This window comes from Maylandia zebra, linkage group LG3 (assembly GCF_041146795.1).
Source record: "Maylandia zebra isolate NMK-2024a linkage group LG3, Mzebra_GT3a, whole genome shotgun sequence".
In the NCBI taxonomy this organism is placed as follows: domain Eukaryota; kingdom Metazoa; phylum Chordata; class Actinopteri; order Cichliformes; family Cichlidae; genus Maylandia; species Maylandia zebra.
This window is the reverse complement of record NC_135169.1, coordinates 22,866,442-23,154,799: the sequence shown is the minus strand read 5'-3', so window position 1 is coordinate 23,154,799 and position 288,358 is coordinate 22,866,442. Positions and strand designations below refer to the sequence as shown.

The 288,358-nt window shown below is 40.3% G+C and overlaps 3 protein-coding genes across 3 annotated transcripts; all 3 read right to left on the bottom strand.

Moving 5' to 3' along the window:
- Positions 1 to 20,784: 20,784 nt before the first annotated feature.
- cnpy3 (canopy FGF signaling regulator 3) lies at positions 20,785 to 26,771 on the bottom strand. The gene is made up of 6 exons (XM_004570113.4): positions 26,525 to 26,771; positions 25,707 to 25,833; positions 24,351 to 24,447; positions 23,437 to 23,559; positions 23,215 to 23,332; positions 20,785 to 22,854 (listed from the first exon to the last, which is right to left on the bottom strand). The coding sequence occupies exons 1-6, from the start codon at positions 26,625 to 26,627 to the stop codon at positions 22,562 to 22,564; spliced, it is 861 nt and encodes a 286-aa protein (XP_004570170.1). The 5' UTR covers positions 26,628 to 26,771; the 3' UTR covers positions 20,785 to 22,561.
- Positions 26,772 to 48,257: 21,486 nt separating this feature from the next.
- On the bottom strand, positions 48,258 to 247,082 carry trpc5a (transient receptor potential cation channel, subfamily C, member 5a). The gene is made up of 18 exons (XM_004570111.3): positions 246,700 to 247,082; positions 156,588 to 156,629; positions 153,914 to 154,016; positions 150,700 to 150,950; positions 140,887 to 141,003; positions 140,688 to 140,750; positions 138,443 to 138,580; positions 137,671 to 137,877; positions 100,659 to 100,796; positions 97,318 to 97,516; positions 90,643 to 90,782; positions 85,248 to 85,448; positions 79,363 to 79,484; positions 67,536 to 67,731; positions 66,887 to 67,096; positions 58,085 to 58,126; positions 55,934 to 56,023; positions 48,258 to 53,062 (listed from the first exon to the last, which is right to left on the bottom strand). The coding sequence occupies exons 2-18, from the start codon at positions 156,618 to 156,620 to the stop codon at positions 52,034 to 52,036; spliced, it is 3,279 nt and encodes a 1,092-aa protein (XP_004570168.3). The 5' UTR covers positions 156,621 to 156,629; positions 246,700 to 247,082; the 3' UTR covers positions 48,258 to 52,033.
- Positions 247,083 to 263,808: 16,726 nt separating this feature from the next.
- LOC143417038 (uncharacterized) lies at positions 263,809 to 266,204 on the bottom strand. Its single transcript, XM_076882678.1, has 4 exons — positions 266,048 to 266,204; positions 264,978 to 265,126; positions 264,115 to 264,279; positions 263,809 to 264,037 (listed from the first exon to the last, which is right to left on the bottom strand). The coding sequence occupies exons 2-4, from the start codon at positions 265,032 to 265,034 to the stop codon at positions 263,948 to 263,950; spliced, it is 312 nt and encodes a 103-aa protein (XP_076738793.1). The 5' UTR covers positions 265,035 to 265,126; positions 266,048 to 266,204; the 3' UTR covers positions 263,809 to 263,947.
- Positions 266,205 to 288,358: the final 22,154 nt, after the last annotated feature.

Here is a 288,358-nt window from a genome sequence, read left to right as displayed (position 1 = left end):
AAAAGCTAAGTTGTCACTTTTAGACAGCAGACATTAGTTTACAGACTGAATTTCTGTCTATAAAGTCCTTACTTTACACAAACACTGGCACATGCATGAAACCAAAGCATGCTCAAATGGGATTTTTCAATAGCAGTAGGACTAGTCATCTATTTATTTATATCTTTTTTATACAGATAAAAAAATACAGTGGTCCCTGCTTATCACAGGAGTTTATGTTCTAAAAATAACCTGTAATAGGCTAAATAAAGTAGCCAGCTTTATTTTTTTACAATCACTATAGATGTTTTAAGGCTGTAAACCCCTCACTACACACATTATACACTTTTCTCAGACAAGCATTGACATTTTCACACTTTTATCTGTTGTTTAAACACTCTCAAAGTTCAAACGTTCGTAGAAAAATAAGTCCAGTATTATGGAATGAAACCAAAGGTACGGTTGACAATACGTTGTTGTGTTTGTTGGGGAGAAAACTTACAAACATACAGTGCAGCACTTCAGAGTCACGCTGCTACCGATCAAAGATTTATGTAAATTTGACAAGCTGAACGCATTCTGTACTGTACAGGAGACACGGCACGGGACTGATTGACAATGGTCTACAGCCAATCAGGACACAGAACACAATGTGCTGTAAAAAAAAGAAAAGAAAAAAAAAAAAGCATGCAAAATTGCAGAAAAAAAATCTGCCAAACACCGAGGATGCGAAAGGTGAACCGCATTATAGTGAGGGACCACTGTAAACCAAATCAGAATTACAACTGCAATCCAAATTCCTTCCAAATATTAAATGTGTTGTCATGAATTCAGAAACTAGATTAGCGGTTTCACAAAACATGAGAAAATAAGCAACCCAGTCAAAAAACTAAAGGTCACACTGTTTTTCATTAAGCAAAAAGCAAACTGAATTCAGTTTTTTATACTTAAGTTTGAGAAAGATGTCAGAAATTAATCAAACATAACATTCAACCAGGTTCAGGAATCAGTAAATGAAATCTGGCATCGAAAAAGTATAAAGCACTTTACTATTAAATACTACTAACTACTGCAAAACAGGAAGTGTGAAAATTCATGGCCAACAACTATAATTAAATTTTAGCATTAAAAACATTTGAAATAAAAACCTTGGGCACAGTGGTGGATTTACCATTACAGAAACAAATCAGGGCAGTCTATAACTTTTAAATAAACTTGACATAAAATTATAAGCTCATAAACTTTATGGATTTTTGATGGTGGATTAATACATTTGTTATGCACTCCGTGAGTATATAACATTATAATATATATATTTCTTTAATTAATTAATTAATTAAAATACATATGAGACATTTTGATAAACAACCTTATTCTTAATGGTCTGTGCCACATTCAAAATTCAAATAGCTCCATATAGATTTGTCCGTGGCTCATTCGATAGTAAAAGTTACCAAAGCTGACCAACACAGTTTCACTGTTCCATCTACCTGTACCTTCAATCTTATGTACCTGAGAATTTGCATGATGTTAGCTTGATACCAGTAGGGTGATGACACTTTCTGATAGGACGTTGAATGCCCTCCACTGCATGTAAAGTTTTCTTGGCAAAATCAAAAAAAAAAATTATCTCTCTTTTTAAAATTTAAATTGTATTTGTATTTGTGAATATGTGTAATTCTGCTCTGTCTCACAATTGTGAACCCTTCCATCAGCCCCTGGATCCAGATCTGGACAAATTCCAAAAGGTAATCACTTCTAAGTTCGGCCAAGCCCTGATAAAAAAAAATTAAAAAATTAAAAAAATCATGTAAATGCATCCATAAATTCTGAGTAATAACTGAGCCAATTACACAACGTCCTTGGCAAAGATAATTAAGGCCACATAAAAATAAGATCGGGAAAAGTGGCTCATGTCTCATCCATCCTGAGAGGAAATTATCATCCTGCGCTCTCTCAGAGTGACTGCTGTGTGCATCCTCAGAAAAAATAAACTCTACACGTTTGCGAGATGTAATTAAACACCTGAAGCGTGGGGGTAGGATGTGAAATAAAGTCAGCAGCTGACTATGAACAAACAACAACAAAAGGAGGTGGGGGAGTTCTCTGATAGCAGCACTCTGATAAATGTTGTAGTGCACTGCTTACAACTTTGATCATCAGGACTAATCTCTAATGTCTTTAATGCGATCAAAAAAATCAACATTTTCAAGGGAGAGGATCTTGTGTCACGGATGATTTGGCCCTCCAACTCTAATGCTCTAAATGCCCCAAAGCATGTGAACATTTCCTTTCATTAAAAAAAAAGTAAGTATATCATGAGTCTAACAAGGATTGAGTGGTCGAATCGGTCAGGATGTGTGTGTGTCCGCCTACTGAACTGGTAAAACAAAAAAACCATCCCATTCTCCTTTCTCCATGTCTCTCAACACTCATTTGCTTTGTCCTTCTCTCTTTCAATTTCACCCACACAATCTCACAATCATATACGTACAGCCGAAAATACACACACGCACACATCCCTTCATCTCTCTCTTTCACACGCACACAATAAACACTTGTCATTGGTCGGCATCACTCGTTTATTCTTGCCCGAGCGAGGGATTTGTTTTTGTTCTTCCTGTCATTCGCCCATTTGACTTGATGGATGGTGGGTGGTGACGCAAAACACCTGCCACACGCGCACACACAGATGCACACAACCTAAAATGGGCCACAACGCATGCAATCAATGTGTGCAAATATGCTTGAAAGAAGAACGCAGCAAATAAACACACAAATACTGTCTATACACAACATCTGAGGTCACAAACTGATGTCCACATGAGAGTATAAGTACACAAACAGACACACCACAACACAAAGCTGCCATTTCCCAACACTAGCCAAACCATTAAGTACTTTCTTGTTAACTTCCAGGGATTTTTTTTATTATCTAGTCTTGCGAGGACCAAATTAAGGACAGCAAGCACACATGCAGTCGACACCAACAGACAGACAGATCCCTCTTGCCATGGTTGACTTCCGATGTGGCCTGAAGTGTAAACAACAGTTTATCTCCATAGAGGACAAATGGACAGCAGAAGCACAGAGAACACGAGAAGCGGGGGAGGATTTGAACCCCGAGGTCATCACTGCAAATCCCACAAAGGAAGAAGAAGAAATGAGGGAAATCTGAGGATTGCACTCCTAAACAATTTCTCACCACAAGAGCCCTTGGTTCCAACACAAAGATAAATGAAGAGCATACTTGAGGATAAGGTAAAGTAAACAGAAATGACTCCAAAATGACTGCTGCTCTGGGCCTTACAGATGTATAAAAAGACCATTTAAAAACTAAAAAATTTACACTTAAGCACCTATTTTAGCAAAGATATGGAAATGGTTGTTTTTTCTGGTTACTATTGGCCAAACATCTCAATTAGAGGTGTCACAATAACTGTATACAAATAACACCACAATATTTATCTGACAAATATCTGTCAATCATAGATGCATTAACATTTTAATTAAATGTGTAAATGATTATTTTGTTTGCTTAATGTAATTAATGTAATGTAACCCTCTCTACTTGTATTTAGAATCCCATTAATTTGTTAGGACAACACAACAGTAGCAATTTCGCAGGGCAAGCAAGGAAGACTGTGCTTGCCCAGTGAAATCTAAAAACAATTAAAGGACAATTAATAGGCAACAATTAATACACACGTGCCAACACAAAAGCATTCTTTTTCCTTGCATCTGTTATTGTCAGTTCTACAGATCTTCTGGCCTGTTTGCAGCCACCTTTAAAAATGTGTCTTTGGAAACAAGCTGGGCTCTGCTTGCCTCTAATTTCACTGAAATCTGTAAGTGAGGCCAGTATTTGGATGAGCACACGAATGCCTCGTTAGCAATGTCAGACCCAGAGAACAGCAGCTTCTTCTGGTTCTCTGGTCTTTGACAGAAAATTGATAGAAAACTACCATGCCCACAAGCTGCCACTGGCTTTGCTTTCACTGCTCTGGGATCAGTTAGTTACAATCGACGTGTATTAGCATTAGCACATAACCAACTTCTCTGTGATTTATGGGATTTTCTGTGAATTTGTGATTTTTTTGGCAGTTTATTTCAGAGAATATGCACGATGAAGCTCTAATCTAAGTATTAAAACATGTTCAGCAGCTCAAATAGAAACGAGAATGATGTGTAGCAATAACCTGCATGTGTTTTAAGCTGAATTTAAGGTTTAGATTAGCACATTTACACTCCACTGATAGTCTGGGGACCGCTATGTGGTGCAACTGGTCTGTGGGACACTATTGGTTGTGCTGCTGTTAGTCCATGAGCCAGCCATGAAGAAGAATGAAGTTATAATATACAAAGACTTGAAGCGAAACTGAGTGTTAAAAACAAAAAGTCTCAACTTCAGCCACTTTTTTTTAAACAGTTATTCGCTTACAAGTGAACTCAGCTGTCAGTAGGGATGGGAACTGACACGAATGTAGCTATTTTGATTACATTATCAGTAGCAGTTATTGATTTGATTCTTTGTCAGTTCCCTCATCGATTCTCATTGGCTCCACTTTGAGAGTCCCCACTATCTCCACGTAGGAGACACATTTGCGGGATGATAAATTACACTTTATGTGGAACAGCCTTCAAAAAAATTTGTAGGTCATCAAAAAAATTTGGCCAAGGACATGAATGTAAGCTATAACCTCGGGTAAACACCATATCATGTGCAACCTTTTTCACATGGAAAAATTACTTATTTTAAGTTGTATACTCATAAAACTGATGCACAATAACAGTCTTAATTAAGATACATGATTATGCCTAAAACAAATCAACATATTTTGTTTTTTTAAAACCCTGATGTTTAGGCTTGCAAGTGGTTATCTGAGGTCAGCAGTTAGCTAAAGAAAAAAAAAAGAAAAAAAAAGTTTGTTTATGTGTTACATCCTCATTTCCTGGTGATAAACCACAAGACCAACAACCAATAGTCTGCTTCACATTCCCACTTCTCTCTTCAGGATCAAAATGACAGATCGATAAAGAAGGCCATTTTTACATTAAGTTATGTTAATATTCAGTTTGATGCTCATAAGAACTGAGATTATGTCAAATGTGTAAAATACAGGTTACCTTTCATGAAAAAAGTATATGAAAAAGTAACGAGCATCATTAATAGTGCCACTCACAAGCTAAATGCTAAGATTGCTAGATAGCCTAAAAAACAAAACATGCACAAACACATGCACACACACAAAACAAAACTCTCTGTACCAAATGTGCAAGTGCACAAATATTGATATAAGATAGCCAAGGACACAGGGTGTGACTTTAAAAAGCAATGTTAAGGGAGTCTGTTGTCCATTTAAAATGTTCCAGTACAACTAAACAGTTTTAGAACTTGATGGATGGAATCATGATAAAATAATCACGAGTCCAAAAACATAATTAAACTGATTATTTCAGATGTAAAACATAAGGGAGATAAAGAGAGAGATAAACACAGACACTGATGTAAACACGGACAACAGGATGTGAATGACGTCGGCCAAAATGCTGGAACAACTATTTCTGTCAGTTGCGATTCTGGGGGTGGGAACGTGTGTTTGTGTTTGTGTGTGTGTGTGGCCCATATGGTATCATGGGAATAAAATGAGAAAGCCACGCACACTCAGACTCTCACACATAGGGCAATGACAAAACTGGACACAAATTGATACCAAATTAGAAACTGTGTTTTTGTTTTTCTCCAAACAGACCAAGAGGAGCTTGGCAGGCAGGACAGACACTTGACAAGAGAAAGAGAGAGAAAGAGAGAGAAAGAGAGAGATGAGGATAGAAAGAACGTGAGAAAGAAAGCAGAAGGGAGAATGGAAGGAGGAATTAAAATAAAAGTGGAATGAGGGCTGGTGAGGTGGAAATTGATCCACAGGGATTCAGTGTATATGTGTGTTGTTTTAGCTGGATGCTCTTGGATTCTTTGCTGACCTTTACAAAGATAGCAGCTGGCCATCTCGTATGGTTTTAGGATTGGTTTGTGTTCTGGTTCTCGAGCGCAAAACGAGCTGAAAAGCAGATGGAGAGCTAAGGAGAGAGCAGCGGCAGAAAAGAAATTCTCCTGTCGTTCATCGACCTCTCTGGAAGAGAGAGGGGAGCTGAGCAAAAGCGGAACTGCTTCAAGTGAACTGAGAGAAACAAAACTGGCAAATATTTATTTTTTGTTCTTGTGCTCTTTCATCCAAATAAAGCTTTCACTTCAATTGAGAACTGCGAGTCTGGCCGAGCTGCGTCCTTTCAACTTTTATGCCAAGAAAAATCACTTTGAATTTAGTTGAAGGGATGAGTTTTCACAGCAAGTTAAGAGTTGGTCGACTTTGGACAAAAAAAAACTTTTCGCAAACACAAACTTTTTTGTCCGTGTCACTGGTCTAATTATTTAGGGATGGTCTCACCAAATGGTTACAGTTAGGCACAAGCTGAAACCTCTTTGAGCCACTTCACAGGGCAGTTTAGCTTCAACAGCTAGCTTCAGACGTGTTTGGAATACAATTCCCCACACTGTCAAAGTGAGTGAAATCCAGAGTGTGGCTGTTCACGAGTGTGGTGTCAGTGTTTCTACAGGTATATAAACAAGATGCAAGACTGGGGCATGTTGATATTTAGTGTGAAGCAGCTCGGATGAGAATGAGCTCCTCAAAGTCTGAAGTCTGAAGAAACAACTTGAGGTGATTCAGACATCTGAACCTCCAAAACAAGGTTCTATGAGGTTCTATTTCAGGCATGTTCTAAAGGAATGATAGTGTCTGGCCAGCTGATTTGGGAATTCCTTGGTGTGCCCAAAGAAAAACTGTAGGTGGTGGCTGGGAATCTCTATTTAGACCGCTGCTCTCTCAAACAAGACCTGGATAAGTGGATGCATGGGGCTGAGGGGCAGATGGCCAGACCAATGGAGCTAATGGCTGGACCAAACTTCAAAATGAACAAAAACCTTAAACTTAATTATTTGACCAGTGTCTATTTTTGGCCAGTCATTTTATGCAGAACTTTTGTTTTGATTGGTAACGTTAGAAAATAATGTGATTGCAATTTTTAGCACTTTAATGTAAAACGATACAATATTTGATTGTAATTAGATTATTTCTAAACTCGACGTAGATTCATTTGTAAAATTTAAAAATGTAACATACAAGTCTCATAGTCGGAAGTCCAGACAAACAAAAGTCAGAACACTTTTGTATTAAAATATTCTGCTGTTTCAATTTCTCTCTTTCTTTTGTTCTTTTTTACACTCCTTTATTTTTAACCACTGACTCAGCCCTCCTCAGCATCCAGGATATCAGTGTTATGAAGTCCTCCTACAGTATTTGTTTTACTTTTCAGAGTAGAAACAATAACATTATTGAAGCGTGATATAATTGCTGTCAAGCCTGATGCACCAACAGTCACCAAGTTTGTCTATAATTGCTAGCAAAGCACAGAGTTATTTATTTATTTTTATATAAAATATAGACAGTACTTTTCCATTCTAGTGGGAACATACTGGGAGGGAAGCACCATAAGATGATTGGAAAAAAGAAGCACCATACTGGAACTCTAGCAGAAACTGCTAAAGGTCCTGGATGTAGATTCAAGGTGCCCAAAGTTACATTTTTCTCAAACATCTTTGCTTTTCTTATCTGGAGGGGTGATCTAAATATTTGTGGCTTACATCAGATGGAAAACTGACAGTTCGATGGAGCGTCCGGTATGTTGGAGCATTTCTTCTGTATGCTGTTTATGACTACAGAAATTAATCACATCCAAACAATACGAGAGCTGGAGTCAGAGAGTGATTGGGCGGTTTTGCTTGATAAATGGAGGAAGTAATTAAATTGTAGTAAAAGTTACTGCAGACTAAATTACTGTCAACAGGCTGGATCAGCATAAAGGATGCTGTGTTCTGTATTCCAGGAAAAGACTGAACAATGCAAAACTAAACAAAACAGCCTCTATAATTATAAGGGATATGTGGCAGAAGTGATAGGGAGATGGACGGAGGGATGATCTGATCAGAAAGATGGATGCGAGATGGATGGATGAAAGATGAAGGGAGTGCCGTCCTCAGATCTGTTTTACTATCATTTCACAGCCTAAACGTGCAAAGGTCAGCTGTTATTAATGGCAGGCCCCGAGGAGAGCAGATGAGTGTGTATGCAAATGTGTGTGACAGGCAGCGAGTGTGAAGGCTTGCATGTCACACCTTTCTGCTCTAAATGCCATGCAGGCTGCCATTAGTGTCGTTGCTGAATCGTCCCCACGGGGCTTGAAACTCAGGGTGTGTTTGGAAATGTGACCTGACACTCCCTTCACTGCTTTATTCGACCACAGAAGAAGTTTAATTTTTCTATTATGAGCTAATATCTGCGCAGGAGGAGATGCATGTTAGCACCTAAATTTCTCCCTGGTGCATTTCTCCAAATTGCATGAGTATTAAACTAACAGAAGAGCTTTGTAGCATCTATTTTTTGTGACAAGTGTCATAAAATCCTTGGAGAGCACATCTTTATGGTTACTTTTTTTACACTATGAATATGCATGTCTCTGTTCACAAGCCGTTTCTTTTTTCTTTCAACACACTACTGTGCTCCTATGTCCTGTGTGCACTTCAAGGATTCGGCCTCATTTTACCACCAGACAAATGCAATGCATTTGCCACCAAGCTAGCTTTGTTAGCAGTGTTACTCAGGACTGTTTGGTCAGCAGCTTAGCTGTGAGTATTGCGGGGAGAATGGGGAAATGTCCTCTGTGAGATGTGTGATGAGAGCACACAACATGCTATCAGGCTCTTTTTGCAGACCAGCACATCTTCAAAAACATCGCCACAATACCAAACAGATCCTTTACCTTGTCTTGCTGAACTACACAGGATCCATAGAGACTGCACGTGGAAGCGCCTTAAACAGTGCATTCTTTCTAATGGCCAACAGGGGGCGACTCCCATGATTGTTTAAATGGGTTGTGTCAGAAAGACAACTATTGTAGTTTCTGACATCATTGTGTTGTCCACCTTATTGGATATGATACAACCACATGTATCCGCTGACCAAAAAATTCTCTGAGTGACTGCTTTGGTTGCTAGGAGATCACCGTTTCCTGCAATTTTTCCATGTTAGTCAACAAATACTCGCTAACTACTAGCCAAGCAGTTGTGAAAATGAAGGGTGCAACACAAATTTCGCTTTCAAAGTAAATGTTTTTGACTGCATGTAACCGATTGGTGAGTAAATGGCGTCACTCGTGGAGTCATGAGAGCGACTCTACCCATGTTGTAATGGAAAGTGACCAAACTTCAGTAGGGTTGAGTTGAGTAAGTGTTACTCTAATCAGAGATGAGGCATAACAGTCATGGGTTGGCCTCCCCCAGAGCACGGACCTCAACATTATCAAAGCAGCGGGTATCATCTTGACAGAGAACAGAACAAAAGGCAGTCAACATCGACAGAACAGTCTCACTGAATAAAACAGGAAGTTCAAGCTGTACATTAACATGTTCATTAGCGTCCAGAAGAACATTAAACAGATGAGCCTAGATTTTAGTGACAAAATTCAGGTTTTGCAAGTATAATCTCTAAAACATTATCTGCACATAAAGAAGATTTTTGATAAGAGAGGCTTTCTGGTTTCTGTTTGTAGTTCAGTTTTAGTCAGAGATCTGCTGACGAGTCAAGTTTTGGGAAGAATAGGTTGATTGTAGGAAAAGAGCGCAGCTGTAATAAATTTATACATAAAACCAGGTAGGCTTGGATATCTGCTGTCTACAACCAGAAGCTTCAAAAAATTAGGCCATAATGGGTTGCCAACATGGTATGCCAGTATTATCTGATTGGGAAGTACTGTTTAATATACTCGCTTCCAAAATTACCAGAATTATTGCAGTTTTTGTCAACAGCTACAATATAACTGTTTGACCCAAACAAACTGATAAATGCCTCCTGCGATTTACCAAAAACACATTGTGAAAAGTTTGCCTTGAAAATATACAGGATGAAGTCATTTAGATTTTCTTAGATCAAGTCTAAGGAAATCTAAATGACTTTTAATCTGCCCTGCTACACATGTGGATGGACACAGTAATTTAGCACAATTCTCTAAACTTAAAAGCAACTAAATGTCACCTCGTCCCAGTCTTTGCTTCTTCCAAAAGGACAACAAATGCAGCGTAAACGCAGAATGAATGGGGTGCAAATGCATGCAGAGGTGCTGCTCCACTCCACCTAATGTATTTTTGGCTGAAGCTGTGTCCCAGTTGTGTGCGGCTCCTTGGCGTTGGGAGGCAGGTGAAGGGTGTCTGGTGACAAAATGCCTGGTGTGTAGCCTATTTTCCGGGTTTTGACCTTCCCTGAACACACCGCTGTGAGGAGAACGAAGATGAATTGGAGCGCTGAAGCTGTCCACTCACAGGAAAAATAAAAAAGGGAGGAGGAACCGATTGATAATAAGTGTTTCTTTCAATTTCTGTTTCAGTTTGCCGTTTTCTCTGCAGTTTTCTTTGAATGTCATCTGTTTCTCCTTCCCTCTGTTTCCTGAATAGGGAGTAATGGAGTGTTTGATGTACATGGAGAGGTTTGGGACAAACAGCATGCCAGATTGTCTCCTGTTTAACCTGCGTGACATGGAAACACAACAAACTGCCAGCAAACTAAATAGAAGAAAACAGATTAGACTGAATGGGGGAGCCAGTGAAAGATTTGAATTTTAACCTTTAGACATGATGGTGTTTGTTCTACCAGGCCATCCAGGGTTAGAATATCACTTTTCTTTTTTATAAATCTCACCTGACTCCTTCACACACATCATTCTTCTTCATTTTACTCCCACCTCTCACTGTCAAACATTTCTCCGCTCTCTTGTAATTACTGTCACCTTCTTTGTTTGTACTTCCTTTGTGTCACGTTCAGGTCACATCGCAGCAAGCTGGAGAGAAGTATGACATTTTATTGCTCTGGCTTAAAAGTGTTGATGTGAACAAGTTTGAAATAGCCGCAATGTCAACATCCGAGCTGACAGAGATTATTTTTAAGCTACTTGATTTTTCTTTTTAAAAAGGAAAGAAAAGGATGGTTAAAAAAAATGCTTCTCTGGAGTTTATTTTGATTTCTTGTATACAATTTGGAGCACAAATGGATGCAATTTTCAGTCATACAGAAACTAAACACAATATTTTTATACTGCGTTTAAGTTTTAGTTTTTCTAAAAAAATATCTAATCAGGGTGTAGGCCAAAAATAATGAATGAGATTTCTTTTGGACTCACAGGTTACTGTCATCATTTCCTATTCCTTAAATACTTTTGTTTAATTTTGTTAGTCACTATTTAGTTTTGTTTCATGCGTGGTCAAATAATTTATTCAGATTATTTTTAGACATTTTGCTTTTGACATCTTTTAAACATTTTTTTAGCCCGTCGTGTCTGCCATCTCAATTAAAATTTAGAAATTTTAGTCACCTGCACCAGGGTAAACCTCCGCCTACCCTATTCCTGCTTTACAGGTGAAAATAGAGCAAAAGGACCGCTAGTCTTTGACTTTATTTATTTTCTGCTGTGTTTTACTTGCATCTATTTGAAAGAGTGAGTGTTAACACACAAAAAAAAAAATAATTATGTGCTGGAATGTGCAGAAAATAAGTTTAAATGTTAAACAAATTTCTTCCAGTCAGAGAATGTTGCATATAATTAATTTTTTGCTTGATGCATAAAGTTAAAAGATAAAAAATAAAACAAGTTTTAAAAAGAGACTTTTCCATTTGATTACATTTTGTATGATGGATTATGTAGAAAAAGTAGAATTGGGATGAAAGATCTATCGCTTTATCACCTATTCAGGTTGTAAATCGTGTTTTTAAAAAGTAACTAAGTAACTAAGTAACTAAGCAATTAATTACTTTTGAAAATAAGTAATCAGTAAAGTAACATGATTACTTTTTGGAGGAAGTAATCAGTAATTAGTTACTGATTACTTTTTTCAAGTAACTTGACCAACACTGCTTGCCAACGGCTAAAAGGCTAATATTACTCACTGGTAGGCTAAATAGTGAGTCTCAATTTTTAAACCTTTGATTTAAGAATTCTATTAATATTTGCAAATTTTACAATTTCTCTCCTCTGTATCAATTTTACAGACAAACTTAAAACAAACTTTGGTTTGGCTAAATAACTGCACAGCTTCCTTTCAGCAGCTAATATTATAGCTATCAGCTAGCTAATGTCTGTGATGTTAGCTAGCCGCTAATATCGCAAACAGCACAAAAGATTGAGGTAGCCATTGTAGCATCATCCATTGGTTTTGGAATTTTGGATGTTAGCGCTTTGAACACTGCAGAGTTTGGTTTTTAGAAGATGAAATGGTGCAGATCTTAGTGATCAGCTAATCCTAGCTAGCTTGGCTAACAAACTGCAACACCGGTACTTATTGTGAGAAGTGACTGACCAGGTGTGTTGGAGAAATAGCTGCAGAGACACAAAACTGAACGCCTTTAACATTCATCCCTGTACTTTAGTCATCCATAAGAAGCTGTGGATACAGTAAAGTAGACAGTGAAAGAGAAAAGAGCTGTGATAAACTGCACAGTGATACTGTAACTCCAGCTGTGATATGCACATTTTTAGGGTGCTCTACAAACACCCGTGGCTGTCACAGAGCTATTAATGCAAACTGGTTTACTTCCTCTCCTCTCCACACAGTTCAGAGACAGAGAGACAAAAAGTCTAGAGCACTTTATAGGTGCATAAATATATAATTTATTAGTAACTGTGCATTTGTTTCAAGGGACAGAAAATCATTTCTGAGGGTTTGTGAGAGATAGCAAGAAAGGTAAGCTTGTATATCACACACACATTTACGCACAGAGTGGGGGACAGATAATACCAGATGAAGATTGAAATTGGAGGAAGAATCAATATTTCCATTCAAACGTCTGTTTCATTTTCTCCAGATTAGAGCAGACCGTTTCTCTCTGTTCCATCACCAAACAACTACCGAGCACACAACAGTGTTGCCGTGTGTGTGTGTGTGTGTGTCTTTCAGGGGTGATATTTTTCCACCAGCTGCTCGGTGAAGGACGTTCAGTTCAGTGCAAGACTTCCTTCGTATGCTACATCCTATGATTCAAAGAATAACAGAAATTTATAGTTAGGTCTGCCTATTCACACTCACGATGGAATTTTCTAGCTTTTACATGGAATCACATACAAACACACTATATGGGACCTACTGTGTTTTTCCCTTATTTTCTGTCATACAAACACAGATACAGCGGTGGATGATCCCATTAAACATGGCCAAAGTTTAAAATAACTAGGTCAGAACACACAAAAGCTCAGGTTCAGACATAGAGCCAAACAACACAGTTATCAACAAGTGCTAGAGCGCTTGCTCATAGTGGATCATCTGATTGTTGGAGTTTTCTCTGTATTATTGTAAGCTCTTTACCTTACAATATAAAGCGCCTTGAGGGAACTGTTGTTGTGATTTGGCACTATGTAAAAACTGAACTGTATTGAGTTTGAACTGTGAATCATGCAAATCTGCTCTGTTTTAATTTATTTTTTTTTAAAAAGCATAAAAAGGCCCTCTTAAAAACCAAACCCGGCAAAACAATATTAGGAGAAAAATGAGAGAACGCTGATCAATAATAAAGCTTGATCTTGAATTTATTATTATTAGAAATGCTTCAATACATCGGCCTTGTTGCTGATATTGGCATATAAGCAAATAAAGTGTCATTTAGAGATGACAGTGAGTGAATTTTATCTGTTTAGTTTTAGCTCAATTTTCAGTTTAATTTTCAAAGATACTGTGATGAGAAGCTAAGACACTTAAAAACAGTTGAAACATAGTATTCCTTTTTTGTGACGATATCTCTGTCTTGAATACATAAATATGATGAACTTGTAATTTGTGCAATGATGAAACTTCACTGGCATGGCATGTCTGTTACAGTGACCGTTACAACCACTCAGTAACTGACAGTGCTGTGCAATACTGCAAATTTGGTAGCAGTGTAATAATAAGTAAATACAAGGTACCAATATTGATATGGATACTTTTATCTTATAAATTTGTTTTATGTAGAGGAGAACATTTTCACATGATTTTTGAGATCATTAATTATTAGTTTGCATATTCTGAACATACTAATGACCCCTACATCAATGATTTCTACCTTTCACAATTGTTTAAATGTGCCACAAGCTATAATAACGATAGACGTGACAGTCAACACAAAAAGGTTCAGATAGTTTATATTTAAGCTATACTTTCTATTAACAATCAAAATAAATGAACACAATTCAGTGGGCTACATGCTGAGCGTAGAAACAAAGTATCAATCCTGTTGCACTAATATCAGTCTAACACCAATATCAGCATTGATATCGATACTATCGCTATTTCAATCCATCTGCCTAATGAATCGTTTTTTGCATTTTTCAAATAAAATAAGAAAAAATGTGTCATTTGTGACTTGATATTGAATATTTTATCTGCCGGAACAAACCACGGTGTTAAATCAGTGAACGTTGAATAAATGAATGTGTGCTGCATGTGTCTCCATATAAGCCGACTTCCTGTACATAGACACAATCACTGGCCTCCACAGGGACTGACAAAGAGGGAGATATGGGACATATGAAGACACTGAGAAGCTTCCGTGGGTACACATACATGTGTGTGTGTGTGTGTGTCTGTACATTCCATTTCCAGCGTCCACAGTGTCCAAATAAACTGTCAACCCTGAAATGGCTGATAAAGTGTGTGTGTGTGTGTCACAATATTTGTCCTGTGTTATTGGAGCTCTGAGGCCGTAGAGTCTTCTATAAACACCCAGCTGTGAATTATTCAACAAATAAACACATCCAGGACCTCACACACACACACACACACACACACACACACACACACACACACACACACACACGCACGCACACACACACGCACGCACGCACACACACACACACACACACGCACGCACGCACGCACGCACGCACACACACACACACACACACACACGCACACACACAGTATTGTTCTCATGCAGGACACATACATAGGCATATTTAGAGCAAACACATATTTGTATGTAAAGATAGATAAATGTTATTTGTTTCAACAAACACACACACTCTCTATCACACACACACACAGACCTACCAACCAAAAGATAAAGATGACTGATACCTTAGTTTGACCATGAAGCACACAGTTACTACACACAAAAATATGTGTATGTGGATTTGATTTTTAAAAGGGAGGAAAAGCTGATGGAGAGATTGTGCTTCAGAAAGACACACACACACCATTTCACTTTGTCTCAGCTTAAGTGGATTTAGCTGTTGGTCAGTTCAGTGCAAGGTGAGACAAAAATTATTGGCCCATTTAATGATGGGGGGACACCTGCAGTTTGAAGGAGGTACTGCGTCACACACTTTCTGGTTTGTTCAGAAGTCAAGCTGTGTGTAGGTGTGTCAGGTGTGTCAGTATCTTCAGTAAGATAACATTATAGGTCATAGAGTGTTTGCAGGAAATAAAGCAGGAAACATATAGATACAGCATTAAATTAATCAAAACTAACAAAAAAATAGTTTTTCTTGTAAATAAGAAAAAATGATTATTTTCAGTTATGATCAATGTTTTTTTTGTTGGTGTAAAACACAAAAAAGAAACAATGAATGATTCCATTGCACTGCATGTCATGCTGTGTATGATTGTGTATTTGACACATTCAATATGAATTTGATTATATAGGTTGCATCAAATTTAATGAAATCTTTCCACCACAAACAAAATCTATTGAAACTGGAAATTTGTACATGACTGTCTGTTGACTGTTTGTATTAGTTATTATATTATTGTACTGCTCTTAACTAACTAATATGTAACAATAAAAGGAAATCCTGAAACTAATAAAAACCAAAAACAAGTAAATCCACTCTGCATCCCTCTAAAGTGGATTTAGTAATCAAATAAGTAAGGATCTTCCATTGTTTGGCAACATTAACTGATGCAGTGAGTAGTTTCCCATAATCACACGAGAAGACATCCTCTGTGGTCATGTTACTCCATTTCAGAAGACAAATTATTGCATCAAGCAAAGAAAACTAAGGAGACAGATGAAAATACTAAACCTGGGAACTGTTCAATGCACGTGGTGGACTATTATCTTGGAAGAAGAAATGTGATCTGGAAAATGAAGATTGGATTTTAGAACCTCTCACAGCCTCATCTGTTGTAGCAGATGACCGCCCCACCCTGAGCCTGATTCTTCTGGAGGTTTCTTCCCGTTAAAAGGGAGTTTTTCCTTCCCAACGTCGCCAAGTGCTTGGGTGGGTTGTATAATTGTTGGGGTTTTCTCTTTGTTCTTGTTTGTTTGACTTGAGGCACCTGTTGTTCTGATTTGATGCTACATGAATTGAATTAGCTTAACTGAACTGAATTGAACTGAACTGGAAAAAAAGGTCATATGGTCCAAGGAGCCCAAATTTACCCTGTTCCAGAATGTTGGTTGTATCAAGGTAAGAAGACAGATGCACCACGTTTAGTGACTACTGTGTAAGCTTCATCTACCTAGGAAGTATAGTCAACAGAGATGGTGGTGCAGATGAAGACGTTAGGAGCCGGATCAACAAAGCAAGGCTTGCATTCAACTCCCTGCGACCTATCTGGAACTCCAAAGCCTTATCCCAGCGCAGCAAGATCCGCATCTTCAACACCAATGTGAAAGCAGTCCTCCTGTATGGGTCCGAAATGTAGCGGGTGACCAACACCATTACCAGCAAGATACAGATTTTCATCACCAAGTGCTTGCGACACATCCTTAACATCAGATGGCCTGAGAAGATCTCGGACACAGACATGTGGAAGAGAACCAGCCAGAACCCAGTCGGTCAAGACATCAAGAAGAGAAAATAGGGCTGGATAAGCCACACACTCCGAAAACCATCCGACAAAGTCACAAGGCAAGCACTGGACTGGAACCCACAAGGAAAAAGGAAAGTGGGGAGACCCAAACAGACGTGGAGAAGATCTGTCGAGAGTGAAGTGAAGGCCGCCAGAATGACGTGGACCCAGCTGAAGAGAACGATCCAGAACAGAGTCCATTAGCGTGGTGTTGTGGCCCTAAGCTCCACCAGGACTCTACAGGAAAATTGATTGATTGATTGATTGATTGATTGATTGATTGATTGATTGATTGATTGATTGTATAAACTGGGACACTTCAGGTCTAGCTTCCGCAACATTCCCTAAAAATGAGGTCACCCATTGCTTCTTTCATGTCAACATAAATACACTGAATGACCAGGTTTTCCTATGAATTGATTTTGTTCTTCCCTGAAGACTTTGGGCTGAAATTGAGAATAATTTGGAGAAAACCTCATGCAGCAAAAGTTGTGACACTGTACAAGCTTAAGCTAAACAATGCCATGGTGAATGTGCCCTATAAGGCAGCCCAGTGAAACAGAGTGATTTTTTGTTAATAAATCAGGTGGTGTATAACAACTTAAATCATGAAAACATCACATAAAGGAGAACAAATATCTCAATAGAATCATGTGACTTTTTTGGCTTGTCGCCATTGCAAGCCAAAGACCTGAAAACTGCTGATCATCAGCTACCAGTGAAACAGAAGAGGAGGATACACAAGTGTTCCACATGAGACACAAGATTTATGTTCTACTTAGTTTCATAAGACATTTTCAAAGATAGATAAATTAAAAATTCAGCCCACTCTATAACTTTAGTAACTTGTTCCACATCGTCCAGCACAAACGTTTGCTAGGACCTGGTCACCCTACCGGGACCTCAACCAAAAGAGCTCCCACTGGCTACAGAACATGATAACATGACATAGCATAAAACTTTTGAGGATGCACCAGTTTACTGGCCAGTCATTACTCACCTTACTGACTGCCAGCATTAAACGATGTGGACTGGATTTGTCCTCAATAGCACCATGAAGGGCTGAAACACCTGTACACAGTTTTCCCAGCACAAAAGCTTGAATTAATAACAAGCAAACACCATCTGTATAGGACAGGACTTGTTAAAAAATAAAAAAATAAATAAACAATAGGAAAATGACAAAGAGGAAGTTCATGTCACGATAGAGGTCAAACTAAGTCAAATTACTGCATCCAATAAGGGCTATGACATAAAATAATAACAGCCTGGCACAGAGGCCAGATAACAACCCACTCTCATGGAGGTGGCAGATGCAGCAATACATCTGTAGTAGCCACACAAACAGCATCACAAAATTCAGCAACACTCGTTACTTTTAATATATTGATCATTTCCATTTTTACAGTGCTACGTAAAGAGTGGTGAAGCTCATGAAAATAAGAGCAGATCACAAATTAAAAGGACATTTACTGGTGTCCCTTTTTTCATTTTGACCAACTCAGAACTCAAACTTGACTTGCCTGAATGTAAAGCATGTTAAAAACACAAAGCAGTGTCCACGGTTGTGTCCTTTTAGGACTATTTACATCCTTTGTTAAGATTAATTTGATGACAAATATAACTTAGAAAAAGGTACTATTTCTGAATCCAAGCATGAAGACTCATGCTTGTTTGGTTTTATTTTATATGTGACTTAAAGCTCTGCACATTTCCCAAAAGTCCGGGGAATCAAGCTCAGACTGCATTTTACCCTTAGCACAAATCAAATACTCGGTTAACAACTGTGGCGAACGACGACACAACAAATTGTCACATATGACACATCAAAACAAGAGGATGCTTTGAAATTCTGAGCATTTCTGCTACTTCTGCAACTATTATGATACTATTGTGATAGTTGTAGAATGTAAGTACCTCTCCTATGATTGTCCACTACTGAGCTGTCCAAAGTTTTGATGGTGTTCAGCAGTAGTCTGTGTTCATCAACAGAAGGGTCAGTGAGAAAGGTTGTGGAAGATTGCAGTGTAGATACACCATTAACCAGAACTAAGACATAATGGCAGAGACTGAAATGATTAACTAGCAATGAGCGCTACCAATTTTGTAAAGCAGAAGAAAAGTGAGTAAAAAACTGACAGCTGTTTATAAAGTGTTGCCTTGTCCTGATTGTGAGCTAAATAAATGTGATCTCAGTGAAAACAGCCAAAAAAGTTTTTAGCTACTTCTTCAGCTTTTGCAAATTTTACTAAGCCCTGCCGTGTTGCTAGGCAAGTTAACCATTTTACTGCAAGTTATTTTGAATTCGATAATGTCTGCTAAAACGTTGGCCGAAAATAGGCAAAAAGTTCACTTTACGGTATTTTTTTTTAAATAGATGATTTTTAATTTCAGACAAAATTAAAAACAAACAAACAAACAAATGAGACAACTTGTACCTTTTTTGTTGTTTGCTAAACAGGTTTCTATGGAAGATTGTTTCCACCAATGGAAAAGAAAATGTCGTCTGTAAGTCGTTTAGGTATCTTAAAATTTGAATTACTCAGAAATATGTCAAAATTTGGAGACAACTGAAATTTAATTAATTCTGCCTGGCATTTGTTTTTCAGTAGCTGAAGCAATCTTCCACAGATCTCCAGAGTGTATTTAATTACATTTTTACAATTTTACAAATCTGCTAATGGAAGAGGTTACCTTTTGGGCCTTCTGAAAAAATAGTTTTATTTTATATTATTTTTAGCTGCTTACAGTAATGTTATAGAACAATGCAAATATGATGTATTTTGCAAAAGTAATTACATTATATCGAAACCGGGGTAATGTATTTGCGCTGTATAATGAAATGTAACTTTTTATAATAAGTTACATTACACAGCTAAATGTCCAAAACTGTGACCTTCATTCAATTTGATTATCTTATATAAAATAAGAAGCAAACAGGCCTCGCCTGGTACATCTTGTCGGTTGTGCCACTGTCTTTTGAGGCAATGAAAATGGGGATTGTGTGGAAAAGGTATCTGTAGTTCCTAAACAACTAATGTTGCACTTTTGTAAAAGCCTTTAAATTAAAGTCTGCGCTTTGATTACATATTTTCTTGAAATAAAATCCCCTGTGGTGGCGAACAGAAGCAAAACTACAAAAACAGTTTGTTGTTGCTCAAAAACTTATGGACCATCTCATCTGAGTGTGAAGCTGGAAAAACAACCCAGCACTTTGGGTTACAGTACATTACCCAGCTCCCCAGAAAACAACCCAAACTGACCCAAATCAAGCAGCCTCGATGGCTGGGTTACAAAATTAACACAACAAATCATGGTGTGCGTTTATGTTGTTTTGACTTCTTGGTACAGCACCTTGAATCTATACCAGTCTGTTAATGTACGCTTTAGAAAGAAAATAGCCTTTTCGTTTAAATATTATTCATTTATTTATATCTATATTACAAGAAGAGAAAAAGTATTTGTGGGTGAAAATATGGAACTGTGTACAACTGTTCAGTCAAACAGTAACATTTACTTGAAATGATAACAAATAAATAATGAAATCCAAACTTTAACTGAATAAAAATCTGATGCATGGAAAAATAGTCAGAATGATAAAACTACTTTAAAAACATGATGTATGTTGCATCTGTTCTTCCTTCCTTAGACTGAAGAAACGACTGCCTGACTGCAGGACCTGGAAAATCATTAACAGAGCAAGTCCTTAACTCTGGCTCCCTCTGGTAGCTGAAAAAGTGGACTACGCCCACACAGCCGACTAAGGAAAAGATAACACTACTTCTCCCAGGTGCACATTTTAAAATAATTGTATGAAACTTTAACTATAACAGACTGAAAGCTTCATTACATCCATTAAAAAAAATATCTCTAACACATTCAGAGTTCTGAAACCTGTTTATTAATCCACTGATGCGCCTGCTCGTGGTTTCAAAAAGCAACTTCAATACAACACAGCCAGCATTTTAACCTCAGGATAGAAATCTCGTAAAAACACACACCCACACACGTTCACTCTTAAGAAAATGCATAAAAACAGACGCACAATCCTTCATCGTCTTCAGTTCAGGAGCCTGACGATCACGCGGCAGCACGAACACACACAGGCCTTCAATAGCAGCTTTTTGTACAGCAAACAGGAAATCAGTACCACACGTATCTATTAATTAAAGGGGCATTTCAGCTAATACATCAGTTTGTGGAAGGGCTTTAAAAATTAGGACAGTGAGAAATAAAAGAAAAACTTTAACATTGGATTAGCAATCATTTGTTTAGAGCACTTTATTAGGAACACCTGGGCAGCCCGCTTGCTCGTTCATACAGGTGAACCAGCTGGACACAACGTTTGAAAACTTCACAATAACACCACTAACATAACAGCAAACAGGCTGATCAGTCAAATTTATCTGTAACCTTGATACATGGTGTCTTTTTAGTAAGTTAATCCTGAGATACGAGCTCACATAGGTGGAAAGATTATTTACAGAAAGAATTAAAAAGTCATTTCATAATATGTTTGTTATTTACACAATATCATTTAACATTTTCACGCAGCTCTACAATAACTGAAAGTGTAGCGGATTGGTCAAAGTTACAAAGATGTCGGTGTTCCTAATAAAATGCTCATTGAGGGTCAAAGATCTACAGCTGTAAAGGGCACAAAAATATTTAAAAACATGAGTGAAAGAGAGTCTCAGTTCGGAGCTGCGATTGAAGTTTTTGCCAACGTGAGATGCAGAGAGAAAGACAAAATACGTGAATCAACACCTACGTCCGACCGAGAGACGGAAAACCAAACACGTGGACGCCCTGCGACTCACACAGGTTTATACTCTGTATGTAGTTTGTGTACAGCACTGTAAAGTAGGGCTGTTCGATATAACGATATATATCGGATGACGATATAAAAACATTTATATTTATATTTATTTTAGAAAACGGCGGCTGTTATAACTTATGTCTAAAAATGTATTGTTTCATGCATCGGTTAAAACACTCGACTCCAGCTACATGACGCGAGGCTGGAAACACTTCCCGCAAGTCGAGCTGCCCGAGATTCACAGAATTTACAGAAAATGTTACATTTTTGTGATTTATATCGTTATCGGACGATAGAATTCTTATATCGGGATATGAGATTTTGGTCATATCGCACAGCCCTACTGTAAAATCATTCATACAGAGTGCACCTAGAGACTTTCTTTTGATGTATTAGTACAGGATAATTCATGATTTGTCAATAAATACTGAGAAATGGTTCTCACGTATCCCTAAAGTGTTTATGTTTTTGGTCTAAGAATGATGTCAAGCCCAGAAATCACAATTCAAGTCTTTTTCACGTTTGTGGCCTCAAAAGTACAAACATTATGAATACCAATAGAAAAACTGGTCCCAAGCTATGATAACCACATCATCCTTTAAGTTCCAATGGAGACTCTACTAAAAACCGTTAAATGACTGAAGTGGGGGTAAAAAGGAGCGAAATATTGTACGTAACTGATTATACATCTGATTTCTCCCTCATGAAACCTGAAAAATGACTTCAAAACATGTAACAGCACAGGATTTCAATGACTTGAACCTCAGTTTTAACACTTCCAGAAGCTGCTTTGTCTCAGCAGGTTTCACTCTGGATGACTGATCCACATCCAGGACTCACAGCTCCGTCTTCTGCCCAGACAGAGGCACCTGCGGCTGGATCTCCTCGTCGGACGACACCCCTCCGTCCGTCTTCTCCACCGGAGATTTGCTCTTTTTCTTCTTCTTCACCTTCTTCTCCTTCTTCTTCTTGCTCGCCTTCTCTCCCTCCGAGCTGCCGTCTGCTCCTCCCTCGCCTCCTTCCTCACCTTTGCCCTTGCCCTTCTTCCCTCCCTTCTTCTTTTTCTTCTTCTTCTTGTCTTCTGCAATCGCTGCCTGGTCTCCCTTCTTCCAGTTCTCGTTCAGGCAGGCTGGAGAGAGAAATGGAAGGAGAAGCGTGGCGGGAAAATAAGATCGGGAAAACAGAAAGCAAGGCAAAGAGAAATATACAAATCTGAAAATCACGACAATTATTTTATTGCACTTATTTTGATTTCAAAATTATTATTATTTTTGTAATTACAATATTTGTTTTGTCATTGAGAATTCTATTGTTTTTATTTTGCTCTTTACTACACTGATGGTGTAAAGGTCTCAAAAACTCAGGTGAATACCAGAGGGAGCCATGTGAGAAGGGAAAGAAAGGGGTGCAAAATTAAACAATCAGGAATCATGAATTACAAAAAACAACAACATGGATGTAACATCAGAGTTGTGTGTACGAGCGTTACCTCTGTCCTGTCCTTTGAGCACGTGTTTCTCGCACAGGTATGTGGTCAGGTCCTCCTCCTGGCTTCCTTTATACCAGTCCTCAATCACGTCCTCGTACTGCTCTATCATCACATCACACTGACCGCACACACACAAATTAAATTTAAAAGATGAAAATTTGACCATGTTTGGAGTTTAATTTTGGTTCCTTTGGGAATGTTTAAATAAATATATAAACACACCTGTTTTTTAAGGTCGGCCACTTCAGCTGACGTCTCGTTCCACAGCTCGTAGGGAATGTCCATCACCACGTTCACTCCTTTATTCACCAACCCATGCAGGGTGGAGAAGGTCTCCGACATGCCCTATGCCCGACGACACATTTAAAACTACAAATATGGACGACTGCATAGAAACCAAACTACGTTAAAAAGAAGCTAAACAATCATCGTCATACACTGATGACGATATGTGCTGTTTTGCTGCTGCAACAGACTGAGCATTAAAATCAAACCACCGACCTGATGATTAGCAGATGGCCTGCTCTACCTGTGAGCCACCGCTACTCCAAAAATGAGGAAAACAGCCCTCTGATTGGACCTCTAAAGATTTTCCCAGTGAGTTTAAGGACTCAGTCACTTATTTGGGTACTTACTGAATGAAACTTTAATCCAGTTTTATCACTGTATAATTTTATTGTTCTCCAAGTGTCAGCAAAGAGGGTAATCTGCGGTAAGCTCATTGGCTAACTGCCTGGGATCACAACTAGAGTGTGAAGCTTCACAGTCAGCATGTACAGTTTCAAACACCGAGATGAAGACGTCTATGGTCGGAGTTCACTTTCCATTGAATTTAGTTTTTGTGAACATTTCCTTTTATTTTCAGCAGTTTTCATAAACAGTAAAGCCGATCGAAAAAGTTTCAGGGTTTTAATGAGAACAGCTCAATATGCAGTCATTACATGTGAAGAAGCAACGGTGACAGCACGACTACATTCAGCTAAAAAACATTTTATGAAACAAACACGCAGCTTCACGTGTTGTAAACTATGAGCTGAAAAACAAGATGCTTGAAAACCAAACCCTAAAAATACTGATTCTTGCAGAAAGTGTCACGCGTCACATCCAGGGTGTTTAAAAATAACCGTTACACTGACCTTGGCAAAACGGTTGCTGCCACTTCTCTCTTTGTGCAGATTGTACTCCAGCAGCCTTTGACACACATTTTCTACAACCTCGATGAATCTCAGGTCTCTGAGGAGAAACACACATTAAACATCCCAGCAGGCGACAGAGTTAAAGCTTTTTTCTCCCTGTACCTTCTGTTTGGATTTGCCCTTTTTTTGTTTTGTCTGTGAACCAAAAACCTGATCACACGTCACAGCTGACTTCATTTTATGGACCGTGTCAAAGTAACATTACAGAGTTTTTTCATTTAAGTTTTCTGCTCCTCGATGCTCTTTGTTTTCATGTCAGCGCGTCTCCACACTAAAGGCATTTCTCAGCTGGTATCCTGGATGCTATGAAAGTACCCCTATACTTAAAGGAGGTCTATGGTTTTATCCTGAGGTGATAACTAAATGATCCACAGTAAAGTGGCCTTTATAGCAACCCCTCAGCTCAGGGTCTGAGCTGAGGGGTTGCTAGAAGAACTAGAAAGAACAACAAGAAAAAAACAGTCCTACATATTTGTTTACTAGCCCGCCTTGCATCCTAAAACATCCTGAGACACCCTCCCTCAGCCTGGTTGTGTTGGAGGTTTCTTCCTGTTAAAAGGGAGTTTTTCCTTCCCACTATCACCAAGTGCTTGCTCAAAGGGGGCCAGCTGATTGTGGGGGTTTAAACCTTACAATATAAAGCACCTTGAGGGACCTTTTGTTGTGATTTGGTGCTATAAATTCAATAAAACTGATTCTGTGTCCCCGTCCACGACCTAGAACTGGATAAGTGGTTGTAACAAAATGTGATGGATGGATCACGGTGAACACTAAAATACAGCTGTGATTAAGTCCTGCTGACTGTAGCAGAAACGTTATATTTCATGTCCAGACATGAGACGTATGCTGCCTTTCAACTTACCCTAAATCAAAAAAACAAAAAGGGAAACATCGTGAGTTAAGTGTGTCTGACACATGTCAGCTCTGCAGACTGAACATAAACCTGCATGTTCACAACCACATTTAGAATATTGTAACACTTTTTTTTTTTAAAAAAGCAGGTCCTAAAACTGTGATGCTTTCAGATTAAAACTCCCATCGAGCTTTGCTCTCACACACCACCCAGAGCACTTCAGCAGCTTCCCTGTTCTATAATAAGTTTCTGCACAGGAACTGAACCTGACCAAGTTCCTGTCCCTTGTTGCCGTCTGTCTCTGAGGGCTAGAGAAAGATCCAGAATCAGCCAGGCATACTTCTCCCTCCACACAGAGCAGCTTTCACTTCTACTTTGAAACAGGACTCCTATTTTTTTACGCTCCATTTCCCGGTACCAGGTGCGCACACACTCAAACTTACGACTTGACATATTTGATCGGCGACGCCCCCTTGCTGTCTATGAAGCGGTATTTCGTATCGATGACTTCTTTTGTCTTCCCCGTCTCTTCGAACGCCGACTTCATCTCGATGCTGACAAACTTGCAGACTGGAAAGGGAAACAGAGACAATGAGAAGAAGCCCTTTAAACCTCAACAATGTCTCAACAAAGCAGTTAAACTCATCGGGTCACTGATGTCATCGAGATTCTCTGTTTCATTTAAAGTGTGCTTTTCCCCACAGATGGACTCCACCTGCACTGTCATGGACTGCAGGTGGAGGCGGTAGTCCTTCCTTTGCATTTCAGAGTAGGTTCCCAACTCCACCTGCAGTCCAGCATTGTGGAGTTGGGAGCCCACCCCTCGGACAAGAGGCAAAGCTGACCTGGCAGAGGACAGGTGGTACAGCAGCTATGAGAGGGGATGGGTTAGTATCAGGATTTTCAAAATAAAATACCTACAATGAGCACCTTTAATTTAAAAGCAAGGCTACAGGGTAGTGTTTGTATTGATGCTAAGAAATGGCCAATGGAGTAATTTCAAGAGCAAAAACCTAAAAGCAAAGCTTACAAATGTGAAATGTTAGCTAAGCCCAACAGCACTCCTGTTTTAATGTTTCACATAATCCTGTTTCAGTGCGACTTCCTCCACAAACAGTGTGAACCCACACAGAGTGGAAATTATACTTAGCACATATACTACGTGTATTATATATACAAATACTGCAGTATGACTTCTCTATTTGCTGTAGGACTCTTAGAGGTCCTCGGAGCCCGTTTTGAGCACCACAAGCCGCCTTACCTTCACATTTGTTGGGCAGATGAACCCAGTCATCGTCCCCATCCTTCGCTGCTCCGACCGAGGAAATTAGGAGAAAAAACGACAAATATGCCACTAAAATCATCCCGTCTGCTCTCTCCGAGTCTTTATCTTGTCATAAAACTTATTTGACTTTCAAACAACTCCGCAGAGCACCGTTATTTCCCCTGTTTTCACGCCTTCCTCTGTATCATCACTCCTGCTGCTTCACTTGCGACCGATCACTTCCGCTAAGGGCGTTACACAACCGGATCTCCGGACCAATCAGAGAAGAAGCAGTGGCAGGAGCTCGACCAATGAGAGGCAGAGGAGGGTCGAAGAGCTGCTGGAAGACAAGAGGTATCACTCAGCGCTACTCCTGCGCAAAACTGCAAATTTTGGTATCATCCAATGTTTTCTACAGTCATTAGATTTATATTTCAAATAGGACAAAATGCAGATTTTACAGCAGCAACATTATTGTATCTCTACAGTTTAAACATTTAATAAGCTTTCTGCCTGCACAGAGTGGATAGTCAAACAAACTGAATCATCATAAACATTATTATAATACATTATTTTATATTTATTACTTAATTTTTTTCATTTTAATTATTTTATTATTATAACACAAGGAACAAACAATAAGGGAAGGATTCTGGATCAGCACCATGATGCAAACTTGTAGCCATAATGCATACAGTATTCTGGAGAAGATATAAAATGTCACTGTATGTGTGTGTGTGTGCGTGTATGTGTTTTATGTATATTGATATTTTTTAAAATCATTACTCATGATATAACATTGTCCAGACATGCCCTGTAAGGACATAAAGAGGAAATGGTGACAAAAGGAGCTGCTAAAGGCAGTGGATCCCCCACCAGCTGAATTAAAAAGAGCACAGGTAACAATAACACATGTACCAGTTGTTGCATTGCAGAGGTATTCAAGTATAAAAACAATAATAAACACACCTGCAATGTTTTGGTTCTATAACATTTTTCTATTATTACTTTATTATGGATTGAGTGCGAGAGTTTTTAAGAGTGGATAATTAAATAATAGATCAATGCAATAGTAAATTGTGCCTTCATCTCAGATGGACAGCAAGTGGAGAGTGATAGATGAGATAAGGAGATGGAAGGAGGAAGAGAGGCAAAGAGTGATTCGTATTCACAGCCTAGTTTATTTCTCACAGTTTTGTTGCCTTATGGTTCCAAGTGTTGTCACCTTTTCATCTTTGCATTTCATTATTATCTCATAACACCTGTTTAATCAGCTCCCATCTCTCCTATGGACATTTTACAGTCTACAGTCTCAGGTCAACACAGCCTTGCCTTTTAGCACTGTGAGCAGCAGGAGCAGCAGCAACACCTCAACAGTAACATTGTACCCATCAGGTAAAACACAGGCTATGTTTGCTTTGCATGGTCCCCACCTGATGACAGTGATAAAGTATGATGCATTTCCATATTAGATTCTTAAAGAATGTGGGTTGTAGTTCTTCAGCCTGGTTCCATGTGCCCCTTTTTAACTTTGAACACCACCCACGTAGATAAGAAGGCTCTCCAGAGAGTCATAAAGATCACAGAGAGGATTATAAAGACTAATCTTCTATCACTGGACTCAATATCCACATAATACTGCAAGAAAAGCGCACAACACATCATCAGATGTTGTGCATATATACACACAGATATATACTGTATATGTTTATCTGACTGTGACTCTAAGCTCTGCACAAGATGTACACTTACCTGGTGTACATCTTAGGTAAGGTACCAAAAATATCTTTAGTTCAAAAACAATTTTTTTCCAAAAAAAGTGGCCTATAGTTTGTTGTTACTTTGTTTGTTGTCCTGTAGCTCATAACTCAATCATAACCTTTAAAATGCTTAAAAATTATTTTAAAACAAGTGATATGAGGGAGGTTTGATCCACAGTTGGCCTTCTGTCACTCACTGACATCTGTATACCTATACTTTTACTCTTTTTACTTAATTGATTAATTAAGGACTCTTTTTGAAACATAATGTCACATTAACAATCTGTGACTGTATCAGGATTTCTTTTTCACGCCTACACTCTGTGGTTGTGGTGAACTAGAGTGAGCAGTCCTGGCAACGAGTGGCACCTCCGATCTACAGACAGTCTTTGGACTCAGTGCTCTGAGGTGCAGTTTTTAGTTTCATCCAACAGAGGGAGACCTGCACCAACCTAAAGTTCTGCCAGGCTTCACCTGTTATGCAACGCTGAACAGATGATTGACATCTATCCCTCTCTCCATTCTTTCTTCCTTGTGAGACTAACAGAGCGGCTCATTGCCTCACATCTGTATTGATACTGAGCTGCCTGTGTTATGACCTTTGACCTCTGATCTCCATTTCCATGTAAATAATGGATTGCATGCAGTTATGGGAACTATCAGATGTGCTCTTGGCTTATCATCCACCTGTGCCTGTGGATGTGATGCTCGTGGTGCACATGTGCAGACATTTGAGTGGCTCGCGGTCACTGGACATTTAGCGATTTAGCCAATAGCTTCATGCCAGCCACACGCAACTTAATGTGTGTACTTGTGTGTCAGACCAGATGCTCGTAGGGAGCTAGAGAATAATTAAATTGAGTTGTTAAAAAAGAGCATTTTTCTTCTGCGTATCGATTTCAATGTTGAGGTCGGCCTGGAAACAGTCATAATATCCATCCATCAGTTGTAGTTTTTGTTCATTTGGCCGAATTGGCCAACACAGCAAGCACGAAGAGGTATTTAGGAAAATGCTTGTTGAGTCTGGGAAGTCTACATGACTGTGAATGTGTCCCAGATGTATTTTGTTTGTATTAAAGTACTCTGTTTTGAATGTTTTGCACAATTTGCCCTGACAAATGTGTGTCCACATGAAGTAAAAGTAACAATAAGAACATTAAAGGATAAAATTGAACTGAAATGAGCAAATGTGGTGTAAACACTAACCGGAACGATTTTCTGAAAACAAAAAAACTGAAATTAAAAATCACAAAAATCTCAAAATTGCAAGAATTTGTTTGGTAAACAGGGTTCAGACTCCTGTTTGTGATGGGCAGCCAATCAGAAGAGAGCTAAAAAGAGGAAAACAGCTTGTTTCGGACAGAGACTGAAGAGAGAGGCTGAACAAAGGCCCAGTGAAAGACAAATAGGAGCTATTTTGAATGGTTAATTATGCAAAGCCACAGTCCTTGGATAAAAATCCAAAGCTGTTAATGAACAGAATAGCTCTACTTCAAACTCTAATTGCTGCTAATTAAAAAGAGTTTTGTTGGGAGCAAAAGCTTGATGCAGATCTTGTTCTGCTCTGTTGTGTTGAAGAGAAAGCTGAGCCTCAAGGAAAAGCTGTTAGCTTACCTCAACTACAAATAATAATGGATTGGATTTATATAGCGCTTTACAATGCCACTATTCATTCACACACTGGTGGAGGCAAGCTATGGTTGTAGCCACAGCTGCCCTGGGGCAGACTGACAAAAGCGAGGCTGCCATATCGCGCCATCGGCCCCTCTGGCCAACACCAGTAGGGTAAAGCGTCTTGCCCAAGGACACAACAACCAGGACAGAGAGCCCGGGGATTGAGCCGGTGACCTTCCGGTTACAGATACGCTTCCCAACCCCCTGAGCCACGGTCGCCCCCGCCAACTCAATGGCTACAGGCTGTGGGTACTGAAGAAAAGAACAAAATTCCCTCTGAAGTTTGTCTAGGGTCTTCTATAGAGATTGGGTGAGGAGTTTGGTCATTTTAGAGGGGCTGATGGCAGAAGCACTACATCTCCACAGTGAAAGGAGCAAGATAAGGCGGTTCAGGCATCTGATTAAGATGCTTCCCAGACTTCTCTTACTGGGGTAGGGGTTTCAAGTAACTGGGCACAGACTCCAGGGTTGAAGCCAGGACATGCTGAAGAGGTTATGTCTCTCAGGTGAAGTGAAAAAAAATCGACAGTGTGCCTTATGTATGAATTCAGGTTGTGCTTACTGACCTCGAAACGATTTTATGTGGTACACGGCGCTCACTGCTGCTTTACCAGGTGTAACAATTAAGTTTAACATCCAGGCATCCATGAAAACAGAATTTATTAAATTCAACGGAGTTAGAAGTTATCAGGAAGTTAGCTCGCTCGCTTCCACCTAAACAGGATATACCATGTTCTGACTGAGAGATTTCTGAAAAAATTAAAACGTACAGCTCTGCTACCACTTCCAACATAAATGAAGACAGAAAACTAAACAGCAGTGACGTTTGTAGAGTTACTGAAGTTAGCTGGTATATAATTATGTGCTACATGTTAGCTAGCGACTCAGCTACGTTAGCATAATATAAACACAGTGAAGCTGAAGGATGAACGCTAACTTTTTTCCACTCGACAAAAATTAGCAGAAGGGGTTCCTAATGGTTAGGGACAAATGCCATTGCATGGCAGAATGCTGTAAACGGACCAAACTTCAGTCAGGAGAACAACTGAGATAATCCATCCGCAATAAGAGGTCAGTCATTATTATACTGCAACAACATGGGAATAGAGCAGCTGCGAGAGAATTCAGCACTAATGAATCAATGGTAGGGAAGTGGAGGAAGCTCTGTTTTTGGCTTCCCTCATATTCCAAAAGTGTTTCGTCTCTTTGCTATTACTGTCGCCCGGCATAATTTGCAGATGATATTGCTTGCAGCCGCTGCCATGCTTTCGACAAAAACAGGCGCAGCTTGATGACACCATCAACATACACTATCGCGGTAGAGCGGTATAGTCTACCGTTGGCAAAATTCATATTATTTCTACCGTATACCATTTATACTGCCCACCCCCTATTTGGAATTGAAATTTTCAAGATTTCCACCAAACAAAGAACAAACAACAGGCCAAAAATAAAACCAATTACTTTCAGTAGACAGCAGAAAAATTACTGTAGCCATACAAAAGGAACACTTGAGCATTTAGCTGGTGTGAAGTGTTGACAGGAAGAAGTTAGACGCAGATGTTATGGCGCTCTACCGTTTAAGCTGCTGGATGAGGAGAGATGATTGGATGGATGGATGGATGGATACTGGATTTGCACTGCACTCCAAATGATAATTGTAAATGTTTCTTAAAGGATAATTTATGATTTTTTTTGTTTTTGTAACCCCCAGAGGACCTTGGTACGTTCCCTGAGGAACTCCTGTACTTCAAGTTCATAAACTTTCTAAACTCCCCAGATCCCTTGCAGGACTTTAACAGAATTTATCTGTAGAGGTGTATCTATGTGTGTGCATATGTTGTCTGTCTGTATGCCTGAATGTTTCTGACTGCATATCTGAAAGTGTGTGTAAAAGAGAGAGAGAGTGTAAAAGAGAGAGAGAGAGAGAAAGAGCTGCACAGTGAGATGAGAGCGTTTGTCAGTGGTTCAATAATAGTCCAGTTTTTCTGAGAGGTGCTTCAGTGTACTGCTGCCTGCCAAAAGGACAGCCAGTTTCTCATTGCACAATGCGTGCGCACACACACACACACACACACACACACACACACACACACACACACACACACACACACACACACACACACACACACACACTCACAGATCACTGTGTGTCTCATAGCAGAACTTGACACTGAGTTGGTGGAGGGGAGGTTGATGTAGAGAGAGGGAGAGAGAGAGAAAAGAAAGAAAAAGGAGAGATGAAAGCTGGTTTTTATTCAGCGGTGCAGCCCACACAGCGGGCAAGCGAGGGCTTTGTTAAAAAAACTCATTTCTCTCTACTGCTCTCCTTTCTGGCTGTTCCTTGAATAAAAATATTAATACATTTAGATTACATGACACATTGCTGAAAAGCTCTCTCGCTCTCAGCACGTACAGAGAAAAAGAGCACAAAAAGAAACAGGTTTTATCAGTTTAGATCCAATTCGCACACATACAAACACTAAAGTGAAACAAGTGACACCGATCTGACCCCTGAAAGCATCTCGGATAAGAGAAACAACAGAGCGAATTGTGAGCAGAGGCTTTGTAACTGAACAAAAAGTGTTTTCATGAAAAGTTGCATTGAAAGTTTTTCTGCTGTTTTTACATCACTGATTTTACATACCGGGGAAAAAAGCTTAATAAAAGGCAGTATATTGGGTCATTACAGGCAAAAACAACAACAACAACAAAAGAGAAAACAGGTCTAGGAAAGAGGATGATATTCAGACGAAAAACTGTCGGCAGAGGAAGATCTAAATAATCAAACCTGTTCAAAGTCAAGCGATGCAAATTTTAGAACCCCCCCCCCCAACAAAAAACAAAACAAAACTAAACAAAGACCTTGTTTTATCAGTTTCTTCCACCTGGTTATTATATTAAATCATGTAATCCTCCTTTTTTCTCATAAATTCTGCTTCTCTTATTTTTTCCCTCTCCCCCTGGTTCCAGAATAGGTTAACCAGAACCCAACAAAGTAAATGTGAGACAAACACAAAGTTTGTGCGGAACAAGGAACAAGGCCACATTACTTGAAAAAAATTAAGGGACCATATAGAAAACACATCAGATCTCATTTGAGAAAAGAGAATCATGCTGGACAAGTATGGACTGGATCATTTATTAGGAAATGAAAATTATCAACCTAAAGAGGGCTGAATTTAAAGGCACCCTGAAAATCAGAGAGAAAAATGATGTGGCAGGCTAGTACGTCTTCCCAAAATTTCATTGCAGCAATTCAAAATCATACTCAGTAATCCGTCTGTTCGGGCTCTGTGTGCTTGTATGTGTGCCCCTAATTAGATGACGGATGGTGTCCTTGGGGATCTCCTCCCAGATCTGGACCAGGGGATCACCGAGCTCCTGGACAGCCTTAACTGCAATCTGGTAGCGTTGGATGGGCTGGAACATAATGTCCCAGGAGTTGATCTGTTGGGTTTAGGTCACGAGAGTGTTTGGACAGTCAATGGAATCAACTCCTTCCAACATCCTCCACGAACTGCCTGCATACTCTTTTCTCATGAGGCCCGACATTGATATGAATCAAGAGGAACTCAGGACCCACTGCACCAAGCATAGGGGGTTACTATGGGTCCAGGATATTATCCTGATACCTAATGGCTGTCTGGGTGCCATGGCCAAGCCTGAAGAGGCTAGTCCATGGATGACTCCTCAGCCATCAGTAATCCACTAACAAACCTGTCATGGTAAACAATATAACAGGCAGTATATAATGTTCTCTATGACTTCTTCCAGATCTGTTCACATCTGTCACATGTGCTCAGGGTGAACCTGCTCTCATCTGTGAGAAGCACAGGTGGACCTGCCAATTCCGGTATTCTATAGTAAATGCCAATCTGGCTCAACGGTGCCTGTAAGGATGCTGGGAGACCACCTTCATGAAGTCTGTTTGTGTGGTCAGAGGTCATTTTGTAGCTCTGCCAGTCTTCATCCTGTCCTGGTCCTGCTGGTGGGTTAAGGACCTTCTACAGTTCTGGATGGTTCTCCTAAGCCCACATGACGTCCACTTGCTAATGTAAAGGAGTTTTACAGGAGAGTTTTCTCCAAGCATGAAATCCTGGTGCATTTCAGACTCAGCCACACTCTCAGACAAAAACTGGTTCACCCGAAAGACAAAACTCCAAAACACAGACATAACAATGTGGTGTATGCTGTACAGTGCAGCGAGGAATGCCCAGACCTCTACATTGGAGAGACCAAACAGCCACTTCACAAGCGCATGGCACAACATAGAAGAGCCACCTCCACAGGACAAGACTCAGCAGCCCATCTTAAGGATAAAGGACACTCTTTCGAGGATGCCAATGTTCACATTTTGGACAGAGAGGACAGATGGTTTGAAAGAGGAGTGAAAGAAGCCATCTATGTCCACTGTGAGCGACCATCTTTAAACAGAGGCGGTGGTTTACGACACCAACTCTCTGCTATCTATAATCCAGTTTTGAGATCCCTTCCCAGACGCCTTAACGCCCACTCACATCCTGGGCTCACCCGAAACTCTGGCTGATTGGGACCCACACCCATTTTCACACCTTGGCTCGGGCGATTAGAGGATCATCAGGGGGTCCTTTTGTCCCTCTGTGGGGGGATACTCCCACTAGGTTTAAATCTGGGACTCTCCACCATTTGACCTTAGAACTGAAGAAGCTTCTCGGATGAGAGGTGAAATGTCTTCAAGCAACTTAAAGAAGTCCAGACGCTTTTCTTTGCAAGCTCCTTAGACTACGATGACCTGGATGACTGAGAACCTTCACAGACTTAAAGGAGTTTTATTGCCATCACATGGACCCTGTGAGTTTAAAGACCAGCCATGATGCATCTCCGTGTCGGTGTAAAATCAGCTTTAGATTGTGTTTTTTTATACTTGTTTATAGTAATAGTCAGTTTAGTGTAGTGGTTAATACTTTTGCCAAACACACAAAAGCTTCCTGATTCAAGATTGGGAGGAGACAAACCTCTGGGAGGGCTGCATAAGGAAGGCCGTAGGGTGTAAAAATCTGTGCTAAATCAAATATATTGGATCCATCCACTACTGTGACGCTGTGTGAATAAGAGGGGAGCCAAAAAAAACTGGTTTCAAATGAGGTGGCGGTTACATTTTAACTGTGTGTATCCATGTTAACAAGCGTCAGTCTGCCGTGATGACTCGTACAGAAAAATTTGAAATTAAAAAGTGTTTCCTGGGAATCCTTCATCTTGTCTGTATCGACATGAGCTGTGAATGAATGACATTAACAGTAGTTCAGTCTCTCCTTGTTGTGCTCTCAGTAATATACAAGTAGAACATAATTGGTTGTAAACATAATAGTTTACAACCATTTATATCAAATACTCATTGAAAGTAGCCACTGAGGTCATAAAATCATTAGGAGAGTTTTCATACTGCAGTCACATCAGCGAAAACAGTGGTTGGAGCCGGCAGCACAAGCAAAAATATTTGTCACTTTGTGCAGCAAACTATCAACAGCTTGCAATCTGTTGCTGTTCAAAAAGCAACTTTGCATTGAGATGGCGATAAAAAAGCAAGTCTGCTATCATTATCACTGTTTGTTTTAACACAGTGATCATCTGCTGTCTGCTGAAAATCAAATACACGTACACTAAATATTTACTTTAAGAGTTCAGCTCACAGATTTGAAACAGAGATTCAGAAATTGCCCCAAAACTGGTGACATAGTTGCTGCAGGACAGCAATTAAACTGTAAATTGACAATAGTGCTTAGTAGCCTTGCTGTTACATAGGAATATAATCAGAATAAAACCAGTCGACTAGTAGTGTTCCCTATTGCAAAGCGGTTCAACATGTTTCTTCCTGTTAAAACAGTTTTTCCTTGCCACTGTTGCCAAGTGCTTGCTCATAGGGGGTCATTTGGCTATTGGGGTCTTTAGCTTACAGTATAAAGCACATTAAATGTTGTTGTAATTTAGTGCTAAATAAATAAAACTGCACTGCACTCATCAGCGGAGACAGACTCAGATTAAGTGCAATTGTCAGCAATCTGCCAACAACCAGGCAACCTGTGCAACTGACTTAATTGAAACTGGTCACCTGCAGGTGAACTGGTTTTGTTCAGACACCTACAACTAGTGGCTGAATACAGAAAACTTCAATGTACTGGATGACCATTGATTTTTTTCCTAGTTGCCAGGAGATTGTCATTTTATTTTTACTCTAGTGCAGAGATGTCAAACTAATTTCACATCGTGGGCCACATACAGCCCACTTTGATCTCTAAGATAAAGACATGCAATTTCATCAGAACATCTCAGTTTTTCTACATGATAAAGAAATCCTGCTGGAGTAAATAAAATCTCTCAGCATGGCTCCTTCAGCTTAAACTGTAAGAAATAAATGTGTAAAATGACAGAAAATACACTGGTACTGGTAGCTGGTTGGCCAGACTGTCTAGTCATTATATAACACAAAGTTCCTGAAAATGCCCATTTTTGTGGATCCATCGTAAAAACACAGATATTTCTACAATGGATTGTGAAAAAAAGGAACTTTCATATAAATGTTTATTTATCACTTAATTACTTTGATGTAGTCAGTGGCCATGGGGGAGGTCTTTGTCAGCAGCAAAAACTCAAGAAAATATTGTTGTACATGTAAAAGTTAAGCCCACCTTCAATTTTTAAAAAAAAAAACCACCCAGTGGGGTAAATATGAGTTTTTGCTGGGCTGATTCTGGCCCCCTGGCCTTATGTTTGATACGCCTGGTCTAGTGGGACAGGGCCATTACTTTAGAATTAGACACTAGATTAGAAATATTGTTTAAATTCTTCACTTTCAAACTTGAAAAGTGGCTGAAATGCCGTTTTTGTAAGGCAGTTCAGCTGAAATATTATACATTCTGACAAATTAATTGTAGTTGGTGGAAATCATAACACAACATAGCATGAAGAATTATAAATGAATAAATAATTTTTTTTTAAAAGCCCCACACGTGGCTTTTAGTGCAATACCACTGAATATGCAAAAGTAAATGAAAAGCACTTTGACAGCACTGTGCGCTCCATTAACAACTCCCACCTCTTACATAAGGAAGTCAGCTCCTCTTGATCTAATTTACATGGCTCAGCCAGGTTGTATTTGGCATTAGAAACCACACCCCGAGTCTTTTATGGTGAGTGGGTTTCTTACGACTCGCTGCACCCGTTCTGTCAGGAGAAAAGTCATGCAGTCAGGCACCTAGAAACACCCGACAGGATGTCAATTAAATCTCAGAGTGAGTCCTCCTTGTCTCCAAGCGCCTCTAAAAATAACCAGAGCCACAGCGCCAGAACAGACAAAACAAGTGTTCCTGTTAAAAGTGCCTTTTGTGAGTGCACATTTAAACTCGCAGCTGGCTTTACATACTCGCGGCAGGTGTTTGGGTCCCAATCGCTGCCGTAGCTTCGGTTCTTTGATCTTCTCAGTCTCTTCTCTGGTTACATCAATTCAATTAAGCCCTCATCAGCCTCTGCAGAATCTCTCAGAACTACTCTTCATATTTCTGTTCTTTCGCCATCAAAGATGATGTTTACACTTGTTTTTGCAATTCTGTGAAGATAATTTGGAAGAAAAAAGAATAGGTACCTCTAATTTCTATTTTAGCAGATTTTGAATGGTAACAGGAAGGAGTGACAGAATGAGTGAGAAAGCATGAATCGATCTATAAACTTTGTATAATATCTTTGTTCCCAGTGGTGGAATTACATATCTTTAAGGCTTCTATTTTGGCTGCAAAATAGATACTTGCAGTTAATCAGAGCTCCAATGCGGATTTAATGATTGAGAATCAAATGTCTCACAATTTCAGGTGGTTTTCAAATTCAAGTTTGACCCTTATGTCCTTTCCTGTGGGATAACTGAAAAGGAAAAAGTCTCAGACACAGGTCAAGTCAAAGAAACAGCCCGGCCACAGCCCAGTTTTCTAAGGATGCCTTTATTAAAGAGTCAACAACGTGCGCTAGCCGTCCGGTTCTAGAAAAATAACACAGTCATACATTCATCCACGTGGAAATCCATAAAAACAAAGAAAATAAAATAAAAAAACAAAACAAGGACAGGTTTCTTATTCTTAAAGCTCAAAATCCCTTTAGAAGGTGAGAGGGGAACCTGAATGATATACTCATATATGTATGTGTACTGTGTGTACCTGTTTGTCACTGTGTGTGCATGTGAGAGAGTGCTTGTGTGATGAGTAGCAGCAGCAACCTCTGTGACATGTGCAGGAAATTGATTATTGATTGATGCAGGAAACTGGAGACAGTTTTAGTGTTAATGCTCATTTCTATTTAGCCAGATAGTCCAGTGACTAGCTGATGACCTGCCCCTAGTACAATAGACCCCAATACCACCATCACTCTTAGTTAGATAAGTGGACTGATGTATGGAAGTCCTGATATTAGTGTAAAACAACTCATTACCTTCAGTCACTGCCTTTTATGTGCATACAGACAGGAAGGGAACAGCAGCAGTGGGGTGACCAGAGACTTCTGGCAATGACAGGGGACAAAAAAACAAAAACTAAGTACCTGCTATCTGGTGACAAGAACAAGGTGAGCACTTTACTTTAACTAATTTTAACTTTGAGGCAGTTGGAGTAACTCTAATGAGACTGAAGGATACTAATGAATGACATATGATTGGTTGAGAAAATGCATGAGAGTTACCCACAAAAGGCTGATATGTTCATAAGCAGCCAAACTCATGGCTGTTGAGCAGTTTAGCAGAAACTTCCTGTTAACTATGCTTTTTGTCTTCTTTTTTCAATCTAATTAAAAAGAAACAGTAAGGACTGAGACATGATCTAGTCGGCCTGTCTTTTCTATGACGATAGTTGACTGTTGATAACACGATGCCATGAAGAAAAAAAAAACCCTCCTTCTGAGACATAATTCAAATACACCTTTTCTCGAAACCTTTGAGCCACTCCTGTACCTGCTTCCTATAATAGTGAATGAAAAAACACTGAAACCCAGCAGCTGAAATCCAGTCCTTGCAACCCTAAATCACAATCTAAATGAAACCACCTTACTGGGGGAATGTACATCATTCCAGTATGAAGCGCAGAGCACTGACTATCTTCCAAGTGTGGCACTTGTCAAATCTCAAATGTGATCAGTCAACACACTTGAGATTTGTGGAAAACTGAAATCTTGCCCTTTCCTGTGATTCTGCATGCATACATTTATGTGAGCCTGAATATATGAATGAGGTTAAATGTCCATGGTCTATGAATTTTGGCTTTACCTTGGTTTTTGGTTATGAATGATATTAACTGTCTTCTGTTTTCAGAGGGTTTTTTTTTTTACTCTTCAGCTCAGAGGTATTTCTAGTATTTTGAGTATTCAGTTCTACTTATAATTTAGTAGTTAATCATGTTCTCCTCTGTGTTTTCTTTTGTCCTCCTGTGTTTTTCCCTTGCTTAAAGTTAGTCACTCTGTTTTACTTTAAGCTAAGTTTCTAGTGCCTTTTGGTTAGTTTTATTTTCCAATAGTCTCCACTCTACCCTGATTACCCTTCTGTGTATATTTAGTTCCAGTCTCCCTTTGTCTTTTGTTAGATCTTATGTCAGCATTGTGTATTCTTGTTTCTTGGCCTTGTGCCCTTTTGTAACTTTCTGAATCTGGCCTCAATAAGAGGTCAAGTTTTATTTGTTAACTCAACTGTTTTTCAGTCATGTTTTTTCTTAGAAATCTTGACATTAGAACTAATTTTAATATGAAAATCTAAATGCCCAACAAGTCTAAAATGTGTAATTTTGCCACATATAACTCAGAAACTTGCTATATAGTGACCATAAATTTGACCAATAGCAACTTTTCTTAAAAAGGCTCTTTACTGCTGTTTATGTATAATACCTTTATTTTGAAGCACATTTTTGAATGGTAATAATGGACAAGCATGTGCCCCGTGTAAATGTGATTAAAAAATGTCTCTTCCTTTACACAAACACGCTATGAAGGCCTGTAATAGAAAACAAGGGACAAACTGCATTAAAATATGAATGGAGCCACTGTGACATTACTCACTGGACTTCACATTTTACACCATGCTGAGGGTTTTTGAGTCAGGAGAGGGGCGGTGAATCTCTAAGTTACAGGCTAATAAATACTAATAAAACCCTAAAATTTCACTTCCTAAACCTGTAGTGCAAACTTCTTGGAGCAATCTATATTATGTGAGATGCTTCTGTTTCAAGGCACCAACTGCACAGGCACAGAGAGATCCAGTCTACTGATTTCAATTAGTGCGAGTGAGATTTTGCAGGCAGGGAGTGGCCTACTAAATCTTGCCTAACTCCTGTGCCCAGATTGGTGAGTTACAAAATAAGTAACCCTCTATACTCTTGTTAAGAATCATTACAAACCCATTTTTTTCATTCTGGGCTGTAAACCAGCTTTTTAATGCTGTAGTGTTTTTAACATAGAAGTCTATCTTTGGATTCAGCCTCAAGTGGCTGTCGGAGGAACTGCATTTTTTAGCACTTTGTGTAATTTTATTAGCCTCGGAGGTTGCTGCTTGAGACAAGGCTGATTCACATTCGACCAGGGTTATTAAAGTGGACTGGAGGCTGCGGCTGCCTCAAGCAATTCACAGTCAAACCTGCAGCTGGTCAGTGGTCGTGTGAGTGAATAATGCATAAGATGAATCACACGTCTCCTCCCGTCCTTACCACTGCTTGATTTCTATTTTTATACCCCACAGTGTATCACTGCATGCCCATTTAGAACATATATCCTCTTCAATAACGCTCTGCTTGTTTCTCTATATCTCAGTCTCTCTATCTCCTGGACCGGCACATGTCTGTATCTCTAGCTTTGTGAGGACACTCTTCGTGTGATTATGATAACTAAATGCCACTTCAAATTCAAAAACCAACCAGGTTTTACTCTAAACCCTAAAATCAACATTAACCCTCATCAGAGCTGTCAAAATTCCCTCAACTTCAACAAATGTCCCAAAACTCGGTCCTCAGAATTACACAGTTTGAGATATAAACACACACCTATTGATTGGGTACAACTCTAACCAAGTCAATACCTATTAATCAGGAGCAAAACAGAATCTAATTATGGATTCTGGCTGGATCAATTACACCATGGCCACACACACACACTCTGGAGAACAGACAGGCATTACTGATATTGATCTACCACAGTGATTGATTATTAATGCTCTGCCAAATGGCATGTGCGGCCTGTTAAGTCTGGTGTGGTGTGATCTGAAATCTTTTAAGGGCAGCACACACATGACTGCAGTGACTTTATCAAATTATCAATGCTCCTCTGCGATTATCTTCACTCAGACATTACATTTCAAAATAAAAGCCTTCGATTGGTGCAACAATGACAGCAATGTTGCAAATTTTGTTTAATTGTGGTAAGTAATAGTCAGAGTTTCAGTGCACACGGAAGCCTGACTGATTATGAGACCTGAACAGTTCTGACTATGGGGTGGTGTCATGCAGGCTGGTTGCCATGGTAACAGAGGATCCTGTTTTTTTGGGTTTGTTTTTTTTTAATCTTTCCACTTTTCTGGGTACTGACCTTTTCAATTGTATTTTTCCTCACCTTTAATTTAATTAAATTTTTTGTTTTAAATGTAAAATCTTTTCAGAGTTGCATTCACAAATAAATAGGCTGGGGATGATATTGGTGAAGCATAGTGACAGATGGAGGGCAGGTCAGTTTTATGAACAAACCGTGTTTAGTGCTTATGCAAATGTGTTAACTGGTGATCTAGCAATCCATGCACTTGTCTAAATGTGTGCCAAAAAGTATATAAATATATAAGGATAGCAATGGCCAGGATTAAATTATATTCTGCTCTGTGTTTCCTTTTGTCCTCCTGTGACTTTCCACAGGAGGACACTGCCTGTTTTACTTAAGCTACAGTACGTTTATGTTTCTAGTGCCTTGTATTTAGTTTTGCTTTTAAGGTGTCTCCACTCTGCCCTGATTTACCCTTCTGTGTATTCATCATCACAGTTTCCCTTTATATGTTGCACCCTCCACATAACAGAGGGTTGCAAGATGCTAGCAGGTAGGGCATACATGGAACACCGTAACCAAGTGGCCATCTTGTATACAGAAACATCTGTGGCGAGTATGGGCTGGACATCCCAAGGTCAAAATGGGATGGTTGAGAATGATCAAGCTAAGATCCTCTGAGAACCAGATAAGAACAGAGAAACTGGTGATGGCTAGCCAACCAGACAGAGTAGTGGGGAACGTGGCAATAACGAATGACAGCAACCTCAGGAAGAAGCAACATGAGAAGCTGGTGAAGTACCAAGGGCTCAGAGAACAGCTCAGGAAGATGTGGCGGCTGAAGGTAATAGTGGTCCCAGTGGTAATCGGAGCACTAGGTGCAGTGACGCCGTGGCATCTTTCCAGAACAGCGCAGTCCTAGGAACAGCAAGGATACTGTCCATGACCCTCAAGCTCTCAGGCCTCTGGTAGAGGACCTGAGCTTGAAGGATAAAGACTGCCCAAAGGGGAATTTTTTTTTAATATATATATACGTATATATATCAAGATGGCGATGGGCAAGGAGCTAAAGTGGAGGCTGTATGGTTGAAATGAAAATCAGCTGTGATATTTCCAGTTCTGAGCATTTGTTAGTTTATCTAAATTCTAAAATTCACCACAGTGTCAAGTTAAAGTCAAGAGTCGCCCCTGAACAGTTTCACCTTGTCCTTGCTTCTCTTTGTGCATTTAAGCCCAGTTCCAGCTCTGCCCCTACACTTTTGGTAAATGAACTGGTTCTTTTCTACTCTACCTGAGCACTCGAAGCGCTTTATACATCTTGTCTCATTCACTCATTCATACAAGCACTGGATGGCCAGCTTTTTCTATGTAAGTGCTTTCTAACGTTCACACAAATTCATGATTCGATGAGAACAACTAGGCGTTAGCATCTTGCCCAAGGATATTTGGCATATTTGCAGCCAAGGACTGAACCACCAACTTTCAGATTAGAGTAGATGATCTGCTCTACCTCCTGCGTTACAGCCACCCCATTTCTCCTTTTAACTCATTAGTGGAAGCAGCCTATAAAGCACTCCAACACAGAGTATAATAATTGGACTCCCTGAAGGTGCAGCACCTATTTTGTGTGGTTGAAACTCCACCCAATTGGATGCAAGTTTGTTGCAGATATAAACAAAATCAAACTGTGTGTGTATATATATATATAAATAAAAAAATAATGGTCTCCCCTTTTGAATCTCCTCTATGCCTTTGGCCCAAAACCGGTAACGGCAGATGGCTGCCCCTCCCTGAGTCTAGTTCAGTTGGAGGTCTGTTCCTGTTAAAAGTGACTTGGCCCCTTCAGAACATTGACAAGTGGTCCACTTAGGGGGTCGTCCGATTTCTGGGGTTTTCTATCCAATACTGTAGGTTCTTTACAGGAAAGAGTGGTTTGAGTTCACTGTTGTTGTCGATTTGTGATATCTAAATCACATTAAACTGAACTGAAGGGAAGCTGGATCTGCAGGAACACCTGAATGAATCTGAAACAGCATAGGCAGGTTATGGACATGACTGCATCCACCCATCAGAGAGGTGTATAAGTTGCTGCAGTTGCTGATTATAAATTGCTGTGACCGTCTTTAGAATTGCAGCTGCAATATTTACCCTAACTTTTAATAAGGAGACCCTTCAGCAGCAATAAGTACGACTCCACGTGGAGTGTAGCGGCCTTTGTTTATGTTCTCCTTTCAGTCTTTATCAGATTGTCTACATCACCCCTCAACTCCTCAGCTGAATCTCTCTCACGGCGCCGACCCTGGGGTTGTACCTTTCTGTTGTGTTTAGTTTGAATGTTAAGATTTGTTTAATAAAATGCACCTCTACTTGTGCCCTCCTTTTCCTCCAGGTTCTCATTTTCACTGCAGATCATCCAGAGCTTTACTTACTCCACTGATGCAATCATTGATGCTGATTATCACTTTAAGGAGTGTTTTTAGAAGCCATTACATTTCTTAAACTCCTTCCTGCTCAGCATAAGTCCAGTCTGCGAGCCAGCCGATCAAAACATCGATTTATTAAATGCCTGAAGCCTCACACAAGATCAAAAGATTATTCAAATATTAATCCACAGTTTTCTAATATCCTGATGCATTAGAGCTGGATTAATTGATTTTCTCTGGGCCACTTGAGGGTAGTGCAACAACCTGAAAACACACCACTGATGTATTATCACTTTTTAGCATTTTCACGGGGAGTGTGTGTGTGCAGTCATTTGCACACCCGGCAGACAAATAGCAAGTTTTTCTACCAATAACTACACAATTCAAATTGCACAGTCATTCCTATTAACTGGTGTAGCTTTAAGACTTTGTGAGCATGAGGGCAGACTCAAAGATTTTAAATTTGTCATTTGCACAATTAACACCAATAAATTGAAGAAAAGTGTAACACGCCCCAAGTGTGCAGTGGTCTGAAATGAAAATACTGGATATCAACACAAACACATACACTTGACAGCCCTCATAGAATATGTAAGCAATGAAGGTTATCTTTATAGCGCAAATGTTGTTGGTTGATACAGATGATATGATACAGACGAGGTTAAAGATGGAAATCATTTCAAAACAAAGAGCTAAAAGAAGCAAAAAATTGTCTGAAATGTGAAGCAACTATCTTCGCAGTCTTAGATCGGCATTCTTTTTGATCACCAGCAGGGGGCGATACTACAAAAAAAATCTTCAACCCTATAGAAGCCAATGGGGTAAACAGTCCTTGTTCTTGACTTCTGCAAACCTTTCCTGATGAATCATGATGTGCTCACTGACTTCAGGTCATACTAGATAAAACATTACGTGCATTTTGTAAGTTCTGGGGAACCTAAGTTTCAAAGGGAGGGATTATGCATGGTAGTATAAGACATGTCAATCAGCCAATAAGCAGCCAGTTTCAGTGGGATTTCTATATTGCTTGTGACACCTGGTTCCAAATTATATAATGTCGTCTGGGATTAATAAAGTATTCTTATTCAAAACAGGACTTCAGACACTGGTGTGTGATGTCAGGTTAGCTATGTCCATCTTTTCCTGCCTCCCATATCATCTGCAATAATAACAGAATTCGTTTTCACATGTCATATTGTATCATTTCAACAACGAGACAATTGGCAGTTTTAAGTTATTTTAATTTTTGTTACACTAAAATATTAAATAGTTATTTTGTACTTTTACTTCAAATTTCCAAGGAAATAACACTTTTTTACTGATATTTCACTATACTGTGAAGTTTGTCATCAATGACATCAGCTCACTGGAAAAGAAAATGCCCTTCATTAACTTTTATAGATGCCTGCAAACAAAACATAATAGTCAGTATTTTTTTTCTATATTGTCGGAAACATTGTTATCACAAATGAAATAATTTTGAGGCTATGTCACCTAACTGTCTTTGCTCTGACTGAAGGCCAGGTACTAGTTTGCTCTTTGTCACCGGCCTTTGAAGTGTGTACTTTAACAAAAAATGACACAACATTTAGCATATTTAACATTTAAATATACTAGACATCTCAGGTAAACAACAAATTCTAAATTAGAAGCTGTACTTATTTTATCAGTGGTGTTTCTACGATACTCCCCCTTTCAGTTCAGATCGCTGAGGGTCTTTTAAAGTAGTTTAGTCCAGCCTCTCAAGTGACCACACAGTTAAATCAAGATGTTTACTGGTGTATATTTTGCTCAGTCTCACCACCCTGGTGTTTGCTTTGGGCTTTGCTGGTCCCTTGTATATTTTTAACTGGCCTGAGACAAAGCTCAAAGCAGTCTACATCGGCACAAATAATTATGATTAGTAACTAAAGTTTAAAATTAAATTGTGTGGTAAAGTAGAGAAGGCCGCTGTCAGCTTGTAGCAAAGATGAAAGACTTAAAGATCGCTATATCGCTGTTTGTCTGCAGTGCTGGAATCAGTTTTACAAACCACTTTTGGAAGTGAGCAAGAAAAATGTTGCTCTTCTTCATGTTTAAGGTGTCATGAGGAAGGACTCCTTGAAAAGCTTCTGATTATGATTACATGATTACAGTAAGTATCACTGCTGTTGTCAGCCTTATAAAAAATAAAAAAATGCTGTTGCTCCCCCTGGGTTCACGGTCTCTGTGCTGCCTCTCTGTTGCTTGCTTTGAGTTTATCAGAGAGGAGAGTTCTGCCATAAATTACAGCCCTGCGTGGCAACTTCACTGACATTCATCTTCACTTGCTGTGTTTGCAAGCTTTTCATTGAGAAAAATAACGGCGATCTGGGCTGTATCCTACAATACGAATCCACTAAGAACTATGTCTCTTTCATGGGCTTCATGCACTTTCTTTAATGTGCAGATTTAAAGCCTAACTGTTGGTGAGGTGAGGCTGGAGCTGATGGGTGGAAACTCATTCACCTGCCCTGCTACTGAATCAGCTTCCAAAACACTTCTATTTTTTTAAAGAGGCTCTGTGATATATGTATATATCACATATATACTGTAAAATAGTGTAAAAACAGCATAGTTGGCAAACATAGGAACTACTACAACTCATAGTGGGGCTGCTAACTTGTGCTGCTTTCTGGTGAAGCAGCGGAAACACTGATGTTGGTGGCGATACTCAATATGAATATTACGTTAGTGTGATTAAAAACATGGATGCATCATTTCCATGTATATCACTAGTCTGCGTTCAGCCCAGTGTGTGTGAATGTTAGATAGAAAGCACTTGCATAGAAAAACCATAAAAAAGCGCTTGTATGAATGGGTGAATGAGGAATGTTATGTAAAGCGCACTGAGTGCAATTACTAAAACTAAATTTCTGCCATGCTTTAAAGTGGCAACAGACAAATCCTCTTTTTTAATTTATCATTACAAGCTGACATTTTCATCTATTGGGCAGTAAAACATGACGGTGAAACACCATGGGTCCATTTTGCAACACTGCAGTCTGAAGATTGGTATTTCCATCTGCAGTCATTTGTATTTGTATTTGCTCTGTTCTCAGACCAGCACAGAACAGAGCAGGTATCAGTAACAAACAATATGACATTGATTACATCAGACACATCAATTTAAGGAGGGGTTATGAGTGGACAGGGTTGCAAAGCAGCTTGCAGATGTGCAGCAACTGTAGCCAGGCTAAAGCAGCTTAAATAGCACACACTACATAAGATCTGCCAATGGCATGCATAGCAAGGTATCAGCTGAACCACCAGCTGATGTGGCCTGACATTAAGACTGTCACGGTCCTGGGTCGGGTCGACCCAGTATTTTGAGTTTCTTATGTTTTGGTTTATTTTGCATTATGGAATAGTTATTCTCTGGTGATACTGTTTTGATTACAATTATATTCTGATTCTTTAGTTATCTGATGATGATGTTGATGATGATTATTTCTGGTTTAGGTTTTGTTATCTTGCCCTTATGTTTGGTTTAGGTTGCCTGTGCTTAGTCTTCTCTGCCTGTATGTCCCTCTGTTTGTCCATGACGTCATTATGCCTGTTTACGAGTCTGTCTCTGTCTGGCGTGTGCTTCCTGTTTTATTTTGTAGGTCTGTGCCCTTTGTCAGTGCGTTCAGCTTTGTGCTCTCCCTGTCTCGTCAGTGTAATCTACGTCAGCCGTGTCTCCCAGCTGTTTCCTCTTTGCTCCGTTCACCTCTTGTATTTAGTGTCTGTGTCTTCCCCTACTCGGTGTCGCATCGTTCTGTCATGTCTGAGTGTGGGCAGGCAGGGAGAGAGGACCCAAAATGCAGGACTCACTGAGGCGGAAGTAAAAACACACAGCTTTATTGCTGGTAAGAAGCAGAACAGAAAAACACTAACTAAACTGGAAGAACGGAATGAGTAGGCAGGAAGGCTGGCTGGCAAACGGAGGAAGTGAGGGTAAACAGACGTTAACGATGCGACACCGAGTAGGGGAAGACACAGACACTAAATACAAGAGGTGAACGGAGCAAAGAGGAAACAGCTGGGAGACACGGCTGACGTAGATTACACTGACGAGACAGGGAGAGCACAAAGCTGAACGCACTGACAAAGGGCACAGACCTACAAAATAAAACAGGAAGCACACGCCAGACAGAGACAGACTCGTAAACAGGCATAATGACGTCATGGACAAACAGAGGGACATACGGGCAGAGAAGACTAAGCACAGGCAACCTAAACCAAACATAAGGGCAAGATAACAAAACCTAAACCAGAAATAATCATCATCAACATCATCATCAGATAACTAAAGAATCAGAATATAATTGTAATCAAAACAGTATCACCAGAGAATAACTATTCCATAATGCAAAATAAACCAAAACATAAGAAACTCAAAATACTGGGTCGACCCGACCCAGGACCGTGACAAAGACGAGCTGGTCTGCTGGGGTTGTGGTTGAGCCTGACTTCATGTTGTGCCTGAGTTTACTCTACCAAACAAAAAAATTAGTCTCCTTCAAAAACAACCGAAAAAGGGAAAGAGTGAGAGTGATTAAAAAACAAAACTGACAAAACTAAACAAAAATATCCATCAAATAATGGATTTAGCATAATAGAAGGTGCTGCAGCAGTCTAAAAGACAAACAAAGGCAATGCAAAGCAGAGGAGGATTTAGACTTCGTAGGCATGTAGAGCCTACGATGTAACCATGGCTGACGTGCTTGTGTGCTGCTGCATTATGTGTTGATTACAGCGTGGCCGTGTCCAGATGTTTCAGTGCCAGCAGATAGAAAAAAAGGAACATTTTTTCCCTCCTGTCTTTGTTGCACTTTTTTTTATTCGTTCGAAGGGAAATCATTTTTGTCCCACTCCTTTGTACATTCGCTCACGTCTACTCTGATTGTTTCAACAATCTACCTCCAGGAATCTGCTGTCATTTGTGAATCCTTATATTGATGCTATGTTCATTGTTCCTTATACTAAGAGGATGACTGCTATTCTCTCACTGACAAATTCAAAAACTGCCGTGAAAAAGTAGCCGGAAATGCACGGGAGGAATCGATGGTACTGAACAGGCCAATCACAATAGGAGCTTCAGAGGTTACTCCTAGCAGACCTTGACGGGCTAAAGAGTTAATGTGAAAACATATCCAAATCCCAAATTGTGAAATGTTTGCTAATTCAAATGAAAAATAAAACATCCTTGTACTTTTAAGATCTAAATGACCAACTGTGTCTTAATTTCTCACAATTACTAAAATCAAACAGTATTAAAGCAGTTGTCATGTCATCCTCTGTTACTGGAATGTAAAGTAAGAAGACATTGATTTTTAAATACTAAATTGATGGGCTGGCACTGCTAAGCACTTAACTGTGCACCTGCTGTCCGAGCTCTGGCCGTGACATTATGATTACAGGATGCACAGCGGTTGACGTCGTGACATTTTGGAATGCTGATTTATTGCTGCTCTGAGGCTTTCTACTGCCAGGACAGCTGCCTAACCAGAGGGCTTTTTTATGAAAAAAAGAGGACAAGGACGGACAAAATGAATAAAACAGTCAAATAAGAAATAAGAGGAGGTGATGTCATCCTGCTGAGAGACCAACAAAAACAAGACCAATACTTTTAGCTGGCAGCTATTCATCACACAAGCTGATTTTTAAGTGCGTGAATGCGTGTGTGCTTGCATGTGTGTGTTGCAGGTAACGGTGTTTTTTCTTTTTTTCTTTTTTGATCAAACATGCATAATTTCTCTACTTCACCGCTGACAGTCCTATATTAACCAGAGTAAAATTCAACAGCCTCTGCTCATGCCAACCCTTTGAAGTCGCCTCACCAAGCGACTTCAAGAGAAAAAAAAATCATGATGAAATTCTGGTGAAATTTCCCTTTTAAATAGATTTCCCAGATAGATAGAAAGGGAAACTCATCCCCATTTTAGTCCATCTGTTCCTCATTCAAGCATATCTATGTGCCTTCACTTATTTGCCTCATTTCCTCTCCCTCCATTCGTCCAATCATTCCTCCTGCCTTTATTTCCCCTGACCTTGTTCTTCCTTCCTTAAAACGTCCCGCGTTTCTTAAGCTCTCTCTCCCACCCCCATTTATCCATCCCTCCTCCCTCTTCCACACAATAAATATCTTATTATTCACCAGGTTAAAGTGTACTTATTAAGGAAGAGCTGAACGAGAAGCCAGGATATCGTAGGCAACTCAAATAGAAGCAAAGACAGTGTATAGAAACCAGAATAGTCCTCATTATTATTAATAGAAGTCTCTTATTATTATTACCGTTATTATTATTACTAGTATAATTGTTATTAGGATAAAATAAAGTTCCTTGGCCCTTGTTGATGCAGAGAGAGAGGGTGCAGGCTATTGACAGCAGAGCAAAGGTTCCATGCTGCTTCTGTTCATCCCAGTGATTCGGTCAAATTTAAATCCATTGTTCCATGGTTATTAAAGGGGACGTTATTCCGTGTGCCATCTCCTTCCATTCAGCTGAATGTAAAAGCATAGTTCAATTCAAATTCCACTGGTTTTAAGATGATTTAATTCCATTTTTATTCCGATACAGATTCGAAGTTTGGTTAAAGGGAAAGAAACCATTATGTGAAACTTTCCAAACAGGGATATTTCCTTTTTGAAAAGTCACTTTGAATCCTTGTAATCCCATAATAATGATGTGTGTTTTAATCTTTCGGAAAAAAATAAAATGAACTCCTTTGGTCTCATGGTGGCATGTGTGGAAAATGGCAGATGTATATAAAGACAGTTTGGCTTTTTGAAGGTTGTGAAGATCAGACAAAAAGACGGGGACTGCCATCGAGAGGGAAAAATAACTCCTAACAGACCTTCATCACAAAACAAGAAATCAATGTAATTTGTCCAAGAGCTTACACTTAAGTTCAGTTAAGTTAAGTTCAGTATTTTAGTAGCTCAGGTATACTTAGCTCCATTTGGCAAAGTACTTATTTGGGATGATTGTAACCATCATCCTCCCCAACCCCTTTAATGCGGACCCCAGCATGTCAAAGCACCACAAAATTTTCAATGCAAAACCTGCCTCAACTTTTCCTGTAATTTACTTTGTCCTCATTTACATCCTCATATTTTTAATTAGATACTTTTACCCCGATATGAAATTCATATTTCCTTCTCTTGTGTTTTATTCACAATTATTCATGAATAATTCATGAATATATATATATATATATATATATATATACATATATATACATATAGCCAATTTTAAATATGACATTGTGATATAATTTGGAAACTGTAATAGCGACAGTGAGAAAATGCTATCATCTTACATAGTTTATATTTTGGCAGTTAAACATCTGCGGAATTGGATTCTAGCAATGAATGTTTCTTATGTATCCATGGATGAACGGACATGGATTTCTGTGACACTGAAGAAAACTTGATGATAAATGACATTTATCTGTGTTTAGCTAGGTAGCTAGGCTCTCTTGGAAATTCACTCAATGGTGAACTTGCGTGTTTCCATCTTAAAAAATCCCAGACAATGTCAAACTGGTGATACTTCAAATTACTGGAATGTTCTCCAAACAGGTTTTATTGAGTTCTCGCAAGCAAGGTAAGTCAGCTCAATTAATAGCGACTTAACTCCAAAACTTTTAAGCAATGAGGTTCATGCGATAGCGAAAGGTGTGTGTCTGAACCCTGAAAAATCCCAGACAACGTCAAACTTGAGATACTTTGATTGTCTGGAATAAGTTTTCCAAATAGATATTTATGGACTTTTAACTGAGTTCTAGCAATTTATCTCCAGAACCTTCCAACAATAAAGTCCACATAATAGTGAAAGTGTCTGTTTAAACCCTGAAATATACCAGACAAACTGTCTCTATGAACATCTGCCACTTTAGGATGCCCTCTGTGGTGTTACCATGACGATCAAGTCAATCCTTAGAACCTGCTCCATTCTCGGGTGTGCTGCATTCTAGAATTCCAGAATCCCAAATCCATCCAGGTAAGTTCTAGAACGGATTCCACCAAATTCTCCGCCCTCTCTCTCTGTCTCTCTCCATCTCTGTATATATTCAGCCATTTTGCAAACAAACAAAAACAGTTTGGTAGTCCCTTTCTTCTATAGCTGTGTAGTGACGGAGTCCTCTATGACCTCGCAGCTGTCCTCGATGACATCATCGCAAGGTCCCACCCAACCGCCCATCATCATCACCCCTCCTCCTCCCCCTCCTCCATCCACGCTGCCATCACCCGATCCTCCCATGCCTCCACCCTGGAAAACGTCCTCACTGGAGTCCAGGAGGCGCGAGCTGGACTCAGACATGTTGGAAGCACAGTGCAGGGATTGGCAGGGGCAGGGGGGCGGGAGGGGCAGTGTCAAAAGCGAGTCTCGCCCATTCGTTCTCCGAGGAGAGAACGACGGGTTACTGATGTCAACAGAATGGCCCATCTCGTTCAGGTGAGTCTCGCTTCTGGTCACGTTGCTGAGTCCGAAGTCGGAGTGGCTGTGGCTCCCCAAGGGGCGGAGCAACCCGTCAGAGATGGTGTAGGAGACTGGGGACTGAACAGGGACAGGCATGGGTGGGGCTTTGCGTTTGGAGCGGGAGAACAGGTAGGAGAGGCGTTTGAAAGAGTCCGTCTTTGCACTTGGACCTGATAGGCGCTGCAGACGGCTCCTTGTACGAGCGAGTGATGATGAGAGTGCTGAAGAGAATGATGAAGATGACGACGGGACAACAGAGGTGGAGGATGGAGAGATGACGGTCGTCTTCAGCCCATTGCTCTTTGGTTTTCCCTCCTCTTCCTCCTCCTCTGTCCCCCATTCAATACCTTCCTCCAGCTCCTCCCCACCTACCCCCCTTTCTACCTGGGTCATTCCAGAAATAGAACGCACCAGTGCAGACACGCCGAGCGTTGGTGTCGGCTTTGTGTCGTCTTCTGCTGGAGTCATGAAGGTCACGCTCTTTGATCTCTGGACTCCCAAGCCTCCTCCGGTGCCTTCACCTGACTCGCTGTCGTCCTCAGATGCCATGGCACCATCATCTTTCGTTGTCTCACTGGAGGAGGAGTAGTTACGCCGAGGAGGACGCCGGTTCCCAAGGAGATCTAGGACCTCGTAGCGGAAACTGGAGATGTCTTGCTTCAGCTCCTAAAGATAGACATGAATTCATAATGTAAATCCTAAGGATATAACATTTCTTGCTATGAGAAGCTAAAATTGAGGTTTAAAAAAAAGTAGCACTTCTACTTTTCATTCGGAGGGATGTACTGTTAATTCTAAATCCCTATATCAAAAAATATCTAATATCCAAAGGAAAACCAAGAAGTAAAAACCACAGAAAGGGAAGGCGAGGGTGAGGGTGAGGAGGGTAAGTGGGAGAGATGAGGCTGATGACTGGCTGAGAGAGGGGAGGTGAACCATTAGTTTGTAGAAGCAGAGGGTGAAGAGGAGGGTGATGAAGAGAGGAAGATCAAGGTCAAGAGACATGCAAAAAGAGAGGAAAACAGAGTGGATAAATCCTGAAAGTGAGTGTAAAGAGACTGGGGTCGGTGGAGGGGAAATGACGAGAAGCAAACATTTATTCTCAGTTTAGTTGGCATCAATGAAACTTGTAGGTTTAGTCTCAACTGCTTAACATAAAAGAAGAGAAAATAAAGGTTTAACATGGACAAAATTAGTAAGTCTGTTAACCCAACAGTATTAAAATATCAGAAGCTTCAGGGTTTACTCAAAGTTTCTTAAACTGTATAGCCACACATCTGACACCAAGTACTTCTGTACTGAAGATGACAGTGTAACAAGTATTTATGGCAATGCTAATAGCTAGATAGCCTGCTAGCATTGGTACTGTACTGTACTAATGATATAGCTTCCTCCTGCTGATGGAAAATTTGTTGGTAAAACTGATGATGAAGTGACCAGCGTTCCAAACTCAACTTTTTTGACTGTTATGAATACATCATCTTGGGCAGTAAGATTGCAAGTCAGCAACAACATAGTGCGACCCAACTTTGGGAGACACGAGTGGCAAGAAAGGGGTGAGATAAACTCACTGATGTCTCACACCCTGTACCCGATATCACCTTTGCAAATATCCTATGACCAGAGGTGTGTTATATCTTGCAATACAATTGTAAAGAACAATTCCAGGTGGTATGGTCCAAAGTGTCACTTAGCACTGAGTTGTATTTGATTTTGGGGAATGATACTAGAGCACTTTCTTGTGGTTTTTGTCTTTAATGTCTGTAATTGCCATTGTGTGGCATTGTCAGCAAAATATAATGCTAGATCAATGGAGCAGCTAACTTTCTCTGAGTAAAGAAAGAAAGAAGAAAGAAGTGGAAACGTTATTCTTCACGGTCTTTAATGGGTCAAACCCTTAAAACCCTGGTTCTTCCACTTCCTACAAGGTACTCAGTAACTTGAGACCATGAAATCATGATTTATTCTCCACACTTCCAATTTCCAAAGGACCTTGAGAGCCCTAGGACATACCCTCGTGTTTATTTGAACTGTCATTTCTTCTAAAAATTGGTTTACAGTACAATCTAAATCTGTATAGCGACCCAGACATTATGCGATATCTATATTTCTGTGTATTTTCATGGAACAGAGACAAATTAGATCAGTTTCTTCTGACTGAGAGTTCCATCATGTTGTTTGTTTGTATTTTTGTGCTTCAGGCCATCTTTACTTTAAAACAACTGTTAACAGTTTCCATTTGTTTATACTCCAAATCTTTTGCTTATTTGTTTTACAAACAATCTGCATTCGAATTGCTTTGAATTTCTCTTCATTATCCGTATGATGTGGGTCTTCGTACCCAGTTTTCTTACATAATAGCTAGAGGCTGTGGATGGGCGGGGCCAAGCAATTATTTGTAGCTGTTTATTTAGTGTGTATATTATGTAATGTTGCTTTGTTCTTTTTAAATTGAGACCTTTAGGACATTTTTGGAAAATGGGATTCTACATCTCCAAAGATTAGCCTTTTAATCATTTCATCACAGATTAAACGAATTATATTCCTTAAATCAGTTGGTTTCTAGAAATGGATAAGCATTGAAGGGAAGGAATTGCCTCTCCCTTTTCCCCCCAAGAAGAAAGTAAAACAACTATTGGAAGATTTTCACTGTGTTGCTTAGCTCTGAAGCATCCACCAGGGAGGAGGGCTGATGTTTATTCCCATTCAGATCACGTGCATCATGAATTTAGCCTGTAGCTTTAATACAGAAAATTACCATAAATGCCTGCATAAACATGCACTCTGTTTACTGTAACTCGCTGCTTGCTGCATTTTTCTCCTGCAAAACAGAGAGCAACAAGACCCAAATAACTCTGCTAAAAAAAAAATCCTTTTTGTCTGTCTCACCATATGGGATCCAAATGCTTCACTGGGGAGAGTAAAAACTGACTTCAGCATGCACCTGATCTTAGCTATGTGTTTTTAAGCACACAAACGCGCACTTTCTGCACAATTACAACTCCCGTATTCTACATTAGTACACACAGAAGTACACGAGCACACTCGGGGTGTGAACATTGATTGAGTATGATGTGCACCTGATGTTGTTTTTGCATTGAAAAACCCAGAGGAACTTTCCACTTCAAAGCCCAGGCTGGGCTCCAAGGGCTTCATGAGAAACAGACTCGGGAGGTAAAAGCAGCTCAGAATAATTTATGGCCCAGAATATTTTGGAAAGGCAAAGAAGCTCTCTTCAAGGGTTATTGACTTAATGGCTGGTATTGATGAGAGCTGTAGATTTGGGGCAGGAGGTGGTTATTAAAAATCTTTTGATAAATCTCAGTAGAGACGAAGAGCAGCTCTGCATCTGGTATCAATGAAACCTGCACTATTATCACAGCACTAACATACATAAACAGTTGCTGTGCTCTGTTTCTGCAGACTGGCCTGTGAAGCTTTTAATTACAGATTTGCTGCAAACCTGAAGAAAGATGGATTTTACACTCATTACTTACAGCATGTGAGAGGTGTTCTGTCTTTATTCTGATCACCCACCTTAAAGTTTTCCTCTGTCAGTCCCTCGTCTGTCTTGGCACTGCGTATCATTGCTGCCACGTACCTCTTCACCAGGTTCCGGATCACTTCCTGTTGGAGACAGGTGCCATAATTTCATTGCTAGCATGTGGTTGTGTTTTTGTGATGGACCTGTCCAGTCTATGCTAACACCTGCTGATAGCTTCACACTCCACCCTCTCTGTACTCTCAACTGCTCTTTCGTTGGTTACAGCCAGTTCACAGGTCATTGTTGTTAATATCAAATCAACCAATCACATGAATTTAGGGCATGTAGAGATTGTCAAAAATCAACAAAGAACTGGGGTGCAAGGCAGGAGGACAATCAACCCCCACCCCTAGGGGAGGAAGCAAGAGTTACTGAGAGTGAGGGGCAAACAAAGGGCAAACGCACACTACCTTAAAAGGATTTGGGGGTCAGGGTGTCAGCACCCTTGGCCACTGTACTAGTGTATTTCTATTGTGGGGGGGAGGAGACCAGAGGTTATAACTGTAACTGTTGTGTGGAGTTCTTTAGATCAGCCTTTAGCATAGGACTGCATAGGAGTGCAGTGTGCTGATCTCCAGATGCATCTGTAAGAATAATGGGTAATAAAAGGATTGTGTAAAACATGGAAACATCTCAGCGTGATCTCTATCAGGACCAAAAGAATTGCAGAGACCGGCGTTGTCTCAACAGTTTCCAGCAGCTTGTTGAATCTGTGCCATGAAGAATTAAGTTAAAATGCTAAATTGGGGGTTTTAAAAAGCCGCGAGAGTGTCTTGTAGTTCTTGGACGTTTAAGCTTGTATGTATCTTCTCTGTAAATCCCTCCAAACAAATCGCCTCCAAATCAAGGATGTGCTCCTACTGAAAAAATAATCCCTACAAAGAGAAACTTCACAAACTTACTAAGTACTTACTATACTGGCTAAATCCATCTCCATGATACACTGACTTTTACTGATTTCTAATGTACTGAAAACCCACTGAATCTTTATTCATTCAGATATTATATTGTTGTGCTCTGTGTCTGTCTGAGCTGTGTGAACATTGCAATGCAGCACAATTCAACCCTGTGTAGGAATTTAAATGTTATTGTCTCATTAAGTAATCAGCCAATGAGGCGGGTCACCCTCATTGATTTACAGACCAAAGACAAATTTCACAAGCATTTGGTGCTCAGTGGGTGGCAATTCAAACCCTGACACACTGCAACAGTGCGCGCACACACTAACACACTGCATCCTCCCACAGTCAACACCTGTGCCTGCCAAACAGGACGGTCTGGCATGCTGTCACTCTCCGCCTCTGCCAAGACACACCACACACTCTTGTTAAAATGCAGGACAGATTCCTGCAGCAAACCTTAAAAAACATGGACGGATATCAAAGTAACAATCAGCACTGCCAAATACAAAGTACTGGCGTTCCTGCGTTTGTAGTCCCTGCCAGTGCTGAGGTGTCAAAATAAAAGAGCTCAGTTTTGGTTGATTTGCTCTACTAATACTGAAAAAAATCCCCTTAAAGCTGGACATCAAACGGAGGGTTACAGCTGCCAAAAACAATACACGGTTTCATTTACTGAAAAAGGTGCTCACTGTCTTTGTAACTCAAAGTAGAGCAAAACTCTCAAAACACAAATTCACTTGGATTCACAGTAATCAGACCTTTTGCTATTCACGAGATGAAAAGCACACAAGCTTTTCTCTAGTGATTTTTAAGGCCAAGGGGGTTAAAAAATTCTCAGGTGATAATAGTTACCTGATGTTCAAGAGAAACAGTGAAGATGTTTCAGAGCATCTGGATTACATTGGCCTTATCAGCGAGCCTTTACTGAACCCTACAGCACCCTTGAATCATACACTTTAGAATCACAGATTCACTGGTTTTCAATGTTGAAGCCTCAAAATTTGCATTATGGCAGCCAGATGGAAGTACTGGCTTTCTGAAGCCACATGTGGCCATCTTTGGACAAGAGTCAAACAAATGGAAGCGAGACCGAGTAGTAATACAAAGTGGGGACTTTACATATAACTCAGTGACTATAAACCTGAAGGCACTGAGTTTGCTGGCAAAGCAGTGTGGGGAAAAGTAGTAAGGACACTCCTACTGTATGTCAGTAAAGATGAAGACTGTGCAGGAACTACACACCTGGTAGTGCTGATTCTGCCTCAGACTGTCGGCATGACGCTCCTGCAAAGAGAAGAAACGTTGTGTTAATACATGGTTTTCCACATTTAGCAAAAAGTTCTTTTACTCCTGTATCTCCAAAAATGTGCACTCCCTTACAACTAAACTGTACCCTCACTTATGAGCGCAGGGAACGCCCTCTCGCCACCAAAGACCAACAAAGCCTACATAAGGAGGCAACAATGACACTTTCATCTGGTATATTTGGGGTCAACTCCTCTATGGGACCATTTTTATTAAGGTTTGGCTCTTCTTCTTCTTGCTGCTGTACCCTTTTAAGGGTTACTGCAGCAGATCATCTGCCTTTATCTTACCCTATTCCCTAGCATCCTCTGTCACTTAACCCTTTGCATGTCCTCCTTCACTACACCCATGAATCTTCTCTGTAATTTGGTAGATTGTGTTAAACAGTCTGGTCACTGCCCTCTCTAATTGACTCCATACCTCCACAGGATTGTCATGAAGCATAAAAAGTTGTACAAAATGCTTTGAGTGCCCAGGTAGAGTAGAGAGGCACTATATAAGACCCAGTCCTTTTACCAACCACTCTTCAACCTCTTCAAAGCTGCCCTCACTTCCTCCTCACTAATCCTCTGCACCTTTTTATTCACCAACTTTCCTCTTTTCTCCCTCTCATTTTCTTATTTTTCATAAAAAAAAAACACCTGCAAGGTTTTGTTTAGAGTGTACCCTTTAACCAGATTACCCTTCTTAGAAGTTTCACATCCAATTTTTTGGGTTGTCAAAGCAGTTTGGGGAAGCTCTGGCTACAATATTTCGACTTAGCTTCTGACAACAAAACCCAATTTGGAGCGGGTGGGCAAACGTTTCTGCCTGTCACTGTTTCAAATACAGGTAAACTGAAAGAAAAAAAACTTTGCTGAATCAAAGGATGACAGCTGGTGAACTGAGCCCGGAAATTTGCTAATGTGTCCCCTCTTTTTGCTCTCCACATAGACTGTTTACCTTTGAGCTAGTCGAGCCTGTTCAAACGCGATTGTGCCACAGAAACGAGACTACAAACAGAAACCACAAATATGCATATTCATATCGGTTTATAGAGATCATCATCAGGATGATAAATCTGACATTTTTATAGAGAGTTTATCTGTCTTCTAGTGCCAAACTGAACCAAAAGCAGCCAGGTAACAAATTGATTTTGGGAATTTCATAAGAAAATTAAGCTTTTACAATCCTTCATACTAGAGAGGTGCCGAATAATGAATTTCATTTAATCATTTTTTTCCACTCAAAACTATTATATATGTAACAGTTTAAAGGGCCAAGTTATGCCCTTCATTCACATTTCAGTGCTGTCATCCAGAATCACAATCATTACAGTGGCAGAAACGAGCAGAAATGTGAATCTCTCCTCTATAAAAGGCTTTTCTCACCTTATCCAATGATAAATTAAATCGAGGCGAGCATGCTGGGAGCATGAAGGTTATTTTTAGCGGGCTACAGCAAACCAAACCTAAGACACAGGACTTGTCACTCTGCTGCAGACTTTGCTGAACTCAAGAAGACAAACAGACATGAATACGTGCAGATTTCGCAATACGATATCACATATAGAATAATAGATAAATCGAGGTGAAACCGTTAAAGGAGTTCAGAAAAAAGTAGAGAAAACATCTGTTTTCACATCAAACCCATACAAGTAACCACTGCACTAAAGTGACAACAGATTTAAAAAAAAAAAAAAAGCTCAGAAAACACAATAAAATATATGATCGAATTTTTCCTTTTTATTATGAGTCATTTTACTTTATGTGTATTGTGTGCTGATGTTCTTGTAGCTAAGGATTTTAAATGCAGGATCTAGACAGTTATCTGATCACAACAAATTAAATAATATTAATAAAAAACAATAAATCTGCAGTTGGCAAAACACCTCCCACCTCCACCACGACAGCTCCTCACTTTCCTGCTGTGTGACTTCATGTAACATCTACTGTCACATATGTCTGCGCTGCTGTTCTTCCTGCCTCTGGCTTTCCACGTTTGCCTGCTCGGTCCCACAGCAAAACATGAACTAGTCATAAAAAACAATCTGTGTTTGTGATTCAGATGAGTTTGAAAAGAATGCATTTCAAATGGAAATATATTTGTTATCTGCAGCACGTGCACTCAGTGGCCCTTTTTTGGGTACAACTGCTCAATGCAAAACAGCATGGGCATCACATTGAGGAGGAAAGGAGATTAATTAATTAATTCTCTGCTTGGATTTTCCCACACAACCATCTTTAGAGTTTAATGAAAAACTATCCAGTGAGCAGCAGTTCTCTGGGAAAACAGAGCAGAACGGCCAGACTGCTTTGAGCTGATAGGAGCATAAACTCAAACAACCACTCGCTACAACCAAGGTATGCAGAAAAGCATCTCTGAATGCATAGCATGTCAGACCTTGAACCAGATGAGCTATAGCAGCAGAAGACCGGACGCCACTCCTGTCAGCTAGAAACAGGAAACTTAGTCTATTACTGTTATTTCTACCACCTCAGTGAAACTGGACAGAAGACTGGATAATAGCTTCCTGTCTGGTGAGTCTTGATTTCTGCTGAAACGCTGAGATTGTAGCGTCAGAAGTTGGTTTAAACAACATGAAAGCAGTGGATCCATCATGGTTCAGGCGGCTGATACTGTGATAGCATTGGGAATATTTTCTTGGCACGCTTTAGGTCCGTTAGAGCTTTGTTTAACCCATTAAAACCGCTGTTAGCACAAACTACTGTAACTCCTGAACCAATTGAAAAATTTCAGCAGTTCCTGAAAGCAGCAAGTCTGTGCTTTTCAGTGATATGAGAGTCACGGTAAACCCATGCAAGGTGCCTCCTTCCAAATCTCGGCAAATAACACAGGACACAGTAAAAATAATGGTACAAAGAACCCAAAGTCTGTCTCATCTGTCAACAAACCTTTGTCTTCTTGGGGCTGCTGTGACGCCATGACTGGGATTACTGTATTCACCCTAATATCATTGAAAAGTGCAGAGTTGCTGCTTTCAGGAAGCATTGGAATTACTTTAATTGTGCAAATGGTTCAGGAGTTCTGGGAGTTTCGGATGTTTAAAAAAATGTTGCAAAAACCTCTCTGACACCAGCAACAGGTTAGGCTTTAGAGGGTTAAATGCCACAGTTTACATGAGTTGTATTGTTGCTGATCATTTCCATCCATTTATGACCACAGTGTACCAGGCCTCTGATGGCAGTTACCAGCAGGATAATGCACCGTGTCCCAAAGCTCAAACCGAATCCACAAATCTGGTTTCTTGAACATGACAATGAGTTCACTGAACTCAAACGGCCTCCACAGTCACCAGATCTCAATGTGATGCAGCACCAAACAGTTTAACCCAAACTACGACTTTCCAAAACATGTAGTTTTAATGCTCAAATCATTTTAAATAAAAAAAAAAAGTAAAGTGTTTCACATCCAAATGTAGACTTTTTCTCCTTTTTAAAAGTGGAAAACACTGATTTCACGTAAATGCACACAAATCAGTATCTGACATACGAGAGCGTGGTGTTCAGGGACACGACAAAAGCTGAAAAACTGTGTTCAGAAACATAACTCAACTGGTCATAGGTTGGGAGGATTTTGAACATGGAGGAGCTGTGGTGAGATCCACAAGTTCATTTTACATGGTAATGTAAAGGCTTTATGGGGCAAAGTATCATTTTTTTAACCTCACACATCAACTTTATCACAATCCTAGACACACGAGAAACAGAGAGCTCATTCAAACCAATTTGCTCCTTTTAAAATCTCAACAATATCAGAAAACAGACGAATATTTGGCCGGATATTTGTCAGCCGCAGATGCACGTCAGCCGTAACTCGATGTTTCATTGGCGTCGAGACGACTAAAGGCTCGTCGTCCTTATCAGCATTCCTTCATTTCTGCATCTGTCACACAAACATCCATCATCTCTCTCCTGTTTCGTATCTCGCATTTTTTCATTTTGTTTTCATCTCGGCCCAATCACGGCCGTTTCACCTCTCCATCTCCACTTCATCTTCGTCATGTTCTACACTCGTCTAACTCGACCCCCTTCAAAACTGTCTCCCTCTCTTTCTCTCACTGCTTGCTGCTAATGCAAAAAACCCGACACATAAAAAACTTCACTCAACCCCGTCCCTTTCTTCAGAGCAATCATTATTCTTCATATCTCACGCTGTTTTTGTGTTTACTCTTAATACACACACACACACACACACACACACACACACACACACACACACACACACACACACACACACACACAGGCTCTCTCCCTCAATCAGATCTCTGCAGTGCTGTGTGTGTCTCTGTGAACCTATGTGGGCTGGTTGGCTTATATAACTCAGCTGACTTCAGTTGAGGTGAGCATGCCAGCTGCAGTGTGTGTGTGTGTGTGTGTGTGTGTGTGTGTGTGTGTGTGAATTATCGCTCTGCGCCGCGTGCTCGCCGGCTCTCTCCAGCTGACTGGGCTGTTAAATGTGTTTATCTGCCGATGTTCCTTCTGTGATTATAGAAACGCAGCTGATGTTCGTCCACGTGCGGTGCGATTGTATTTGTTAGGCTTTTTCTTTGTTCGGCTCTTTCTTTGCCTCTTTAATCCACCCTCACTGCGAGCAGACCGAGTCCTTCTGCTTTGATCAGGTGGGCGACTGCTCAGAGGTCAAAAAAGCCACATTCACTGCAGATCATTTGGATCTGCATGATTTTATTAATCACAAAAAGAACATCAGCTGACAAGTCCTTCCTCCGCCTCCCCACTCACTTTTTGTACTAACTCTGCTGCTTTATGCTGCTTCTATTTCAGTCGGTACTTCACAGCAAACCAAACCATCAACCCGAAATGTTCAGTCATAAGAAGAAAAAGCCTGGATTTCTGTCAGGTTTCACAAATCTCTGTTACTCTAGTGTATGTAGGCTGATCACAGTTGTCTGTGTAATAAACCCCCAAAATTCAGAGTCAGCAGAAGACAAATACAGTATGTCAAAGTTTAAAAGAGAAATACTGCTGTAAATATTGTGGCTTTTATATTGGGACTACTGTCAAATCAATTTTGGCTAAAAAAAACCCCAAACCAAACCCAAATACATTATTTTAATGAGAGCTTTTTAAATACATGAGGCATAAACTCCTCACAAGCAGCTGTTCAGCTTTTCTCAGCTAATGGAAATTGACTGTTATTATCATTATTATTATTATTCAAATTAGTTTTGTTTCTTCTGTGATTCAGTCACACTCGAGCTGGGATGTCAAACTAATTTTACACCGTGGGCCGGACCAGTGAAGCTAATTAATCCCTGACATATCATAATATAAGAAAAACAAGTGCAATCTCAAGAATAAGTCCCTGATTTCTAAATGGCAAATGTGCAAAATAAAAATTCCTGGTAGCTTACTGCCCAGACTGTCCTGTATTTATAGTGGAAAATTCCTATGTTTGACACCCCACTAGAGAACCTAAAAATAGGTTAGTGACCTGATCGCTACTAGGAAAGATTGGTTGTCACTAGGGGTGGGTTTTAATAATCGATTCATCGATTAAAATCGATTCTGGCTTGGATAACGTGACATCGATTCATTAAAATCCTGAATTGATTTTTTAATATAAATGTATTTTGCCCAAAATTCCAGAATCTCAGGTGAAACCTCACAAAATTTCAACAACCACCAAACATTTAAAACTGTAAATGAGAGCAGGAACACGGCTTCTTCACAAAGATGTAAACACAAAGCGCCGACCCGCGGATCAGAATCAGTGAGATGTGACTGCACCTGACGGCACGCACACGGTCGGGGCTGAAAGCCGACAGCTCGCCGATTCTGATGTTTCGGCGGGTCGGCGCTTTGTGTTTACGTCCTTTTTGCGCCGATTCTAAAGCTGTTAGTTTGATCTCTCTCCAAACAATATTGACCGAACCAGCAGCAAAAGAAGATCCAAACTACGCTTCACAAAAACATCGTCATGAATTCTCTGACTTTTACTGTTTTGCTTCCACCACAATAAAATCACACTTTATGCACAGCTCGCTCTCTCTCTCTGTATTTCAAGAACAGTTTCAGTCTAAAAATCTGTTTTCTGCATTATTCGCTTGCTTGTTACGCACAAGTCTACTGTTGTTTACAGCGCTGTCGGCCGATGTTTTTTTTACTTACTTCCGAAAAGAAAACCTCATTTCTGCCGTTCAACAGGCTTCTGAACAAATGTAAACTTTTTAAAATACAAAATGCCTGTTAGCCGTGTCTCTAATAAAACCGCTGTAACTTCAGAGGTAATGTTCATATGCTGATTAATGGTTTTCTTTCGTTTCTGATGTACTGCAGAATACTTATATAAAATCCCAGGCCAGGAAAATCACCTTCATGTTTTTCTGTTTTATCTTCAGCTACTTTGACACAAAGGCCTCTGCTGTGATGCTTACACCTTTGATAAAGTCTGGAAAGTGTCAGCTTCCTTTTTATAGATACAAAAATATGTAAATGTACTGATCTGAATTATATTATTTCTGACTGTCTGAGGCAAAATTTCCCAGATTCGAATCGAATCGAATCGTGGATCAAATCGATTCAGGACATTGTGAATCGGAATCGAATCGATTCTAGAAATCAGTGACGATACCCAGCCACGCAGTGATTGCACTGAATTTGCTTTTAGAGGCCGATTAGTTGACTAAGTAGTTGATTGATCAAGCATTTTCAATTATAAGGCGATTACACATGAAGACACGGTGCTGTCCGACTCGGGCTGACTGCATTTACTCTCAGACAGACTGGCAAGTCAGTCTGGCGCAGACAGATTGTCAACACATAGCAATCAATGGGAGTCAGTCTGTGCAGGTTAGCAAAACGTACACACAGTGTGCCTTTTTGCAATAGTGAAGATGATTCAGCTGTTTTCAATCTGGTTATATTCCTATATAAATCAAGCACCGGTGTCATTTTGCAGGTAAATAACTGTCCTGCAGCGACTACGTCACTATTTGTGGACAAATTTCTGTCTCGGACATAAGAGGCAGATGTAAGATGGCCTATGCATGCAGCTGGCGACAGATCTGCAAGTTCCCATTTCAACTCTAACAGACAGAGAGTTGAAATCATTGCTGTTTTGCTCCTGCACACAAGTCATTTCAAAGGGAACAATCACAAGTTTATTGGACAAGGTTGCAATAATCTGTCTTCCTTAGTGTGACAGCAGCATAAAAGTCCCCTAAGGAGCCTTTCTGAAGATTTTAGTTGCATCAAAGACCTTTGTAGTACAGTTTGGCTTTTAAGCTTTTCATTCTGATTTACAAGCTAAAGAAGATCCATCTTTTCATTTTCAGAGTCATGGAGGTGTTTTCCACCCATCACAGGGCAAGAGATGAGGTCCACCAGTCATTCAGCCATCCACTCTCACATTCACACATATGGCCAATTTAGAGTCATCGGTCAACCTATCAGACACGTCTTTGGATGTCAGAAAGAAGGGAATACACACACGGACAGGTAGAATGTGCAAACTCCACACAGAAAAGCCCAAGATTCACTCCATAGCAGTCTGTTGAAGTTTACCACAGTCATTCTTCAGGTCTTTGCCCCTGAAACCGTTGTTTCTCTTTTCTGAACTCAGTGGTTTCTGTCATATTTCAGACAGATTTCCAGTGAGAGTAGTCTCTGCCTCTACAGCTACCTGTAGAAAAACCCAGGAATGATTCCAATGGTCATCAAACCACGACTTTACTGACATACACTGAGGTGTCAAAACTTGTCATTAAGGGTATAGAGAAGATCATCGAATGTAGTCTTTATGAGGGAAGAGTTCAAACCTCCAGCTAAGTTTCCATTTATGGCCTGTAAATTCTTCAGTCTTCAGCCCAGGACAGTTTGTAGGCTTTGCGCACACATAGCATATTAGTTCACACATTAGCAGCGACTCCAGTTTTTTCTCAACGTTGTGAACTTTAAAGGTTTCGTCTGCAGCTGCTGTTCTGAGTGTCTCATAACTGCAGAGTTTTGATCCTGGCAGCTGCATCTTGTTCTGTCACCATCAGTCATTTTCAAAATTCATCTCCATCTTTCCAAATACAAACAGACTAAACCACATTCCTGTCTGGGACTGGAGTGCAGAAGGCAACAAGGATGACACAAAGAATAAAGGAAATAAAACAATACATGTGCTTCAGTACAAACAGTCCATCCTTCCCATCAAATATTTTGTACTTCACTTTTGCAAGAAAACAGGGAAATAGTTATAATTTCCATCTTCCCGTTCATATCCTCAACAAATACTGAACATAACGCAGAGAGGGACTTGTCCAGGGTGGGTGTCTCTCACCCAGTGTCAGAGTTATAATCTATAACTACCGCTTGTCCTCGACATCGTCAGCAAGATTATGAAACAACTTCCAGGTTGAATTTAATTAAACAACGTGTAATATTTCTATCTCTATATTTCTATAAATACATCAAATCTTTGGTTTTGAAATTGTGTCTAGAGAGCAGATTGTGTAGGTTTTTTGGGCTCTTGTTTTATCTGTCTTTTATAGTGTCCTTTTCAATTTACAATTGAAACCTTGCACCACCACAAGGTTGTGAAACCCTGCCCAAGAGTTAAACTCAGAAAAAGCAAATTAGAAAGATGCTGTGCAAACATCTGAACAGACTGTTGATGCTTTCAGTGACAAAATAATAATTTAAGAGGGAACCATTATGGTTAAGCTCAACAAGAATGTCGCAAACAGAATCCAGATACTGTGAGCCTCTACCTTATTCTGCCTCCACTTACCGTGAACTCCCGCAGGTTTTCACATTTGTGCGTCTCCTCCCCGGGCGGCTGCCCTGTCCTGCACAGCTTGTTGTGGAGCCACATGAGCAGGTACCAGAAGGACTTGGGGCTTGGAATGATGTTGAACGGAGGCGGCAGCGTGCCGCCCTCGTCAAAGTAACTCATCCACAGCTTGGTGCGTGCAAACTTCCACTCAATGTCAGCATGGTCCTGCAGCAGGAGAAGGAGGCACCTGAATTTACAAGCTCAAGTGACAAGGACAGACATCTGAAATCTCTGAATTCCTCTTCATTAATGGTTGATAACGTCCACTGAACTTAAATATTTGACTTCAATATTTAACATATCAAATTCTCTTTGCAGGGAGCAGTTCACACCATAGCATGAAATCTTAACTTCTTATAAAAGTAATTTGATGAATTTCATAATTATCATTGATCTTTCAGATTATGGAGAAAACTTGTAGTGTTTTGTAATTTAACATGCAGTGACGGTCGCATCCTGATTAAAACAGAAAGCACACTAACCCTAAACAAACAAACTTCTCACGGTATAGGAACTGAGATCAAGAGTGTTCACTGGACAAATGACACCAAACAAGCTTCCCCTCACTCATTAATCCTTTCAGCACACTCGTGCTTTCACTCACAGCAATGAGTTGGTAGGAGTTGTTCATCATGGCGATCAGCATGTTGAGCAGAACCACCAGTGAGATAACGTTGTACGTCCCGAACATGGTTGCCCCGACAAACTCCGTAAACTCGTGGCGAGCCTTCACGTTGGTGACGTACAGATTTAACAGCCCAAATATGGACCAGAAGAGAGACTGGAGAGTCTCAAATAACCTGAGGACAGAGAGAGAGGAAACTTCATAAGGTTCTTCAAAAGATCACAACAACAAACTGCTTTTAAACAAAAAGGATAATGCAACAAACCAGAGAGACAACGCATAAATAGCTTTTATCTATATAAACCTGTCTCTAACTCCAAGCTTTAATTTGCGCATTATTTAGACACTCACTCAGTTTAAACCACTCGTCTCCCAGTTATGTGTGTTTTCAAATGCAGCTGACAAGCAAAACAAATTTAGACTGATTTGCAATTTAATAGAAATTCAAATCCAAACTGAACACTCAGCTAATGTTGTCAGCATGATTGATATGAGATTTAAACCACCCACAGGAAATGTCTTTTTGGGTAGAAGCAAATGTTATAAGCTGACAGATGTAAGTTCATTATGACTGGGCTAAGCAAAACTGCTCTCACATCGCTAAAGCTGCAGTGAGTGGAGACTAAAACTTTACCTGCATATGAGTTTAACATTTAAATGCACAAATCTGCAATTGTTATCAGAAAATGGCCACAGATCAGAGTTAGTAATATCAGTGCTGAGTTAAACCGAGTCGGCATTTGTTGGCACAGAACCTGCATCCAGATGGCAACACATTACATGCTGCAGCAGGAGAAAGATGAGCATCAAATACACAGTGAAGCAGTTTTTTCCTGCACTGAGACAATACGGCGATGTGTCCTTCCTAAGGGTAGATTACTGACCCGCCGTCACTCCAATGACCCTGAAAATGATGTCTTCACACATTTCATTTTTGGGTAATTAGACATTTGTTCGAAATCTGTTTGCTTAATTACAAAATGCACAACCACATTTCCATCTTGGCTCTGAATAAAAACATGAACAGAGAAAGATAACACTTCAGTCCTAGAGAACTGGTTCAACGAACATTTACAGGTCAATCCTTTTCTTGGATAATTGACTGACTTTGTACCAGACCCCTTCCTGATGCAACCTTCCCATTAATCTAGGCTTGTGACAGCCTGAGGCTTGTTCTGTTTACCCCAAAGCTACTACCTAAAATGTTTTAGCATCCACAGGCCAGACCAGAGCAAATTTCTAAAATGATGAAATTGCTGTGTAAAATCGAGGTTATCAGGTGCACAGCTGTTCCCTGCCTCGGGCTCCCTGGGAGGTTTGTCCAGCTACACCTCACCCATCTACACCTTCACAAAGCTGTGTTATGACGTGCCGGTGATGTGGTTAAGGCTTGGCTTTCAAAAATTATTCTCATTTTACAAAGTTCATTCACCTCAGGTTGCGTCCGTGCAGCTCACGCCTGCAAACTGAGCTCTTGCATTTGTCTTGTGACCTTTTAAGCACAAATGTCACTGTAGTAAAAAGCCCCCGAGGGTCTGCCTGCAATGGCGTGTGCGTTCAATAAATGCTCAGTTTGTCCATGATTAAAGCGGACCACCTGTGCTTCTGCTGAACACTCGTTGTAAAGGCAGAAAGAGACCTGCAAAAAATATGGTTCAAAAAACCAAAAAAGCCTCTGTACCTCACCTCGCTTCTCTGCTTTCTCCTCAAATATGACCCACAACTGTTAATCTTGAACCCAGAAGCAGCGCCTGGATGTAGGTGTGATGTGTGCATGTCACTGCAGATAAACAGCGAACCAAACCTGCTTCACTCGGCTTTGGTTACAAAATTTGGGTTCGGACCTAAAAACAACTCCAGAAGTTTCACTTCTGTAATCTTCACTTATTACCACCCCAGGTTTCCTCTCAGTTTCCATCTGCATTGATTTTTTCCCCACCCTCTCTCTTTTCTCCCCTCCTTCCACCGACTCTTATCATCTCCCTGTGTCACTTCATTCCTCTGTTTACCTCCTTATTTTATTTCCCTTCGCTGCTCGGTCTGTCTCGGTCTCTCAGTCTTTTTTTCCCCTCTGTTTGTGTGACAGTCCCAGTTACAGGGGAGGTTATTGAATTTTTGATGAAATTGGTAGCGGCCGACACTACATCATGAGAATGAAAGAGCGAAAAAGAGCGAGAGAGAGAGAGGTTTTGTCTGCGGGGTGTTATATTTGTGCTGCATAAAATATTTAAGACTCCAGCATTTATTCTCATCGCAGCAGGACTGTGTGTTGTCACCGGCATGTGTGAGTGATCGCTGTATCAATCGGCGTACAGGCTGCGTGTGAGCGATGGTTTCAATGTTTGTGTGCGCGCTCGCTCGGCGCAGAGAGAGACAGAGAGGGCGAGAAACTTCGGAGATTGTGTAAATGAAGAGAGGCGGGGTGAGGGAGGTTGGGGGGTGGGATTGAATCCACGATGAATGAAGCAACCAAGCGTGATATTGCACCACAGTTATGAAACGAGGGGGGGAGGAACGTGTTTAGGAGGGGAATGAACAATGAGCGGGAGGAGGGAGAAACGAGAGGCGGTGAACTTTCAACCGAAGTGAGGAGGAACAAACCTCCTCGTCTTCTCCCTCGAAATTCTCGCCAAGCAACATTTGATGCAATCTCTAGTATCCAGTAATTCATTAGTCCTCCCCTTCTCCACCTTTCTGCTGTTTCCTGTTATCCAAGCTTGGTTTTTCATATCTCTGCTTCGGCTTCACCCACTTGTCCTCGTCCCCTTCGTCTTGCACGCTTGTACCTTTTATTTGATCTTCTCTCTTTCTTTTCTTTGCTTGTTTCTTCTCCTCTCCTCGTTTGCATCCTCTCCCGTCTCATTGACTGTGTCCTCATCTTTCACCTCACCTTATCTATTCTTTGCTCCTTGTTCTCGCTCATCTATTTTTGTTTCCTTCTCTCCGATATCCTTCTGTTTTTCACCATTCCTCCTTTATTCTCATGTTCAGTTCTTGTTTTCTTCCCTCTTTACTTTAACTTTTCCATCTCCTTTGTTTACCCTTTCCATTCCCTGCTTTTCTCACTTCCTTCCCTAATTTTTCCTTTCCTATTACTCTTCCTCACTCTCACCATTTCCACTCCTATCCTCACTACCATCAGTCCTTGTTTATTCTCTATTTTTCTCATCCCCCCTTTCTCCCCATCTTGCCTCCTTTATGCTTCTGTTCTTTGACCCTTGTGTCCTTATTTGTCTCATTTCTTTTTCACTGTTTTCTACTCTCTCATCATTTCTTCTTCTTTCCACTTTTTGTTTCAACTCCTTGCTTTCTCTCTCTGTCCTCCTGCTCTCCTCACCTTCAGTCCTTTCTCTTCTTTCCATTCTCGCTCCAAATCTCTCCTCTCCACTCCATATTTCTTCCTCTTTCCACCTGCTCCTTCTCTCACCCATAACTTCAGCACTATCAGCCCACTGAATGCCCGTTATCAGTTGTTATCACTCCCATAGGTACCACCAGCAGGCGGCCTGCTCCGGCAGCTAGGTGAGTAAACAGTGACGAGGCCTTTGCCATTACAGCTCCAAATCTGTGGGACAGTCAGCCAACTGGGATCAGTGCTAACATCACCAGTGCCCTTTAAATCTTTTCTGTTATTCAAAGGATTTCATGAATGCTTTATTCTCTTCTTGTCTTTGGTATTTTTTAGCTTTCATCTATAATGTTTTGTTTTAATGATTTCCATTTTGAGTTTGTTTTTTTTATTGAATCTTTTAATCTTTTTCTAAAACACATTTTATGGAACAAACATGTTATATAAATGTAGTTTATTTTGATTCTATTGCGCAAAAACAATCTTATGTCTTTCTGCTGAAAGGGCAAAAGAAAGGTGAGTGTTTCCTCCGTGACAGATCAAAAGTAGTCACACTGACATTGAAAAGAATCCACTGCATAGAGTACTGTGCATAAATCTTGTGCCACTCCTTATTTCTCTATTGTTTGCAATCAAAATGGGAAATAGTTGAAGTTTATTCAAACATATGTAAACACAGAATTACAGTATATGAGGCAAAGACAGAGTTTATACAATTCTAATGAGCTCAATAGTCAATATTTGGTGAGCCCACCTTTGTTCTTCAACACACGCTCTCTTAGGCAGCTTTCTTATCATTTCTTTAAGTAGTCTTCAGGAATAGTTCTCTAGGTTTCGTGAAGGACATTGAAAGCTGTCGAGATGATCCCCACACTGCTGAGGTCCGGGCTCTGGGGAGGCCGACCCATGACTGAAAGTGTTCCACTGTGTGCCTTTCTATCCAGGTGTGCTTTTACTGAACTACCAGTGTTTGGTGTCATTGTCATGCTAAAAAAGTGAAACTGTCCACCAATCAGATTCTTTCCAGACTGCACGGTGGATCAAAGTCTGATGGTACTTTTATGGCCTCACAATTTAATCAGTTTTAGGATCTCCAACGCACCTCCCTCCTGACCTATTCATTCGTCCTCGATCTACACAATTGTACAAGCAAACAACCGAGGACTCGCTTGATTTATGACCTCAGGAAACACGTTTCCACTTAATTTATGGCTTGAATTGCTGGTTTGATTCTTAATGTATACAAGAGAATGTTTATGGCGTTATTTTTGTGCCACTGTTCTGAGCGCACGGAAAAAAAAATTGCAGGTGCAAGTGTTGCATTTTGAGAAGTTGATTTTGAACGAAGAAAAACTAAATTTGAGTGAATAAAATTCATTGCTGCGTGCAAAAAATGTATTTCAGTATTTGCTATTATCCACACACACACACACACACACACACACACACACACACACACACACACACACACACACACACACACACACACACACACAATAGCAGCCCCTCTCGCTCAGTTTTTGCATTTGCACTCGCTCGCAATGTGTTGCTCACGCTCTCAACATTTCTGCCCGTGCGCGCTCAACTCTATGTGTGCACCGTTATATTTGTGCCACAAAACCAGCCAATCACAGACTTGGATGCAAAATATCTGACTGGCTGTTCTAGTCTCCAATCAGCTCGAAATGAGGAAATGCAGTATCCCAGAATGCATTTCGTCCAAAACTCAAACGAGGCAGTGGCGGAGGAACACAAAGTGGCAGAGTTTGAAATATTACTCTTTCTGGGTCACAAAATAAACTTTTAAGATATTTTCATGCGAGGATGGTGCTGTGTAAACTTCAAATATCTGCTCGATTTACCAAGACATCACATATTTGCATAAGTGCTCTAACGTTTTCGGAGAGTTAGGTGTTCAGTTGAGTATTGAGTATGTCTGCAGTTTTCACACTTTTAAATCTGCCCTAGAAAAGAAAAAAAGAAAAGAAAACGAAGATCTGACTGCTACACCTGAAGTTTAAAAGCAGTAATTCACAAAGTACTGTTGTCATATCATGGTGCTTACAGAGCCCAGAGTTAAATATACATCAAAACGATCACGTGTTGGAAAGCTCCATTTTCAGTGGGAGATTTTATTATTCAAGATAATCCTCGATAATCTGGCTGACTTTATGTTTATCAGTGATGGCAATAAATGATAACACACCTTTTAGCTACAGGAGGGTGTCTGCATGTCAGATGTATGAGTGTGATACCAACTGATAACCACTATTTACTGGGCACGTGCGTCTGTGCGTCCTCTCATACGCGTCTAATTTTGTATCCCAATATCATCTGCCTTTCTCCTCCCTGCTCTCCATCCTCTCTCATCTTTCTGTCCACTAAGCCGAGCAGTAAACTGCTACAGCTGAGTCTCGCAGCCACGCAGTCATTTGACTGTTATAGTTCTGCAGCTGTGTGGGAGGCGAGCCGAGAAAGCGACTGCGTGCGAATGTGTTGTGCATTGTGACACAGAAACGCTGTATGAAGCGAATCTGTGAGAGAAAACAAAGTGTGTTTAGATTCAGCAGCCAGACAGTGTGCAATTAATCAGCGCAGCCTATAGCGCCGCTCTTTCTAGTAAACATGAACCATTTTTAGGGTGTGAGAAATCAAGCAGCCTGCTGGGATTATGAGCTGCCTGATGCTGTGGCACAGGTTATGCGTTCTTTGTTACATGTAGTGCTGTTAGACATGCACTCCTGTTCACTGATCTGATGTTTGCACAATCAAGTTTGGTCAGCAGATTAGACCTGATCCTTCCATCTCTGCACAGTTGACAATGAGCCGGCTAAACAACTGCAGCTGGTTATAAGCCAACTTTATGCCCGCTAGTTTTAAGCGTGTCTTCTAAAAATCCCGCTTTCACTCTGATAAACAGTTTGATTACAGAGTTTATTCATTAAATATCCGATTCTAATAATGCTAGATCCATTCCATTTTCACTAATGCTACCTAACAACAGCTAACAGGAGGTAACAGGAGCTAAAAGTGCCTAACAGTAGCAGTGTTTAATGGCAGAAAAGTTCAGGACATCCTAAACAAATCAACTCAGTGTCATTGTCATCACTGATTCATCGACTTGTAACAGATTCCTTTCACAAAGTTTTACAGCCTCCTCCAGAGTAAACAGACGTGGACACGCATTGATTTTACACATTGTAACTTTAACTCTTCTCAAATTAAAGAAAAGTGACTGAAGTGAGATCAAAAGACACCGCTGACAGACTGTTACCTAGGCAACCGAAGCTGGAATATGGGCTAGTGACCAAAGGCCTACAAAGAAACCACTTCCTGTGCAGACGCCACCTTAGGTCCACTAATTACAGTCAGCGAAACCATTCGCCACTCCCTCGTTCTCTCTTCCCACACACAGACAGCGGTGCGTCTGAGGTCTGAAACAGTGAGAGCCTCACCTTCACCACATAGATGTCCTGACTTTGACAGTCACTGCATGTGGTATTGAACAGTGCTCTAATAAACCCTCAGCCTGCTCTGCCTAAGGACTGTTCTGCCGCAAATCCAGTTTCTCATTCTGTGCACTCGGAAGATAAAGGGTGGTGGCAGCGCAGATTTTTTTAATACATTACCATAAAAGTGACTCTAAATTTAGGAAATTCACATGCTCAATGTGGCAATCTGTCTGAAGAAAAACTATTGTGTTTGTTTGGTTTGTCCTGAGTAGATCTCGGCACAAGTCAACGACTTTTGGTCTGACTGTGCTCGACCCAGAAACGCAGATATGGATATGGGCGATCGTGGCTCAAAGAGCTGGCAGTTCGAGCCCCGCCTCGGACAGTCTCGGCCGTTGTGTCCTTGGGCAAGACACTTCACCTACCGCCTACTGGTGATGGCCAGAGGGGCCGATGGCATGATATGGCAGCCTCGCTTCTGTCAGTCTGCCCCAGGGTGGCTGTGGCTACAACTGTAGCCTCCACCAGTGTATGAATGTGAGAGTGAATGAATAGTGGCACTGTAAAGCGCTTTGAGGGCCCCAAAAAGTGCTATATAAATGCAATCCATTATTATATATTTTATATATCTTTTTACCTGCACACAAAAGCATTTTTTCACTCACACAAAACAGTCATTAGATCCTCCATAACCTGTTTTTTCCACAACATCAGTTTGCAGAATCATGTTTTTAAAATCCAACATTTTTTAATCAATTACTGAACCAAGTGGAGAACAATCTAAAAGTACTCAGAGTTCCTCATTTGAATCAGGTGAATCAGAAACCCCGCAGCTTCCCATGCTGCTGCCGCTGCTGCTGTGGAAAAGAGAGAGATGCAACGAAAGTGTGCAAATCCGAGAGAGCGCCAGAGTTGTGTGTGAAAGAAAATAGATGGGGGTGTGCAGACTGTGAAAGGAAATTAGGGATTATTTACAACATTTGTGTGAAGGCAAAGAAAAGAGAAGGAGAGGCAGAGACAAACACGGTGAGAGACACACACACAGTGCACAGTGTAATCACGCTGACACATTAAAGGTGATAAGTGTGTGTGAAGTACAGATGAGCGAGAACAGGAGGAGTGGGGGGGACACCTGAGCAGAAACAGGAAGTGATCGTGTGAAATAACTCAGAAATGCTGATAAGTGTGTGTGAATTACAGAGCAAGGGAGCAGAACACACACGCAGGAATGCACACAGACACACACGCTCTTGAATGTTGATGCAGGCTGCGTTGCCCGCAGGGCTGCAATCGCTGTTTGCATAATGCGTCACTCTCAGCCGTCATCGCTGTGATCTGCTCGCTAGTTTAGCTCCAGTGTGAGGCTGATTTCTTTCCCCCCAGACTCTGGATCCACCACGTCAGCGCTGATGTACAGATGAGAAGCTTTGATCAGCGCGACATGTTTGTCACTTTGACTCAAGGTTTGCTGAGCGCGTTTATTCTTTTTAGCGACACAGAGAAGAAGAGTTACCGGTAAAAAAAACCCTCGTGACTTTTGCACTTTGACCATCAAATAGCCGCATTAAAAAAAACGAGCCCCCCCCAACTTTGCATACTGGTTTCAAATGTTTGCAAATCAATAAAATTATGGTCATTTATATGCACAAAGATAAAATAATATACATTTTTAAGCCTTGTCTGAAAAAGGTGTAAAGATTGAGCCGAACACTGTAATTAATTATGACTGCAACTCCTACAGAAAGGTGTTTTGTGCTTTATTTTGCTCCAATTTTTAGGTGTTTATTGTTCCTGGACTATGATGGGATTTACTCCCCCAGAAGAAAATGGACTCCTAATGAGCAGGAAACATTTTCCAGTGATTCCAAAGCAGGGATTAACCAGTGAAAGTAATTCTGACGGCCTGCGATTCATAGACTGCATAGAAAAGATGGATGCAGCCACCATAACATCGTGCCACTGGCTGCTACATCCCTCCTTTGAAGCCACAAATTTGCCATTTGGGCTGACATCTTATGTTATTAAAACTACATGTGCGAGATGAGGACGGGTGGCTTTAATCTGATTGAGAGACACTACACGCTGTTATAATAGCGATTTGTCAAGGATAAGCTAGGCCTGCTTTATCCTCGTTTTGGACTAATGAAAATCATAAAGTACATGTTAAACATCATGTTGTATCATGATAAAGTCTAAAACTTGTGACTGAGACCATCAACTCAGCAGGAAAGTAATCACTGAGCTCATAAATCAAGTGAGACTTTATGCATCTGATATGATTTAAGAAACGATTGTAGTTCAGGTTAAAAAACAAAACAAACACCTTTTATAATAATAACCCCAAGACAGCAACCTCCTCACTGCTTTATCAAAGCTGCCTCCTCCCTTACTTGGGTGAATGATGAAAGAGGCCACACAAAGCACATCCAGTAGTAAGAAAGTGTCAGAGAGAAGTTGTGTGCTACAGGAGAGAAAATAAAAAGTGACTCCTGACTTTCAAACATGTGAGCCTGCTCTGCTGTCTGTGAGTGTCCTGTGTTAAAGGTTTCGGTTAATAATTTGCTCTGCTGACAATTTAAACCAGATACAACCAGAAGAAATCTAAAAATCCCTGAAGATTATACTAGAAATGGCCACCTGCTGTGGTCTTCTACAGTTCTTAGCTGTGAGGAGTTAATATTACAACCAAGGCTGAGTTGAGCACATCTTCAAATAAACACTGGTAAGTAAGAAGCCATCTATGTCCCCTGTGAACGAACATCTTTGAACAGAGGCGGTGGTTTACAACAACTACTGTCTGCCGTCTATTATCCAGTTTTCAGATACCCACTCACATCCTGGGACATTTGACCTCAGGAAATCACATGATAGTGTGGGGCTTGGTCTTACAATGGGTTCACCAGAAACGTTGGCTGCTTGTGACCCACACCCATTTTCACACCTTGGCTCATATGATTAGGTAGAGGATCCATAGTGGGTCCATGACCCTCTTGGGGGGACACTCCCATAGGGCTCAAAATCTCCATTAATTGCACTTAGAACCGAAGAAGCTTCTCAGATGAGAGGTGAAACATCTTCAAGGAAACTAAAAGAAATGCAGATGTTTTTTTTCTCTCCAAGCTCCTTAGACTGGAAATGACATGTTCAGATTTATTTGACTTGAAAGTCTTGGTTAAAATGTAATTGTAATTGTTAATTCAGAGGGTCAGGAACTCCAGTCAGTTTCACTTCAGGCCACTGCAGTATTTCTTTAAAAGACCCACTCTCTTTGCCCAACAAGATAGACACCCTAAAAACAAACTTAGCTAAGGTCACAGTTTGACTTTTCAGCAGAAATAAAATCATTAGCAGCGTCCTGGGTCAAACTTTACTTGCATGATAATCTGTGGTTGAATACATGGATATCAAACATACCTCTCTTTTTACCTTTAATAAAAGCAGACAAAGTTTAGAGTGGGAGCTGTTGTTTTAGCATGGTCCTCACGGCCCTATCATTGTACCGAGGACTTTACTGTAATGGAATTGATCGCGAATCAATACAGCTATTATCTAAAACAAACCACTGCCTTGATCAATATTCAGACCACTGACTCATCTTGGCTTTCACTCTGTCTCACTCAGCACTGAGACTCTGGATCTCTGCTGAGCCTGTGAAAAGCTGCTGTATGAACAGTAACTCAAACTTGGCCTCTCCGTGAGCGAAACCTTGACTTGCCTCCACATTTACCGACCTCACATGCAAAGAGAACACGGTATTAATATTCCCCAAGTTCACTGAACAAGCCTGAGCTTCTACTCGACACCAAAAAAATCATTTCCATATCATTATCTGGTGCAACGATGCACAAGACGAAGGTCTGCGCGAATAAGACTTTGAATTGAGATCAATGTAGTACTTCTACACATTTGATGTGTGCAATAAAATAGTCACACATACATCTAGTGCAACTTAAATGGATGTGTACATCACTGTAACCTGATAGTTTCACAGTTCATTTTTATCAAACACTGAAGAGCAGGTTTAAATAAAGGTTTGTTTACAGAAAAATGACTAAAGAAATATCATTTATATTCAACTTAACACAGACAGGCAGGGCAATGGGTTTGTTTCTTTGCTTTAATTAAAAAAAAGGAAAAGTAAACCGGGTCTAGAAATGTACGACCATCGATGGAATTACAGAACGCTACAAAATACAGTAAGTACTTATGTTTTAATCTAAATTTCAAATAAGTTTCATTTTATTTATAAAACAATGCATTTGTTTTCAATTCTGACAGAGAAAATATCAGCTGGAATCAGATTTTTAACTCCCCGGGGTCAATCACATGACCGATTTAAGACGACACAGCAAGAAGATGCAGCGACCCATTTCAACTTGGGTCGACAGTGCGGACTTCAAACTATATACCAGTTTAGGCCTGTGGTGTACTTTGTTGTTTGCAAAACTTGTGTATAATTTTTTAAAAACCATTTCTATTTGCATTTCAAGTTATGAAGATGATTTGTTAAACATGTTTGTAGTTTTTACAGTAAAAAAATAACTTTTTCTACTCAGATTTTATGTTTGTTGTATATCAAAGGGTTAAAACACTGGAAACTGGTCTTAAAAATCCCATACTGGTCAGACTCTAGGAAATACCATCAGCTTTCTGACATGCCATGTTCACCATCTTAGTTTGTAGTGCTAGCATACTAACATTTGATTTAATTAGCATTAAAGACAATTACCAAATGACAATAGATCACCAAATTTAATTCAGAACATCAAACTTTAAATTCCTGGTATTGTTAGCATGACTAAAACAATAAAATGTGACAAGAAAATTATGGAAAGGCGGGAAAATTTAAAGCGCACTTAAAAGGAAAAAACAAAAAACAAAACAGTTTTGCAAAACCAAAAACCAGTATTTATACCAAAGTGGTGCAGTTTCAACCCTTTTTCACTTCCTAACAGACTCTACACGTACTCAAGTACATGCAGATATAGTTGGAAATGGTACTCACGTTGAGAAGGCGTTGTTCTGCCTCTCACAGCGGATGCCCTTGCAGTTGTTGGGTTCCTCTGATGCCTTTGTTTCATAGTAGAAATACAGCTGGTTCAAACCATTAGCAAATGCTAACAGGACCTACACATAATGAAAAACACAAGACAAAACACATCAGCGCTGCACTTAAACACCTGATCTAACACATACTCTTAGCAACCACGACACTCCACCCAATGATTTTGCGCCGTCACCTCGAGACTCCACACATTAACCACCAACATATAATGAAATATAATACTGATTTCTCAATATCTGAAAGAAAAAACCCTCAATACTTTTTCATTTTGAAGTGAAGCTCTGCAAATATAACATTTCACTTTTATTACAGGGATTGACCTTTAGTGCCTCCAGGCCATTTTAAAACGCAGCTTTCATCTCAAACAGGAGAGAGCTAACATGAGTAGTGTTACATAAAGCTGCTACTGTGTGAACATGAAGTATTACGGCGTAGGTGCCCGGGGGTTGCTGGGATTGGTTTTAAGACTGTCAGGAGCAAAGCAATTCACACGTGGATTGTGTTGTACGTTAGGAGTTCCTTTGGGGAGGAATTAATGAGTTTCAGATGTAATGAAATGGGCTTGTAATGTCCTTCTACCGCCAATCAAGGATGCAGCATGCTGAGAAATTTGCTTGCTTTCATCATCATCAAAGATGCAGACAGTACTGGATAAAATGGAAACTTCAAAGCTGCTTAACAAGAAACAAAAGAGGGGTGGCCTGAATTCAATTCCTACTGACAACCCGATTGTTGGATGTCTTCCTATCGTTGGGAACGTATAATAGGCTTGACAATGTTCAAGGTAAATCTGGATGTTTAGCACATGTAAAAAGCAAGTAAGACATCATACTGCCTGTGTAGAAAGCCGGATTGACTGAAATGTTGCATGTCTGTTTCATCAGATGTGTGTGTGTCTGTGTAGACACAGAACCACTTAAACATTCAGACCACACACGCGAGTATCATATTTATATCACGGGAGAGGGGGGAGCAATACAAGCACCACACCAAGGTTATTTCCCTCCACCTGAGACTGAAGAGTATTGATCTTGGCAGGAAGCTACAGTACAGGGAGTGCAGAATTATTAGGCAAATGAGTATTTTGTCCACATCATCCTCTTCATGCATGTTGTCTTACTCCAAGCTGTATAGGCTCGAAAGCCTACTACCAATTAAGCATATTAGGTGATGTGCATCGCTGTAATCAGAAGGGGTGTGGTCTAATGACATCAACACCCTATATCAGGTGTGCATAATTATTAGGCAACATCCTTTCCTTTGGCAACATGGGTCAAAAGAAGGACTTGACAGGCTCAGAAAAGTCAAAAATAGTGAGATATCTTGCAGAGGGATGCAGCAGTCTCAAAATTGCAAAGCTTCTGAAGCGTGATCATCAAACAATCAAGCGTTTCATTCAAAATAGTCAACAGGGTCGCAAGAAGCGTGTGGAAAAACCAAGGCGCAAAATAACTGCCCATGAACTGAGAAAAGTCAAGCGTGCATTTGCCAAGATGCCACTTGCCACCAGTTTGGCCATATTTCAGAGCTGCAACATCACTGAAGTGCCCAAAAGCACAAGGTGTGCAATACTCAGAGACATGGCCAAGGTAAGAAAGGCTGAAAGACGACCACCACTGAACAAGACACACAAGCTGAAACGTCAAGACTGGGCCAAGAAATATCTCAAGACTGATTTTTTTAAGGTTTTATGGACTGATGAAATGAAAGTGAGTCTTGATGGGCCAGATGGATGGGCCCGTGGCTGGATTGGTAAAGGGCAGAGAGCTCCAGTCCGACTCAGACGCCAGCAAGGTGGAGGTGGAGTACTGGTTTGGGCTGGTATCATCAAAGATGAGCTTGTGGGGCCTTTTCGGGTTGAGGATGGAGTCAAGCTCAACTCCCAGTCCTACTGCCAGTTTCTGGAAGACACCTTCTTCAAGCAGTGGTACAGGAAGAAGTCTGCATCCTTCAAGAAAACATGATTTTCATGCAGGACAATGCTCCATCACACGCGTCCAAGTACTCCACAGCGTGGCTGGCAAGAAAGGGTATAAAAGAAGAAAAACTAATGACATGGCCACCTTGTTCACCTGATCTGAACCCCATTGAGAACCTGTGGTCCATCATCAAATGTGAGATTTACAAGGAGGGAAAACAGTACACCTCTCTGAACAGTGTCTGGGAGGCTGTGGTTGCTGCTGCACGCAATGTTGATGGTGAACAGATCAAAACACTGACAGAATCCATGGATGGCAGGCTTTTGAGTGTCCTTGCAAAGAAAGGTGGCTATATTGGTCGCTGATTTGTTTTTGTTTTGTTTTTGAATGTCAGAAATGTATATTTGTGAATGTGGAGATGTTATATTGGTTTCACTGGTAAAAATAAATAATTGAAATGGGTATATATTTGTTTTTTGTTAAGTTGCCTAATAATTATGCACAGTAATAGTCACCTGCACACACAGATATCCCCCTAAAATAGCTAAAACTAAAAACAAACTAAAAACTACTTCCACAAACATTCAGCTTTGATATTAATGGGTTTTTTGGGTTCATTGAGAACATGGTTGTTGTTCAATAATAAAATTATTCCTCAAAAATACAACTTGCCTAATAATTCTGCACTCCCTGTAGTGAGGTCAGCAACACATAGTGATGTGGTGGTGCAGAGACTGTTCTGCTAATCAAGCTAACCGTGCCATAAAAGAAAAAGAAATTAAATCTGCCTTCGAGAGAAGAAGGCTGAAGGGTTCAAAATTCACTGATGAATTCAAAGAGCCTGGTTCAAGAATTTTCAGCTACCTGCTAGCTGCAGCTTTGTCCTTACTTCTACTCTGCATGGTAGTAAGGGTGGGAAGGTGTGCTGTAGAACTGACAGATGGGTTCAAGGTGGGGGTAAGATTATATCAGACATCAACTCTGAGCCATTCTTGTTTGCAGTGGTGATGGAGAGGCTGACAGATGAGGTCGGGAAAGAGATTCTGTGGACTCTGGTTTTTACACACAACACTCTGATCTGTAGTGAAAGTAGGGAGCAGATGGAAAAGTGGCTGGAGAGGTGGAGGTATGTGTTGGAGACACGAGGAATGAAAGGCAGTAAGCAAGACAGAAATCATGTGTGTGAATTAGAAGAAAACAGATGGAAAAGTTGACGTGTAGAGTGAGTGAAGGTAGAGGAGATTAAATACCACTCAAAGCAGCAGCCTTTTAGATAAAATTGAAGTGAATGCTAATGTGGGTTCTTAACTTCAAAATGAACTCACTAATACAATTAGAATTCAAAAGACAAAGGCTGAGCATCCATCTATACATATTCTGTTTATGCAGTTCAGGGTAACTGGGGGACTGGAGCCCATCTCAGAGGTCAGGACGGGCTCCATCCTGCACAGAATGGTGGGCGATCGTGGCTCAAAGAGTTGGCAGTTTGACCTTCTTTCCTCCTTTATGTTGACTTACTTCTGATTGGCTGCCACTCATAAACCGAACATTTGAACAGAAGGTAGGTGGGGCTACTATGCTCATAGTCAGGGATGTGGGCCTGAGGGTGCATATTAGGGAGATCCCCTTTCAATACATAACATTTACAGCAGCCTGAATCCTGACCTTTGGCTTACAAAGACTTTTGAATGCATTTAATATGAGCATCCACCACTCAAACAGTGCATGTAATAGAAACTCAGTACTGTTGCTGCTGCAGTAACTTTAATATTCAATATTTTTTCCTTCATTGTGTGGAGCTGGAAAAGAGAACATGATGTGTCCTTGTAGCAGGGAGTGTCCTGCTACAGAGTGAGTCAGATGTTTTCTAAGTGAACATGATTACATTATTCTCCTCTAGAAAATAGAAAAAAATATTATATTGCTATGAATTATATAAGCTGCAACCAGTACTAAAATATAAGATGATTGAGTGATGGTACAGTTTATTAGATCACTGGCTCTCTCAGTCTGCATGTCACACTGTCCTTGGAAAAGATGCTCGAGCCCATGGTACTTGGAATGTATCAGCATGCAAATGTATGACATAAATAAAATGCTGTTTTGTTGTACTATAGGTTTCTGAGTGCTCACTAGAATCAACACTTCACTGCTCTCTGGTCAAGGCCCTGCTTATTTAAAATGATAAAAACCCCAAGCTTGAGCCTTCTTTTCTTAGCAGACACACACCAAACTTGTCATGTATTGCTAAGATCTTAGCAAAGGCTGTGGATAAGGAGCTTATAGCGGTTTTAGATAAAAACTGTATTCTTGATAAATGTAAATCTGACTTTCGCAGCGCTCATTCTTCTGAAACAGCTCTTTATACAGTGTCCATGCACAGTGATGCAGGAGGATGTTCTGTTTTGCTGATGTTGGACTTTACCTCTGCTTTTGATACTGTTGGACATCACATCTTGTACAATAGGGTAACAATAATAGGGTAATAAATCACTGTGTGGGTGCATCAGGATCTGTGTTGAAGTGGTTTGCATCATAGCTGCCTGAACAACGCTTTTCTGTGGCAGTTTCTCATACAGATCCTTGTTTTCTTCTCTTAGCGACAGTGTGCCACAAGCTTCTGTTTTTTAGCCCTTATTGTTTGTATTACACCTGCTCCCTCTTCAGCACATTTTGAGCATCTTTAAATGCATTTGTTACCGCTGCTATGCAGATGACATTCAGTTATGTATCTTTTTTACGCCTCAAGATGTCTCTAAGCTGTAGATCCTGAATAGGATCTATTAAAAGTTAGGTGGCTGACAACTATCTCCAACATAATGAAGGAAAAACTTATTTCTTTGTGTGTCCCTGATGTATTTGTGATTAAGATAAGCTCTTGGACCCCTTGTGACAATTGCTAAATCCTCAATGGGGATCCATGGTTCAACTTTATACTTGTTTTTAACACTTAAGTGTCACATTGTGTTCCATTTGTGTGGAGATTATTATAAATGCATTTATAATTGGTGTACTGTAATTCAATGTCTGCTTGTCTAAGCAAAAACTAGTTGAAATCTCTGCAGGTTGACGTTGACCTTTCACCTCTATATGCCCCAAATACCTCTGAGCTTGACATCTCTGGATTCAGATCAATTAAAAAAATGAAGACCCCCCCCCCCCCCCCCCATTTAAATTTGCATTTAATTAAGGTTTTTTTTTAATGCATAACAAAAGTAATTTTGCATAAATGTGCTACAGAGGACAGTTATTATTGTCAGGTTTATATTGTTCATTGTCATTTATGCTTAGAAGTATATAATCATTTGTAGATTGAAAGAATGTCTCATCCTAGGAGGTCTGTAACAACTCTGTGTAGCATGAATAGGGGGGTGCGTTCACTCCTCTACAGAGTGTTCTAGCATAGATCACACACCTCTTGGGATCATGAGCAAGGTTTTATCTTTTCTTGCTGATATATGGTAAAGCAAACACATCTATATCTGTTTTAGTATAAGTGCCTTTTGTTTAGATGAACTGCTGGACTTCCAGACCAGCAGGTTTAGGGAAGTCGTTTATAGGGTCACATTCTGACCCCCCCCCCCCCCCCCCCCCCACACACACACACACACACACACACACACACTTACACAACGCACATGCAAGGTACTCTTTGTGTGTATGTAGACGTCATATGTTAATAAACCTATTTATATTCATGCAACCTCAATAACAGAGCAGTGTTATGGGGGAGCGGACGAGAGCGACTGGGGTCAGGCGAAGGAACGGCGCTTGTCCAGTTCCCTCCTGTGCACGAGAAACATGAAGAACTTTGCCTACTCGTGTCTTGCTCTTGCTGTGTAGTAGACCTGTCTTGAACGTTCCAGCGAATAGGTTTAAGCTACAAACCCATCAATTATGTCTTACCAGACAGTAAATGAAGAGAAATTTGAGGATGTCCAGAAGCATCCTTCCTAAGGAGATCTGCAGTGGCCCGAGGTGGGAGTTGGCGGTGAAGAGGGAGATGAGTCTGAGAGAGCTGAAGATGTTGGCAATGGCAAACAGAGCCTCGGCTATCAGCGTCGGGTGCCACATCTCCCACTCCTCCCTAGGCCGAGAGGAGTTATACTGAAAGAATAAAAGATAGGAAGGAGAGTGAGGCAGGAGGTGAGAGGAACAGCAGAGGAAAAGATTAATAATATATATATATATAAATAAAACATTTTTTCCATAGTAGCTGGAAGAACATTAGATGGGAACAATGATGTAAGTTTTTTCTATCCATCATAGAGGGTTTAACCTCACTGAGCTGAATGCTTAAGAGGCTTTTCATTTGCCTCTACCCCACATCTCAACTAAGTTTTATCTAAAATGACTTTGTACTTTTGTGTGTGTGTGTCTAATCTCACAAACATCACAGAAAATGTACCTCCGCCTCCACTCTCCTTTTGGCAGAGGAATAAGACCTTTAATGGTGTCCAGTCTCTGTGCTATATTATGCTAAATATCTCCAGACTGAGTCAACCTTGTGTAAAATTGTTATTATTATTATTTTTTCTGCAAAACTGGAGCACAAACGCAGGACAGAAGAGGCAGGTAAACTGAACAAAAGACAAATGATTTTCTAGTTTGCAAAGATCCAGTAAAACAAAGTTCATCTTTTAAAGTGAGAAAAGAAAAGAGTAAAAACAACACAAGGAAGACGCAGGACTTTTTATACACACGGTGACCTAATAGGAAACTTTTCACAACTTCCAGGGAAGCAACTGAAGCGACAACCAATGACAGCACAGGATACCATCGATTGGCATAAGATGTGGTCGTAAGTAGCCTACATTACATGGTTGCCTAGGCAACCAGAGCCTGTAATGTCTGCAAGCCTGACCTGCAGTCAGCTTCAAAGCGATGCTCGACAAGCAGATCACTGCCAGCGTGGACGCAGATTAAAAAACATCAGGAGGGTGATCATGAAGCACAAAGCCTTCAGTGTTTCCCCACACACACACCTGACATGATTTTCTTGTTTAATCTACCAAGAAAACATTCACATTCACAGCTGCTTCACTAGTGGAAAATCCACTTGCTCTTATTTTGAAAGTTAATTTGCTGCTAACTATTTATCGCTTTATATTCCTGTGATTTTTATTTTTTATTTTTGGGAGCTGATGATTGTTTTTGGCTGTGAGAATATTTTATGTTTAATTTTTGTTTGTTGTTTATATATATATATTATTTTAAAAAAATATTACTCATTTCCAGTTGGTCCTGTATATATTTAATCCTTTGGATTTAGAAATGTAAAAAAAGTGATTATTTTCTAACATTTCTTTTTCTACCCTTGTCAGTCAAGTCTGAGCTTTATTTGTATGTGCCACTGTATATGTTCAGTTATTGTTCGTTTTAGCTACTGGGGATGAACAGTAATTGTATGTCATTCTATCGTGTCACACTTCCTGTTTTATTTGGGTAACAGGTGTATTCCCTTGTTCCATTTCCTGTGTTATCCTAGATTTTTGGACTAATCAGCATTAAACACTCATGTTAAGTTTGATGCCGGCCTTCTGTGGTTTACATCTATGTCCACAAAAAACTGCTCACACATCCGACACACGACTCAGGTGCTCAGGTGCTGTCGTTGATATCCTTCAGCCTCTTCCTGAAAGAATAAATGTTGGGACTGTTGTGGACTACGATCCTTTTTCTTTGGCTCTAACAAGTCTAACTAAAGCTGGACGAGAGGTCAGTGTCCTGTGATGCGGTGCTCTTCGATATTATTCAGCTGTCTCTCCAGTGAGCTTCACGTTCAGTCATTTCATACCCCAACTCCACTTTCTCACTAAGGCTGCACATCGGAAGAGTTGCTAACCTCACTGGTGTATTGCTTTGTACACTTTGTATACAAAGTCATTCTATCTGGGTTTAATGAAGAACACTTTTTATAAGGTTCTACCAAGTAAAATATATTTGCATCTCCACTTCACTTGCAGTGGTCTCTCTTCCACAGCATGTCTTTTGTCCCCACTGGTCGCGGCAGATGGTTGCCCCTCCTTGAAACTGGTTCTGCTGGAGGGAGTTTTTCCCTTCCCACTGTTACTAAGTGCTTGCTCAGGGGGTCGACTATTGATTGTTGGTGTTTTCTCAGTATTGTTGTAGGGTCCTTACCTTATAATATAAAGTGCCTTGAAGTGGCTGTTGTTGTGATTTGGCACTATATAAATAAAACTGTATTGAATTGAATCTCCTCACTCTTATTTTGAAATGTCAGTCACTGCCAACCAGCTAGCCTGCAGCTTCTCCCTGTCTCATGTTTCTCTACTGGTGGTTTGCTGGCCTGGGTTGATGATGTGCTGGTTCCAGTGATTTGCTGCACTTTGGGCTTCAATTTCATGGTCTTGCCAAGTCCTCCAAAGCAGAACAAGGAGTGCAGTTGCTAACCACTCTTCAAGAAGCTGGAATTGGAGAGACTCACAGGACAGGCCTCCACTGTCTATTTGTTACAAAGCGGACTTGCTGTATTTACAGAGGGGCACCTTTTCATGACGAAGTTGTTATCGATTTCTTCAGATTTTAGGTGCAACTCCTTTCACAAGAACACACTACTGCCACAAACAGAATCCAAATTTCTGATAAACACCCCGTCTTTCAGAAGACAGTCCCATGAATCATTTTGTGAAGACCACACGCATGTTATACAGACAAAACAGACTAGAGTGACTCTGATATCACACAGCAGTGCAGGTATCGAAAATGTAGGAGCATTCCTTGAAAGATAAACACGCTTTAATCCCCAGGAGCTCCCTCAAGCTCTCAGCTGAGCCTTTAAATCTCAACACAGTTCACAGTCGAGGTCCTGTGTTTCTCTTTTTGCTGTTCCTAAGTCCACATTTTCCTCTGCCCCCAGCTTTCCGCTCAATCCTTCTTCGTGCCACGTGCTTGCACATCTTCCCCGTCTCCTGCCATTTCTCTTCTACTTTCACTGTTAATCCCTCTCTATCCTAAGCTCTCTCTTCAAGCCTTTATTCCCTAAAACCGTGATAAATAACCATTCATTACCCTCTTTCTCCCCCACTCCTCCATTCTCTGTTAGTGTTACCGTTTCTTGCTTCACTCATTTCTGTGACTGCTTCCATCCCATTTGCACAAACCTTCTGCACATCTCTCCCTCTCTCCCGGTTGTCTCATGCTTGGTTTCCACCTCATTATAAATTCAGCCATTAGAGTTCCACAGGACTTGTGTCTCGTTAACTCTGCCTCGATTAGCATTCACCGTCCTCTCAAACACACACACACACATACATGAAAAACACGGGCCAACCAGAAACAGAAGCATGCACACAGTTGCACTCTCATTAATTTATGGACTCTCTTACACCATCTCTCAGATGTGCTTGCTCTGTGTGTCTGTGCATCTGTGTGTGTGTGTGTGTGTGTGCGTGTGTGTGTGTGTGTGTGTGTGTCAAATCTTGTGACTCAGGAGGATTTTAAATGTTGATGAATATTTAAAGGAAAAATGAAAAAAAAAAAAAGACAGAAAACTAAAATATAATGTGCCTGCAGCTGCCTCTCCCTTTGTGTGGGCATTCATTGTGTATGACCGTGTGGATGTTTATTCTTGCATGAATGCAAGGTTACATACAGATGCAATGTGCACAACTGTATGTGCGTGTGTGTGTGTGTGTGTGTAGGACCTGTGTAGGAGGGCCACCCGCCGCCATCAGTGACTCACAGCTGCTGCAGATGGCCCAGCCGTCTGGCGTGTGTGTGTGTGTGTGTGTGTGATTACACTATTTGCTCTTAATAAAAGATAAATTGTATATGCATGCAGAGTGCGCAGCTAAACAAGGTATCATTAAAGCTAAAAGCTGAGCTGTGAAAGAAAATCACTGAGGCCATTAAAGTGAAACTGTGAAATATGTAATATGTGCGACCCTCGAAGATGAACAGCGACAAAGGCAGGCTCGTGTTTTTAGGTCAAAGGAGTTGCACTTCACAAAGGGCGTGGTTCAAATTCTTTTTATGGTGACGAATAAAAGGAAAAAAAAAAACAGTGGCTGGCTGGATGCTACGTTTTGTCTCAATTTGACATCCGTGTCTATATATTGGTTTTACTGTATATACATCCATATCTATCTAAATCTCATGTGCTCTCAGCAGTAAAATCGAAACATTTTTAAACAGCAGTTTTGCCAATACATTTTTCCAGAGAAGTTTTTTATTTTCATTTTTATATTTTATTATTTTCTCATGACACATTTGCACAGCCGATTTGTCTTTTAAATGCCTCTGTTGGCACATTCATGCTTTTCCTTGATAAGCTGCCTCAGCCAGCCGTTGGTGGAATCATCAGCAGGACCCATGTACATGTTCACGAGGTGCAAACATGTAACCCACTCTTGAAATCGCTCCCCTATGGTGCCCCATATATGTGTCGGGCTGTGCTCTCGGCATGGTCTCTCTTATGGTCAGTTAATGTTAACATGTCCTATTGTGCATCTGCAAACTGTCATTTCTACTATTTGAGTGAATGTATGGGACACTGCAGCGGGAAATGGTTATTGCATGACCAAAGCCATAAAAAAGAAATGCTTTTATGCAAAGGGGTTTTAATAGAATAAATCTTATCCGTTTCTTTGTCTCCAAATTCTTCCTACAACATCAAGAGTTGAGCAACCAAGCTTTACAAACAGGTAGATTTTAAGCTCCTGAAACTTCTTTCCATTATCAGACCTACACCGTTATATAAAAGCATTATAGGCATAACATAACCGCAACTTCTACATTTTATCCACAATACTTAAATTATGAATGATATACACCATCTAGCTGTCACCTAGCTAAAAAGGACCTTTTTCTTTACGCACTGTGGACTGTGGGGAGTTAGGAGGTTACGTTAAAGCCTTGGCGTCTTTTCTGCTGGTGGAGATCATGGCTAGCATTTCAATGCAAGGATTTCCCATCACCACATTACTTACTCTCGCCTTCTATGAGTGTATTTAATGCTATGTCTGAGCACTGTAGTGCTGCGACACTGCTAGCAGTAAAATCTCCACATTCGGATTGTTTAACAGTCATCTTTCTTCTTCCACACAATGCAAACAAAAGCGTTTAACAGACATTTGAGCTTTGCCTGTTTCCTGCTGTTCCATGAATGCATCATTACACAATCAGCATGTTACTCAGTATCATTTTAGTTTCATCTCCCAGCAAGAACATTAAGCACTGATTACCTCATAAACTGACTGACGCTTTATATCTTTCACTGTGCCCATCATCCTCCTTCCTCTCATCCTCCTCTCTTTCTAATACACACATTCAACTTTACCTTCACATAGGCCACTATCTTCAGAGATATGGTGGCCAGATAGAGGGAGTTCATGGCGAAGTCCATCAGATTCCACCAGTCATGGATGTACTCTGTGAATCCCCCGTCCCACATCTCCTTAATCTCTGCCCAGATGAAGCCTAAAACACACATGCACAGTGTACACAGAGCTGGTTATTTACATGCACACACACAGTTGTGTCTATATGATCATTTAATGTCATCCATCAGCGGTTTTTGTTTGCCTCATTTCTGCAGTATGACAAAAGTTCTGCTGAATATTCCCCTTTGTCAGCGGCCTTGGAGCAGTAAGCAGAGAGCCATCATATTTGTTCTGTATGACTGGCTTTAGATAAAGTAAATAATGCACAAGTCATTTTCTATTTAATACTCTCTCCCTGGAATATCTGGCTCTTGGTTAACCTGGATCCCAAGTTTTCACGTATCAGTTTGCCTCTGCGGCACGGTGGGTCAGTGGTTTGGTGTGTTCCAGGAAATGTGACGCCAGAGGAGCTTCCAGTTGGTTCTTCCCAATTAGTTCCGAATTAGACTGGCCGTTACTACCGCCTAGTAATGTTTAAAAGACAGAGCTGGCGTGTGGTTCATTATCACTGCGGCCATTTAGAGAGATGCTGCAGAACTGCAAATGGAGAATGAAAACTAAGCAACGGTTATTTCCTCAGTCAATCTTCTGGGAGTTTTAGGGGTTTTTACAACATCTACGACTCTCTTCCTCTTTCATTGCTCACTGCGTTCTTCTTATCTGTGAACACAAACTCTGTCCTAGCAACAAATCCAAACATAGTTATTATTCTCAGAAACAACAAACAATATTTCCAGAGTGGTCATAGTCATTTAGTGGTGTGAAACAGATCCAACACAATGGATTCTTGGCTCTTGGTTTTGTTGTAAAGCAAAGTGAGGATGATGTTCAAGTATTATGTTATATGTCAAGTGTAGTGTAGAATGACCACAGATCCCATGATAAGATTTACATTTACTGGAGCAGAGCGAGTATCCTGATTACCAATATTGTGTTGCTATGAACTGCAATCAGGGTTTGTGAGTATTCTGTAAAATAAACAAATAAAACAAGCTGACTTTACAGTATTGTTGTATCTTAATTATCATTTAGTCACATCTGGACACTCCAAATGTCATTACTATACAAAATAAAGTAATGAGCATAAAAAGCAGAAGGGTTATATTTTTATGCGATTCAAATACAAGATGTTTACATTATTTTACATTTACATTATAAACAGGAAACATCTACAAAATTACTCTATTAAGCCCCAAATTAAGAACTGACATTCAATTCGTTTTTTAATCATTTCTAATGGAAGAAGTTTAATTATTCTGAAGGTAATAAAAAATGTTTTAAATAACCTCATAAATGCAGCCCTGTAACATATTTGGGGACAGGAGACAGAATCATTTAATCCCCCCCGCCAATTTTGCTGTACACGTACAATGACAATAAAGGGCTACTCTCTTCTATTCTATTCTGTTCTGTTCTTACAGCATTACATAGGTGAAATAAGTTAGAGCAAAATGAACAAATGGACCTGCTGTGAATACTGACAGCTGATCAGTCATATTTTGGAGACTTTTCAAGCGTTCCCTCTTAAAAGTAAAATTTAAATATAAATCAACTCCAACACATTTTAATTTCTGAAATACTTCTACAGATTTTTGCAATTCCATGCAAACAGTTTTAAACGAATGCAGTGATCGATTCAGAGATATCCAATAACACAAGAACTGTTATATAAATGTATACAGTCCACCTTTAATATAGCTTTTGTCTCTCCCATAAATAACATTCTGGTAGAGCGTACCTTACCATACTTTGGTTTTTGACAGCAAGAAAATGTTATTGCTGCTTATATTTCATTTAATCTAAAGTTTATTCCAGACGAAGGAGTTTTTGAAAATAATTTTTGAGCTACCTGTTGCTCATCTTTCAGTCCCAAGTCTTCCAAATCTTGTTATTTAATTTTACTTTAAAAATTATGTTACTTTAGCTTTATTTGTTTTTTAATTTAAAAATTAACATTTTAATGGAGTCATAATGTTCCAGAAAAACAAATATATTAGAAATCACCTAAAATAATGAAAATTAAAAACCACTGTGCTACAGAAAAACATGGAAGTAGTATTGTGTTGTACCTAATCTGAACTTAAATAAATGCATGCACATGTTTTTTAACATTAGACAGATACATAGACGAGTATTGCCACAGACTGCAAGAATGACAGACATGCTGAACTTTATTTTGAATTCTGGGGAGAAAACATTTAACCCTTTAAGACCTACCATAGAACCAAGTCCGCCAGAGCATTATATTTTTACATGCTGTGGAGCCATTTTTGGGAGCATTTCAAGTTGCTATACATCAATACAACCATTATAGCCCAAATTTTAATAATATGTCTGCATTAAGTGCATAGTAATTACATAAATTGCAAGAAAGTGCAATAAACTACAAAAAAATTTAAAATCTTTTTTTTTAACATATATTTGTAGTTAGAGAAATTTAAGAGGCTTATCCCTCAAAACTGTAAATACAAAAAAGTTGCACAAAATAGTTTCCCACCACAGGAAATTTAATTTGAGTGTCTTCATAGTTTTATTTTTTAAATACATCAATTTTAATATACTGCAGGAAAAACGAAAATAAATATTATAATGCAAATTTGCAAAAAAGCAGCATATGCATCAAAATAAACTATTTCCAGCAGTGCAATATGAGTCCTAAGCATCCCAGAAATGATACAGAAAGTCATAAAGTCAAACATAACTTTTAAAAACAACAGTATAGGCTCAAAAAACTACATTTCCACGAAAATGACGTCACTTCCGGTTTCAGACAGGTAATGGCAGACGTGCGATAGTTCGCGCTGACGTTGGAAGTGTTATGAACAGCTGATCGGATCGGCAAAGCTGTTTCTGGAATATTATGTTTTTGTTGCTGCAAGTGCTTTTTATGCAGTTTTTGCAAAGCTATATGTGGAAGGGAACTGTGACCGAGGACAAGCTGATGGCATAAGATGTAAGTACAACTCCTCTGATTTCATATGCAAAAAAAATTATTGCGCTAGCTTACATGGTTGCAGTTCTACAAGGATTTAAAAGTAGTTGCGCAAAACGGAGCGTGCCCGCTCTGACCGGTTTTGAAGGGTTAAGCTCTTTTGCAACTATGCCACAGTGATTCTTTGGTATTTAGTGCAGCTCTCATCTGAAATAACTACAAAAGGAAGCAACAGAAGGAAATGTTCCAGTTTTTACCATCAACATGACAACCAGTTAATGGTAAATCATGTTTCTTTTTGTCAAACATGTTTTGTAGCCGAGACGTTAAAAATGAGAAGAAAACAAGCGGAAGAGACGATGGAAGAGAGCAGATGGTTTTGTATTTTTCCAAGTGATTATGGACTGCATTTGGAAATGATTGGTGTCAGCTCTGAGAGAGAAGATGGAGATGTAATCACTCATTTCACACCCACCCACCTACCCACTCTCTCTCTCACACACACACACACACACACACACACACACACACACACACACACACACACACACACACACACACACACACACACACACACACACACACACACACACACACACACACAAAACCAACTCCTCCACAGGCTTGAAAGCAGCCGACCACGCACCCCCACATCCACGCACTTTTACAGACACACTCCGGGGCCTCTTGATGATTAGCAATCAAACAGAAAAAATGAAGCAGATAAGTTTGTCTTTATTAATTTAAATCTGGTTGTTTTTTTACTGTCTGGAGGAGAAAGTCCGGCTTCTTGCCGGGCAGTGACTCATTCAAGACTTTAAATGTGAAGTTCGTCGTTAGAGCTCAGCTTAGAATAGTTGATATGAGTCACTTATTAAAGACATATGAAGGAAAAAAGTGTGACATATTTCGTTTGTCTGTGCAAAATGTTTGTAAGCGCTGTTTAAATTTAGAGAAAATATACTTTCAATAACAGCTGAAAAACACTCACAAAACTAGTAGTTTCCTGTTGACGTCGGTTGTTTTGAACAGTCAAATGTTACTCCACTGACCCTCTCCATGCACCATTTCCTGAGCCAAGTCCCAAAGTCCCCTAACTGTCAGTCTGTAGTTGGCAACTTTTGAAACAGATTCCCATAAATCTTCCTCCAGCCTTGTTGTTCCCTCTATACTGATGTTTTAAAAGGTTACCCAGCCCATTTCTGTAACACCGTCAAACTCATGACAGCTGAAAAAAAACCCGATTCAAACTGAAGCAGCAGAGCCTGGAATCTTTTTTTATATAACTTCCAGTTCAGCTTCATCAGAGCCCGCTTTCCACATTACAGACAATAGCAGTGCAGGCATGAGCGTTTTTGGACATCGCCTAACAGAGTTGTTGAATCCGATGCAGTTGGACCGGACACTGAATGGTCCTTAATCTCAGCATCATAGCTGGCAGTTCCAACCCAATCATGCATTTCAGACAAGGTCAAAAAATGTTTAGTGTTTTATGCATGTTTGTTATAATCTTTGTTTTGTGACTGTCAAGACTTGGGAGAGCAATTTTGTAAAAAAAAAAAAATCAAAACAAAAACAAACAAATAAACACAGGGTTAATTTTAGGGTAAAGGTCAGTGAAATGAGACTCTTTGGAGGACGGCTTAGTACAGCTTCAAATGAACTCCAGGGTGGTTTAATCTATGGTGTGAATGTAGACTTGTAGTCAAGACCGCCTAAACCAGGACCAAGACAATACCAAGACCAGAGGGTATCGAGACATCCAACTCTATATGAATGCGATCTGACCTTGATCCGAACCAGCTACTAGCAGTACGTTATAAGTTCCAGATAAACAAAAATTTCTCATAGCCATGTATGCTTAGTATTCTGGGGTGTGGCAAGATACTATAGATGTGCAAAAGTATGTACATGACTAGCAAATAGCTGTGAAATGAATGTAAATTCTCCAATAGTCCAGAACACAGCAATTTCTTCATGTTTTTCCTTTTGATGGTCCCAGTAAGTAGACTGGACATTCTCACGTGGTTTGAAGTGACGCATTTTGTTTCACTTGGAGTCCACTTGGATTTTTCTCAGTGTGGAAAGAACCCAAATCTAAGGAAGAACCTAAAAGTTTGAAAACTCAACAATTGATTTGGACCTTCGAACTGTAAGTGTGAAAACGGGCTTAGACCTCACTAGGTTTCCTTGCCAGTTTCCTGGTAAAACGTGTGTCGACATGAGAGCATAATCTCTGAGGAATTCATAACAAGCAGGCATTTGCCCTGTGTCCTCCCCCCTGCATGCCTTGCCCAGTCAACACCCCTGGCTAAACCCAGCTGAGGACTTCTAACAGTGTCAACACACCTATCATTGTGAGAAAGTCCAAGTGGAACTGAATTCATGTGTGAAAATGACTAATTTACCGTGACGCTTTTGCCTGAGATGCTGCTAGTTTTGCTGAGAGCAGAGCCTGCAGCAGTGGTGGAGGGGGCTCCACCGGTGTGGTGAGCCTGCGTCACAACACCACGCTGTCAAACTGATTTCAAATTTCAAAACTGTCAGACACTTGAGGACATTTATCAGGTCTCTCATTTCCCTGGGGTGGCGCAAGTCTTTCTTCCCAGTCTAATTCATAAATGGAATACATTCAATTTTCTACCTCTAGATTTTACAGATTTTATGAAAATTCTTGGAACTGTATTAAAAATAAAAACAAAAAACATGTACACATGTATTCATAGCTTTTTTTTAGTATAATGATGCTACGAGGTTAACACCTATTTTCTGTTTCTTCCATAATTCTTTGCAGAACCTTTTAAGCTCCATCAGGTTGATAGGGACGCATTGCCCAAGGAACAGCAAAGTAACAAACAGGAAGCTAAAAAAAAGTCTTTCTGTAAATAACGCAGGGCTGGCCAACTCCAGGCCTTGATGGATGGTGTCCTGCAGGTTTTAGACGTGTCCTTGATCCAACACAGCTGAATCAAATGACTAAATGACCTCCTCAACACGTCCTGAAGTTCTCCAGATTCAGGTGTGTTGACCCAGGGGGATATCTAAAACCTGCAGGACACCGGCCCTCGAGGCCTGGAGTTGCCCACCCCTGAAATAAAGCTAAGCTGAGGTGAAAACATCACCATTTACCAGGATAAATGCAAAGTTGCTTTTTGAAAAAAAACCCTTTACCATGCTGAAACTCATTGACTGTGTCACAGAACTATTTTATTACATGAAAACATGTCTTCAAAGTGTGATTTGAAGTGGCTGATGGCACACATTTCTCACAACACACAAAAAAAGCAGAATAAACAAAAAAAAAAAGAGTTACTGTCTCCGTCTGTAAAGTCTTTAAGTCCAGTAGAGAAGAACAACAAAGGCTCTAAAAGCTGGATTTAAACTTTGTTCTTGCCTTCGGCAGAACTTGGTTTTGTAGGCAGACAGAAGACATCTGTCGGATCATGAAAATCTTTGTAAAGATGCAAACCCCTGTTGGATACCAGCCAGTGTAAGGGATGCTATGTGACTGAATTACAGAGAAACTTCCAACAGATCTGAGGTCAGAGCTGCAGAAAGGCCTGCCACAAACAGAGCAGATCATTTCAGCAGGTACAGAGTTTTTAAGCACAATCCTCCGAGGAATACTCTGAAAACTTACCCAGCACCCACGGCAGAATCATCCACTCCACAATGGTGGGTGGGGGTCCCTGCATGTGCAGGTTGGTGCGGGCGATGTGCTGCGAGGCCAGCAGCAGTAAGAAGAGAAAGGTCAGGTAGGATGCCGTGTGACAGATGAACTTGATGAAAGGCTTCTTAATGAAACTTCCCAGAGCACTCTTTGGAGCCAACAGGTAGATCTGAGGAGGATGGAGAGAGGGAGATGGACGGGGGGAGAATGGAAAAAGAAAGGATTTCAGTAAGAGCACAAAAGAAGAAGGAGAGGCAAGATAAGAGGGAGCCTGCTTTGTTATTAAATGAACTTTAATGACCAAAAAAATTAATTAAAATAAAATCAGCCGATGGAAGTGGCTTGAAGGCATAAAAACACAGGACTGAATGTCTGCAGGGACGTGACTCTCAAAGCATAGCAACACAAACAAGAAATTTGACATTATGTAACGATTAATGAGTACAAAAAACATCACCTCAGATGCTTGTTGATGCCTTAAACTGATTTTGTCCTCTCAAATATTGTTCTTTTCCCCTCAATTTCAGCTCAACAGGGAAGAAAAAGAAGAAGATGTATGTAAGTCGATAAATGTCCATGCTCAGCCACCGTCACCTCGTGTTTCATCTGTCAGCGCTGTTATTGTTATCGCTGGCGTTATTGCCGTTATGATGCTTGTTTACTTGCTCTGCTCGTCTACTTGCTGCTGGCAACCTCGGCACACTGAGTCACGCCAGTGAAGCTTTTTAACTCGAACTGAGTCGCACGTCGACAGACTCAGAAACAATAAGGCCGAAAGAGAGCGAGAGGGAGAGAGACGTGTGCTTAAATACACAATTAAAACATTAATAACTAACCCCACTGCGGCACCACTCTGATTATTGATATGTAAGCACTTTATGTTAATTATCTCACTCACATCAGCAAAAACATGCAGTGTAACTAACCTCAATTAAGACCAAATTACATGTCGGAGTCTTTGAAGACACCACAAAGGTCACAGTAATAAACGAGAGGAAAGAGGTGCAAATATTTTCCCCTTTTCTAATTATTCTTCCTTCTTAAGCTTTATAGAAAGACAGAAAAGTAAACTAACATTAAAAATGAGCTAACAGCATTCATCTAAGAAGGAGGAAAATTTTTAAGAAAGCCTGTAAGATGGCTCCGAACTTCCAGACCAATTATTGGGTTTAACAGAGTTATGTTGAAAATGTATCCCTGAAATGTGCTGCAAACAAATGTTTTACTTTTCTTTGGCTTTATGTGGGGAATCAGGAAACAAGAGCCAGTATGTAAGTTGACTTGTATTTTGGAAAACTGTGCCCTTTAACTGTCATGTGACTCTTCATTTTAGAACCGCCCATCATTCCTGCCAGGCTGTGAAAAGCAGCAGCACATGGCAGTGAAGGCAAGCACCAATTTTCTTTACAAAACTGTCTTTGGCTCGTCAAAGTACAAATATCTAAAGCAATTAATTCTCCTGAAGATATCAAGTTTGTTTTTCCCTCTTGACTGACTTGTGGTTTTGTCCCTTTGCCTCAGATCTCCTCCTTGTTTGCATATCTATTGAGTTTCCTGCTGCTTCTTGAATGTGTCAATAAATCATTTAAAGTATTCCTGGAGTTCAGAGCAGTAACCCGGACGACCAAAGAGATATAATCTCTCCAGCGTATCCTGGTTCTATCTAGGGGCCTCCCAGAACATCTTCCCCAGGAGGCTTCCTAATCAGATGCCTGAACCACCTCAACTGGCTCCCTTAACGTGGAGGAGTAGCAGCCCAACTCTGAGTTCTCCCAAATAAAAATAAACTCTTCCCCCCTCCAGGAGGCATCAAAACCTGGAGAAATCTCATATCTGCTGCTGATCTTGTACTTCTTCCACCTTCGATTGCTGCATGGTTGACAAACCCCTGCTTCGGTCAGATAGACCCATGCAGCATGTTGGAGATTAGCCCACCTGGACCCTACAGAGTCATCAGGTGCTCATCAATTAAAGGCTCGCCAAGATCCATGACCCAGGAATGGAAATGAATGTGCAGTTTTGTACAGAATTTTGTTTATTTATTTTAAAATGGCCTGCATTTGTATAGCGCTTTACTCAGTCCCTAAGGACTCCAAAGCGCTTTACACTACATTCAGTCATTCACCCATTCACACACAGGTAATGGCAAGCTACGTTGTAGCCACAGCTGCCCTGCACTGACAGAGGCGAGGCTGCCGGACACAGGCGCCACCGGGCCCTCTGACCACCACCAGTAGGCAAACTTGGGGTTAGTATCTTGCCCAAGGATATTTGGCATGCAGCCAGGATGCAGCGTGGGATCGAACCACTGACCTTCTGATTAGTGGCTGACCTGCTCTGCCACCTGAGCTACAGCCACCCCATGTTTAGAGAAATGTTTCTCAATTTCTCTAAACTCAAAGGTTTTAAAGATGAACAAAAGCAGATCTTTATCTGCATCCCAGCATTAATGACTCAGCAAGTTAACACATTGGCTCATAAGTTGGCTGAAGTTCATCTGTGTGTATTTAGTTGGCTCATATTACTGCAGTACCAACAGCATAAATAGACATTTTTCTGAAACGAAATCCTTTAAAACATAAAATGACCAGATTAAATATATAACACAGTCCGTATGTCTGTGACATCTGTTAACTTCCAGGTCCTCTTCAAAACCTTATTTCTTATTTTCCATCGTCCTTCAGTCAGTAAACCGTAACTTTGGTCTAATTACTACCTGAAAACAGTTTGAAAAAGCAGCAGTTTGGTTGCAGCTCTTTGACTTTATTACCCTATATTTCTTCTTTTCCCCATGTCATTGATTTCTTGTCTTCTTTCTAGGGAAATGATCATTTTGTCAGTTCCTCTTCTCGTCTGTCTTTCCACTTCTCCTGCCATTTATCTCTCACCTTCTTCATTTATTTTCTCTAATTCCCTCTTCCTCCTTTGAACTTTCCTGAATCTCAATATTTCCATTTTTCTAAATTCCTTTCCAATCTAGATTTTCTTCTTCTCTTCCTGTCTTGCTTCTCGAAATCTCGATCCCCCATCTATTGTCATCTTTTTAGAAAGAAAGAAGGTGTACTTTATTGATCCCCGTGGGGAAATTCCTCTCTGCATTTTAACCCATTCACTCAGTGAAGCAGTGTGCAAGGACGGTACCTTGCTCAGGGGTACCTCAGGGTAGCTGTTCAGGGGAATCGAACCCCCGACCTTCCGATCACGGGGCCACCACTCTACCTACTGAGCTATCCCTGCCCATCCTTTACCCACTTTCTTCAAATCTATATACTCCATCCTCCTGCACCCTCCCATTATTCTTTTTTCCTTACCAATGAGAAGACCGGGAACAAGAGTCCGATGATAAAGCAGGTGACCAGTTTAACCGCCCAGTGTCGTCTCCTCCAACCCGGGAAGCCATCATACCACAGTGTGGCCAGCAGCTGCTGGCAGTTTGGCTGTGCCACAAACTGGAAAGAGAACAACAGGGAGAGGAAATGCAGTTTAGTATTTGTGAAAAAGCCCTGAAAAGCCCTTTTAAACGTAGTTCATTAATCATACAGAGGCTTTTTTTTTGTTTTGTGGGGGTGGGGGTGGGGGGGGTTCACTTTAAAAAAATGTGATCACCCTGACTGCTTAATAAGTTCATGGAATCATTTGCCTCTGCCTGCTCAGTGGTGTTTATTTTGATGCTGATGCCATTACCAAATTATCTCCTCCTTCTTCACTTCATTCATTTTTTCTTAACTCCAGGAGGCTGCGGCCCTTTCATCTTTTCTCCCTCTTCTATCATTCCATCTATATGTAATTAAATCATTTTGTTATTCACAGTCACACATTCCCAATAGAGTAAAACACGAGTGGCTCTTAGCGTGTCCTTTATTAGTAGTAGTCGGATATCAGAGTGAACTGTCATCTTGTTAAGGTCCATTTCCATCTCGACTGTGACATTGACTCCTCTGACTGATTTCTACTGGGATTGGGATTTGATTTCCCCTAACCAATCACAAAAGAACAAGGTATCCACCTGAAGCTAATGTGATTAAACTCGACACTGCTGCACAGCAATGCAAACATACAGTTTTTTCCCCAGGGATTTAGAAGCAAAGAACAAAGTACAGTAAAAAGAAAAATAGGTCTTCAAACGAGGTTGCTGGTAAACACGTAGGAGATAACCTTTGCAGATAATTTTCCAGGGTTTTTAGAATCCTTATCTTGTTGTATCCACTGGTGCATCAGTGGATTAAGCCAGGCACAGGAATTAATTAATAACTGAAACCTTTTAAGACTTAATACCGGACAGTTAAGGACACTCAAACAGACCAGACTCACGTCTTTGACAGCCAGAGAGCAGAAAAAAAAATCAGAACAACTGAGTCATTCAGCTACACAACATACATTCATACAGACGTGGCAGAAGCTCAAACTTAGGCATATAGACATAGCCAAGAAGTTTAAACTGAGAATCAGAACGAAGAAGAAAAGTTATTCTGAATGCACAACATGTCAAACCTTGAGGCAAATGTACTGCAGCAGGAGAAGACCACACCGGGCATCACAGCTAAAATAGGAAAAGGAGGGTACAGTTCATCCAGGCTCAACAAAAATGGACAATAAGAGTTTGGAAAACGTTCTCTGGTCTGATGAGTCTCGATTTCTGCTGCGACATTCAGGTAGTAGGATCACAATTTTGTATAAACAACATGATAGCGTGGATCAATCCTGCTTTGTCTGAACACCATTATACCACCAGGGTGCTGCATGTGGTGTCGTGGCGTTGGGGATGTTTTCTTGGCACAACTGGATTTTTTTGTAACTACCACACCCTACCCCAGTTGTTGCTGCCCATGTCCATCCCTTTGCTACCACAGTGTATGCATCCACTGATGGTTTCTTCCAGCAGGATAGCACACCATGTCACAAAGCTCAAATAATCTCAAACCGGTTTCTTGAACATGACACAGAGCCTTGTAGAAGCCTTCTTCAAAAAAGTCCTGTTACATTCAAAAATAAAAGCCCCAGCTACTTTTTAAGGAATAAACACACACACACACACACACACACACACACACACACACACACACACACACACACACACACACACACACACACACACACACACACACACACACACACACACACACACACAAAAAAACTAGTCCTAATGGCTTTTTAGCAGCAGGAATCCCAGCAAGGACTGTTCTTTTCTGCCTAACTACAGTGCATCACAAGATCAGCACCATGGACAGCTCTTTCCACACTCTATACTACAGGATGCTGAAATGTTTGAAGCAAAGCTGGTAAAAATTCAGACAGTCTCATAAAAAGAGCTTATGTTAAGTTATAGACAGTGCATATACAATGCGCCAGGATCAATTATCTCCAAGCCCACACTTACAGAAAAAAACACAAGGAAGTGAAGAAATCTGCAGTTATCACCAAATGTTCAGCCGTCAAAAGTTGCAGAAGATAATTTTTGACTGACAGTTTCAGGTGTCATCCTGTTTTTGTTTTTTTTTTTCCTGTTCTTGTTTTCCAGTTTTCCTCTTCAATCTATTAGCTAAATGTTTGGTTCATAACAGTTTCCCGTCCTTGTGTGAAGGTGGATGTGCCAAATTGAGCTGGATGTTTATTTAGCTCATTTATCTAAAAGGATGTTTGTTTAAAGGAGAAAAACATTATTAACATTCTCTTATACAGATACAAAGACACACAGACATGACTCGAGGTGATTGATAACCTTCAGTCTCTGAAGCCTTTTCAGAGTATGAGAGTAATTTACAGTCCTGGGATTTTTACCAAGATTAAAACTAATCACCGAAAAGCAGAAATGAGAAGGGAGGAAGTAAATAAATTGAAAGGTACTGAATGAAGAAAGGAAGAAAATGAAAGATGGGCCTGGCAAGAACAAGGAAGCAGAGGAAGAGAGAAGAAAAGAAAAAGGGGGACACAATGGGAGAAAGAAAATAAGAGGAAAAGTCAGACAGGAAGGAAAGAGGAATGGTTCTTGGTGACTCAGAGGGCACCTGAAGGTCTGATGGGGACAAACAGCCTTTGGCGTAATGCCAACAGTATTAGCGGTTGAACTGTAATGAGATGTAAATGGAAAAAACAGAGGAGCTACAAACCTGTCAGGGCTGAAAGTAACCTTTGGTTTGTCATAAAAGCTCACAGAGGAAGATAAAGCCTCCCCAGATTTACCCGTATGATGCTTGCTGTGGAGCATTTCTAAGTGTAAAGATTACACATGATTCCTTTGTCAGGACTCATGTCACCATTTTAATGGAAACAAAAAGGTTCACATTGTTTGCAGGGTTAGTGTATGTCGACAAGCAGCAGCAATTGCTACATGTTTTTTACATTGTTGAATTATTGTTTAAATCACCAAGATAAATACTACATATTAATGCTATGGAGCATAACAGTATGCAAAGTTCTGACTAACTGTATGGATTTCAGCTTATTGACTGTTGCTGTGATTTGGACCTATTTAGATAAAGCTTTAAATGTGATGTACAACACAAATAAGAATAGGAAGATTTTCTGATTTTTCCTTTTTCCACCAACTTAGCATGTTTTGTTTTCTTCCACCCCTCAATTTCTTTCACCTCTTTGTTAAATCAGTTGTCTTTGCTACATCCCATTCTCAGTGTTTTCTTTTTCTTCTCTGTTCTACATCACTGAGCTTCTTTTCGTTGTCATCTTGTGTATTTTCTTTTTCATTATATGACCCCCAATCCTTTTTACTTCTCCCCTTCTATACATTGCATCTCTTCTCAACTGATTCTCCACCTCCTCTGAGTTTGGTCTCCACTCCCGTCCTTCTCACTTTGTCTTTGCTCGCTTGTCTTTCTTTTCTGCTCAGTCGCATTTCTTCTCCTCACCCCTTCTTCCTTACCCTATCCTCCCCTCAGCTCCAGCATGGTGTCCTGTTTCCATGGCAGCAGTATGCTAATGAGCTAGTTGATCTTTTGGCTTCACTAAACTACAGCAGTCTGCTCCTTTCTCTTCTTTCCTGTTTTGCTGTTGATAAATATGCTTGTCATGGTTTACTGTTGACACAAAAACACTTGCTGACGTAACAGCACCATTTGAGATGGCCTCTAGACCAATCAGAAAGTCAGAGCAGATCAGGAAGGAGAAACCTAAGAAGCAAACAGATCTCAGGCATAACTCTGTTTTTGGGATATATAGAACAACGTGAGACATCACTGAAATAACTTATAAACTCACAATGAATCAGAATAAATTACACAACACTCTGGAAAAGCTGGGGTGATGGGTGGTATAATTTCATCATCAGCGATCAGTCAGCCAGTAGCATGAAGATGATAGAAATACATTGTCTGGATCCAGGCAGTGAATGGTAAATGACTGTGGTGGGCGATGACTCGGGTCAGCTGAACTGGGGACACAAATGACATCATTTTCCGGTCTGAACCTACATTAGGTTAAGAGATCTACATTTTACTTGCATCAACATTGAGACATGGATGAGTGGCAAATTCCAGACAGTCAAACTCCTACTGAAGTGGAACAAATGAGAATAGTGGCAATTTATGCCCTGATGATCAGTTTATTCTATTCTATTTATATTAAATTCTATTCTATTTAGCAATATTCCCACAGATATTCTCTTTTGATATATTATTCTTTTTTATCTTTAGAAAAATAAAAGGTGGCTAGGTTGATTTAAAAAACATGCAGCAGCATCATTCATCATTTTCAATATATCTTTAACATGTCGTCATGATAGGAATCTTTTTTACTTCCTAACGATCTCTTTTCTTTTTGAATGAAGAATAAAATGGTTAAAATACATGGTTACCTAAAATTGATTGTAATTTGGCCAAATTGCACTAGCAGAAGGGTGTTAATAAAGTAAGAATTAAATGGTCATGTTATATAACTTATAACATGTGGTGGTACCACTATAAAGCTTAGCTGTCGTGTGCTCTGGAATATATTGTTAGCTTAGTAACTTGTCAGACGCAGCAGCTGAGACACCTGCTCTGTATTAATATCAGGCCTCCAGCTTGATACATTTTCTTGAAATACTGACAAAAAAGGAAGCAGGCACCATCAGTTTTTTTAGTAATTTAGTATTGCCCCCAAAACCAGACTGTTAATATGGCCCAAATGTAACTGCCAGCTCTGGGACCCGTTTTTTTATTCCACTGTACAAGTTAATAATTTTCTAAATTTAACTGATCCAGAATCCAATTTGCAAAATAAACTATCACATATTACAAAATACGAGCAATGGACAACACAAACAGCTGATATATTCACCCGACTGCCAAAACCTATAGTATACATTTAAAATGAGCTCATGTTTAATGGCAAACAGCAACCACACATGGATACTTATCAGGTTTTGCTGTCTTGTACTGAAATTCCTTTTGTCTCACACTCTCCGTCTTTCATGCTAGCACTGGAAAAGTGTCACTGCGCCACCATGACGAATTTCCAGTCCAACTTAAATTGATTACCACGGTCTCTCTCCGGCAGCGCTTTGCCTCCTTCTCCCAGCAGGCTGGGTCAGTGGTGTGAAAACTGCAGAGGATAAAGTCTTAAACTTAATCTCAGTGTGCCTGCAGCAAAGAAACCACACTCTTTCATGCTAATCCAATAGCAGCTTTACATAACACACAGTACTTTTACTGGTCGGGGCAAGAGAGAGTTGTCTGAAAATGACTTTAAGGGATGTAAACATGGGGGGGTTTCCTGTATTAATAATTTAGCGACCAATCCAGGGAAAAAAACCCAACAAAAAAAAACAAAGCAAATCTAGCCAATGTAAAATTTCTAATTTTAAAACGCCACATCTTCAGTGTTTTGAGAAATATACAGATGTTTCCATGGTGAAATGTGGGGGAAAAATTAAGAGGTGGGAAATTTTGGACTTGGATATAATAAAATCTAATGGGCAACAGGGGGCAGCATTTCTCGATTAAAAAAAATAAGTCTAAATGTATGCCGTGCCAAGCCACTACCAATATGAGCGCGCAGCTGGGTGTCTGTAAAAATGTCAAATCTAAATGTGAAAAAACAACCTGTCTTCCTGACTTACGATGCTCACTACAGGCCAGATCTTTCTGGAAGATCATCATAAGATCAAGTTACATCGCTCAAAACATTTAAGAGAACTCAGGAGACCGTTGATCTCAGTATAACACAAAGTCAGTAAAACATCAGGTATATTAGTCTGTCTACTTAGAAACCATAAATCATTGTGAATCCAGTTCAGCTGCTTTTGTGCAAGTGGAAACAAGTGCACTGAAGAAGCAACACTAAAACACACACAAATCACAAATGGGATGATTTCTGGAGGTGGTAGCCATGGACCATGGCTCTCTCCTTATCCCTCCTGGATAATTTTTATTACATCCTAAATCTGATCAGTTTAGTGTTTGTGTCTAATGTGAAGAACAGAAGGTTCTGACAAGACAATGGCTCAGGCCACAAAATAAGATATTAAAAATATATATTGTATGTGCTTCCTGTGGGCCCAGATCTGCAGCATTAACTAAGCAGTTTTTATTTTATTTCAGGGGGGCAGAAACCAAAGCTTCCAGGAAACTTTACTTAAGCACAGGAACAACGTGCAAACTCCAAACAGAAGGCGTCTCGTGCTAAGAGACAACACTCTCAGTACTGAATCACTGAGCTGCTTAACTAAACTATAAGAGTGTATTTAAAAAAAAGTTACACTGAAGGCTTATTTTACTTATTAGTATCATAAAATATCATTTTAAACCTCAAAGTTACTGCTGCAAAACAAAATGCTTCAAAGGCACTTTAAGCTGTAAACTGAAGGACTGTTTTCTTAGATCATTTCTTGTATAATGACCACACAATATCTTCTAATCTCTCAAAGCATCAACACAATGTAACAACAAAGATTCAAATTTCCCCCCAAAAAAGAAGTAAAGATCAGGCCTTTTTGTCACTGTATGTATTTTATGCCAGGTTTATATTGGGACAGCTTGTTTATCAGGATTTCACTGTCTCTATTCTTTCATAAAACATTTAAAGACCTGAACAGAGATTAAAAACAAAAAACAACTCACGCCCACGCAGCAACACATGCACCCACAGCCGCACACAATAACAACAGCAAGAAAAATATACCATGAAATCTGCACTGCTGGCAGCCCACTGAGTCTCAAACGACATTAGCAAAGTGAATGGAGAAAAATGCAGGAATGAATCACAGAGACGAGCATTAATAGTGAATTACAGGGAAGCGCAGTGGCCAGTTAAGACTCATGTTAGATAAGCATTCCTTATTAAAAGTCTTCATTCCTGTTAGCTGTGATGATAAGGACACAGACTATGAAAAGAAAAAAAAAGAAAAAAGTATTTTCATCACTAATAAATGCACCGAGTCATCCAGCAGATACTCCAGGGAGCTGGCACAGACAAGGAAATTAGCAGAGTGTGAAACCAGGCTCTCCAAAAAGGACCCAAACTCCTTTTTATTAAACTCCTCGCAGAGAGAGGCTCGGTCGAGTTGTGATGACTCATGTTAACCTGCTGAAAGGAGCAGCAGCCTGGAGTGCTGCGAGATGAATAGGCTTTTACATTATTTGCATTTCCGCTTGTTCAGGAAGCCTCTGCGGGTTACGTGATGGGCACAGCAACCGTTATACAAGAATTCAAACTTGACTTCTGTGTCCTACTTTAGCCCACAGACGAAAGATCTGGCAAATGTGCCGAAGCACTATCTAGAAATGCTCTGAATCTTTTAGTCATGTACATTACTTGTCCTCACTTTCCTTTAAAGCTCCCTTGATGGCTGGCAGCATGTTCTTCTACTTTGTTCATCTATTTTGTTCTTTCCCTGAGTGGGTCTGTGTTCATTGATTGGTTAATTTGTTGGCACACCTGTGCTGATGCAAACAGGACCAGCGTGCAAGAGATCAGCACCTCTTATGTGACCTGAGGAAAGGAACACGAAGAAGTGGTTCTCAAACTTTTTCCTGACATGGACAACTTGTGACTTCAGCCTCAGTCACATAGACCTAGAGACCGATTAGAGACCCACTATAGGCCCATCAGTTACTAGGGAAAATTGTGTAATTCCAAATTGGTTGGTGTGTGATTAGGCACAAACTGGCTACCAAAGCTTTACATTAAACGTAATTCCACAAGCACTGTGTTAGTGAAATGCAGTGAACTGGTCACGCTCCAAAGACTCCTCTGGGATCCTTTAAAATCCAAATGTAAGAAAAAAAGTCTCAGCCAATGCAAAAGAAGCTGAGCTAACCAGTTCATTGTTATCACACCCTCAACATGTTTGGGTTACTGCTTTTACACACGCTACCATCCAGCTAATACAATTTCAGTTGTCAGTTTAGTCACACAGGTCTACAGACTAGTCGGCAAAGCCATGGTAACCTCTTGCTGCTAAGGAAGAATATGTTTTCATAACGTGTTGATGAGCGATTCCCGGAAATTGCTGGGAGTTGCTAAGTGAAATTAGTCACTAAGAAGTATGGAATATAACAACTTGTCTGCAAACACTCACCAACTACTTGCCAAGTGGTAGTAAAACTAAAAAGTGTGTTTCCAGACAAGTCTTTGTCTTCCATGTGAACTGCAGGCAGCCAATCCCTTTTTTTCTTTACTAATATAAACCAAAGAAATCTTAAGATGTTTTTTCAGTGCAGCACTGCACTGAAAAAACATCTTTGCAACTAATTTCTCTTAGCAACTTCCAGCAACCAGTTGCCAAGGGACCACATTTAGTTTGAGTGGTCTGCTGAGCAGTCTGTAGGTCAGTGTGACTAAACTGAGGGCACAGAGACTAAATTATAAACCAGCCACAAAAAGTAAAAAAAAACACAGCTAAACTAAATAATGACAGTGGGAAAAGACCCACTGGTAACCACATAACAAAGTAATCTGTGGAAAAATTATATATATGTAGATAGGGAACACAAACAAACGGAGGACTCACAGTGAGAGATAACTATTAAAGGGACAGAAGAAAAACTGAAAACATGGCAATGTTTACTTCTGATGTCATTATTTTTTGTTGTTTCTTTAGTTCTGTTACTTCTGGGGTCCCACTTATGCTGATGCTGGGAAATAAGAACTCCTGGCTACTTGAATCACAGCTAAGTTATATAACCAGACAAAGCAAAATAGGCCTCCTAAAAAATTCAGCCCGCATTAAGGAAACACAATGTATGACTGGCTGCTTGTGTTTTTTAGTGCAGGTTGCTGATGCTTGTGGAGATGTTTGGTAATAAACACAACTTGAAGAACATTTATAAATGATTCAGCACTCATCTTCCTTTCAGTAACATACCTAGGAAAGTAATTTCCACTGAGAATCCTCTGCTCACTGCAGCTCAGACTGTTTCATACTGAATAATGCAACGTCGTATTTATGACCAATGCAGGGAAGAATCACACAGTCATTAATGAAGCAAGATGTTTCTTCTCATCTTTCCACAATTGTTTTTTTCCACATTTCTAACCCATAGTTGATAAAAGAATGTAAATATGGGCTGATTATGCCCAATTTTATAGTGTTTAAGATCATTTAATCATTATTAGGAAATACAGATAATACACTCAAACTGCAGATGTATTGAAGACATAATGCAGATTTTGTAGCTGTTAAACAACACCCATAAATAAATAAATCCATAACGTTAATAGTCGCTAAACAAAAACTATTCTCCTACACTGTAGTATCATTTTGATCCACTCTGCAATACCATCTATCTGACTGATAAGAGCTTCATTTGTCAAACATGCTACTTATGCAGAAAAAGCATTACTGAAACACAGTGAGATTATCTCGACAGAGAACAGAACAAAAACACAGCATCCAATGAAGAGCTTTGAATGTCCTTCAAGAAGCCTGGAGAAGTATTCCTGAAGACTGAAGTTCAGGCTAAGAATAAAGGTTTTCATATTAAACGCTGATTTTAAAGCTTGTTAAAAATCCACAAACTCTGTTTTGTCCTCTATACTGTATTTTCTTGTATATTTGCACATTTCAATAAACTGCTTAAACTATTTCCCATTTTCCCAGCAAAATATAACAAATATCTCTGTGAAACCATCTTCTATCTGACTGCTTCTCCCCACAAACACTGCTGGTACTTCAAATGATAGTAAACATCCTCTAATAAATGACATCATTGCCCACCTGCATGTAGCCAGGCTGCCGTACACAAGCTATCAAATCTTTATATCAGACTTTGTTCTCCAAGCACTGCGACTACAGGCAAATGTAGTCAGTGGTCCAAAGAGTCCTGCCGTGTCGTCAATATCAAAGTGCGATAACGATTTTCAGCCAGTGCAAAAGATGCTGAGCTAACCAGTTCATTCTCCCCCCCCCCCCCCCCCCCCCCCCACACACACACACACACGCGCGCTTGGGTCACCGCACTTCCTCCTGCTTCTGACACTAAATGGCAATCTGCTACACAAACTACTTTCCAGCTAATACAATTTCTGGGCATTTTGCCTCAACCGCTAAACCACTAAGAAATATGCTAACCGCCGCTACACAGCAGCAGTTAATTCAATTTCTCTACAGCCTGATGTAATCTAAACAAAGCAATACACTAACTCAAAGCCATGCTAACACTAATTCATTTTGGCTGTCCACATGCTTGTGATCCATATGCAAATACCCTAAAGCCCTTGTGTGCGTCTGTGTGCTCCGTGAAGCTGATTCATGTATTCATATTTGATCTGACGTGCTAGGCCTTTCTTCTGTTAATCCTCTCTGATTTCTTTTTTTATTTTGTCTTTTAGAAAAAGAAATCTCTCTCTGTCACACTTTCTTCCTTTCCATCGATCTCTCTGGCTCTCCTTTCTCTCCACCCACTCAAACTGCCCTCCTTTCTTACACTGCTTTCAAATTATTCTCTTCAGTTCAGCAATGGAGCATCGTGCAGTCATTTTTGGATCACAGAAACTCGGCACTGTAAGCTGCTTTCTCAAAAACTTCAAGAAATGTATTAATTAATAACTACTACAGTTAAAATGTTTTTGTTTTATTTCTTATATTCTTTAGATTTATCTATAATAAATCTATCTATAATTAACTTTAATATCCAACAGGTTGTAGGCAAACAGTATGGGACAAGTTTAGGGTCAGATTGCACTTCAGTCAAATGTTAAACAAGCTCAGATTCATTCACCTCTCAGCTTCAACTTTTTTATATAGCACATAATTTCTAAATTATTTTATAGATAAAATCTCATTGTTAAGGGCCACACATTCTTTGGTAGTAAATCAAGCCCCAGCTTCTGAATGTTCAACGGTTTTCCAACAGTTCGAACCTGTGTCATTTTTGACTTTAAAGGAAATAATTAATAATCTGAGAAGCTCAAATTCTTTGCACGACATTATTCCCTCTCGTATCATTAAGGATGCATTGAATACAATCGGGTCTTGTATTTTATTTCTAATGAACTTCTCACTGTCATCTGGCTATGTTCCGACTGTCTTTAAACATGCAGTCGTGCAACCTGTCATCAAGAAAAGGTCCCTTGATCGTAACATTCTAGCTAATTACAGGCCGATTTCTAAACTTCCTTTTATGTCAAAAGTCTTAGAGAAAATAGTGCTTCGGCAACTACAGACCTATTTAGAGAGCAACGGTATAAGTGATAAATTTCAGTCTGGATTTAGACCGCGTCACAGCACCGAAACTGCCCTACTAAGAGTCTTTAATGACCTTCTCTTAATTGCTGACTCTGGGCGCTCTGCGGTCTTAGTACTATTGGATTTGACCTCAGCCTTTGATACGGTTGATCATGATATCCTTTTGGCAAGATTGGAACATGTAGTAGGCCTCAAAGGAAATGTTTTATCTTGGTTTAAATCATATTTTTCTGAGAGGTCGTTCTCCGTCTCGATGGGAAAATATTCCTCTTCTTCTGCCCGTTTCCACTGTGGTGTGCCCCAGGGCTCGGTACTGGGTCCTGTGTTGTTTTCTCTGTATATGTTGCCCTTGAGCTCCATTTTTGAAAAACACAATGTCTCTTTTCACTGTTACGCTGATGATATTCAAATCTACCTTCACCTGACTGGGGATGCTTTATCCTCACCACATCCTCTGTTTGATTGTCTGAGTGATGTCAAGGACTGGTTATCACGTAACTTTCTTACTTTAAATGGAAAGAAGACAGAAATTATTGTTTTTGACCAAAATATGCCTCTGGGACAATTGACTGACACATTTGGGCCTGTTGCTAACTACCTTACTGATACTGCCAGGAATCTTGGAGTTTTCATGGATAGTTCCTTCAAACTTGACAAACAGGTCTCTACTGTGGTAAAAACTAGCTTTCATCAACTACGCCTAATCTCTAAGGCTAAACCCTACATACCACACAAAGATATGGAGAAACTCATTCATGCTTTCATTACGTCAAGACTGGACTATTGTAACTCACTCTACTTGGGTCTACAATCTTCTCTTCTGCAGCGTCTGCAGCTGGTCCAGAATGCCGCAGCACGTCTCTTGACCGGCACTAGAAAGTTTGACTCTATCACCCCTGTTCTGAAAAATTTACACTGGCTTCCTATCAAATATCGAATTGATTTTAAAATTCTATTGTTTACTTATAAAATTTTGAACAATATGGCACCTGACTACTTAGCTGATCTCCTCTGTCTGTACAGCCCTCAGAGAGCACTAAGATCATCGGGCCAACTGCTCTTGGTGCAACCTAGGTCTCGGCTGAAGACCAGAGGAGACCGTGCCTTTGCCGTTGCTGCACCCAGGCTATGGAATACTCTCCCTCTTCATATTCGCGCGTCAGATTCCATTCAGTCTTTTAAATCACGTTTAAAAACGTATTTGTTTGATCTGGCATTTAAGGCGAATTAGGGTAATTTACATCTGGCTCTGTATTTAGATTATGTAATTATCTTATATTTTATATATTTGTAATTTATATTTTATTGTGATTTTATTTGTACTGCGATTTTAATGGAAAGCACTTTGGTGTACTTCGGTCTTAAAAATGTGCTATATAAATAAATTTTGATTTGATTTGATTTGATCTAGAACAACAATAGTTAACCAGGGTGCTGTACAGCTTCGGGTAGCAATAAACCAATGACAATAAAGATAAGAGAAAACACTAGAATAAGATAATATAAAATACAATAAAACAGGGATGCTCCGAGATGTCTCAACACAAACTAAAAGCAAGAGAAAACGGTTTGAGTTTTGAGAAGGACTTGAAAGTCTCTAAATGACTGAACACATCTGATGTTCCGAAGTAGGCTTTTCCATAGGACCGAGCCTATAGCCAAAAAGGTCCCATCCCCTCCATTTCTTTAGCCCGGGAACATTGAGTCATCTGATTATACGACCTTTGTGGGGTCTTGTAGCTGGGGTGTGGATAATTAAAAGCTCAGATAAATAAGGAGGGGCAAGCCCATTCAAAGCCTTAAAAACAAGCCATACAATCTTAAAATTCGTTCTAAAAAGGGGCAGGAAGCCAGCGAAGAGGGGATAAAACTGGAGTAACGTGCTCTCACTTTTGTCCTGGCAAGACGCCGAGCAGTCGCATGTTGTACATATACAAAATTCATATGGTTACTGTAGTTTGACGTTAGCCAACTGTCCGAGTTGATAAAGACCTGTTTGAGGACACAGCTAATCAGTTGATCAAATTTAAAACCACTGTTTTGAAACCAAAATGCTCTGTAAAATGTCAAAATCAAGTCCGAAGTTTCAAAGTTTCAAATAAAAGTTCTTGTACTATAAGTGTTTTGGCCTCACAGGATGCTTCTTGTATTCAGGTATGCCAAATATGTTCACATCTGTTAGATTAGACGGATTTTCAACCAACTCTACCCTCAACAGGTGACTTGTTAAGACTATAAAAACTAACATGTGGGTAAAACGGGTTGTTTTAAGGATAATTCACATTATGATGGACAAATTTCGTTCTTGTACATTTAATCTAACCTGGGCTGCTTTTATGGCTCAGTTAACGAGTGCCAAATGCTTTGTGGGCCAAAACCAGGTCGGATGAGATGATCAAAAAGTTTAGACCAGAAATTTGTAAAAAAAACTATTTCTTTTGTTTGTTTGAATCGATGGTAATGAGAAATGGGACCCGAGCAGTCTGGAGCAGTCCTGGCTAAAAAGTTTTCAAACCCAACGGCAGAGCGTCAGGTGAGAAGAGGTCAAGGGAAGAAGTCTGTCCTGTTTTTGTTCTTCTAACTTTCATCAGGTGTCATCCCGAGGCGTGTGAGGGGGAACAGTCACAGGAAATGATCCGAGTTGTGGTGTGTGCCAGCGTTCAGAGTCAACACAATCTTCGCTCACCACCTGGACCACTCACCAGATGTGCCTCTCTGCAACTTTGCTAACTTCCTAAAATTAAATCCAAGTTAAAGGATTATCATTATATGGCACTGAAAGAAACCCAGGGCTTGTTGCGTAGGCACAAGTGGAAAGAGAAATAATAGGTCTACTGAGAGATTGAAAACAAGAAAAAGTAGCTGCAGTTAAAAGTTTAGAAACTCATAAGAAGCTGATTGGGAAAATTAGATCGGCCAAATGTAAAAAAAAAAAGATGATGCTTTAGATTTTTGTGAACCTATCTTCTAAACTTTCTGATCACATCTTGTAGATCAGGGCCAGATTTGGTTAAAACTTGACTAGTAATTTGATATCTGGCCTATAAAAGGTGAAACTACGGCTGAGCTGAGTTGAGGCAGCCTGACTCGACACCATCAATCAAGGCCAAAAGCGAACAATAGAAAGCTTCCACTTTGTGGTCAAAAATATATTGGCATTCAGGGAAGAGGTTGTCTTTGGTTCGTTTCCAGATGGCTCTAATTCCCAAACAGGCTTAAGATGGTTTTGAAGAATGTGGCAGGTGGCTTAATTCCCCAAATTGCACCAAAGTTGAACACAATGTTATGTTTTATCATTTAGAGTAAAAGATTCAATCCAAACCTTAAAAAAAAAAAAGAAACACAAATTGAGAAAAAAAGGTCATCAAAATCATGTGTTAGTTATCTTTGCTGCTGATGCTACACTGCATTTTTGTCGAGAGTTGTATGAAAAGGCTTTATGTGTGTGTGTGACAATAGTCTGGTCATAAACACAAATGATTTAGTACAAGGCAGGATGCCGCAGTTACAAAAGACTGCAGATGTGGTGTGCTTGTGTGTGTACGTTTGTAATTGAGGACGTATTGATAGATTAATTAAAGCAATAATTAATTTGGATGTGGTGAATAAAGATGAATGAAGGTCAGCACATTATTCGGCTCCTGCAGCGGATTATTGAACCTCACGCACAGATGAAAACAAATATAGTAACACAACTGAACAGACACACACACACACACACACACACACACACACACACACACACACACACACCCCATTTATTATTGAGACTGCAGTTAATGTATAATTTAAAAAGAGAACAGGTATCACAGGCTCAAAGAGAGAAAAAAGGATTTAAATGATTCAAATGCACACAAACAAAAATACGCATGAACACACACACACACACGCACACACACACACACACACACACACACTTTATAAGCTTTACTGTGGGTTAAATGGGGTTAAATGGTCATGATTGAAGGCTCTTTCATAAAACCTTCCTTTAATCAACAGGTCGACACTGGAGAGCAAAAAGAAGAAGAAAACAGTAGGAGGGAGAATGCCAAAAATGGCAGCGTGATTTTCTTTCAGTTTGCATAAAATTTAATGGAATTTAATAGAAAAAGGAAACTGGGAAAAGTGTAGCAAAGCACAAACCCTGCCACGCTCTCCTTCAGTGCTTCCATCATTTCTAATAAAAGGTATTTACCAGCCATTAAGGTTTGAATGTTCAGTGGAACATTTGTATATACCAGTACCAAGAACCACCAGAACCAGTAAAGGCTTAATCTGTATGGCCGCTGTTGTGGATTTGTGTCTCAATAGACAGGCGATAGACTATCCGTGAACGTGATGCAGCAGTTTTTACCATAAGTCTTCATATCTAACATTCACACTGTGATGGACCATCGGAGACCTACTTGTGGTTGTGCATCTTACTCTGGCACACACACCAGAGCAGCCAGGGATTGAACCACCAAACCTCTGATTAGTAGAGGGCCTACTCTACATGCTGAGCTACAGCCACGCTACATACTACCAGAATGTACTCAACTGGGGAATAACGTCATTCCTGAGATCCAGTATCCAACTTCCGATTTCCAATATCCAATTTCTGCAACATGGCTATTTTGAGTTTCCTATTTTTTGTTATATGGTTAGGTTCTGATTATTTTGGTATCCTGGGTTTTGGTTTCTGTTTGTATTTTGAGCCCCCTCTGGTCCCACATCGCTGTGTTCCCTCTGTTGTCTTGTCCACAATGTCATAGTTGGCTGCTCATTACCTGTCGTAATGTTATGTTTGCTCTCCCCTGTCTCGTCTGTGTAATCAGTGTCAGCTGTTTCCCCTTGGTCCTGTGTCTTCCCCTGCTCGTTGTCATGTCGTCCATCATACTATGCTGTGTGTTCTGCCTGTTTGTGCTTCGTTTACATTTCCAGTTTAGCAAGTTTTCTGTTCTTTTGCCGTCCAGCAATAAAAGCTGAGTTTTGAGTTACTTTTGCCTCCTGTAGTCTGCATATTGAGTCCTACTTTCCTGCCTGCCGGACACAGTCCATGACAAAAACAAAGTAAGATGAAGAAGAGAAATAACCCTCCCCCCCAAAAAAGTGCTGACAGGTGAAAGTTACAACTTCCTATCTTACATACTTCTGTCACTTCCCTCCCTCAATCCTTGCCTGCTTCTCCTCAAAATAACTCCTTCCATTCTCACTTTCGTAATTACTTTTGGTCTCCCTCATCATCCTGCCTCGATTGCTATCATTTATCAAAATGTCACACAATCTTTACCCCATTTGTCTTTTTTCCCCTCTGCGCTCTCCTTTTCCTCCTGTTTTCCCCAACTCACCTTTTTCTTACTTTAAAACAAAAACATTTTCTTTCTTCATTTCTTTTCTTCCAAACTTCAAGCCCCAAAAGAAAAACAAGAAAGAGAAGATCAATATATGTTTTGACCGCCCTGCTGTAATGTGACTCACTCGCTCTTCTGCTGACTCTATTTCTGTGCCGGTTCCCTCTGTTCCACCTCACTCAGGTTTTGTTTCGTCTCTCGCTGTTCACGTCTTCCCTCCACCTTCCGTGTCAGCTCATAACCACCGCTCTGTCTATCACAGCAACCCTCCTTCATCATCACCCTCTGCTCTCTCTCCTACAGGCTCTCCACTTCCTGTTGCAACCCATCAAAACAAACCGTGTAAACACTGAATATCACAAAGTCGTTTAGCTGTATTTCTGTCAGCTCAGCAGTTGGGAAGTAAAAGCACTTCCAGAATGTCTGAAACAAGTACGCAGAGAAATGTGAATGTATATCAGCTTCTTCATTTTCAGTTTAGATTTAGCAACTGCTTCTCACATTTGACACTTTATAAGTTAAAAAATAAAAACAAAAAAAAATGGTACATTATCTGTCTATATCTATTTTGCTCTATATCTAACGTTCAAGAGAGTGTTAGAGATCTAAGCATCTTGAATAAAAGTTAAAAAAAGCTTTTAAATTTTTAAATCCCATACTTGTAATAGAACTATTTTTTATTATTTAAGTGTAAAACTAATTTTAGATGTGATGTTTCTTTCATTCAACATCTACTCATTAAACAGAAAGGGATCTCCAATGTAGAGATCTGAGCATTCCTCCTTGTACTATACCACATACACTATGTTGTTGAGAAGTTAAGTTTTTAACTTAAGGACACTCTTTCGAGGATGCCAATGTTCACATTTTGGACAGAGAGGACAGATGGTTTGAAAGAGGAGTGAAAGAAGCCATCTATGTCCACTGTGAGTGACCATCTTTGAACAGAGGCGGTGGTTTACGACACCAACTCTCTGCTATCTATAATCCAGTTTTGAGATCCCTTCCCAGACGCCTTAACGCCCACTCACATCCTGGGCCATCTGACCTCAGGAAATCACATGATAGGGTGGGGCTAGGTTTCACAATGAGCTCACCCGAAACCCTGGCTGATTGTGACCCACACCAGTTTTCAAACCTTGACTCGTGTGAGGTAGAGGATCAATAGGGGGTCCATCATCCCTTGGAGAAACTTCCAGAGGGCTTAAAATCTGGGACTCGCCACCATTTGTTCATCTTCAAGGAACTTAAAGAAGTCCAGATGACAAGTCCTGAGTAGTTTACCATCTCTATCTCGTTATGGAAAATGCTTGCATTCCCAGTAGTGTGACGTCAAACCATAAAGTAGAATTTGTGCTTGAATGACACACAGAAGTGACTTGTGTTTTTCATCAAGATATTTGTTTTATTTTCTAGGGTTTTAATGCATGGTTGGAATGACAGATCAAAAGATCCTTGGCTACGTCTTTGTTTTGTTTTGTTTTTTCTTTATTTTGAGATCCAGGGATGCCAGATCTAACAATGTCTAGTCCAGAGGCTTCAACACACAATACATATGCATTTGAAAGGATTTCGATATCACTTTCAACTAAAACATGGACAGTAGGTGGAATTTTTTTTTGCCACAGATTGTCTCATTTTGTGAAGGAGGACATGAAGAGATTTGATGTGACAGAGAAGGATGCTAGAGGCAGGGTGAGATGGAGGCAGGCGACACAATGTGGCAACCTCTAAAGAGGAAAGTCGTACGAAATATTAGTGACTGATGAGTAAAGTCAATTCAAAAGAAATTTGAAGACTTCTGTTCTTGTGAAATTCTTTTTGGCTGTGATATTGCTGCATACAGTTGCTGCTGCTTCTGCAAGCCACTCTGCAACCCATCTCCATTTCATGCCATTCCATACTCCGTGTGATCTCTGTTATGTCTCTTCTGTTCTGTGAGGCATCAGGGTGGTGTTCTGCCCTGTGTTCAGTAATTGTTTTGAACACTGACCTATGAATCATTCAAGCATAAAAAAGAGACCTAAACTCCAGGCATGAAGCAGTGTTGTGTCTAAACATAACAGACAACAGATTTTAAATGGTGTGATACTTTATTACTAGCAGCCTGTCACAAAAACACACCATTTGTTCAAACTGGTTTAGCTGAACCCATTCAAAAAGACAAAAACAACAAAATCTGACAGGATCACCATCAGCACAATTCCCCAAAAGCCAGAAATGTGGCATATTTGAGCACAGTGTGGATAAACTAGAGGAGAAAAGACACACTGTCTACAGCAGATGAAAAATATCTCAGTGTTTTTGTGCTGCACATAACTGTCATTAGCAATGAAACTATTTTAAATTGTATCTTTAGGCACTTTGTTACCAGCAGCCCGGCACACAAACAGACAATTTGTTACTTTTTCTTTTGTTGAATGTACGGTTAATGGTAAAGATAACACTGTTTGACAGGCATGAAATTGTATTTTTGTACCAACAAAGTGATGCATGTTTACACAATTCAATAATTTGCTGCACCTATTTCCCCATTTACCAAAGAAAATGTATTAAAATCAGGGGTAACTCATGACTTTTGCACAGTACTTTAGTGCTGTAATACTAATACATTTTATCAGGTGCAAATAATCTCAAAAAGCTGAAAGAAATTAAAACTGAAACAACAGATCTCAGGGGTCTCGACACAATTGAACTTTCAGTTATTCAAATATTAATTCATTGAGTAAGTATTCTTTTTTTGAATGAAATGTCAACTTGACTTCCTTAGTTTGAATCACTGTTGAGAACTGTGTGTGCCGTCAACTGAAGCTTCAAACTATTTACTAATGACTCCCACAAAAATTATTACCCCTCCACAAAAACAGTTCTCAACAACGAACCGTCAGTCTGATGATAACGACTATATTTTCTAAAAAACTTTCCATCTGCATTTAGCCACACTGCGTCTTTACTGCCCAGTTATTTATGCTCGAACACAATGCTTAAAGTTACTGCAGCGTTGCAGATGTTTTCGTCGGCTGCATCTTGTTTTGTACTTCTCTACACTAATGATAGCTCCATCACCATCCCGCTCTCCTCCCGTTCTCTCGCTCTCATTTCTCTGCAGCAGCAAAAGAAGAAAGTGAATAATTTGGGCTGTTATGGAAAGCCTCCGAGCTTTCCCTCTCTCCCTCACTGTGTCAGCAGTGTTGGATGGATTAAAGCACACACGCACACACAGAAAGATGCCAAGAACCACGGTGAAGAAAAACTGATGTAAGGTGCATCATTCACAGCAGCCACTTCACTTCTTCCTCTGGCTCCATCCCATCTTCCCATCATCTCCATCAATCTTTTCTTTTCTTCTCTTTTGTTTCTGTTCTTCCTGTAATTGATCTTTCCTCTCCAGGTTATGCCTTTCTGCCATTCCTCTGCTCTTGTAACTGCTAACTGCACAAGCAATTATCAAAGCTATATAAATGAACAAATAAGTGAAGTTCTGATGAACGAACCAAAGACCAATCAATTACAGGTATAATTATTCGACACCAGCAGCAGCACTTTGTCTCAATTTAAACTACTGCGACAGGTTTTGATTTATCATAATTCTTAGATTATTCTCATTATTCATTCTTAATCACAGCTGATTCAATTTTTCTACCTATTAAATTAGCACAAACGCTCAGCAGCAATGTTCACTACCTCTAAACAAATGACATAAAAGTTCACAAAAACAAAGTTTAGTTTATCCAGTCGAAGTTGAACACGGTTGAAAATGTGTCCCCATAAAACCACCATTAATTCATAATTCATCAATAATGCCAGTAACTCTAACTCAGATCACTCACGTGCTGGTCGTGTGTGGCAAAGGGGAGGGAGGTTTAACCAAGATGGGTTTGTGGTCAAACTTCGCCTCAGGGTGACCCTCACTCCTGACCTAAGCAATGTAAGGTCTCTCCCTCCTTATGGGGACGACGCTACCGTTAAAATATCTGGGTTTGGTGTTTCCAGCGTGATATTAGAGGACATCCAGTATTACTTGAAGCAATTTTTACAGTTTTTTTTTATTGTGGTAAGTAAACAATTTGCATTTCAATAGAGAAAAAAGGCTTCTTCAATGTTGCTAAACAGCTATTTATTCTCAGGGATATGGTCTTAATATTCATCAATAAATCAACAATTAATAGTTGCTATATATTAACAATAATGTTACAAAGACAATACTGAGCGTGAGCCAAGACTGGGACCTTCTCAGATTAGGATCAAACAACAATGGGATAAAAATCAGGTTAGTATCTGACAGGAAGTGCAAGGTACTACACCATCAGAGCCTGCAGTATGTATGTGTTTGTGTGTAGACTTAAAAGGAGGGCAGTGGTTTAACCAGGGAGGTCCAATCAATACAAGCACGTTTCTTTATGTGCGTTTCTATACGTGGTTGTGTGTAAACATGTGTCTGTTGGTCTTGTCCCTACTGCCAGCGATCCATGTACACAGACTTCCCCTTTAAATGGCAGCCTTAATTATTAAAGGTGTTTGAAGTGGATGCTTTTAAAGGTTTAGTACGTATAATCTCAGCATGAATAATACAGTGTGGCGTAAATACAGAGATGTGCTCAGATTTTCACTGACTTTCACCATATTTTTTTTTGTTATAAAAACAGACAAAAGGAAAGTCTGCACAAACCTGGATGAGACTCTACTGGATTAAAAACAATGACAGCTGAAATCATTAACTTAAGTATAAACAAACTAATATTTACCCAGTCATTACACAACACACAATTGAAATATCTAATCTCCCCATTACATTAAATATATGTCCAGCAAAACCTGGTTAGTGACAGTTTATGAACTCACTGTAATGTAAGCAGGGAGTCTCTTTTACGTGAATAACGCTGCGTATTTCTCACGGAGTTGTATCGTGAAAATGTGTTGTGAATCAGTGGCTCTCACCCACCATCAAGGGAGATCGTAGCCACCATTATAGTGTGAGTAAGGTCAGGTTAGCCAAGCAGCTTCTAGGCATTCAGGCACAAACTGTACAAAGATCTGAAAGAGGAGGCCTGAAGAGTAAAGCCAGCATAGAAGTGGATTCCAGCTATTAACCCTTAGCTATTGCTGATATAGACTCTTTTTGGACCAGGAGTCTATGTGAAGATGGCAAAAGGTAGAATAAACACTTTCCTGCTGAGTTTATGGTCATAAACACTCATTTGGGTCGTACCTGATAAAACATTGTAAACTATTTATTGCACTTTTTGGTCATTCTAAGCACCAGCCTTTGAATGTTCTCAATAATCCTCCTTCCTAAAGACACCTGATTGACAAGTCATTGGCCAATTAGCTTCACAGTCAGAGCCACCTCTCGATGTCACATTCAAAACACTAATCTGGAGACTTCAAAGTGGGAATTCAGAAATCAGTGGGTGATGTCATGGTAGTTATATCCTTGTCTATTATGGTATCAGTCAATTTTTAAGCTAAGATTAGTTAACCCGCGGAGTTAAAAGTAGCTGGCAGGTAATAGTGACTTTTTTCTGGCTAATCACACTAGTTTCTTTGGCTTACTTAATTTTTTTCAACCAAGTTATCACACTACACTGTATTCGAAACGAGACACTCAAATATGGGTGATATATTATTTTAAATACATTGCATTGGCCCTATCTTTGGAGTTAGGCCTAACAAATGGGATCAATACATTTGTTCTGGCCTAACAAATGGGCCAGAACATCTGTGCTTTTCTAACAAGTATAAATGGTTAGTTCTCACTGACTTGATCTTTTTTTTTTATCCGTCTTCTTTTTGAGTCTTCACCTTTTACAAGCCTATTCTTATGATTGTTTTGTGATTTTCTGATTTCTTTATTTTGAGCTGGGGGATAAAATAAAAACCTATTTTCCAAACCGCACACCTATTGCTGTTTGTTCTTTCACTGCTGGCTCCCTCAATAACGAGACAATCGTATGAGGAGCTTGGCAACAACCAACACTATCATCTGTTAATAAAACGAATTTGTTGTTGTGGTCGATTTTGTATTTTCCTTATTTTATTATTGGACATGTAGTACTCAAAGCTTCTTCTGCAAGTAAACTGTTTTCTCTCTTTAAATCCCAGTGACTGGGACTATCACCACTATAGCTGGTACCACACATGCACTGCAGACTGGAACATTTGTAGACATTACTCGATGGAGGTGCATGTGACAAAGCACATTTCTGATGCATTCTAGGCAAATATTACCCGTTATTAAGTTCCTGTGTCCCCAGTACAAAGTCCGCTTGATGTCCGATTGAGCAGATTTTCACAGATTTGAGAACACCAGTAACAGTAATAGATGAATTTAAACTCCTTATGTATTCTGCCTCCCACACAGCCTCTTGATCTGCATTTCCTAAATATCGGAGGGAGGGGGGCGGGGCGCACACCCCCAGAATCCCACCTGTAATCTGCGCCTATGCCCATCTGCCTTTCTAGTTTGTTAAACTTTTAATCCTACTTTTTTTCCCTCTCTTTGCACCTCTACATTCATTCCATCTCCTCACACCCTCTTTACTCGACCCTCCTCTGTTTTGCCTCTCTTCTTCCAGCCGTTCACACTTTTTTTCCCTCATTTATCAGCAGCTACCCGCCATGCTTTGCAAAGGTGTTGTGAAGGGTATCCGCCACTTTCCTACACCTCTCTGCCAGCCAGCTGGACACAGTTCATTAAGTCCCAGGTGTCAAACAGCCAATCTGAGAATTTATTTGACATTTAAATGCCCTCAGCATGAGGTAGCCTGTGGCAAGCCTGTGTGTGTGTCTGTGCGTGCGTATGTGCACAATTTACCCATTAAGTTGGAACCAGTGAGTTGAAACCCAGCGTTACATTGCTGTTACGCAACTCCTCACACTTCAAAACTTAATGCACTCCTGTCTCCCCCACCCACCCCCATCTCCTTGTCTCCTTCTGTTCGCTTTATCAGAAGAAAGGTTGGAAGTTCGATCAATAACCACGACCACGTCTACAGGGAGAAGACAGGACAGAAGACAAAGGAGGAGGAAAAGGCATGATGCGCAGAGGACAAGGAATAGAGAGGTGTGGAAAGCGGCGATGAGTACAGGAGCTGAGAGATAGGCAACAGAGAAGCAAAGATGATAAAGAGAATGAAAGGAAATGAGAGAAAAATGATAGACAACAAGAAAAGAGGAGAAAGTGGAGAAAAATTCAAGGGTACAACAGAAACAAGACAAAAAAGAAAAAGGAGAAAAAGTAAAGAAAGGAGGAGAAGCAGGAAAAGCAGGAGAGACAAGAACAATAAACCGGAAAGGAGATAAAAGGAGGCAAAGAAGAAGGGGTGAAAATGAAAGCGGAAAACAAACAGAAGAGAAGAGAGCATAAGGAAAAGAAATGAGGAGTAAACCACTAAAAAGAGAGGTGATGAGAGAGGTTGGAGAAGTGGAAAATGGAAGAAAAGGGTGCAGAAACAAAGATGAGAAGAAAGAGAAAGGGGAAAACAAAGGGAAAAGGGAGAAGGAAACAAGAGAGAAGTCAAAAGGAAAGGGAAAATGTGAAGGAAGAGGGGGGAGAAAATGAGAGAGAGTGGAGACAGAACAGATGGAACGACAGAGGTGATAAAGTCAAGAGAAGACAAAATAGCAAAAAAAAGAACATAAAGCAAAAAAGAAGAAGAGGAGATATGTGCAAGGCACAGAAAATGGAGGGAAAGAAGAGGGCACAAACAGAAGGAGGAGGAGGAGTGATGAAGAGATTGGGGAGTGCAAGGAATGGAGGGCAAGTTGAATTTAGAGATGCAAGGTTAAAAAAGGCAAAACGGAGAGAGACGCAAAGAATGAGTGTGTGTGTGTGTGTGTGTGTGTGTGTGTGTGTGTGTGTGTGTGTGTGTGTGTGTGTGTGTGTGTGTGTGTCAGCCAGCATGTATTGATCCCAGAGAAACATGGGGAGTATATTGGAGATGTAATTTGCATTGATCTCGCTGGAGAATGCTGACGAGGGTGTGCTCGTGCTCTCACGCTCTGGGACAAACGTGCACACACTTGCCGTACACCTCAACCCCGTTACACAGACAGGCTGTCGTGGTCGCTAGACTGCTGTCAGGTGTTAAAAGCCCCTCCCACCAAACAACACTGCAACTGATTGTTATTTCAGAGCGTGCATCGTGAAGCTCGGTTTAGACTCAACAGGTCAATGAGAGGTTGTGCTTTATGCACAGTGGAGCGGTGGATTCGACGCCGCCTCTGCGATGTTCTACACGAGCTGTTTGTGATTAGGCCGTGTTTGTGCTTCCATTGTCTTTGTGGTGCAGACGCGTTTATGCGATTGGAGATGCGACCCTTCTAACCGAACCGGCAAGCACATTACCCAATCGGGAGAGCCGATGAATGCCCGCAGTTAATGTACACAACATACATGGGCATGTAATGACTCTTCCCTTTCATTTAAACAGAGGCATCAAAGTAACTGCCTAAACACATCACCATGATGGCTGGTGATTGGACAGACCTGCTTTTAGAAAGACTTTAGTTTAGCTGCCTGAGAAGAGCAGACTGTTAGCTGTGCTATTTGCACATGTCTATGGTAGCTGCCATCTTCATGCTGCTGCTGAATAAGAGATGACCACTGTGCAGTCACTGCGTGCAAAACACAACCACACTGTCTTTGAAATCCTTGTACTGAAGCTTCCTTATTTAAACACTTTGTCATGTTTTGACAAATGTGAATGACTTTTTCGCTGTTTTTGGATTACACACTGAGTGACCTCTGAAATACTTCTAGCCTGCATTAAGGTGGCCCTAATTTACTACCTCCAAATATCTCATAACTATACTAAAGTAGATTTGCATGATTCACAACCAATTTGAAATGGGAGGAAGACCATAAACTTTGGACTTTTAACTATTTTCTAGCTTTGCTAGATTCATACCACACCAAAATAACTGAGTAATAGAAAAACAACAAAATGACAGAAAAGTTCAGTTTTTACACTTTTTTTTATCAGTAAGAAACTAAAATGGTTGTGCATGAATAAAATCTTCTGTTTCATTATTATAAGACAGTTTGTGCACTGAGCTGCCAGGACCTTTTCTTTTCTTTCTTAAAACATAAGTCCAAAGAGTCGTGCTGACAGATTTCCAACATTTACCACAGCAGCATTTCTTCATTGTGTGGAAAAACCGAAACATGCACTTCCCTTTCTTATATTACCATTTCTCAGGGATTAAATGTAAAGTCAAACTTCTTTACACTGACAGAAAGGTGGATTTCACTTTTCACACCTTGAGGCGACAGTTGTAATTTGGAGCTTCGTAAATTAAATTGAACAGACTTGGTCCAACCCACTTAAGATCAGAGCTGGCTATATGTGGCCAACACTGTAAAAGGACTCTGACATCCCTGCTTTAAGGCCTTTAAGGTGATATTGCTCCTTGCAAATAAGAAGTATTGAACCGCAGGGTTGTGATATCTATTTTTAGAGATCCAAGAGTAGAAAAAAAAAAGACTGTCCAAAGTGGAGTGTTGAGAGTCATCTACAACCTGAACTTTTGGCTCACAGCAATTATCTGTACATATGTTAAGCAGCTTTAGTAAGAGTATCCACCACTGTAAAGGTTTAAATTTGCCAGTAAATAACAGATTATGTCCACATCAAAGTGTTTTTTTATTTTTATCTCTCTGATGTCACACATTTGGTTCCACCTCCATTGTGAACCACGACATTGTGGCTTAATTTCAAAGCCTTACTACAGATGTACATGTGATTCACATTTATTTTTCCAATTAAAATGAAATTTTCCAACATCAAATGCCGCTTCATTCTTAATAAGCTTTCTTAAAACACATTCCTACAGACCTAATCTGTGATCGATGTCATGCCCACTTTATTATTTCTACAGTCATTTTGCAATTTTCTGTCTTTTTTCTCATTATTGCACTAATTTCTCAACTTTACCTTCATTTTATCTCCTTTCTTGCCTTACTGGGCGTCCCATATGTTCTCCTACTTTATCTATCAAACAATTTCATAAATACTGTTTTAAAAACTGCTGTATAAACAATATGATTACTTAATGAATACAAACATGAGTATGAGCTTGCAGATGTATGTGAGTCTTTGCAAACACAGTATGATTCAGGGACAATAAAAGCGTGTGCAGGGCTACGTTTTGTATCACAAACACGCACACAGAGTCACAGCATTATATAATTTGCTCTAAAAGCCTGGTGTTGGTGGAACAGTGTGGCAGCACTTAGTGTGCGACACCGTGACCTCTGTCATGCAGAACGTACACACCGACACATGCATAAGCAACATAAACACACACACAAACCATAGATGGTGAATACAGGAAGAAGGCTTGGAGCTAAGAGGAGGTTAGCCACAGAGAGAAACAGACTAAGAGAAAGAGATGAAAAGAAAACACAATGAGAGAGCGAGCGACTGAGGGAGGTCTGGAGCAAACCGATGTGGCAAGAATAAAAGTGATGAAAGGAAAGATGCAAGAGATGAAAGTAAAGGAAGATGAAGATTGTAAGATCAGGTAAGACAGAAAGAAAGAGGATGTCACCTCCCTTACTCTTGCTGTCAGAGAGAGGGGAGGAGAGCGAGAAGGCGGGAACGAGGTTGCAGTATGTGGCAAGCTTATGTAAGTGTACTGACGGCGTTCATCACCCGTCTCCTGAGAGTGCCACAGATGCATGTGTGCACGAAAGAAGAGAGAGGAAAAAACCAAACCCACACCCGTGCGCTCGCGTGCACTCAAATAAACACCTGCGTGCTCTCGCTCGCCAGTGCACCCATAGGCAAGTGCACACATGCACAAAGGGCGCCTGGAGAGGCTAATGTGGCATCTGTTTGTTTGTCAACATCTGTTGTTGTCATGGTGTCCAGGGGCCACTGTTCCTGTCTGCAGCCTTTCTAACCACATGTCCCTGCCGTCTTTCATAACGTGCTCAAAGCTAGGGGCAAATTTAAATTGATAAACTTTCCAAGATTCTTAAGAAAAAAAAGCACTAAAAAACTTTTGAGTTATAAAGCTGGAAATGACCCAAATTCAGACATTAGGTGGTTTTCCCCTGAAGGACTTCCTTCATAGCTGTTCTAATGGAGAAAGCAGTATCTGCTCTGGGTTTCGTACTTCTGAGCGCACCAGCATTGACACACTTACATTCAGAGGTGCTGATAACAAGAAGCACCATTTTTAAATAACTCGGCCGCTTACAGCAGGAGCCAGATGAAGAACAGCATGACAAAAGTGAAAGTCACCAATGGATAAATGAGGCGCTGCCAGAGATTTTATATCAGAAAAAGATGGTGAACGAGGGAGAGTAGAAGGTGGAAGACGAATGAAGAGAGCGGGAGTAGTGGGAGATGAAACAAGGGAGTGAATTAGATAAATGAAGCAGTGTAAACAGGTGTTGCTTGTGACTCAGTCTGCTGTAATGCATGTTTGTCATGGCTGCCACACACTCAGAAAGAAGGGATGGAGACAGCGTAGAGGTAACCTGGTGAGTACTCGTCTGCAAAGGCCCGCATGTAAAAACATCATTACTTAGCTTAACTTTTGAAGACTTCCATCACGTTGTCTGAAGGAATCCATCAGTGCCATGAAAAAATGTCCAATTATGAAAAAACAGCTGTTAGCACAGTTAATAACACTGACTATGATTTAAATCACATCCATCCAGTTTTTCAAGTGGCATCATCCAGGATTCTATGGTCTCCCCAATTATTTTTACTGCTTACAGGTTAGGTGAAATGATTGAAAACATCCATCCTCTTCCACTTATCCAATTCAGGGTTGCAGAGGGACAAGTTCACTGTACTTAAATGGTCTCCACAGTCACCAGATCGTCATCCATTAGAGCACCTTTGGGATGTGGTGGGACAGCAGAGTCATATCAGCCAACAAATCTGCAACAACTGTGTGATGCTTTGGGGTGAATATGGACCAAAATCTCTGAGGAGTGTTTCCAGGACCTTGTTGAATTTCTGCCATGAAGAATTAAGGCAGTTCTGAAGGCAAAAAGTAGGTCAAACCTGCCACTAGCAAAGTAACTAATGAAATGGCTGGTGAGCATACTTATGAAGTATTATGGAAACAATCAACACTGACACTAACTATGTATTTACTAATATAGAAACCGTACTCTTTCTTCCCATTTCATTTAGACTTGCCTTAAGTCCTCATTTTATTAACCAATCACGACATTCTGCCCTGGTTTCCAGACCTAGATATTTCCCCACTTTCTTAACATCTCTCAGACAAAAATTCAAAAACACATTTTTGTTAATATCGTTTTCTCTTTCTCCTAAATTCTGTTAACTTCCTCACTCCATTTTTCTCTTTCCTTCGCTTCCAATTTTCCTCCCGCCTTCTTCTGTCTCTCACTTTATACCAAATTCGAGAAAAGCCTGATCTTTGCTAACAACTGTCTCTTCTCACTTGCATGCCGTCCTCCTGCTCCTCCGTCCATCTTCCACTTTCTTTCTTCTTCTTCTTCTTCTTTCTTTCAGATCACTCACTTTTATTGGTACGAACACTTATGTGTGACAATACTGACGGGATTCCCATTTGTCAGGGCATCTGTAGTCTGCAGACTTTCAGAGTTTTTCATACTGCCACATTCTTGTTGTGTCAACATACACAAACACAAAAACACACGTGCTTGGATTTCGGTAAGTTGAAGAAAGAAAAAAAACAGAGTGCCTATGACTACACTACAAGAGGAACTCCAAGAACTTTAGTATAATATAAACAGTAAAAGGGAAACATTTTGTATGTGGTTTAAATTTCTTATAGCTGATCTGTAGCTAGCAGATCACGTGAAAATTTAAGTTCTTATCAGTCCTAAATCTGCCCTATAACAGACTCAATACACTGTCCTAATTAATAAAGGTCTAAAAGCCAAATCCTATGCTCGGTGATGGACGCAAACTGTCCAGGCTGTACCCTGTCTCCCACCCTAAGACAGCTCGGTCACTTTCCAGCTCTACTTTGCTCCAAATCAAATATTAGACATGCCAGGATTCCTAGTGAAGCCAGAACCTGCTAACGCTTGCTTTTAATGGACACAGACTGCTAAAACATTGCCATTCACACCAGTTACTCTGGTGTGCCCCCAAGGGCTTCAGATGACTGCTCGTGTTCAGCTTGTTGCTGCTACTGTGACTTGTGCTAAAAGCTTTAACATCCCAGTACACCAGTGTGTTTCAAGGGTATATATGTACAGAGTAGTTGAGCACTAATGATGTAATTCCCTATATTTAAGACTGTCCACTTGTGATCTGATCAACCATAATGTATGTTAAAACCAAATGTCAACGCAATAAATGGACTCAAATCCATCAAAGTTTCAGCCTTACTGTAGAGAAACTTGGAAGCAACCTACTTTTCCACCAATACCAATACAACAACAGCAGCTGCAGGAATGGAAACAAACCGTTGTAGTGTCTGACTCCAAACATTTCCAATTCAAACTCCCTCCAGAGATGAAAGTCTTTCTATCCTGTTCTTCATTCTCTAACTGAAAGCGCACGAGCTGGGTCTTCAGCTGAGCATTCAACTTAGTGCAGACTCCAGGGAGAGAGGATCAACCTGGGGCAGTGTTCCTGGATTTTCTTCCTGTACACCACTTAACACGCCAAGAGTAGATAACAGGTGGTTGTTGTTCTCCACCACCAGAGAAACAGAGTGACCCCGATTTTGGCACAGCTGTCACACCACCAGCTGTCAGATACAGAGATTTTAACATGAAACGTGTGATGTTAAGGAAACAGTAGTTCGTTGCAATATAGTTGTTGCTTATTTTAAACAGGTACTGCTTGATTTGAATAATTCAGTCAGTATTATATTACGTGATAACTATGCTATGTTTGTGTTTACCAAAAGACATAAATAAGACAAGATAATGTAATTTACTGTAGTAAGATCAAAATCAAAAGAGTTGTGTTTAACCCTTACATCCATTCATCATGCAGTAATTTTGGACTTTCAATTTCTTTGAACCGTTTTTGGATTTTCTCCAATCCGTGCATGGTCAGAAGTATTGGTTAAATGTTTGCTTGCACCTTGAGCCTGATGCTACCACCGCAATGCTTAACAATTAGTGCAGTGGTTTACGATGGAAAGGTTAACCTTTACTTCTCCAAATATACCTCCTCTTACTGAAGGCAGATAGCTCAATCTTTGGCCGTGTCTCAAATCAGGGGCTGCATCCTTCAGAGGCCTGAAGGATGTATTATTACCCACTTAAAGGACATGCATATCTCAGCTGGCATCTCTTTTGACCCAGCCATGAACTGTCTGCCTCAGTCGCAGCTTTTTGAAGACATGCATATTTTCTGCAGCAGCTCCACTTCATCTTTTTCTCAGCAAACCCTTCTCGTCCTGTTCATCTCCTTTTGCTTCTCATCCATTTCAGAATGTCTTATTAAGCACTGACAATTCTCTCTCTTCCTCCTTCCCTCTCAGTTGCTTTACTTCTTACATCTTCTCACTCGCACTCTTCCATTCCTCCCTCTCTCCCCTCAGTCTACATCTGAAGATGTCTTATTTTAAGAGCCGAGTGTCACTCGCGCAGTCTCCAGAATGCCATGGGATGTTTTGAAAAATACGACTTTCTGCTTTCTGTAAGAGTCTCGCTCAAAGGACTACTCTGCCAGCGCTGCAGCCAATTATACCTCCCAGCAAGGTGTAGTAGGTGTCAGCCCACTCCAGCACCAGCAAACAGCAGGAAGGCAGACCGTTAGTCAGTTTCCTCTGATTTAATGTGAGTTGCACTGCATGGAAGCATGACAGATTTTTTTTTAAATTAGTGTATTATTGTCACAAGTGGAAACTGATGAACAGTGAACATGTTTCAATTGTGCAAACTGCCCATAAAGCTAGCTCCCATAATGTATTTACTTAGCTAAATCCCCACTGTGTATCAAAAGCTGTATTAAGTAGCGACATTTCTATTTCTTCTTAATGAGGCTTCCACTGCCTCATTAAACAAAAACAGTCATTTTGGGTTTTCCTTGATTCATCGACAAAGTATAAAAATTAAAATAGTTATGATGCTTTTTTTTCTCCACGTTTCCATTTTGAATTAAATGGGGTTTTTTCAGTTTAATTTCAATTGGTTTCCCGAGTGAGCTTTTAGGTTTTATTATTTAAACTCTTGAAATTGCTGTCGTTCAGTATTTAAACTAGTACAATTACCATATAGCTCCACTATGGCTACAAGAAATATTAAAAGCCTACACCAGGCTTTACTTGTACTAAGCGAGTGTAATAATGTTATAAAGCTAGATGCAAATGATTCATGCTTGTCTGATTTGTCTGATAAGTATGCAGTCCCATTGATCCAACTATGTTTGTTTGCAACAAACAGACTCAGACAGTTCCTCCCAAAAGCCATCAAATACATTTATGTCCCCTGTCAGACAAACAGAAAAGCCCTTAGAAATTACCGCCATGATCACAGCACTTATTGTCTGCGTTTGAAAAGATGTTAAAAACAAATTCAAGACACATTCAGTATTGGCTGATAGAGTCATACCAAAAAGAAAGTAGTCACAGAGCTCTATGCAGAGTCGAAGCATAGACTCGCATAGCATAGAAGTTGTTTTAGCTGCACAATGGATTCTCTAAAGCTTTTTTTTAATGGCTCCATCAATTTATATGATAATTTCTTAGCAGGCTTGCATTATATTATCTCCTCTGTCACTAATACACAAGGACAACTAAGCAGTTTTCATCTCTTCCCTATGTCCCATTCACATCAGTGTTTTTCCACTATAACTACTCAGGAAAGACACCCTCCATAACTCCAACTCCCCTTCACGTTCTCTCTTTACTTCACTTCTTCCCACCATACCAGAGACATAAAGTGCCCTCCTAAATCTCCATGTCACCACGCCTGCCAAGGCAAAATAGCTCCTGCCTCCATCCTCTTAAATCCTTTGCCCTGGAAAAGCACTTCAAGCCCCCCACTCATCTTCTCTTTTTTAATATCCCCCATTCCCGTTAATCTTTTGCAGCACCAACACACCTTCAAAGGTGAAAAAGTCATTCACTTTTCCTGCTCTCCATGTCTATTTATACCTCAAACTACTACTACAACACTTGAAAAGCCTACACACATCTGTCATCCAAAAGTGGGCACACCAACTTTGTTTTCTGTCTGGGGATTGAACCCCAGTCTTTTTGTCTTTTTTGGTGTGGTTTTGAGTGGTACCAAGTACCAAAAGCAGCATAAATAAACATATAGTGCTCAAACACTTCCTCAACACCTTTCTTTACAGATTTGAATCACAAGTTTGCCTGTTTCAGCAAGTTTGTTTGTAGTGGGTTATCATTAGCATAGTCAGCATAATGACTGATACAAAGGTAGCATTCAAATTTTAAATATGCATATAACAAGTACAAGAACATTAGTAAGCAATCACAAAGTTTAAAAAAAATCTTATTCAGCTAATGTTTAATGTATCATTCAGCATGCTTTATTAGCATGTCAGCTGCAGGGTAGCATACACCATTGTTAGGCATGTTAGCCTATTAGCATGTCATATATGCATATTAAAAGTTTCACTTACAAGTTAGCATGTACAAATGATTCCGACATGATATCACATAAAACTATTAAACAGTATAATGGTTACCATGTTTAGCATGAAAACTGTCACTTTATTGTGGATATTGCAAACTTCACTAGATGTTCAGATGTTCAGCTCTGCTTGCAGGAATGTCTATAACCTTTAACTGTAAGACAGTTTTGAACATTTTGAAGATTACTTTAGGGTATGATTTTTTTCTGTGCTTTTAAATTTTCTCTACATTAAACAACACAAAAGCGTTTAATGTTTAATTAGTAGGGCTTGTGCTAAAGATTAAAGCAGAAAATTCTGATTTGGTGCATACTCCTTAAAGCTTCTCACCTTAACCTGTTTGATCTTCCTTCCCCAGGGAGGGAGAAATGCCATCCCTCTGTCTGGCACTCAGCGTGTCTATAGCCTCTCTTCAGATCTTTACCTTTGTCACCTCTTGCACTCAAGAGAGATAAAGCATTTCATTTTCCTGCTCTTACGTCTCCTCCAGTCCATCTACGTATCTTCCTTGACACCCCTCCTCTCCTCCCCTTGCTCTGGCCTTTCACTTCTGCTTTCATCTGTCTGGCAGTATCCCTCTGTTCCAGAAAGTTAGAAAGTGTAGGAAACAGACATGTGGATGGACGGGAAGAGACACAGACTGCCTTGGGGTTTTCCAAAACTCTGTTTTGTTCTCTAACTCTATCCCATCAAATCTCCATCTCTTTCTCGCTCATGCACTCGTTTGATCCCTCTAGCTCTCCATTTTTTCCCCTCACTTTCTGTCCCATTAAATCTCTCATTCGTTTGCTGGCTTTGTATCTGCTCACTCTTGTTCCAGCTCATTATCTCACTTTCCCTCCCTGTCCCTTTCATCCTCCCTCTTTTATTTAACCCTGCACCTCAACCGCTCACCAGCCTTCACCCTCTGTTCCTCCCTAGATTTTTGCTTCTACAGTGTACATCGGCTAGCATCCTCATCTCCTTTGACAAACCCCTATATAGTGAACTATTAGGTCCACCAATTCCTCAACAACATTACAGGAGGTGTTCTATTTTGTTTGTTTTTTTAAAAACAGAGCAGGAGTCGCAAGTTTGATTCCCACTCGGTATCCAGTAATGGTCCTGACTAGACCCCCTGCCCCATGCTAAAACTAAGCCCTGGAATGGCGCAGCTACATCTGCAGCCTGTCCGCAGCTTGGACACAAACATTTCACTACATGTTATACTGAGTATGTGACAAACAAAATTTTAATTTAATATATTTATATAAAACCTACTGATCTCATTAAATACATTAGAATGGGCATCATATGCATAGAAATACACTAATAGTTTAACCTAGAAACCTTCAATTATGAATGTGACTAAGATTGGAGAGTTTTCATCTGGCAAAGACCAATATAAATGTAGAATGTTTTGTGCTGGTGTGTGGGTTTATAAAGCATAGTGTATGTGGTCAAACCCCGCTGCATGTTAAAGGTGCTACAATCATTGAGAATAACTGAATATGACACTAGACCACCAGCATCTTAGACCAAAACAAGCTGATTGGACACAGCTCCCAGCCAACAACAACAAAAGAACCCATGAACAACCACTGAACCGCTCCAGGTTTGTAAAATGACTATGACACTGTCAGCTTCTCTCTTTGCTTTTAATGGAGACAGAGTTTTTTGCCAGGCCTTCTGACATCTAAGATTAAAGTTATCTTAATCCCTCTCTCCTCTGCTCTGCTTTCTTATTGTCACTTGTCTTACTCCACTTATATACACACACAAAGTGAAATACAGGGAGTGCAGAATTATTAGGCAAATGAGTATTTTGTCCACATCATCCTCTTCATACATGTTGTCTTACTCCAAGCTGTATAGGCTCGAAAGCCTACTACCAATTAAGCATATTAGGTGATGTGCATCTCTGTAATGAGAAGGGGTGTGGTCTAATGACATCAACACCCTATATCAGGTGTGCATAATTATTAGGCAACGTCCTTTCCTTTGGCAAAATGGGTCAAAAGAAGGACTTGACGGGCTCAGAAAAGTCAAAAATAGTGAGATATCTTGCAGAGGGATGCAGCAGTCTCAAAATTGCAAAGCTTCTGAAGCGTGATCATCGAACAATCAAGCGTTTCATTCAAAATAGTCAACAGGGTCGCAAGAAGCGTGTGGAAAAACCAAGGTGCAAAATAACTGCCCATGAACTGAGAAAAGTCAAGCGTGCAGCTGCCAAGATGCCACTTGCCACCAGTTTGGCCATATTTCAGAGCTGCAACATCACTGGAGTGCCCAAAAGCACAAGGTGTGCAATACTCAGAGACATGGCCAAGGTAAGAAAGGCTGAAAGACGACCACCACTGAACAAGACACACAAGCTGAAACGTCAAGACTGGGCCAAGAAATATCTCAAGACTGGTTTTTCTAAGGTTTTATGGACTGATGAAATGAAAGTGAGTCTTGATGGGCCAGATGGATGGGCCCGTGGCTGGATTGGTAAAGGGCAGAGAGCTCCAGTCCGACTCAGACGCCAGCAAGGTGGAGGTGGAGTACTGGTTTGGGCTGGTATCATCAAAGATGAGCTTGTGGGGCCTTTTCGGGTTGAGGATGGAGTCAAGCTCAACTCCCAGTCCTACTGCCAGTTTCTGGAAGACACCTTCTTCAAGCAGTGGTACAGGAAGAAGTCTGCATCCTTCAAGAAAAACATGATTTTCATGCAGGACAATGCTCCATCACACGTGTCCAAGTACTCCACAGCGTGGCTGGCAAGAAAGGGTATAAAAGAAGAAAAACTAATGACATGGCCACCTTGTTCACCTGATCTGAACCCCATTGAGAACCTGTGGTCCATCATCAAATGTGAGATTTACAAGGAGGGAAACAGTACACCTCTCTGAACAGTGTCTGGGAGGCTGTGGTTGCTGCTGCATGCAATGTTGATGGTGAACAGATCAAAACACTGGCAGAATCCATGGATGGCAGGCTTTTGAGTGTCCTTGCAAAGGAAGGTGCCTATATTGGTCGCTGATTTGTTTTTGTTTTGTTTTTGAATGTCAGAAATGTATATTTGTGAATGTGGAGATGTTATATTGGTTTCACTGGTAAAAATAAATAATTGAAATGGGTATATATTTGTTTTTTGTTAAGTTGCCTAATAATTATGCACAGTAATAGTCACCTGCACACACAGATATCCCCCTAAAATAGCTAAAACTAAAAACAAACTAAAAACTACTTCCAAAAACATTCAGCTTTGATATTAATGAGTTTTTTGGGTTCATTGAGAACATGGTTGTTGTTCAATAATAAAATTATTCCTCAAAAATACAACTTGCCTAATAATTCTGCACTCCCTGTAGAAAGCAGAGCAAAGCCTGCACTGTTTGTAATCACTCTTTTTTGTCTCCCTGTAACAGCCGAAATAGCCAACAGCTTCCAAGGCAGGAGCTCACATATATCAACATGAATGTGTGGCCGGACAGGGTAAACTTTATAAGGGAGTTGAACTTAATTTGTGGCTCCGGACACCTTTACTTCATTATTCACAAAGCAAATCTTTGACTTTACCGTTGGGTTGTAATGTTATGTTTAACTTTAGGACCAAAGTGCTTATTCAGCCAGCTGATGGTCACTCTGCTCACATTGGGTAAAAGTATAGCAAATATGAAAAAGACATGCTACCTTGACTGTGATGGTCATATATAAAGCATCTTGGACATTCACACAGACTGTTTTATTCATAAGAAACAGAGTGATTTGATGAGGAGTGGTCTGAAAGATTCTTTAATAGGAGTTCCTATCCAAGCCGAGTCCCTACCTCTTTTTGGTGGTACTTGATGGCGAGTTTGAGCTTGGCCAGATCATGGCACTGTCTAGGGTCTAGTTCCTCACTCTGGTCGTTGTCTCTGTGGTTCAGGATGGTCTCAAGTTCTCTAGAACTCCTGGCCTGATCCAGGAGGTCCTTGGCGAAACGCTTGCACTGCTGAGACAGTTCCTCATACTCCTGACGAAACTCATTCTCCACCTGAAATAAGGGTGGAGTAAGATTAAAGCTGTAGGATTAATGGGAAACATGTGATGGCTCTTTGATTTCCTCAGTTTTAGATTTCCATCTGGTGTTGGAATAGCTTAACAGCATCACAATCTCCTTGTGGACCCCAAAAATGAAAGTATTATTTGACATAAACCATTCTGAAGTCTGCATCATAGAGACTCAGTATTGGAGAAGAAGTGTGTCTGTTCTTGTTACCCGAGAAAAGACTGCAGGGATTATAGTAAGGTATGGTGAGAGTCTTTTTGCTGTTACTTTTGAGACGATAAATACTAGAAAAAATGTGAGGCAGGGGGAGACTAGTCACTCTTGACAGCATAAGTGAAAGAAATACTTGAGGCAAATGAGTAAGAGGAAGATGATGCTGAATGCTACTCCTTCCACAGTTAATTTAACATCCCATCAAGTTTTAGGAGGTTGCTTTCCTCCAGTACATCTGTACCTTGGCTGTTTAGAAAAGTAATGGGCTATGTATGAAGAGAAGGAGTTTTGTTAAGTTTCTTCTTTTGGTCAACAAACATGACATCAACATCCATACCTTGCTGAGTTCTTTGAGTTCCCAGCCCAGTCTGAAGGCAGTGAGGATGGGATCTTCACTGGACAACGCAATGAGAGATGGCGAGGCCAAAGCCTTGTAGATGTTGAGTCTAGACCGTGAGTGTCGAAGGCTGTCGACCTACAAAGAATCAGGAAAGGTTTTTACCCCTCCTTTAAGATTTACATTAACTACGAGACTTGCAGAAGGCACTGTTAACATTGAGAAACAGTTTCAATCGGTATAACAAAAACTAACACACTGGCCATCTAACAGTTATGTTACACATGTAACATAACTGTTCCCAGAGTGGATGTTCAACATGCATGGTTCAAGTGTTTTAACTGCAGGCCAACTATGTCATAGGGTAGCATCTATCACAGACAGAACAAGATGGTGAACTTTAGTTTTTCAGTTTTGTCTTCAGATTTTGCACCAGCAGTGTGATAACACTCGTTTAACCAGTTTGTATGAGTGACTATGGTGTGGTGTGTCTAGACTATGAACAGTCTGTTAACGTTTAGTGTTCATTGTAAATATAGATTAATAGAGAAATATTGCCTAATGCTTTAATGACTTATTGTCTGTTTGAACAAAGTTCTTTTCATTTCATTCCCTGGGCAAGGCTAAAAAAAATAAGAGCAGCAAAGCAGCTTAACGGACATTATTTTTATCATTATCATTAGGGATGGGTACCGGTGTCTGACATAAACGGTAGTAACCAGACCGAAAAGCACCGCACATTTCGGTGCTTTATTTCGGTGCTTTTTTTTCCTGAGCTGTGATACACTTTAGATTCTAGCCAATCATTTTACGTTTCCGAGGATAGTAGGCGGGGCCAGGTACGTACGTTCTGTTAGAGCAGAGCTACAGATTAAAAATGTTCAAGGCGAAGCGGTCAAAAGTCTGGCTGTACTTCACAGCAAAATATGCAAACTCAGCAGCAACAAGTGCTTTAAGCTGATACTGTGATACTGTCAAAGGAGGTAACACCAAGAATCCGATGAAACACCTGGCGACGCATAGCGTTTTTTTTAAAAGCCCAGAAATGCGCCATATTTGATAGCTTGCTGCGAGACCTCACACCGAGCACATCTACTGTGGGTGGGTTGCCTGTTATGCAACATCCCCCAAAAACACGAAGAGGAGAGTCCTGGCCCCTAGTCCTGCCAGTGTAGCAGAAATGATGACGGATGATGGTGGCAGCAGCCGTTCTTCTCTGCGTGAGTAGCTAATTTACGTTGAGTAGGCTAACCACGTTATTACATTAATGCATGTAAGGTGAACTAGCAAACATCATCATAGCTACATGCGGCTGTCTTCTTGTTTGATGGCAGATACTCCCTTCACCCTGGCTAAAAAGGCTAAAATGACCAAAGAAAAAGTGGGAAACAGCTGAACATGAGAGGTTTAGGACAAAGTTTGTGTTTTTTTCCATTGTTTAAGCACTGCTTCCAGCCAAGAGTGATACCATATATGCCCCATAGCTGCAGAAAAGGCTAACATTGTTATATTTTTACAAAAAACAGCTGAACATGAGAGGTTTTTGGACCAATTTTGTGTTCACCATTCTTTAAGCACCGGTTTAAGCACCGGTTTAAGCACCGGTTTGAGCACCGGCACCGTTTCAAAAGTACCGATTTGGCACCGGTATCGGATAAAACCTAAACGATACCCATCCCTAATTATCATCATCATCATCATTATGGTGGAGCTGGGGTAAATTCGGTTTAAAGTTGCAGACTGCACCTTTTCAATTTATATAACAAAGCTGAGATCTACAGTATTCCTGTGTAATAGAGTTGGTGGTGCCTTGTATGGAAAGCATAAATAGAAGACAAGTCTATTTTTACATTGGATCTGAGGGAAATTTACTAAACCTATTTGCTGCTCTCAGGCCTGAAATGATTAAACAAGATTTCAAGAATTTACTATAAAGCAGTTTTGTACCATGACCTTCATAAAAATGTTTAAGTCTTCAAATGTAAGGCTCAGAGCCTGGTTATATCACTAAAGCATGCTCATTCATCTTTCATATTGTTGCAAAGTATAAAGTAAGAAAATTAAATGTGGGCGAGTTCAAAAAGTTGAAATGATGTTGGAAATTTCTGATGTCTAATCTAGGGTTCATGCTGGAAGTTAAAGTTTGTAAAAGCAATTTCAATATATTCAAATATAAATGTTTAGCAAACCAAACACAATGCAAGCAATGCAAAAGATGCAGCACTAAAGAACGAAAATCCCTTACCTCTGAGCTGGATACACACTCAACACAGTCGCATCGTATCTGATGTGGTCTGGGTATGGTGACCTACACAGAGCAAAAACATCAAACAACAAATCACTGATAAAATAAAGATCTCGCTTTATTCATTGACCATCAAGACAGACAAAAAAAGAGCTTACTACTCATTATGTTGATAACTTGTGCGTAAAACAACCATTACCTTCCGCTGGACAAGCAGCTTGATAATCTCATAGTTGTTTGTATGAGCAGCAAGCATGATGGGAGTTATATCTGGGGTGAACTCTGAAAACTGGCTGTCCATCATCAGAGAAGGAACCTGTAGGAGAACAAAGTAAAAACCTCTTAAACTGGCTGTTATCTACCTTTTAATATTTGGGTAAAAAGCCTACTGCCAACCGCCAGTTAAACAGGAAAAAATGACTAAGAAACACTTTTATTGTCCAATTAAAAAGCTTTGATTCAGCTCCACATGTGACACTGTTACATAGGGGGAAAACTGGAAGTGAAAGACAAATTAAGCAAATGATGAATCCAATCAAACACTCTTGAATCAGATTAAAACAAATTAAATTAGTGTAATATATTTGATAAAAAGAAATTTCCTGCTTGACAACTCTGCAGAGGTATATTATTTAAAGCCACATCCTCTCCAAAACTCATTTTATCCCTCATGGATGCAGCTCTGAACACCAGCTGTACCTGGGAGAGAAGAGGGGAGTGGAAGATTGTTTGTTTGCCACGTGAATACCAGGAGGTCTGTCATTACAGGAAGACAAAGGAGAGATGGAGAGAGAAAAACAAGAATGTAACGGCTGCATATAAATAAAGAAAAAGAAATGCAGACGCATGTTAACAAGACGCCTTAACTAAGAGGATACAGTTTTCTAGACTAGTGCCACGTCTTCAGTCTATGATGCTATCGATCACTAGGTTAGTCCAGCCCATAACGGACACGTTACATCTGCTTCATATAATCTGTACAAAATGTAAACACGACCACTTGTAGCTTTACAGTCAGTTATATCAGGGGGCTGTGTGCCAGACTGTTTCTTGGCCCAGAGCAGGAACTTTCTGGAATCTCTGCCTGGCAACCTCACAAAGACAACAACAAGAGTGCCAGCCATATGTAGCAGAGCTTGGAAGATTGTTTTTGAGGCGGAGATCACATCGTCTTCAAACAAAATGCTGGGATCTTCAAAACACCCAAAACAGCTGGGAGTGCACTGCCATCAAATTTGTAATCTGCAGCTTTAAACGTCAATATGGAGTTGAGTGGTCACAAATCATTTTTAAGACGCAACACAAATGTGCAGTATTTGCCATCAATTGCATTTCCCCAAGTAATTTGATGTTATATTTATTACTGCGTGTTTTATTAATTGTTCTGCACTAACCTCTGTAGAAAGATAACTGCTATAACAATAAACTTAAAAAATATGTATCAATAGAAACGTGGATGGTAGATTTTCTTGAGCATATTTTAATAGACTCTTCAAAAATAACAATTCTTTAAAATCTCTTCAAAGTTTTGTTGAAGCATGCTAGAAATTAAAACTTTTTTGAGAAACTACCACAACACAAAGATGTGTGTAAAACTCCATTTACAGTACAACACAAACCACATCTGGCCAATGTAGAAAGACAAGGTACAGGCCCTGCTGCTGAGTGAAAAAGAGGGTAAGTACATCAGAGTGTCTGTGTACTGCTATATTATTGGGTCCTTGTCATCCAGGTCATAGTTGACCTGAGTTAAAGGCAACTCAAACTCACACAGAAGGCTTCTTCATTTTCCTTCAGATCAGGAGTCCCAGGTATTTAACCACAAGTGCAGTTTCCATAGGCTGGTGGTGGTTTATAAAGGGAGTAAAGTGTAGTTTAAGGTCCCAAGTATGTGCACACTTGAGCCAGTTGAGGGGTGTTTACCCACTGCAGTCGTGCTCTAGTCCAGACCTCCAAAATCCCAACTGTGTGTCTCTGGAAGTGGATGACATAGGCATCTGCCAAGTGCAATATTCCAGGAACAGGAGAGGTGTGAAAAAAAGAAAACCCTTCAAAGATCAAGACCACATTCTTTGTACACCGTCTCCATCAACAACAGAGCTCTCTGCACATAGATGGCATGCAGTGCTACACCAGTCTAGCAGGGGAAGCACTGCAAACAAGCTGAATAATGCGTACTGTTGTGTGGACTCTTTAGTCTTTTGGTAATTTCCAATTGTAAATGGCACAGAATAGGATTAATGGTTTAGAAAACAAATATTGCTCCAGACACTCAACTAGCCAAATGTCAACAACCTTGAGCTTTGCTGAAACGACCAACAGAACATGGAACATAAGAGCGATCAATGATGAAAATGAGTGTAGAGATCTCATTAAAAATAAAAGCTAAAATTTATTTAAAAGGGTATCTTAATCCACTACTAACAGTGAAGGAGACATTCGTGATCAATTGATGGTATATTATATAAAGTTGAAGGCTGTCTTATGCTGAAACCAGGACCCTAAAGTAAAAGTTAAGAATGAGGCTGACAGGGTGCTGGTATGTCAAAGAAAAGCACACACACATGTACTCCCAGACATCTGAAGAAGAGAGAGGAGGGGGGGCTGAGGAAGGAGGGTACACGTGTGGACTCTTTCATGTCTCAGAGGGAGAATGACGGAGAGTGCTTCTCCTCACCCTTCCAATCTTTCTGTCTCCATCTTTTCTGCTGCCTCATCTTCTCCTCGCCTCCCCTTTCCACATTCTATTTTCTCCCCCCCCCCTCCAGCTTCTTGCATCTCTCTCATTTCCTTGTTTTCCCTTCATCTAACCCCCTCCTTTCCATCAGGTTACTCCCCTCATCTCTCTCTATCGTTGTCTCTTCCTCCTCTCACCTGCCACAACCCTATTTTCTTCATCCGATCGCTCTCTCTTTTTCTAATCCCTCTTTTTTTCCTGCCGTTATAAGGAGTGTGAGAACAGCTGCCACGGGCTGGGCCCCAAATAAAAATTAAAGAGACAGACCGAGAATACACAAACAAGTAAATATAAGCAAGGACACATGCAAATACAGAAACGGCAAATAACAGAATGAACATAACTTGAGTACAATTGATTTTTCACGCATTGAAATTGGCTGCACCATCTGCAGCTGCGAACGAGCACCACTTAGGAAACTCCAGCCTTATATTACTCGGGATTTAAACTTTTTCAATTAGGTGAAACTACACCGATGGCATATTTAGGCTCCAGATGTACACTGTTGGTTCCCCCAAAATGGAGCAACACGGTGAGATAGCAGGAGGTGTGATTGTTATGGGCTTGTTGCTCTTACATGTTTCTGAAGATGGGTCAGATCGCTGAGAGTTAAAGCGACATGATGAAATATGAGAGAAAGGTTTAGTTAAACTCGATCTACAATTTTCCCCCGATTTATTGCTGGCTGGATTATGTTCAGAGGAAATGTTTATCTTTATCTGCTACAACGGTGCAAAGGCTGGGTTTCATAGCTTGAGTCCCATCTAAACTTGACTGCCACTATATTAATCACCTGGCAGCACTTCAGTGCACTGGGTATCGGTCAAAATGACGTACTGAGAATCAGAATGAAAAAGAAAGGTGATTTAAGTGAGTCTGAATATGGCCGGTTGTCTGAGACAGGCTGATCTGAGTATTTCAGAAAGTGCTGGGATTTTCCCACACAACCGTCTGTAGGGTTTAGGAAGCCAAAGAAAATCTGCAGCAACTGTGTGATGCTATCATGTCAATATGGACCAAAATCTGTGAAGAATGTTTCCAGCACTTTGTTGATATCACAAAGAATTAAGGCAGTTCTGAAGTCTAAAATGAGGTCCAACCCAGTACTGGGTGTACGTAATAAAATGTGCGTTGAACGTTTAGATTTAGCCAAGAAAAGCACTTTAAACTTTTGAGAAAACGTATGGTTTCAGTTATAAGTTGGTTATCAGGTTCATTCACTCATTTGTGGAGTCTTGAGTATTGAGCCAGTTTCTGCACAGAACTGCGAGTGCATAAAGTTTTAAAATACTGGTATTCTGATACAAGACTTTTGAGTCATTAAAAAATACTTTAAGGGATACTTAAATTACTGGAAAGAAATGATAAGTTACCATTGTGTGTGTCTCATAATCAATTTTGGATGGACCAAAAGACAAGTTTAATTCAAAGCACTGAAAGTCCCTGAGAAGGCAACTCCAGGAAAATAACCCAAAGAGTAAAGGTAACTTTGAAAATAATTAAGGGCAAATAAACTCACAACAGACACAGGAGAGATGAACAGGAGAAGATCTGATAAAAGCTTCAGGGTGGGTAGGACTATTTATAAACAAGTAACTGATAACTGAAGGGAAACAGGTGAAAACAATCTAGACTTGGAGAATACAGACAGGAAGCAAACCTGAGGCAGGAAACAAAGTAAAACTGGAAACAACCGAAGGAAAGAAAACAAGAAAACACAAAGTGGCTGAGGCATGGCCAAAGAATCGGGCAGGACACTGAGGGAATTAAAAACAAATTCAAATTAAAATGGGAACCCACACCATCAGTACACATGTACCAAAACTCCACAGAAGTGATAAAGATCAAAGCAGAAGTGAGAAACTCAAATATCAAAAGCCTCAAAGACCAACAACACAAACTACAGAACCAACACAAGACAATAATCAAGACACCATGTAGCATGTGATCCCACTGCGACAACACCAGTAATCCTGGGACGGCATTTGTCTCCACAGTCTGTCTTTACTTAAGTGTTGTCTGCAACCCTAAAGTCTCTTGACTGTGTCATGCTGGACTGTGACTATAGTCTTGACAAAATCCACAGACAGACACATAAACACAAGCCAAAGTACTCAAAACTACCTGGTAGTGGTAGTAACAAGTGTCTCCAGGACCATATGTTGCCATGATAACACCACACACACACACACACACACACACACACACACACACACACACACACACACACACACAAGGTGAAAACAATTTCAGCCACGACAGAGTGGCACCTGTTAGAGCAGGTGTCTCTCAGACCACATTTTGCCATGATTACACACAAACACGCACCCACACAGACTTACACAGTGGAAAGAAAACCAGCTATGTCATTAGGAGGTACTAATACATTAAAAATGGCAATAAACAAAAGGGCTTTTAGTAAAACAAAGCCAATGTATTTAATGGCAGGCTGATAACCAAGCAGTCTGATATTTAGAACATTTTATTGATCCCAGGGGGAAAGATAAAGCTAACAAAACAGTTTTGTGTTTCTCACTCCCAGGACTTCATCAGCACTGAATATCAAATATTAGTATCAAGACAAGACCTATATCAGCCTGCTCTATCCTTTTGCTCCTGATACCTGGTGACTTTATTCAGTAATCTGAGGTCACACCACATAAAACTTTATACCCAAACCTTCACATTAAATTCAACAACTCAAAATGTCTGGCGCTTATAGAAACTGAAGTAAAAATAAAAAAAACAAAAAAAACCCAAACTTCCTTAAAATCTGTCCACAAACATATTAACACCTCCCAAAGCAGTACAGCACCTTTAGTAGTAGCTCCAGGTCCTATAAGCATCTCCAGGACCATGTGTTGCCATGATAACCACACTCAGATGCACATTCACAATCCAAAACATTTTTCAGCCACAACAGTGTCGCTGTCAGTCAAAAAATCCAACATATCTAGGGCACGACTGCTGTTGACCCCTTGAAAGGAGAACGATTGAAAGCAAAATTTATATAAAAGGTTGTTTTTGACTCCAAACTGTGTCAGAATTTGGACCCCTTTTTATTCTGGACTCCATTTATTCGTGGCTATTATCTGAAGCACATTATGATTTGGCTCTCAAATTACCCATTCATACGCTGATGGCTGCAAGCTCTCGTGAAAGTCACTGCAGGAAATGCTGGGAACAGTGTGGGGGTACTTTGGGATGGGGGCACACAGAGCCAACCATCAAACTGGAAATTTTCCAAAGAGCAGTCAAATGGTTTCTGTAGTTTATCACAGTGGGTCACACTTGCTTTGTTACACTGTAATGTGAAGAAGAAAAAAGTCCACAAAGGAGCTGCTGGTTTACTGAAAATGGATCTCAGCTAGAGTCCTGTGAAGTTATAACAAGAAATTAGGAGTGAAATTGCAGAAAGTTTGTGCAATGTTTTTCTGGCTAAATCATAAAAAGATGTTTTGTGTTATGGATTTACCGTATTTCCCGGACTACAAAGCGCACCTGAATATTAGCCGCACAAGCTAAAATCAGGGGAAAATCCTGTTTTGTACATACAATAGCCGCACCTGACTAAAAGCCGCAGGTGTTTCAATGTTGACTTATCATATGTAAGAGAATATGCACAAAGGGAATTGTCAGGAAAGAGATGGCTGTTTGGAGACACATCCCTTTTATTAATATTTTGAAAAACAAGTTATAGGTACATATTTGCACATGTAGTACATAACAGTAACCTATAGCACACCAGAAAAATAGATTCGGACTACCTTTTAGGCTCAGGTGCAGTGACACAGCTTTAACAAGAAGAAAAGTCAGTCATTCACCATCATCTTTCTCTTCTTCCTGCGCTCTAAAACCACCAAAGTCCTCTTCTCCAGTGTCGGATACAAACAGGCTCAGGATGGCTTCGTCATCCACTCTCTGCTTCTCTCCTTCGTTGTCACTTTCAAAACCAAAGAAATCCTCGTTGTCAGTGTCAGAGTCGAACACCCTCAGAAGGGCCGTGGCGGTGTCCTCCTCTCCATCATGCAGCAGTCCAGCCCTTCAAAATCCGTTGGTGATCGTGGATGCTTTCACACTTTTCCACGCTGTCAGAATCCACCGGTGGAGTTGGGCATAACTTGCTTTTCGCAAGTTTATCGCCGCTCATCATCCACGCCTCCCGCTGAACGCGTAGCGCTACTTTGAAGTTTGTTTTTCGAGCTACTTCGTACGGCACTACGTTGCCTGGCGGACGGACATGTGACTAACATACCACTCTTGAACCCCGATCCTTCCGCCAGGCAACGTAGTGCCGTACAACAGCGGAACAAACAAAACAAATCGTCTTACGATATGACAAAAATCATGGACAATCCATAGAAAAGCCGCACCTGACTAAAAGCCGCAGGGTTCAAAGCTTGTGCAAAAAGTAGCGGCTTATAGCCCGACAATTACGGTACTTTAAATTAGATTTCACTTTAAAAACAAAACCAGACAATGCATGACAATAAAAAATCCACTGTATTGTCTCCTCGCATCCATCAGTGCAGACACACGTGCATCCAATCCAGATGAATACGCTCAGATCAAAACCCAAATTAACACTGACTCCAGTTACACACATGCAATTCTAATGATTTGCTTCACACATCAAAGGACACACAAAACCTTCCTTCATCTGCATCTCTCTTCGCAACTATTTCTCACTTTGTCTCCCTCCTAATGTGTCTTGTTTCCTATATTTTTCCTCAATGCCCATCTGATTTCCTACATGCTGCATTTGCTGTTTTTCTTCTTTGTTTGACTCCACTCCATCTCTGTTTGCGCTCTTCAGGGCAAAGAGCTCCAGATCTAATCCTTTTGTCCATGCTTAAAAAATAAAAATCATTCTCTTCTTCCTCCTTCCCTCCCTTTTGTTCTTTGGGCTGTTGCCTCAGTCCTTCTATTTCGAGTATGCTGGTAATGAAGAGTGAGGAGTGGATGTGAACAGGGGAGTGAGGGAGGATGGATGCAGAGATATAGAGAGGTAATCAAAGAAAGAGGGGGAGTCAGACTGAGTCAGATGGAGAGGGATGGCAGAAAGATCAACAGTTTAACTTTGCAGGAGCAGATAAAAGGCCCTGATTCTACCTGTCAGTAGAAAAGTGCAGTTTAGAAACATACGTAAACTCACAAAGCACACATCCAGCTCTTAATATAAGTATCGAGCACTGATGTGCGAGTGTGCATATGTTTGTGTGTGCAAAACTCAATACTGTGCCCTGAATATTGGTGAAATAGATAGTTTCAGGGGCGTAATTTCCAGGGGGGTTAGGGGGGTTATGACCCCCCAAATAATCAGATCAAACCAAAATAACCCACCCAATAAAATTATGAATTATCTTGCATAAATAGGTGTTGATTTTCTTTACTCATTACCAATCTCTCTGTTTGCCACACTGCTACTCGTCTCTTCCTGTATCCATCTTTAGACTTCGGTAACTGTGCAGCAGCAGAAAAAAATGTTAATATTGTAGTAGAAAAGCGTTTGGGTTTTTAAAGCCACCCCCGATGATAATTGTGCAGGGGTTGAATTTTTTTCTATAACTCTAGTTGGGGTTCATTTTTTCCTACAGAAACTCCCACAAGCACAATTTTAAGCCTGTTGTTCACTTAGCAAACTTGGTATTCATGTAATTTCACCCTGAATTACACCCCTCGCTAACCAAGCTAGCCAGCACCAGCAGCTACACCCTCCAAATTCAATCCTGATGCCGTAGCCTACACACACATATTGTTTTAGCATGCTACATGACTGAGATCTTATTGAACGTATTGGACAATTGAAATAAACTGTATATAAAAGATAGACAAAAAAAATAACAACATTAATATGGGAGTAAGTTCAATTTGAATTCTTTCTAACGGTCAGCAGGGGGACATGTAATTGCAAAATTCCCATACTCCACGACCTCAGTACTAACTTTTCTGAGGATTTTATGGTAACAAATGTTAGTTTCAAGTCTTTCTGGTTAAAGTATGATGTTTGTTTTAGTCAAAAAGGATAAAGTAACATTTTCTTGGGCAGGTCTAACTCCATGCGGTGTGATTAACAACTACATTATGAGCATCCGGTGACCCTCGGAATCGTGGTCACATCCATCTCGCTTATGATGTCCTTGACAAAGCTAATATGACAATGACCAAAATACTCAATGCTTCAACAAACCAACATCATGGTGGTTATGTGCATCTTTCATATACAGTCTGTGCAATTCTGAAACAACAACACGGTGCTGCATGTCTCTTGCTTTCTAAATCTCACACATAGGCCAATATTTTATACAAGACAGTAAAACAGATTAACATGTATGCGTTGCTGCCCACTGCTTTATTATCATTATTACAGAAATCTGCGCTGTGCTGACATCACTGTGTATTACGCATGTGTGATGTGTAAGGTAACTGAAGAGAGACAAAAAGTATGAGAAGATAAACAGAAACACTGGAAGAACAGATTTGTTCTCATCCACATCCAACTGAGAGGCAACCAAAACCTTCCCACAATCCTCTGCTTTGGCCAAGGGTTGGTTGCTATGGTGACATCGAACCTCACAGCCTCAACAGTCCAGGAATATTTTTCAAGAAGACGTCTTTGTTTCACTTATTTATTTTTTACATTTTGCAATTTACTTCCCGTTCGTTCCGTCTTCACATTTACTCCCCTGTCAGTTTGAATCGCTGTGAATCAGTTTTTTAACTACCCATCTCTGAATCTCTCCATCTTAACCCCCTAACACCTACTCTTTAAACTAAACTGTAGTGTGTTTTCCTTCCTCTGCTCCTCTTTCTCTCTCTGACACACAAACAGAAATGCAGCAGGCAGACAAACATGCTGTCTGTCTCCAAATCCTATTTCACAGTTTGTCTATGAAACGGGCTGTTTAATTTCCCTCCTCTCAGCAGAATGTGGCATGGAGCATTACAATGAATGGATGTGCTGCTCATTATCTCTCTCTCAAACACACACACACACACACACACACACACACACAAAAATGGAAAAATACTCACACAGGCGCACATTCACGGATGAGTAAATGCAAACACGTGCATGCATGGATGTGTCTGGATGCAACACGCTAACATATACCTACAGAGGGCTCGCTCTCCCTCTCTGTTTGGTCTGAACCAGTGGTGTCGCCAGAAACATTTCCAGAGTCCAGATGGGGCCACTGAAAATGTGAAGTCGGTTCACCACAAACCAAAAGACATAAACTTTAGGCGTAGTTAAAAAGAAACATCCGCACACACCTGTTTCTCTCCGCTGGGCCTTTTGTGTGACAGCAGCAGTTCCACGGCACCCACCACCTCCTTCCTGATGGCGTACAGCAGGGCGTCGCCCGTGTGGATGCCGTGGTCGAGCAGGAGCTCCATGATCTCCAGGTTCTCGTTCTCGATGGCAATGAGGAGAGCACTGCGGCCCAGCGGGTCCAGACAGTTCACATCCATGTTGTAGTACACCTCTGCTTCGCGAAGGGCATGTTTCACTCCCGCATAGTCACCTACAGGAAGAGGATAGTTGAAGTGTGCAGGTGGCTAACCATGCTTCATCAAAAATTTCACTTTCTCACCCAAATTATTCTTTATGTGTCTACTGATGTGAAAGTCTGTAAAATACAAATCTGTCAGGGAGCTAATGCCAATACAGATATGTGTATGATATATATGCTTATTCATTTATACTTAAATATATATATTTATACACACAAACTCCTCGAAGAAGGGCCCACGCAGGTTTGTGATGAAATAAATGCCATCAAACTACATTTAAAATGCGGATATGAATAAAATATGTATAACAAAATAATTAAAAAAAAAAAGCAGGGTAAGGTATCCTGAGAAAGGGCTAGTTACTGTGCAACTTACTATTGTTGTTTGTTGAAAAGCACTGTACATGTGTGTATGACTAGTATCTAATGTATAATGATCTTTTTAAAAGCAGGGGTGTCAAACATAAGGCCTGGGAGCCAGAATTGGCCTTGCAAAGACACTTTGGAAAATGTGAAGGAGTGTAAAGATTTTCAACTTTTAACTGTGTTTTCAGGAGTTGAAGAACAAAACAAAAACAAAAATCATTATAAATACAGAATAGTCTGGATGATGGAGCTACATGAACTACTGTAATATTACACATTTATTATGCATCCTGTACTTTTTGTTACATTAAGACATCTCAGGGATTAAATATTTAGCTAAATATCTTTACGCTAGAAAATGGAGTTTCATTTGGCCCACGATGTAAACTTATTTAAGGTTGTCTTCATTTTTGTGTTTGAAATATGTTGATGAACTTGATTTAAACTTAATGCTACGTTGCTGTATAAGCTGCATGCAAGACTCTTGTGAAAACCTTTCCTGTGTTTCTTACAACTGGTTGCAGGAAAGTGACATATTTAGAAAGCATAGTCAGGTCGGCAAGTGTTTGGAAAATGACACTTTTTGCTCTGCATGAGCATCACCCAGTGCTGTGTTTACTTCCTTAAGGTGCTCTGCTAGGCCTCTACTCCAGCTGCTTTCAGTTGGTACTTTTCTGTGGGTCTCTCTGCCTTCAGATTTGACTTTAGAGTAAAATGCTCTGTAAGGTTGTGATCAGGTGACTGAACTCGTTTCTTTGCTTTGAGAAACTCTTGGGTTGCTTTTGCAGTAGACTTCACGCTATGAAGCTGTGTCCGATTAGTCAATGAATTTCAGGTTGCAGCATCTTGTTCAAGGACGTTTGCTGCAGCACACGTTGCAGAGACACCTGTGTACTGACACACTGACTGAGCAGCTGCTCAGCTATCAGAAAGTATACAGGGAGTGCAGAATTATTAGGCAAGTTGTATTTTTGAGGAATAATTTTATTATTGAACAACAACCATGTTCTCAATGAACCCAAAAAACTCATTAATATCAAAGCTGAATGTTTGTGGAAGTAGTTTTTAGTTTGTTTTTAGTTTTAGCTATTTTAGGGGGATATCTGTGTGTGCAGGTGACTATTACTGTGCATAATTATTAGGCAACTTAACAAAAAACAAATATATACCCATTTCAATTATTTATTTTTACCAGTGAAACCAATATAACATCTCCACATTCACAAATATACATTTCTGACATTCAAAAACAAAACAAAAACAAATCAGCGACCAATATAGCCACCTTTCTTTGCAAGGACACTCAAAAGCCTGCCATCCATGGATTCTGTCAGTGTTTTGATCTGTTCACCATCAACATTGCGTGCAGCAGCAACCACAGCCTCCCAGACACTGTTCAGAGAGGTGTACTGTTTTCCCTCCTTGTAAATCTCACATTTGATGATGGACCACAGGTTCTCAATGGGGTTCAGATCAGGTGAACAAGGTGGCCATGTCATTAGTTTTTCTTCTTTTATACCCTTTCTTGCCAGCCACGCTGTGGAGTACTTGGACGCGTGTGATGGAGCATTGTCCTGCATGAAAATCATGTTTTTCTTGAAGGATGCAGACTTCTTCCTGTACCACTGCTTGAAGAAGGTGTCTTCCAGAAACTGGCAGTAGGACTGGGAGTTGAGCTTGACTCCATCCTCAACCCGAAAAGGCCCCACAAGCTCATCTTTGATGATACCAGCCCAAACCAGTACTCCACCTCCACCTTGCTGGCGTCTGAGTCGGACTGGAGCTCTCTGCCCTTTACCAATCCAGCCACGGGCCCATCCATCTGGCCCATCAAGACTCACTCTCATTTCATCAGTCCATAAAACCTTAGAAAAACCAGTCTTGAGATATTTCTTGGCCCAGTCTGGACGTTTCAGCTTGTGTGTCTTGTTCAGTGGTGGTCGTCTTTCAGCCTTTCTTACCTTGGCCATGTCTCTGAGTATTGCACACCTTGTGCTTTTGGGCACTCCAGTGATGTTGCAGCTCTGAAATATGGCCAAACTGGTGGCAAGTGGCATCTTGGCAGCTGCACGCTTGACTTTTCTCAGTTCATGGGCAGTTATTTTGCGCCTTGGTTTTTCCACACGCTTCTTGCGACCCTGTTGACTATTTTGAATGAAACGCTTGATTGTTCGATGATCACGCTTCAGAAGCTTTGCAATTTTGAGACTGCTGCATCCCTCTGCAAGACATCTCACTATTTTTGACTTTTCTGAGCCCGTCAAGTCCTTCTTTTGACCCATTTTGCCAAAGGAAAGGACGTTGCCTAATAATTATGCACACCTGATATAGGGTGTTGATGTCATTAGACCACACCCCTTCTCATTACAGAGATGCACATCACCTAATATGCTTAATTGGTAGTAGGCTTTTGAGCCTATACAGCTTGGAGTAAGACAACATGCATGAAGAGGATGATGTGGACAAAATACTCATTTGCCTAATAATTCTGCACTCCCTGTAAACTCAGCATCATTTAACGGGTGAGTGGATCAGTAGAATGCATTTATGGAGGCAACTATGCGGCTAAAAAAAAGAAGATGGCTGTGCAAGGCTGTGTGTGCATTTACCTTTCTCTACAGCTGTGAGGTAGGCCCGCTCCTCAGCAGACAGCTCCACCTCAGCACGGACAATCTGAAGTGGGATGCGGTCGCGGTACGGCGAATATGTCGCCTAAACCACAAAAACAGAGGACGCCAACATGAGGCAAACTGCATGTAAGTAGCGACATGAACAAAAAACAAAAAAACATATGAGCCAGCTATGTTATTGAACTAATGCACGTGCAAAATAAATTTTCACCAAAGTTGCACCCGTGTAGTGGTGGGTACACAGTTGTTTTGCCAAAATACAGCCATCATGGCCATACATTTAGTTTTTTAATAATTTATTTAAAACTGTTCTTTTTCCCAGAGTGGTCTAACTGTACAGCTTTAATGACTTTACACAAAAACAAGACCTGGGTGTACAACTTATAACTTATTTTGAATTTAGAGTCAACAGTATACATACAGGCTCAAATATATACATACCATTATATACCATTTATATCTGGCACAACTTGCATAATTTTGGCTGGATATTTTACAGCTCTCGGTGGTCAAATGTAAGCCTTGGTGGAGTTTGAAGCATAGTTAATTCGTTTTTAACAGGGTTGAAATCGAACCTTAATATTAGCCTGCTTTATCCACTCTAAACCCACTTCAGGTGTGTGAGGTGAACTTGAAGAATTAGGAGATAGCACTCCTCCTCCATCATTTTATCCACTTTACTACCAGTGGCAAAAAACAGCCCCAGAGCATGACGCTACAATCACCATGCTCGCCAGCTGATGTAGTGGTCTTAGGTCTGAAAGCCTAATTATTACTTCTCCAAACAAACCTCTTGTCTTTGTTGCCAAATAGCTCAATCAGCTGACCATAAACCTTTCCTGCAGATGGCATTTGGCTTGACTATGTGGGCAGCTGCAAATTTCAGTCGAGCCTTGAGCAAAGGATTTAAAGCTGGCTTCACTGTGGACAGTAACCCTGGTGTTCCAGCAGTTTCCAGTTCATGCCAGGCTTAAGCTCTGGTATTTCCTGGGTTGATTCTTAGCATCCTAGCCAATTTGCTCTCAACTGAGAGTGACAGTTTGGGTCTAAGCAAAGTGGTGAAACATCCAAATTGCTTGTTTCATGCAACTGTTTGAACTGATGATCTTGGAATCAGCAGTCGTTTTAAGCTCTTAGTTTTTTGGACATTCCCAGTGTTCTGATGTTTACTCAATCCAATGACCACTGTCAAACAAACATTTTATATGTGTAACGAGCAACTACCAGCTGTAGTCAAATGTATACTTTCCACCCTCTGTTGACAAAAACAGCATTTATAAAAATTTCAAATGTGTGTAAAAATTTGTGTTTTTTTTAATGTCACTAAAGATGTTTGCTGTACAATTATTATTATTATTATTATTATTATTATTATTATTATTATTATTATTATTATTATTCAGAATAGTTCACAGAAATCAGTAAAGGCATCAAACTAATACGAAATTCATTCTTACGATGAGCAGATTTAAAATGACAACAATTTTAACTTTATTGTTAATTAATTGATTTTTTTGTTTATGTTATTCGGAAACTATACGAAAAACATTAACATTGAAATTTGTGTTGATAATGTATATCTAGAAAGGGTTAATACCATAAAATTTCTTGGTGTAATCATTAATCAGGCCTGTTGGAAATCACACATCACTTATGTGAGGGGAAAGTTAGCTCGGGGAATTGCTGTCGTGGGGAAAGCAAAACAATTTCTGGATAGGAAAACATTGTATGTGTTATATTGTGCTTTACTATTACCATACGTGAGTTATTGTGTAGAGGTTTGGGGAAATACATATAAAAGTAATATTCAGACTATAATCATAATGCAGAAAAGGGCTATTAGACTAATAAATCAGGAGGGGTATAGGGCTCACACAAACACACTTTTTATTAAGACGGTGAAGTTTAAAACAGTGCAAATAATATATAAGGCAAGGAAAGGGATGTTACAAATCCAAATAAGTAAATGGTTCTTAGAAAGAGAAGGGAGGTATAATTGTAGAGGGAAGTGGAAATTAAAATTGCAAAGAGTAAGAACAACATTGAAAAGGATGTCTATTTCAATAGCGGGAGTTAAATTCTGGAATGAGTTACAAGAAGAAATAAAGGTTAGTAGTGATACTAACCAGTTTAAAATAAAACTCAAAAAATAAATTTTAAATAAGTATAAGAATGAAGAAAAGGCAATTAATGAAATGAAATGAAAGCAATATTAGGAAATCTTCTGTCTCTCTTGGCCACTTAAAGGGATCAGAAGCAGTTCTCATGATGACTGGAAAATGAAACTACTACCATTGGATAGTTTTTTTTTTTAATACTTCAGTGTATTTTAATGTGTTTTTCTTAGGGCAATGTGCTAAAAATTATTTCTGTCTTTAAGATACAGTTCATCTACCATCATCAATCAACAAGATGCAAGCACACTGAAACTCTCCAAGTGAAGCCTTTTCACTCAGGTATCTTCTCCACACACCACTGTAAACCCAGCAGAGTGATGGAGAGGCTGAAACACCAACGTGTCTGCTTTGTGCAATTCAGAACTTCTAACTTTGTGGAGATGAACAAGTTCCAATTACGAGAATGAGGTTAATTTTACAAATCAGCACATCTTGTAAGTTGGTTTCAGGATCAAGAACGAGACTGTTTGACTCACCTTTTTGTAGTACAACTGCGTCATGGGATTCATCTGGCCAGTCTGGAAAAAGGAAGAGAGAGCTGTGTTACTACCACGAGTGGAGCAAAAACAGTGTGAGGTGAAAGACAGGCGTGTGGACGGCTGCACAGGTTTGGTCCAGTTATCATTACGGTCAACAGCTGAAGCCACAAGAGCGGTTGCGAAAGAAAACTCACAGAGGTTAATCGAATAACGTGCAACCCCGAGCTCAGGATTGCGGACACCTGAAGTCTGCTTAAAACCAGACTCGTCAGTTCATGGACATTTTCCACTTGAGGACTTTTGCTTCTGGCCACGGAGAGAGCTTAAGCATTATCGAGGAAGAGCTTTTACTACTGCTGCAATCGTAGCACACAATGCTCCATGAGTCATGTTGTTCACACTGACACAGCACATATGCTTTTTATGACGATCATTTTATTTCTGTGCCATTTTCACTCAATGGTGTTATCATTAAAGGAGAACCATCACCTCATAACTTCAGGTTTTATGTAAAAATATTCAGGCTTTATATTTTCTGCAGGGAAGTAATCTCGTGAACAGCTGTTTCTAAATCTCAGGTACAATCCACACAAGAAACGCTAAAGATAATTCTGCCACTCCACCAACAAAAAACTGAAAAAGGATTTACTCCATGCTCATTTACTCAATACACGTTTCAGATCATCAAACAAATTTAGCATAAGACAAAGATAACCGAGAAAAAAACTGCATTTTTTAAATGCCCCCGCCATTTCAGGCTGGGAAAAGTTTGCAAACCGTTACCGTCTAATTTCTAAATAAAGAATGTCAAAATGCTGCAATCAATAAGTAAGTCTGCACCAATGAGTGCAACTCACCTCTGACACGACTCTTTGCAATAAGGGACTCGACCCACTCAAGTGCAGACATTTTTACATAAAAAGCAAGCATGCCAAATGCCGATGTAAGTTTATTATTATTTGTATGGGAATTTTTTGAATTTCTGTTTTAAATCTATGAGGTTTGCAGCACTACACTGAATTTGCACTTCTGTGTATTTAGATGGACAGACAGCGAATTTTGTCTATTTATAACCGTTGACTGCTTTATTCTCACAGACTTAATATAATTGCCAGGTTGACCCCATTCGAATCGTAACATAACAGCATGCGGACTAGTCTCTCTTTACCACTATCTTGTTGCGCTAAAGCTACTTTGAAGAAGGCAAAAGTGTGACTGGTTGCAGACCTGGTTCCGGTCTTAGAAGGAGCCACTTCAAAAGGAAATGAGATCACAAATTCACTGCACACAGTTACAGCAATAACTGTGCTCTTTCTTTGGTCTCCAACCACAAAATGCTATAATTGTAGCATTGAGCAGGTTCACTCTCAGTGACATCATGTGGAGCAAAGAGTAGAAAAAAAGAGCCTGAGAGCTTTTCGCTCATAGGGACTCCTTCCATATACAAATACAATATGAAGATTCATTGTAGTAACAACACATGTATGACAGAAAATAAGGAAAAACATAACAGGTAACCAACACCGATGTCTTTACAGAAACCATTAAGTAATTCTACTGGATTTACAGTCACTGTGGAAGACTTTAAAAGCAGCAATGAAGACCTAATATCTTCAAATCTACTTATGGCTTCAGCTAATTCTACCTGATACTTAAAGAGAAGCTGACACAATGAGCGACTGATGAACGAGTGGACAGCTGGAGCAGTGCAGAGTAGCGAATCCACATACATTCAGCACAATACACAGCATGCAGGATAAGCCTCCAGTATTAGTGTCTCCAGACTCATTAATACATGTAATCCCCATGAACCACTGACTCCTAGAGAATGTTTAGAAGCTCTTCATATTTGCACATCTGTGCGTGTGATTGTGTATGTTACAAATCACATAGACACTGCACAGTAATTACCCCACAGTTGTTTACTTTAACAGTAAGCATTGAGGATGTTTTCCTACACTGTGTGACATCCGCCTTTAGGTCAGGAGATGCACACACCTACAGTACAGCCAGGGCTAATCTAAAGAAGGGCATCAAAAAAGCCAAACACCATTACAAAAAGAAGGTAGAAGAACACTTCTCCAACTCCAACCCCCGACGCATGTGGCAAGGACTCCAGACCATTACAGACTACAGGACCACCAAACCCTCCCCCGCATCCTCTGATGTCTCCTTCCTCAACGAGCTCAAAAACTTTTATGCTCGTTTTGAGCGAGGGAACCCCACAACCACAACCAAAGCAGACGTGACGCCAGACCACCAACCTCTGACTCTCTCCCCCACCGATGTAGGAGCGGTGCTGAGCAGGATCAATGTCCACAAGGCTGCAGGTCCTGATGGCATCCCCGGGCGTGTTCTCAGAGTGTGTTCTGGGGAGCTTGCAGGAGTGCTCACAGACATATTCAATCTGTCCTTGGCCCACACTGTGGTACCGGCCTGCTTCAAATCCACCTCCATCGTCCCGATACCCAAAAACTCCAACCCATCTTGCCTCAATGACTACCACCCAGTAGCACTCACCCCCATCATGACTAAGTGCTTAGAGCAGCTGGTCCTAGCACACTTCAAATCCTGTCTCCCCCCCACCCTGGACCCCCACCAATTCGCATACCGCCAGAACAGGAGCACAGAGGATGCAGTCTCCATCGCACTGCACTCTGTCCTCTCACACCTGGACAACAACAACACCTACGCCAGAATGCTGTTTATAGACTTCAGTTCAGCATTCAATACAATCTACCCCTCACAACTCATCAGGAAACTGACAGACCTGGGCATCAGTTCCCTCATCTGCAAATGGTTACTGGACTTCCTGACCAACCGCCCCCAACATGTCCGGCTGGATAACCGCTGCTCATCTACCATCACAATGAACACCGGTGGACCACAAGGCTGTGTGATGAGCCCTTTCCTCTACTCCCTCTTCACCCACGACTGCAGACCTGCTGATGGTTCCAACACCATCATTAAGTTTGCAGATGACACCACGGTGATTGGCCTCATCAGTGACAACGATGAGGCCGCCTACAGGGAGGAGGTGGATCGTCTGGCTGAGTGATGCGACAGAAACAACCTGCTGCTTAACACCGAGAAGACCAAGGAGCTCATCGTGGACTACAGGAGGAATGCTGACCCACATCCACCCATCCACATTAAGGGGACGGCTGTGGAGCGTGTGAGCAGCTTCAAGTTCCTGGGAGTCCACATCTCCGAGGATCTCACCTGGACGACCAACTGCTCCAAGCTGGTCAAGAAGGCTCACCAGCGCCTCTTCTTCTTGAGGACTCTGAGGAAGAACCACCTGTCCTCAGACATCCTGGTGAACTTCTATCGTTGCACCATCGAGAGCATCCTGACCAACTGTATAACAATCTGGTACGGGAACTGCTCTGCCTCGGACCGGAAGGCGTTGCAGAGGGTCGTGAAAACTGCCCAGCGCATCGCCGGAGCACCACTTCCTGCCATGAAAGACATCTACAGGAAGCGGTGTCTGAAAAGGGCTGGGAAAATCATCAAAGACCCCAGTCACCCATCACATGGACTCTTCACCCTCCTGCCCTCTGGGAGGCACTACAGGAGCCTCCGGATTAAGACCACCAGGTACCGGAACAGCTTCTTCCCCACAGCTGTCAGACTCCTGAACTCTGCCTCCTGACATCTGACCCACGTTAACACATGGACTGAACACACACACACACCCACAATGGACAACCGTACCCTCAAACACACAATAATAACATGGACTGAACCACCACTCACAACCACTAGCACTTTATATAGCCTCTGTAGAAATTATATCTCACTTATCTTAACTGCACTACTGTATAGCTCTGTGTAAATAATCATTCTGTACATTCGATAATTTTTAACCCTACAACTGTTTACAACTTGCATAGTTCCCATTTCTGTATAGCTGTATATCTCAGATTTCTGTAAAGTTATTTATTTCATATTCTGTATAGTTTTTCATATTTATATCCTGTTCATAGCCTGTACATAGCTTGTACTCACTACAGCCTGTACATACTTATAGTTATAGAATATTCACAACATACTTCATACCGTGTACATTATAACATACCATAATAGATCCATTTCTGTAATATACTCACATATCTATATTATTGCTTATTCGTTGCCCTGTACCTGTGCATGTGCAATGACAATAAAGTTGAATTCGATTCTATTCTATTCTATTAATAATCCAGCGGTAGGAAGCCATCAGAATGAGAGGGGGGAAAATGCAGATAACAATCTTCACGTGTCTTTGAGTAAGAAAGAGCAAATTAATGAAGCTGCTGGTTTGAATACTGATGTAAGCAAAGTAGTTAAGATCTTACTCGCTAATTACTGCTGTGGTGCTTCTGTGTGAAAGAAAAAAACACAACTCTTTAGTCAAAAAAGAGCAGTTCTGTAAGTCAGGAGAGACAACAGAATGAAAACGGTGGAAATCAGCACTGTGTTACATCTGAATATCATTAGTCACACAAGTTAAACACAGAGGCCAGGGGCAAACTGCAGTCAGCACAGGTGCTCATTTCCAGCTGTTCTCTCAACGGTATAAACACCCGAGGAGGTAAAAATAAAGCACAGACTGCAGAGTTATGCAGAGCTGACTGCAGTAAACAGGGAAGGCTTTTGAGAGCTGGTTCTTAAAGCTCTGATGCCAACAAACTTAATAAGGAACCTTTAATCACCCTTTGCTCGCCCTCGTTTTTAACTGACGGTTGCTCTTTAGAAAAGCTGCTATTGTAAGTGGTGGATCAGATCAGCTGTGGCAAACCCAGATCACATTAGTTCAACACTTTAATCTGTGGATGTTCAGTTAGACATGTTTGTGTGGGGCTGGAACTTATCCCAACAGTTAGTCCAACCAGGACAAGTAAACAAATGGTCACATCCATGCCTACACCTAATATAGAATCGACAATTAACCTAACAGACAATCAACATTTAAAATGGCCTGCATCATGTAAGACTAATGTTAGGTGTCTGCTTAGGATAATTCGAAGCTTATTAAGTTACTGATGGCCTAGAGACCAGTTAGCAACCCCTTGAAACATTTGGTCACTAAGGCACAACTAGTCCTAAGTGGTTGGCGACTGCAGTCAGGTTGCTGCCAAGTGAAAACCGGTTCACAAAGAACTGCAGCAAAAAAACATTTGTGATTACTTTGGTTGTTACCACAATCCCCTGCTTACCCACAGTTTGCATGGAAGATACCAACTTGTCTCCAATCACTTGCCAACCAACCATTAAGAAGTCCTAAAAATTGGAAAAATCTAAACCAGAAACGGGAAATCTTTGCCTTCAAAGTAAAAGTTGTGGCACATCATGAAACCACCATTTTTCAAAGGGTGCGACTCTTACTTTTAAGGCAAATGGTTATACTTTCTGGTTTGTGTCACACTTTTCACAATTTCCCTTCCATAGCAACTTCCACAAGACTTCTATACAAAATATATGCGACTTCAATTTTTTTTCTTCCCACTCTCACCAAGTGCTTGGTCATTTAGGAATTTGCATAGTTTGGTTTTTCTGAATTGCTGAAGGGCTTTTAACTTATAATATTTTATACATTTTATATTGTAACTGGCTTAGACATAATTGTTGAGTCTTTAAAAACAACTAAAAATAAAAAATGCTGATGATGAGCTTAATTGTCACATTAAGATAAGAAGAACACTAGTAAGCAACGGAGTTCTTCAAGTTCTAAAGGCTTTAAATGTAGACTCCAGTGATGCTCCAGTCTGTGACCAGCACACAGACTTATGGACATAATCTTGCAGATGATGACAGATATGCTAATGTCACAGATGTGGGTTAGGACTCAGTCTGACACTGTAAAATGAACCTATTATTGCTGCACCGATATAAATCTGCATTTCAACAAGGCTGTAATTGGTTTGGCGACGCAGCAGAGAGGGAAGAAGATGCTGATGGAGCACAGAGAGATATTTTTAGAGGCTCTGCCATTTGAACACGAAGAATGGAAAAAAAAAAGCACTGGGCTTTATTTGGTGAGGGGTATGAGCAGACCTGGTTTTACAACAGTGACTGAGGAGAAAAAAGAAGAAGTGCCTGCTGGTCACAAATAATAATATAGTTCTTGTACTTTGTTCAGGTGTAGCTAATTTCACAGTTCATTATCTTCGGTGTGTAAACATTAAATGGCACATCTCAGAAGACAATAAAGAGTCAGAACTTGATTGCTGGAGAAAACGGCAACAACAACTCAGTCTGCCATCAGTCTGAGAATGAATGGGGTCAAGTTGGCAATGTGTTTGTGATAATTCAGTGATTAACTGTGATAAATCAGCAATAATCACCAATCTGTTGCCACCTGCTGTGATCTACATACACATAAATTTACATTATTTACATATCCAGCAAGAACATCACAGATTTGAAAGAGAAACTCTTTCAATTCTTCCATAAACAGTGATGTAGTTGCTGCAGGACAGCAATTTAATCATAATTTAACATTCGGTTTGGCTGTGAAAAAAAAAAAAAAATCAGTCTGTGCAGAATGAAGTTTCCGTTCAGGACAAACATGCAACATGATCTAGAAACAAACTAGAGATAGAAATTACAGAACTGATTGAACTACAGTAAACTGAACTTAAACCACCATCTCACACATGCACCTCGATAAACACACTACAACACTTTTTTCACATTTGAATCAGTAGTAGAGTACCTTCTAGGTAAAAGTACCGACAGAAACAGTTCCAACATAGAAGAAGTGGTTGAAAGCTGAACAATACAAAATAAAGCCCAATAAATTCAGGACTTTAAGACCAATACTGATATTTGGTGATTTACGATAGGCATCCCAGTGTAGCTCACCAGTTGAGCCACATGGCTGAAATACATCAACCTGGGTTTGAGGCATGCTCTTTTTTACTTGCTACATGTGGTCCCTCTCTCCCCACTTCCTGTCAAATCAAATCTACCATGTAATGAAGGTAAAAATGCACAGTGCCCTCTGGTGGACAGTAGACACATAACATGCTTGAAGGGTGTTTCTCCCATCCCGTTTTTACTTAAATTCTCATTTATTGGTCACCGATATGTAAAAAAAAAATAATAATAATAAGGTAATATTGGCTAACAATATTGGTTTGGCTGATAATAAATTCCAACAAATATAACATGTTAAAAAAAGGATGACTTTACAAAAACAAATGAATAAAGTTTATAAGCTCTCTGGGTCAAACTCAGACAGCTGCTTAATAAAAACAAGACCAAAAGGTATGCTTGTGTGAATATAGTCATTTATTAAAATTTATCTGAAATGGATAAAAAGCAGCCTAAAGAACAACTGAAACACAGGAACACTGTGTCAGTGATGGATGCATCACACAGCGATAGCAGAGGTTCTTGTTTCCGTCTCATCCTTGAAGACCTTTAATGGAGCTTAAAAGAAGTCTTCAGTGCTGACTCACTGCCCTCATCAGGACACCAAAGATTTAAAATACTCAAAGTCCACACACACACACACACACACACACACACACACACACACACACACACAGCTCATCCTGTCAAGTTCAAGCAGTTTGCTTCTTTGGAGAAGAGCGACAAATCACTGGCACAAAGCTACAAGTCCTGAATTCTAAATGTGACCACAGAGTCCACTGTGAACGACCAGGTGTCAGGTTATCTGCGCGCGCGGATAGCCGTGGTTACAAATCAGAGATTTCTTCACCTGAGAGTGACGCAACCGGCTTTCTCTGCTGACACTGTCGCACTTTCACAGTATTAAGTTTGTCATGGGGAAAAAGAAGAAGAAGAAGACGTCGCTGCTGTCAGTGGCCCCTTTATCACAGTTGACAGACAAATTAATACCTCCAGTTACCACCATTGTCAAGTCAACTGAAAATGACAGTTGCTGACTGGCAGAGGCCGTTTCCATGGTGCTTTGAAGCACAAGCGCTACCGAGGGTTTTTACACTGAGTGCAAGGTCGACCGTCATCCCCAAATCCTGAAAGCACTTTGGTCGTTGCACCTCAGATAATTTATTTCTACATTAATGAGACTGATTAGGCTTTATTAGCCACACAGGAAGGAGGGAAGAGGAAAACGCCGTGACCTCGGCGTCATGTATGTGTCTGCCCTTTGTGTAATGAGCTCTAGTTTGCCGTTTTGATGCAGCCGATTTATTATGCAATGAATTCATTCACGGCCAGGGTGACCTTCACACCAGTAGAGGACTGGACTGGATCAGGATTCAGGATGTAGAGCGGTGAACCAGTCTGAGCTGAGCTGGACTGCAGCAGACAAAGCTGGACTGTAATGTAACAGAGTGAAAGTGACTTGACTTGCATTAAGTGCAGTTTCATTTACTGTGAGTGGGCACTGCCAGGACAGTTTCAGTATGAAGGGTGGGTGAGAAGATGAACAGAGTGTGGTGTCCAGCAAGCAGCTTTTTTTAAACTATTGATTTTGTTTGGGACACCTAACACACATCAGCAAGTTGCTCCTCAAGGGAAAGAGAGCTGAAAAGTGCTGCCCCAAGGCCTTTTATTCAAAACTGAAAAGCTATTGTAGTAAAGTAGCTCATGTCTTTCATCCTGTCTTTTCATGTCTTTATCCCGTCTTCCTTCTCCCACCCCAATCGGTCGCAGCAGATGGCTCCGCCCCTCCCTGAGCCTGGTTCTGCCGGAGGTTTCTTCCTGTTAAAAGGGAGTTTTTCCTTCCCACTGTCGCCAAAGTGCTTGCTCATAGTGGGTCATTTGATTGTTGGGTTTTTCTCTGTATGTATTATTGTAGGGTCTACCTTACAACATAAAGCCCCTTGAGGCGACAGTTGTTGTGATTTGGCGCTGTATAAATCAAATTGAATTGAAAAGTCCAGGAACACAAGTGTGGAAGTGGGGATAATAGAAAGAGATAAGAGGCAGCTGAGCTCCTAACAAAGCTAAAGAGTAAGGGATGGAAACATTATTGTCTTTACCCAGGCACAATTCCGGTTTCTCATGCAAGTTAGCAACAGACTCTCGGACTAAAGCAAGTAGGCAAAACATTTTTAAAAAAGGCAGCGGCATTTGTTAACCAGCCTAGAAGTCTGTAGTGTTGATGTCTGTGAATGTGCTGAGGGTGTTAAAGTCTGTAGTGGTACTGATGGGTGAATGCAGAGCTAAACTTTAGCTCAGTGCAGATTATGGAGAACCAGGAGAAGGAAAAACATCATAGTTTGTCTCCCTTTTATGTAAATACCTCATCAATAATGTAGCTTTCATCATTACTGTCTCTAAAAAACTCAAAAAACAAGACATGTCTGCTGCCGTGCTTTTCTTTGGTTTGCAGCAAGGTTACTAAATCTTAACTAAAGACTAAAAAGTAAGTGTGGGAAAAAAGTTTAAATATTCATAAAATAAGGAAACGTACAAACAATATTACAAAAAGTATTACACTTAGAAAAAAATAGAGGTGTCTGAGAGGTAACAAGTAAATGAAACTAAAGTGAATGGAGACTAAAAATAAAAAAAAAATAATTAATCACAATGGCTCTGGACTGAACATCCAATGTGTGGGCAATAATGCAGAACTTTATTTAGTCACTCAAAGGTTTATTAAAGACCGACAGTCAGTGAGTTGGTTGTAATGGAGCTACAACAGGACAAACACTGCAGGATCCTCCCCACTGGGAAGTTTGCTGTTAAATGGAATAAATCCAGGTTGTTTGTGGTTTAACACTTATCCTACGACTGAAACAATGACATCGCCGTCTTGCTCAAAAGTGGTCCCAAACCAAAACAACAAAAACAGAACCAGGGATGGAAAAACAATGATGTTGATTCCACGTTTACTAGCAGGTCAGTTGGACTCAGAACAAAAGAAATACTGTTCATATCGCTGCATTAGAGATCGTTCCATTAAAGATTTAATACATTAACGGGAAACTAGTTTTGGTTGCCATCAGGCTGTGACTGAATCAATTGATAAATAAATATATACAAAAATTAATTAATAAAAAAATTAATCAGGAATTATGTCTTGTCAATTAATTTCTCTTTGCTGTAAGTTCAGGCAGGACTCCCAGATGGCGACATCACAGATTTAATGTAGGCACGGCTATTTTAGGGGACCGGTTTAATTTAATGTAGAAACCCTTTATGGGCGCGCGCGCACACACACACACACACACACACACACACACACACACACACACACACACACACACACACACACACACACACACACACACACGTTATCGATAACCCGCTCACATATTAAAGGATGGATCGGTGCAGGCTCACTCCATCTACTGAGGGACCGTCACCAATTAAATAAGATTATAACACAAAATGAACCTAAAAGAAGATTGATCTAATTAAGTTACACTCTCTCACCAACCGATGGGAAAAACTTGTATATTTTAGCTCCACGTTTCACAGGCATTCATTTTCTCGTGCCACATATATCACACTGTACACGACTGGGAACATTTTTTTATCCGTACGCCTCATTTTTCTTGTGGGCTGTTTTGGGGAATAATCTGTTATATCCTCCTTCACGGTTGTTTTGACAGCCAAGCGGTGCAACAAATTATGCTTTTCATGCATCCCAGTATAGATGTTTTCCTCTGGCAGGTCACTGTGTGACAGAGAGAAGCCAGAAGCTTTTAAATCTCACCAAAAAACCCAACAAAAATACCCACAGCAATTTCGCCATTCCCTGCCTCGGACTACTGAGCGAAGCCTTATGTTTACTGCTGCAGAGCTCTTGCTGCCCCTTTGCTAATTAACTTGTCTCCCCCCCCAGTAAGAACACAGGCAGAAACAAACACACAGACATGCTGACTCTGCTGCAGAGAAACAGCAGTTTGCTGATTTAGCTCATTTCTGCAGTTGCGTCTGACTTTCTGGCTCCCCTAACCTTTAGGGGAAGTTCTGAAAAAAATAAAAATTTAAAATAAAATTCACTAGAGATTCAGTTATTTAACTTTTATGAAAACAGGAGTTACACAAATCACGTCTTACTCATGCTTAGCCGAGTGGCTAAACAAGAATATTGTGCATTCACAGAAGTGGAAGTGATGGGATCTACTCGTGCCTGCAGGTCATTGTTGATGGCTGAATTATGTGGCTGGGTTTAACTCTGCAGTGGCGGGCGGGCAGTTGCTGGAATGCAGATGCGTTTAAGATCTGCATAGCGAGGAGGAATTTATGCTGACGGCTTTACAACGCTCTACTGACTTGTGGTACAGCACTGCAGATAAACCCTCTAACTCACCTCCTATCTTGCTCCTTTGCTCCCTCTTTCTCTCCTCTTGTATTTTATTTTTTACAAAAGTTTTTCACCACCCACGGCACACATCCATCTATCATTAACTCCCTGCCCGTGCCGCTTTCCTCTCTACCCTGAACTGTGTTCCCTCTTCCGATCTACCCTCATCTCTTCTCTCCTGCCAGCTTTCCCACCTGCGTTTTGTGCATGCAGCTATTTGTAACCACTCTTTATTTCCTCTCTTTCTTATCTGCCTCCCTCAGATGTCTCTCCAGCCTGAACATCCTCATTTTTCACTTCCTGCATCTTCAAATATTCTTGTTCCTTCATTTATTTTTTCCTTCTTTCTTTGGCTCTTGTTTCCATCTCACACTCACTTCTCCTTACACTTCTAATCTTTCCTCTGTTTCCGTCTCATTGCTTTTGGGTTGCTGTTCCCATCTCGCTCTTCTCTTGGCTACAGCAGAAACAATCCTCCACAGCTCTGCACGCTTGGCCCACTCTCTTCTTCTCTTGCATTTCTTAAATCGTTGTGCTTGTTTACAGTGATACCACACCATCATCCCAAGCTCTTGTACAATTTCCTTTATTAAGACGAATAAACAACAAATGAATTGATGCAGGAAGTTGCAACAGTCATACTGGGTGTGTGTTAAAACAGCCTGCTTTGTTTACCATTAGATCCTCATCGTGCACACTAAGTGGACTACAGACAGGGGCGGAGAGCTCGGGTCTGCTGATAACAATATGTCACCAGTTACTGCTGCTCTGAAGTGCTGATGGGAGTTGGTCCTGGCAAGCGCCTGATGCAGCACAGCCCCAATCTGCAGAGATGCTGCTCACTGCCAGCAGCACGTCACATGAACAATAGTGGCACTGCAGGCTGCCTCTCACTGTAAACGGAGCCTCCAAACAGCAGCATGACCTCAAGCCCCGAGCTGCAACCACAAAGGCTGAGAAGAGGCCGGCATGGTGTAAAATGTCCTCTGATGCAGGCGTCCTGTCGTGTTTGTTTGATTCCCCAATAAGCTGAAGCTTTGCAGCTTTTTGAGAAGTCAAACAAACACAACAGGGGGAACCAAAAGAAATTCGACTGTACACAGAACACTCAGACTGTATGGGGAACAATGAAGGAGTATTAAGGCCACATTAAGAAAAAAAATATTGATAATTTTGAGAATAAAGTTGAAATATGGAGATTAGAGTTCTTGTTTAAAGGGAAAATGGCACAGCTGCTATACTCTCTACAAAAGTTCTTAGTTGGACTTTGTTTCACTAATACTAATGAGTTAGCACATAAACACAGTGTGGTGATAAGAAAAAGGATGCTGAAGGTGCAGGAAGTTGCATCTGGTCAGAAGTTTAAAAAACAAACAAACTTGGAAGAGTTAGTCAGATGTGCACAAAATGAAATGTCCCTATGAAATGGACACATGCAAGGTTATCCATGGTTACAGCCTCGTACAATAAAGAGGATATATGATGTATCACACACGATAAGGCGCCTGATCTACAGGGCATTTTGTAGAGGGTACAGCAGCAGTTTGTCTTAAAACAACTGTAATCATAGTTTATGTTGCTTTATAAATCTTTGCACACAGCGCCGTGCTTTTGCTCTCGCTTAAAAGCCCAAACTTCACTCACTAATTATTTCAGCTCCAGGCAAGATGATGTGAGGCTTTGGTCAGCAAGGTCTATCCAAAGGAGTGTAGGATGAACTTTTAACAAGGTTCCTGTCTGCACTCATGCAAAATCCCTCCACTGTCGCTTTTGTGCAGGTCTCAGGAGGCGTACCATTCTGCTGTTCACAGACCTCCCGTGGTGGAGGCTGCAGCTAGCTTGGAGCAACGGTTCCTCTTGTGAGAAAGGCATCATGGGTAAAAAGACCCCCAGTATTTTGCCTGGTCCAAGCACTAGACCCCCAGCACATCAACCCAAACCCATTTCCCCACCACTGATTTATTTTGCTCTCAGTTTAGTCATGTTTAAAGTTCGAGGAAATCACTGGTTTCGCACCAAATCACTGAAAGCACAGCTAAGTACTTACTATTCGTATGGTTTGTAGTCTCAAGGGAGGTAGTACGCACTCCATCTGTTTGTCTGTTCGCTTGAAGCATCCACAGTTTTCAAGATATCATTCTGAGATTTTGTGTGATGGTAGAAACCAACAGCTGATTTAATTTAGGTGAAAACTGGGTCACACCAAATGTGAAAAATCTGTAAAACTTTTATATTACCAGCAATTTTTAGACTTAACAATATACGAGGCCTTGAGGGACGCAAGTATCTAGGTTGGCTAAGCATTTTACCTTTATTGATAGGAAGCAAGGTCAAAGGTCATCTTTAAAACAGATTTCAAGAAACCCAACTGAGTAATATGAAAGTAATGAAGAGAGCGTTACAAAACTGTTTATTTTTTCAGTATAAAGTCCAGCAACTTCATAATGATGCCATGATGTTTCACAAAATCAAATAACGAATAAATGAATAAAATGTACATTTTCAAGTTTTTACAGCTTGTAGAAGCAAAAGATTTCAGATTTCTTCTCCAACTATATGGGCAAGATAATAAAATACACTGTTTTAGTACATAATGTTTCAAGATCAGGGGTCAAAGGCCAGCATGTTGCTACAAAAGCAGACTGATGTTTTAATTAAAAACATCAGAACATCAACATTTTATTACAGCCTTTGCCCTTCAGAGGGAGTTGCACTCTCTCACTGCTCCTGTTTAGTTTAGTTTGTTATTTTAATTGTATGTGTTAGGGAAAATGTTCTAAAACACTTCTTCAGTAAAGACTCAGAGAAGAGAAACACACAGAACTTCTTGCTAGCAAGGGCAGTCTCCAGACTGAGAGACTCGCACTAAGAAACTGCCCCAGTCTTTATTTATACTTCAGTGTGTGTGTGTGTGTGTCCTGCTGATCAAAGGGTCATATAACATGAAGGCACAAAAGGTACATCCTTGGTCACAAAGAGGGCAGTCTCCCCCTCACCCTAAATAACATGGTGAGGAAGTCCAGCAGTTCATCTATATGTAAAGAAGCACTTAAACTAAAACAGACATAGCTACGTTAATCCTGCCGTAAAACAATAAGAGAAGGTATGACCTCTCTCGTGCTCCCAGGATGTGGGTGTGCATTCTAGTGTGGAATACACACCAAGCCTTTGCAGCCTGTTAGAGATCACACACAATTAATTATATGCCTCTAAGTATACATGGTTGAATATTTCCTAATACAAATGACTACATGCAGTATTCTACCATATGCAAACTTATATCACTAAAAGATTATACTGACTACTAAATACAATTTTCCATTAACAGTATGAAGGGAATTTTTTAGATTTTTGATCATCTGTTTCCAAAGTCACACAGCCTTAGTTTACGTACACTGTGAGCTACACTGCTGGAAATCAAAACAGAAGACTGCACCTGCCCAGACGTGTTCAGCTAAACAGATCTACAATCCTGCCTTTTACACAGATCTTCTACTTTTCTGTGAAGTTAAAATAACAGGGGTTGTATCAGCCAGTTCACCCCTCTCACATATTAAGGTATATGGGTTATGCAAATATGTCTTTGCAATAAATGAATTTCAAACATCTAACCTTCAAGTCCATATGCAATATAAATGAGCGAAAAGGTTTTAAAATAGCGGCTCAACGACTTGAGTCCATTAAATTGCTGCAAAGCTGTCAAACTGTATATTTATTAAAGCGAGTCAATTAGAAAAGCTAAATTAAACATTTGGACTGGTGTAAATCAGGCCCAGAGCAGCCAGAGCCTGCAGGTAGAGAAAACAAATGGTTCCTGTTTTAAAGTCGCTGCACTGGTTGGCAGTAAATCACCAAAGACGTTTTATGATACTTGTAGCAGCTACTAAAGACTTTTGATGGACTCGGCCCTGAGTGTATTAATGACCTGCCCGATGCTCTGACTTCCTGCCAAGCTCCCCTCACATTCTCAGGCTCTGTTCTTTCCAAAGTCCAACCCAAAACCAAGACATCAGGCCCTCACTGCACATCAGTCAGCAGCAGAAAACTCATCTTTATTAGCCTCAGCTTACTTTAAAAGATCACTGTTAGAATAGTGTTACCCAGAGACACCTGCACCTGAACAAACGGAAATAAAGGCTTTAATCTCTGACACTCGTAACTGACACTTTTTTGCATCACTCTCCTCCCTTTACTGATGTTTTTGTGATTTTGAGTTTAAGTGATAATTGAAAAGGAAAAATAATCCCACTATGATAAAGTCTTCTCAAACTTAATGTTCAGCACATACAGTCCCGATCAGAGGTTTTTTGCATGCTTGGATCTTAACAAGTTTCCCAGTAGAGCTTCAACATGCCATGTCAAGAAGAAATGGGAGTGAGAACTTACTGAAAACAAAGCTTAAATTGAAAAAGGCTTCTACAGCTGATCTAAAGTTTAGCACCACATGCCTTTAAAAGGCCACATCTGTGCAAAAACGTTGATTCATTGTCATTTTCTGTCAGGTAGTCACACTGTCATGACATTCTGATGGCAAAGGTAAACAAAGTTTCCCCTTTTGGACGTGGTTGGGTTGTTGAACTGCATAAACAGGGTCTCTCGCACTGCGTCATCGATGCTGCGGTGGGACACAGTAAAACACTCATTTGGAATTTCTTAAATGATACTGAGGGTTATGGAACAAAAAAGTCAAGGGGAAGACCCCAGAAAATGTCTCCAGCACCAAGCCAGAGGACCCAATTGGCTGACACTGGACAATCGTCAACCCAAATTAATGCTGTTACTGGTGCCGACTGCAGCCCCATAACCATCAGACGGCATCTGAGACTGAAGGGCTTCAAAAACAAAAAACGTCCCCTTGAATGCCACAGAACTGACCGTTCTGAGCACCAAACATGGGACATTGAAAGGTGGAAGAAAGTTTTATTTTCTGATGAGAAAAACTTAACCTTGACCTGTTTCAGTTTTTTCAAGCAGTCAAACTTTTGATCGGGACTGTACAAGTAACCATGTTTGGATGAAAGGGTGGAGTGCTCAGTGATGCATTCAAAGACTGCATGGGTGCAATGCACAAATACAGCTTACTGAAAGCATACTAAATAAATAAAAAAAAATAGTAGCATTAATTAATATCTTTTGATAACTGCATTAAATTGTGTTACCAAAGGGACAAAAAAAAAACAAAAACACAAATATGTTAAGATGTCCTACTGAATGCCTTGAATTGACTGAGGCAGTGATGAACTGACAGCTACTCTCCTAATCAGCCCCTTTACCTTTTGCTCCCACACCAATAATGCAGAACACATTTTGTTTGCAGGCTGTAAACATGTTTATAGCCTCTTTAAAACTGGCCATTTTAACACAGACTCTATGGTGACCGACCTGCTTTCGGAGCCAGCCTCTAGTGGTCTTTAGAGGAAGTGCAGTTTTGCACATTTCTGCATTGGCTTTGTTTTTCAGGACCAGGAGAAGCTGTTTGGTAATCATCACATAATCAGTACCAACACTGAATTTTATATGTATATATTAATATGTACCTTAAAGGAGAAAATCTACAATTCCCATTGAATGCCTAATTTTTTAATTAAGCACATGTATCAGCAGCAGAGATTATATTAAAATTTAAAGGGCAGACAACAGCAGAAAACAGCAGAATAAGCAGCGAGTGTCCTGTTGTCTTCAGCCACTCAGCAATAAAGGCTGCAGTCTAATGAGAAAGTGCAGTGAGGAGAACTTGAGAGCCAAGCGCTCACTGCTTTTTATTGTATGTGGGTGGTTCTCTGTTGGTTCTCTCTCATCACTCATCCTTTACCATTTTTTCTTCCTCCTCTCCACTCGCCCTCCCCATCTCTCCAGCTAAGTATGACCGCTCTATGTTTTCCTAATGCTTCTCTCCAGCCTCAGCACTCTCCCTCCTTCACACGCCTCCCCCACACTGTCACTCCCATCTCTGTCTTCTCTTCACTCTCTACTCTCCCCTTTCACTCATTTTTCAACTCATGTGAAGACTTCCTCTTTTACTTCCCTTTTAATTTTCTCTCTGCAATTCGTTACTCATCATTTAACTGATATATCCTGTTTAAGATTGTTAGATTATCTCGCCAGGGTATAGCTCCTGCTGTCTGCAACCATTTCTAATGGTAATATGTCCTTGTATTTCTTATGTACAGGAAACGACAAGTTCTCAAAATTAAACAGCAGATTTTTTTTTTTATTCTTTTCCATAACTGGGCATAAAAATTTTTTCTTATCTGATGTTCAGGTTGTATATTTCTATCACTCTTGTAACAGTTTTCTGTGGTACTCCACCAGACTTCTGTTTGCTGATTTCTCATCAGCGTTCAACACTCTGCTGCCTCATATCCTGGCCACTAAACTTTCCTACCGATTTCACCTGGATGATCAGCTAATCCTGTAGATATTGGACTTTTTGACCAACAGGACTCAGAAAGTTCGGGTCAACAACTCTCTTTCTGGTCTCCATTCCACTTCCACTGGCTCCCCCCAGGGCTGTGTGCTCTCCCCCTTGCTCTTCATCCTCTACTGCAGATTCACACATCCCAACTGTCACCTGGTTAAATATGCTGATGACACAGTTCTCCTGTCACTGCTGTCAGGCCCCTCACAACACCACAGGCCTACTCTGCAGGAGTTTGTAGAGTGGCGTGACAGCTCCAAACTTGGATTGAACGTGAGCAAAACCAAAGAGATGGTGATGACCTTCTCCAGCAGGCAGAGGGATGTGGCTGCTTCAGTCACCACCACCATCCACAGGAAGCCAGTGGAGGTAGTTGAGTACTAATACCTGGGAACCATCTTTGACAACCTCCTGAAATTCTCTGCCAACACAGAGGAGATTCTCAGGAGGTGCCACCAACGACTATACCTCCTTAGGAAACTCAACTCCTTTGGAGTCAGCACACCCATCATGATGACTTTTTACTATGCCTTCCTGAAAAGCATCATGACCTTCTCTGGCACAGGTTTTCAGCCAACAGGTCCTTAGACAGGCAGCCAAAATCATCAATGACCCCTCTCACATTCTTCACCCTGCATTTCAATAGCTCCCCTCTGGGCGACGCCTCCGCTGCATTTCCTGCGGGACTGAGAGGAGGAGAGCCACCTTTGTCCCCAAAGCCACCCTGCTTTTTAACTCCAGCAGATAAGAACATTTCCACAAACATAAACTACTCTATAATCTTTTTATACTGCCGACACTTTACTCACTTTGACTCACGTAGTTATTTATTCACCTATTCAGTCACTTTAATTTTAAAACTGTTTATATACTGTATATTCTGTGCATTTATTATCTCACTCTTACTGCCCTGTCCTCATCTTCAACGTCATGCTGCTCTGTTTTTATCTTAAATGCCCCTTGGGGATAAATAAAGTATCTTTGATTCTGATTCTGATTACAGCCTTAGTTGATGTTTGGCTACAAAAACCACATTATTTGATTTTTGATATTTATGATTTGTTCTTAGCTTTGGTTAAATTAAATATTTATTTCACCAGAAACTTTCAGCAGTCCTCAGCTAAAGGTTGCAATGTGCTCTGGATCTTGGCAGATATCCAGGGAGTCTGAGCAGCTGCAGTGGTGGAAATATATCTGGAGGTGCAAGAGAAGGTGATCTTGAAGGAAAGATGGGCCTGTTATTGCAAAATGGGCCATCAATAAAAATGTGTGCTACATGGTATAAATATAAATATCCAATGTAACTACTATAAAAATCAATGATGTAAAAAATAAATAAATAAATAAATCAAAGTTCAGCAAATAGCTGCAATATTCTATGAGCTGAGTGATGATGATGATGATGATGCCAAAAAATAAATAAAACAAAACAAAATAAAAAACAAACCCATTTTGTGAGTTATGTTACATATGAGGTATTTGAATGCGTCTAAATAATTAAATTACATACAAATACAGCCACTGATGTAATACAAATAACCAGCCTTAAAATTACAGAAGAGAACTGTCACAGTCTGGTTATGGTTATATTATGGTTATACTGGTTATTAGGGGTGCAACGATATTCGTATCGATATTGAACCGTTCGATACAGTGCTTTCTGTTCGGTACGCTTATGTATCGAACAATACAACATTTTTTATTTATTTTATCAACTTTCCTTCTGACTATGCTGTCTGTGTTGAGCGCTCAGTGGATCTGCGCTCGACAGTGCAGCCTAGGCGGAGTAGTCGAACGCAGATTCACTGAGCGCAGGGCAAGCTAGCGAGACAGAAGTTAAGCTCTCCTTGCAACATGGCAAATTGAACCTCCCCACCCTCATTCAGATCTGGCGTTTGGAACTATTTTGGTTTTCATGTGACGTATGACCCTGAAGGTAAGCGGGTCATGGACAAAAGTAAAACAGTATGTTGGATGTTTTATTAATCCTTTATTTATCTAGGTAAAAATCTCATTGAGATTAAAAATCTCATTTACAAGAGAGACCTGGCATCATAGCAACAAAAGTCACATACCACATAGGTATATAACATTTAAAACAAATACAATATCCCATACAAACATGTGTAAAATATACAATAACAGATCAAATTAAGAGTACATTAAAAACAATCACACTGAGTAAAAGAGCTGTTCTCTCGTTCCTTTAAGACAGACTTAAACTCTCCCAAGGTAACCAATTCTGATAATTTCAGTTCCTTCTGCAGATTATTCCAGGAAGCAGGGGCAGCGTATTTAAAAGCCCTTTTCCCCAATTCTGTTCTGATTTTTGGGACAATCAATTGTATGATTTTGTTCGAACGAAGGTTGTATTGGTTGTGGTTTTTACACATATAAACAAATAAATAAGATGGAACCAGCCCAAGGAGAGATTTATAGATAAAAATCAACCAATGGGAGAGTGTACGAATATGCAAAGATGGACATTTAGCAGCAGCATACAAAGAACAATGATGTACACGACTTCCATAGCCAGTAATAAAACGTAAAGCACAATGGTACACAGTATCCAACCTCTTTAGGTAGTGGGCAGGTGCATTCATAAAAAGCAGGTCACCATAATCTAATAAAGGTAAAAAGGTTGCACGAATCAAATGTTTTCTCACTTGGAGGGAGAAACAGGATTGGTTTCTAAAAAAGTAACCTAGTTTTAGTTTTAACTTCGACACAAGCCTTTGAATGTGAGTCTTAAATGACAAATTCTGATCTATAATGATCCCTAGATACTTGTAAGATGTGACCATTTCAATTTCAGATCCTTGAATTGTTTTAATCTTAGGAGACGTAGCTAACAACTCTTTGCCATTTTAGAATAACATGAACTTGGATTTCTCTGGATTTAACACCAACTTAAGTTGAGTTAAATGGGACTGAACGACATCAAAGGCAGACTGCAGAAATTGCAGGGTTTGTGCTACTGAAGGGGATGAACAATAAACAATTGTATCATCTGCATAAAGATGAAATGCTGCATTTGACAAATTATCACAAAGGTTGTTTATGTAAAGAGAAAATAGCAATGGTCCTAATATGGAACCCTGCGGAACTCCTTTGGATACTGGGAGAAAAGAGGAAGAAGACCCAGCAGCACGGACACACTGTTTTCTTGCTGACAAGTAATTTGAAAACCAACTTACAGCATTTACAGATAGACCAATATTGTTTAGTCTATTTAATAAAATAGCATGGTCAACTGTATCAAAAGCCTTTGACAAGTCAAGAAAAAGAGCAGCACAGTATTTTTTGCAGTCCATTGAATCAACAATGTCATTAACCACTTTAATAGCAGCAGTTATTGTGCTGTGTTGTTTTCTGAATCCTGACTGATGTTGGGAAAGAACTGAATTTTTGTCCAAAAAGTCTTTCAGTTGTTCACTAATGAACTTTTCTAGAACTTTTGCTAGAACACACAATTTAGATATGTGCCACGCAATGCTCATTTACATGGGTGGGAACTAGTGTGTTATCGCAGTTAGCTCGTTAACGTGTTTCCCGTCCAGCCCCATGCACGGGGCGATCCGAGGTAGCTCGTTAACTTGCCGTGTTGTGGCGTTAACGTCATTTCAACGAGATTAACGCTGACAGCACTAGTGGGAACACAACAAATATGACTGCACATTTACTCCGACATCATCCTAGTGCAAAGACAAGTGGAAGCAGACAAAAACAACAAGCACGCATGCTACATACTTTACCCGAGTCATATAGACAGCCGTTAGCACATGATTCTCCTTATGGTGACCTGATATGTTTAATATGCTGCTGAGAATATAGCCCAGAAGAAGCGTATAGTATAGCTTTTATTTTGGAAAGAGCCATTTCTCTGTAATAAACTCTCTTTTCCAAAGATGAGTGATTCCTCAATCAGATATATATATATTTTTTATTACTTTGTTGTTTCAGCAACATTAAATTTAAAAACTGTACTTTTGAGTTAAAATATATATTTATAATTTTAATAAATGACAAATTAAAATGGCATGAACATTTTTTTTTGTATCGAAAAACTATCGAATTGTGACACCAAAGTATCGAACCGAACTGTGAATTTTGTGTATCGTTGCACCCCTACTGGTTATATAATGTACTGTGTTTAAAAAAAAAGTGAAGATGTAATTCACAGTTAATGTAATAAAACGATATATAAAAATCAACTCAAAATACTACAATTCTAACAATGTACTGCAAGTTATTGATTATATCAACTGTAACATGGGTTTTTATGTGTAACTTTACAAAATACTATTAGATGTTTCATAGATCTGGAAAATGTCAATATATAATTATAGTGGATTTAGTCAATTTAAAAGACGTCTAGAAATTTTTCTTGCAATAATGTATCCTGCTAATTAAACAGATATTTGTTCTTTCTCTTCTTTGTGTCTCTCTTCCACTACCTCCTCTTCTCTGCACATTTTATAATCCCTTTAAATGTTCCAGCATGACTTTAGACATTTATCTCACTCTCACTACCTCCACTTCATCACTCACTGTGCCCTCGGGTAGCTTTTCCTCCGGGTGTCTTAGTCCATCTTTTCTGTACTTAATCAAACTCCCTCTGTCTGTCTTTTACTCCCACTTCCTGTCTCGGTCTTGTCCTCTCGCTTACTACAGTCTAATATGATCTCATCTTAGACGCTGATGTTTTTGCTACTGAAAATTTCTTTTTAGAAAACCATTCTCTCTTTTTCCCCTATTCACCTCTCTGTATCATTATCGACTGTACCCCCATATATTTTACCCCAAAACTCACATTCTTTTCGGTATCTCTGCTACCACTTATCTTTTGCTTTCTCCTTCTCCATTTCAGCTGCTTGCTCTTGAGTTTTCCTCACATCATTAACCACCATCTTCGCTGTTTCTGCTCCTTGGGATACCATATCTTCTTTCTCCCCCTTTCCCTCCATCAGGGCCCTTTCCTTTAAAAGTGTTTGCACTGCTTGTGTCATGTGATGAGTTTCAATAGACATTTATTTGACTCTTTTTAGGAAAATAACATGACTTTTTTTCTAAATTTTGAGATGCATTTGGTTGATTTACTCTACAGTTTAGGACACCATGCAGATAATCCATGAAAATCTCCCAAATATGGGCACACCAAAGAGGTTTAAAGAGAGAAAACCCCTCTAATCTCTGTGTCCGCAGGACAGCACAAACACAACATAATCAGCCTAAAAGGAAGAAAATGCTAATGTTCACGACCGCGTGCCAAACTGCAATCAGATAAACATTACCTGAAATTTTAGAGCCTGCTGGGAGATCAGAGTGCAAAAACACTGAAATTAGCAGCTTTGTGAATTGGGGGGGTTTTCACAAAAACAGATGCCCTGCAGCAAGAAATACAACCCTCCTTAATCGTGTCAGTGTTGGCACAGCAAGAGGTCTTGTCACAGAGGGCCAGAGCAATAAACAAAATGGAACAAAAACAAGAAAACTTCTGATTCGAGTTCCTGTTTACACCCTGTGAAAATTATTACACTCTTTACTAAGTAAAACAGAAACGGATGCATCAATATTGTACACAAATGTGGGCAGTACAGTCAGCACTTATTACTCAGTCAGTACAAACTGAAATCATTCTGACAGAAGAGTCTGGGTTGACTGTTTACACCAGATGAATTTTACACATGATTTATTGTACTGTGCAAAACTGTTCAGCCACTGCTTTTATAAAATGCTCTTGAAGAATAGTTCTCCAGCCTCCATGGAGACCTTTCTCTGGACATTGGCTGCTTTTTCACTCATTGCCAGTAAAGTTATACCAGGTTATATTTACAGAGAACAAATTGAACCATTGAATACCCAACTATGAATCATTCAAGCATAAAAAAGGCATCTGACTCAAGGGATGAAACTGTTTTTGGTACACAGCAGTCAACTTAAAAGTAACACAAATAAACAAAGAGTATCTTTTAATACTTGCTGTTGCTAGCAGCCTGTCACGTTTCTTTAGCTGAACCCATGAAAGATGAGACATGCCAATATTACTACAGTTTGACAGATATAATATAGCACTTCTGCTTTTAGCTGAAAACTTGGCATATTTCAGCATGATGTGCAGTGTTTCCTCCTTAATTTTGAAGAGGACAAAAGAAGAAATGGCAGGGATAAAAAAAATCTCTTCAGCAGATGAATGCTATCCTTTTTGGTGTAAAAGCCCAAGTATCCACAAGTGTTGGAAATTAGTAATAGCCACAAACTCTAAATATTACAAATAATCACTAATATTACTGATATTAAAAGTTCAAAGTACATGGTTCTGATAACTGTGACCGGCACTGATACCACTGCCTGTAGTGGTAGAATTACTTTTCTTATTAGACTGAATGTGAAATTGGTGTGGACGGATGCTCAGAGCTGAGCCCCATGTATCCATAGTCCCCAAAATGCTGTTAATGAGGAGTTAATGCACTGCAATGAGTGTTGGATGAAGGAAAAGAATCATTCATCGAGAATAGATTTCTGCATTCAGACTATTCTCCACAGCCGCACACTACCTGCTCATCTCAGTACAAAAGCTGCTCTGTTGATATTTTAAGCTTCTTTTGGTTTCATCTTCTTTACTTGTAGCAGCACCTCAACACACTAATATTTATATGCACTACTTTTAACTAAAGTCGCTCATTGATGACAAATTAAGCCATGAGGTGAAATGCATTTCCTTTTTTAATGAGAGCAGTTTAAAAAGGAGGATCATACATTATCGGATGGCAGACTAAAGGAGAGGAAGCACCAAAAAGATGGTTGGAAGAGCCATTTATTCTATTTTGAAAAAACGCATTCATGTTTTTCTGCTCGCACACACATTCCTAAATATTTAGTGTGGCCATGCGAAGTGAACTAAAATAGTATAAAGCGAGCCAGAGGAAAAATATGGGAGCTGATGGATAGAGGACGAGCAGGGAGGAGAATCAGAAGAAGAAATCCACGGCAACAGAAGATAAAAAAGGAAAACATGACAAAATGGGGTAAACTAGAGGACAGAAAGGGGTATTGCGTGGAGAAGGAAGAAGGACTAACACAGGAGGAAGAAAAGATGTGAATTTCAATGAGTGCCCTCACGTCATGTTTAGAAGAGATAACCAAAAAAAAAAAAAAAACCCACATCAAGCTCTGTTGTGTTTTGTTTAAGGACTACAGTGCTGCCTCTTTGATGAAAAAGGGCAAGAGGGGTGAAATACAGGGTAAAAGGGGATCCCCCCGCCCATCCACCAACGACCCCAAAATTCAACCTAGAGGAGCCTTCAACTGCTGTGAGCGAGGTTTAGGAGGATTTAAACCAAGACCTGCAGGGTTTTCCTCCTGCTGTTGGAAGGGTTTAAGGTGTCGGGCCCTGCCAGAAAAAGGGTTTGCCATCAACAGGGACTGGATTCAACTGGCAAGCTGCAAAACAGATTGTTAACAGTCCACTGAGAGCACATGCCCAATGCGAAGATCAAATTCATACGCTCAGCCAAGCATGTTAGAGCCAGAAGAGACCCAAAGTTTTGAATCGCAATGATCATCGTGTTAGGAGATTTAAAACTTTATTTGGTATATCAGAGACGACATTTCATTTTCACGTTTACTCTTGTGCAAAGAGAATCTCACTCAAACTGACTTGCTGTGCAATCGCACCCACGCACAAGCATCTTTGATTCAAATCTTACTCACTTAACAGACTTTATTGCATTTTAGTGAGAACCACTACAGTCAAAAGGAGAATATTTCCGGCTGCAGTCATTTCTATTTGACTGTGTAGCTCTGTCCTCCTCGGACCTCCTCACCCCTGAGCTACAGGGGTGGCTGTAGCTCAGGCGTTAAAGCAGGTCATCTACTGATTGGAAGGTGGTTCAATTCCTGGCTTCCCCTAGTGTGCATGCCAAATATCCTTGATCAAAAGATACTAACCCCAAATTGCTCTCCAATGCATCCATTGGAGTATGAATGTGTGTGTACATGTTAGTTAGAAAGCACTACTAAAATGTGGTTGTGCGAATGGGCGTGAATAGGTGAATGCACAAGTTGTGTAAAGCACTTTGAGTGCTCAGAAGAGCAGAAAAGCACTATATAAGAATCTGATTGGGTGAATGAAACTTGCAAAGCAAAGTGCTTTGAGTGCTCAAGTAGAAAGGCTCTATAAGGACCAGTCCATTTATGCAACAGCAGTCGCAAAATCCCCAATCACGAATGGCCACTGATACGACTTTAAGACAGTCCAAAGACATGCAGCTGGTGAGGTTAGGTATTCTAAATTGCCCATAGGTGTGAATGTGAGTGTAAATGTGTGTGTCTCTCTCTGTGTTAGCCCTGCAACAGATCAGTGGCCTGTCCAGGTTCTACTCTGCTGTTCGCCCTATGGTAGCTGGGATTGGCTCAAACCCTAACCACAATCCTGCAGTGGTAAAGTGGAAGAGAATTGATCAATGGATGACAATCTGACAAACACAGAATGATGTGAGGAGCTTGTCCAGAGGTGGGTTGCAAAGGTGCTTGCAGATATGCTGCAGCAATGGGCACCAAAAACACTTCCAGAAATTTTACTCTCAAGTGGAATGTGGGGGTTTAATTTCAACAGTCACATCAGACAGAAGTATTAGTGAAAAATGATACATGTTACAAAGGAAATCATTGGATATTTTTATGTTTAGCGCATCAACGGCACTCCAAAAAGGACAAAAAGAGTAAATTGTCCTAAATTTCACCTGGAATTTCTTCTATTGCAGGCTATGCTGCATCACACAATTCTCCCAAAGATCTCTCTATTAATATCTCAGATACCTAAAATTAGATTTCAGTACATGTGATAGTAGTGGACCAGCTGAAACACTGGCTGACGTGAGCTGGCACTGAGTTTGCTGTATTAATGCCACAGTTAAACCCAAGCTGAATATGAGCTTTTGTCCCAAATGCAGTTTCATTCGTGCAGCCCAGTACAAAAATTTGGTGAACTGGGGATTTGTAAGACAAAGCTAAACATGATTTCTGTGTAAATTTGTAGATTACGTAAAACTGTGTGGAAGATGAATCCCTGCTCTGTGGGTCTCCTCCACCTGTTTTCTCCATCCACACCTAGATGGCTTTTTTTTTAAAGGCAGTTTTACTTCAAACTGTGGCTGTGCAAAGTGTTGAGCACCATGTGGCAAATTTGATTTCAGGCTATTTAAATAAAACTAACTCAGTTTGACTTTAGAACCTGAAGCAGCTTGGGCAGGTTGGATAAAATCCCCGGTAGGCTACTTACGGCACAAAATAACAAATCAAATTGACGGCAGAACAAAAACAACACAATGAGAAAACTCCTCAAAAAGCTTCAGAGAACTTGTAAACAGCTTTTCTGCTTCTTATTTGACCTCGGTTTAACATAGAGATGTTAATTACAAACAAACCTCAACCTCAACCTCAGTCTGGCGCAAGGCAGAAGGAGCCACTGAAGAAGAAAAAAAAAAGAAAGACAACAGAGAAAATTCTGGCAAACAAAACTCTGTTGGCAGATGATGCAATCCTTTGTTGTATAACACTCTAAATATAGACCCAAAAGGCATTCTGCATTTGGGAAGATGAGACCACAAGCTGAACTGAATATATCCCAACCCCAGTGCGACCTAAAATCCTGGGGGAGCCGCTGCTTCTGTATCCCTCCACCTCTAATCCCTCTATTTCCCTTCTTTCCTTCTTCATCCGTCCCTCAGTTTTATTTCACCGTGACTAATTTCACCCTCCTTCAGCCTTTTCTCTTCTAATCCCACTTCTCCTTTTTCGACAATTCTCTTCCCTTCCTCCCTTGTGCCGGTTTCCTAATCTCGCACCTCTTTCTGAGGCTCTTCATTGCTCCTCCACGTTCATTCATCCTTCCTCCATCCAATAATCCTCCATTACCAATCCTACCTCGATTTTTGCCCTTTTTAATTCACTTGTCTCTCTTTTCTCCATCCATCATTTCCTGTCATCCTTCACCTCTCCCACCTTCATCCATCGTGCCATCTGCTAGCATTCCTCACCTCTTTGTCATTTTGACTGTCACCTCTTCCCTCCATCTTTGATCCCACCTCCCTACCCGCCTTGCTGTGCCCTTTCTTTTCCTCTTCTCCCGTTCATTAATCCGTCATTTTATTCCTCTTTCTCCTCCCATTTCTGTCACGTTCGATATTTCTCCTCATTTTTCATCTGTCTTTTCTACTTTCCCTTTCAGCTGAGTTTGATTTAATTAACATTGTCCTCCTCTCCCTCCATCTCTGTTCTCCAACCTCCTTTTTCCTTTTTCTGTTTTCCTGCTTTGATGCTTGCGGCCGACTCTTGCCCAGAGGTCATGGCACCTAAATGAGACACAGCTTGCGACGTTGTCAGTGTGTTTTTATAAAACACCTAAACAACAAACAGCCATGAACAACAAAAAGCTTTCCTCTGACAAAACACAGATTAGAGCAACAGCTGCGCTGATCATGCAATCTCTCTGCTCTCAATTAAATTAGGTTGCATTTGCAGAAACTTTGAGCGAGATTCAATTAAAACTCCACTCATGCATTCATTCAGCACTTTACCCCTCGGTCCTGATGTGACTTATTTGGTTGATATGGCAGAAAGAGCAAAATAATAAATAAATAAATAACTTGGCAGTTGGTTTTATTTGAGTTGGCATGAGAGCAAAAAAAAAAAAAAAAGTGTGTGTGTGTGTGTGTGTACGTACACGTGCAAGAGAGTGTGTAATGTGTGTCGTTGTCATGAAATATACTGCCAGAGGCAGACAGAGATGGATCTGGGAGAACCGGGCCATTCGCAGCCCCCCAAGAGTACAGAAGACTTAAGGCCACACATCTCGGTGATATCTGTGCACCCGTCACAGGAGGAGTAGCAGGGAGCACCTATATGGGGCGCCCACGACCAGGATGTGGGAGTCCCAGTGGACCAGAGGTGATGGGCCAAGGAGGCCCCGGTGAGAGCTGAGATCAGGGTCTCAGAGCTCCCAGCGCTCAAGGAACACCCAGCCCCCACCAAAAGCTAAAGGGGGTCTGAGCCACCATGGACTATACCCACTGAGGGAATGGGTCAACTAATGTTGGGTGGGTGTGTTGTGGTGTGTTTGAGTGTGATCGTATAAAGGATGAGTAATACTGTATGAAAACTAGAGTGCTGCTAAAATTGGGGGAGGGAGGGGGCATAGCTTTTAGTGGCACTTGTGCATTTTAAGCTGACAGGAAGCAGCAGAAACTTTAGTGAGAAAAAAAATGCTGCCAAGAGTGTCCAGCCTCTAATTGACTTTTAGATCAACTTCTTCATCCCTGGATGTTCTTACAAGCTGCATTTTACATGAACAGATCAGTTTAACTTAAGTCAAAAAGTGGAGCGACGTCAAGTCAGTTCATCACGAGACACCTGCAGCACCATTTGACCTAGCAGGTAGTGTATGGGACAGTTTCTCTAAAGAACTTCTTTTTTCCCCATTTTTTTTAGACGTTACAATCTAAGCAACAAAGCAGATTTTCAACCTGCTGTACCGCATCATCTGTGTTACGACTGCTTTACTTTAAAGCTGTGAAACTGTGCAGTGAAATCCGTGCGTTTTGGTGCAATTTCTGCCATTAATTGGATTCACTTGCGAGCCTGATGCAAGTCAGAGCAACTCTTTCAGTAACAAGTTAAACTTTGAGGAGCTTTGGCACACAAATAACTTATCAGTCATCGCTACCTTCCTGATAAAACTTAACCAAGAGCAGAATTAAACCCCCACACCCTATGACCATGTTGGATGATCATCAATTTTCTACTATTTTTGAATAAAATCAACACCTGATAAGACTTCAGGAACAAAAACGAGGATATGTGTCAACTGAAAAGGGTGCCGTCAGGGCACAAGTTCCTAGACTGACTAAGCATTTTACCTTGACCTTCAGTTTTATACTGTAAGGTCAAAGTTGTTCTTGGGGAAAAAAACTAAACAAAACAAATAAACAAGTCATCTCAAACACTCCGGTTAGCATTCATCTAAAGTTCTGATCAATGATGGAGATACTGAGGTGAATTGGGACATGGCTGTAGCTCAGGAGGCAGAGGGAATCATTGAAATTGAATTGAAACGTTGATGCTTTTTGTTTGTGTTCCCTGGCTGCTCCAGTCTGCATGCTAAAGTGTCCTTGGGCAAGATCCTGAACTCCATGTTGGTCTCCAGTGTGTTCATCTGAGTGTCACTGCTAGTGAGAAAGATCTTGGATGTAGATAAAAGTACTTGTACGAATGGGTGCGAATTGGTGAATGAGGCATGTTACATAAAGCGCTTTGAGTGCTATATAAGAAACAGTTCATTTGTCCAGGATATCCTGAATTTTTCTGTCACAAGCATTGCTTTTTTGCCAGTGTTAGCTGCTGTTAGCCCCTTTTAGGTGTTGTTAGCTGCTTCTTTAAAATGGCTCTGATGCTTTCACACTCTGGCCTGCAGTGAATGAACTAATTACATTCTCATATCATATCAAAGTGTTTATCAGAAGGAAAGTGAGATTTTTACGACACACACTAACATTAGCTGGCACACCATTAGCTTACAACCAGCCATCTGGAGACGGGATGTTCCCATGTCTAATCAGGTGACAAAAACGAACTGTGACAATATCAGCTTTATTGACCAGGTATGTTTACACAATTGTACTGTGCCTCTCAATTCATGTATCAGAACTGCCGACAGACAGTAGTGAAACGCAGCACATATAGCATATTTATATCATGAATAAATAACCATGTTTATGCATGTATTCTCATGTTAGAGTCCTGACTTCAGCTCAGCAGATGAGGCTTCAGCTGAAGAGTGAGTGAATGAGGTGGAAATGAGGCAGAAGAGAGCAGTGGAGGGGGAAGCAGACGCACAAAAGGAAGAGAAAGAGATAATGAAAAAACCCATTAAGTATTAAACATATTAAATGATCATACATAGTTCAAACAAGTTTTTTGTGATCTTTAAATTCAAACAAACTTATGACTGACACTTCACAGCAGTTATTTTCACTTCTCAGGAATCTTCAGCACCAAAAAGTCTCCTGGGGTACTCCTTTCAATTCCATAACAAACATAAAAAGATGGCTTTTAGACAGATATGAGATTGAAGTTGAATACATGTTTTAGTAAAAACTTTTGACTGGATCAGTCTAGATGTCAACATGTTGGTGTTTCAACCCACCAGTACTCAGGACTCCTTATTGCATTATGGGTCAGCACATACCCATCTTCAAATTTCGACTACAGTGTAGGCCGTATAGCTACAGCACGCCCTCATGCTGACAGTCAAGTGATGACCATGCTCCTGCCCCAAGCCCCTGATTGACACTTGGACACTGTGCACTTCTACTGAAAACTGATGGCTCGGTTTGACACTGAAGTTGTATTTTTCACTATGCAAGACTGCCTTCCAATCTCAGATCGCCAATGCCCTCCTGCAAGTGACCAGAATAAGATGTCAAAGAAGAAATCCAAAAATAGCAGGAGCTCTGAAAGCAGTGCAGCATTTCACAAGGAGGCAAGCTCGAAGGAGATAGTGGCCAAACTTAAATCTCTTCTGGTTTCTGCTTTTTATATTCTGCAGTTGTACAAACTCCTGATCCAACTGTAATACCAAGCTAGGTAAAAGGGGGACAATACAGTATACAAAAAAAAAAAAAAAAAAGCAAAATACGGCATGTGTACAAATTTTCTAGATTTAAAGAAAAAAAACTTGCTTGTTACCTTCTCTGCCTCCTTTCTGCCTTTAATTTAGTCATACGTAATTACACAATGAGCTATAATTGAATTTGTTGCGCTACATCAGTCTTCTTAATTGGGCTAATCTGCATGTGTGTGTATGTATATGTGTGTGTGTGTGTGTGTTTGGGGGGGGGGGGGGGGGCTCTGCATGCAAATATTATGGTGATGGAGTACTGTGCAAGTATTTTCAAATCTGTGTATATGTGTTAGACTTTCACTGTTAATCAGTAAAATCATTGTCCTGATATGCATCGTTGGACCCCATATTAAAGGAGTGAGGTATCCAAACACACACACACACACAGAATTTTCTAAAACGGTGATAAACTGAGGTATTATCATATCCATGTGCAGCCACAGTGTGCTCTTTTTATATTTGTTTAAGTTTGTGTTAGAACTGTTTAAGAGCGAAATAACACATTAAGAATCTCACCACATTCAAGTGTGTGTTTGTGTGCGTGAGTACGATGCAAAAACAAAAACAAAAATGATGCCACAGTGCATATACAAATTCTGTTTTTCCTGGCATTCACAAGCTTGCTCTCTCTCTCTCTCAAACACACACATGCACACACGTCTCTTGTGGTGCTTAGTCATGACAGCAGAAGGGAAAAGGATCGCCATGGAAACAATACTTGGAGTCGACCAGTCAGAAAGCAGCTCTTATTTCTCACAACATCAGGTTAGAGGTTAAAGCAGCAGGTTTGTTCGTGTGTCTGAGTGCCATCCTCACTATCTCATCTGAGATTAATATTAAAGACTTCCGGCAGACTCCTGTCCCTTTCCAAAAAACCGACACCATCTGTCATTTTTAAAGCAGCTTAAAAGGAAATTCCACGGGCAATTTAAGAAGTCTAGATCTTTATTCAGCATGTAATACTATCAGGGAGAACGCTGATGGTTCCAAATTTACTCAGCAATAAAGGCAACCAGCCCAATCCTAGGGTCAGTTGGGAATAATGGGACGAGACATCAGAGCTGTGGCAGTTCTGCAAGATTCCAGAAAAGGATGAAAAAGAACTAGATCTGTTAACCAGATTCACTTTATAAAGTATAAAGCATTGACAAGTGAAAACTATTCACATTATTTTAGTAAACACTTACTTTCTGCAATATCTTTAGTGCAAAGTAGAAAAGTATGAAGTTTCAGCTAAAGGACTTCAGTTCAGCACCACGGACAGCTCAGTGACTGATGGGCATACACTGTGCAATCTTGGGCCATCCCAGAGGAAAGATGACCAGTGTGAATTATAGTGTCAGCTTTGATCACAACATTGAAACTGTGCTTCCGCATCACACAGTGAGGGTGGTTCAAAGTTGATTGTAGTAACCACAGTAACCAAAGGTAACCCAAATCTACTAACCTACAAATCTAACCAGCCAGTAGGAATCCAGAACAAAATGATGCCTTGATCATACTGACAGAGGTGCTTATGGTTGGGATTCCAACAAAGGTTCAGCAGGTATCATCATAGTTTAAATCTATTAAACTTGATGCCGTACCAATAACTATAAGAGCCACGTGGTACACTGTAGCAGTCCAGCTTTGTCAGACAGACCCTTCTAAAGGCACTAAAAGCAGGGATCTTAAGTGTGGTGTAACAGCAATGCTTGGTAAGAACTTGTTTGTCCCAGAAAGGCAACAAAGAAAGAATTTCCCACTTTTAACTGCACATTCTACTCATAGTATGACATAATAGAGCAGAGCAACACCAGCATTTCTCCACTAAATGTTCGACAGAGTTCATTGAAGTACGGTGGCCTGTTGGAAAATATGATTTTAATGTTTGCAGCCAAGTGACAGACAGACACACAGATATTGCCCACACACAAATGACCGTTCCTGCTGTAAAGTGGAGCCCTGAGCAGGAAAACAAACAGTAAAGGTGTTTGATGTCTGCATTTGTACTTGCATTTGCTCTCAATCTTATACTGGCTCTAGAAATTGGCACTCAGTCACAGAAACTTTTAAAATCCCGTCTAGTTGCCAACTAAACATTTGCTGTGTACACACATATACTTTGTTACCTATAGGGCAGGTTGGCTCAGAGCCTGATTTTGGCACTGCTATATTTTCATCTCCTTGATGCCTGTGTTTTTGTACCTAATAAGGACTTACAGGTGCAGTTGGTGGCACCGCACTAAGACACATACATCCGCTAATACAGATAATGAAATTAGTGAGCTAGACTGGAGGCACAAGTTCACTTTGTGCTAAACAAAGCCTGAATATTTGCGCAATGCTGTACTTTCAGCTGAAGCAGTGATCCAAAACAACATACAAGAGTTGGGTGATTGGACAAATATGGCAGCTGTTGGTGACTGGAGTCCATTGCTAGTGATTCCAGGAGCAATGCTTTTAACATTGCCCCGGACTTTCAGCAGCTCCATAAAGACAACTGCAAAACCATCTTGCTGCCATTTTGAAAATATAGCAGAAATTAAAGGATGTCCATCTAAAGCAGTTCCACAGAAACTTTTAGATGAATCAAACTGTTGTATCTCTTCCATTATTATATTCCATTATATATTATGCCATTTTATAGAAATACCATGACCCACAGCTAGCAGATGTATCTATGGTATAAATGTGAAAATACTAGAGTTTTTTTTTTTTTTTTAATGAAAGTTGACCTCTGATCTTCAGGTCAAAGTTGCTGGGATTCAGACTCGTCTGAGATTTTTAGTAGATGCATCTATGGTTTTAATTTGAAAATCCTACATATCCTCATTCTCGAGTTCTCACATTCACACACTCAGGTGTCCATGCTGCCCACCTGATGACAATACCCCATCAGCCTTTCACCTCCAAGGAGTGAAAACGCTAAATATTTAAGCGATCACCACTTGTTGCTTGAGTGATCATGTGTTGTGTTGTCCTCTAGTATATTATTTACTGGACTACCAAACAAACAAACAGGGGATTTGATTTTGAAACAGCATTTTTGGTGACTGGTGACCTGTCCAGGATGTACCCTGCCTCTCGCCTAGAGGTGCAACGGATCACGGTTGATCCGTAACTCGAACCGATCCCACTCCACGGTTCGGCACGCACGTAATCCGAAGATTTGAAAAAGAAGGAAAAAAAGTATGTGTATGGTGCGCGTGGTCAGTCTGTCAAGCGATAGTTATGGCCAGCGCTAGCGGTGCAAGTGGAGGAGCAGGGGAGTTTACGGCATTTAAGCAGCCCTTTGCAGGCCAATCCGACCGGGGTAAAGCTATTACATAAGCTACTGGGGTGTTTAGCTGCAGACGGGAGGCTGTATTCCCTTGTGCAAAACAAGGGGTTTAAACTATGATGAACGTGCTTGAGCCACGCTATGACATCCCGTTGCACGTCCACTTCAGTGACAAGATCGTACCCAGGCATGTATGAGCAGGAAAAGTTTAAAGTTATGGCTGAACTGTCCCAGGCATCTTCTCTTGCCCAACTACAAATGGGTGGACCTCCAGGGCAACGGAAAGCTATGTGACTGCTCATTATATCACAGCGGAGTGGTAGATACAAAGCTCTGTACTACTACTGCCCTATATTGAACCTTAATTTGTTTTTATATAATTGCGTGGAATGAGTCTGGAGTTGAATGTTTTTAATAGCAAAATATACTTAAAAAGTTAATAAGTGAATGTTAAAATTTTTTCTTTTTTTCTTTTTTGCTGATCCGAAAATTTATCCGATCCGTGACTTAAAACCGTGATCCGATCCGAACCGTGAGATTTTTGATCCGTTGCACCACTACTCTCGCCCTAAGACATCTTGGACTCCAGAAAGGATAAGCAGAAGCGAATGGATGGACAGTGTTTTTGGTCACGTCTGAGATCTCTCCTTTGTTCACTCAGTGTTCCTTACATAATGGACATAATGGTGAAAAGTTGCCTGAGATCTTGGTTTTAATCATTAACATTTTTGCTTCATCACTGACAAATGGCAAAGGTCACTCTGGCTTCTTCATCTATACACCGAGAACACTTTGGGCTCTAAGAACAGCCTTAGAACACTTCCAGTGGATCCTGCTAACCTTTAACAATTAACATGTTCCTTTAACTTCCTAAGACCCGAATCCTTCCACGACAGGCATTTTTAAATTTCTCTTTATATTTGGGCATATTGGGGCCCGATGAATGTAAAAACATTCCAGATTTTTTTTTTACCTTATTTTTGTTTTTAAGAAAAATAAGAGCCACATATGAGGATATTCGTTTCAAATTTTGATAGAACAGTAGCAGTATAATGTCCTCGTAAGTGGATATCAGGCCCATGTAGAGCAGAATTGAGTATTTTGGTCTAAATAACCCAAAATGTGATGTCCACATATGCGGACGGCAGGTCCTAGGAGGTTAAAGTGCTTTAATATGGACACGTCCGTCACCTTGTTCACATGCTTCAAGTTATGATCACTTCTAAAAAAGTCACACACGTAAGCGAGCATGCCAGTCCGTATTAAAAAAAATTAATAAATAAAACAGGCCACAAGCTAATTAGCTTCCTCTGTATGTAATCTCCATGTTAGTCTGTGTATGTGTGTGTGTGTGTGTGTCTGTGCACGCATGCGTCTGTGCATGTGTGTTGGGTTAATTAGCCAGGAAGACGACAGGCAGACGTTAGATGGCTTCCTTTGATCTGACGCTGCTAAGTACTTCCTGGAGACACACACACAAACACACACACACACACACACACACACACACACACACACACACACCTTCGAAACAGAGATGACAATAGCAGGCTTTGCTGTGACATCTGCACTTTTTCTAATTATAGATCATTGAGCTACACTCCTGAGGGTTACACTAACACCGTGTCCAGAGTTACCCAACCTGTGTGCGAGGGTGTGTGTTGATAGAAAGTTAGAGAACAGCAGGTCAAAGTGAAGGGCACTAAAGCACTTTGCACTTAAGAGTTAAAGCAAGATAAATGAGAAGAGAAGGGCTGAGAAATTGTGCTCAGAGAGGGAGCAGTAAGGGAGGAGGAGGATAAGAGGACAAGGGAATAAGAGATTTTTGAAAACAGCAGAACAACGTCAGGAGAGACGACGGCTACGTTTACACAGCGCTCAATATTTCTGTTCTAATTGGTCTAAAAACCCAGACAGAATAAAAATACTCTTTATCAACACTGCAGTGAGAATACAACAAGCCCAGTCTAAAAACGGTACCGTAGAAAACAATTTAACATGATTACTTTCAGGCAGTTTACTTCCCTCGCTCCATTTTAATTATGCTCCTCATCCCAAAATAGCATCATCAGAGCCAAATTGGCATTCTGTGAAGAGTTTGCTCAAACTCTTAAAGAAATAAGAGCAACACAGTAACTACAAATCCCCCAACAGAGGAAGGACATCCATCATCAGGGAGCTGAAACACGTGCCAGAGGAGACAGTCAATGACGAAGATGAATACAAGACTTTCATCACCTTTGTCACACTTCCCTGATTTACTATGACATGTAAACAGCTTGGGATTGAGGACACACAGCGGTAAAGTAAACATTTTAATTGTACTTAATTATTTTAATACAGAGTGCATTTGATTGCAGACTGCCGTCGTCGCCTATAGTTTGCATGGAAGACATGGATTTCTCTGCAAACACTCTCCACCAACTTGCCAAGCAACTTGGAAGCTCAATAGTGTAATGCAAACTGGAAATGAAGACTACCGAACTTTACAACAAACTGCTGCCTTTAAAAACATGTTCGTTTCAAAAGTAGGAAGCACCTTTTCTGTTGCACTTTTCACAATTTCCCCTACGACTGCTTGTGCGAGTGTTTTTTATGAAAACTAAAGTGAACTGCAGCAATTTCGTAGTGACCAAAAAAACCACAAGGTCGTCTTTGTTGTAGCAACTACTTTGCCACCAATTTCACCCATTTGCCAATTAAAGGTATGATATGTCAACTCTTAGCCGTCTTAATTGAGGCTACGTCCACAAGTGTCCGGGTATTTTTGAAAACGCAGATTTTTCTAGGCACCTTTGGTCCACACGTAAACGGCGTTTTCGGTCACTGAAAACAGAGATTTCTAAAAACGCCTGCCAGGGTGGATATTTTCCAAAACTCAGTTTTTGCATTTACGTGTGGATGAGGAAAACGGAGAAAATGCAGCGTCAAAGGTGTGCGCCTTTCTTGACATCACACTGTGCACCACGTTATTGTTTAGGTTTAATGAATTTCTACAATACTGTTAATTGTACTCTCTGCAGTGTTTAAATGCTTACATATACACACACAGTTACTGTCCCTCCACATATATATATATATATATAGGACTCTGTTTTGCTTCTATGCCCCATTTTTGTTTACTATTTCCCACCGAGGCTTCTAGACTTCTGATTGGCCAACATTTCTACACGGTTAGGAATATATCGCCACCTGTTGCTTTGGCATGTTCCTAGCAGCGTTTTCCTTCATTTCTGCCTTTACGTGTGGACGGGATTATTTTTTAAAACGAAAACGGAAAATCTCTGTTTTCAAAAATACCCGTGTACGTGTGGACGTAGCTTGAATTGCAAACTCCTAGGTACGGTGGGCACTGTAGGACAAACATGTTAGTCAAACAAGAGGTTTAAATAAAAACAAAAACACTCAACACCATAATAGGCTGCAGCCGGTTGCTCTACTTTTCCCCATAATATGCCAGCTAGCATTTTTCTTTTACTGTTTGTGTATCAAAACATTCTTATATGGATTATATTTGAAAGTATTTGTATAATACAAGTATTTTTTAATAGGAATGAGAATAAAAAAATTGTTATAAAATGGATTTGTGTCAATTCTATGGCATAAATATTTTGCTATAGTTTTTTGTTTTTACCCTCAAGTTACCTCAAAACTCTGTTCGCTGTTCATCTGTAGTGAGCCTAGGCTTGTAATTGACTGTTGATGTCGGCTGTTAATGTGCCAGGTGTCTATGTCCATTTACTCTGGAGGCTGTAAAACTTTGTAAAAGGAGTCTGATACGGGTCGAAGAGTCGGTGATCCTCACTTCTGTCCAATGACAGCAATACTGAGGTGAGTTGTTCAGGATATCCTGAATTTTTCCGTCAGTAAGACCTGCTGTGTTTTTGCTGCTATTAGCTGCTGTTAGCCTGTGTTACCGGAACTTTCTTTGAAGTGGATCTAGCATTGTAGCTCTAAGACACAGAAATATGTATAAACAAGTCTGACTTTGGTTCAGGAGATGACGCTTGAGGTGAGGGGGGAGAGGATGGCATTTTATCTTTTGCGGTTTTTGTTTCTCTGGTGAACAGGACCCGTTCTCAGTTGTTTAAACACAGGTATGATCCTTCATATCTTTCAGTCTGAAGGTACAGACACAAATTAAAAATCACCTCCACGGCACACAAACGCCTACAAGTTTTCCTCTCCTCCACCTTTGGCATACTGCGTATGGGGCTCGGTCTCGAGCCTCATGCATAAAATATGATTAGGCAGAGAGGCGATGTTCATCTCAGTCACTGTATTCAAGAAGGCAACATGGCGGCTCCCATGAAACTGTGCCTATGTAATTTTAAAGAATTAATTCCAAGTTTATGAGAACACATCAATTTGTTGGAAGACATTTTTATGAGCAATGTAATATTTATGAGCACATTCTTTTCTTTTAGATATTAACTAACCTCAAAACCTTGACTGACTATACCTTCAGAGAAGCTGTTGTTGGAGATTACAGCTGTAAAACAGCAGGTTAATGCTGGCAGGTGTAGCAGCTAGTACTGAGGACATTTTCTGTAGTGTAGAGGCAGCTGATGGCAGGTAGAGAGCTGAAATCATTGAGCTCATATGAATATTTATCTCCATACATCGTCAGCTTGAATGTGTCATGCCAGTGTGAACAGTCTGTTCCTGTTACAGCAGACAGGATACATGATGGATTTTCTAGACTGTGTCGGTAGTTGTGTTTTTTCCTCTCTCCGCACTATGATCCATATCAGCTTAAGTAACTTTTAATGAATTGAGCAAGTTTGAAATTAAATCCCATCTCCTCCTCTTTTCTTCCCCCTCTCTCTGTCTGTCCTATAAAATATTAAAGTGATGTGGTCTTTCCTCCCATTAAATAGCTATTAGCCATTACAGACTGGGCTGGCAGAGAAATGAGAAAAACATAAAATTCTGATCATTAAAAACAAACCAAAAAAAAAAAAAAAAAAGTGAGTGAGAGCGGGGCAGAAAGAGTTATCAAGGAAAAAGAGGGACACAAGACAGAAGCACTGAGTCAGCTGCTCTTGTACAGTCTGTGAGATCGTGTCAGCTAGAAGTTGTCATAATGTCAAAATAAAATTGCAATGTCAAGGCAGAAAAAAAGCTGATCGGGAAATGAAGAATATCAAAGTGGGAGAATAATGATTGGCAGCTGGAAATACCAGGACAGGGGAAAAAAAAAAAACAGTTGAAAGACGAGGTTTATTTCCTCAAAAAGTGAGTTAAATTAAGACTTTTGAAGCTTCTATGCTGCAAATTATACCAAAAAATAAATAAACGATAAATGATGCATGGCTCCTAAATGGGGGGGGGGGGCGGTTTGCCAATGAGCTTTTCTGCTGCAAAGAAAAACAAGCAGACAGAGGAAAAAGTGGAAGAGAGATGAAAATCCAGAAGGAAAATAAAAGACCCAGACAGAAAAGTAGACAGATGGAGGAGAATCACTTCCTCCTTCAATGTGAAAACAGTACTTAATAAGAGCTATTCCAGGATAAAACTGTGAATATATCAACATGTCTTTGCTTCAGTGACATGAAGGGGAGGGGTCTAAATATTCATCGGTGAGGAAGAAACTGCCAGATAACTGTCTGACTGCTACCAGAAGAAGAGACACTGAGTCAGTAAGTCATCTAACTGTTCACTCGCTGAATTAATTTTCTTCTTAGTAATGGACATTTACACAGACAGACACAATGGGAGAGCAGCCACGGCTTGTGTGCGAGTGCAATCAAAGCTTTGAAGCAGCAGAGTGAAGTGAGGGACAAACACAGAGGCAAAGGCAAAAGAAAATAAGTGAAATTGAGGAGAAAAAGGGGCGAGAGCAGTCTTGATTAAAGCTGTTGTATTATGCATATACATACTTTACAATGGTGTAAGATCATACTGAACACGGTCAAAGATTTACACAACAGAGGTCAACGTCTGTGCAAATGATCCCCGTGGGACAAACACTCAGACTGGCCTGTTTTCCTACTCTTGTGTCTGAATGATGTCAGTAAGAGCTGAGATGCCATAGATGGTCATATGAGCTGACTGTGAGGACGAAGAGAGGGTGCCCTTAAACAGAATGCAGTTAAAGCAGCTCGTTTCAGACAGCGAGTGAAGCACTGGTCTGCACAAAGACCCCACATAAGATGAATAACGATCATTTTATACTATGAGTGAGTAGAGTTGGAAGAGAGTGAAATAGACTGTTACTTTTCTATTCTAACTGATCACTCAAAGCAATTTTTACTTGAGCGAATCCACACATCATTTCTTTCAGCTGCTCCATTTGAGCTCATTCTTACATAGCATTTTTCTACTCTGAGTGCTTTATACAACATGTCATTTACCCAATCATACAAGCACTTTGTCCCATAGGAGCTTTCGTCCAACATTCACACACTTTAATACGCCGATGAGGTGTATTATAGGTGTCTTATACTGTATCTTTAGTATCTTACCCAATGACACTCTAGTGAGCAGACTGGGATCTAACCACCAACCTTCTGATTAGTAGATGACCTGCTCCTGAACTACACCCACCCAGTTAAGGTGCGAGTTGTCAAAGCAGATAATCTGCCCCCTGTCACCTGTTCTCCAACAGCCTCCACTATCACACAAACCTTCTGCTTGTCCTCCATCTTCAGTATCCTTTGTCCAATATATCTACTATCCCTCCTCTGCACATGTCCAAACCTTCTCAACTGTGTCTCTCTGATATACTCACATCTAATCCAATCCATCCTAGTCACTCCCAATGAAAATCTTAACATTCCAATCCAGTCTCCAAACCAGAAATCAGTGCAGTTCTCACTAGTAATCCTTTATGCTTTCATACAGTGCTTTCTAACAGTGCTAATCCATAGATATTCTCATGCTGATAGTTTCATTAAAAAACAAAGCTGTGAAAAGGAAAAGATGCACAAAAACTGGGCGAGATTTTAAACTGTATAGAAGCCTTGTGGGACCATAATTTCCTCATGTAGAATTTTTTTTCCCCTTCTTTTGCTCCATGGAGATGCAGAGTTACAATATAAAACATTGATATATTTATGATGAAAACACTTGAAGTAGCCATCCACTTTATATCCTCACAGGGAACGTTCAAGTCAGCAGTTTATGTTTCCCCTTACTTCTGTATGGGGTACAAAGTCCCTGAGATCCAAACCATAGCCTTTCAAATGGTGGCCCGACATCCACTGCATCTTCCTTTGTATGCAAATGTTTTATAGGCTGTGCTGAAAACAGAGGCCTGAGATGGTCCAGGACTGTAGGTCCTTGTCAGACTGATTAAGTAACTCTGAAGTTTGATAGCATGCTTCCTACCCCTTCTTTAACCCACATAAATATGTGTCGATAAAGCTGTTGGAGCGGTTCTATGCATTTCATCCATCCATTTTCTTCAGCTGGTCCAGTTGTGGGGCTTTGGGGCCTGTCCCAGCTGCCTGAAGCAAAAGGTGGGGTACAGCCACCAGGCTGTTGCACAGCTCTATATATTCCAATATAAAAGAGAAAATTACAACTATTCCAGGTAAATAGAAACAGAATCTCAGAAACTTTAGAGCAAAGCATCTACATTTGTGAGGGAAATTAACTAAAAAAAAAAATCAAACATAGATGTTCAGAAAAAGAAAAAAAAAGGATGAAGAAAATCAGACAGCTCCCTGATTTAAGGGACTGTGGAAATGAGTTTTGCCAACTTGAGTGCAGTGAGGCAAAGCTCAGCTAACTGCAGAGGTGCTTTTAATATTTAGAGTACCCCCATCAATGCATAAATAAGAGAAAAAGCTCACAGTATAGCACTGTGCAGTCACTGCAGCCTCCAAAGGTTTCAGAGAAACCCAAGATCATGAGCCCGCCGATGGCAGAGATTGTTCTCATTATGTGGACACCATCAGCTGTGAAATGGGTACATTCATCATTGCATCATGAGTAGAGATTTATACAAAGTCATTACCTCGGCTGTTCCTAAGCTTATTTATTCTGACTGTATTGAAAACGCGTAAACTCAGAACCTGTAAATAAGATCTTTTCTATACCAGGGAGTGTGAGTAACAAGTGAGTGGAAAGAAAAGAAATCTGTGAATGAAAACGAAGGTGCAAAACACAAAGGTAACAAAACAGGACAAACGGTGGTCTCCTGGCTTAAAAAACTGTGATTACCTCCATCCAAACTCTAAATGTAGACCATGCACCATGCTGAGAGGGCTGCTTTCTCTGTGTATTTTATTTCTACAGCCAGTGAATCAAGGCACTAACACCAAATGACAAAGTATCAAAATATTGCTGGTGTTGTGTCCCAAGGACTCAGCTACATTCAGATCTCAATGTTAAGCACCAATCAGTCCTTTACAAGCATTAGCAGGCAGTTAGCTGGTACTGAGGACAACCTACATAGGGTTTAACATCAAAGGACACATTTTTTGTATTTATGAGACACAGGGCATCAGTCTTTTAGGCCAAGGGAATGAGAACAACCTAGCTTCTTTGATAAACATACTAATGAAAAATAGGAGATCTAGTAAGCGCCCTGTACCAGTTGTCTATAGCTGGTGCATGAAAAACATTTTGGAAAATGTTGAGGTTTGAAACCTCTGTCCGAGTGCTTCTTGTTAAAAATCTGCTACATATATACTGCTGCACACGTTGGCACATGATCCATGCTGAGCTGCAGTTGCTTTCTTTGTAATTTCACCATCATGCATGGTTTTAGGAATAAAAGTTGACTACCACCATGGCGGCAACAGATTGTACAAGAAAAGAGACAAATAATGTTCCAAGAAACAGGAGTCGCTGCCAGCTCCCTCTGACCCGTTTGGCGCCAGTGGAGTCATACAGATGAAACCACTATGGTGCTTTAAACCGGACCTCAGCGCTGGTGTAAAATGTGAACAGCTGACCTGTTCTAAACCGACGACAAGACCAGAGGAAATAATGTGAAGTAATAAGAATTCTAGATTCAGCAAGAGGAAGACGTGAAATGTAGCAGCGTTTCCTGTCCCGACGGTCATCAGTTGTTGCAGAGGCTCCCTAACGACCACGGCTGTCATGGTTACCAGCATGGCTGTCCTAACAACAAGCGTGGCATGTCATACAGCACAGCGCCGTCTGGGAACAATCTGTCTGGATGTGACACATCTCTCTCACACACACACACACTGACATATATGCCAGGACAGACACACGAGCCCACATTTGTACTCGCTGCACACTGAAATATACCAAGAGACAAAATGTACACACAGAAATGAACACTAAACACATACTTGACGATTAAAATGCTTAAATATAACAGGATTTATTCACTCTGTGGATCGGGCTTTAAATCTGCCCTCTATCAGAAGTGGAACCGTTAAATAGAGACCCTTAAGTATACAAATACCAACACACCATTTCATGAAAACACATAGCTTAACCTCATGATTTGCAGCCAGCGGGGCATCAGGGAAAAAGATCTGCACGCTCTCACTCATACACTATGTATGCATACACACTTTTGTTTATCCATTGAGCTGCATGCCAAATATGTGCACAGAAACACAAACACACACACACACACACTGCTGTGCAGGTCCAGCACTGACAAATGTCACTTCCTCTGTGTGTTTCTCTTTGATCTCTCTCTCTCTCTCTCTCTCTCTCACACACACAGCTGCAGTGGTGCATGGCTACTCTGCAGTACTTGAGCGTGTCTGCATTCAGATATAAATACACAAAAGCATGAATATTAAAACGCACAGTAGGAATGACAAATTCTGGCTCTCTTGTGAAGGGCACTCTTGCACCATCTCCCCTTTTCTCAGGTCATGTGATCTCCTTATCAAAGCTAATGTGTTGCTCTAAGTGTCTTCAGAGGGCCATCCATCAATCAGACAGACCCCCTACAGAGAGCACAGATTCCTCCCAGGGTGGGTTCGGTGGGATTAGTAAGCACACTCAAGACTGCAGAAAGAAATGTTTCAACATTTTGCAACAAAAAAAGAAAAGAAAAGAAAAGGCACATCTAAAAAACTAAATATTGCACAGTCGTACATGTACTTGCACTCCTATTTTGCTACGCTGCAGGGGGAGAAGTGAAGGAACCTGTGCAAGGATTATTGATCCAGTGTCTGCTCTTAACACCTTTATTTTTGTTTCTCCTGCAAAGCTGCAGAATTTACATTTCACATGTTGTGTTTAGGGTCTCGCCCTCACTGTTGGATATACAGCCGCTTAAAGGATCAACCATGCGACATTTAAATCTTCACAGATGCAAATAGTTGTAGCAAAAAGTTTACAGTCAGTGGTACAGTCAACTCCTTCTGTGAGACTGAGAGACTCAAATCCTCTGTACACAGTCTTCGTGTTTTTATTATATGAACATTTTAGGTTATCAGTAAACTTTCTCTTTATTATTGTTTTAATACTGGCCTGGGAAACAAATTTGGTTCTTTCATTATTTTAATGATGTTTGGTTGTTCCTAATTTCCACTGCATCGTTTCCCAGGGGTTAAGGAAACCTGAAAGCTGTGGGAGTAGTTTGCATAGAGGGTGAGAGTGTAACCCTACTTATTTATCTAAAGCTACAGTTTACACATGTAAATGTCAAACACCTGCTACTGACAGCGTCTACTGAAAATACACGTGTGTAATATGATTTAATGATGTTACCTAAATGCCTGATGTGCAGTAGTTTGCTATACAGCATAGCAAACTGGCCAAAATTATGGGTACAGCTCATTCAAACATCTTCAAAATAGACACTGCACTTTCTTAAATGTGCCAAATACGAAAGACCATTGAATATCATTGCTTTATAAATACAACTGAAAATACTAAAAATGAGTTGAGTAAACACTTGTATATACCTACGTATGTCTTCTATGTTTCATAGTAATGTCCACATCTTCTAACTTGTGGCTACTTTTCTTTCAATCAGCTGATAACAGAAAAAAAAACCCACTGAACATTGTCTACTTGAAAAGAATAATATATAAAAATAACTGAATGCTTGATCCCTTTCTCCACCTGAACATTGCCCTGTAGTAAATATGATCCAGCGCAGACAGATACTTTATCTCCCCCTTTTGACTCGCACACAGCCTCTAGCCAAAAGGCCATGTGCTGTCGTTTACAAAGAGACATGGGAGCTGAAATTTAATTTTACCACTGTGATATCAGCTGAGGTTAAGAAAAAGGAAAGCTCACCATAACATGGAACAGATATTGCTTAATGCCGAGTTAGAGCAGTGACAGAATCAGTTCTCTTCGAGTAGCTTTGGAGAACTAGCTCACGTTTGGGTAGCTTTGAGGAGAGATTATTAATTAGTGTCATTAGAAGCTGAGCTAATTTAGATTGGACAGAATCTTAAGGTCAGATCCGCCAATGATTGTTGGAGCCAAAGCATCTAGGTTTAGTTGGGCCTCACTAATCTTAACCATTCTCCAGTCAAGCCTCATTTCATCACGTTTTCCTCCTTGCAATTCTTAAAGTAGTAGTTCTAAAGTAGTCTTGACCAGTGTTGGGTAAGTTACTTTAAAAGTTACTTTAAAATAGTAACTTAGTTACATTACTAGTTACTTCTCTCAAAAGTAACTCAGTTACTTCAAGTTACTCGTTACTTTCAAAGTAACTAGTTACTAGGGAAAGTAAGTTTGGTTTTACTCAGAATTCTCTTGTTAATGTGTTGCTTCCATAACTTTGCCAGTCTTCTAGCTTGCTTACTTGCCACAAGTGCACTGTGCCACCTACCAATAGAAAGGAAAAGATAATGTGCATATTTCCACGAGAGAAATCCCACGCCTGGACCGTCATTGACTGCTGCCATGATTCTAGCCTACGTCACAGCGTCACGTGCGCCTTTTACATCAACACAAAAACTGCAGTCGTGGTGCTTTCGATTGTACTCAGAACTCTGAAATTCTGCCTTCTGAATAGGAAGATGTAGGTAACACCAGACTGCAGATGAGCTGCATACAGGGCTGGACTGGGACAAAAAAATCGTCCCGGGCATTTTGACTAGAGACCGCCCACCATTATAGGAAAAATCATAAAGCCTTTGAATGAAAATAAACACTGTTGTGACAGTGATGTACACTGTTCTGATGGTATATATGCATCAATCTATCAATTGTTTGTTGTAAGATTCAGATAATTATTTTTTAAAAGCTAGACATTTTAAATAGGAATAAGAAAGAAAAGTATTTCTTTGTGCCCCCCTTTCCCTGTTAATGCCCTACATGCCCCCCTGGCAAAACTTTGCTAGACCGGCCCCTGCACAGTTACCAGCTGTCAGCTACTTAGAAAAGGATCCTGGTGTTATTTGTCTCTCAGAAACAGTTCATAACTTCCCTTCAACTCATTCATGTCACCTAAAAGGTAAACCTGTTTCTCCATCACCTGTTCAGCTCTGATGGTTCAGTAAGGACATCTTCTGGTTTCATCTTCATGTTTCCCTCTCACCAGTTAACCAAACCATATCATGACCAGCAGGTTTACAGCTGTGGCTCCAGCAAACATCAGCTGATACTAGAAATTTATATTAAATAAATTCTAACAACAGCTGATCAAGCTTAAACATGCTGCTGTTGTTTAGCGCGACATCGGCTGGTTTCCTCTTTCGGCGCAAAGTGAGCGATAAACAAACAAGAGAGCCGATCAGCTGATCATTGATCAGTTTTCATGATTGAAGTAGAAACGGGAGAGGGAGGGGGGAGAATGAGAGAAGAAGAGGCAGCTGTGCAGCAAAGACACAGAATAACTCCAGCTTTGTGTCTTTTTCATTGTAGCTGAATTACGGGACAAACTGTTCCTTTTCACCTCAATAAGAAACGCGCAATATTTTCTCTGAATACCAGACGGGACGGTTGGCAACTCTAATAACTTATGAACAAAATAAAGTTCAACATCATTAACTTCATAGCACCCACCCAGCTGTATAGAAACTCCATCATGCTAGCTAGCACGCAGTACGGAAAAAGTCAGCATAACGAAAATAAACTCCACCTAAACTTGGTTCATATCTGACCCAGAGAGACTGCAGGTCATAACTTCTTACCGGAAGTTCAGTTCACACTTGGACCGGCGGCCGCCTCGGGTCTCTTTTCCTTCTGCGTCCCCTTTCCCTCATCCACCTGCTGGCCTCCACCACTTGCTAATGTTACTGAATCTGTGGAAGCTCCGCGATAGCCACCACACGAAGTAATGAGTAACGACCCTATCTAAATCCCAGTAACGACTAACGCGTTCCTGATTTTGGCATAATAACTAGTTACCGTGCTCGTTACCACAATAATAACGTAGTTACTGTAACGCGTTACTTAATAACGCGTTAGTCCCAACACTGGTCTTGACCAATAGTTATCCATGCTTTCTGAACTTTTCAAAGTTCTTAATTGAACACTGGCTGCTTTTCCACTCATTTTCAGTCCAATCCTTGAATCTGGCCATTTTCAGATAAATTAGTTTATTTAGCCACATAAGCCTGCAAGGCACCGAACTCAGGAGATGAGCAAGTGTTCAGTCTACACATAGCAGAAAAATTGGCCAAGAACCAATTTTGTCTTGTATCTTTAGGCCCTTTGTTCCTAGAAGCACATTTAGTTATTACAATTTCTTCAGCTTCATTTTAGAAAAATTCTAAAGAGAACACAGTTTGACAGGCATAAACAGTACTTGCACCAATGAGATGCTTCCCAAAGTGCTCTTACCCAAAAACTTGGCAGGCCTCGAGACCACCTACAAAAGCATCGGAAAACAAAGTTCTTAAAAATAAATAAATTAATTAATTTAATTAAATCCAGGAAAGACCTGACAAGACTCAAGAGATGCATCCAGGCCTTTCGTCAATATGAATGGAAGTGTTCAGAGAAGAGGTACAAGAGAGAGTGGCTACAGCCAAATGAATGAAACTCGTGGTTTGGTGCTGCCAGTATTGTTGGAGATCAGAGAAACATGATGAGATTGCGATCCAACATGCTAATCAGGCCCATCTGGAAAGGCAACAGCTTCATAGCAGCATGACAATGACACCAAACACACTGTAAGTTCAGTAAAAGCAAATCTAGATTGAAAAGCACACAGTGCAACACTATCAGTCATGGTCTTGATGCATTCTCAATCATCCAGGAAAGTAAGTCTCCAAAAAGTTGATTCTGTTCATCTGGACGTGGCGTTTTGTGGGAGAAACGTTTCGTCACAAACGTTTTTCTCCCACAAAACACTACGTCCAGATGAACAGGATCAACTTTTTGGAGACTATCAGTCATGGTTTGGCCTCCCCACAGCCCAGATATGAACAATACTGAAGCAGTGTAGGATCATGTTGACAGAGAACAGAACAAAAGGAAGCCAACATACAAAGAAGAGCTTTGTATGTCCTTCAAGAAGTCTGAAGAACTATTCCTGAAGAATACTCAAACCAACAGTTTAGATCTTCTAACTACAGGTAGCAGAGAATCAGAAAAAGTTGCTTTAAAAGGAGGTGGAGGGGAGCTAAAAACTCCCTGTCAATTCACAATTCAACTTTTAGTATACTGAAAGAGATGTATTTATAATAATGTTCACAGTAAGACCCATTGCTTCTACACAGACACGAAACCCAAACTTTTACACACTCCTGGTTTGAATTATACATTAGATGTTGATGAAGATCAGATCAGATTTGTCTTGGTTGGATTTGTTGAAGCTTAAAGCTCACAAGAACATCCAGGGTAACGGTGCAAAGCAGATCAGGGACAGAGGACACATGAAGACGTGACAATGGCAGAAAAAAAAAAAAGATCAGAACCAGAATCAGCGAAATCTAGAAGGGAGTTGTTCTGGTTTGCTGCATTAGGAAGACTGTCTCCTTCTGCTTTTTTTCCCCGTATGTGTGTGGTCTTGAACCCAGATCAATGTATCGATTGTTTCTCAGCATTTAGCTGAACCTCTACATCAGTTTGGAGCTGTTTCCACTAACGGCACCAGCTGACCAGCAATAAACCAACACGGGGACATGTTTACGGGCTAAGAAGAGTAGTGATGTAAGAGGTGAAATATCAATACAGTGCCATCACAGAGGGAAATGAGCAGCAGACTCCAGATAGGAGCTGCAATATTATTACATTTCACTGCAGGTGGTGAGAATCTCTGCCTGACCAGCTCTGTAGCAGGAGGAAATGAAGCTTAGAAAATGTTTTTGTTTTGTTCTGAAATATGAAAATGGTGCAAAAAGATGATTTCAAGAGGCAAACCACTAAATAGTGGGTGCATTTAATGGTTTTGTTTTAAATACCGGATTGAGTTGCATTGCAAAAACAAAGCTTTCTTATTGAAATAAATAATTCAATTACAGAATTAGAACTTTTCTAAACAGACTAACATTCAAAGTGCACACTGTAAGAAGTCCATGAGAAGCCCATTTGCAAACATTTCATTACTTCATACTTGGAGTGTTCCTCATCATAGCACGATGTGTTCATGTTATAACTTTTGTTGTAATTTTAAGTAAAAATAGACAATGTTTTTTGTTGTTGTTATGGTATATAACCAACAGGCACAGTTTATTCCAGAATTAGCAGCCCAATTAGACTGACCGTAAATGTCAATTTTAGATGCACCTTGTTAATCAAGGTAGCAACACTATTGCTATGACTAATTATTTTTGCTATGCTACAATTATGGATTCCCAAGTGAAATTTATACCTTGCATTTTATATGCAGTTCCAACGTCCAAACATAATGTCCACTTCTTTAAAGCTGGCTGAACTTAAAGAGGAAAAACTTTATTATTCTTTTAATTACCGTGCTAAGCTGAGTGAATGTTTGTTCAATCTATCAATTCAGACAGCTAAAGAAAAGATACGTTTGATGTCATAATAACACTGAGCGTTAACTGCTAGACTGTAACTGATCACATTCTGAGAGCATCTCTACAACAAAGTATGTTGTCTGGATTTTGTTTTGGTTTTTTTGAAAGATGATGCAGTTACTTAATTTGGATTTTAATTAAAGGTCGCCTTTTTGTATCCTAACAAATGGCGTCCTTGGAAATTGAAAACCTTGTGATTGAAAGCATGCTCAACACTCAGAGGGCTCATTAAGCAGAGTATCTCATCCGTGGCTTTTTAATCACAGCATTGATGCAAACATTTTATCATCGAAAGGTTTCATATTACAGCTTTTTTATTCTTGACAAATGATGGAACAAGACTTCATATTATTGATGACAATCACTGAAGGAGTTAAGACACTGGTCTAAGGACAGTTTGTCACTGACAGCATTTATTGTCAGGCTAGATTTTGCAGTGACAGTGTACATGACTCCCTTATTTACACAGCCTGGCTATACAATTGAAACTATTGTTTCAAACTTGGGTATTCTTGTTAATCATCTACATGAGAAAAAATTTCTTACTTTTGAAAATAACCCATTTTCTGACGGGATTACATGAAAAAGATGATTTTTAAAAAAGGAAAGAAAAGAAAAAGATTTCCTGGATCTGTTCAAAAGGCAGCAAAATATTCTATCATCTTCTCAAAAAGGTCACTCATTAACTCTGATTTAATCAGATTAAATATTTTTTTTTGGCACCAGTTTCTCCTGAAGGAGTGCTACAATAGCAATATAGACTGATATTTTGTATACATACAGAATTATAAAAATATTGAGGTTAATGTTTATTAAAGTTTCTGTGATATGCATTAAAAGCTACTTACCAAGACAGCTTGACTTCTTATCACAGCTAAGTATCTGCTTAGGGGTGATGCTACTCTGCAACATGCGCTGAGTGTATTAACAATCAGCTCAGTCATGCCAACCAACTTTTTCTGCATTTTATTTTGAAAGGAAAATGTTTTAACTGGAAAATACAGGAAATACTGATCTTTGCGATCGGTTACAATCAGCCAATAATATTCGTCAGGCTGTACTTGACACATTTGCATTGGTGTGTGTTTCCTTTAGGCAGGGTCTGGTTATCCATTTCCATTTGTTTCCTGCCTTCATGCTAGGCTAAGTCACTGTAGCTTCATGTGTCACAGGTACTGTATGATTAACACGTCTTTCCCACATGGTTAAATTGCACAGCCCCAAAGGAGAAGTCTGTCTTGTTTTAGAATATCTCTTCACATAACGACAATTTGTATTGTCTCATAGTAAATTCAAATTATTTTGGCTTGCTGTGGTATTGGGAGACAAGGAGTTTTGATCATGGGGTTGAAAACATTCAATTGTCAAGGAGTTGAAGAGGTTTTTAATGTGCTATTGATTTTTCTGACTGTTAAATCAAATGTCAAAGCACTCTGTAGCTTGCAATGATAGACTGCAATAAGCAGCCCTTAAACACTGAGATGTCATAAAATTTAAACTGAGTGTGTGATCAAAACTGTTTGCAGCTTCAAAGACACCGGGTGTGTTTGGTTTCCACATTAGCACACCGTTTCCCCCTTGATGTCGTCCATTAAGTGATGAAAACTGTTTCAAGTGCACACAAGTGTTAGCCTCACTACAATTCAGAATGAGAACAAGCAAAACTAATCAACTTAAGTTCAAAGTCCCATGGCCCTTGAAACCAATAAAACCAAACTGCATTAGATCCTAAAAAAGAAATAAACACAAAGTGCTTTGAAAGGGGCCGAGAGTAGAGCAGTGCCAAATACAAATTATAACAAAATTCATGCCCAACATTTCTGCAAGCTATTGTTTTTCCATAGAGCACTCGTTTATTTTACGATGAGACAGAGCATTTAAAGGGTTTATTAAGCTCATTTCCACATGAAATAATTATTGCCAAACAACAGATTCATAAAAAACAAGAATGTAAACAACAAACAAAAAAGCTAAAACATCTTGAATAAACTGTACCGCATAACAAGCCATATTTTTATTTAGATAATATATTAAAATGCTTCAAAATATTTAAAGCTGCACAGAAAACTGCACAGAAAATCCCAACCCAGATGAAGGGCTTAGCATGAGTAGTGGTCAGAAGAAAGCAGAAAATGTATACTGGGAACAAACAGAGCCATTTCCGCTATACCTAGTGCGGTGGGAAACATCAATATGCTTTTTGTGACATTTTGTTTGGTGGTGTGCTGTGTGGTTTTTCTAATGTGAAATATGTGCTCCAAAAGGTTGGGAAACACTGGTCTATGGGAACTGACTCGATTTTGAGACACCCCCAATGGCACTTAGAGGAACTGCTTCACTGTTTTTGATACTTCCACACTGGCTTCATTTTTCAGATCCTGAGGTTGCTTCGTGGTTTGAACAGCAGGTGGTTAGGGTACCTGTGCTCACAGCAGAGCAGTGTGGCTCAAATGACCCTATTTAGATGACCTCACACTGACATCATAAAGGTTTTTGCTCAGAGAGATTACTTGCACACATGTTAATTTCATTCAAAAAGCTTTGCAGTGAGAATCCACCAATGAAGCCATATCTTAGATATGAAAAACATTGCAGTCAAAAACTTTACCGTTTTTCACTGCCACCTTTCCACAGTCATACTTTAAAATTTACTGCAGTTCACTTGGGAGTCAGATATGACATGTGTAATCTTGCTGGTAACAAAGGTAAAAACAAGGTGTTATTACAGCTTCTACATATACACTCAAACTAAAGTTAACTTTCTCTGGCAGCCTATTTCATCATTTTGGGGGTTTCTTCCTTGATTTAAGGCAGTACGACATCTTAATAAAAATAAATAAATAAATAACTTGAAACAAAAGCTCCCACCATCTTCTCTCCTGGTGAAGTGGTTAAATGAGACATTTCTGTAGCTGAAGAATCTCTTTTCTTTTCAAAAACCAGACTGTCAAGTAACTGCCAAGCGTCCTTGAATAACAACCTGTGCCTCCGTCTGCTTATTCACTGTGAATCACACTGGATAAGAGCATCAGCTCAACACAATGAGACACATCAGTGTATCTCAAAAGCACACGCATCAGGAATTTGACACCAATTCTCAGGTTAAGCTGTAAATATCCCTTTGAGCTGGTAAACTATTTCTAGTTTTTGTGCTGAAACCTTGAAAGAATGTACGATGACATGGATATTATAAAAAAACAAAACAAAAACATTAACCTTGAGCCATCTATAAAAAGGATGCACACACAACATAAATCAGTATTAGGTCCTTATTAGCACAGGGAAAATGACCAATGGATGACAAAATTAAACAAAAGTACAGAAATTCTTTATGCCAATTTTGTTTATGACTGAAAACTACTTAATTAACCAAAGTAATAAAAACACACAAAATGAAGGATTAAAAAACCTGAATAAAGAATATATTACGTTTTGTTTTCAGTTTTTCTGGCTGTCGATGTATTTGCATCAGTTGCTAAGTAGCGCAAACTGTGAGCTTCCAGTTATGCAACAGTCCTGTCAAAAGCTCATCGGTTAAAGGGTCCTCAAGTAGGAAGAAAATAGCTGAAGACAAAACCTACAGAATGACATATTGTCTTATCTGGGCAGTTTTAAAGAGCTGAAATTGGTGGATTTGATCTTTTTCTAAATGATTCCAAAAGGCTGCGAGCACTTCACATTTCATCATCTTATTGCACCACATGTTTTTGCTGAAGTGCTCTGATCTTGAAAAATCTAACTGTACTCAGAAAAAACACAAAAAAACAAACTCAAATAAAATACAAAACAATCAATAAAGAGGAGTCATTTCAGCACAATCTAGGGCCAACAACTAGAAGTTTGGCAATTACTGAATTAAGATTTAAAATGTTTTAAGTCTACATGAGTGGCTGAAAGTGGCAATGTTCTTTAGAAAGACAAAATAAGATTTCACCACAAGATGATCGGTAGAGTGTATGCCACATGTGTCAAAGTCAAGGCCACATCCGGCCCGGCGTACATTTATATCCGGCCCGCGAGATCATTTTATATAGATGTACTATTATTGTTATGCATGACCCGGCGATATGAGGCGCTAATAATATACAAACTACAGATCCCATAATGCAGCACTGCAGCCTCCTTGCTGAACGCTGGGCTAACTGGGAACATTCCCGCGTCAATCAAGTCAAACTTCTGTTATTACGAAGCTAGCCGCTCACAATGGTGGAGAGAAAAGTTGATTCTGAAAGCAGAGCCTTTCAGCGCCGGTGGTTGACTGAATATATGTTTACAGACATTACTGGTAAACCCGTGTGTCTTATTAGTGGAGCTAATGTGGCTGTAATTAAGGAATTTAATTTAAGACGGCACTACGAGACAAAACGTCAGGATAAGCTAAAAAACCTAAATGCAGAGAAGAAACTAAAGAAAGTAGAAGAATGAAGAAGAATCTGACATGTCAGCAGACTGTTTTCACCAGAGCAAAATCACAAAGTGAAGCTGTTGTGAAAGCAAGTTTTATTGTAGCAGAGGAGCCAAATCAGCCCGGTACCACTCTGAAGAGCTGCATGATGAAGCTGTGCGACGTCTTGTGTCCAGACAAAACGCAGATTTTGTGAGCCTGAGCAGAAATACGATTGCTGATCGGGTTTGTGAGATGGCCACTGATTTAAGAACACAGTTGTGTGAAAGAAGCAAAAACTTTATTGCATACTCTCTTGCTGTGGATGAAAGTATAGACATGATGGACATTGCACAGCTGGCCATCTTCATCCGTGGAGAGGAAATAATGAACATTAAATCGATGCACGGGACAACGACAGGCAAAGACATTTTTTAAAACGTATGTCAAAGTGTAACCGACATGAAACTGCCCTGGGACAAACTTGTTGGACTTACAACAGATGGAGCGCCGGTGTTGTGCGGTGAAAAAAGCAGACTAGTCAGCAGGATGCGAGTAAAGATGCAGGAGGAGAAATGTACCGGTGAGTTAACAGCATATCACTGCATCACACACCAGGAAAGGCTGTGTGGTAAAGTCCTAAAAACGGAGCATGTAATGATCACCGTAACGCAAACCTCCAACAGCAGAAACCTTGCATGTAAAACAGCTTCTATGGTCCAACGTTTTGTCAAATTTAATCTACTGATCCATGTCCTGTAAGTACTCATTCCTTATAATAAAAAGCTGGTTATGAAAGGTGGTCTTCAGGCCATGAAGTTCATTTTAATAAAAACCAAAATTGCTGGTGAATGTCCTTAATCAGGTCTCGCTCACTGTATGTCTGTGGAAATTAGTCTGTTAGCTAAATGACTCAAATGTAAAGTGGAGGCTCTCTGGTACAGCGGCTGTGTTATCGCCCTGTTTGCCTGCCAGGATCCCTGCTGTGCTGATGTTCCCTCTGAAGCTGTGGAAAAACCCTCAGACAGCAAGAATCTGGTCCTCTTTCACACTCGATCTAGCCAACAGGGCCTGATGCTAAGCACTTCAATCACAAATTATTTTGTCTGAGTGAGACATCTAAGGGGATGGCTGGTGAAAGCAGCAAGGTGAAAGTGAGGTTGTTGCCTGTCAGAGACCATAAAGATATAGGATGTAGGTGGAGCAGAGAAAGAATAAAGTTGACTGACAGCTACACAACTAAAGTCACCTCCGGTTCATGGCAACCATGGCTAAACAGCCAGTGTGTAGCTGTGCGGACAGGATTTCTTTCTTTCATTGGTGGATGTGATTAAATATGTAACACATCGTTTCATTCCGTTATGAATGTATACAATTTTAGAACACAGGCTAGTTTTATGTAGCTCTGTATTCAACTGATAACACACACAAAGTTATAGCTTCAAAAAATTCTGCAGCCGCTGTGCATGTTATATGATGAACTTGACAGAAATAGTCAAACCTCTAAAATCTGTTTAATAATAACATTTATTAATTATTGAACAAATATATTATTTAGGTGTCCTATTATGATCACAAATTATATCAAAAAATATATTACCCTTTTAGGACTTTTTGCCATTTCATTTTTCCTGTCTTTTGTTTCTTGATTTCATAAAGTTTTTGCATTACCAAAAAATACAGAAAATCGTGCCACGTATATATGCACACACATGTGAGTCAAATGAACATGTAAGTCAAGTGAATTTATAATGCTCTACAACTAACAGGAACAACAAATCAAGAAACTAAACAAAGTGTCAACAACAATTAAATGCAAAGGAGTAAAAGGCAAGGTCCTAAATATAAGTCTATCGAGAAGGTACATATGAAATATGGATGTTTTCTCCTTCATGTCAACCATTGCTTAAGCTAGTTACTTTTTTGGTGCATTGAGCTGAGGCTTGTTGTTGCATGTTTCAAAACTGGAATTAATACATGCGGTGACAACCCCAGACAAGAAACTTGACAGTCACAAATATTTTTCACATTTTTTGATTTTAACAAGATCAGAGTTAAAGAAAAATAATCATGATGCAGAATTTGACACTTTAAAATAGAGTTCTATACAAGCAAATGTCTCTTAAACTCCCTGCTGGCTATTATAAAGAATGCAGACTTAAGGCACTTTTCTTTCTTTTCTTTTTTTTTTTATTACTGGCTCAACTCCAATAAATGATTACTCCTCATTATGATATAGCTACAGTACTACTGACAGTACTGCACTAAACGAGTTTTAGCAGATGTTTCTTCAGATAGTTTTCAGGAACTTCACTAATGAATTCTGTTTACAACCACTGCAGCAAAAACGTCATTTTAAAAGTGCCTCACATATCCTGCGAAAGCCGATACAGGGAAATGGTTTCCACCTGGTTTCTGACAATACCGCATCCAATCAGTTGAATCCTCTAACCAGTATAATTACATCTATTTCCCCTGATCACTTTACAGATAATCTTATTACTGCTTATAGTTGAGCTTTCAAGCTATTTCTCAGGCTTGCCTTGTTTTCCTAGTTTCCAGAAAAAAAAAAGATTTCTAAAATTTCTAAAAAAGTAAAGAATTAAGAGAGCTTGACGCATCAATCGCCTTAATTGAAAGCAAGGAGGATAGTTGTAAGGGAGAAAACGGATCACTTTTACATGCAAAACAAATCACAACCACCCCCAAGTGCAAAGATACACCGGTTAAAGTAAAGAGAAAAACTGACTCTTGACATTATTGCAAAAGCCAATGGCTTTTACAGCTTCAGCTGGACCAGGGATGTCAACAGCCCTCAGCCCGAGCGGGCAGTATGTCAGGAGAAGCTGGCTAATGCTAACATGGTGTCAAGCAAGCTAAAGAGGCACCTTGAAACCAAAGAAACTACTACTTAGAAAAGCATTGGATTTGAACCAAGACTATTTTATTGTGAAAAGGCATCTGATCAAGGCAACGGAGCTGTTTGGAGCTGTATGCTAGCAAAGTGACGGAACACTAGGTCCAAATGGCATAAACGTGTCATCAACAATGCCTTCATCTGACAATGCAATCAAAAGAATTGATGAGATGTCAGATTACACAGACAGATGCTATTTGCTCTGGTTTAATGGTTTACTGTTATGTAACATCACAAATCGTCCCAATAGAAAAATAAGGAACGAATTGACTAGTTAGTTTCAAATGGCTAGAAAACAAATCAGTTATCAAGAGAGCTGATAAATTATCCATTTCTGCTGCTCAATAATGCATTAAATGTCTCATGTCAGCTTCAGAGTGCAAAGAAAATGTGTAAAAATATATTTAAATAGGTCACTGAGAAGAAGACAGAAATATTAAGAATTGAAATTCTGCTCTTTAAACATGAGTGACCTATCAGTGTTTACACATTTATTAGAAGGGACATTTCCACAGTGGAAAGTCACAAAATCTCCAGAGATGCCAAAATTGCTGGATGTGAGTTCGTGAACCCATGAGGAGGCGTGTTCATAATGGGAGGTGAAATAAACAGCAAAAAGGAAAAGATGAACATGCAGTGCCACCAAAATGAGGTGGCAAATACTGCAAACCATAAATGTGGTGTATGACAGTGATTTCAGCAACCCATCCCTTAGCTGCTCTCCCATTTTCATTCTCGGTCTCAAACACACATATGTACACACACAGAGGGTGTTAATTTTTAATCCTATCTGCAGCCTGCGGATGGCCGGGATAAGAGTGAGTGAGTGAGCGAGCAGAGAAGGCAGCAGGAGCAGGAAAGGAGGGGGATGACAGATATATACAGCCAGAGAGATGATGAGACAGGCCATGTTGGCACACACACACACACACACACGCACACACATAGCAGAGGTGAGAAGATGGGCGAGAAGTAGAAGAGACAATGTGACAGCCAAGCGGATAAAAGTGGTGAGACAGAGTGGCATGGAGACCCTCTGCACTAAAGACGGCTTTCGCTGCTGCAGCTGTAGACTCCCAATGTTTCAGTAACCCTACACCCACAAGCTAGTGCACACTCTTACATGTTTCTCTGTAGCTTCATAGCTGTGCGTCTTCCCCAGTAACATATACACATTTATTCTCCTTAAGGTGATCTTTAAGACGCACTTCTCCCCTAGGCTGACTGCACTTTTGGAAGGTGGTTGAATGGGTGATTTGGGGTTTTCAGAAATGGGAAACTATGAGAGAAACAGTGTAACACAAACCAAGTAAAAAAAATAAAAATAAAAATAACATAACAAACAAACAAAAACCATTATTTTTCTCTCCTCTGTCTTCTTTAGATCTAGGCTATGCAAGTCATTTCTTGGAAATGTGTATATTGCAGTCAATAGCATATTGACTGCAATATACACACAGGATATGTATGCATGAGGAAATTTGTTTTACACCTTCTAGCTTAAGGACACTTCAGCATGCGGAGGAGCCAGAAATTGAACCACCAGCCTTGTGATCAGCAGACGACCCACTCCGCTTCCTGAGCCACAGGTGCACCTGTGAGCTGAAATCATTAGTCAATCTACAGAAAACAAATTATCACAATTATAATAATTGATTGATAGCTGCAGCCATTTATCAAGCTGTAATGCTGAAACACAACAGCTCCATCCTCCTTTAAACGGGATGACTTGCTGTTTTTCAGCCGAGTATATACACAATACTTTTAACTGCATGAGGGGGACAAAAAAAAAAAGCAAAAAAAAAAAAGCAGATTCTTTCAACCGATCGATTTCAATCTTGAAAACGAATTGATAGATGATTTGATCATCATGATGTGGAAATAATGCAGCTTCTTCTTCATACTTCATCATAGACTGAATCTGTGTGCGTTGAGTTTACACTCAAATTAAAACATGCCTAATTTGCATAAATTCAACTAATTAAAAAGAAAAACTGAAACGTAAAAGTTTTCTGGACCCAACAGGAAGTTCTCGGGTGTTGGGGAAGATCAGGCAATTAAGACTTTGACAAAAATTTCTATATGAAAATATATATTATTTCCTCTTACAATAAAATATTAAGGATCCCCCCAAAATAGGCTTTTTGTTTTGGTTTTAAAATTCATTCATTACTTCATTCATTTAGATGTGAGGATATTTGATATTTTTACATTTCTACAAATCAAACACAAGGATTTGACACCTTTTTAAAATCATGATATTACTGTTGCAGCTGTTCTTAAGACAAAAACAAGCAACTGGAAGGCAGCGAGTCTGGAGATGTTATAAAAAACTGTTAAGTTTCATATTTTACAGACAAGCATGACTAACAAAGTGCAGAAAATGATGGGAAGACTAACAAATGAAAATAAACTTTCTTAATTTTTCTTCAGGTTTTAACATTTTAGTAAATTAAAAAACAAACAAAAAACCCAAAACACTATTTGATGAGTTAGGTGGTTCATTCATGATCATTCATGCAATACAGTAATTAGCTGATCCACCTCCTGTAATAGTTGTAAAACCCTCAGGTGACCAGTTTCCCCTGAGAACCCCTGAAGCTGTAAATTGTCTATAAACAAAACAAATGTCTGTAGAGTAGAAAACAAAAGTGCATCATCATGGTGACGATGTAATCTAATCAGTGTAATTTCTAGACATTGATTTGATAATGGCATTATTAGATTTACATAATTTATAAAAGCAAAATAAATTTTGAGGGAAATCTAATTGCAAGTATTTGCAGCAACTACAGCATGATCTACATTTTTAAGGGGTGTGCATGTTAGATCAGGGATGGGGAACTCCAAGCCTCGAGAGGCGGTGTCCTGCAGGTTTTATGTGTCCTTGATCCAACACGGCTGATTTAAATGGCTAAATTACTTCCTCAGCATGTCTTGCAATTCTCCAGAGGCGTGCTAATGAACTAATGTGTGTTGACCCAGGGTGAGACCCAATGTTCCCTCTAAGCTGCGCACGTGCGCAATTGCGCACCGTTGGCACGGTCTCTGCGCGCACAAAAAAAAAAAAAAAAAAATACTAACCTGAATTGAAATTAAAATTAATACTTCAGCAATCGTGTTTTGCAGTGTTAGTCAGTGAGTGAGGCACAGGCACAGTTCACAGGCAGAGCCGAGTTTATTTCTCACAGTTTTTTGTGTCCTTATGGTTCCAAGCGCTGTCACCAATCTTTGCATTTTGTTATTATCTCATGACACTTGTTTAATCAGCTACCATCTCTCCTGTGGACTTTTTAATGTCTACAGTCTCAGATCAACACAGCCCTGCCCTTCCCATATTAGATTCTTGATGAATGTGTGTTGTTGTTATTCAGCCTGGTTCAATGTGCCCCTTTTTAACTTTGAGCACCCGCCCCTTTAAACCTCTCTGCACGTTCCCCGGGCGCCCAATGGCTGCCCACTGCTTCACTGAGTGAATGGGTTAAATGCAGAGAGCAATTTCCCCACGGGGCTCAATAAAGTACAATAATAATGTACGTCCCTGCTCCCGTATGGGATTAGAACGATGCCACCTTATCCCATAGCTCAGCCGATGCGTATATACGCAGCCAATCAACGTCGTTGACAGGCTATGACAGCGTCCTTATGTGCCGACACCGGTGTTTTAGCAAAGCGGCGTGGCTGATGTGGAGTGAAGCCACATTAATGACAACGTGTACAACCATTGGAGATGTGAGCAGGACAGACGGAACAATTGACGGAAAAAGTGTGGACTTTATACCAGTTTTTAAATTGTGTTGATTGGCCACGTAAAACCAGAGTTATGATAAAAATATGCAATGTTTGGTTTTCTTCCTGAATACTATCGTTGTTTATATTTACTGCGGGAAGAAACGGTATACACTGTGTTTTATAATGAAAAAGGATCGAAAGCCTGTGAGCAAAAACAAACCCCACCCCCCACCTTTCCTATTGGTCCAAAAAAGTACCATGTCGACCAATCAAAAAATGATATGGCAACGTGGCATCTTGTTGTTAAGAAACGGGGGGAAGTTTTAGGAGTGACGGCGGTGTTTTGAGATGTGAGAGATTTGAGACGTTTAGTGCAAATCTTGTGTAGTTAGTGTGTAGTGTAGTCAGTAGTTTTGTTGTGTGTGTCAGAACAATGAGGCGACGGCTGAGTGTTACAGGTGTTACAGGAGTGATACATCTCCTGTTGTCAGGCCTGCAGGTATCAGGATGTTGTTTTCCTTTATCTCATATTGGACGGAAATAATTTTTTGGAGTGGCACAAATAATTTGTGTGGCATCAGATTTGATGCAGAACAGCTGATTGTTCTGTAAATAGTTTGAAATGTTTATTTAAAAACGCCTTGGCTGCGTTAAAAAAAAAAAAAAAAAGCTGAAAAACACTTTGATGTTTCCAAAACTCAGTAACTTTTTTGAAGAAGTAACTATATAATTAATTTCCCAACATTGGTCATTATAAACTGTATTTTGCAGTCAAAATTATAGGACTCTCTCCCACACCACAGACACATACGCATTATACAAGTCAGAGCTTTATAAAAAAAAATAAAGAAAGAAAGTTGTGTTTTCGAAAGTTATTTTTACTTCCAATAGTGTTAACATACTACACAGGTCATGAACAAGATTTATTTATTAATTTTCATTGTAAGTGGGCTAAAGCACTTAATTAAAAGTAGTCTAACATAAATGTAAACGCTGTAATTTGATTCTTCTAATAAACCATGTAACTTGGATGGATAAGATGCCGGCGTGACCACAGTGCGCACGTCTGCTGTTGCTCACAGTGGTCCACGGGACCGCTCAGGGAGTTTGTGTGTTCGCTCAGACACGTGAAAAATTAGAGGGAACATTGGTGAGACCTAAAACCTGCAGGACCCCGACCCTTGAGGTCTGGACTTCCCCCACTCCTGCTTTCTTTATGACCTTAAAGATTGTGGTCTGGTTTAAAAAGGAAGAGTCTTTGGACCTTAGAGATAGCAGGAAAAAAAATCTTTGAGATGAAGTTTATTTACATGTTACTTGTAGCCCAAACCTATAATCTTGCATGTGACTGTAGACCTTGGTTTTTGGTGGAAAATTGTATATTTTCTAACAGCTCACAAATATCTCTCTTCATTCATTTGTAACAGTCTGAATGTAGTCTAGTCAGGGTTTATGCTGCACCAAGAAAACAAATTTGCTGTATAAAAATCCAATTTCCAGGAGACACTGTTGGATAATTAACAACGGAAGAGAACTGATGAACCAATATAATAAAGAGTACAAGTAATCAAATAACAATTTTATATACTTTAATGGCACAGTGACAAATAACTGGATGACATTACCAAATCATGTCCAGAGGCCTGCAGTTACCGCCATTAAAAATTCAGTACAGTCATCAGTGAAATGGCAGAGCTGCACATCAGTGCTGCCGGTGACAGATTGGTCGATGTGGCACCAATCTGTCACTGTTCTGGGAACAATTTCCTGTAAAAGCACTGGATATCAGTGTATCAGGGCATGGGGAATTTGGTGTTAAAGGAACATTCATTGTAGGTTGTAAAAGCCTGTTTGTCAGTTTGAATCCCAAGTAAGACGAGGACACCAGAGGAGAATATTGAGGGAACACCTGTCAAGTCGCTCCCTGGTTCTGAATATGAAGCAGAGCAGAGGCCGAGCTCACGGGAGAAGCTCTGAATTGGACAAATAAAGATTTAAGATAAGTGCATACTCCTCGAGGGCTGTTGTGTGGTAGCACTGCTTTCTTTAAATCTCCGGCCCCGTTGAGAACCCGACTCTGTTGACTGATTTTCATCATAAGCCTCAGCGGAAGACGTTGGTCCACGAGCACAGAGATTTAGATTGTTTCTGCGATAAATCCCTCCACAGAGCTGAAGACCAAGGTTAATTTGACACAGTTTTCCACTCACTCTGGGTTACTGATTTGCAGCAAAGCCTTTTGACAAAGCTACTACATCTGGAATATTGCAATTAGATACTACTGCCATACCATAATGAGTGTCATCAGTCATTTCAATTTCTGAATCGTCATTCAGAAGATATGGGATGAGAAGGGCATTACTTTAGCAGCTTTTTCCATGAACTCTTGCCGGTATGTGCATTTGCTTTGAAACTCTCAAATTTACATTCCCTCAAACCCACTGTCCTTTTGCATTTCTGCCACAATTCAATAAACAGCACCATACCAACCAAAAATAAATTGAGATGTGTGCATGAACTTGAACATGAACAGAAGAAAATAGATGGACGGTGTCCTTTATAGCTGGATAAAAGACATTTTTGCTACCGACCCCTTCAACAGCAGTGCATTGTTTAGCATGGGTACTGGTACCTTTGTTTGTTTCTCTAAACAGGTAGTGTGCCAACTGCATCTCCTGTGGAAATACTCTAAGCATAGATAGTCGGAGCAGTCAGAAAATCATAAAACAGTCTTCAAGGAAACAAAGGTTTTCTTAACTGAGAGAAAACAAATGTAACCAACCATGATCCATCCTATAGTTAATTGTGATGTACTACCTTTCAGTTAAACATATTTGTACTGTATATATTGCTAACAAATATGTATTACATTAAACACACGGTTAAAGTGTGAAGAGAAACATTAAAAAATACAGCAAGAAGTTTAGAGGGGGATAAAAACTCATATTAGCTCGTGGTTAAAAAGAAAAAATGAAACAGAAATACCATTGGACTCATTTTGATTCTCTTCCTTTAGCCGACTTTATGAATCCCTCTGTTTTTCTTAGGTTCAAGTATATTACAGATAAAATGCTTTCATTGTTATCTTTATATGTAGTCCTGAAGAAATCAATGGAAAACTAATCGTTCAAGTTCTCTGCTCCTATTGTAGCAACACAGTATCATGTAAATTAATGTATTTAGACTCGACTACTTGATTCATGATTATAAACGATAATTGTCAATTTTATAATCAAAACAGTCGTTAAGGTTATTTTATAAATAAAATACTACATTTAAAGAAAGTACAGTGTTAAAAGGCTCAATTTTTCCATGTAAAAGTGACGTTAAGCAGGTGACACTACCACACATCAAACATTTGAGCCTCATCAGTGAGACATCGGTAGCAACCATTTATCCATTTATTTCAGCAGAGAGCTCTCCCTTTAAGACTTTGAACAATAGTATCTAGGAGCATTCAAGAGGTTCACTCAAAGGCAGTTTGACAGCAATGAGAACAGTATCCTTCTGCTTCTATAAAAATATTATCCACCAACAGGATGAATGAGGTATTCTGGATGCTGTAGCTGGAGGTTAAACACTTCACTTAAAGGGGCCTGGGTCAAAGAGGGTAGTGCTGCTCTCGCACATCACATTTGGCCTGATTTATATTTCTGACCTGTTCTCACTGCCTCTCACGGCCTAAATCCCCTCTAGCTGTATCCTTTCTTTTTAATTTTCAAACTGCCTACATTTTGATATGGCCCTGCTCAGAGCAGTGCTCTCTCTCCCCCTCTTAACGCCGTAGGCAAAGTGACTCGCTTTGTTTAAAGTTTGATCAGATCAAACACATCTCTATCCATTTGGCTTGGCCACTCACATACAAAAGGTGAATATTTCACTAACAGAAACAGCAACAAAAAAGGCATGAAGAGCAAAGGGTTTCTGGCCTGTTACAGTGTCAAGTATTTCAGGGTCTGTGATTATTCTAGACCTAATGTCAGTGCTCTCTGTACTACGTGTTAAAATCCACATACCTCACTGAGTGGAATTCATTGAGTTTTAAAGAAATGTAACAGATTAAATCTAACACACTTAGATCTTGTTGGTGGCAGGGAAGCTATAAACACACGCATGCAAGTACACACATGCGTGACCAAACAGAAGTTATTTTATTTGCCAAACACTAAATTTGCTGCTCTCCAGTCAGTCTATCATCCAACTCCACCATCTTGGACTGCATCTGCTTCATGTGAGCTCTGCGGAGCAGCACATGAAGCAGTTCTCAACATGCTGCAGGTTCTGGCTGCAGCAGATTGGAAAGATATCTGATCAAGAAAAATCATTATTGTTAGAGCCTGCAGTCTAACACAGGGTGATGGGTGAAAACATCTGGATAGCATCCAGCAATTGGAAGGTCAGTGGCTTGATCCCCAGCTCCTCCATTCTGTGTGTCAAAGTATCCATAATAAAAGCAGGAGGAACCACTGTGACTGCCCAACTCGAGTAGAAAGGCACTTTACAATTACCAGTCCACCAGACTTTTGAACTAAGAGCGAGTTAAAGCTAGTAAAGCAACTGTGGATGACGTAATTTAGCATAAAAAATATCCTTAAATGACTAAATGCATTTACATCTGGGTGCTGCGTCCAATCAAAGCATACATGTAGGAAACATGATTACTGACAATTAAGTTGGATGAACAGTCATGACAGAACAAATGTAACAGATGCTGGCTCTGGCTGTTTTCACTGCAAGCATTTTAGTTGAAGTATTTTGATGCTTCCTCAGTACAATGTTCCAAATATAAGTGTCAACATAATCTCAACTATCTTTAATGAAGGTCTCCCTTCATCCTTTCCATCATCTTAAATTTCTCTCTTTACTATAATTCTCTGTACATTAAAATGAGAGGATCAGAGTTTTTATGCTATTTGACTTAAAATCAAACCAGCCCTTCACACACAGGCAGAGGTTTCTGTTATCCCTGATTTAGGAACTTTAGGAACCTTTTCAAACTTTAAGTATTCCAAATTACTTTTTCTACCATTAGTCCTTTTTCCACAACTAACATGGGTTTGATCTAATTTAGAATCAAATCAGTAACTCAGATCAAATAAAAAGGTTTTACACATCACGTAGAAACATGATGGCTAAAAGCTTTTCAGTTGTGGATTATTAATCACCATGCAATATGACAAAAAAAAAAAAAAACTACATTCAAGTGGTTTGAATTTTGAATTAAAAAATTAAAAGTAAAAAAATATATATATTCATGAAGCAAGTCTAAATGGACATAACAGTCAACTGTGGCTAGCTCAGTGCAGTTCCAGTTAATGCTGTTTATTTGTAAAAACAAAAAAGAAATCCACTCCATGCTTTGTTAATCCTCCATACACTCCACATTCATTGAACACAAAAGACTCTGCTTTAGGTGCGTCAATCACGAAGTAAAATAAAGAAAAATCACAAAACCAAACCAAGGCCAGCGGTCTACTAGATCGGCCTTAGGGCAACGAAGTAAGGTCGGTAGTTCATGGCCCAGCTTGTTCCCAGACGTACATCTGGCTGGAAGATTTGCTTCCCTGGCTGAAGGGTCTGATTATTACTGATTGAGAAAGAAATTTTGCCCGAGAGGCTTTTCCCACACTGACCGCTAGACTGCAGAAAAAAGGGAAAATAGCCTGAAGATCTCCAGCACGCCAAATCAGACTGATCTAACGAGTTGACAGCCAGGAGGGTGTGGACGTAAGTTCAAAGGTAACCGTCGAGCAATCGCCACACAGTTACGCAATAGATAGATGTTTTTACTTTCAATTGTTCTGCTGATATGCATCCATTTATGTTCAGCAGTTACAGGAGACTAAATAATTTATTGACGTATGTAAACAACGTTAACCATGAGTTGGTACGATCCTGCTCCTCATGCTGAAAGTTGGAAACGATATCCCTGGTGGCTCTCTCTCCTGTCGTTCTACTGATACTGTTACTTTAAAAGATCTGTGCTGTGTCCCCAGTGTACCTAAAAACATGGCTGACGAGTACATCAAGACCTAAATGCATTGCTGTCACGTCCAATACACATCGTTGTCTTCCCTGAAAAGAATCTTGTATAATTACAAGCGTGCTGTGTGTGTTCAGGCACCATTTTCCCTCCCCTCCTCCCACTACCATGAGGCCTGAGGACTCTTGTGGCGGGAACCCTGATCGTCCCAAAGCAGAAAGTCCAACAGATACTGACCTACACGTGCACACATGTAGAGAAAGAAAAAAAAAAAAAGCCAGAGCTGCTCTCCGACACACGGAAAACACAAAATTCAGCCCATTATCTAGAAGTAATTGCTGTGTTTTGGTAATGGCTCTCTGCTCATTATTTGTCAAATTATGGATGACTGCTTTTCCCGCACATCAAAGGCCAAAATAAATTGCTTCATTTCAACAATGAGACTCTCATTGTGCTGCTGCTGGTTTTTCTTTGTCAGCTAATGGATTGGAGTTGTGTATTTAAACATGTCAAGTTGGATTCATATGAGGTCACTCTGCAATTTAGAGGATCATATGGGGCAATATGGTGACTATTATATTACTTCACTGAGTGCACACCGTTTCTGGGGCTGAAAATACAAAAAGCTCACCTTTTTTCCTCCTCAGTTGAGAAAAAAGGTCTTATCTGTTCATGTGGGGACAGAAAATGACACCACCTATCTTCTGGTTACCTACAGCTCCTTGCAGAGACCCTGAGAGGATACAATTCTCATTACAAAACCAAAAATCAATAACATGCCATAAAACTACATAAATATTTGAGGATGGCACAAAAGTGCTGCATGGTAAAAATTTAAGGACCTTTCAGAATAAGGTCTGCATCACTTAACCTTTATGAATCAAAGCTGTGAGCCACCAGTCTCAGATCCACCGTTGCGGTTTTAGCATTATGCTAAGACTTGTATGTTTTTTGGTTAGGATAAGTGCTGTTTCAGTCTTTTGGGGACAAGATCAATTAGGCAACCTCGAACAGGCTGCTTTATCTCACACACAGTATCCAATAGCAACAACACTTCTCAGCAACATTGGCCTAGTGAAATACAAGAAGAAATACCAAGGCCTTCAAAAAGTCGGGGGAAGCATCTGAGAGACGCACTCAAATACACCTGGTGCATCGAGGCTCTACCCACAAACCATATAAGCCAAAGGGTCCAGACTCCAGAGGTCACTTGTCAATATGCTAAAAGGTCAGAACCGTTTAAACTAATATATTCGATGTGGTTTTACTGTGTGGCTGCTTGGTGTATAACTAGCTCAACATACACACAGATGCATGAATGTTTACAGTCCTGTGAACAAACACACAGGCTGCACTAAACATACAAACTGATGCAGAGAACAGACACAGGTGCTCGCATACTTACAGCAGATAGCCACCATGCTAAGAAGACATGAGGAGAATGACTATTGGCAGGGGCAAAGGTCAGCAGAGGACGAGGTTACAAAGAAGTCTGCATGTCAGCTGGTGTTAAGGTTTCGACAGTGTAACCTGCCCTTTGAACTGCATGACTGTGAAATCAATGCCTTTAGATATGGAAGCAGGCTGTGTATGTTTATGTTTGTGTGGTTTACTGTGCAACTTTATCAAAGAAAGAGCTCAGGTCTAGTTCTTTTTACCCCTTTTCCTTGTATGGTCCAGTACTTGGGATTTCTGCTTCTCTTGCATTTATTCCAAAACTGAAGTGATCAATGTAATTTTACTTGTCAAATAAAAGCTGTGTGAATTTGGCTGAAGGTATTCTGTGAGAAACTTAACACAGAAACAAACATTTAGGCTTAAAAAGGAAATATTAAACTTGAGGCTCAACTAATACGTAGTCTTGTCTTTGTTTGATATGATAGTTTTGCATTTTGGATTGTTAACACAACATTTATACATGGAAGACAAACGACGCCCAAACCTTTCCTGCATTATTTATATAAGTTATATAATCCTTTGTCATTTTGTAATCAAGTCTGAATAAAGAAGTATGAGGCTGAAATGAAATTCATCCACCAAACTGTGGTTTTTATTGTTAGAACAGGACTTCATGAAGACACCAACAAATACCTCTGAAAACACGTGGCTTCTTTTTTTTTTACTGAGTAACTGAAATTGCTTAACTCCAGGGATAATGGGACAAAATGAAAAGCTTAAAATCTAACTAATGCCAAACATGATGCAAAGAATAAATATTTACAAATATACACATGTCAAGAAAAAAAAAAATAAAAAAACAGACTAGAAATACCTTGACTAAACTCCCCTCACCGTTTCCCCATGTGCCCTTAAGCACAGAGGCTACAAACAAAGTTAAACACAGTAACCCTTATTTGCGTGGGCTGGCTTGAACCCCCCAATCCCACTCCAAAACCTCAGTTGCAGATAATAGGTATCATGATGCTCGTTTCATGGCCGTTTCATCCTGTATGCAACTTCTTCACTAGATGATCCCTATGAGTGCCACACATTCCAATTCCTGGAGTACCAATTACTATGGCGATTAAAAATGTATAAAGAACATTAAAAAAAAAAAAAAAATAGTAACATACAACATTGTTGCAAATAAGTCAAAAAATCTTTAATCTTGAGATTTAGTCCCCTGAAATCTCCATTACACTTTTATGTACCTGGAAAATATCAAGCAATCCAGAATTATTTTGTTTTTGATGCATTTAATGGTATATTCCCTTTATTATTTTCCCACTTATTTTAGCAGTTTGAAGCCTGCATGCTGAGGAGACTAAAATCTAAAATTTTACCTATAGCATGCGCCATTACTCCCCTGGCTTCAGTTTCTCATCATTTTAAAGAAAAACACCTCATGCTTAGTTTTCCCTTTGTGAATAATTTAATGTTAAATCGTGGAGATCTGCAGACTGTCACAGGAGAGATGCAGTGACCTGCTGAAGGGGACACACAATCAGTGTTGCCAACTTAGCGACTTTGTCGCTATATGTAGCGAGTTTTCAGATCCCTTAGCGACTTTTTTTTAGAAAAAAAGTCGCTAAAAAAAGACGTGAAAGTGCGTATGGCTTTTACTCTCAACAAGCAGCAGGTGCTGTAACGCAGTCAGTTCTTCTTTTACTCTTGTGCTGTTTTGTGGATCACAAGGTTTAAAACTACTTATAAACACACAAAGTAACTCCACCAGAGTGCCTATTTCGGGTCACTTTTGACGGTCCAAGCCCGGGTAAAGGAGCAGGGTTGGAATTGTGACATTAAAAAAAAAACAATAATTGCTAAAAGAAATGTAATTTGTAGTTCTAAATAAACTCTAAATGCATTTAGGACCTTTTTTACTCACTTTATGTCTCTTCCACGATGTTATTTCTCTCTCCAACAACATAGGTTACAATTAGATTCGCATGACCAATTATGCAAATTAGGCAATGACGTCATTTAGCGACTTTTAGGACAACCAATAGCGATTTTCCTTACTGAGGAGTTGGCAACACTGCACACAATAACTCTCTCATTGACCTCAGAGTCTCTCTGAACAGCTAGACTCTTCCAGCTTACACTTCTTCCATTACATTAAGTCTAGTCTGGATCAATGCTTTTAATACCACAGACCTCTTTTGAACTTGGTTATATAACCAAAGTGGGGAGAAGAACTTAAATTTACTCAGAATGTCACAAACAGCTTTGTCTGTTTTCCTCTCTTTCTTTGCAGCCATTTTCTGTTTGATTGAATTTTAATGACTTGTATTTGTCATTTTTAGATTCTGCTTCCTCTTTTTCCCCCAAATAATGATAGCGTATGTCACAGGGGGTGGGCTGTGGTGATGGAAAAATAAAATTCTGGCAATTTTAATTAATAGCCAACATCTACTTGAATATTTCACACTGTGATTTGCCTCGATTTGGCAAATGAACAGTAATATTACAGTGTCTGTAAAGCCCTGTGTATCTGAAACCTGTTACTCATAAATCTGTCTTTTTGACTTTGACTCTCTCCTCAGTCTCACTCACACAGAAACACCTTCCTCTGAAGCCTACATGACTAAGCTGTGGAGGTCAAAGGCTGCACATCAAGATGTCTAGACAGCGTTCTCCAGACAATTTGACATTACACCCCTTCATGACGTCACTACAGGGGTGCGTTTCTGTTTGTTTGCGCGCATGTGTGTGCGTCATTGTGGTGAGAGGTGAGGACAATGTGTGTTATGACTGAGGGTCCGACTTACAGAGTGTCTGTGACACCGTGTCTCAAACAAGCCACCCCACCCCCTGAAAAAAATATTAAAAATTCTCTTAAAATCCTTCTTGAAGTGTTTAACAAGCACACAGACTTATTTCATCTTCCCCCCTTTTTTGTTACTCGATGTCACTTCCCGATCTGCTCTGCCCCATCAAAAATAGACCTCACTATTTTGAGCAACAGAAAGTGTGGAGCTACTTCTGGGATGCTTCCACAACTGATGGAACTGCAGTTGGAGCACAAACAATGCAGCCCCACCCGGCGTATTTCCAAAATTACTCACAATATGTCACCCGCAATTGTCAGAAATGATACGTCCATGGAGTTTCTTCTTTCATTTCACCCTCATTTATGGCAAGTCACAGAACAGAGTCAAATCAGTAGAGGATTATGGTTCATTGCAATCTGAGAATACAATGAATGCATCAATACCATTTTATCCACATGAGATGCAATTATTGTTTTTGACCTTGTATAAGTACGAAAACTGCAGGGGAAGGGCGAGATCCTCCTTTAACAGAAGATGCCATGCTATATTTTTCTGGTTAAAAAAAGAAATTTACCAAGACTTATGAATGTTGTAGGTCACTGATCAACGACAGCATTGCCATTTATTTTAGCATTAGCAGAAGAAATGGTAACTACATGCCAGAAACAATTCTTGCATGTTCAGTTTAATACATATGACTATGACACTGACAGCTGTGTTTTAAAGCCTGAATTATTTGTTCCCATTTTTAAGTGTTGTTAAGTGTTAAATCTAGATCAGTGTCTTAACACTAAGCAATTTACTTTACAACCTTTTTTTTTCCTCGTCTGGGAATGAGTGTGTACTTACCTAATGAATAAGATTCATTGGATTCGTCTGTTTGTGCTCCACATCCAATAATCCATCTTGCTTTAGCTTTGTTTAATCTCTAAATATTTACAGAAGAGTAAAACTAGTATGCGGTAACACAAACAACGTCTGGCCGCTTAAACTAGAATGAGAGGTTTGCCAAGCTCCTCCTGCCCCAGGTTGAGACACTGAAAAGCCTTTTTTTCTCTCTGATGGTTACATCACCAATAAATAGACGGAAGCACTGACTAATCAATGCAGTCCATTAACTCCATTTACAGAAATGAAATTGTCTCTGGTATCCACAAAACCATAAAGAACTTCTACAAAACCATCCATAAAAACATAATTGTTCCTAATCAGTATTAGCCAAAATTCAACTTATTGTGTTAGATTATGCTGAAATATTACCCCATTAATTATCTGCACAGGAAGTACTTGGATCATTGTCATGCTGTAGTGCTTTCCTGAATAATGAACGCAGTTGGCTGCTGGACGCTATAGTTTGATTTTCGTCTTTATTGACAGCCGTTTGAGACAAAGAACTGCAGGAGTTGAGGGAGCACTTTGTGCATGTCAAATTAACATTTCATTTCAGGAACAGAACAAAAGAAAACAGAAAGAAGCCAGAAGAATCATGACAGGCGTATTGCAATAATGGAGAAATCTGTCTGCAATATAAGAGGTACAACGTCTAGCTCAGAAAAACAATATCACATCCAGTGAAATTATATTTAACATCAGGTTTTAGTTTTCTGTAAACCTTTGCTTTTATGGTGACTTCTTATTTCTTGCCTTGCTAACTGGATATAGATCCTTGGAACAGCATAAAGTGGTCCCTCGCTATAACGCGGTTCACCTTTCGCGGCCTTGCTGTTTTAGCGCATGGTGTTCTCCGTCCTGATTGGCTGTAGACCATTGTACAGAATACATTCAGCTTGTAAAATTTACATAAATCTTTGATGGCTAGCAGTGAGTCTGAAGTGCTGTACTGTATGTTTGCAAGTTTTCTCCCCGACAAACAACAATGTCGACAAAACGTTTTGCACCGTCAAAGGCAACCGCGGTTCATTCTATAATATCATCATATCATCATTCTATAATAGCAACTTATTTTTCTTGCGGGTTATTTTTGGAACGTAGCTCCCGCGATAAACGAGGGACCACTGTACACCAAAATCCAGAATGGTTTGGTTACTACACTACATGGCAAAATGCCGGTGTTTTACATATGTACAAAATAGTCTGTGTCACTTTGTTTTTTAAAAGCTGGAAAACAAAAGTGATCTGACTTGACATTTAGTGATGGTTTGCCTATTTTATATCTTATATATTTTATATAGATATTATTTCTCCTCCTATAATACTAATTATTTTACTATTTTAAGTATTTCTGGAATTTTCCCATTTTTTGAGCTGATCAAACTAATTATTTTTCACTATAGTGAATTACTGTGAATTTTATGTAGTCCCTACCTAAAAGTATGAAACCACATGAACACTGGAGCAGCTACAGTGAACAAGTTGAGGATTTTTGCTCGGGAAAATTATGAATAGAACCTAAACAAAATCACACTTTCAGTTCAGTTTTCCAGGTTAGATTTTAATTACTTTTATGTTAGCATTGAAAACCTGTAACACAACAATTAAAGTCGGTATATGAACTATTACTGATGTAAGCAGACGCTGTGTTTAATGTGAAGGAAAGGAGTCTTTCAAAATAGATTTTATGGATTTTTTTTTTATATAGAAAAAGTGGATAATAAAATTAAGACAAAAGTAAGTAATTTGAGAATGTATAAATGTCTTGTTTCTATAATTCTATATCGCTTTACTAGTCCCTAAGGACCCCAAAGCGCTTTACACATTCAGTCATCCACCCATTCACACACACATTCACACACTGGTGATGGCAGCTACATTGTAGCCACAGCCACCCTGGGGCGCACTGACAGAGGCGAGGCTGCCGGACACTGGTGCCACCGGGCCCTCTGACCACCACCAGTAGGCAACGGGTGAAGTGTCTTGCCCAAGGACACAACGACCGAGACTGTCCAAGCTGGGGCTCGAACTGGCAACCTTCCGATTACAAGGCGAACTCCCAACTCTTGAGCCACGATCGCAATACCTGCATAGTTGAGACTCTGCAATCGCCGGCAAACACTTGTGAATTGATCAGGGAATCTGAAGTGACCAGTGGTTACCAACTGGTCTCTTAACCAGTTATGGAGAGGTTCACTGTCCAGACCTTTAGGGTTATGGATAAATGATGTACAGTTAATTCACAGTCAGAAGGACTCTCATGTATTAAAAAAAGATAACTCCCCCTCGCAAACTACTAAAAAATCTGTAGTAGTTAAGTGGCACCCTGAGGCAGGTGTAGGCGATAATTATACTGTACATTAGCTGTGTTTGAACAGCTAATCTGATAATAGTGTGTATAATGCAAAAAAAAAAAAAGAAGAAAAAAAAAAAGAGGTGACCATGTTTTCCAAACTCTATGGAAATGTCCAGTGTATTCCTATAAACAGTCTAACGCATAAAGATATTTGGAAAAAACAAAGATAATTTGTTTCTCTTTATTGTATTTTGTTAGAACTAAGTCCTTACTTTCCAGGACACAGACAAACAATTTTGTGGTATTGTAGTTAAAAATGACACCTTTTAAACTAGGGTTGTCAAAAAATGAAAACAAACTAGAAAAAGTTGCATTTCCTGCAAAAATGCTCTGTGAATGCTGTGTAGTGGAATCTGCTGAAAACAGCTGAATAAGGAAAACTATGTGCTGAAAGAAGGTGAAGAAAATGAAAATTATGCTGGAAACAGAGGAAGAAGCAGAAATTTTTGCTGAAAAGGGGTGAAAAAACTGAAAATTCTGCTGAAAAGTAGAGAAGAATCTGAAATTTCTGTTGAAAAATAGTTTAAAAAGTTTAACTGTTAACTGAAAAAAATGTTGCCATAAGTGGGATTCGAAGCTGGGCCTCCTGCTCTGAGAACAGCTGCTCATCTCACTGAACTAAAACACAGCTCACCCTGGCAAGCAAAATCAGTGACCACACTGATAATGTGGTCCATTTATTTTAATGGGACAAACAGATAATAATAATTTTAATATGTCAAAAAGTATTGAAGTTATAAGCACCGGAAAGAGCAGAAATAGCAGAATATTGTAAAATTTAAACGTTAAGTTAAGCGCCAAAAAACGTACGGAAGCAACTAGAATAATATAGTGGAATAAAGTATAAAGAGAAACTGGATCTCGGATTGGGCACTCATTTGCATGAGTTTCAATACCAATAGTGCCGTCTTTGTCTATTCCAGTTGACAAATAACCGCAGACAGTCGGGCACACAGCTCCTCCTTCACTAACAGCTGAAGTGTTTCACATTGACAACACTAAACAATGCTTCAGGAGGAATTTTGAGAGGTCAGCCTAACCCCCAAGAATATTCAAGTACTAAACAATTGTCATAAATGTTAACCTGACAGAGCACATGTTAACGTTAGCTGCTTAACTATTAGCAATTACCCTTTAGTCACAAATCCAGCCTCAGGGGGTCACAAGCTAATGCACTCCCAATAACTGGCACTAGGATAATTAGAATGGGTGCATCGGAAAGCAGAACTGGAATAAAATCTGTAAAAGAAAAAAAAAGAAAAAGAAAAAAAAAAGCAGATTCATCTGCACCCAAACATACCTTTATCCAATGGCAACATTATCCATCTTTAACTTTAAAAACATATTTATAACTCTGTTACCTTTATTAGACTGCCAAGTTACCATTAAGGTGACAGCTAGCCACTTTGGTTAATAACAAAATGGTAACATTAATGTGGGAGTTAAGCAGTAAATGATATCGGTCCTGCTCATCTCTACCATTACATTTATATTATTTAATTTTACAGGATGACACAATAATTTGTCTGTAGAAACTACGGTTTCTCTTAGCCTTCAATCACCCAAGTATCATACATTCTGCCTCTGCCTTAAGTGTTTTATCTGATGTAGGTTACTACAATGTTGTAATTTACACATCCACAAATATGTGAGGGTCCACATAAATTCAACTGAGGGTGAATGCAAGGATGTCCCCATATCTCTAATTTGTTGTAACCGGGCTCAAATACAAATGCACGTCTCCTCCAAGTGAAGTACAAAGTCATGTAGTAAGCACCACTGCTTTGTGTAGTGTCAGCTTTAATCCGCCTGATCTCTCAAACCTGATAACAAAGTTCAGTTTAAAATCAAGATACTTAGACGAGAATTAAGCCATTCAGTTGATAAATCGTCCAATAAAAATTTCCGTCAGAAAGCCTGTAATGATTGGGTGACTGTGTTTGACGGCCTGTGTGTGTGTGTGTGTGTGTGTGTGTGTGTGTGTGTGTGTGTGTGTGTGTGTGTGTGTGTCCATCAGTCCTTTGGCTCATTAGCTCAAGGTCCCGAGGGATTGTTTTGAGGCTGCTGTTTTGAAGGACTGGTGATGATGTTCCACTCACTGACAATATGACTCTACTACCAGCTGTATGTGTGACGTGTGTGTTCTCAGCTAATAAAGCATATATGACACTGATTAGTGTGAAGCTACAGTTGTGTAAATGTAAGTGTGTGTTTCCATGCGTTTGTGTACAGAGTGATAAGTGATCACTCTGCTGATTAACAGCACCACCACTTCCTGCCCCATCAAAACAACTGCATTAAATGTGTGTGTGTGTGTCTGTGTGTGTGTATAATGTGACTGGATCAGCCACTTCTGGTGCTATCACACTGAATGAATAGCTGTGATCAGTGGTTATCGCTGATAACACGTTATATAAGAGATATAACCTGTAGGTGCAATGACATCCACCATCATTATCATCCATTGTAATCTGTGATAAACAGAAAGCTACCCACATTATGTAATAACTGTCTAGCAGTTGCATAAAATACATGTAAAAATCTCTGTTTAAAACGTGAGCTTTTTCACTGGTTGATAACAACATGAGAGCTTTTTTTTTGGGTGCATAAACCTAACCAGCCTCGCACACTCACCTCCAGTTGTTTAAGATGCAAAAATATATTTATTTGCAACACTTACCATTACGCCTGCACCAGGCAAGTGTTTGATCACAAAAAGGCCATTTTATTTAAGAAGTGACTGAAAAACTGAAAACAGCCAGCGTGTTTCAATGACTGCAGTTGTAATTTTTTTCCATACGAATTAAGATCTGAAAGAATGATTAGATTAAGGTAGAGACGTAGAGTACCTGTGTTACATTAAGGCCCAATGGTCTGCAACATCATCAGTCCCTTTTATATATGCTTGCTCTTAAGGCAAACAAAACAAAACAAAACAAAAGGTTCAATGACTTATTTACACTAAGGTTGGGCAATAAAATCTTTCCAACTGACAATCGTTAGTCCAATAACCAACCATAGGGATATACTCAAGTATGTAATCATGCACAGACTGATTTGCATGTTTACAATTTCTAAGTTTTGTTATGAGGGAATATTTGACCTTTACTTGTTTGTTTCAGTATTAATCAAGCTACGTTTTGGATTATTCATTTATTTATTTATTTGAGATGCAACAAATCGCACAAAAGACTTAACTTTACATAAAATATTTTTTTAATGTTTGCTGGAAGAGAGATTTAGATTTTTGACTTACAAAATTAAACAAAAAGTATTTGTTGTTTGGTTGAGTGTATGAGACAGATAAATGCTGGAACAGCCTGTAAACACGGTTATCCAGTCTTTAAGCCTGACATAATTAGCCGTGCCTGGGTCCAAATTCTTCTGCAGATCCCCAAGTCACACGACCACTGCAGCATCACTGAGAGTTAAAAACTGTCCAAATCCTTTCATCTTTAATAAAGTGATCAGTGTTGCTGATCTAAAAGGTGTAACAATTAAGTTTAACGTCCAGGCATCCATGAAAACCGAATTTATGAAATTTAATGGAGTTAGAAGTTAGCAGGAAGTTAGCTTGCTAGTTTCCATCTAAATATCATATACCATGTTCTGACTGAGGGATTTATGAAACAAATTAAGACGTACAGCTATGGTATCATTTCTGACATAAATGAAGACAAGAAAGTAAACAGCAGTGACTTTTATAGGGTTACTGAAGTTTGGCTAGCTGGTATATAATGATGTGCTATGTGATCGCTAGCGACACAGCTATGTTAGCATAATGTAAACAGTGAAGCTGGAGGATGAACAGCAACTTTTTTTCCCACTCGATAAAAGTTAATGTGAGGGTTCCCGAAGGTTCGGGACAAATGCAATCGAATGGCAGGATGCAGTAAACAGACCAAGCTTCAGTCAGGAGAACAACTGAGATAATCAAATTCAAATCAAATTCAAATTTTATTTGTCACGTACACAGTCATACACAGTACGATATGCAGTGAAATGCTTAGACAACTGCTCGTGACCTAAAGAAAACAAAAAAGGAAAAGGCTATGAATAAGATAGGAAATAAATATGAAAAATTAAAAAGGGTAAATTTAACTAAGAAGGAATATAATATAAATTAAGGTTAAAAATGAAATAACTGTACAACACAAATTAGAATGAAGGGTAAATTTAACTGAGAAAGAATAAGATAAAATATATAATTTAAAGTTGAAAATAAAATAACTGTACAACAAAATACACAATACACAGTATAGAACTATATAAGAATGTATGAAGAAATATAAATAAATAAATATATACACAATAACAGCAGCTGTACAAGTATTAACTGGAAATGAAGAATATAGTGACCAGTGTTGTGCAATCCACATTATGTCTTGTGCAGTGCAAATATGCTTAAAGTGATTTAAGTGATGAAGTAAAAACAATGTCCAGAATGTCCAGTGTGTGTGTAAGAACCATATGTGTGGGTCAGTACTGTGTGGTGGTGTGAATGACAGACCATATCGCCTGCAGGAAGAAGCTCCTCCTCAGTCTCTCTGTGTTGTTGTTGTGTGCTGTTCCCGAACCAGGTTAAGATGTTTCCCGCCAGGATGCTCTCTATGGTGCACGAGTAAAAGTTCCTGAGCACCTTGGAGGGCAGTTGGAAGTCTCTCAAGCGTCTGAGGTGGTAGAGACGCTGTCGGGCCTTTTTCACCACGGTGTTGATGTGACAGGACCATGACAGGTCCTGCGTGATGTGAACTCTGAGGTATTTGAAGCTGTCCACTCTCTCCACTGGGCACTCGTTGATGACGGGGGTCTGGTAGTTCCTCTCCTGCTTAGTGCTGAAGTCCACTATCAGCTCCTTTGTCTTACTGACATTTAGAAGGAGGTTGTTCCTCTGGCACCAGTTCTCCAGATTCCTAATCTCCTTCAGGTAGGCCGTCTCGTTGTTATCAGAGATCAGGCCCACCACGACGGTGTCGTCAGCAAACTTGATGATGGTGGTGGAGCTGGTAGTGGCCACACAGTCATATGTGTACAAAGAGTACAGCAGGGGGCTCAGAACACACCCCTGGGGGGCTCCAGTGCTGAGAGTGGTGGAGGCTGAGACATGTCCGCCCATCCTTACTGCCTGTGGTCTGCCAGTTAGGAAGTTGGAGATCCACTGACACATAGATGAGCTGAGTCCCAGATGCTCCAGCTTGGTGGTGAGTGTGGAGGGAATTATGGTATTAAATGCAGAGCTGTAGTCTATGAAGAGCATTTTAACATAATTCCCCCTTCTAGTGTCCAAGTGAGTGAGTGATGTGTGGAGGAGATGAGAGATGGCATCGTCTGTGGAACGATTTGGACGGTAAGCGAACTGTAGTGGGTCCAGTGTGTCTGGTAGTGAAGAAATGATGAAGTCTCTGACCAGGCGTTCAAAACGCTTCATCACTACTGAGGTGAGGGCTACAGGGCGATAGTCATTGAGAGAAGCAGGGTGGGGTTTCTTCGGGACAGGAACAATGATGGACTCTTTGAAGCATGTGGGGATCACCGACTGAGATAAAGAGATGTTGAATATTTCAGTGAACACAGGAGCTAGCTGGTATGTGCAGTCTCTGAGGATACGACCTGGGATGCCGTCTGGTCCTGCTGCTTTCCTGGTGTTCACTCTCTTGAAGGCTCTCCTTACTTCATGCTCAGAGATGACGAGAACGTTTCCGGTGCTGGCAGTATCTTCCTGTCTAGCACTAGCATTGTTGGAGTCCTTAGCTGCAGCCTCGAAGCGAGCATAGAAAGTGTTCAGCTCGTCTGCCAGAGTCACGGCCGCGTTCGTCATACCGGTTGTTGGTGCTTTATAGTCCGTTATTGTCCTTAGTCCCCGCCACAGGCTCCTGGAGTCACTCTGTTGGGGTTGTGACTCTAGTTTCCTCCCGTAGCGCTGCTTCGCCTATTTCACCGCCCTCCGCACGTTATATGACGCGGCTTTGTACGGGTCCATGTCCCCCGTTGTGAGTCCCGTGTTGTAGGCAGCGGTGCGGGATCTCAGAGCGTCGCGGATGGTTTTATCCACCCACGGCTTCTGGTTGGGAAACGTTGTGATAGTCTTTGTCTCCACGGTATCATCCACTAGTTTCCAGATGAATCCCACAACCGCTTCCGTAAACACGTTGACATCATCATCGGAGCTGTTTCTGAACATGCCCCAGTCTGCGTCATTGAGTGCGTCCTGTAACGCGGCCACCGATTGATCTGTCCAGCGCGCGACCTTCCTCTGAACCGGAACTTCCTGTTTCAGCCTTTGTTTGTATTTTGGCATGAGGGAGATGGCGGCGTGATCAGATTTGCCAAACGGAGGGCGGGATTGTGCCTTGTAGCCGTCCTTGACCGTAGTGTAGCAGTGGTCCAGTGTCCTTTCACCTCTGGTGGGGCAGGTGATGTGTTGATAAAAGTTCGGCGCTGCGCGTTTGAGGTTGCCGCTATTAATTATCTTTGTCTTAAAATCGCTGGGAGCCAAAATCGCAACTGAAAATATATTTACTGCACGGCCCCGATGCAGATCATAAATATCAAATAATGCAATTAAAAGAAAGCAGTGCCTCTAAAGACAATTCATTCAGCAATGACATTTTCCACCCCAACTCTGAAGGCAATTTAATAATACATGATGATGATGAAATTTCTAGGAGGCTGTGTTGCTGTATGTGTGAGTATGCACTGCAACACGTGCAGCTCCTGTCATGTATCAATGCATGCTCAGTCGAGTGTATAGGCATCTCAAGTGTGCTCACATGCATCACAGTGTGCGTGTGTGTGTGTGTGATGAGGTATCATGGCAATCATTTGCCTTCTGAGTGTCTCCTGAAAGATCATTGTGACTGTTATTACAGAGAAAAGAAGAAGAGTGGACATGAGGAGGAAGACGTATTGGTTTCACAATACTGGCGCTAAAATTGTGACATTTTGACCCACTGTTTTGTAATTACCGTCACATGACTCTGTTTTTGCAGAGAGAAAGGCCTCAAAAGAGTGTGCATTAGGAGGCAGGAGTCACAGTGCTGTGGGAGACCAGGAAACAAGATCACATGAACATCAATCACATGAAGTACCTTGATTTCTTTTTCCCCCTGGACTTTTCACACTTCATTTCATTTTCAGTCGCTGTGAAGTACATACTCCACAACCATGTTCACCCAGCCATTACTGTAAAAACAACAATCTACACTGTGGACCAATGTACCGTTACACACTTTGTTGGTAGAATAAAGTGGAAGGGATAGAGGAAGACAAGAACGGGGAGGATGGTGAAAGGGGTGAGGTAAGAAGAGGAAAAAAGGAAGGGGACTAAACAAAGACTGAGCTATCATTTTAAAGAAGAAGAAGTACTAGTACTGCAAGATGACGGAGAGAAAAGCAGCAAGGCGAGGGGAGAGAAACGAAAAGAAGACCCAAAATAGAAAACCAAGCAGAGAGAGAGAGAGAGAGAGAGAGGGGCAAGGAAAGAAAAGAGGTTGCGTGAGATAGACAAGACACTCGACGTCACAGCTTTGCCTTTGAGTGAAGTGATGAGAGGAGAACGGGGAGCGGAGGGAAAAGAAAGGAAGATGAAGGGGGAGAAAAATAAGACAGGAGGGCGACAAGTGGAGCGAAAGAGAATAACAAAATGAAGGCAAATGAGCTAAGTGAAAGAGGCGGAGTTAGAGAAGGAAGGAGAAGTGATGGAGGAAGATCAAAGAGGGAGCAGCATGGACAAGGGATCATCAGTGAGTGATGAGAAGGAGAAGGGGGGAGTGAAGAGTCCAGGAAGGATGGAGTGCACTGCCTGTGTTTCACTCTGCTGCACAAAACAATCACAAGCCAAGCACCTCTCTCTCTCAAAAATAAAAGAGTGGAGGAGGAACAAAAAAGTGATGGAAAGAAAGAGAGAGAGGACTGTGGTAGTTTAAAAAAAACAAAAAGTCCTCACCCACACAGGTCAAAGCTGAGCAAAAAAACCCAAAACGCTTCCTGTCAGCTGAAACCCAGCTTCATATCACACATGTGAAAACTCAAAGAGCTCCAAACACCATCGCAACACCAGCTGCACATTTACTTATTGCTCGTTTAATGACATCACAAGCCTACAAAATGGAAATGAAATGAAAGAAAATAAAAATATTCATTCTCAAGCTTTAGGCCAACAGTCTCTACGAACTCACAGTGAAAAGCCAAATCTGCAGTAATTTCAGCAGGCAGAAAGGAGCAAATCCTCATTCACAGAGGATGAATCTTTTCTTAATAAATGCCCAAACCTCTTTCTGCAATAGCAAATTCTGTAAAACTGATTTTATCCACTATTTAATACTTTTTCAATATATTTTCTGTTAGTCGTCCTACATTATCCCTTTAAAAGTCAGGGGCAGTGATATACTAGTGAGAAGCTTAGGGTAACATCACATTGAAACCTGTATGTGATCAAGTTCCCCTTTTGTTAAAAAAATGTTTTTAATTCTTTTCGCCACTTTTTCCTCCTTTACAAAGAAGTCCCACAGAGTAGGACTTAGCAAAAACGATTCTGCACTGTGCATGATACTCCTACTCCCAGCTCATCATTTTTCAAAATGCAGTGACTGTCGAGATGATGCATACTTTAGTCCAAACCGGGATCAACCTTTTCTTCTTTCAGCTGCTCCCTTCAGAAGTTGTAGTCGATCATTTTCATGATCACCTCCATCTCACTCTACCCTACCATCCTCCTCTGTCACACCAGCCTTATGCACGTCCTCTTTCACCACATCCATTAATCTTCTCTGTGGTCTTCCCGTTTTCCACTTACTTGGCAGCTCCATCTTCAACATTCTCCATCCAGTATATCCACTATCCCTCAGTTTGACATTTCCAAACCATCTCAGCCTTGCCTCTCTAACCTCATCTCCAAACTGCTAAACCACACCTGTCCCTGTGATGCACTCATTTCCAATCTTCTCCCTTCTGGTCAAGCCAATGAGAATATCTTCAGCTCAGCCTCCTTTTTGTCAGAGCCACCGACTCCAAACAATAAGTCACAGCAGGTTATACCACCAGCTTCTAAACCTTCTTCTTCATCCTTCTGGCACAAACTACCCCAACACTCATCTCCTCCCACTCCAACCTGTCTGCACTCTCTTTGTCACCTCTCTTGGGCACTGTCTGCTTTGAATGGTCAATCCCAGGTATTTGAACTTCCATCCCTCTTCTCTCCGGCGCTTACCTCCACCTCTCCAGGATCTCTTCCACCTGCTCCCTAGTTTCACTACAGGTGTCTGAACCTAACAAGCACCTGAAAATCAAACACATCTGGAATTGGAAAACAAACAAACAAACAAACCAAAAAAAAAAAAAAAAAAAAAAAAAAGAAGGAGGAGGAAGAAAGAACCCAAAACACAAAGGTCTAATTAGGACGTGAAGCACAGCCTTCTGTCTCCTGAGGTTAATGTGGTTACTGCTGGTTAACTGCAGTTGTTGTGCCTGAAACTGCATGTTTCAGGCACAACAACAGTAACAGAGTAAAAAAAAAAACATTTTAAGGACAAAAACCTGTCCTGGGAATTTCCCTGTAAAACACATGATATGTGAGCAGCGAAAGTAGGAAAGGAGAAAATAGGTGTAAAGTGCTGACAACAGCTTACACAAGGTGAGAAGCAAATACAACACACTGAATTCGCACATGATGTTATCCAGTGACTTGTTACCCCCCCTCCTGTCTTCCTCACGAGTTGCAGACACACACAAGCCAAATCTGTGTGACTTTTGTCAATTACAGCTCAGCTGGAACATAAACATGTTTAAAGCAGCCACGCTACTCCCAACTAAGCCCATGTTTTGTGGGCCTACAGACAAGGCCAATCAAACAGTTAAGACCAAATGTGACCCATAAAAGGGCTAATAAAGGAATGCTCATTGCTATCTGGATACAGCCATGAATACAACCTAATTCACTGTAAAACCTTTCTTCTCCACAAAATAAGGCAAAGTGGGGTGAATCTGCATGCATTCACAAATCTAAATATAGCCAAGCCTCTTCAAACTAAAAAACGAAAACAAAAAAAACAAAAAAACAACGCAATTCAGTCAATAACGGCGGAGCACGCATCATGTTAACAAACCTGGTGGATGATCATAAACCTTCAGCTGCTCCTTTTTCACATGTTCAGATTTTAGATTAACAGAGAAGCTGCAGCCACCTGATGATAATGTTCAACAATGCAAACACCAACTCCACTGGTTCTCTTATGCATGTTAAAGCCCTCTCAAAGCACTTTTACTCCCATGCTTTGAGTTCTCCACTTTTATCTCGTTTTTTCATCTCTCGCCTCTGTATCCCAGCACCCTCGTTGATGCTTGTGCTTAAGAAATGCTAGATGCTGGTTAAAAGTCACACGTCAACTTTCCATCGTTTATAGTGCAATTTAAGAGAAAGAAAGCACACAAATCTGACTCCAGTATAAGTCTTTAGAGCTCTATCTGCACACCTTAAATGCATCCCTCTCTGCAGCTGCTGAGGTAACATTTGGACGAAGCACAAAAAAAGATGGGGAGGGGGGCTCACTGAAGTGTGTTGCATAATCAACACCATCGGAACAAACAGCAGAAAAACATGAAAAACCCTGACATTTTGTGTCTTGGGAGACGTTCTGTGTCAGAATACAGATTGACAGACCACGTGACTTTTGCGCATTGCTTTGTGGGTACCCGTGGCAACAAAATCAAAACACTGCATCGAGCGCTAGTATTTCCAGCACCGGTAATCATTAATTCTGCGGTTTTAATCCCTACTTGCATTTTATTTGGCCCCAAAAACAGTTCTGTACAAAATGACGGAGAACACGGCAGGTCCGTACAAAGACTGACTGGACGAAAAGGCAAAAAAAAGGACGGGGAAAAAAAATCAAAGGAGTGAAAGGGTCAGACATACGAGCATACAGAGTGGAGTATGGACGTTAGCGTGCTGCCCAACTTTCATCACGCACATATTTATTATTATATGGTAATAAGTGTGAGTGCATACACTCACAAAATGTTTAGTAACTTTCCCCCCTTTATTTCCTGTACAGGCAAACACAATCGTTTCAGGTTGTAGTATTACACAACATTTTCAGATCTAATAGAAATAAAATGAGTTTTTCGTAATTCATTCAATTTATTGTCTTTATTTATAACTGACATTGTTTCATTCTATTATAGAATCTTACAGGAAAGAGGCAAAATTGTAAAAATCCATTATGCTTTATTAGCTGCTTCGGTGAAAAACAAATCAACAATGCAAAAAAACCCCAAACATTGCAAAACAACATATTGGAAAACATGTATTCATCACTTGATTGCTTCAATACAACCCTTGGGCACATATATGCGGGACTTTTCGTGGCTGTTTTGAGCTCTCTCTCTCTTAACCGATCAAATCTTGCTGTGGTAGCAGCTTTAAACTCGGTCTGACACAGGCTGATACAGGTTGATAGAGGGTGCCCAGTCTGGATCGCATTCCAGCATTTTGTAGGCTGGTTTTCCTACAAAACACAACAAACATTAGCCCACAAAGCCACAGTGAACAAAGCAGCATAGCACAACGATTTCAATTCAAATCAATATAAGACTTATTTGTAACCTACATCAACAATTATGTTATGATAAATTAAGTAATAACTACAACAGAAGATGTACCTTTGTGGAAATGCTTGGAGCAGACTAACCTGTGAGCTGGAGTGTTCTGGGACTTTATATTTGGTCTTCGAATGGCTGCAATCCAGGCCATCCGTCGCCTCTTTGTTACTTCGGAAACATGGCTTAAACAATTTCTCTTCCACGACGTAATCCAATAACAACCGATCTCTTTACCCGTCGGCTTCCCGTGGCTGACATGCGACCGGCTATTGCAGTTAATAATACAACAGCTTCTTGCTATTTTTTGTGTTTCTTTTTATCTCCATGTGACTGTTTTCATGTGAATGCCTGCGTACGCTAGTACCACTTGCCACTCGTTCCCAGAATCCTTTGCGGTTTTACCCCTGAATGACGTCACATTTTCAATCTCTATATATAAAGGTGGATGAGACTGACTACCCATCTGCTTTGATCAGAGCCAAACTGGATGTTGTGATATTAGTCAGTGCTTTAGCTGAATCTTCCTTAGACATTTAATGTGTTATGTTGATTTCATTTGATAGATTCCCCCCCCTAAATACTTACTCACTGTTAATTATTAGATTTGCCAGGGTGATAGATCACCCAGTATTAGCTACAGTATTTGCTATATTATCTTATATATTCATATTTAAAATGATGAATGAAAATGTAAAAGGTAATAAAGAGACAGGGAACTTTGCAACGTCTCTGTTGGAAACACCACAAACACAATCAGTGTCTGATCCAAGCAGAGCCGTAGAGAGCTTAAAGGGGTAATCCATCACTCATTCTCACATTGACACTACATAACTATTGGCCGATATATCAGAAGATCTCATTGTTTGAATCTAGCTAAACAGTAGTTTGTTTAATTTGACATTTAACTTACATGAAAAAATATACAGTGATTGGATACATCCACCAAGCACCTCGCTCCTGAAGGATACCTGCAGTCCATTCTCATTCCCGAGGCACAATATACTGACGATTTGTCAAGTCCCGCGGCGTTCCTGAGGAATGCGAAAGGTGACCTTCCGCATTCTTATGCTACGTGCCGGGTTATAGATAAAATCCAGTACAATAACGCTCCCGAGGTAGTACTCATTCCAGCCATGTATTCCAGTCCTAACGCTAACCAGAACCTTATCCCAAACCTTAACCAGCACTTTAATCATTTTAGATAGTGTTTTCCAAAACGATTTAAGTAAAATGAAAGTACATATGTAGATTCATTCCAAATGGTTCTCATATTTCCTTTGTTTTGTTTTGTTTTTTTTGATCTTGTAATCTAGGGACGTCTTGGGTGCCTGGAAGTGTAATATATCGATGATTTGTCACCTAGCATATGCTTTGGGAGTAAGAACGTGTTAATACCTGCACACAGATCTGCTTCTGATATTTTGATGTGAATACCAACAAGAAGTCTACTAATATTCTATATTTCAGTTTCATATGTTTGTGAAACATATTACCCCAAATGGTAGAGAATTTTCAAAAAAAATAAAATAAAATCGGGATCTAGATCAACTCCAGGGGTTAATCACTTCTGCAGAAAGTTTTTAGTCACCATAGACTGTAAGATGTTGCAAAGACTGGCGATCTTGCAGAGGCACAATTTCAGAAACTATAGTTAGATTAACACTAAGACTTTTCCCATCATGCTCCAGATGAAAATTTACCACAAAAAAGTTGATCAATGGATCACATACAGAAGCAGGTTTTTGTGTTTCTACTGAAAAACAAACAAACAAAAAAACAATACAAAAGTGTTGATTTACCTCGAGCATCAAGACCCTAATCCAAGACAGTATAAGCATTTATGTACATTAAAAATATATATATGTGACACTGAAAGTGTTGGAAAACTACTTCAGAGTAAGGTTGTCCATAACTATACAGTCAAACAAACAAAAACTGAACGCATAAATTGAACCAACCACAAAGCTCTTTGTCAGAGGTAATTAACAGAGACACAAAACAGACCAACAAATGACTAAGACAACGGATTAATAATCAAAACTGATTTGTGTCAAATGACTAATCACTTTAATTGTTAAAAAGGAAAAAAGGGTGTCCTCGAATCTGCTCCGGCAACAAATATTCAGCTGCTGCTACTGCTGCTGTAATTACTCGTGATAATTAGGAGGATCTAAATTATTTTGTTGTCTTTTTGTCCCGACTCACACAAACATGTCGGCTTTCCCTCACAGAGGCGTGGAGCTCGGGCTGAAATGAACGTTTCACAATTGCTGACAAGCAGATGTTTCGCAATTAATTAAAATCTCAAGCTACAACTGGGCGCAATAATTGTTCCTTTGCTGCTGGATGTTCGTGTTGTGGAGCCACTGCTGTGTGTGTGTAAACTTAATGTTTAGTCTGACATTTCAAACAAAGCTTCCCGTCAGAAGGAAAAGGGAAACGCTTAAATAAAAGTGTGTGTTGGGGGGGACGCAGCTTAATATGCAGGAAAAGCCGTTGGGTCCGCGGTGGCGTGCGCACTCATAAAAACAACACATGCGCACGTTCTGCAGCTCCATCCGTCTCTTCTCACTTTTTTAATTTGTTTTTTTATTTCTTCTCTTATGTGCTCTCATATACACGCGCGCACGTGTCTGCATGAACAGAGAAAAGCACAGTCTAGCCACACGTGCACGCCCGCCCCCTAAACCCCCGCCCCCAAAAAACACTGCACAACATCCTTCTCGCACAGGCAAAACGCACGAACGCGCAAGAACCGAGCCTTCGGAGACCAACACAAACTCTGCAGCCCTCCTCTCTCTCCTTCTCTCTCACATACACACGCGCGCGCGCGCACTCTCTCTACACCCCCTCTCTTCCCAGCATTAGTCAATAGAGTCAGGATACATAAACCACCCACCAGTCACCCAAAGCATCTCCCAGCCAAACCCTACCTCTCTCTCTCTCCCTGAAACAACACACATACAACCCGCAACAGCCTGAGCAAGAACAGGACAAGAACAGCAAGAACATTCAAATTCTTAAATTAAATCAGGCCAAGTGCCCAGAATTCATAAACACGCAACAGCACGAATTCAGGTAAGCAGCGCACCCAGGTTGGCTTATCAGCACGTATGAAAGCAGCTCCAGCTCCAGCGTGAAGGTGTAATACAGTCAGAACATGTGGGAGGGATGGACGAGAACTGTGGCACAAATTCAGTCTTTCTTTGGGTTTAAAGCACATCTGACACACTCCAGTCTTTTTTTTTTTACTTGTTGTTGTTGTTAAGACCAGGCGTGTGGTGGAAGCTCTTAGTTGAGGACAAGCCGTATATAAAAGCTGTAAAAGTACCAGCTTTATTGGCCCTTCATTGCTGCTCTTGCTTATGTTAAAACTGACGCTCCAACACCATGGCCGACGTTTAATTTTGGGGAAACATGATAACAGGTACAGCCGAGCGCTGGCGCAGTTTCCAGGCAGCCTTTCAGTTATCTTGTTTATTTTTTAAAACCGGCCACAGCTTCAGTCAATTAATCAATTACGGACGCATACAGGTGTTAATTCGCGCTGTTTGCCGGTTTAAGCCGGATTTAGAAGAAGTCAATGTTTGGTGGCTCTTACCTTTTTGTCCGGAGACCTTGTTTCTCCGTTGGTGTGGGGAAAAAATAATAAATAATAATAAAAAACGGCCGCTGCGCTCCTCCAAAATGAACGTTAACTCCCTTCTCCCTGGAGGTCTCGCGCACTTCACGTGCGGAGCTTTCTCACTCTCTGCGCTTGTCTGTCCGTCTTTCTGTCTTTTCTTTTCTCGCGGGATTTCCTCCTCCACCTTCCAACCGTCTTCTTGTACTTCTCCTCCTCCTCTTCTTCTTCTCTGCTTCTTCTTCTTCCACCACTTTCTTCTTCTTCTTCTTCAGCTCGTTCTCCTCGCGCCATCCGGACGAAGACGGAGCGGCTCGCGACGCTTGTGCTCGTGCTGCTGATGCTGCGCCTCCATCCTGACGCCGGCGGCTGCTTCAGCGGGAGATAGCAGAGATGCTCTCTCTCTCTCTCTCTCTCTCTCTCTCTCTCTCTCTCTCTCTCTCTGTGTGTGTGTGTGTGTGTGTGTGTGTGTCTGAAATCTAAATCCTGTAGCTACAGGTGATGATTTTTTTTAAATCCGAGATAGAGTCTTAGTGCAGCCCACGCGGTTGCTTGCAGAGTGTCTTGTTTCCACAGAGAGGCGTCGGTAACCGCAGCGTTTGACACGGACGAGATACCACTTCACGTCCTCTCGATCTCTCTCGCTGTTGACCCCCATCAAACGAAATGGTATAGATCCACTCCATTTCCACTCCACTGCATTTGGAATAGGAACGCTCCTCTCTGTTTCTTTTTGATTTATATGGTCGTATTTTTCTTTTTTGCGACAGGCGTGTTTAATAAAGACTTTGCACGTTGATGTTTTCTACTCAGCTCAACAAATATTTGATAAGGCATCCAGCACTTTAATCGTTATATTATGGAGTTGTTAAAACAGTGGTGCTTCAGCATTTCATTACACAGTTAAGGATCTTTATGCTTCTTTTGTTGCAAGGAATACTGAATTATCTTTACCCTGCATTTATTTGTGACGTTTCTGACAAATAAATGCAAACTAAAGGATGGACAGATAGATCAATAGATGGTTGCAATAATTTTTAAGCATGATAACTTCATAAAAGCACAACACAAGGGGAAAGCATGACATTTAAGTAAATCTGTCAAAAACCAAAAAGAACATTTCAGAAAATAGCACACATAAAGCATGTTTCATACAAATAACTATTCAGAAAAGCAATGAAAGCAAAAACACCCGATTTCATCTATTTTTTTCATAACTTGTTCACTACACCAAAATAATCCAACTGTTTAGTTTTTTTTGTCTTATTTTCAATGAAACCTTCTGTTTAAATTGATTCTTAAACCACTTTTCACCCCTAGAACAGCCTGTAGACTGCGTATGTGAAATTCATTTTACATTGTTGGCCACATACAGCTCACTTTGATCTTAGGTGTGCCGAACCAATGAAATCCCTCTTTCTGCTTCTGGGAAAAGTGCATTTTCAACAGTATGTCTCAGTTTTTTCACATGATAAAGAAACATTGCTGAAGTAAATGAAAGAAATCTCTCAGCGTGGCTGTTTGGGGTTAAATTATAAGCAATAAATGTGTAAAACTACAGAAAAAGTTCTGGTAGCTCGATGACTTGATTGTGTGGAATCTCTATAAAACAACACACATTTGGAGAGTCAACGGTGACAAAAAACAAATGAGTAGACTTCAGTTATTTGGGTTTTTTTTTTTGTCTGTGTAGTATGAAGGACTAGTATTAAAACACATTTTTAAAGTCCAAAATTTATGGCCTCGTTAGCATTTTCCAAAGCCCCCCAGTGGGCTGTAGTCTTTGCCGGACTGATAAAAATCTGTGATGGTCTAAAATGTTACACAGAGGTGAAATTGAAATATGAGTATTACAGTCTTAATCCATGACATGTAATCTGCTACCCTGCACCATCTCCGTCAACAGGATGGATTTAATGTTGTGGATTTGTTTAGCAGTTGCACAGTTCAATCAGCTGCATTACTTTTGCTCTTCCTCCCCCTATAGTTTAAACATTAGTAGGCAACTAATAGGTGCCTGGAATCTGATCATTACTGACCCTTTTGAAGGCTGTTTTTTTAAATTTCTCTTCCATTAGTATTACATCCTTAGGACTAGCTGAAGTTTTCTATCTGATGCTGGACAGTGTTTAGAGACTTTCGTCCATGCTCTTCTTGCTAATTAGAGCTGTCAGTCATTGCCAGGGGGCGGGTCTCAAGTGCAGAGGCCAGCTGGAAATTTGAGGGTGCAGCTTGAATGCTAAGGAGGCTTTGAAGCAAAGGTCCAGTTAGACGTGCACTGAAATTAAATGGTGACCTCTTGTAGTTAATTAAGGGCACAGCAGCAGTCCCCTTTATGAACTACAGAAAATAGAGACTGATAAGTTTGAGGAGATAACTATTTTCATTTTATTTTATTTGAAACAAAACTGGTGCCTTATTGATTTTCTGATGCCTAATGATCAACAGGTAAAGATTTACTGTGACAGACTGGCGACTTGTCCAGGATGTACCCCACCTCTTACCCTATGGCACCAGCTGATGGATGGTAAAGATTCACAACAAGAGGTCACAGGTGTGTGTAAAGTGTTATACTGCAGCTGGTTGTAATTTTCATGGTGACTGCTGTCCTGTCAGAGGTACACTAATGCCATAAAGCGGCTTGTAGTGCAAGAAGTTGTTAATACTTAAAGAGAATATCTATTTTCTAATTACAAACCATTGAAACTGTAAAGAAAATCCAGGAATATCTTTTAAAAAAACATGTAAAGCACTAGTTAAAGACTTCAGGCTGAACCACTGGAGCTAGACAGGCCTCAGACAGGTGTACATACAGATTGCAGTTACACAAGACTGAGACAATCATATGTTCTCCCACCTTGATGTAAAATTGAAGCTAGCCTTTATTGATTCCCTTAAATGGATCCATTGTATTTAATAATATTTAATTTTAATTATTAGGAGCATTGAGCAAGCATTGTGCAGTTACCTTGGGATGTTTGGAAGACTGTAAAGGTCAAATCTCAGACAGGAAACCAAAACAAGAACAGGAAGAACATGCAGACTTGGTATACACTTGCTGCGAGGTGATATTGTTTGCCACCTGGCCATGAGTTCTTATTGTTTTCATCAAGACTTGGTGTCCCATCAAGACTTAATATATTGATTAAAAACAACCCCAATTAACCAAAAAAGTTTGGATATTGTATGAAATATACATTAAAAAGATGCAAGAAGACGTTCTCTCTCTTTTCTCTTTTAAAATCTTTAAATACAGCAGCACAGACCAGACTGATGGGAGACTACATTCTGTAGTGGTCTTGCAGAAGCACCTTGTTTGGCCTTGGGGTTTACCCAGAGTAAAGCTGACCTTACTAGCAGGTCTTAGCCTCCACATTCTCTTTTGTCTCTACCATGAGGGGGGACAGAGAGACGAGAACCATAAAGTTAGAAATGCAACATGATTTCAGTGTCTTTTTATTCTGGGGAAACATTAGTCCTGTGCACACACAAAATGTGGACTCGAACTCTAAAAAGAAAACTGCTTCTTTAGAATTGACGTCATTGCCTTTGAAGACCAAAATGTAACAGTTCAGCTACTCCAAATACACTGATGTCGTACCAAATTCACTCCCTGTGCTCATCTCATCTGATGCTAAATGTTCCAAAAGGAAAGAATGAATACATTTGTGTGTGTGTGTGTGTGTGTGTGTGTGTGTGTGTGTGTGTGTGTGTGTGTGCATGGTAGCAAGTATAATCCATCATAACGCAGACACCTGGTGCCTCTGCTATTGCCCCTGCTTTTCCTGGACAGTGTGTGTGTGTTTGTTCTGCCCAGTGTGTGGGAGTCGGTATCCATGGGACGCCTGATTCAATTACTGGATCATCATGAAGAGATGAATGGAAAGATAGAGAGGGAAGGAAAGAGAGACAGGGAGGGAACAATTGTAGGAGGATAAGATGAAAAGAAGAAGAAGAGTTAGAAATAAGTCAGAGAAAGGGGACAAAAAGGAGATCAGTGGAATTGAGTCTGTCTGTGTGTGTGTGTGTGTGTGTGTGTGTGTGTGTGTGTGTGTGTGTGTGTGTGTGTGTGTGTGTGTGTTTGGGGGGGGGGGGGGGGGGCGTCACAGCGTGCAAGAAAATTGTTAGATGAAGGAATTGAAAATACATTAAAAGATGACGAAAGAACAAATTGAAGGGAAAGGACTGGAAGGGGGCCTAGACTAGTAGCAGAAAAGCTGGATGTATAACAGAGCCAGGTTGGGGGTTGGGGGGGGGGGGGTTTAAAAGTGAGAGATGGATAAAACAGTGGAAAGATATAAGAGCGGAGGGAGGCGAGAGACGGTTGTTCATCTCTACAAGTGTGTGACATTTTCCAGAATAGCGGCTTGTTTAAACCAAAGCGTTGCGACGAACAAGCATGTGTGTTAGTAGAATCTGGCTCCGATAGATTACTCTGAGCTTAACCAGCACACACACACACACACACACACACACACACACTCTCTTTTAGGTATGCTACCATAAAAGCAGAAGGGCAGAAGGCAACCTGCATCTTTATAATAAATGGAGTAAGAAATATGTGTGTTTATAATTTTTCACTAATCCATCTCGGCTGTATTAGACTCTTACTTTTTCTCAAACATGAAAAGACCAGCTTGCTGTTCAGAGGCCATATGGGGCAAACAATCTTATCACAAAAACAATTTGTTCCCAAGAGACCCGGTTAACCTCACTGTAATGGATAATCATTGGTGAACAAACTTACAGTATACACAGAAATTAACAGCTGATTCATCTGATAGTGATTCAGTCACCACATCTTTCCAGTCAGAGTGGTTAGAGCCCATTACAATCACATGTTTTCCTGGACACTATGATATCATGTTATCATCATGATATCCAAACATATTTCCTGGGGTTGTTCAAGGAACGCACGTCATTGCTCCTGAAGTGTGTTACACAACGTAAAATCTGGGTAACAATTTGTGATCAAATTGAGTAGCTGAGGCTATGTGGCACACCACAGAACATCTGGAAAACCTTGCCTGATCTGATAAGGGTGATTTTTGCTGCAAAATTTGGATGCGAGAGTCAGAATTTGACATAAACGTGAAAACTCTGATCCATCCCCCCTTTACTAGTGGTTCAAGACAATCCAGGCTGCGTGATAAAATTATCTGGGGGATATTTTGTTGGCACACTTTGCTTCTGTGACCATGTGGTCACAAGCTTTAGGTGGTGACTGAAGAACGCAATCTTTCTCCAGACGGTGGCTGGCCTTCCCCTCAGAGATAGGGTGATGAGTTTGGCCATCTGGGAGGGTCTTAAAGTAGAGCCACTACTCTCTACACTGAAAGGAACCAGTTGAGGTTGTTTGGGCATCTGACAGGGACGCTTGGCACCTCCTGGTTAACATGTTTCAGGTATGTCCCACCAGAAGAAGGCCACGGGGCAGACCCAGGACATGCTAGAGAGATTATATCTCTCAGCTGGCCTGAGGACACCCCTTACAGTAGCCTAAGCTAAGATCATCTGATGAAAATGGACGAACAGATGGATACTTTGGTCACCCTTATCACCTTTTAAATGCCACAGCTCTCTGGGTACTGTGTACATTATTGTGTCCATCCCTTACAAACCACAGTTTGCCATCTTCTGATGGCTGCTTGTAGCATGATGACACACTACTAAGTTCAGATCAAACGGATGTCTTGAATGGACTCTAAAGTCTAATTCAATATGTGGTGGATCAGGACATTCACATCATGGATTTGCAGCTGACAAATCTACAACTGTGTGATGCTGTCATGTTGAAATGGACTGCACCATGGAGAATTAACCTCCTAGGACCTGGACATCAGATTTTGGGTTGTCTAGACCACGATACTAAATTTTGCCCTTTCAAATGAGCCCTATTGCTCAAAGGGGCAATTTGTTGCTTCTCATTTTGTTTTTGTACTCGGGAAAAATGCTGCTGTGTTCAGACACCAAATAAAGAGTTTTGCACATCATTACTGAATTGTGGCTTTATAGGTTTCTATTGAACACTATATAAAATCCCTAGAATATCCCTAAAATGGGGCAGCTGGAGAATACACTCAGTCATTTCCTGTCTCTCTGTATGTCATGTGATCTCTTGGGCAAACTGTGCGGGGTGGTTCAACAATTACCGTGGGTTGCTGACATACTGGCCTCCTCTCCAGTCTCGGTGGCTCCAACTTCTGAACTTTGCCAACTATTGTAGTTTCTTCCCTACTCACCCCCCCCGGTTTGTCAAGGACAACACTGCCAACTCACTGTCATCAGACTGGGCCACCGCTGCCTGCCTGCAGCTTCCACTCTTAGCTCCCCCCGTTCCTTCTGTCTGACTCTCACTCTAAGAGTAAACAGCTCTCCTCTAACTGCCTCCCAACCGTGGCTCCAGTGTTCCAGCTTTCACTGTGATCCATCTCTCTTCACTTCCATTCGTTCTCTGGCTCATCTCTCTTAAAGGGCTGCACTGACTTGGGGCAGCTCATTAAATTTAAAGTGAATTAACTAAAATAACAAAAAAAAAGAGAGGAATTTTCACAATAAAAGCATAAAAACAATTCCAATCCATTTACTAACAGCACAGTAAATGAAATCACACAAAGCCATAAAAAACAACTTCATTTTGTGGAATGTGAATCATTGTATGCATAAAAAAAGCACACAAAGAAATGCTGCTGTTTTGGCTCTTATATAATCTCAGTTTATTATACTCGATAAATAAATAAATAACAGACACTTCAAAGGGCTGTCAGTGTTGAGGCAGTTGAGTTGATCTCGAGGCAAGAATGAAGTATTTTGCTATTGCTATTAGTGCATCTTGGATCATTGGTTCCCCACATTGTTTTGATGTCCCAACTTCCCCTTGTTCATACACGCAGGTGTCAAACTGAATGTAACGTCAGCTCAGAGAAACTTCTGCCTTCAGCAGATAAAGGAGAAAACAACCTTTTAGTGTCAAATCACATTGTTACACTCAACTATCTTTGCTTTTTTCCCCCCAAACTTTACTTGGAGAAGATTCTTTCCTTATCTCATTTGTAAAGCAGAGCCATGAGGGTGGATGCTGTACAATATATATTTGCAAGCACACTGCACAATAACTGCAATATTAGTCCCTCTGTTTTCCCTTTAACCATCACTTTTTCTGACCCAATACAATTCAAAGACTAGATAAATATCGGAGAAGAAACTCTTTCTTTTGCCCAAGTTGAGCCTGCACATTTGATGGGGATCATAAAAAAAGTATATCAATCTTTTTTCATCATAAAATCAGTTTTATCTTTCTTTGAAGCTTCTACTTTGCAAAGTGTCCAGTTACACGTAAAAGTAATTAAAATTATGATTAACAGCCGATCTGGAGCATTGAATTACTGTTAAATCTCCTTCAGTTCTCACTGAATTTAAAAGATTCACATGCAAAGAGTCAAGCACTCGATGCTTGGTAGATATAACGTTCAAGGTGTTCTTTAATCTTTCAAGAACTTGGTCCTGGGAACCCAGAGTCCAAAACATCCTTAATATAAGATAATTAATTTAATTAATTAAGTTAATTAGTTCCTGTCAAAATTACTTTACAGGGTGAAAGGAGGAAGATTGCCTAAACTGAAACCTTTGCTCTCTTTCTAGTTGAGTTACCTTTTGCTTCACCTGCTGGTGAATCTCTTTATTGCACTACAGAAACAAAAGTACCAGTTAAACAGAACCTTGTTTTTGTTTTCTCCTTTTTTGCATTAATTTCACTATTCACCTTAGATACATTTAGATTTTACTCGACACCCAGAAAACAAATGTGTCATCACATTCTGAGGGAAATGAATTTAAAGGGATCTGTTTAGTGAAACTTCTGAAATTTGATTAAATAAAATAATTTATCTCACTTCAAAAAATGTCATGCAGGAAGATAAATCTAGAAGGACATCCTCCTTCACGCCTTTCTTAATCCCATTAATTTATGGCTTCTCCTCTTCTGTCTTTCCTACATCTCCTTGTCTCTTCCTTGTCCTCGTTTCGCTCTTTGTTTCATATTTCATTTCCTCTCTCCTCAATAACATCTCCTCCTCCTGCCATTTCTTTCTTATTTTTCTCCATTGGTGGGAGGGTGAGGGTGGGTGGGGGGCGTCAACCGTGACATTCTGGTTAAACTGGGAGATTTACCTCACTGTTTTGCTTTGCTCTAACAAGCAGCTAATTAGGCCTGCAAGTGCACGTGGCATGTACGTGCACAAGTGTTTTGTTTATTCATTTGTGTGTGTGTGTCAAAAGGGTAGCTTTTATTGCTCTTGTCATGAAAACACCCAATTAAAAGAGTGAAGATTTAGTACTGGAGAAACAAAGCCAAAAGCTTTAAAGGTGAAGAGACAGATGGATAGGAAATTAAATGTAGTGCTAAGGAATAATAATAATAATCATGATAGTAATAATAAATGAATGACACAGAGAGCTACGTTAAGCGCACACATCATTTCACCGACAATGAAAATGATTTTGGCATGGACAGACGGGAACATGGACCTGATTAAATCTCCACTGCAGCGATTATGCCATCATCATCATCACAGATCAGTCTAAAAGCAACAAGAGCAATCTTAATCTGGGTGCGCTTTTATACTGTAACACGACTCAGAGAGGACACGCTACCCACTTCATGCTTCTGTCAGTTTCTCTAAAATATAAATGATCTTTCCATTTCTGCATCTGCCCTGATTTTCTGAGCCCGTTTCAATTGTTTTATGTATAATCTGCAATTGATTACAAATCACTGCAGCTCCTTTTTGATGAAACGTTGAAGTAATTTTTCAGAAAAACTCTGAAACTGTCACCAAACTTTAGCTGAAGTTCAACAACAGAAGCACAGAACATTTCTGCACTGGCAAAGTCAGATTCCAAGTTTATTTAATCAGAAACCAGAAGTCGGAGATATTGAGAAGGGGATTTTATTTATTTATTTATTTTCGTACAGTTTAGCATCACTTCAAAAAGTGCCAGTGTCAGTCAGTGAAAATGCGCATAAATAAATGTTTGTTCAAGTTTGTGTTTTTTCCATCATATTTCATATACACACTTTTTTTAAAAATGTATACCCTAATATGGCCTCAATCTAAACCCTTAAAGTGAAATGTGCTTAAAAAGAAAATCACAGAAGTAAAAAAAAGAAAAGAAAATATCATTTAATATGCTCCAATTACGCTCTAGGTATGAAAGTTTAAATTTACATGAAGTTTAATAGGTTCTTTAACTAGTGCTGATGTTACATTACCCACAGTTACCAGATTTATTCTGCTTATTGTAGAATAAGTTGCACATTTTAGCTGTCGTTCCAGTTCAAGCCTGTCTGATGCTCTCTGTATCAGTGTATACACATAATCTCCTTACTGAGTGGCCTCTGGGGTGTGTTCAAATAGTTGCAAGCTTGATAACTTCGGTAGAGGGCAGAGGTTAGAAGAAATGGCTCTTAACTCCATGAGGTCTTTACATAACACCATAAAGCTGGTCTCATGTGAATAGACGACTTTGCAGGGAAAATTCAGCCGGCTGGAGGATTAGAAACACTTTTCTTTCTCTGTCTCTCGCTCTTCTCTTCCATCTTTTCTGTGTCACTTCTTCCCCTTTTTCAAAACTGCACTTCCTGTTCTGTCGTTTATCCTCCCGCTCTTCCATCCTTTGTTCGGTCTCTGTCTCCCGGCGGAGTTGTTCTCAATGAAAAAGAAAAAAAAAAATCTAATTAGTGGATTACAACAAAGTCACCTTGCTATGATATTTCAGAGAGACACACACAGGCTTATGTCTATCTATGCACTTTGTCTCACAACTACATTTCAGCATCATAAAGAAAATACTTGTAGACTGTGTGAGCTCAGAGGTACGCCGATGTATGGAAAAGAAACAAAAAAAAAGAAGAAAAGTTCAAATGAAGATTTAAGCCTATGCATATATCTCCTGGGTGTGCCTAATTCTTTCCATGGATGTGTAAGAAAAGCATTTTAAAGATAAGGTAAAGATGTGTGGTTTTCCAGGAACAGTCACTGTTACGATAATTCTCATTTTAATGTATTGTGCAGTTACTCAAATCTCCATAGAGTCATTTTATCTATTTTTTAGGTCATTATTGTGGTTTTCTGATCCAACCTATAAAAGCATAAAATGACAACCAAAGGCTGCTGTTTGATACTTTGTTTCATTGTTCATTTTTGTTTTCATGTTTGGTGTGGTAAACATTAAAAAAATACTTGATTTTGGTTGGACACAATTTAAACACATTAAGAAGAGCACAGTTCAGCTCGATCCAATGGGCCAGTTACTGGTTGTGCTGGTTGCAGCATTCTCCTGAATGATATGTGTCATCACTCAGACAAGCACTGATAAATGAGGAGAAGAAGTTAAAACCCAAATCAAGAAAGTTTTTCCCCAAATTTCTCCAACTGTTTCATTATTTCCCTCTATATAATTTATCATTTATTCATTTATCATTTATCTGTGAACTTCTGTACTGACACGTCATTCAAATGGCAGTAATAATCAGCATGATTGTATTCTTGTGTCCTTGATCTGATTGCAAGGTTACAAAATGTGAGAGGTGCCCAAGTGGCTGAAACAACGCCAAAGTGCCAGCAGATGTGACGTCATTTGTGTCATACAGCGCTGTTTGCTAAGAGAACAGCAGCGTAAACAGACCATTAAAGTACTGCAAGCTCGCTTTCTGTGCGCACTTCTTCAAATGATCACTAGAGATCTCTTTACTTTGAAACTGAGGGGCAGATAGTATCAGCTTTCACATGTTACTTCCTCTCTTGTCAGGGGAGTGTACTGTCCTTAATGATGTTGTGGGTCCTCCTGATGTTCCTGGTGGTGTAAATATCCTGCTGAGGTTGGAAGGATGCTCCTGAGATGAACTGTGCAGGCCATGCTTCCTTGTCACACTGTAAATGAAATGATGATCCTTACAACTGCACTTCTCTAGAAGTTGTTGATGATATCAATTGAGACCAGATGGAATCTTCACTGATGTAGGAAGGAAGTGTATTTTGGAGTGTGTTGTAAATTCCTCTTCCTTGATCTTTTCTGCATTTAGGGAGTTTACTTTCCTCACTCTTCTTCACTTTATTGCCACTTCCTTTCCATTAGTGATCAATTTGACAATCAGAACCACTCATTGGTTTTGGTCCATTGACCTCTGGGTTATGAGCATGCTTCCTCTGCAGAGTTAGCTAATAACTCTCTTCTACATATGTTCATTTTAGAGTCTAAGAAACTATGAGGGCTAAAGCCATAAAACTAAAGCTGAGATGAAGATTTGGTGAAGATGTGTAATCTGCAGATAGTGGTCACATATGTGAATTACTAGGCCCCACTACCAGACGTTATCACCCATAAAAATAAAATACATTTGAAAAGTTTGTCAAATAGAGGGTTATCATAAACATCAAGCGACCAAAAGCCAGGATGTGAGATTAGCAAAAATGTGATCAACATTTGCAAACAGTAAAATATGTTACCAAGTGTCAGTTATGGTAATTTTCATAGTTTTCAGGCTGTTCCCTCAGACACTTACCTCTGAAGCATGCTGACCCGTTAGTGGTGAAAGATGAGCAAGGTTTTCCAAGATGATGTTTGGCTGTGATTCAGGTATTGAGGGGAGTGTTGCTTCTAATAATATTTCAATTTAACCGAGTTAAGTGTTGGGCAAATACCAAGATAGGCATCACTTATCAGGAGCAAGGGAAACTGCTGAGCATCGATATCAGGCGGTGAGAGGGTGAAAAAAAGATAAAGGCAGACAAACCAAATTCTGTTATGTTGTATTATATTCTGGCTTCCACACAAGGTTATCAGCCGTCCTCCTTTCACCTGAGCTGGGAAACAGATTAACGTCCCATCGTGAGAACACAGCAGCGCCAATCCCATCAACCCCCGACTTCCTGTGCCCATTATGCTTGATAACAGGAGAGGGAGGAGCGGAAGAGGATTTTTTTTCATCTGATGAATGGCAGCTCAATTTTACATTTGCAAAATGAGAGCGGACAAATATGGTGGCAAGATGTAAATGCATGCTTGCTTAAGAGAGAACAAAGTGAGGAAGAGTCCAGGATAACTAACCAACGTGGAAAAAAAGAGGCAGTTTCAGTTCCACTTAGGGCTGCTCGATTATGGCAAAAATGATAATCACGGTTATTTTCACTGAAATTGAGATCACGATTATTTGACGATATTTATTTAACCCTTTAAGACCTACTATAGAACCAAGTCCACCAGAGCTTATATTATTATTTTTTTTACATGCTGTAGTGCCATTTGTGGGAGCATTTCAAGTTGCTATACATCAATACAACTGTTATAGCCCATATTTTAATAATATGTATGCATTAAGTCCATAGTAATTACATAAATTGCAAAAAAGTGCAATAAACTACAAAAAAAATTGAAAATCGCTTTTGTTTTGTTTACATATATTTCTACTTGGAGAAATTTAAGAGGCTTATCCCTCAAAACTTTAAATACAATAAAGTTGCAAAAAATAGTTTCCCACCACAGGAAATTTATTTTGAGTGTCTTCATAGTTTTATTTTGGAGATACAGCAATTTTTATATACTGCAGGAAAAACAAAAAACAATCCTATGATGCAAATTTGCAAAGAAAACAGCAGGTGCATCAAAATAAACTATTTCCAGCAGTGCAATTCGAGTTCTAAGCATCCCAGCAACTATTCAGAAAAGTCAAACATGACCAGTATAGGCCTTTAAGGCCTACAAGTAAAAAAAACTACATTTCCGCGAAAATGACGTCACTTCCGGTTTCGGCCAGGAAATGGCGGACATGTGACGTCTGTTTCACTGTGGGAAGTGTTACGAACAGCTGATAGGAACGGCAAAGCGTGTTTCTGGAATATTATGTTTTTGTTCCTGCAAGCGCTTTTTATGCAATTTTTGCAAAGCTATATGTGGAAGGAAACCGTGACCGAGGACAAGCTGATGGCATCAGATGTAAGTACAACTCCTCCGGTTTCATATGCAAAACAAATTATTGCGCTAGCTTACACGGTTCAGGTTCTACAGGGATTTAAAAATAGTTACGCAAAACGGAGCGTGCTGCTCTGACCGGCTTTAAAGGGTTAACAATGACTTTAAAAAAATAATATAAAATAGTGTGCAACACCACTGAAGTTTTTTTTAAACTCTCTTTTCAACCAACGGCAGTCACTCTCCTCTCCAAATAACTTCTGCTTAGCTTTCCGAGCTTCCCTCGGGTCCTCTTAATCAGCGGTCTCCAACCTTTTTTGCGCCACGGACCGGTTTATGCCCGACAATATTTTCACCGACCGGCCTTTAAGGTGTCACGGATAAATTAGGGAGGGGCTAATAATCGGCTCAGTCATTTTTAATGATCGTTGAAAGCCCAGATCGTAATCGTGATTAAAATTCGATTAATTGAGCAGCCCTAGTTCCACTACATTTTTTTTTGGCAGAAATAATCACATTTGCTGAGTAACCCAAGTGGCTGCTGTAGCCGCTGGGAGCTGAAGAGCAATTTTAGGCTGGCAGCTGTAGTGATTAATGTGGGAAGTGACATTAAAGAGATTTTTGAAGAATTATATAAACACACTTATAGTAACATCCAGGCAGGGAGAGAAAGATCATCCCTGGTGTTGGGCTACAGCACATTGCTGTTCAGCAAGAGACTCAGATGGAAGACTTTTTTGGGGTTTAAAAAAAACAACCAACACTCTATGTCAGTGTTGTACTACAGCATCAAATAACATCTTTATGTGGAATATATTTCGTTATAGATAAATAATGCTCACAGATTTTGTTAACGAGCCATGATTACAAGTTTTTGTATATTAACCTGTTATTTGAGAGCTAATATGAGCTGACATCAACATACTGTCAAAGCTCGACAGCTTCTATTTAAGATGCGCACTAGCCGGGTATGGACTCCTATATTTCAGTATGGGTAAGAGAACAATTCAGTTCATCCAACCATTCTCTTCCCCTTATTTTTATCATGATCACAGGGTGCTGTGAGGCAACAGTGCTAATCTGTTCAGTTCAATCCAATTCTTTTTTATATAGCGCCAACAAAGGTGATCAATTGCAGGTATACAATGAGAAGACTGATGATAATTAAAAACATGGGGCAGACTAAACACAGGGCATAGTAGTGAGGGTAGTGCAAAAGATCATTAAGCAAAGTACACAAAGACAGACAATAAAACTCTGGCATACACAAAGACCTGTAATGACAGGAACATCTTACACTAGTGACATCTGTGAAAGGTGGCACAATAAATAAATCGGGTGCCTTGCCAAAAAAAGTAAAAGGAATGACACATCACAGTAGTTTTAAAAACGGGAAATTAATGCTCCACTATTGCATCTATTGGCACAATTACTGCAGACAACCATCTGACAGAAGAATGCCAAGAGTAGTTTGACATTTCTTGCTATATTATATGTATGTATGGATGCAATAAAAATAATCCAATAAAAATGAATCCCATAAACATTTACTCTCAATCTCTGTTAAAGCCTATAAAGACGTAAGCTGTAGTTGATCTGCTACATGTGGGAACCTCCTGACTGTCCGTGATGGCTGGTGCTGAGTCATACAGCGGACAGCAGATGGCAACAAAAGACTACAATCTGAGAAACCATTGTATCATTGTATGTGTTCAGTTGAGTAACACATCAGTATAATGTGTAGATGGTGTTATGTATGTAATTTTAATGTTCACAAGTAGGGATGGGTACACTCAGAAAAATAAAGGTGCCAACTGGAACCAAAAGTGGTTCTTTAGAATGATGCCATAGAAGAACCTTTTTTGGTGCCACAAAGAACCTTTCAAACAATGGTTCTTTGAAGAACCATTTCTTTCAGTGGTTCATTGAAGAACCTTTAAAGGTGCCCCACAGAACCATCAAGAAATGGTTCTTTGGGGCACCTTTAATGGTTTTTCAAAGAACCTTTTTTTAAAAAGGTTCTTTGAAAAACCATTTTTAAAAAGGTCCTTCAAATGGTTCTTTAAAAGAACCATTTTAAAGAACCTTTTTTGAGTGGTTCTTTAAAGAACCATTTTAAATCTTTCAAAATAAAATGCATCATAAATTGAATTTGAGTAGGGTAAAATAAATACGAGCACAGCATAGACATATATTAATGGTTTATTGTCATTTTGTAGTTACCAAAAGACAAAAAGGCATTTTAACCCTCAGCACAACATCACTACTAATACATGTCACATATTAGTGTTTTAAACAGTAATAATTAAATATATTTGCTATACTATAAATAAATATATATAAATACTATAGCTACAGATAACACAACAATACATGTATTGTTTAATTAATAAAACATCAGAAAGTGATAAAACACATTAGAAATAGCAATAGCTTCATAACAGACCAATAAATCAACACATTTTCATCAGCAGATGTTTGCATGTTCAGTAACAATATTTCAACAAGTTTATGATTAAAATGATCAATGAACTTTAGCATTACGCTATGTAATGTACGTTTCATGTTGTACTCATGGTCCTTTGTTAGTCCAGTTTAGGATAATGTCTCTGACGTATGTTTCATATCAAATACAGGGAGTGCAGAATTATTAGGCAAATGAGTATTTAGTCCACATCATCCTCTTCATGCATGTTGTCTTACTCCAAGCTGTATAGGCTCGAAAGCCAACTACCAATTAAGCATATTAGGTCATGTGCATCTCTGTAATGAGAAGGGGTGTGGTCTAATGACATCAACACCCTATATCAGGTGTGCATAATTATTAGGCAACGTCCTTTCCTTTGGCAAAATGGGTCAAAAGAAGGACTTGACAGGCTCAGAAAAGTCAAAAATAGTGAGATATCTTGCAGAGGGATGCAGCAGTCTCAAAATTGCAAAGCTTCTGAAGCGTGATCATCGAACAATCAAGCGTTTCATTCAAAATAGTCAACAGGGTCGCAAGAAGCGTGTGGAAAAACCAAGGCGCAAAATAACTGCCCATGAACTGAGAAAAGTCAAGCGTGCAGCTGCCAAGATGCCACTTGCCACCAGTTTGGCCATATTTCAGAGCTGCAACATCACTGGAGTGCCCAAAAGCACAAGGTGTGCAATACTCAGAGACATGGCCAAGGTAAGAAAGGCTGAAAGACGACCACCACTGAACAAGACGCACAAGCTGAAACATCAAGACTGGGCCAAGAAATATCTCAAGACTGGTTTTTCTAAGGTTTTATGGACTGATGAAATGAGAGTGAGTCTTGATGGGCCAGATGGATGGGCCTGTGGCTGGATTGGTAAAGGGCAGAGAGCTCCAGTCCGACTCAGACGCCAGCAAGGTGGAGGTGGAGTACTGGTTTGGGCTGGTATCATCAAAGATGAGCTTGTGGGGCCTTTTCGGGTTGAGGATGGAGTCAAGCTCAACTCCCAGTCCTACTGCCAGTTTCTGGAAGACACCTTCTTCAAGCAGTGGTACAGGAAGAAGTCTGCATCCTTCAAGAAAAACATGATTTTCATGCAGGACAATGCTCCATCACACGCGTCCAAGTACTCCACAGCGTGGCTGGCAAGAAAGGGTATAAAAGAAGAAAAACTAATGACATGGCCACCTTGTTCACCTGATTTGAACCCCATTGAGAACCTGTGGTCCATCATCAAATGTGAGATTTACAAGGAGGGAAAACAGTACACCTCTCTGAACAGTGTGTGGGAGGCTGTGGTTGCTGCTGCACGCAATGTTGATGGTGAACAGATCAAAACACTGACAGAATCCATGGATGGCAGGCTTTTGAGTGTCCTTGCAAAGAAAGGTGGCTATATTGGTCGCTGATTTGTTTTTGTTTTGTTTTTGAATGTCAGAAATGTATATTTGTGAATGTGGAGATGTTATATTGGTTTCACTGGTAAAAATAAATAATTGAAATGGGTATATATTTGTTTTTTGTTAAGTTGCCTAATAATTATGCACAGTAATAGTCACCTGCACACACAGATATCCCCCTAAAACAGCTAAAACTAAAAACAAACTAAAACTACTTCCAAAAACCTTCAGCTTTGATATTAATGAGTTTTTTGGCTTCATTGAGAACATGATTGTTGTTCAATAATAAAATTATTCCTCAAAAATACAACTTGCCTAATAATTCTGCACTCCCTGTATATGTCATATCAAAACAAACCCACACCTGCAGTTGTTTCAGTTTTTCACTGGCATTTCCTGTCAGCTGGTCAACCTCACATCCATATCAGCCAAACAAACGACAAGTTCCTCCCTTTGTGCTTCAAACCCCTCCCACTCTGAGACAAGGAGCTGAAAGAGAGAGAAAAGAGTCAATTATAAAGAAGAGAGAAAAGTGAAACCCTCCTCAGAAGGTCTGACTCGCATACCTGCAGTTGACCTGTGATGGACTCCAGTTTGGCGTTCACGTCATCCCTCGCCGATGCCAACAGCCGAGTCTGCAGGGTGCCCTGGAAGAGCTCAGTTAATGTTCGACTCCTCCTGGTCAGGCTCTCCAGCTGGATGAGCCGAGGTCTCCCCTCTCGCCGCTGCCTCTGAACACAGAAACACAAATTGCATCTGAAGCAGGAGGTGCAGATTTTTTTGCTATTCTTTTCTAAATGCAGGCTAGATCAAGTGGAGGTATTTGGAAAACTTTTTTGGTCAGCGGACAACTGTTGTCTTGCAGAAAGTCAAATCAAACATATGCGATACACAATCAATTCACAAGAACACATAAAAAAATAAGTCCAGTTCTTGCCTGATTTCAAGTGAATTCTGCATCAAAACAGGGTGACAGAAGTAAAACGAGAGCACAAAGCCTCACTTTGTACAAGCCTGCTATTACAGTTCTCCTCTATGCAGACGACTTTCCTGTTTTCAAGGCACAACTTGGATCTGCTGTACGAATCTTATGGATACACACTAAATGAAACAATAGTGTGCATGACTCCAGATTCTGATCCCTCATCCTAATATGGTCCCAACATAGCAACAGCAATAAAGAAAATGTTGAGGCTTCAAAATACAAAGTCCATAAACCAATGGCTGACATGGGTTTTATCATAAGGGTGATAAATATACAGATTTCAGTCTGTCTTAGAGATTTGAGGTTCATTTACCTGCAGATGCACTATACGTGCCTGTTCCATGGTTTTCCACAACATTTTGCACATCACTATTTAATACAGGAAGTAGGTGAACTAAAACAAGTCATCTTTCTTTGTGAGAGGACCATACTAATGAAACAAACCTCAATGACATCATAGGGATCCCTAAAGATGCTCCTGCTGCTTTTCTTCCTCCTCATCCTAAGCTTCCTTCTCCTTGTCCTCGCCTTCCATCCAATTGTAATTCAACCTAATTGTGTTTCTCCCCCTCCTCTTCCTCATTTTGTTGGAGCTGTGAACACAATTAATGTGAATCTGGATTAATTTGTGCAAACAAGAAAAATCTACAGCTTTTTGGTCAGAGGTGCTCTTGTGATTTAAGCCGGGTAGAGTAGATTTATGTGTTGATGCTACCTGCTTCAGCTCTGGCTGCTGAGTGATATTTACACCCTGGCTGGATTACAAACTTTAACCATGTGCTGAACTTTGGCCCAGCGTTGATACCTCTTGTTAGTATAACGACCTCTTCTTAGCTTGTATGTATGATGTATGATGGTGGATAAATGAAATATACAAAAAAATTAACTATATTACAAAAGAACATCTATCTTGGAAACATCAAATGACCGGAGCATAACTTGTCAACTAGTCCGAAACTAAGTTATGCAGGAACAGTCAAAGACACACCTTCTCATGTCACATTTCTATTCATTTGTATATAATTAGATTAGACAATAAAGAGTCATCTAATCTAATTATTCATTCAAAACTCTTATGCATAGCTGTATTTTATACAGCTCATGCAGAATTCAAAGTAGAGGTTCATGTGAGTATTTAATGTACGGCTCAGATCTACAGAATTTCAGAGTTTCTAGAGCAGACACAGAGCTCACATCACAACAGGCTTCAGGCGCCATTTTAGTGACTTTAACAATATATTAAATTTTAATTTCGGTCTAGCTGACATTAGGTTATGTACGCAGCACGCAATTGAACCACATATTTTAGAAGCCAAAGGTTCAAATTAGCTGGGAGCAGCTTCACTTAATTATAACAGTGGTTTTGTTAGGAAAACCGTTGGATACTAAATTGCGTTGACCTCAACGGCTAACGTATCTAGCTAATCGCTACTGTTAGCACAACATCAACAGCAAGCTACAATGACGAGTAACAAAAATAAAACAGTAATAAGGTTTTAATGAAAATGTTTTACCTTTTCTAACAATCCCAGAATCCACAGCTTCAAAGTCCAGCAGGTACTGAAGACTGTTATCCGTTTCGCTGTCACCGTCCGTGAGTTTTTTTTCCCGAAAGGTCAAGGCCCGCCGCTCGCACACTCCGTCTGCGCATGCGCATCTCAACGACTGACCCCCTCCGTCCGCTCCCGGGAGGTTATAGTATGACGTGTTCTGACGTCACTCTCTCTCCCTGTCATTTATTTGGCTCGAAACACATATTAACAAATTGCTCAGTGATGAACAACTACTCAGATCATTTACCTAAGCAGTGCGCTTTGTCAAAACGAAGTGTGTGTTCATTACACTGACATTCTGTTCTGCAATTGTTATTTACTTGTATTTTATAATTTGACTTTACATACTGCTGGGTGGTTTGTAAAGTTTACAATAACTAGTATTATCATTATGCTATATTTTCAAAAATATATAATAATCTCAAAAGTAATGCCTTGGAGTGGAAAATAGTAATGCTTTATTAAAATTTAAAACTAAAGTACAGTATTTGAATGTGTGTATTGTGTCTACTGTTTTCAAATATTTCTAACTTTTATTTGAATATTCAGTTTCCTACCATCTTCTCTTAAAGGGTAATTGCCAGGTATCCCGCCCTCCCCCTTCGCACACACATGCACACAAAGAAAACACACAGTATAATTCACAGCCTCATTATAGTGAATAAATATTTATGCCATTTACACCATCAAACTTAGATTGCTAAAGATGAAGAACCTTTTGTTCTTTAAAGAACCATTTGTTATAGCTGAAGAACCATCCACAAAATAAAAAGGTTCTTTGACGTATGATGGTTTTTTAAAGAACCATGAAGACATCTGAAGAACCATTTAAGAACCATAATTTTTCTGAGTGTATCGTTTAGGTTTTATCCGATACCGGTGCCAAATCGGTACTTTTGAAACGGTGCCGGTGCTCAAACGGTGCTCAAACCGGTGCTTAAAGAATGGAGAACACAAAATTGGTCCAAAAACCTCTCATGTTCAGCTGGTTTTTGTAAAAATATAACAATGTTAGCCTTTTCTGCAGCTATGGGGCATATATGGTATCACTCTTGGCTGGAAGCAGTGCTTAAACAATGGAAAAAAACACAAACTTTGTCCTAAACCTCTCATGTTCAGCTGTTTCCCACTTTTTCTTTGGTCATTTTAGCCTTTTTAGCCAGGGTGAAGGGAGTATCTGCCATCAAACAAGAAGACAGCAGCATGTAGCTATGATGATGTTTGCTAGTTCACCTTACATGCATTAATGTAATAACGTGGTTAGCCTACTCAACGTAAATTAGCTACTCACGCAGAGAAGAACTGCTGCTGCTGCCACCATCATCCGTCATCATTTCTGCTACACTGGCAGGGCTAGAGGCCAGGACTCTCCTCTTCGTGTTTTTGGGGGATGTTGCATAACAGGCAACCCACCCGCAGTAGATGTGCTCGGTGTGAGGTCTCGCAGCAAGCTATCAAATACGGCGCATTTCTGGGCTTTTAAAAAAAACGCTATGCGTCGCCAGGTGTTTCATCGGATTCTTGGTGTTACCTCCTTTGACAGTATCACAGTATCAGCTTAAAGCACTTGTTGCTGCTGAGTTTGCATATTTTGCTGTGAAGTACAGCCAGACTTTTGACCGCTTCGCCTTGGACATTTTTAATCTGTAGCTCTGCTCTAACAGAACGCATGTACCTGGCCCCGCCTACTATCCTCGGAAACGTAAAATGATTGGCTAGAATCTAAAGTGTATCACAGCTCAGGAAAAAAAAGCACCGAAATAAAGCACCGAAATGTGCGCTGCTTTTCGGTCTGGTTACTACCGTTTATGTCAGAACCGGTGCCATGACACCGGTACCCATCCCTATTCACAAGATCATTTGGTCTTATGTACATCGACAACATCAGATCTATCAGTAACTGTTATAAAAAGGTACTCAAAAAAGTCTTCTTGTCAGTCTTGATGTATTTACAGTAACATTTAATAATGTTACTGTAAATACAATATTGTTCTACAATAATAATAACATCTAAAGTCAATGCTCTTTAGATATGAGCATTAATGCATCTTAAAAGGCACCACAAAGCACAGCACTCCTTAGTTTTAAACTTTAACCCAGACATTAAGTAGCTGCTCTAGAGCTTGGTGAAATACTCTGGACAGCTTTTAAATGTTCAGGGGAAATATTGCAGTGTTATTAAACTGAAATCGGAGGCTTTACAACCTGATTGTGCCAGAAGTGTTTAAGAAATAGATTAACAATAGAATAACAGAAAAGTTCCTGTTTTTCACTACCATAGACATTTTGGTAAAAAAAATTAAATAAAATCAATTAACTAAAACTTTGATTTGAACAATGGGACAGTTTGGAATGCAGTCTAACTTCTTTATCTTATATCAAGATATCTTTGGGATTAAATGTGTAGTTAAGCATCTTTTTATCCTTGATTTAAAATTAGTTTTGACCTTCCTGCTCTATATATAGGTAGAAGATCATTAGACATTAATTTCATAAATCCCAAAGTGTGATCTTGCATTTTTTAATAGTGTGCTGACAGCAATCCATCTATTTTCTTAGCCCTGAATTGGATAAGCAGTTCAGATGGTTATGAGGATACCCCATTGGGGTTCAGATAGAAAAAAGTATCTGGAGACAACAAATGGAGGCAAGGGAGAACGTTCAAACTCCACACAGATACCAACAACCTTCTTACTGTGGGCAACATTGGTAACCACTGTGTAATAAGGGAAAAGGGAGAGGGAAGTCCCCTTTCCATCAGGTGGAGACCATTGAAAAACTTTTTTTTTTAAATAAAGGGGTCATAGTAGCCAAACAGTACAAAACTCAAGGACCAAATACAATTTATTTAGGATAAAAATGAGAAAGAATGAGAAAAAAGTCTAAGGACTTCTTTAAGTTGCTTGGAGACGTTTCACCTCTCGTCCGAGAGGCTTCTTCAGTTCTAAGGTCAAATGGTGGAGAGTCCCAGATTTGAGAAATGACAATGAGAAAAAAACGAACAAAAACCCAGCTAAGAGTCATACACACACATATAATACATATGCACAAATGGTAAATGGTAAATGGCCTGTATTTGTATAGCGCTTTACTAGTCCCTAAGGACCCCAAAGCGCTTTACACATTCAGTCATCCACCCATTCACACACTGGTACAACAGTCTTGAAATGGATGCTCTAGAACCAACATCACAGAAATCACTTGCTTCCACTGGTTGTGTCTTGCTGTGAAAGGCCTTCTTACTGCATACAACTCCTCCACTGTATCTGGCACCAGTTCCGCAGACAGGGCCAGTCTCCTTGGCATCTTTCTGGCTTCTCCTTCCTGTTTCTCTCTCTTCTGTTTCTTCCTGTTTCTCTCCATCTTTATAAACTAGCACCACTGAATAACAATGGGCTGTGAGGTCAGTTTCATGATCGTTAACATAAACATTGTGATGACATGATATCATGATATCATGATATCATGATATCATGATATCATGATATCATGATATCATTGACATTAGTACCATACACCGTGAGTTAAGGAATGACTGTAATCACAGCATTGTACTGTGAGACAGTGAGAGATGATGAGGCACCCTCTTCTCAGTGGCCACGCTTTCAGTGATCAGGATGTCCATGTTCTTGACAGAGAGCCACGCTGGTTTGAGCGGGGAGTTAGGGAGGCCATTTACATGAACAGTGAGTGACCATCTCTGAATTGATGAGTGGGCCTAAGCACAGGTACACACTGGACAGGCTGCCAATCTGTCACAGGGCTAACAAAGAGAGACTGACAACGATTTACACCTATGCGCAATTAGAATCACTAACCCACTAACTGCATGTCTTTGAACTGTGGGAGAAAGCCAGGTGCCTGGAGGGAACCCAGGCAGACATGGGGAGAACATGCACTCCACACAGGAAAGCCCGAGTCAGATGATGGATTTGAACCTTCTTGCTGTGATACAACAGTGCTAAGCACCATATCAGTGCCACCCTGCTGCCCTCATTTATCATATTGGATGTGTCTGTCATCCAGTTTTTTTAAATATATGAAAATAATGCATGCAGAAATAGAAGGGGGCTGCAATATTTGTTCAACACAATACAGACACCACAGAGGCAAGATACAGGACAAGAAAGTTCAGACAAAAACACAGATAAGGTTTGTGTGTTATTAGTTTATTTTACATAGTATTTTGTGCATTTTTAAAACTATTTTAATATCACAGAACATGAAACTTGCTACATGGTGTGTCGATAGAGTGGGAACACTGATCATTAAACACTTGACACAGTGGGGTTTGCATATTTTCTTTGTTATATGGGCATTATCTAATCAGGTGAATTCTGGCTGATACAGTTAAAAAATTGTTCTTTACTTGACTGGTGGGAGTTTTTAAACTTAAAGCTGCATGTAATCATATTATTTACCCATGTAGACAACAGAAAAGATTTAAAATCTTTGACACAGTCTCACTGCAGTGTGTGTACCATAAATATTTAATCTATTATCTATTATTTATTTTCTATTACCTTGAAAACAAAAGTCGTGCTCTTACACGTTTGTGTAAATAAATTTCTCATCCTGATTTACATTTCCCTGAATGCAATGCAAATACTCGTTTCCCAGTCTGATCTCATGCAAAATATGAAATCGTCAAGTACAGTAAATGCAATTGCTGGACAACAAGTCACTTACACTGGAGATGAGAAAACTACTTTGGTTTTGATTGGTATTGGTAATTTTTTTATTTCAACATGTGAACAATATACAAGTACATTTAGAAAAGAAATAAGAGAGAGAAAAAAATACTATACAAATTACATACAAAAAAACATTCTGATTAATTTACATGTTGAAAGGGAGTGGGAAGAAGTATACACTTATTTAATCCCACCCCTGTCCCATAAATTATCAGTGAATATTTAGTCAGCTTCCTTACTGATATAATTTGTAATAAAAATAGTGAACAGATTTCTGATATACTATATACTATAATATCACATCATGAATTTTTTGTTTGTTTGTTTGTTTTTAAATAGAGACATTCACTTAATTTAAATATTTTCCTTTTCTTTATAGATCGAGAAGATTATATTTTTATAACTCTTTTTGAACAGTTTTATGTTTGGACATTGCTTTAATTCCATATTCAGTTTGTTCCATAGTTTCACTCCATGAACAGAAACAAAAAAGCCTTTTCTTGTAGTACGTACCTTCATTGTTTTGAAGTTACAAAAACCCCTTAAATTATAACTTCCTTCTTTCAAAAAAAAACATACTCTGAATATTACCTGGCAGTTCTTTATTTTTTGCTTTGAATAGAATTTGTGCTGTTTGGAATTTTCTTTCTTTCGTTTTCTTTTGGTTATTATTTTTTTTATAGTATTTTGTTATTTCTAACAAACCAAAATAAACTGCTCATTGATTTAGAATTAAAAAAATATTTAGGATTAAAATAAAATCAAATAAAATAAAAGGTTGCTACTTTTTTTTTTTTTTTTTAACCACACGGTTTTCTTTTTTTGACCACTTAATTACTAGAACTTCATTACTGTAATGGTCTTTCTATTTCTGTTCTTTGTTCAGTCTATTATGTTAGGCCCATACATATTAAGTACTGTGTGTCAGTAGCAATATTAATCTTGTATACAGAGTCTTATTTTGGGAAGGGGCTCTGTGTCATTGCCAAAAATCTATTTGTGCCAGAAAACATTACAATGCATTCAAATATAAAAAAAACTGAACTTCCCTTCACTTGAGAAAAACAAATTAAAAAAAGCTATTAACTATTAACTTATTAAAAATTTCCCTTGGAGAAAACAAAAAAAGATTAATACCATTAAACACACTTTTACCCCAGTTTTTGTACATGAGGTCACTTTTCAAGAAAAAAAGAAAGTTTTAATCTATACATCTGATCTGCTTGTGTGTCAAGTTGCACTTTCTCTTCCAGACATGCCAGCCAGCTCCTCATCCTCCAACAACTCTCTCTCTCAGCCACCCCCTTCCCTGATGATGTCTAACCATCTATTATACATCAACTGCTTCACCACCAGACCCGGTTCTTTCATCTTAATGGCATATCTTTGCTTCCACATCCTCCTCTTTCCTCTTTGCATCCTCATCCTCTATCATGGTCTTCAGCAGTGGTGGAGAAAGCGCTGCACCTCCTCAGCAGTTGTAATAAGTCACTCTGACAGCTTCACCTATCATGTGGTTGTAATGGAGCTGATTTGTAACTTTGGATGTATCTTCACCATTTATGGTATCAATTCATATGATTCTAGCATAATGTTTTGGGGGTTGGCTCTTATTACGTTCACCTGGTTAGGAGAGACATTCTTCCATATCCTGACATCTGTGGAGCGCTATCTGGCTGTGCTTTATCCCATCACCTACGTTAGTCTGAAATATGAAAGAGGGGTCAGAATCAGAAATATCTGCATTGTCTGCATTTGGCTGCTTTGCTGTGTGGGGACAGCTCTGGTAGAGGTAACAGACTTGCTCGTAAACCTAATGTTTAGCCTTGTGGTGTTATGTTTTATCATCAACTCCTTCTGCAGCCTCTCTGTTCTCTACGTTTTAATACGTCCAGGTCCAGGAGAACAGAGTTCAAACAGGGAGAGGTCAGTCAAACTCAGGGCATTCTACACTATTCTGGCCATACTGGGAGCACAGGTGGTGAGGTTTGTGGGGGGTCTATCTTGGGGTGTGGCCAACATGTCAGGAGGAGCAAATGCGTGTATCATAGATGTATCCAATATGTGGTTTAATGTTCCCAGCACTCTGGTGTTACCTTTGCTGTTTCTTTACAGAGAATCCAAGTCTCTGTGCTTTAAGAACAACAGTCAGTGACTCAGAAAATTGAACAGGAGATTTTTGACTTTTAACATCTGTGTATTTGTGCTTTTTAATGATGCTTTAACTGAAACTGATGATTAAATCAAACTATGCATTTCCAGCATAGTGATTGTTTAAATCCAGAAAATAACAACCCTTAAGACTGGACTTTATAAGCATACACTCAGACTCATAGCACTATTCATTAAATGCTAACAACTTGATCCTGATGTAATATAGAAATGGGATCCATTGTTGTGCTGTCAGGGCCCTCAATACTGTCATTCCTGCCACTTGTTTCTGAATCTTGTCAGAACAATGGTTAGATTTTATGAGTATATGTCAGTCTCCAAGACGGCGTCCTCCACCTAGTAGTAGGCCACCTCATTCAGCGGTGCTCAAGATTAGAAGTTTTTTCACGTTAGCATAGCAATAGAAACATTTGGAATGATCCTGCTTACTTTTGTAATGTTATGAGATTGCTTTTAATTTTAAGAACATAGAAGAATTGGTTAGTGCTAAGAAATAATAATACTTTCAATTAGAAAACATCCTTTTATTGAGCCAAGCATGTTTGGTGTTTGCCAGCTCAAGATAGCATTGATATACTAAAGAGTTTCTGATTCTGTGTCCCTGAAATGTTTCATCACCAATAATCCAAGTGAAAGAGAATTCTCAGCTGATTGCAGGTTTCCCCAAATTTAGAAATAGTTGAGTTATATAATAAATTAAACTCGCTGTTTGGCCATAAGCACAGCTTCATTAACATTTAGGGACATTAATCAATGGTTATTCATTAGTTGCCATGAATACAGAAAGTTGGGGAATAATTGCCATCATAGCAATATAAAATGGTGAAAGACATATTCTTAAGCCTTTATTCAGTGGTGATCATTTGCTTTTTACACGTCCAAGGATCAAACGGACATTCCACCCTGTTAAGGATGCATTCATCCTCAACACTGAAAGGGTGGCCACTGGCCTGTGGAGCACCTTTTCCATTAGTAAATAGTCAGATTGACTCAGCATAGTTCTGAATGGTTTTCAGGGTTTTCCATTAGGTCAAACTATCAAGTAGTTTTTAAGTACCTGCTTGCACAGGGTTCCAAGTGATCCAAGCAGGTACTAAAATGTGACATCGTCAGACTGCATGCCACTGCTGGGCTGGTCAGTAGCATAACTCAGTGAGTTATGAGAGCATCTCATTCACGGAAATTAAAACCGCCTGCTGTGATCCCTGTGTTTGACGAAATGTTCCAGACCGAGAAACAGGCATATTCTTGCCTCGACATCTGCCTTTTTTGTAGCATTTGTATCACATATTTATTATGTCGTGGGATGCTTAGATGCGTTGCTCTGACGACAACCATGCATGTTAGGTAGTACTGGATTGTAATGGAAAAACCAGTTGATCCAAGTCGAGTCATGGTAATCTGAGAAGGTACTAATGGAAAAGGGCCTTAGGTGTAACTAGAAAGGAGAGTACAGATTTCTGATCCATTTCACATGTCTACGGTATCTGAGTTGATCTGTGTTTATCAATGGTTACCATGAATGATAATTGTCGAGATTAGACATGAACTGGGAGAAAGACCAGGGAAGGCAGTAAATGGCCTCTGCATGAGACTTACAGCATTTACATGAGTCGCCTGCTCTACCCAGTAAATTAAGCATGTGCCACCAGCATATATTTATTGAATGGTACTACATGGCATTGTTAATGTATTTGTGAGATCTGTCTTAATAAATTGAAATTTTAAAATCGTTTATAGATTTATCTGAACACTATTTTATTAATAAAGTTATTCATAAAATAAAAAATAAAGAATGAAAATTAAGTCTGTGAAGGTTCTCAGTCATCCAGGTCATCGTAGTCAAAGGAGCTTGCAAAGAAAAGCGTCTGGACTTCTTTAAATTGCGTGAAGACGTTTCACCTCTCATCTGAGAAGCTTCTTCAGTTCTGAACTGACAATGAAAATTAAGATTCATTAGAATGATAATATCCAGATTTCTTGCCTTTAACCTTAATGCCAGGTTTTGAAATGGTTCCTGTTTTTTTGCTTTGTTGAATAATGTTATTTTTTGATTAATATTTACCTTTGATACCAGGTTCCTGTAAAAGCAAGTTACAGATCATTATTTTACTTCTCTTACAGTATATACTCATGATTACACAACAAAGAAACATGGTTTCCATAAATGTACATGTTTTGTAACGTTTTTGAACATGTTAACCTAAAAAATTAAATACAAAATACCATCAATAAAATGTGATTCTTATTGTGATGTATCACCACATTGATGTATCACCGCAGGTATGTTTAAAATAAAGTCCACATCCACAGAAACACCCACATAGCACACCATGAATACTTTAGTTCATACTTGATTACACATCACTCTGCTTCTTTCTGTCCTGTTAGAATAAAAACAAATAAAAAGACCAACATGTGGAGTGAAGTATGCATTCGAATGAAATAATGAAACACTTTACTGACACTAATAAATGTTATATGAGTATAATGCGCACACTTTGTACTTTTTCTCTCTTTGTATAAGGTTCTGTAAATATCTATTAAGTTAAATCTGCTTTACTTTATTTGTATTTTACATAATAGATTTGTTTCTTGTCACTGATGTACATTAGACTCACTACTTGGATACGACAAAGGAGAGACACAAATGGAAGAAGCCCAGAGAAAAAAAAAACACTGGCAAGGTTGATATTGTTAATGCTTTAGTATCAGCATCATTTGAAGTACATGCCAATGTGAATGAATTTTTTGAATGAATGAATTTGAATATCTGAACATTTTCTGAAATAATTCAGTAATGTTTATATTGTAAAAGTTTTCAAAGTGAGCTCTTATGAAAAAAAAAAATTAAAAGGGCATCATGATTATTTTACACATAGAGATCAGTTTACTAGTTATGTAACAGCAAGTGAAGACAATTGATGAAGAGAAGTTGGAGGATTGGAAAACATGGTATAAACTGTGGGCAGGATATGTTGTGTAGGTGATGCTTAAGTTCCATTAACGGAGATGAAGACAACTAGCAGCATTTCAACATGCCTTTTCTCATGTGTGTGTGAGAGGACTGAAGTGCAGGACTGAAGGTTATCATGGTTTGTGACTTCACTGTAAATAAACATATATAGCACTGAGTGCTGAGATGCAAGTGGGGAATGACTCTCAGGGATCCAGAGGGATAGGGAACAGACATCTGGTCTGAACAGTCACTCAGGCTACATCCAAAACTGGATATTTTTGTAAACTGAGTGTGGTGGGCGTGGCCTGCGGTGCCATGCAGGGAGGGCGGATGCACCTGCACGGCATCCTTAATCACGCCCACCAAGTTAAAATCACGAGGACTCAGGGGTTGGGGGTTTGTGTTGTGGTGAGATGTCAATAAAGATGGCTCTGAATGATACTCCGTGGTCCCGCCGTGCCTTATTCTCGCCACATTGGTGCCGAAACCCAGGAGGCGCCACGGCGGGTCCTTATCGGAGCCAGGGTAGGGAGGAGCTGGCCCAGCTGGGTGGCTGACATAATGGCCACCCAGCGGGAGCAGGTGGCGGAGGTGCGTTGCTAACAGGAAGAGCTGCGGAAGGAGAGCGAACGCCACCTGGGGAGGATGGCGGAGCTGGCAGCGCTGCTCCAGGCCTGGGCGACCTCGATGCCGCCACCCCCACCGGGGTATACTGACGGTGGGAAAGCGGTGGAGGAGCGGTGTGGGGCACCTCGGCAGCTGGAGGTGGTGGACGAGTCACGCGGGGGTCTGAGCCTGCCTTAGGAGGAGGAACAGCCGGGTGAAGGGCAGCTCCTGCTGGGAGCGGTGGAGGAGCCGCTCCAATCGGAGGGGGAGGACGAAGTGGGCGAGGGTCTGCGCCGGCTGGTGGGAGAGGAGCCGCGGGTGGGGTTGCTCGAGGCGGCGCCCGAGGAGCCGCTCCAGCCGGGAGAGGCAGCGGCGGAAGTGGCGCCCGAGGAGCCGCGGGATAAGTAGGAGGTGCCCGTGCTAGGGGAGTCCGCGCCACCGAATCCCGAGGTCGGCCCCATAGCAGAGCGGCCTCGCCTCCACCAGAGGCTGGCGTGTGGTGTGGTCCGGCGTGCTGGACTCCTGCCCAGCCGCCCATGAGCCCCGGCTCAATGTCACGCCGGCTGCGCTGCTGCTTGCCACATGGGTGGCCTCCGGTCCAGCTCCGGGGCTGCCATTGGATACATAGGTGACCCCTGGACCCACCTCATCACCAGCGCCGCTGGATGAGTGGGCGGCCACCAGAACAGACATCTCCCTCTCGCTAGGCCAGGGCCCGGGGTGCCGACGGTCCGGGCTGATCCCCTCTCCCGCTTGCGGTAGGGGGAGTAGGTTCGGCCGGATGGCTCCCCGGCCTCAGTCGGGCGATGGGGGTATGTGGTGGGCGTGGCCTGCGGTGCCGTGCAGGGAGGGCGGACGCACCTGCACGGCATCCTTAATCTCGCCCACCAAGTTAAAAACACGAGGAATCAGGGGTTGGGGGTTTGTGTTGTGGTGAGATGTCAATAAAGATGGCTCTGAATGATACTCCGTGGTCCCACCGTGCCTTATTCTCGCCACACTGAGATTTTCTGTTTTCATTTAAAAAAATAAATAAAATCCCGTCTACATGTGCAGTTTTCAAAAAAATATCGTCATCCAAGTCAAACGCTGTCAAGAACATTTTCAAAGCAACAGGTGGTGTCTGGATTTGGGTTGTGAGAGTGTCTGTGTCGAATGTAGAAGCCACGTCTAAAGTTCACTCTGACGCCTCTTTGGAAATGGAGGGACAGTAACTGCATGTTTATATGCATGCGTGTAAAAAATGCAGGTAGCAAGGTTAACAGTGACAGTATTTTGACTGTATCCGACATTGTAGAAATCCATCTCTTGTAAACAATAATGTGGTGCACAGTGTGATGTCAAAAAAGTTGCACACTTTGATGTTTTTCCATCAGGTTGAAAATGAGACTTTCCCTCGCAGCCAAGAACCCCCCAAACAAAAATAGAAAGGGGTCGTATTAGCCAATGAGTACAAAACTCAAGGAGCAAATATCACTTAGAATGAAATGAGAATAAAAAAACCCTAACTAACTAAAACCAAGCTAAAAGTACCAGTTCAAAACAGGTCCAGAAAAGTCCACAAAAAGCACTGGAGCACATGAAATAGTCCAAAACAGAATGTTCACAAAAAGGCACTGAAGCTCCACATCACACACAGTTCAGGCGGCTGGCCTGGAGGTTGATGGCACAACAGTTCATATTAGTGTCATTCAGAGGGGCAATCCAGCAAGTTCGGAGGCCAGCCGCATGTAAGATGGCGGCAACACAGTTCAGGAGGCCGTCTGTACTGGTAAAGATGCCCAGCTGATGGCCTGGAAAGTGGCCAGCGACGGTGAGGTGCTGGACGTTCACGTGCAGGCTGAGAAAGACTGTACAAGGCAGGACCAGACAAGCCACTCACTTCTGGCTGGGATACAGCTGGACCAGACGGCAGCATGGTGCCTGCAGATGGTAGCACGGTAGCCATAGATGGTTGAGCTGGCGCTGATGAATGAATGAATGAATGAATGAATGAATGCTTTATTGGCCATATGCAGGTTGCCCCACAGAGGAATAGGACCCCCCCCGACTTACACACACAACAAAGACATCACATGGGAATACAGTCGGAGATCGGCAGCGTTGCAGAGAATAACACTGAAAAAATTACACAACAATGGGAAAAGTACAAGAGGAAAAAAAGAGACCTCTTCACACGCTGGGCAACCTATGGGAGGACAGCATGAGAACAGGAAACAAAAAAACTCCTCTGCACAGAGAGCACATTAATGTCCACAGCACAACATTAGAGCACATGACAAGCCACAGGGGATGGAAAGGGGGGTGGGGGGTAATCCGAAGGAACACAGCAGTTGTCCTACACCATGCTATCATTTCAGCGCGGTGCGCAGACCCGCTGTCTTCCCCCACAGGAAACAAGCATCAAAGGCGTTTGGAAGGGAGGGGGATGAGTGCGTGCTTATCAGTGTAAGTGTGTGTGTATGCGTGTCCAGAGTTCAGCGGAGACAGTGTCCTTCGCTCTATCAGGCTAAGTAAACAGTCTGCCAGCCAACCCAGGTGGCCTTCATGGGACGGGAAGAATAGTCATCACACAGTCGTTATCAGGGAGTTGTTTTGGTGGGCTCCAGCCTTGGGCCTAGCAGCTGGCGCCGTGGTGTCCAAATGTTGAATATTGTTGATTTCTCCTTTGTGAGCAGCTCGAATTTAGCACTCTGACACTGGTCCCTCGATCTCCCGTTGGAGAGCCGCGAGCCTCCCCATGATGGTATCAAACTTCTGTTCCATGGTGTTGTCAGTCTTTTGATTCTGAGACCTCACAACTGCAGTGATCCGTTCCGCGATGTTTTCCAACTGTCGCTCAAGGGTGTCATTTTGAGCAGGCCTTTCTCTGATGTTTCCCCTCATACGCTCAATGGTGTTGTTTTGAGCCTTCACAGCAGCTGTAAGCGTCTCCAAGGTGTTGACCATATTACGTTCGTTGTGAGAGGTCGCGCCTCGTCCCGTCGCTTCGAATCCAGCGGGCAGCCTTGTGGGGGTTTGAACAGCCGGTTCCGCTCTCTTATTTCTCTGATAAACCAGGGCTAAGCCAACGCTGATCAGCATGAACCCTGTTATCATGGTTCCGAATAGCTAGATATCTTCAGCGTCCTCGATCGACAGTCCCGCCAGGCACATGGTCCTCCAGTTCTGCCACCCGTCCATCGTGTAACCGGCAGGGAAAGTCCCTCCACGGCACTCAGGCTCTCCCGAGCCCCGACTTCTCGTTGAGAAAAGGGTGTCAATAGCAGTCAGAGACCAGTTGATCAAATCCATAATTCTCTTTTAGGTTTTAGAGAACGACAGTGAGAGACTGTTCCAGGGAAAGTAAATGCACACAAGACAAGACAAGGACATAGAGGCTAAGCAGGGAAGATAAGGGTGAGGAGGAGAGGAGAAAAGAAAAGTAGAGGTTGTAGTGGTTGCTGTAATGATGGTTGTAGTGGTGGATTAGCAGGTGGCTGACCTAGTTCTCCCGAGCCTCCAGTACACGAGGGAACCTGCTGGATGGGCTCACCTGAGCCTCCACCAGAGACGGGGATGGGTGCAGGCACCTGCCAGACACTAGCTGCTCCAGCGCGAGTAGTAGGTACGGAGGTGTGCTGTGTCCGTGCTGGGCTCACCCTGGGGACTGGCATGGGTGCTGGATCAGACTGGACACCAGTGACTCCCACCAACGGAGGAGGTATGGTTGCTGGAGTGAACTGTTTTATGGCTGCTGTCACCCTGGGAGCCATCTCATTGGCCATCTTTTGTTGATGAGGATTTACGTGAAAAGTGAATGACCATCTCTGAACTAAGGAGGAGGCCTAAGCACAGGTACACCCTGGACAGGCTGCCAATCTGTCACAGGGCTCAGGGCTCTAGAGTCCGACCAATTTGGTCGCAAATGCGACCAGATTTTTCAGTGGTGCGACTAAAAAAAAGTATTTGGTTGCACCTGTGCGACCAACTGTTCGGGTAACAAAAAAAAAAAAAAAAATCTGCAACCTTCCCTGTGGTCAACAACAGACACACATTATGCCCCTATCGTGGACTAAACCAATCAGAGATAGTAAGGGGCGGGACCTCTCTGATTGGCCGTGGTCCAGTTGAAAGTGCAGGTGGAAGTGGGAAGTGAGTAGCTTGAATAAAGCGATATCGATTCATTAAATCCTGAATCGACTTTTAAATATAACTGTGTTTTGCCAGAAATGCCAGATTCTCAGATTAAAGCTCACAAAACCATTTCAACAACAACCAAACAGCAAATGAGAGCAGGTACACGGATTCCACACAAAGACGTAAACACAGAACGACCCGACGCATCAGAATCAACTTTGTCTTTCTCGGCTTTCTCACCCGACGGCCCGCAGACGGACACGCTGTCGGAGCTCGGCGATTCTGCGTCGGGTCCGCGCTGTGTTTACGTCTTTTTGCGCTGATTCTGAGCTGCAGGTTTTGTCTCTCCAACCAAAATTCGCCGAGCCAGCAGCAAAAGAAGCAGCAAACTGCGCTTCACATTTGATCAATGTCGTCATGAATTTTGCTGTTTTCCTTCCACGACTATTAAAATCACACTTCATGCACAGCTAGCTCTCTCTCTCTTAGGGTTGCCAACTCCCTGAAAAATAAATAAGGGACACCTCATGGCCAGGGCCGGGCAACCTAGTTGTCTTCACCCTTCCCAGTGTGGTAGCTCTTTTTTGTGTGTGTGAAATTATTTTTTAACCATTTGACTTGAATTTGATTTAAGCAGATGCATATTCTTTGTGATATGACCATATGGGAAACAAATGATCATTTAGCCATTTATTTTTAGCTCAAAATGACAACATTAACACAGTAAAACAGGTCTCTTTCTTAAACAGAAGCCTGTCATGCTTAACTTTTGAGAATATAAGTAAATCTTTCTTTAAAATCACTCTGTCCTGCTTAACTTAAAATTATATAAATTAATAGAAAACAATAGAAAGAAAAATATTCTTGTAACTGTGCACATTTAGTGCATTTAGTACAATTGGCTTCAGTTGAGGTATTATTTCAGCTTTTCTAATGCTAATCAGCTGCTCCTGTTTGTAAACCCGCTTGTTCCCATGATTAAGCATCTTAACTCATCATCATTATTCATCTATGTATTACTTTTATGTATTAGTCATCTATTTGTTGTAATCATCCATCCTTGCAGTTGTTTATTACACAAAATAAATTATATTATCACACTTCTGGCCACATAGCGCTGATATTCACTGCACATGCCCATATTAACCTTAACCAGAGGGTTTAAAAAACAAACCAGTGTTTACATACCATATCTGCTTCTGCCGTGGCCTGGTGGACAAAAAATTGGTTAAGGGTTCCCCGAGCTTTCACGCCCCTCATGTTCTTCATGTGCCCACCATTAGAAGCATGCCTATGGAAAAAGTGCGCCGGCACACAGTGCAGTGCGCTTTATAGGTGTTATGGTGACCTTTTCCAGCCAGGTGTTTCCCTTTTCCCATTCCTCCCTGTGCTTTTGCAGCCTTTTTTTTTCCTTTCTCTGAGCGAACAAACATTGCTGCTCTAATGCTGGGCTCACACTGTGCGTTTTTTGGCATATTTTGAGACGATTGTTGAGTCGTGCGACCGATTTGGTGATCGGCCCAATTTTGGCCTTCATCGTGCATCGTGTAGTATACGTGGGGTAACGAGAAGCGATTAACACCTCGAGCAGCTCCCGATCATCAATCGCTCGTGAGCCGCTCACACTGCTCACGCGCAAACACGTAAACGTCGGTGAAAAAGACGGAGCAGCACGGCTGTGCAGCCTGTGATCTGGACACAAGCGATGGAGGCACAACTTGTAGAACTTTGGAAAGCTCATCCGAGCCTTTTCGATGTGGCATCACAAAATTATCACGACCACAACAACCGTGAAAATAGTTGGATTTACATCGCTGCTCATTCACAGCCTGATCAATGTTTTTCATTAGCAATTTAGCAAAGTTGATGGTGGTGTGTCTGTGTGAGTGAAAGACAGGGAGAGCGACAGATTTTCTGTTATAACCTTCATGTTATGGAGGCACAGTGTGAGCACTCAGGTCGCATCAGAGCATCGGGCGGTATAGTGTGAGACCTGCATCGTGACCTACCAACTTCTAACCCCTGCGAGTCAATCGTGCAGTTTGAGCAGGAGCTGAATAACGTGACTGAAAAAATCGCACAGTGTTTGCCCAGCTTTAGGTGTACTGTCGTCCGAGACTTGCACCGCAGTGTCGGCGTTTGTTTCCCTGTTGGCCATGCTTCTTGTTGTGGTCATCTGTTGTCTTCCGGTATTTTCTCCGCAAGCGACCTTTCCTCGACCAATGAGATGAGCGGTAATCTGAATTGTCATAAGTGTGCTGTCAGCTCATTGGTCACAAAGCAGGAGAGGGGCTGGGAATTATGCTTTCAAACAAAGCGTTAATTCCATTAACATTTATAGACTACTTTTGATTCTCACTGTATTACGGGACAAAGTGCGTCCCTTATTAGCTCAATACGGGACGTGTACTTTTGTTTCGAAATACGGGACGATTCCGTTTTTTAAGGGACGGTTGGCAACCCTACTCTCTCTGTACTTCAAGAACAGTTTCCCTTCTCCAATCTCTGTTTTCTGTATTATTCATTCGCTTATTACCCACCAGTCTACCGTTGTTTACAGCGCTGTCGGCTGCTGTGTTTTTCTTTTCTTTTTTTCACTTAAATGACCTCAGACAAGAAAGCCTAATTTCTGTTGTTCAATACTGAAGAAATTTAAACTTTATATGCAGAACATTGTAGAATATTTTTAAGGTTATCTGCTATAAAAAGCCCGACCAGGAAAATCTCCTTCATGTTTTTCTGTGTTTTATTCTCAGTTACTTTCACACAAAGGCATCTGCTGTGATGCTCACAATTCTGATGCTCACAATTCTTTGCCCATGGCAAAAAGTTAGTCTAGAGCCCTGGGGCTAACAAAGAGAGCTAGACAACCATGCCTATGGGCAATTAGAATCACTAACACACTAACTGCATGTCTTTGGACTGTGGGAGAAAGCCAGGTGCCTGGAGGGAACCCAGGCAGACATGGGGAGAACATGCACTCCACACAGGAAAGCCCGAGTCAGATGATGGATTTGAACCTTCTTGCTGTGATACAACGGTGCTAAGTAGAGCTGGGCGATAGAACGATAACGATATGTATCGCGATATAACTTTTACTCGATAGAGAAATTAAACTATCGCGATAGACTTCGCCGCTCTTGTCCTCTTAAAAAATAAAAAAAAAAGGTCAGCCAATCCAAATTCAGTAGCGCAGAGCCGAACCAATCACAGCCGCAGCGTCACGTCGCGTGACTTGTTACGTACAGCACAAGTGCCAAGCCGCACGTGTGTTTGTTTGGGAAGCAGCCAGCGGGTAATGGAGGAAATGAGTGTGAAAAATCAACCGAGCGTGACCAAAGAGAAAACAGATGATGGTTCCAATGCCGGAGAGATTGTCGAACGGAAGAGCCATAGAAGTTCCGTAGTGTGAAGGTATTTCGGCTATTTCAAGTCTGACAAAAAAACAGAGTAGCGTGCACTGTAAATTGTGCCGAAAGCAAGTCTGGAAATACAATAAACTGGAGCATGCGTCACACTGTGCGCCACGTTATTGTTTCGGTGAAATGAATTTCTACAATACTATTAATTCTACTCTCTGCAGTGTTTAAATGCTTACATATACACAGTTACTGTCCGTCCACACATACGACTCGGTTCTGCTTCTATGACCCAGCTTTGTTTACTTTTTCCCACCGAGGCTTCTAGACTTCTGATTGGCCAACATTTCTGCACGGTTAGGAATCTAGCGCCACCTGCTGCTTTGGCATGTTCATAGCAGCGTTTTCCTTCATTTCTGCCTTTATGTGTGGACGGGATTATTTTTTAAAACGAAAACGGAAAATCTCCGTTTTCAAAAATACCCGTGTACGTGTGGACGTAGCCTCAGTCTCTGACTGGAAGCGATAATTCGTCATTCGGCTTTTGTCAGACTAAAGTAACTGTTAAAACTGTTTGAAAAGCTCAGCTATACAACAAGGAGAGATTGAGAATTTCCTTTTAGTTCTCAGTTTATTTGATATTGACAAAAGTTAGTCAATTTTGTCTGTTCTTCTGTAAAACAAACTAAGATTTATTTTTAGAATTAATATTTTGTTTCTAAGTGGAATTGACAATTTAGTCTGTTTCGTTTGTTCTATTTTGAAACTTAAACGCTTTAGCGGCTGCCTTTTGTGTAGTTTGCAATATTTGCCTTTATTTATCTGAAAAAGTCTCATGTTCCTTAAGTACATCTACCCTGTTGAACTTATTATGGGAAATAAATATTTAAATAAAAACAAGCTGCTGATTATTTCACATTTTACTTGTGAGCAACGGCACATTTAAATCTTACAAATATAGTTATTTGGCTTATATCGTGATAGATATCGTTATCGCCTGAAATGAAAAAAACATATCGTGATATGAAAAAATCTCATATCGCCCAGCTCTAGTGCTAAGCACCATAGCACAGTGCCACCCTGCTGCCCTCAATTATCACATTGGATGTGTCTGTCATCTAGTGTTTTTTATATATATGCAAATAATACAAGCAGAGACAGAAAGAGATAGAGGGGGACTGCAATATTCGGCCAATACATCACAGACACCACAGAGGCAAGATACAGGACAAGAAAGGTCTGACAAAAGCACAGATAAGGTTTGTGTGTTATTAGTTTTACATTTTATTTTATTTTTTGCGTTTCCACATATAGCTTTGCAAAAACTGCATAAAAAGCACTTGCAGCAACAAAAACATAATATTCCAGAAACACGCTTTGCAGACATCAGCGTGAACCTCCGCCATTACCTGCCCGAAACCGGAAGTGATGTCATTTTCGCTGAAATGTAGTTTTTTACCATCAGGGCCTCAGGGCCTATACTGGTGTTCAAAGTTATCTTTGACTTTATGACTTTCTGTGTCTTTTCTGGGATGCTTAGGACTCATATTGCACTGCTGGAAATAGTTTATTTTGATGCACATGCTGCTTTTTTTGCAAATTTGCATTATAATATTTATTTTCGTTTTTCCTGCAGTATATAAAAATTGGTGTATTTAAAAAATAAAACTATGAAGACACTCAAAATAAATTTCCCGTGGTGGGAAACTATTTTGTGCAACTTTTTTTGTATTTACAGTTTTGAGGGATAAGCCTCTTAAAATTCTCTAACTAGAAATATATGTTAAAAAAACAAAAACGATTTTCATTTTTTCTGTAGTTTATTGCGCTTTTCTTGCAATTTATGTAATTACTATGCACTTAATGCATACATATGATTAAAATTTGGGCTGTAATGGTCGTATTGATGTATAGCAACTTGAAATGCTCCCAATGCTCCCAATGAAATGCTCCCAAAAAAGCAAAATCGCTTTTTGGACAGCTGAGCAGAGAACCAATTCCAACAGTATTACTGAAGCCCATAAGCAGCCTGGGATGGTGGTATAATGCAGACCTCAATGATACGTGGCAACTAGAACAACTAAGGCAGAATTTATGATCTCAAGCGGATTAACAACACTGCACTGAAGCTCTGGTGCTTCCAGTTTGGGATGGTACCCAGACCACTGTGGCCATTGACAGTGTATGAGGTCTTACTCAATCATGCCAATCGACTAGAGAGGCTATAGAAAGGCTATGTTAAGAAGTGGCTTGGACTTCCCAAATGCCTCAGCAATGTTGGAATCTGTAGCGATGGGATACTGTCATTGCCTATCCCTGGCCTGGTAGAGGAGTTTAAAAGTGCAAAAGTGAGGCTTGAGATGTCCCTAATGGACTCCCAGGACCCCATAGTGAGAGGCACTGCTCCCATCCTAGCAATGGGGAGGAAGTGGACCCCAGCCACATCTGTTCTACAGGTCAAATCTGCTCTTTTGGCACTGTGACGTGGTGGGTCACGTCCAACAGGGTATGGAGGACCACAAGAGCCACGCACATCGAAATAAAGAATTCTGTGCTTAAATAATGAATTGTAGAATAAATTCTGCATTTGTAAATTCATTTTTGAATTCCAATTTAATAAACTTCATTTTAAAAACCTTTTTTCGAATTCCACTTTAATGAAGGGATTTTCAAAATGGTGATTCCACTCCTCATTTCAAAATCCATTTCCCTTTTCTGTTCGCTCAGGGATTAACATTTGGATTAGCAATTAGATTAGCAACTTCATTCTTTAAAAAGCATTTTAAAAAGCATTTTGAAAATCACTTTATTAAAGTGGAATTTGAAAAAGGTTTTTGAAATGAAGTTTCCCCCAAGCCGCCAGACTCCTGAACACTCAATGACTGGACTGACACACATGAGAAAACAGTACAGAAAATAAGGTAGTTCACCTCTTTCGCTTCAGTAACTATTTACACATGAAAAGTATCTACAATCTATTTACAAAACTCAGCATTCCTCAGGGAGCACAAACACAAAAGTCATCAAGGGTTTTGGAGGCCAAACACAGGTCTGCTGCCCTAGGACAACTGCTGGAGAGGGTTTTTCAAATCAGCCAGTTGATCAGGAAACAAATCAGAAGCCACCAGCTCTCCAATCAGGAAGGACCTGCAGAGACTTAAAGACACAGTAAATACAGAACAAAATCTAGCCATCATGGTCCACAGCCTACAAATATGACAAACATCTCAGAAGGGGCCACAAACCACAGCATGCCTTAGCTTTAAACTTTGAAAGTGAAGTAAAATACCTGCTCTAGAGCATGGTGAAATACTATGGACAGCTTTTAAATGTTCCAGGGAAATATATAGCAGTTTTAGTGGGACAAAACATTTCATCACTCATCCAAAGGACTTCTTTAGTCTCAGTTACCTGCAGGTTTCCCCTACTTTATAAACGACACATTTGCTTAATGACCAAAACTATCACAACTGAATAACAATGGACTGTGAGGTCAGTTTCATGGTTGTTAACTTCAGGAAGAGCTCAATGGCCCACACCCCACTACACCTCAATGGATCTGATGTTGAGATGGCAAATAGATGTTCCTGGGTGTGCACATATCAGATGACCTCCCCTGGACCCTGAACACCACCACCATCATGAAGAAAACCCAACAATGTCTTCACTTTCTTCTGAAGCTGAAGAAATCCAGTCTCCCTCCTCCCATCCTTACATTATTTTTCCACAGAACCACTGAGAGCGTCCTCTGTTACAACATCTACATCTGATATGGGAACAGCACTTTGCCGAAAAGACGTATCTGCAGCAGATAGTGAGGACAGCAGAGAGGATCATTGGAGGCCCTCTCCCATCCATCTCCCAACTCTACGACAAACACATTATCCGACATGCGAACAGCATAGTGAAGGACACTTTCCACCCCTCACATGTACTGCTATGCAGGCTGGCAGGAAATGACCCAAAAGCAGAATCACAGAGGCAGAATGCAAACTCAAAACAAGACATACATGATGGAATAAAACACAAGGATGGGAAACAAGGCACAAGGAGTCATACAACTGTATAAACACAGTCACACAGAGGGCAAAGATACAAGGGGAAGTCTAATAAACAAATCTAAATAGAACCACCTAGGTATTACAGAATAACTCCAGACAAACACAGTGGACTTAAACATAAATCATAATACAAAAGGACAGTATACACAAGAAAACACAAAACACTGGGTAAAATGACCCAGGACCATGACACGGTCAGATGATGGACTTGAACCTTCTTGCTGTGATATAACAGTGCTAAGCAATATAGCACAGTGCCACCCTGCTGCCCTCATTTATCACACTGTCATCCAGTTTTTTTT

Bases quoted from the DNA above. Each gene is read 5' to 3' on its own strand.
- trpc5a (XM_004570111.3), bottom strand. From the start codon at position 156,620: ATGAATCCCATGACGCAGTTGTACTACAAAAAG. The intron at 85,449-90,642 runs GTAAAGTTGAAT...TTATTCTTTCAG, and splicing joins AGATAGTGGCCTATGTGAAG to TATAACTCCTCTCGGCCTAG. The intron at 53,063-55,933 runs GTGGGTGATCAG...GTCTATCTTTAG, and splicing joins TGACAGAGGAAAACTTTAAG to GAGCTGAAGCAAGACATCTC.
- cnpy3 (XM_004570113.4), bottom strand. From the start codon at position 26,627: ATGATTTTAGTGGCATATTTGTCGTTTTTTCTCCTAATTTCCTCGGTC. The intron at 25,834-26,524 runs GTAAGGCGGCTT...TTCCCTTTCCAG, and splicing joins TCTGCCCAACAAATGTGAAG to TCTGCAAGTTTGTCAGCATC. The intron at 22,855-23,214 runs GTAACGCTCGTA...TTCTCTCTCCAG, and splicing joins GCTCAAAGGACAGGACAGAG to CCTGCCTGAACGAGAACTGG.
- LOC143417038 (XM_076882678.1), bottom strand. From the start codon at position 265,034: ATGAGGAGGAAGAAAAGCAGCAGGAGCATCTTTAGGGATCCCTATGAT. The intron at 264,280-264,977 runs GTTTGTTTCATT...TTCTGTGTTCAG, and splicing joins ATCCCTATGATGTCATTGAG to AGGCAGCGGCGAGAGGGGAG. The intron at 264,038-264,114 runs GTATGCGAGTCA...TCTCTCTTTCAG, and splicing joins CCATCACAGGTCAACTGCAG to CTCCTTGTCTCAGAGTGGGA.